The 288,358-nt window shown below is 37.8% G+C and overlaps 11 protein-coding genes, 2 long non-coding RNA genes, 2 other non-coding genes and 4 pseudogenes across 36 annotated transcripts in view; 12 read left to right on the forward strand and 7 right to left on the reverse strand.

The window, feature by feature from the left end:
* Positions 1 to 710: 710 nt before the first annotated feature.
* Positions 711 to 1,190, forward strand: LOC149009516 (uncharacterized). Its single transcript, XM_089162360.1, has one exon. The coding sequence runs from the start codon at positions 711 to 713 to the stop codon at positions 1,188 to 1,190; it is 480 nt and encodes a 159-aa protein (XP_089018486.1).
* Positions 1,191 to 2,609: 1,419 nt separating this feature from the next.
* On the reverse strand, positions 2,610 to 10,290 carry LOC149009517 (homeobox protein knotted-1-like 2). Of its 3 annotated transcripts, none has more exons than XM_089161786.1 (6): positions 9,284 to 10,290; positions 6,431 to 6,551; positions 4,170 to 4,369; positions 3,914 to 4,045; positions 3,688 to 3,824; positions 2,610 to 3,609 (listed from the first exon to the last, which is right to left on the reverse strand). In XM_089161786.1, the coding sequence occupies exons 1-6, from the start codon at positions 10,076 to 10,078 to the stop codon at positions 3,573 to 3,575; spliced, it is 1,422 nt and encodes a 473-aa protein (XP_089017912.1). In that variant the 5' UTR covers positions 10,079 to 10,290; the 3' UTR covers positions 2,610 to 3,572. The 3 variants fall into 3 exon arrangements, with proteins under 3 accessions (XP_089017912.1, XP_089017916.1, XP_089017915.1); XM_089161790.1 differs by having other exon boundaries at positions 2,611 to 3,601; XM_089161789.1 differs by having other exon boundaries at positions 2,611 to 3,613.
* A 6,494-nt stretch (positions 10,291 to 16,784) lies between these two features.
* TRS120 (transport protein TRS120) lies at positions 16,785 to 31,230 on the reverse strand. Its single transcript, XM_089160962.1, has 10 exons — positions 30,577 to 31,230; positions 27,505 to 27,711; positions 27,171 to 27,353; positions 26,559 to 26,668; positions 26,273 to 26,332; positions 23,847 to 24,129; positions 21,697 to 21,989; positions 20,321 to 21,198; positions 18,485 to 19,429; positions 16,785 to 18,052 (listed from the first exon to the last, which is right to left on the reverse strand). Exons 1-10 carry the CDS (start codon positions 30,985 to 30,987, stop codon positions 17,832 to 17,834), a joined length of 3,591 nt encoding a protein of 1,196 aa, XP_089017088.1. The 5' UTR covers positions 30,988 to 31,230; the 3' UTR covers positions 16,785 to 17,831.
* A 1,841-nt stretch (positions 31,231 to 33,071) lies between these two features.
* LOC149009519 (protein DMP9 pseudogene) lies at positions 33,072 to 33,728 on the forward strand (annotated as a pseudogene).
* A 6,122-nt stretch (positions 33,729 to 39,850) lies between these two features.
* LOC149009520 (uncharacterized) lies at positions 39,851 to 45,137 on the reverse strand. The gene is made up of 5 exons (XM_089163642.1): positions 44,648 to 45,137; positions 42,383 to 42,430; positions 42,081 to 42,143; positions 41,927 to 41,995; positions 39,851 to 41,456 (listed from the first exon to the last, which is right to left on the reverse strand). The coding sequence occupies exons 1-5, from the start codon at positions 44,978 to 44,980 to the stop codon at positions 41,157 to 41,159; spliced, it is 813 nt and encodes a 270-aa protein (XP_089019768.1). The 5' UTR covers positions 44,981 to 45,137; the 3' UTR covers positions 39,851 to 41,156.
* Positions 45,138 to 63,748: 18,611 nt separating this feature from the next.
* On the forward strand, positions 63,749 to 66,523 carry LOC149009521 (transmembrane 9 superfamily member 11). Its single transcript, XM_089161139.1, has 2 exons — positions 63,749 to 63,941; positions 64,064 to 66,523. The coding sequence occupies exon 2, from the start codon at positions 64,113 to 64,115 to the stop codon at positions 66,111 to 66,113; it is 2,001 nt and encodes a 666-aa protein (XP_089017265.1). The 5' UTR covers positions 63,749 to 63,941; positions 64,064 to 64,112; the 3' UTR covers positions 66,114 to 66,523.
* A 3,616-nt stretch (positions 66,524 to 70,139) lies between these two features.
* On the forward strand, positions 70,140 to 73,615 carry LOC149009522 (transmembrane 9 superfamily member 11 pseudogene; annotated as a pseudogene). Of its 3 annotated transcripts, none has more exons than XR_016174658.1 (2): positions 70,140 to 70,379; positions 70,548 to 73,615. The product of XR_016174658.1 is annotated as a transmembrane 9 superfamily member 11 pseudogene, transcript variant X2 (transcript). The 3 variants fall into 3 exon arrangements; XR_016174659.1 differs by having other exon boundaries at positions 70,569 to 73,615; XR_016174657.1 differs by having other exon boundaries at positions 70,544 to 73,614.
* A 1,255-nt stretch (positions 73,616 to 74,870) lies between these two features.
* On the forward strand, positions 74,871 to 107,981 carry LOC149009523 (adenylate kinase family protein). 8 transcript variants are annotated; one of them, XR_016174770.1, is made up of 21 exons: positions 74,871 to 75,293; positions 75,361 to 75,462; positions 78,638 to 78,766; positions 78,848 to 78,982; positions 84,239 to 84,385; positions 85,467 to 85,541; positions 85,673 to 85,766; positions 87,201 to 87,253; positions 87,361 to 87,489; positions 89,983 to 90,018; positions 90,098 to 90,178; positions 90,266 to 90,404; positions 100,094 to 100,173; positions 100,301 to 100,366; positions 101,982 to 102,011; positions 102,114 to 102,223; positions 104,776 to 104,913; positions 105,034 to 105,063; positions 105,152 to 105,236; positions 105,336 to 105,387; positions 106,220 to 107,976. XR_016174770.1 is itself a non-coding variant. In XM_089164330.1 (19 exons), exons 1-19 carry the CDS (start codon positions 75,084 to 75,086, stop codon positions 105,174 to 105,176), a joined length of 1,809 nt encoding a protein of 602 aa, XP_089020456.1. In that variant the 5' UTR covers positions 74,871 to 75,083; the 3' UTR covers positions 105,177 to 107,981. The 8 variants fall into 8 exon arrangements, 1 of the variants encoding a protein (XP_089020456.1); XR_016174771.1 differs by having other exon boundaries at positions 105,152 to 106,676; positions 106,748 to 107,981; XR_016174768.1 differs by having other exon boundaries at positions 105,336 to 107,981.
* Positions 107,982 to 111,257: 3,276 nt separating this feature from the next.
* On the forward strand, positions 111,258 to 188,213 carry LOC149009524 (protein ENHANCED DISEASE RESISTANCE 2-like). 3 transcript variants are annotated; one of them, XM_089161635.1, is made up of 22 exons: positions 111,258 to 111,825; positions 115,727 to 115,801; positions 115,943 to 115,996; positions 118,895 to 118,960; positions 119,236 to 119,300; positions 120,256 to 120,332; positions 125,298 to 125,405; positions 129,883 to 129,917; positions 141,964 to 142,067; positions 142,162 to 142,257; positions 145,931 to 145,995; positions 148,485 to 148,556; positions 155,065 to 155,235; positions 161,357 to 161,541; positions 161,814 to 161,868; positions 167,986 to 168,161; positions 173,041 to 173,142; positions 174,637 to 174,684; positions 176,220 to 176,363; positions 176,479 to 176,574; positions 186,953 to 187,054; positions 187,225 to 188,213. In XM_089161635.1, exons 1-22 carry the CDS (start codon positions 111,601 to 111,603, stop codon positions 187,315 to 187,317), a joined length of 2,214 nt encoding a protein of 737 aa, XP_089017761.1. In that variant the 5' UTR covers positions 111,258 to 111,600; the 3' UTR covers positions 187,318 to 188,213. The 3 variants fall into 3 exon arrangements, with proteins under 3 accessions (XP_089017761.1, XP_089017762.1, XP_089017763.1); XM_089161637.1 differs by lacking the exon at positions 111,258 to 111,825 and adding an exon at positions 117,348 to 117,486; XM_089161636.1 differs by lacking the exon at positions 155,065 to 155,235.
* LOC149009525 (uncharacterized) lies at positions 125,413 to 129,381 on the forward strand. The gene is made up of 2 exons (XR_016174460.1): positions 125,413 to 128,054; positions 128,724 to 129,381. It is a non-coding gene; the product is annotated as an uncharacterized LOC149009525 (long non-coding RNA).
* Positions 188,214 to 195,634: 7,421 nt separating the features above from the next.
* LOC149009526 (dicer-like protein 4) lies at positions 195,635 to 252,904 on the forward strand. 4 transcript variants are annotated; one of them, XM_089160593.1, is made up of 27 exons: positions 195,635 to 196,078; positions 196,197 to 196,374; positions 197,921 to 197,965; positions 198,143 to 198,253; positions 199,768 to 199,908; positions 199,983 to 200,052; positions 206,136 to 206,197; positions 211,055 to 211,198; positions 211,286 to 211,423; positions 214,376 to 214,514; positions 214,968 to 215,064; positions 217,944 to 218,136; positions 222,637 to 222,797; positions 222,883 to 223,089; positions 223,201 to 223,463; positions 223,582 to 223,856; positions 223,942 to 224,369; positions 226,586 to 226,686; positions 227,033 to 227,238; positions 227,346 to 227,555; positions 237,589 to 237,672; positions 238,839 to 239,303; positions 239,394 to 239,666; positions 246,216 to 246,542; positions 251,472 to 251,709; positions 251,840 to 251,954; positions 252,294 to 252,904. In XM_089160593.1, the coding sequence occupies exons 1-27, from the start codon at positions 195,912 to 195,914 to the stop codon at positions 252,469 to 252,471; spliced, it is 5,016 nt and encodes a 1,671-aa protein (XP_089016719.1). In that variant the 5' UTR covers positions 195,635 to 195,911; the 3' UTR covers positions 252,472 to 252,904. The 4 variants fall into 4 exon arrangements, with proteins under 4 accessions (XP_089016719.1, XP_089016720.1, XP_089016721.1 ...); XM_089160594.1 differs by lacking the exon at positions 197,921 to 197,965 and having other exon boundaries at positions 195,636 to 196,078; XM_089160595.1 differs by lacking the exon at positions 237,589 to 237,672 and having other exon boundaries at positions 195,636 to 196,078; positions 252,294 to 252,903.
* A 2,530-nt stretch (positions 252,905 to 255,434) lies between these two features.
* On the reverse strand, positions 255,435 to 259,834 carry LOC149009527 (ATPase 9, plasma membrane-type). The gene is made up of 13 exons (XM_089160951.1): positions 259,778 to 259,834; positions 259,259 to 259,378; positions 259,073 to 259,171; positions 258,855 to 258,992; positions 258,001 to 258,762; positions 257,777 to 257,899; positions 257,542 to 257,646; positions 257,108 to 257,417; positions 256,467 to 256,981; positions 256,216 to 256,389; positions 255,946 to 256,128; positions 255,658 to 255,842; positions 255,435 to 255,531 (listed from the first exon to the last, which is right to left on the reverse strand). Exons 1-13 carry the CDS (start codon positions 259,832 to 259,834, stop codon positions 255,435 to 255,437), a joined length of 2,868 nt encoding a protein of 955 aa, XP_089017077.1.
* Positions 259,835 to 262,720: 2,886 nt separating this feature from the next.
* HYD1 (C-8,7 sterol isomerase) lies at positions 262,721 to 268,640 on the forward strand. 2 transcript variants are annotated; one of them, XM_089163817.1, is made up of 5 exons: positions 262,721 to 262,877; positions 262,993 to 263,155; positions 265,845 to 265,988; positions 266,089 to 266,197; positions 268,001 to 268,640. In XM_089163817.1, exons 2-5 carry the CDS (start codon positions 262,999 to 263,001, stop codon positions 268,263 to 268,265), a joined length of 675 nt encoding a protein of 224 aa, XP_089019943.1. In that variant the 5' UTR covers positions 262,721 to 262,877; positions 262,993 to 262,998; the 3' UTR covers positions 268,266 to 268,640. The 2 variants fall into 2 exon arrangements, with proteins under 2 accessions (XP_089019943.1, XP_089019942.1); XM_089163816.1 differs by having other exon boundaries at positions 262,721 to 263,155; positions 268,001 to 268,639.
* A 2,068-nt stretch (positions 268,641 to 270,708) lies between these two features.
* Positions 270,709 to 270,780, forward strand: TRNAD-GUC (transfer RNA aspartic acid (anticodon GUC)). The gene has a single exon. It is a non-coding gene; the product is annotated as a tRNA-Asp (tRNA).
* Positions 270,781 to 271,173: 393 nt separating this feature from the next.
* Positions 271,174 to 271,780, reverse strand: LOC149009530 (protein DMP6 pseudogene; annotated as a pseudogene).
* Positions 271,781 to 273,280: 1,500 nt separating this feature from the next.
* Positions 273,281 to 273,352, forward strand: TRNAD-GUC (transfer RNA aspartic acid (anticodon GUC)). The gene has a single exon. It is a non-coding gene; the product is annotated as a tRNA-Asp (tRNA).
* Positions 273,353 to 273,391: 39 nt separating this feature from the next.
* On the reverse strand, positions 273,392 to 274,481 carry LOC149009532 (protein DMP4 pseudogene; annotated as a pseudogene).
* A 5,095-nt stretch (positions 274,482 to 279,576) lies between these two features.
* Positions 279,577 to 281,201, forward strand: LOC149009533 (ethylene-responsive transcription factor ERF003-like). Its single transcript, XM_089161327.1, has 2 exons — positions 279,577 to 279,952; positions 280,076 to 281,201. The coding sequence occupies exons 1-2, from the start codon at positions 279,870 to 279,872 to the stop codon at positions 280,545 to 280,547; spliced, it is 555 nt and encodes a 184-aa protein (XP_089017453.1). The 5' UTR covers positions 279,577 to 279,869; the 3' UTR covers positions 280,548 to 281,201.
* Positions 281,202 to 284,513: 3,312 nt separating this feature from the next.
* The window catches only part of LOC149009534 (uncharacterized), a 13,150-nt gene continuing 9,305 nt past the window's right edge, over positions 284,514 to 288,358 (reverse strand). For 2 of the 4 annotated variants that reach the window (XR_016174411.1, XR_016174410.1), the window contains exons 2-4: positions 285,590 to 285,695; positions 285,412 to 285,499; positions 284,514 to 284,638 (exon numbers count right to left, since the gene is read on the reverse strand). This is a non-coding gene — a long non-coding RNA (uncharacterized LOC149009534). Of the gene's footprint in view, positions 284,639 to 284,717; positions 284,729 to 285,411; positions 285,500 to 285,589; positions 285,696 to 286,438 lie in introns of those variants that run through there. The other 2 variants (XR_016174412.1, XR_016174413.1) reach the window with 2 other exon arrangements.

Consider the following 288,358-nt stretch of genomic DNA (forward strand, 5'->3'; position numbering starts at 1 on the left):
ATCTGATCTGATACCTTTTGATGATTCATGCCTGTCGGTAGTTGAATTGAATAGATGATGCATCGACCTACCCTACCCATTTTTTCCCCCTTTAATCAGAGAGAGAGAGAGAAATGAGCTTGTTTCATTCATGCACGCACTAACTAAATTAATTACAATCCCAACCTTAATAATTAATATACGATTTTCTATATATATTTCCCATAAATGGAATGCTCAATTCAGCTGTCTTGAAAATTAATCAAAATGGTTCATCCCCATCATAACTAATGGTGGTATTTCATGGTATAGTAACAACAAGTATATCATGGTATTTCTTGCTCGTCGTTTCTGGGCAATTATGCTGCAGGTTTTAAAGAATTAAGAAACTTCCCAGAAATGAATCGTTATTTGTTAATTTATTGATGGAAAATATTGAGTGATAATCCATGACAAAGTAAACACGCGAACGAGGGAGGAAGACAAAGAGAAGAAGTCCAGGTAGGCAATCCAATAATTAAAGCTTGCTTTCTTGGACCTTCTTACATGGAGAAAACGCGTAAGCACCACTAATTAAGCCGGCCGTCATTTTAGATCTTTCCTTCTGTCAAATCCCAACCCGTGTTTCTTTCCTCAATATAAATCGTTTTTCAGAAAATAAATCTAAAAAAAAACTAACGAACAGATATCCGCTAGCTTCCAGTTTTTTCTTGTCACTTGGCGTCTCAGTTATGGGTTCTCTTTATGAAAAATCAAGTTTGGTAGACAACAGTTCAGCAACGATTGAAGAAATGGAAGAAGAAGAAGAAGAAGGAGCAGAAGATGGGGCAGGCTGTGCGTGTTTTAGATGCTTTGGCGTAGGAAGAAGGCGCAGGAACAATGAACGTGTATCTCTGTTGCAGCAGGGGAAAGGATCAGAAAACGGTTTACCCGCTAGCAGGGAGAGTCTGTGGAGGAGAAAACTTAAGGATTTGAAGGAGATATCGGAGTTGCTGTGTGGCCCAAAGTGGAAAAACTTCATTCGCAAGCTCGGCGTCTACTTCAATGGCGACAAGAGAAGGAGGAGCAGGGCGGGTCAGTTTCAATATGATCCTCAAAGCTATGCTCTCAATTTCGATGAAGGGGATGCTGATGATGATGAAGATCTAGACGGTTCACGCCTGGGTTTCAGCTCGCGCTTTGCTCCTCCGCCTAAGATAAGCAGTGGCTGATGACTTGGTCCGAGTCGTGACTCACCTTGTTTTCATTCCTTCAACTCTCTCTCTCTCTCTTTCTCTTTCTCTCTTAATTCCAATTTTTTGAACTCTGTTAATTCTTTCAGTGCTGTACTTTCATGGCAATGAGATGAAGGGTTAAGAGTTCCTTACAATTACATTGTCTGGTGGATTTGTAATTATATGGGTGTAAAGAAGTATATTATTTCTCTGCGAAAGATTAGGGTTAGCCTCCTAAAGATCAACCTTTTTTTTTAATTAAACACTATGGTATATATGAATTCGAAACCTTTTTACTTAGAAAATCTGACCAACTAGACCTTTGATAGTAGCCCCACCTTTCCTTCTTCTATAGGCTTAAGGGATGGGAAAGGGAGGAGGAGCTTTGGAAGGATAACGGTTTGAACTTCAAATTTGCTTCGTCTCAATATCTCTGCAAAGTAACTATCACAACCACGTTGAAATACACCACAAGAAGAATATTATAAAAGGAAAGCACAATTGTACTTTAAGAACAAGGATTGTAACCATATACATCATGTGATTACTACAACGACAACAAAAACAAGTCTTGTCCCAACTAAATAGGTTGGCTACACGGATTCTTGTTTTCTAATCAGTTCTACTTAAGATTATATATATTAGATATAAGGCCTAAACTATGTATATATTTTCTCAGAACATTTCTTAAGGTCATCTTAAATCTGCTCTTAGCTCTTCAAATTTCTTCAATCTGAATTAAATCACTTTTTCGTACAACGATATTTACAAGCCTTTGTTGAACGTAAACATACCCCTGAGACAACTTTCTCAAAATTTATCAATTATTAAAGTTATTTCCAGACCAACTCTAATATGATCATTTATTATCTTATCTTTTATAATTTTATCGCTCATCCATTTTAGTATATTTACTTCTACTATATTTTTACCCCAAAAAAAAAAAAAAAACTTTTGCTATATTGGATTTGTCTATATAATGTTTTTTAACAGTCAACGCTCTATACGACTATACCATACATCAAAGTTAGTCGAGCTCTTGTATAATTGATGTATTTCTTTGAAGCTCATAGAAAAAATCTATGTATTGTGTGGTTGCTATACCTAAATACAAATCAATCCTTGTATGCATAAAAGAAGAGTTCAACTTTTGCTGAAATATATAAAATGACAAACAATAAGATAGCCATTAATGCACTTCCATTGGTTTTTTACAAACCATATCATGTGGTTCCCCCACCTTTCATTGATTTGTTTCAAATTCACGATCTTAGATGATTAAAGTCTGAATAGGAGAGGTCAAACAAAAAGAAATTCCGGCCGATTCCTCTTCTGGTTTCAACCCTTGCGCCTCTCTTTCTAGATTTGCGGAGGTCAAGACAACAGAAACCCCGATTCAAGACAAGAAATTAGGTAAATTTGGTAACAAGAAGAATGTTCTAATAGAAAAAACAGACTTGTACAGGAATTTGGATACTCTGTATTCCAAATTTTATTTATCCCTAATTCAAAAGAGAATTTAAATGTCTAATCCGTCTCAAGTGTAGATCTTCTCTATTTGTCATCCCATCATCCAAGGTATGCACGGCATGATACCTTCCAGAGTTGAACAATTTCCTTGACTAATTTGTGGAAAATATATATTACTTCTAGCTCTGATGGGAGCTCAATTCTACTCTTAGTTATAAGAGTTTCTGAAGTCTATTTATTTGGTTTGTTGTGTTATCCACCATCTCCTTTAGCATCGTTTGTTTGCAAAAATGAGGTGAAAAAATAAAAGGAGTACAAAAAATTTGTTAACTCCCACACTTTTTTACAAAATCCCACCTAATTAGTGAGACTTTGAAAAAAAATTGAGTGAGAAAATAATATGCCACATAAGCCTCAGAAACTTATCTACCCACTTTACCAGCCAGAAGAATGTTACATATACACATAAAACCTGCAAAGTATAATTTATTGACATATGTAGAAGAGAATTTCTCAATTCTGCCATATTTCGGTGAGATGAAAAAAATATGTACTATAGCAACGTTACAACATTAAATATAGTTATGCAATTTCAACCTCGAGATATATAGCATAAATGAATCATAGGTACCGTGCCAACTGCATGCACTTTTTCTCTGCGTTCATACCAACGCAACCTCCCGCAACTAGCGGAGAGCATTGTGCCACATCTACCACATTAGGCTCTTTCTGTACAAGCAAAATAAACATCTCAACATGGTTACCCCTACAGCGTTCTCATGTGACCACTATCCCATTAAGATGTAAATGCTTCTTTGTATGCGCTGATGCTGAAACACCCAACATCTATCAAGAAGCATGGGGATAACATTTGAAGCTTTGCGGTAAAATGCGGCTAGAAATTATCATCTACATGAAGCGTTCACCATTGTTTTCACCTGCATTACTTCCTATTCAAATTTAAGTTGGCAGAAGTCCATGAAATAATCACAATCTTGCTACAGGTAGGGATGCTCTAGAATACCTCTTGCGTTTGCTCTTCAAAACTGTAGAAGATGAAGGGTTACTATGCCAGTTCCTTTTCCTCTGGTTAATGAACCAGTTATTGATTTGCTTCAGTTGTAAGCCTGTTTCCTGCACCAATCTTGCCTTGTCTTCCTCCTGAAATGAGAACCAGAAACTTGGGAATTGAAGTGTAGTTATCACACACACAATTGAATTATTCGCAAGTAGGTTTTAACCAGACTTACTGTTGGGTAGGGCCACTTTGAATGCGACTGCCACCAGGCTTTCAAGAGTGAGGTGGTGTCTCCTGGGAGTTTTCCTGCTCTTCTCTTTCGCAGAATTTCCTCCCTTATGTCCACAAGCTTCTCCTTGTAACCCTGATAGAGCCAGGGAACCAGTTAAAACCTCTCGTTCTTTTTTGGGAGGGGCAAAGGGTAAGAATTTGCTGAGACCTTGAACTCAGGAAAAAAAAAGGGGGGGGGGGGAGTGTTTTATCTTCACCTGTTTGAGCTCATGTTTCAGCTCTAGCCTCACACGTTCCATCAAGGACCTCTCACTTTCAGTAGGGACAAGAGGACCAAATCCCATACTGTCTGACCCATCCAAGCCTCCACCGAACAAGTTGCCATCACTATCTGCCTGGTCATCATCATCATCATCATCTGACATTGTTGCACCAGTACCCTCACCAGGGGAGACACCTGTTAGTGTAGCATGATCAGTCACATATATTACAGTTACACAAGATCATTATCAGAACAATTTGAAGCAAACAAACACTATTGCTTCTCAAAGGGTTGATATAATCTACAAAGAAAAATAAACAATGAGGGCAATACTAAAATAAATTGCATCCATAGAAATCACAGATTTAGTCAATGCATTGGCACATAATGCTGATGTAATGTGGTAATAGAATTTCAGAGGGAACAGTAAAGGCATTCACAAGATAAGATAGATTTTCACACACAATAAATCCAACAAGCATCAAAATGCAGCCTCAATCTGGCGAGTAACAAACTAAAACCAACAACCTATCTGTTAGTACATCAACATGAGGGTAACAACCGCCAGGGGGGGGGAGCGTGGGAGATAAATGTTGTGAATAATGACATTCACTGCCAGTAGATCAAAATGGTATCATAAATGCACCAAGATAAAATAAAGTGCTAACAGAAGACTAGGGAATGGGGACCATTTTTTTTGGGGGTGGGGGGGAGAGGGGTGTTACATTACAAGTTTAAAAGTTAGTACACAATCCAAAAATATCAGCAACAATTTTCAGACTTTAATAAAAGTACAAAATCCAAAAATATCAGCAACACTTTTCAAACCTTAATAAAAGTCCCCAAATCTCCCCAACTTTTAACCCTATAAAAGAATGCACTTATTTGTTGAAAATTTTGAAGTTCTTCTATTTGCTCTGAGCAACAAGTTTACGGAAACAATTCCACATTGACGAACTATGAGAGCTTAATATCTTCCCATACCGGTTGGGCCTTCAAGCTTCCATCATTCATCATCATCTAAAGCCATATTTCCCATTGAACCCTCAATCTTGAGATTCTTCTTCACTACATGTAGGACATCCTTTCTGGCCTCTGACCTTTTAAAGTGCATATAAACTGCATCATTAAACTCCTTTCTGGTGCAGTAATATTGATTTTTTTCCATTGCATAACTAGTTCCTTTTAGTTGAGTTTTTGCCTTATCAGGTTGTCTGTTGGTTTTACAACCAAGATACTCAGGATCACCACTTTTTCTATGCTATACAGCACTACTTTGCACTTTCATTCATGCCTCAGCATTGTGTGCTTCAAAATTCAAGATTCTGCTCCGTTCAGGATATGCTGTCCTAGCAGTACCAGGAATTTCTTGATCACATATAACTCCATACCACGCTAATCAAATTTATCAACCCCTCAATTCTAAGTTTACCATGAGAGGGAAAGGGAGATGTAATCCACATGTATGCGAAGCCATGGTAGAGTATGTAATAGAACATTCTAGGAGTCTTTGCAATTCATTACGAGTATAAAGGACAAATCTTTTGTCCATAGCATGCACTGCCAAAAGCCACACATATCATGCCATTTGTCTCAAACATCTTACTTGCAGAAATAGAAGAATTTAATTAACTTTTCCCAAAATCCCAACTAACTCTGCTCCCACCTAAAAAAGCAAAAAATTTATATGTGTTCACTCAGTTCCAATACAATACAAAACTCTCAGAATTTGATTTCCTCACCTTTTTCTGTTTCATTAAAAAGCTTTAGATATAGTCCATGATAAAATTTTCTTTTGCTAATATATTTTTGAGCCTCCCAATACCATATTCAATGTCTTTTTAATTCTTTATAATTCAGATCACTGTGTTAACGCTCACAAAAACATGCCAAATGTTAATTTCCAGGCCCATATCCATGCATCCATAGCAAGAAATGTGCTATTTGGTAAAATCAGGGTACATCCACAGACAAGATTTTGACCTGCCTAGATAACTGGATTTTTGAGGAGGTAAGTTTTCAGTCAAATCATCCTCTCAACCTGATCTACTGATGATTCCTAATGAATGTAAATCCACATCTTACAGTAGACATTTCATAAGCATAACATTTTGAATGCAACAAAGAACTAAGAGAATTGAAGGAAATTATCAATTTGAGAATGATTATTGCTGGCCATTTATTCATATAGTGCACCTGCCAATAAAACTCATTGTTACGAATGAGGTACCTAGAGAGATCAAAACTGGTACTCACCTGTCAGACTTTGGAGAGATTGTTCCAGCTCCCAGCAAGCCATTACTGCTTCCATTGCATGGACACGAACGTGCTGTTGCAGTTGTTCTTTGAAGGAGCAAAGCAGTAGAACATAATGCGTCTACACAACAGAAAAGAAAAAAACACAATCAGGTGATTTAGAAAAGATAACATCAAAATGATTAAATACAAATACACAGGGCCTTCACAAAGACCAACAAATTTGCAAATTTGTCCGCCCACAAGCCCTGTATATTAATTTGAGTGATAGAAATAAAATGTCATCCTTCATAACCACACTAACTAGTTATGAGAAGCCAGGCATTTTTCTAACTACTTTTCAAAATTACTAATCAACAGTGAAACCACCCTTCAACCAACATTTCATTCAAATTTAATATTAACAAATCTTAAATGAGTAAAAGATTCTTAGATTTAATTTTAATATTGACAAATCTTAAATGCATAAAGGATTCTTAGTAAAATTTCCTTCTTGTAACAGAGTTATCTGAAACATGAAATGATTATAGACAATTCAAAATACGTAAGGAATAGATAAGGAAGTCAATTAAGTACATAATTCTCATATGTTAGGTTATTTAAAGGTTACCTTATATTCCAGCACTGCCCAATCTTGACAATGAGTGAGTTGAAGTAAAGAAATCAGCTAAAGGGAAAGAGTGCACTCATGAATTCACACGATGACAATCATCAAATTAGGAGGGGCCTGTAAATAGGCTAGACTTTTGCAGTCACAAGGAGGGAACCTACTATTTCAAATTATGGGGAGATTGATCTCTCTTACCTATTTTATTGTCGGGGAAACAAGCTTTGGGGGATATTTAACAATATACTTATTTCTTCCAAGCAATATATTTAAAGAAACATCGAATAAATCAAACCTAAACATACTACAGCAGCATAAAAATCAATATAATAATTACATCATAGTGTAAGATACAGCACAAAAATATTTAATTTTTTTCCTTTATTTACATCTAGATTTCCTAGCAAAGTTCTAGTTTGTCTATTAAAAAGATCATAAACGAGTAGCAAACTGTTACAAAATATAATGTTCACTAATGATTAATTCTATTTGTGAGATTTTCTCCACATAATCAATTGTTTATAATTACAAAAACATTTAAAGTCAATAATGAACCACTCCATTACATTGTTTTGAGGATAGTATAGTCACATCAAAGAAAAGATAATTTGAATTTTGCAATTGAAAAAGGAAAGGAAGTTTCCACAAAATCTCACACAAGGTGTGACATACACTTGAATAATCAAAATATTACTCGACTGAAAACCTGTAGCTGCAACAATATCTACCATATTTCAACACCCCAATTCCCCCTTGCTAACATTCACTCAAAACATACTCTGGAATGTTACCTCTGCAAGATTCAAGAATTTCTGACCAAACCTTCCAAATCCTCCTGAAGCAGTGAATGGTTTACTTGCCATATAACAGATACTGTAATTTCAAACTAACTATTTTTAGAAACATCAAATTCATTATCCTCCTCATAACAACCTCTTTTATGTGTAATATTATCCTTTATCAACTTCTTCCAAAAATATCACAAAGGAAAGTAAATTTGGTGCTATCATGACCTCATCCTTGCTTTCCTTCAGCCTGATTAAAGCATCAAAAGATCTGCAGCTTTACACATTCCAACACCTCTAAGATTTATGTCAGCAAATTATTGTCCACATCTATTAGGATGAGCAACCAGATAACAATGGCTAGAAATGAAACCTTTAGCAAAAAAAGGGAAAAGAAAAAGAAAGCTACAAATTAAACAGAATTTTCCTCGAAAATGATTCAAATTAATAGTAGTCATGCAGCGAATTTCAGGTTCTTCATAGTAAGTCTTCACGACAAACCTATTCCAGGAACAGTCATAAGCTAAACATAACAACTATATATTTATTTGTTAGTAGGCTATCAGAGGTTATTACATCTCTATTTTTTGTCACACACTGAGAATACTCCAAATTGGCTGGATTCTTAGTTGGCTTCCTTCTTCCCTTCATTCTGAAGAATCTCGTCCTTTAAGAAAAACTAAAATACTGTAATTGTCAATAAAACCACAGTTTAGTTACATTTTTTTTTGCACACACCCAGTTGTGGTATTCAGAGATGCCACCACCAAGTCAGCGTGCTATTTCTTCTGCCAGACACTTATAGTACTAACCATGTGAACTTCTAAATAATTTTGGGAACCCCCTTCGACTCCCTTTAACCAAGACATAATATCTGAAAGCACCTCATATTATGCTAGTCTTTTTCTTTCTTTACTACGCTAGTTAAGAAAGGATGAGACCTGCAAATAGTTCTCAAAGAGTTATCACTCTAGTTCAAAACCCCCATCGGTCAAAAGCAGGAAACGTCGCCAACCGGGGAAACGCTTGAGAGATAAACGCCAGAAGATCCAAATACTTAACTAGCTTATCTTACTCTATTTGCCACATCCGCCTCATCTTCCATTCAACTATGAAGATTTAATATCGCCCAGAACTGACAAATCAACACTTCCAGTCTCTGCGTTCTTGGAATTAGGATATTTTACAAAAACTGAAAACGTTTTTCTTGTTCATCCAAGCAAAATCGGGTATCAATTTAGGACAAGAAATCATAAGAAAACAGAAGACATAATTAGAAGTCGTTCGAGTGAAAATTTCAAATAAACCTCCAGGTCATTAGCATCAGCAAGCGAGCGACGGTAAACATCGAAATTCAGTTCAACCAAATAAGCAGTGTATGCTACCCTGACCAATACACTATAGAACCAAATGAAAATACGAAGAAGCAAAAAGAAAAACGCGCAGGGGAAGGATACGAACCATAAACTGATCAAGCTCTTTATCCTCAACCCCGAGCTGCTGACTACCATGTCCAAGAACCGAGTACTTGGCGACAACATGCTGCGATTGACCAAGCTGTGCATCAATACGGGGCAACTGATCAACGGGTGTTGCAATTCGCAGGCACGCTACATGCGCTGAGAGAAGCTGCTCGTAAAGCGGATGAGACAAGACGTCAGCTTTACACTTTGCATTCTGCCAAGGAGCAACTCCATCTCCTCCACCACCAGCCTCGTTCTCCGCTGAGTCTCCTCCACCGTTGTCGTCCCCTTGGTTATGATTGTTACCACTGTTTCTGTTATCAACCGTACCGTTCAAATCGGCGGAGCCGCGCGACATCGAAGCTGCCGCAATCATCGAGTCACTAGACACCGGAACGTCGTCACCAGCACCGACATCACTAGTGTTGTTCCGCTGCACAATCGGGCGCGGGAGCCACCGGTTGGAAGCGCCTGAAGTGGCGGACTCCGAATTGGTTTGCAAGTGAAGAAAGCTTCCATCCGCGTACAGATTTTGTTGCTGGAGAATTGCGTTGTTCAGCCACGTCGGTCCCCCACCGAGCTCCGATTGTTGCTGTTGCTGCGATTTCCCAACAGTTTCGATCATCAAGGTCTGTATATCTTTCTGGTCTTTTTCGGCGCCGGCGGTGGTGTTCGACGAAGACTGACCAAGCTGCTCTGGCAATATACTCCGTAAAACTGCCGTGTTCTCCCCTAGCTGGTCTGAGAAATGCTGAAGGGCCATCTCGTGGGACAGATGGTTGTGAAACGCCATTGACGACCTCGATTTCACACCTTCACAGCAATAGCTTCATCTCTTTGACCTTAGTTTCCTCGTAACACCCTCATCTCTCTCTTGGGTCTTCCTCAGAGCTCTTCTCTCTCTCTCTCTCTCTTTCTCTTTCTCTGTACGGGCCTAAGGCTTACGCTAGAGGTAGAACAAGCGCAAAGCGACCGAGCTGGGAGCCTGTGGAGTACAGTGTTCGTTAAAAGAAAGAGACTATTTGTATCCGGACAATATCCTGTGCAATTTTCACCGGAAAATAAAATAAAAATGATGTGACTTCTAAATAAATCTTAATCTTGATTTGATGTTGAGATATATATAAATGATATTTATTTCTGACAAAAAAATTGAATTGGATAAATTTTTTATTTATATCTTAAAAATAATAATAATAAAATAAAAATATTTCATACACGGCAAAGATTTTAAAAAATAATTAAAATAACTAAATAAACCTAGAAAAGCATACCCAAAAACCACCATCATTCGATACTCGACTGAAATATATTGATCGACCACAGTAATGGGTCTTCCTGAAAGAGATTTGTTTTTTTGTTTTTTCAGTCTCTCCCAACTACAAGGTGTTGGATAGGATAAAACTCAGTAAGAATTTGAATTTCCTTGTGCTTTAAGGGCTAAATCCCATTATTGATATACAACTATTCATGTCTCAGTTTCACTTGCAAGCTCATTTACTTGTTGTTTGGTAATCTCTATGTCCCAAGCTTGAATTCCCTCTATTTATCTATTTCTCGCATTAAACAGTTATGTGCTCTTTCACCTAAGCATATGATCACTATTAGGTTTCGTGGACTATACTAGTCCTTTCGATGAGACTATACTGATAGAGTCAGTGTTTACGTTTGTAGTTTATAGGACTGATCCTTGCATAAGTCAAATTCGAAAGTCTAAACATTAGGTAGCAGTGTAGCACAAGGCATAAAATTATCACTATTGCATCTCCTCTCTGTTTACCTAAAATAATAAAAAACTATTTCATAAGGAAGTCGTTGAGTTGCGTGTAAATTGGTACAATCAAACTTCAATTTTTGAAATAAAAAATTAATAATAATAAAATGCTCTTGACTCTTATTTTTGTAAGGGAGAAGGTGAGGAGGATGATAACTTACTAAAACATTTCCACTCTGCGTGCTTAATATGCTATTTCTTTCGAATTAAGAAAAATATTATTGAAAGTAAAAGCAAGAAAATGGTGTTATGAAAAGGTATAAATGTAATTAATCTCAGTGCGAGGGTGTAATTATTTGTAAGACATGTAATTATTTGTTTAATCTCGGTAGCAAGGTTTAAAGTATTAATATCGAGTATCGTATCGGTCCGGTGATTTTAAGAGACGTATCGTCCTGTATCGAGTATTGTATCACTCGGCTAATGTATTTTAGTGTAATTCAATGGAAAGACGTATCGAGATGTATTGTATCAGTTTGGTCAATATGGATACGTATCGACTAGTATCGTATGGTATCGTGGATACTTTAAACCTTGTTCGGTAAGGAAGGTGTTTATCAAAATGTGAAAAGTATAAATTATTTAAATTGCGATGACGATGACAACTAACAAATGCAAATGGAACAATTTATCAAACACAAGTATGAATAGGAATCAACCGAACTCTCCCACAAAAGTCCATGGTTTTCCTTGCACATTTATTAGGTGAGGAAGTGATGATGGGGGCGTTGAGAGAGGGATGGCCAAGATATCAATGAAGCCCTTCACCATCATTTTATGTTTTTCTTTTTTGGAAAAAAAAATTTCAAAAATTAAATAAAAAAGAAAAGGAAAGGTGTTGTAAATTGTTTGGCTGAACTGTTCTAGAAATCCTACCATTAAATCCGGTGGAATTAAATTATTCGTCCATCATAAACAGTTCAAATTTAATTCAATACATTTAATGGTATGGTTTATTTACACAGTCGTCATATTTATGTCAAAGATAATGATTGAAGAAAACACGATAAAAGTTGGGATTTTTATTTGTAGCAGTAGGCAATTGAGATTTGACTACGTCCTTAAGTTTCTATTCAACAGGCCGATTAAAAAGTTTTTTTTTTTTTTTTTTTTTTTTTTTTTCATTTTAAAATTTTATAGTTGTTTTTAAACTGCCCCGTGGTGCGACGCTTCTCGTGTTACCCTCCCGCTCTGCCCCTTTTTCCGGGGCACATTCCCTCCTCGTCCAATCCTGTTATATGTTGCTTCTAAATATCTCATTAGTCCTCAACATAAACCAATTAGAGCCCTCCACCATCATTTTTTTTTTGGGGGGGGGGGGGGGGGGGGGGTTGTGAATTTGTTTAAAATTAAATAAAAACGATAGTGATTGAAGAAAGCGCTATGCAAGTTGCAGCTTACGAGAGAAATGGATTAATGCTGAATTTCATAAAAGAAAGAGAATCAATTCTGATTCTGAATGGCTATTAAAGAGGTTGCTCAGGCGGGTCGGCCTCGGGCATGACCCAGCGGGCCCTTCCAGAAGGTTTTAACGACCGGAGGGGAATCCGTATCCAACTGAGACCTATCCAATCGACACGCGGCGGCGTTCTGTGAAGTGGGACCACAACTGAGAGTGAGGACCACGTCGAACCATGCGCATAGGCGGGGCGAATGGTAATCCTCCACGTGAAGGAAGCATCTAGGGATATTGGTGGACCATCCCAATAGGATTTGACTTTTAAGAGACTTTGCCAGCTGTGCAGAACTGCCGAGATGGATGGTCATCATGATCATGTTCATTACTACGTGGTTGTTGGTTGATGGTACCTACCTGGTGGTCCCCTCTCCAGTCCCCTGGGCCCTACCCGGCTACCCAACCCGCTCCCTTCAATGCAAACTCGGTACCTTCTCCCCTTTCCCTTGGACGGACCCTTTCCATGCTTTCAAAGGATTCCCGACTCGTGGGTTGACCTAGGTGGTCCCCTGCCCCATGAGGCCTCATCCCGTGGATCTCGTGTTTCGATCACTTTTCCGTCACGGAAGGATAATATGCTCCCTTAACGTCGGATCTTGCTTCACTTCAGCGTAATAAATGCATTGAATATGTCCACCAAAATTTGCAACCGTCGAATCAACATCTCGATCCAATGGTTCATGTTCCAAGCTGAATAGTTCGGTGCCCTGAACTGAACCCATAATTTGTCTTCACCATATAGGACTTGCATGAAAATAGATAAAAATTAATAAAAGTGAAAATCTCACTAAATTTTACATGGACTCCATCCCCTATTGTGTGATTCAAATGTATCAACAGAGCACGTATGTTCTCTCTTGGCAGATAACTCCCATATCTTATGTTTAAATCACATTTTCATCGCTCAATTAATACATTTTCATCACACAATAAGAATAAGATCTACATCTAAATATTATTAAAATAATTCAAAAGTGAAACTTTCATTAAGTTTTACATGAACCAACCCTTATTGTATAGTAGAAAAATAGTATCAAGAGAACAATATGGTTCTCCCTCCATGGAGAGATCCAAACTCTTCTCTTTCAGTTTTAGAACTGTATATTAGAGGATGGGTACGTACTATACCACGGGAAGCATCAAACCGACGACATTTTCATTAAAAAGCTTCAATCATTGTGTACAATTCTACCCAAAAAAACACTCATTGCTTAACAAACAATCCTTCATTTTTATTTTTTTTTGAAAACTCAAACCTTGCAATTAGAAAGACTTCTTCTATCGTTCAAAAGAAAGACTTATTCTTTTTGGTCAAAGAATGATTGGGGTACAAACATTAGTTAAGTGCTCTCATACGGTTTTACCACCACAAAATCGGTGGGCCCCACAGCTGAAAAATATTAAAAAAAAAACTTTCATTACCCACCCTTGAGTCCCTGTATTTTGGGGTGAAAAAGCAGTTGCAGGTTCACAGATCCGGACGCCCCCTTTCCCCACAAAAAAAAACCTCTTTCACCTTATGTTTAAACAAATCCCCTAATTTAGTACCAAAAGGGAATAAAAAATCCAATAAGTATTATTATTTTATTAAACCAATCAAAATGAAATACAGGTACCTTTAATCTTTGAGATAAGATCATAAGATACGTGTTTACTAGGTCAAGATTATTTTATTTATATCTTATTTTGCATTAACTAAAATATGATATAAAATTAAAGTAACGTGTGAAGAGTACTATCAATCAAAACCTTTATGTCTAAATCATACAACAAAAAGTCTTATATGAGCTTTTTCATGACTTGTCTGATTGAATTGAAACAATGAGGTCTTATCAAATGTTGATTTTGTAGTTTTAGGGTGTGAATTGTGGAAAGATGGTTCATTTGGTAAATTCTTTAGAATAAAATTAAACCTTTTGAGTTTCCAAGCCTTTTATTGACCGTTTCAATTGTGTACTGAAATTGTTTAATCGTATTAAATCATGCCGTCTAAAACCACATCGTTCAAAATTCAGTTTTGATTCAGTACGGTACATATCAAAACTGAATTTTTTCAATATGGTTCCAGTTTAGGTACTCATACCATTGGAATGTACCAAAACCGTGCCGAACTGGTACGGTATCAAATTATGGGATATAAATATAATTTTACAATTAAAACAACTTACCTTTCCCCTATCCCTAATTCCCTATTTCAGTTTTTCGTCTCATCCTTCATTCATCTTCCTAGATTTACTTGTTTTGTTTCTGTTAAAATTATATTCTATCGATTGTTTGATCGCAATTTCATTAAAATCTTAATGAACTAATAACAAAAATGGCATCGGTTTGTTCATACAAAAATTGTATCGCACTAGATACTGTGTTTAAACCGTTTTTCCTTACCGATTTAATACTAAAACCATACCAAACTATTTTTGCAAATGCCGAAACCGTATCTATCGTGTAAATTCAGTACGGTATGGTTATGATTTTCGATATTCAAAGTTGGTACTATATCGAAACTGTACCGATGATACCCTTACCTCTTATGAGTGTTGTGCATTATTGACTTTGGGTTCCTTATCATTTCCTTTTCTAATTCAATTCAAGCCAACTCTAAATATTCTTCTAACCTTTAAAATTGAAGTCAATATCTCCTTTCGGTAATCAAGTTGTCTACTTGAATTTAGACCAACTTGCCTATAAATTTAAGATTTGAGACACAAAAAGAAACAAACTCACTATAGATTTAGTTACATTTGAAAGGTATCCAAAGAATAGTCTTTTTCTAAGTTTCGAATAGATAAGGGTGATGTCATAAGACTTCAAAAGTTAACAGGAAGAAGAGATGGAAGAAAAGCCAAAACCCATGTAGTGAACAAGTTGATGATGTGAACAGTATAGATAATGACTTAATTTTCAAAGTTAACATTTTAAAATTTGATAACCATAGTATATGCTTCACCTAGTAGAAGGCATCCCATAATTGTAGGAGTTTGTGTGGTTTAGGATGAGTGTCATTAATTTTGTTAAAAGGGACGTGTTCGTCTCCATAGCTTTCTTTTCTTTATTTGTTTAGTCAATTTCATAGCAAGAATCTTGAAATAAAACTCCAGAATCTTCTACTACAGAACAGATTCTTTTTTTCTTCTTTTGTTTAGAAAAAACCTTCCAATTGTCAAGGCTTATAATTCAGGTTCTTTTAGATTGTCATTTAGAAGTTTCATTCATTTCATTAATATAGAACCAGCAAAAACAATCTCCTAGTTTTCTATCAAAATTTACCCATAAAAATGAAAAAAACGAGAGAGTTATCCTTGTTTTGACTGTTTCCTTGCCTTTGAATGAAAACTCGGATTGAAAATAAAAGAATAATTTCAAATGATTTGCTCCAAACATATTCTTATGTCTAACATCAAATCCAGTGATCTCTCAAAATTTAAAATCATAGTTTTCTGTCTTAACAATTTTCATGGTGACTTCATAAGGGAGTTATCATGCCGTATATGATCATTTTGATCAAAATTTTGTTAGATGAAATCTTAAAAAAAGATTTTAGAGGAGATAAAAACATATGAAATTATTTATTAACTTAAAGGAGAAGTTAATTATTCCATTAAAAAAAAACTTCCAATTTTAAAATAACCATGAAAACGGGTACAAGGGCATAACCAGGCATAGGATTTTCTTCTAATTATCTTAATGATGTCAACACGATAAGAGTCAAGCCATTAAATTGATTCTGACACAAGAACAACTAACACCATTTAATAATATATGATTTTAGTTGTGATCAATTATTTTAAACAATTGATTTGATTCATATAAAACTTGTGGTGATTTCAACTTAAACAACTTAATTTAACCAAATTATTTTGACAATTCAAAATAGAGTCCTTCAAACATTTGCATCCCACTTTATCTTTGAAAACAGAGCCCCTCCAAAATTCTATACTATGACAATATTCACTAACTAATTCTAGCTGCAAATCTTAAAATAAACCAAAATAAATTAAAGTAAAAGACAACTACTTTGCGTAACGAAAAGTATCAGTAATTATTATTATTTTTAAATTTTTTTTTTTTGGGAGATAGGATTTTAATAAATAAAATAAAATTAGGTGATGCAAACAGACAAACAGTAGTTAAACTAAAATGATTTTATTGGCAAACGTTTCCTTTTAAATGATTTGTTTGTGGTCACAAGTTTTTTCCAACTACAGGTACAGATCAAAGAAAAGGAAAAAGAAAATGAAAGTCTTCCAAGTTTAGGGGGTTCAAATGATTCAATAGAGGGCAGACCATTGAAACATTATAATTCAGAAACTCAGGTCAGGTGCCTTGGAAATCAGAACTTCGGGGTCTGCAGGTTAATACTGAGTATGGTTTAATGGATGAAACAAAATGAAACAAGGAACACTGCTTAATCACCACTGATTCCTTAGCATTGAGAGCTACCAATCAATGGGCTTCAGTTTTTGACCTTATGATTGATACAACAGAGCAAATTTTTCCTGTTTTCCAGCCTTTAGGTAGGGGTATCGATCGATCATTCTTCTGGTTTTATTGGTTGGAATTAAGATGAGTAACCAAAACATGATCCATTTATTATCGATTACCAGTTTACCACTTGAATATATTAAGAGATATAAAAGAAAAATGTATTTTTATATTAAAGGGGTAGGGTGGGGGGTTCTCATTTAATTCTCAGTCACCATATATTATTTGCATCCATTTAATTCAGTTCAATTTTGATGGTATGGAATACATTTTGACACTCCCCTACTTTTTTATGCTCTTTTAGGTAAGATCCGGTAACAAATGTAATTCACACATTCACTACTTATCAATTTCTTGTACAAGATACCCCTTCTCCTTGACCAAAAATAAAAAAAAATAAAAAAAAAAGAAACAAAAAAGAAAAACCCAACAGAATAAACAGTACACCTGTGACTCATGAACCACTATAACCATCAAATAGCCGAAACTACATAAGTGGAAGAATCCCCCAGAACCACCTATAATATATCTCTTCTATTGAACTCCATGAAGCTAAGAAAATTGTAATCGCTCCACAAGTCTTGTGAACTCAATCCAGTACCTATACCCTTTTTGCCTGATGCCCATACATAACATACATAGGCTTCCTACACCATCAAGCTCCATAATATGTATTAGTAGTAGTAGTAGTAGTAGAAATGCAATCATCGGCAGATGGGAGAATCACCAACCAATCCAGTGTCCTGTACTACTACAAGGTATCACTCGGGCTTTTCCGGCCATCCATTTGTTATCAACGAAAGCTGCAACTCAAAAGTGAGGTGCATAAACAGATCATGTGCTCCCAATGACCCGGACATGGAATGGAGGCCCACGACAGAAGATCGGCTCATCAGATGAATAAGCTTTGGCACGAGCTTTGAGGATGTCATTGGGATCATCAATAACAGCAGCAGCTAGTAGTGTGTACTCACCAGGTACCAGGAAATACAAGGAAAAACAATGCTTAATTTCTTGAAGAGGGGGAACCTCCACACACACCCCGTTCAGAACACCTAAGAACACAATGGTAATGAACAAATGAAAAGATGAAAGTGCTAACAACTGGACAATATTAAAGCAAGCATCAACAGGTTTTTTGGCCGACCAGCATGCGCTTCCAAGCCAAGTTATTTAACCATAGTATCAATAGACAATTTCATTAAGACACAAACCCAAAGTTACAGTGAAAATTGTGGGACAGCACAGCCAGAATTATAGAACAAATTTTTTTTCTTAATATGGCAGGCTACGTTTAGGTTTCATTTTAGGCTGAATATATCAATTATCATAAGAATGTCAAACAATCTTTTTAAAGACACTACTAACATATCGTGTATGTATGAGAGTTAGACAGCCTACATAAATATGGGCAAAGATATATAAGAGAGATCCCAATATTCCCAAGAAGAGCCAAGAAGCAAAAGGATGGCATTATTTATACATACCAGCCCATAAGACAGTAGCTCTGTTTCCTTCGATGCAATTCTCGCCTGCAACATCTCTGCAAGAAATACTTAGTCTCATCTTGATTGGTTCCCTAGTGTTATTACAAACAATAACTTCCATGGGAGTCATGTCATGTGCAAGTATGGAACCTTTAGACCTGGGAGACTTCACTTGAATATTGGATTCTTTTGGTGAGTCGACCAGCATACCATTTTTAGCTAGTCTAAAGCCAAAAGTTAATGGATCTGGAAGCAATACGTCCATGACTGATGTTTGCAAAGCAGCTTGTATGGCATCCTTAATGTTCAATTCCCCAGAGCTGTTTCTTCCAGATTGCCATCTGACCTTTATTCTGGAGATCAAGCTTTTAATAGAGGTATTCAATTCAGCCTTGGTATTCTTTTCTGAAAAGCTAGAACTTCTAATAGTGGTAATATCATCTGCCTGGGAATCCTTTACAAAAAATGATCCATCAAGAATAGGGAGCTTGAAATGCTCCAGGGGTATCAGTACTCTTGCAGAGTAATCCCTATCAATTCTAGTTTTCGGATAACCAAAATCAGCAGCATCATGATCAACAAAAGTATCCTCGTCCTTTGTGCTTTCTAGCTGGACCGAAACACTAATGTCAAAAACAACATCGGTTGGATTAGATAACTCAAGTTCAAGAAGGCGCAGACCCCAACTTCCTCTGTATGGATCAATCTTTACCAAGCTTTCAGTCTTGGTATCAGGAACAGAGGCTTCTTTCATGAAACCATTCTCTAGATAGACCGGCTTAGGCAGGTTTTCACTAACATGTGCTGGAATTTCCATTGAAAGCAAACGAGCCTTCACAAAGGACAACCCCTGCTGAACACAGATGTGCAATGGAACAACCAGACGCCTACCTGGAGGCACAACATTACCATTTATTTTGCCGTCTCCTGGATGTTCAAGTGGCCCTGACAGGAAAATAGGAAGAGGCCAGACATTGAGAACATGAGCGTACATGCATACCTTTTTACAATATGTGAAAGTAGTTGATACAAACAACAAAGTTTCACCAGAAGCAATACAAAGATCTATAATATAGCATAATGACACCGTTAAACAAAATACTCCAGGGAGGCAAATAAAACTTGATGGCTAGCAAAGGAGCAAAATATTGTTAGTGGAGGTCATATTGGCGGATTTATTTGAAACGTATCCATGAAGCAGAAAACACAATGTAATGAACAATCAAACAAACACAACAAAAGGATATATGTGGTTCAACAAGGAGCTTAGTTCCATGGTGAGATGAGAACACAAAGAAGCAATTCCCAAATTAACCCCTACAAAAACCTTCAAAGGGCAGCCCAAGGCCCCTAACCCAAACCACAGAATACAAGACATCAACCCTCAACCTGGATCCCAGTCTACACTGACAGATTATGGGCCAAGGTCTAAAAGGTGGTAGATCATGTAAGTGTCAACACCCCAACTTGTGGGCCTGAAGCACAAAAAAGGTGTTTCATTAGCATTTCTATGTAACCTCCCAGCAGATTTCACTCATACCCTATTGCTAGATTACCTAATAAATAGTGATGCAACAGTTCAACCAAATAGATAGAGTAATGCCATAAAAATTAAAGAACAAGATAATAGACTCCCAGCAGATTCCATAATTTATGTTTCTGCCTCCCTGCCCCCTTTCTTTCTTTCTATTATTTTTTTTTGGCCTGTGTTTTCATTTCAGCGGAAAGAAAATTACCCAACAGTTCAAGAAAATTACATTAAACTGAAGTAGAAACAAAGAAGACAGGAAGATGTTCAAGACAATGTGGACATCATTGATATGAAGGGTCTTTTACCTGCATAATAAACAACCAACATGGGGCTGCTTCCATCTTTTAATATCCTCCCAGTATTTCCTGAAATACTTTTGCCAGTAGCACTATCAGGGTCTCCCAAGCTAAGCTGCCAAGCTTTTATGGTCACTCGTATCAAAACTTCTGCACCTCGTTTTAAAGGAAGAGCAGAGCTTAGGGCTTCATATCCAACTGAAATAACAGAATCTTGATTTTTCCCTGAAAGTGAAATATGAGCTTGTTCAACTGGAACAGACCCTGCATTTGCCAGACTTATCCAGACATCACGAATTTCACCTTCATATAAGATAGCAGCACCATCACCTCCAACCACATGAGAAAGAAGTAGAGGCAGGGAGGGTACCACTGAAATATTTGGCACAGAGAAATTTCTTAACTTGGGGGATCCACAGCAACGGAAAGGGTCAGAAAGTACTAGTCCTTGTGCTGCTCCAAGGAGCAAGTTATCAACATCCCTGAAAAGGTGCTCAGTTATAACACCAAAACAATGAACAGTGCATCCTGGAATTGTTACTGGACCCACAGATGTTGGAATCCCTGATAAACTGATGATTTTGGATGAACTAGGTGGAAGAGACACACTTATGGGAAAGGCATCAAAATTTCCAGAATGGACCGACAGATATATACTCTCAACCATTAAGTCAAAGCCGCATGGATTAGCCAATTCTACCAGGACTTGGACTGGCTCACCAGCGATCCAAATCAACTCCTGTTTACTGCTGTTATCTGGCTCTCCCTTACTGAATGGTGTATAAATAAAAGGCCCTGAAGGAGCTGAGCCTACCCACCAATCTTCCCTCCCTGGATTGCGTTTAACAATATCCATTTCTGATGGATGGTTAGGAAAAGAATGCAACCTGGAACCATAAAGACAAAATTATGTCTATCTAGTCATTACAGAATTTTTATCAAGCAAAAGAGCAATAGGAAGGGAACACAACAATGTATATCAACAAATTTTGTTTCAGAAGTAGCAGGATCTCCCCCCACTGCACCACTTGAAGAACCTTCAAGGAAGGAAAAGATTGGATCCCAAAGATTATAAGGAATAACAAGCCAATTCCAACCTTTTTTTTTTTTATGATCTAGGATATTGACAAATATTCAAGGTCCCACCTAGGTAGCTCCACTTGTAAGCAGAGGCTGCAGCTACCCAAGCCTTGAGATAATCCATCTCATTACTTTCCATCCAACACTAAAAAAAAAAAAAAAAAAAAAGAAGAAAGGAACCAAAAACATCCAGCACAGATTGCACCATGAGAATTAAGATACAGAATGTACGACAACTTATTTTGGCCCTAAGCATGATTCCCATTGCAGTTGTATAAATTTAAAATCACCTGTCAAGAGAATACCTGACAAAAGGTAGGGCAGGATCAGCACAGCGGGTTCCAGAAGGAAGCCTTTCTGCTGAATTTCTAAGAGCACTTGCAAGTCCACTTTGCCCTGCAGGTGTGATGAGAGGGTAATAAGACCTAAGTAGGCGAGCAGCAGCACTCCAGGCAGAAAGGGGATCTCCAGCACGAATAGAAGACATCAGAATTTCTCTCAGCACAACCATCTGCAAGGTGCTCCATTGAGACTCAAACAACGAGACAACCGATTGAGGATGAAATTTCCCAGTCTCAGCATGAGTTGATCCAATTTCCTTCCAAAAAAAAAGAGGGGAAAAAGAAGAAGTTCGAGAGGGTTGAAAGAGATAGGCAAAGCAATTACCAAAAATGGCTAAAAGGCAAGAAATAGAGCAAACTAATGAAAAGAAGACCAAAGCCAAACCCTCAAGAATAGATAGATTACAACAAAGTACAGCCACTGCTTGTACTCAAATATAGCATTTTCTTTTCATAGGACACATCAATAACTAGTCTATAAGTCACCTAACTCATCTAGCACCAGCAAATTACAATCAAAATACCAAAACTTCAAAGCACTAGTTACCTTTGGATGTGAATTACCATAAATTAAAATTAGGAAGTACTTGGATTCAGATCCATCGCCTCCAATTACACTGGTTTTTATAGTTCTTCTATTGGGTGATACACAAATGGACAGTTTTTCTTGCATGCTAACAAAATTAACAGCTCTACACTGAACAACTTGTGAAACTCAGTTTCAAAAAGCTCAACCAAGTGTGAAGGAAGCATCTTGTTCATGCCCAGAAGGGGAGACCAATGGAAACAATTGTCCAGAAAAAGATCTAAGGGTTAAACTGATTCATTAATGATGACCTTATTGATACTCCTTTGAGTGGTGCACTGAGCTTGGTTCATCACTGAGGAGTTATATATGAGAAAATTGGACCACTTAACGCGTCCAACCGGAAACGAATAGATCACTTTAAAATGGCGTTAACCAAAGAGCTTCTCACACAAGGCATGAGATCATAATGCCATCATGCCATCAATGTGTAGTTGGTGAAGAAATCTTCCAGCTTCAAATGTGGAAACTGCTGCTGGATGCTTCAATTCACTGAAATGGTTTACTGATCAGCACCATTTAATGAATGGGGAAAACCAGTCCCCTATTGCAGATGAAGTTGAAAACCCTGAAATGTAAATGAAAAGTAGCATAAACCTGACCAAGAAAGCTTTGAAAGAAGAAAGACCAACTTCTTCAACTAACATCTAATCTAACCATAAAAAGAGAGCAGGGGTGAACTATGGCCAGGGAGGAAAGTGATGGTATGTCAAACATACAATTTCACAACCATTAAAAAACAAAAGCACAGAGAGTATGTGTGTATTGAAGCTGATAGATATCCAAGCTCAATGGTTGGACCAAGGGACAAAAGTAAAAAGATCTACCATAGCACATAAGTGCAAGGATAAGTAACACTTTTTCTAAATTCAGACCTGGGAATGATCTACTGGAGGAGCAGATTAAATTCAAATTTAATCAAATACTCTGAGCGGTAAATTTCAGACTTAGGTAGGATAGATTGAACTTTTACTGTATCTCTAACAAGTATCGAGCTTGATGTGGTGAACTCATAGGTAAGACCAGTCAAGATGCAATTTGCCAGCATAAAATAAATCCCCATCCAGAAAAACAGATGCACCATGTTTGTATCCATGATAAATATCCCCTGGCCACCCCTTCATCTCTTTTCAGCCCTGCAGCAATAACAATTTAAGGAGAAAGAACACCACTGACCATGCACTTAGCGTGATGACCATGCCTGAATACATAACTGCTCCAAGCAGAGTTCTATTCCCAAGATTTATAAGCAACTTTTAAATCAGTAATACAATAGTGAACTTGTCCCAAGTAAACGGCTGACAACCCGATATGATTGCAGATAGCAATTGGAAAAAGGAAGAGGGGTTCCAGAAGGCAAAAATTCTTAAAGAAGAGTGGCGCTGGTGAAATTTCATATAATAATAACATCATGGATGGAAATAGATAAACTAAAATAAATAAAATAAAATAAAAAGAATACTAGAAGCTATACAACAAACATCCAGAACAAAGAAAGATACTCTTTCAGTTTCTATTCAAGACTCACATTGGGAGACTTTAGGCTGATTGCTTTACTTTGAACGCGATAGGCCTTTGTCGTCAGCGCCAACACTTGCATGGCACTAATAGCAGCCAAACTGTTGTCTTGTTGTAAATACAGCTGAGCAACCTGCCTTGAAAAAAATGCAGCTTTACGTTGATAACCAAGAGCACCAAACAACCTAGCTATTTCAACATATAATATCAGCCGGTCACTGGCATCAATCAAAGATTTTGCCCCGTCAGCTGCAGTCATTAACAACTCCACCACCTCCTTAGCTAGTTCTCTTCTGCAAGAACCAATGATAGTTAGCGATGATTAATCCCAGAAGACCAGAAGAAAAGTCCAAAAGTGATAATTTGATATGGGAACCAAAACTTCAGGCTTCTCCACAAACAATTTCAGCTGAAATACTTCATAAACATGCAAAAAGGCAGGGACCAACAATATGAACTGTACCCAAAAAGTAAAAAAATAATAATAATAAAAATAAATAAATAAATTATATATATATATATATATATATATAATTTAAAAAATAAAAATATATAAATAAATAAAAAGAAGAGAGGGAAATGTGACAGCCCTAACACCTAATTCACAAGAGAGGCTGTTTAGAAGTTTAGAAGCCACAACCAACAGGTTCCAACTCCTATATCCTTATCCCTGAAGTTCTTTTCATTTACAAAAACAGTATGTCATTGATATGCAGCAGGATGCCTTCACAACCCTTAAGTAGGTAATCCCAATTCCCAACACAGTAAGAGGCTAATACAGACAGACGCAGAAATAGAGACTACAGAACAGAAATGGTAGAAAACTTATAATTCTGGCCTGAGATTTCAAAACAAGCCAGAACCCTGATTGAATATGTCAGAGCCAGCAGAATAACTATGCAAATTATCACTAAAAACAGCATAGTGGCTTGACCTGCCTGCACAGACCATTCTTGATGGCAATAGGAGAACAGCACTTACGATGACCTGCACACCAGAATTGTGGAGAGAGTGCAACAGAATCTTATGTACAGAATCTGAGATGATAAAGAGATGACTAACCAAAGAGATACATGAAGAACAATGCAATCCAAAATTTCGAAGAGAATAAGAGTGACACAAACTAAACCCAGTAATAGCAAACGAAAAGAAGAATGGAGGAAGAAAAATGGAAAGGAAGCTCAAACCTCTGAACTCTGAAGAAAGATAAACATATTTAGAAGAAGTCAAGAAGACCAGATCTTAAAAACCAATCCGCATGCACAAACTCAATAGCTCGAACATCGAAGATGAAGAACTAAAAATCTATTAAAGTAAATCACGCTAAACTGATGGGTACATTACATATATGAAAAGAATTTTTTGAAAAAAATTCTGAAGTGACTAATAGAAGGACTCGTCCAAGGTTTTAAGTCTTCACACAGCAAAGAAAATACATAGACTCAAAAACACTAAACCCTAAACCCTAAATCCTCAACATTAAAACCCTAAACAAAACCTTCTATCCACCAATGCTATCTATACCATCATATCTTTAAAATACCAATATGATATAATACTGATACTATATCTTAAAATTTGGAAATAGCACATGTAAAAAACCTAGTTGTTACATATAATTAATTGCATGCCCATATCTTGTCATACTTTGGTCTCCTATTTATCCATGGAATATTTTATATACTACTGATTTCCATTGTTTTATGGTTCAAGAATATACTTTGCACGTATCTCAAGCATTCACATAAATATCTAGAGCACCTTGCATCTCTCCGTCCAACATGATACATCTCCTAAATTAACCACTCGGAGATACTCAAAACTAAATACTTCAAAGGCAGCTCTATATTTGCTTCATGTGCACCTAATTAGTTATTGCTGAATTGAACATATCCAATCCTGAATGTATGTTGTTCATTGTCTCTAGACCTATTGCTTTATCATACATGCATGTTATGTATGTAGCTGCCAGTTTCCATATTAGACAACAGCCCTAGGGTTGCTTTTGATCAACCTTAAATTAGCATTATTACTTCATTGGAAAACTTTGTTTCTTTTAGGTTTTACCTTACAACAAAGGCCTCAAGGACTTTTGATGCCCCTCTTTATGTTGGCTGGAAGGACAATTTTATATAATAATAGTTATCACGTTGTTTAGGTCCCACTGCATTGAAGGCGACAGCAGCTCAAGTTAGACACCTAGACAATTATTTATATATGTAAGATACTTAGCATACTCATGCATGTCCATGATTAGACACGCTAAACAGTTAGAACATCATCTTTACCCTCTATAACAGATCCTTTTGAACTACTACAGATTACAAGCAAATATAAATAGTGCAACCCATGCCACTGGAATTGGTTCAAATCTCAACATATAACCATACAAAGGGGAATATGAGATATCCAGACAACTTATTCACAGAAGCTTACCTGCTAAGAAATCTAGCCAATTTCAAAGTCGCTTCAAGTTCAAAGCTTAGAGTTGAAACTCTACAATGAGGGAAGCAAAACAGAAACCATCAGGAATAAAAAATTAATGATAATCAAATTGTATTTTCTTTGTTATTCTTCTTGAAACAAGAAGCAAGGCTAAAGGCAAAAAGAATGTGAAAAATCTAAGACAAGACAAAATCATATCATACACCAATGTCATATTGTTTTAATGGATGCAGCTGCACCAAGAAGATATCCATTAGCAGATGTAAGCCTCAATCACCTTTGAGCATTATCTTGCATGAATGGCTTTCTGTAATGAATGATCACGCTATTGTAACGATACCTCACCTCATCCTCTAAAACTGGGTCCTTTTCACCCATCCGGTCTATCTGATCACAAAACAAATAGAAGTAACACAAGCTTAACACAATTGAAATTCATTCAGCAAAACTAATATAATTAAGCTCACAACTCAAATCTTGTAACAGATCATATGTAGGAACTTTTGATCTTAAATAAGGACGAACCAAAGAAATTCATATGACAGTCACAAGAAGATCATTTGCTAGTAGGGTGTACACAACTACAAAACAGGACACAAACAACAGAACATTGTGAGCAAGGTAAGACCAACCATGGTGTATCTTAGAAATAAAACACGTAGGGGCCAAATTATCTATCTTAATATATTATAGGATCCAACATGTAAGACAGCTAGAAGCCTAGAATGATCCAACCTGAATGAGTAGAGCATATAATATGTGATATCTTGATCAATTTATTAATCGTCAATGCAAGCTTCATTTGTACACAAAGAAAAGTAGCATCATAGTGGATATCTGACAGAATTAAACCGCTTTACAATATTTCTAGCCCAGAAAATTTTCCTACCAGTAAGGCGCATACACTGCCTTCCATCGCCCCAGCATACCAGAAAAAGTCCCCTGTCAACCTGGCAAGTTCTAATGCTGTAGAGTAGTGAGCATTGGCATCAACAGGTGAGCCTGCCAACAGACAATAATCCCCAATAGTCTTCTGTGCTCGTCCAAGCCTACGTTTTTTGGCCTTTATCACCTGCAGTTTAGCCATACCAGAATTCAGGTTCTAATGCTGAACAACTAGTGGTGATGATGTTTTATTCTTTCAAAATAAATGGAACAAATGGCAAAGGACACAAAAAAAGAAAATGCAACTAACAAATCCTTAGGACACCTAAAACATAAACCTCCTCTGAGCTGAGACTGGCTTGAGAATCTAATGGTGTCTTCAGAATAGTTCCAGCAGATTCCGCACGAAGAACCCATTTTTCAAACTCCATCAATAATGAAGCTGCAATATCTTGCATCATTGTTAGCAAGTGAAATTCCTGAGTTTGCTGATCAGCAGGAGGAAACAATATTATATTGTTATCTTTTTTACCACCATCCTCTAGCTGTAACAGAAAACACAGGAACCAATTAACAACAGACATGAGACAGAAGTTAAGAATTCTAAGGATAAAAAGTGACAACTGAAGGGAGGACGTTTAAGAAGGATCTTGTGGCAGCGGATCACAATATGGTTCACAGGTTAACAACATTACTGTTGCTCAACAGCAAAAACTGAACAACTAAAAGATTTGTAAATTAACAGCAGGAATGTGGGCAGTAACACTGCAATTGATCTGTACATTAGGACGAAACCCTTCAACAATGGAGATATGAGAGATTTGCCATGAGAGGTGCATCAGATACACTAAAAACTCAATAAGGAAAACATCTTAGATATTCATCAAATTGTAAGCTTGCATTGTTGATGCAAAGTAAAGTGAAAACCGATGAATATTGAATTATCAAACAAATCCAAATTCCTTCTATGAGGACGGGTGCTAAGATTTATGCGAGCCAACAGCCATCATTTATGGCAACGCCAAATATCCCTGTGCCCAAGTTGGATAATTTTCCAAGAAACCCATAAATACATTAAAAAAAAAAGTTTTGGAACTGGATTTTAATTTACAACTACAATAACAACATGATTCAACAACAATTAAATATTAAGGCGTGTGACAAATGCAAGAAGCCAAGGCCATCTATTGTCAAAGGTGCAAGGTCAGACAGGCACCTTACTGAAGTGGCACACCATTTTGATAAATATAATAATTTTTTAGAACAAGAAGTACACATCCATTCCACAAAGTAAAATGGAAAATAGCTCATTAAAATCAGCGCAGTTTGACAATAACATCGGACTACTGAAGAAAATTAGAACTCAGGAACAACTGTCAACTGTCCACAGCATTAGAAAGGTCATTTTATAATTCTTACAGGGAGAGCTGTCTTAGGGAGTGGAATAAGAAATTGGATACATGTAACCAGGCCCAAAAAGTTAGTAGACCAACCATGGTCATCTTTGTACACCATCTCATGTAATTTTCCACTAAGAAGGTCAGGAATCAGTTAACTGAGTTTTTAGATCCATGACTGCAAATCTCTCCGCATAACCAACTTTGAGTACAAAGAAGACCCTCATCCACCCATTTATGCTTACATATAGTTTGAAATTATTTATGGAAAAGAAGAAAAAAAGTCATGTCTTGGGGACTGGAATAAGAAACTGGACTCAGAAAACCAGTCCTGAAGGTAAGTAGACCAAGCATGACCATTTTTGTCAACCACCTCATGTAATTTTTCACTGATAAGGTAAGGAATCAGTTAATTGAATTTGTAGATCCATGCTTTATACCTCTCCAGGAAACCAACTTTAAGTAAAAAGGTAAATCCCATCCACCCATTTCACATAAATCGTGTGATGTTTATGAAAAAGAGAAAAATCATCCCACCATTTGTCATTGAGAGTTTGTTACCAATAAAGGAGAACTTCAGCCCACAAGGTCATTGTAACTCAGTAGGGGGGCAATAAGTTCTGTAACAATATTAATTTCCAATTGACATTTCGTCTTACATTCCCTAGCTACTGACCTCATCTTTTGGGTTCATAACCAATTTGATGATGGGATTTGATGGTCTGTATTGCCAAACAATTGTTACCTGTGGCTGGTAGGGCTTCTAACGATTGAAAGTTCAAAACACACTCTACTATTCCAATATTATTTGGTAAACACTTGAATGATATATTTTAGGTAGAAACTGCATATTTACAAACTACGATCCTGTAATTGCATGGACCTAAGACACACAGCATGCATGAGAATCATGAAAGAAAAAAAAGTATGCAACTACAATTGCCTAGGAGCTGGCATCTCAGTTTGATGAATGGATTCCTACTGCTCTAAAGTGCAGAAGAGACCTAAGATGCTGGATAGCAGAAATTTGCATATTCATGCCTCTCCATGATTCTTAGCTACAACCCCATTAATTATCCTTTAATTCACTGGTTTTCAATATTACTAGATTCCAGAGAAATGGAAGGGATAACAGTGCAGTTATAAGTATTAGCACGAAGCAAACAACAAAAAACACACATCAGAACATAAATTAAAAAGTATGGGGAATGAAGTTTCCAAGGCCAGATCCTTGTTCACTGATAATCCAAGTAGTATTGCAATCTACCTTAGTTTCTCCATGAAAAACAAGAACAGATGAAAGCAAAAACAGATTACGGCATTGGGAGTAAGAAACCAATCAGAACAGCAGGAAGCCAAGAACATACCATATCAAATGATTTTCTTTGCTTGCTTAAAGTGAAAAATATTGAAGGACTTTGTCCGCTTTCATCTCATTCCCGTTGTCCGGGGAGGCTCTTTTGGCCACACGCTTAAAGGGATAAGAACCAAGAGCCTTAAGGTTCCACACGCCATAAACTGACGGTGGGGACCTAACTCTGGAAGGTTGCTCTGGTTACTTGGAATGTAAGAGCAAAGGGTGGCTAGAAGTGAAGTTGGATAGCAAAGAGAACACTTTTGCACTTTTTACTTAAATTTTAATTGAGTTAAGTCTCTTCAATTGGAGAGTAAAAAACTTCAGAACCCATTTCAATTACTAATAAGTAAACGAACCTGCCTCCTCTTTCTTCGCTGATCTAAACATTCTAATGAAAATCCTGCATCCCTGCTATACATTAAACAATTTCATCTCCTTGGACGCCTACAAAAATTGCAAAATTTCCCATTCACATAGCACAATTACCATTAGAAAGAAAGTACTCCAACAATTTGGTCCAAGTTCAATCGATATTCATAAGCTACCAAACGAACAGGCTTAAATTCTTCCTATTTAAACTTCTTCCCGTTTCCAATCATCATCGTTTAATTCTTAACATAAAGAAGGTCAGTAAAACTAAAAACACGGAAATGCACCTGAGAATCGCCAGGGCAAAATGCAAAGCAGCGCTCGACAAGAGCAGAAGAGTATCTCTTGCATGCCGTTGCAAATTGGTCAGCAACAACATCGAGATCCGGTGAAGAAGGGCAATGGCAGAGCCCAATTACTGCGAGGATCTTACGTTCAGACTGGAAATCCTCCCATGGACTAGGAGGCGAGCCGCCGAGCATGAACTTGAATCTAAGACTCCCAGTCTCCCAAGGCTGGTTAGCGAAGGGGCTTTTCTGGTGCTCCGTGTAGAATGAACTGATGGCGGATAACTCGACTTTGTCGTGACGAACCAACATCGATACATATTCCCTAAGCTGCGCTTGTGGGATCGAGCCGATTGGTAGAACAGCAATTCTGATCACGCAACCGCTCTCGATACTGACGTCAGGTTCCATTGTTGCTGCAAATTGATCTAGAAAGCGTTTTGCGTCTTTGAGAGGTGGGTTTTGACTGAATTTCTCAGAGGCCGTTCATTTGATGACGGATTGCAATTCTGGATGCAGATTCAACAACAACATAAAAAAGAGAAAAGAAAAGGAAACGAAAGCAAACTGTTGATGAAGTTAGTTTTCTATTCCCATTTCGAGGGGAATGCTGAACGGCAACTAGATCCACTGTGGGTCTCTGAACTTTACTCACTGTACCGTAAGTAGGGCCAATATCATTTTACCAAAGTTGCACTGAGAAAAACATCAATCAATTTTTATTTTAGTTTTTTTACCGAAATAAAAATACCGTCAAGGCCAATACCGAGAACCCAATGCTTCAGAAAATTTTAAGCTCTGGGCTAGATGGACTTGTTATTGGCACACGGGCTGGGCTGGGCTGGGGTTGCGATTTCTAATGACAATGTCAACCAGGCTGGGCCGAGCCTGAAAAGAGTCTTTTGCGAAAGCTCGGCCCGCAAATTTTGCTCACCCAAGGAAGGGCCCACAGTTGGGATTCTCAAACGAAAAATTATCAGGTCCATTTCTGACACAGGTTCATTTTCTTGCCAATAGTTCTTTGATGTGACTTAAAATAGATTTCAACTATTTGATGTGTTGTTGGGACACATGTCACACATTTACAAGGAAATATAAGATCCATTTTCTTGTTAGAAATGGACCTAATATGAGTCCATTCCCAAACGCAAGCTCGAATTCAGTGTTGTGAACAGATCTCAATTGTTCGTTGTAGATTCTAGGCATTAATTGCACAATACCCAAGCAATTTCACCAAACACAAATATCACAGGCATGTTCCTATGTGGGCCCTACTGTGTGGTAGAAAACCGTTAGAAAAACACATTGCTCTCCTTTGACAAGACAAGAAGCTGATCCGAACTCTTTGCCTTTGGTTCTTCATACCCCCTCCATCAAATATTAGGAGAGGAGCCCTTGAGGGCTCCAGTGCAGTACTCAGAGGTAGAGTACTCGACCCCATTATACAGTACGGAAGGGTGAGCGGTACTCAACCCCATTACACGGGCCAACATGTCGAACCTTGCTCTTTGGTTCTTCATACCCCCTCCATCAAATACTAGGAGAGGAGCCCTTGAGGGCTCCAGTGCAGTACTCAGAGGTATGGTACTCGACCCCATTATACAGTACGGAAGGGTGAGCGGTCTACCCTTAGATGGGTAGAGGAAATACACTCTAATAAATCTTATACGTTGAACAAGCATCTATCAACTCTAATCCACAACACTGGAATTGATACATGGTTTTTATGAATATGCAAGCAATAGCTTATTCTGAATCGTGAACCGATACAGCGGTTAAAACTGAAATCAATTATGGAAAGGCAGTTAATGACCGTTGAGGCTTCCAGAAGTTCATATTTCAACCAATTGTCAGACAATAGCCAACGAAGAAACTCCTAGTTCCTGTCTCTCTATTTTTTTATTGTAATATGTAAACAGGGCAGTCTGATCATTCTACTTGTATTAGGATAGGCTTATGTCTTATTGTTTTGTTTTAAGAGTATGAGGGTAATTGTGTAATCTCTTTATGTATTTGGGGGTTTAGGAATTTCAGATTCATTCGGTGAAATCACTCTCTCTCCTCTCGATTTTTTCTCTGGCTCTCGTTCTCTGCTTCTTCTTCTGCGAGTGAAAGGTTCGGTTGGCTCTGGTGTGTTCTTGGTGATGGTTCTTGGCTCTCATACTAGACTGAAACAGTACTTGCTGTTGGTGCATGGAAAGGCACTGGTGCTTGGTGTTCTTGGATTGACGCAGCAAGGGAGTTGAAGCTTTGGTTGCATCTTGAATCAAGTGTGGTCAATCCATAGTTTCGGTTTTTTGCTCTCTAGTCTATGTATAGAGTTTATCACTGTTTAGGGCGGTAAACATTCTCTATTATTTGAAGATTGAATGAGCTTGGTGAGAGCCAAGTAAAACCCTGTGTCTAGTCTTTTATTTCTTTCTTCTCACTTGTTCTTGATAATTATCCGCTGCGTAAGAGGTAGATTCCTTAACACTTATCCAGACTGATCACAAATGGAGGAATCTAATGAGGAAATCGGAATTAAAATCTACAATGCTGCACCCAACCATGAGGCGATTTCATATCCAGCGTCGCCAGAGGCAACGGTGCCAGCAGAACAGGGACGTAAACCAAGAGCAGTGGCAAAGGGAGTTCAGAAGACACTCTCAAAGACATCAATGCTTGTGAATTTCCTTCCCACAGGAACGTTACTGACATTTGAGATGCTACTGCCTTCAGTTTCCGGTAATGGACTTCGCTCTCCTGTGAGTACAACCATGATCAATGTCATATGATGGGACTGTGCGCTCTCTCTTGTTTCTTCTTCCATTTCACCGATAGTTTCAGAGGACCTGACGGGAAGGTTTATTACGGATTCGTTACTCCAAAAGGGCTTTCGGTGTTTAAGTCGGATCTTGGGGGTGGAGGTGCCAAAAGACGAGAGATACAAAGTTGGTTTGACGGATTTCGTTCATGCAGTGATGTCTGTAATAGTGTTTGTAGCCATAGCGTTCTCTGATCGTCGGGTGACGAATTGCTTGTTCCCAGGTCACGTGAAGGAGATGAATGAGGTGATGGAGAGTTTTCCATTAATGGTGGGTACCATTTGCAGTGGCCTGTTTCTTGTCTTCCCCAATTCTCGCTATGGCATAGGTTGCGTGGCAGCCTGAGCCTCCCTGAAATTGGATTCATCTTTTGTCTTTTTCTCCTTTTCCAAGGAACTGGTTTCACTTTTTTTTGGGGGTTAGAGAACTGGATTCACTCTTTCAGGTTGGTGTATAAGATATGATATGGCTATAGCCATTTCCTTGCGTTGTTTACAGTCTCAAGTTATTCATTAGATGTTCTTCCATGAGTCTTTGCCTTCAAGGTCTCAAGCGTCTATCCACAGCTTCACAGATCTGACGACTCTAATTAAGTGTCCATTACGAACATGAATGGTGGTGATAGGTAGCTTTGCCAAACTTGTAGCTCTACCCATGCATGAAGAAGATAGGTAGAATTGCCAATGCAAGTTGGTTGTGTGGCAAGACCCGTACCTCTTAGGGTTCAACCCTTGCAGTGTAATATCCTAAATAAAAAAAGAAGAAGGTAGACTTGAGTTCGAATTATGTACCCATTAGGTAGGTTTTCAGCTCATATTTGACCCGTTTGAATGAGAAGTTCTAAAGGTCACAAAAAAAAAAACTATAAAAATAAATAGATAATTTAGATCAACTCTTTGCCCCCAAAAAAAAAATGGAAGCATGTAAGTCACATTATTGATTTTATATTTTTTAAGTAAGCATAAGCATGTCAAGTCTTAGTTTTTTTATAACTAATCAACAATGTGAGCTCTTGAAAACTAATATATATCAAAGTAGAAATGAACACGTTCTTCATGTGAATCTTAATGAAGAGTGTGAGAGAGTGATGCGCTGATTTTAATTAGCCTCACGTTATTTTATGGTAGTTGATATAGTTTAACTAATTTTTGTAAGGTATAAGATCCAATTAATTTACTTAAAGCAAAGAAATATGTGATATATCATGAGACTTCAATTAATGGGAAACAATTAATATACAGTTAAAGAATCTGACACATTAGGGGACACGATTTGCTAACTTAAGAGACTACATTTTTTTAGGTACAGTATCTAACTAATTTACCTAAAAGAAGTATGCGATATATCATGCATGAAACTTCAATTAATAGGAGGCAATTAATATACAGTTAAAGAATCTGAAATATTAAGAGATGTGATTATCTAACTTAAGGCCTCTACCACACAATTTCTATGAGCACTTCACAAACCTAACATATAACAAAGTAAATTGAACTTGTGGTTCTCAAAATTCAAAGAGACATGATATAGATAAACCCTCTTTAAAACCAATTGAGGATAATGGCCTTAATGGCTTTTGCATGTTCTCTCAAATATCATATGGACAAGAAAGAAAGAAAAACATAATATTATTACCTGATAACCAAAAAAAAATTGTCACCCTAATAAATTCTATGAAATGAAAGATCTGTTCTGATATTTTGTTTCTATGCAAGTTATTATTGGTTTCACACTTCTACTGATTTTCTTGTCATATAAATTAATCAGAACCTTGATCTTATGGTTGTGGATTGCTAGGCTGGCTTCCCCCTCAAACCGCATTCCCTTAATTTCTTAGTGGCTATGCTATTATTTCTCAAATAAAAATTTTCATAAATGTTAGTTTATATTAAAAAAATCATACGAAAGTAAAACCATTTAATCACATGATTTCTGGCCAATTTTTTAAGCAATTCTTCAATGAGTTTGTCTGTTCTAGCGTCCATATGTTCTTCTGCCCATTATCGTGCCCTAATTGATGCAGGAAAACCAAAAGTAACTCTTGATTGAATAGTTGTGGGTCTTGATGTATTTGGGGCAATCATGGTGGTGTTTTTATTGATTCATTTAAGTTGTGCTTAGAACTGATATGGAAAGGAAGATTTAAACTTGAACCAGAACCAATTATATTAATTTTTGAGGCATCAATACAGAGAGATGTTTGAATAACATTCAATGGGAAGGGAAGAGATTTTACCTTCTCTTTTTCTTTTTTCTTTTCTTTTTTTTTTACAGTTGAGATTTAAAAACCCTAGAAAAGCTAATCAGACGAGAAATGATGAAATACAAGATGACAGCAAATTATCTTCATCTAATTAATCATCAAACTCGATATTGGATCCAGCTCGGAATAGCGATGCACCATGAGCAGGAGAATGAGAAGGAGAAGAAGCTTTTGACGATGACGATGACGATGACGATGATGAAGATGAGAAGAAAGAGGAGTCACTCCACGAACGTTGAATGGGAAAAGAAACCTTTCCACAGAGAGAACACGCCTTGGTGAAACCGAATCCACCTCTGTCATGCAAAGCACAGCTACAGTTGCGATGATATGGTCTTCTCTCTTTCTGCATGTTCATCGATATGCATCCTTCGAATACAGATTGAAACAATCCTTCCACAGCACCGCATTCCATCTTTTCTCCTTCGTTGCGTTCGCGTTCCAAAGTGGAATGGAATCGCGTTCGCGTTTGCGTTGGCGTCCCCTCCTCTGGCTCTGGCTGGTTTTGATCTGCGACTCTGGCTGCTAAACTGAAGATGGTGAGGAAGAGTGGTTTATATATAGAAAAAAAAAATTGAATATTTGAAGGTGGGCTCCGGAGTATTCGAGGAAGCATACGACGTGTTCCAAAGTCAAGAATGGGGAATTGGCCAATCTTGCGGCCTTGCCACGGAACATGCACTACTGCAACTTCCGCCTTGACTGGGGGGAGGGGCTTTGGACTCTCCCACTTCTGTTGTTCACCACGTGTTTTTCTGTTTTTTTTTTAATTTTTTTTTTTTTAATGGTCAAGTCAATAATGAATCGAAGTGATAAAATTACCTTGGAGGGTAAGTTTGGTCTTAACACTCAAAACTGTTTTAGTCCAAAATTTTAACGTTGAAAGTTTTTTTTCCGGCATGTTTGGTTACTCGTTTGGTTGTGAAAATTGTTGAACTCGTACAATCTAGAGATTCATCTTTTTACACAAATAATGTAAATATGTAAATTTATGAGTATGGGATGAAATATTTGGATATTACCCTAATTATAAAAGAGCTAAACATTTTGACGAAACTCACCAAACTTCGACTTTTGAACGAGAACAAAGAGTTTTTTAGGGTTTTCATTCCACAAATTCAAATTAATCAAACAGTTAATTTTATGAATAATGACTCCATAGATTTAAAATCTATAAGTTTGAAATTTCTAGATGTGGAATCTCTTAAACTCAAATAACCAATAGGACCTACACGCTTTAATAATCACAAGGTGTAGTATGAGCAAAATGACCATATTACTCTCATAAAATCAAATGACATAAATACTTTTTTTAAATCCTTTCATACCCAACCTTTTAAGTAGGTGACAGGAGATCTTCTACCTATACCTCATCAAAAACCACCACCCCTGCTCAAAAATCTCACCGAAAATTATACATCTCTATCTCTATCTCTGTGTTGCAAAAGATATATTCTGCAGGAAAGGTGATTGGGTATTATTACTCACCAATCCAGTCCATTATTTCAACTTCACCTTTTCTCACCTTCTTGTTCCCTGGTTAGTTCCTAAGTTTGAAACCTCAAATAGATTGAGATTTGAAATTAGTTTTAGCAGAAGCTATGCAGCTGAAACGTATGGTCCAACCCACGTTTTAGTTGTTTTTACTTTACTTTACTCTGAAGCGTACGAGGTAACCATCCATCTCTCTCGCTCTCGCTTTGTGTTTATGTGGGTAGTGAACTCCTTAAAACTTGAAAACCAAAATCTTGAGAGAAGTTAAAGAAACCCATGAATCAATTTGAACTCGAAGCTCAACGAACGGTACAAAGAGATCAAAGGAAAAGAAATAAAACTAAGGTACTAAGTTTCAGTTCACTAGCAGTTTTTTTTGTTTGTTAAAGAGGTTCTTAGGAGTTAAAACTTAAAAGCATACAAAAACAACCATAATTATTTCAAACCTACTCTGTTATTTAGGAGTGTAATTTGAAAGTTTGCTATTGGTGGTCTTACTCTACCCAAAATTTTGACTCCAAAAAAACATATCAAAACTACATAACTATAACATTCTTTACATGTGAGTAGAGAATAAGATATACAATTAGGCTCCCTCCATACCTTGTTGAAATTAGTATAAAAAATATATAATATTTACATATGAACACAGCTCAATGAACAATAGGGGGTAATTTCAAGAAATTAATTCAACCGACAAAAGATCAATGTTTTAGTCAAAAGTTTGAATATTCATAAAAACACAAGCGAAACTTTATCATATATTTAAATTACATGTAAAACTACCTTGAAAAGATAATCGAGATTCTCATAACACAATTCATAAAAGAGTTTCAACAAAAGATTTTATGATAATTTAGCCAATTCCACTTGTTATATCGAATATTGAATCATTGTGCATTGGAATGCTAATTGCTACCACAAATCATCAAATGTTGGATTTAAATGTTGTGAAAATTTTTTCTAGCCGTAAATCTGGTTCTATATCTTAGGTAAATGTTAGGATTGATGAATTCGTGGAGTGGATTTTTTTCACCCGCTCAAGCATTTTTTTTATTTATTTTTTTTATCATCTATGGGCAAATAATGATGAATCTAATACTATATCTACTAAGAATGTTACTTCATGCTTGTGTAATATTTGTTTGCAACTAAAAATGTGTCTTTTATGCTATATCATTGGTATCGATATGACATACATATGTTTTTTGATACATGTACATTAATGCATACAAAATGATACACAAATTTATACCAATGATGCTAAATTGAATACATAAACTGTTTTACACCAAACAAATTTGGCATAACTGCATAAAATAACTATACCATTTGATTTTTGACCCGACAACAAAATATATATATATATATATATATGATGCAATGATTCGCTATTGTAACACTAACATGCTGGATTGACACCCTTAAGTTTATCTATAATGGAGAATCTTTTGTCCACCATTGATGAACTAATACTTCATGATGGCAGAATAACAATAAGGACTTTTCGAGTTTGAAAACTAATTACAAACTATAATAAATAATGTGAGTAGAGAACTTTTGGGGGATTCAATTTTGTTTACATGCATACTTGACTCACATGTGTGTCTAATATCATACCAAATTGCGAAGAACAAAAATCTCATACCATAATTCGAGCAAAATAAATTGACATTCCAAATCCAACAGTAGGCCATCGGTACTACTTTTTCTTCCATGGATGATAACATATTAAAGATGCTTAGTTTCGAATATTTACCAAGCAAATGTTCTTTTATCTTTAAATAAGAAGTTCCATTTTATTGAATTTTTTTGGCAATTTTTATTAAATCGAATGAGATAAAATATTTAAAAAAAAAATAAGGAAAAATATCATAGAAGGAATTGGATCTTTGGCAAATGATTTTCGGCAATGCCTATTGAATATAGGAAGCCAACCTCATCCGAAGGAGGAAAAAAAAAAGTGGCCAACTATAGGTGCATCTCTTAAACCCCAAACCCCCCTCCCCCCAACCGGAAGGAAAAAAAAACGCCTAGACAGTGTAAGAGTTTCAATTCGATATGGTTCAAACCCTCATACTAAAACCGTATTGTATGGAGTTTATACAGTTCGATACAATTTTGATATAAAATTGGTACAAGAAAAATTGTACGTTTCGCTATATGGTACGGTATAATTTCTGTATTAAAAAAAAAATCTCATTATTCTAATCTTCTTCACTTACAGCCTAAGAGTGTTTATGGTATTTTAGTTAATGTTTTAACTATTCAGATTTATAATATATGAAAAAGAAGAATAACATGCTTATATTCTTCATATAGTATACTTTCAATCAAAGTTTTCTTAATGTAAAGTAAGTTTTTTTTTTTCCCCTTAACAATTAGGTCTAATCTAGGAGTAATGTCAAGATGGCCTGAGCCTTAAATTGGTGCCGTCTGCAGGTGGCAGTGGTGGTAGAACGATGAGGATGTGGAACGCACAAAGGGTTTGGGAATTAGGTCGGTTTCAAGATTGATTTTGTAAATTTCAAACATTTTAAACTTTTAGATAAACAATAATTTATTATATTTACATATATACCCTTCATTTCTCTTTTATAACTGTTGGATATAATCTTGATTATGTGGCTCAATCTGAGCCGTTGGCAGCAGTTGCTGCCGCAAATAAAAATCCCCCTTAAAGTAGATCCACATGCACGGAACATTTCTTCTTATGGATATCAGGGGTAAATTTGTCTGTTGAACATGGTGCGGCATTTTGTCGGTAAGCATTTTGAAACGTACGCGCCACCAAATCCTCTTCTTACGGTCTTATGGGCTTTTTCTTTTGTTCAACCCTCCTTCCTTGCTTCTTCTCTTCGTTTATAGACTCAAAAGTCAAACAAGTTGCAACAAAGCCCTGGAAAAGTACAACAGCAAAACAGCTTCTTCCCAGAAAAAGAATCTATCTTCCATGATTCCATCAAACAAACCTATCTTTTCATTTTTATTTATTTTTTATTATAAAAAAAAAACCATTTACCTCTCTCTCTGCTCTCTGCTCTCTCTGGGCCCTGTTCCGTAACTTGAGTTGTCAAATCCAATGAGGCTGCTCCTACATGCGGTTCAATTAATTAAACTAGCACCAACTCACTCGTAAGTCGTAACTCGTAAGTAAATGACCCTAATCATTATAATAATAACTCGCGAGATGTTTCACTTTCACCTCCAGAATCTTATTAAACTACAAAACTTCCAACTGTCAGGCTCTGTGTGACAGTTGGGTTCTTACACGTCGATCTAATGGTTGATGTTACATCGATCCAATGGCTAGAATTATTGAATCTCCGTAGGCCCCTATGGACGTCGGTGGCCTACTAGGCTACCACTGGACTCACCAGAAGTGAGAGCCAGGTCTCAACTCTCAAGGCCTGTTCTGAAGCATATGATCTGCGTGGTTAGTTATTTTTCACCAACCACCAAAGCTCCTGCTTACGTCGCAACCATCGCGCGTCCAGTGTCCTTGAAGCTTCCTGGAATCCTGATTCTCGATGATTGACACAATCGAGGGACAACAACAACCAGCGTCAGCCAAGAAAAAATTCCATGTCAGACATGTGTGACGAACAAAATTGCCAAATCGTATTCCCAGTGTAACCATAAACTAACAAGTATCTAGATCTGGTCCTCCAGGATTAACTACACCTTTCTCTGCAAAATATTCCCTGAAAGAAGACATCAATAAAGGGATGCAACGAGGGTTGGCCCCAAAGAATTGTGGACGAATGTAGAAGAAACCTGAAAGTATAAATGAATTTTCTACCTCTAAACTAATGGTTAGGCTCTCTACACTACCCTCAGTACCTTCTCCATGACGACTCTTTATATGTACAGTTATGCTCGCTCAGTATGATTTACAACATAATCAGTATAACCCAATTTCGTCTTCTTTAACTGAGCGAAGTAGCAATTACTGATATTGAGTCGCCCCACCAAATGCGCCAGCTTCTACTCCAAAGCAGAGCTGTAGAAGATCCTCAGCTTAATCCAGAAGATAACTCAGTGTTTGAGCCATCTTCCAAAGGCAAGTTAAGATCAGGTAACACAAAGAAATTCTTGGCCACAGGGGTGGCATCCTTCTCTTCTATCATGCGAGAACCAGAATCAGGAGTTGGGCTTGCTACGGTATCGCCTTCATCGCATTCTTCATGTTTCAGAAATATCGACTGTGAGTGATCCACCGAATTAGGCCGAATTTGGTTTGGTACTTCACAATCCACGCTCTTCAACTCAACAGATGTGGCTTCATCTTTTGCTGATTGGAACTCGATATCAAACTGCAAAAGATAGATAAACAAACAACCCTCATTAGCAGCGCATTCCAACCTGTCTTATCAGATTTGGATATGTTGTAATTAAGAGTATATAATTCTTTGATGGACATACGAGAACTGGAAAAGGATTCCTCAAGTAATAAGTTAGCTAAGGAAGAACTAGCACAGTAGACAATTGAAATCTTAAGCTAAACCAATTTACTCTTGTATACACATCAACTGGTGTTTGGGGATAAGCTGAAAATAAATTCATGGCTAAATAAGAATGGTGTCTCACGTGTATGCTCTCAAGAACCAGGTGAAAAGTTTGGATAGATTTATTTTCCATATTCTCCAACTTAAAATGGAAGGTGATATCAGATATTCGCAAACACTAAAGTAATAAAGCGTTTAAGAGAGGATTAGATGCATTTACACATCCAAAAGACAAGTGAAAAAAAACAATAATGAAGTAAAAGGTAGTAGACATTAACCTTCATTCTCTTAAAGGTCTCATTTTTGGTCCTCTGTTCCTCAAAGTTGGCCCTAAGTGTTCTTAGCTCCTGTCCAACAAATGCAGGTGTCAATCGGTGAAGTTTCAAGAGCAGAAAACAATGCAACTGAATCACATGCACTGTAGAAACGAACCTTCTTCAAATTTCTACTTTCCTTCAGCAATAAACTCTCTTCCTCCTTAAGTTCCGCAAATGTCTGTTACCAGTCAATTCATTTCCTTTAGTACAGTAAAATCTATATGAAAAAAATGGAACACTAGGCAAGAAGAACCTCATGAGTCATGAGATCTTCAATGCCAGAATGTAACCTGATAACCACCCAAATGACACAATGTATCATCTCATTTGTGGTTTCCAGAAAAATTAACATTCTGGCATGACGAGCTTTCGTTGCTTCACAACTTGACCCTTGGAAGTCGTTAAAAAATGATGTACCTTCTTTTTTCTGGACCTTCTGCCGGCAGTCACACTCGTAGAGATAACCTGAAAAAAGTCAAATTTGTTTAAATTAATAAATTGAATGAGTCCAATATGTAACCAAAGCAAACTTCTTTTACCCAAAAGAACACAAATCACCGGAAAGAGGAAGAATTCCTGTGAATGGAATCAATACCAGAAAAGAAAAAAATAAATAAATAAAAAAGGCAAGCCGATCTATGAAAAGGAATCACAATTATAGCTGATTGGCTGGAAAATAACTGAGTCCTTAAGGCTTAAGCAAAAACAACACCTCCGACGACGACGGCCCATTAATGAGCACATACCTCCAAAGTACTAGTTAACTATTCCAATCCGACGATCAATGGATATCCTGAGATCACCTACGTCATCCATTTATCCTCAATTACTAGATCAGATATCTTCGTCCTCCACACCAGTCCCCACCAACTTGAACAACACAAATAAATACAACCCCTCAACCAACAATAAACCCCAAGCCACAGCTGTGGAACCACACGAATCTATTACTGTGCAAAGGGTCATGTAGGACCCCTTCACATACTCCACGATAAAAAAACAAAAATAAAAAACCTGGCTAAAAAGAATAGATTTAAATGGGATAGAAAAATCCGAAGGATTGAACCGGAGCTAACCATCTCGTTGAAGAATCAAATTACCACTTCTTCTTCGTCAGATCCCATATTAATCCCGTCGATCTGTTCCTCCTCGAGATGCTCGCCTGGTAATACTCAAGCCGGTTCTTCTCCCATGTCTCATCCCCAATTCCACAGAAGAAAAGAGAAAACTGGTTCTTTTTTTAATTTTTCAGATAACAAAAGCTGGGCAAACTGACAAGCAAGGGACATTAACAGGATAGGAATAGGGAAATGACCAAGACGCGTATGAACAGAAAATCAAACACATCTGCACAAAAACAAAGTTCACACAAACAAAGTTTTCTTACATCTCATTACAAACATCAATTAATGGAGACTGGAGAGCACCTTTCCACTAACAACAATACACCCAACCAAACGCGGACCTAACACCCAACACTCTCACCCTTTCGCCTTCCACCCTTTTCTCTTTACCCTTTTCCGTCAACACCCCTCCCCCATGGTGGGGACCACCTAAGCCAAACACTCAATCCCACACAATTCACAAGCACACACGACATCGCGCCACTGAGAATATAGATTTATCTCAAACAATCAACAACCCCACCTTCTTTTGTGACCAAATGGCCCTCCCCAATGACCATCTTTTACACGGATTTGGATTTTGACTCCGGAGTAGGCAGTTTTGTCATTTTACAAAACTGGATTTCAAAACCCTAGACCGTGAACGACTTTCGATCCAATATGTGCCCTTAAATTAATTATTACTCATAGAAAAGTCATGGGCACTTATTCGGAGACTCCAGAGAAAGCCAAATACGTTCCCCAACACCAACCGCTCGCCACTGTGTTATGACCAAATTCGACAGAATTCCATCTTTACACCCTACTACAGTAGCGGGCAATTCGACTGTCCGGAAAGGGGTATATCAGTAATTGAAACACCTTCTCGAAGACCAGAAAAGGAGAGTATAAACTAGGGGTGACAGGTGACCAAAACTAGCGACGAAAAGCGTGATGATACATTTCTGAAACCTCTTGCGTTTTTTCTGACCCCGAGAATTCAAGGTCGTACATCCATCCATTGGTTCATGGAGGATTAGTATACAGGAGGAGAAAACTTTAAGACTAAGCGCCAACAAGGAGGAGAAGAAAGGAAGCCAAGGCCGATCTGTTCAACAACTCCACGGAAGTTTTTCTACTTCCACAGAAACGGGGAATGAACCTCGTTGAAAGAGTAAAGGAAATAAAAGTTAACGAAACACAACTTAGTACCGCAACGTCTGATAATAAAAAAAAACAGGTTCTTCTAGCTTCACCAAGAATTCTGATTTAACACTACAATTCGAGGGGCTTTGTCGTTGAGAAACGGGGATAAGAACTAAAAATCCCAAAATTAAAAGAAGGGAAGAAAAAACAGAGAGGAACAAACGAAGAACAAGACTCCAGTCGGTGGACAACAAAACTAACAACTAGAACTAACCATCACTCGTCTTTCCACACGGACCACACACAAAAAAGAAGAAATGAAACTCGGACTCTTAGAGATCCGACTACACAGAGAGAGAGAGAGAGAGAGAGAGAGAGAGAGAGAGAGAGAGAGAGGAGAAGAAGGAAACAGAGAAAGAAGATAGCAGTTAACCTTAGATCTAACGCCGCCTGAGCGCTTGACAGGATGACTTGATTCCTCGTAACCATCGAAAGCGCCGCTACCGCTAAATGAGGTGGCTCCGCTCCACGAGAGAGGCGTCGTCGGGCTGGCCCTTCTTGAGTCCCCATCTTTCTTCGCCTGAACGTTACTGCATCGCAGAATCTGCCTCGATCGTGGTTGTTTCAACCCCCAATCAGGCAACACAGCCACCAGTCCCTTCGTCGGCAGCGACGCCTCTTCTTCAGGCTGGCGGAGCCGCAACAACACTTCCACCACCAGCCAATCGTCCGTCATAGCTTCTGTAATCCACTCGTTTCCTCCCATCTTCCACAGCAACACGGACAGATAGGTAGGATAGAAAAGATATAGATAGACACGGAGAAGGAGGAAAAAAGAACGAAGAGGAAAAGCAAAGTGAGAACTCAGAAGTCTAAGCGAGAAAATATGGTGGCGAAGAGAACCTGTTAGTTCTATTTAATATTTTTAGGTACAGCCGGTTCTCCGGTGCGTGTATTGTGTTTGTGTATTTGTGTGGCGTAGGTAGGACTGTAGGGACTAGGGAGTGACTTCGAGTAGATGCCTCATCTCTGGGTCCCACATTCTGAACGTGGCACTGGCCGCCTCGCCTCTTTTGCTGCCTTAGAAGTTAGGGCTGAGAGCGAAAATATGTCGTGCTTCCGCTTTTGATATGAGCGATGTTTTGAATGCTCCGATTGAAATCTTTATAACACTTAAGTGTATCATGTAGATTAATATATTCGAATCCAACGAACAAAAGAAACAAATGTCATCTTCAACGCTCTGTTGATTCTGAGCTGGTAAAACCGGAAATTTGTGGTTTACCTAAAAAAGAGAAAAAACCGTAAAATTGTGCGACAGAAGTCACGTAAAAATAAAATAGTGTGTCTATTCCATTCCGCTTTTTGAAAGTGAAAAGTAAGAGGTAAGTGTGTGGATCTCTATGTGACTGCTAGTGCTACCCTTCGCGCGAGACCAGTAGAGATGATAGTTCACTCACACGCGCGAGATTGGATCCACGCGGCATGATTGAGAGCTGGCGTGCGTGTTAAGATATCCTTTCGGTGCTGTTATTGTACGGCGATATCTTGTGCTAAGTTCACACACAACACATCCTGTCCATAGAAAGAGCACATTTGGCCACGTGTCGTATTTACTTAATACAGGACCCACAGTAATGGTGGATGTACATGTAAAGTATAAACCATGTAGATGTCCAGTACCAATACAAATTTGGACAATTGACCATTTAATGGATTTCGACTGGTATCACCTATGGTTGGAAGTTGGAACGACTATTGGAGTCCCACATTTTTCCGTCTTGGAATTTCTAAGTTTGAGAGGAAGTAAATTTCCACCATGTCGAAATAACACTTCCCACGAATGGAACACCTTCTTATGTTTGACCAAAAAAAAAAAAAGCACATTCTTTACTTGCTATTCCATATATAGAGGAGCTAAAACGAATGGAGCCCGTTTTTTGCAATGAGTCCTCTTAAATCGTTGAGTCCGGATGGATTTTCTATATTTTGTTTAGCATTACTAAGAACTTATAGGGGTGGATCTCCATCGGGTTGTGGTTGAGTTCTTCTCTTCAGTTCTTGCAACTTTAAATGAGACCCTTGAGCATTATGCAATGTTTTCTATAAGGTCCTAACTAAAATTCTTGCAACCCGATTGAGGGGGTATTTTGGAGGAGATAATTACTCCATTTCAATTAGCATTTACTCAGGGTCGGTCAATATCGCATAATGTGTTTATTGTCGGTGTTGGGTGGGTGGAGCATATGATGATTCGGCCTCAAATTCAAACTCGTTAACCAACAAACGATGACGGGGAGTAAGGGGATGCGTGAGACAGAAGATTCTATATCTGCCGATGTGTTACTTCCTTGGTGTCGATACCTTACATCGGTGTGTTGCTCGGAACGGCCACTTCTCGGTTAAATCATGTTATCATATGTTGTGTAACTTGCAATCATCAAGCCTGTAATCGTACTTCTACATCTCATTTTCCTTGCTGCCATTGATTCATCTAGATGTATGGCATAATTTGTGAACTTGCCAATCATCATGTGGTTTAGGGTTTGCTTTCCAATCATCTGGCTAGCGATGTGCTTCATGGGTTTAGGTGTCTTCCCATTGGATGTTAAAGGGATTTTGGATGATGTTAAACTCCTAATGGGGATTTTTTGTGCTTGAAATTTCATTTATGTTTCCTGGGCATCAAAAGTTTGGCTCGCTCCCTTAATTAGAGCCTATTCCAAACTGGATGTGTAATTCAGTTGGTTTCATTAATACATACATTCTTTCCTACCAAACAAAATAATGATAAAATACACGAAATATCTCCCCAACCAAACCCTCCCCAACAAAAAAAAAAAAAAAAAAAAAAGCGCTCGAAGTAAAGGCACTTAGAATGATGTTAACAATATTTATTTAGATAAATTAAAAGCACCTAAATTATAAGTAGATCATCTTTCTAAGTGGCTTTAAAATCACAAATTATGTAGGACCCACAAATAAAAAATAAAAAAATATATAAAAAAAATCACCTTAATCATATGGGATCCCATATAATTTGTGGTCAATAGCAGTCAAGGAGTTGATCTGGACTCGTTACTGAAGACATTAAGCCATCAACTTATTGCTATCCCCACAACTCCCCCACCAAGAAAAAAAAACACAAAAAAAATAACGAAAAAGAAGAAACCATGGGTTTCTCCTACCAAAAAAATAAAGGTGTGGGTTTCTATATAAAACAGAAAACTAATAAATTCCCCTTGCATTGATAAATTCATTCTCAAATTATGATGAAGTACCGAGATAACTCTACATAATTTGTGAACTATTATATTTTATCTAATGTCTACCATTATTTCAAGTAGGATAATTGATGCTTTCTTGTATTCTAGTTTAATACTAATTGAACATGTTTCTCATGAAATTACTATCCCCACCCCATATATATCTAACAGCTTTTAGAAATGGTTAAGATTAGATATTTAATATCTATTTTGTTTTTTGTCAGCATCGAAAAGACAAAAGATTATATTATATTCATTTAGAAAAAAATCATATAAAATACAAATTTTATCTTTATATTATTATCATTTTGGATTTTAAATATGTAGATCTTCCTGAGATGAATAAGTAACAGCAAACTTCATAATTTTTTGAAAATTTGTAAAAAACACAAAAATGCCACAACATTACTTAATTTACAAAGCTTGACAATAATGGGGTGTAATACGTAAATTTAAACAAAGTGTAAGGTTTGATTGATAATTTTAAAAATACAAGTCGTGGTGCTATGCTTTTTATCTTTGAGTTGTGCTTAGCTAGTTTGCCTCCTTTGACCATGTTGAACTTTTCTTTAGTTTTTCTTATGAAAGTTTCGTAAGGACATTTTCAATGAAGTTCTCTCTCCAATTTGATAAAAAAGAAAAACACAACAAACAAAACAAAAAAGCGTCGGCTATGTATTACCTAGTTTTCATATTAACGTTTGTATTGTGATTTTCTAGACTTTTAAGATTATATTGTTCACTTTTGAGTTATGAATTTTCAAAAACATAACAACCGGTTTTCTAATTTTAAATTAAATTTATTTCATCGTCAAATTTGGGATAATTAACAACAATGATAATAGGGATAATTAGAATAATAATATACTTTAGTTTTATTACTTGTCAAACCTCATTCTTTATAAACGGCAGGGAATTAACCCTGCAAGCCAAAAAAAAAATTCATCGGCTATGTACCACAAGGTTATTACTATTGTCAAAGGGCAAAAGCCAAATGTGTTAGCCTGTGAATATTATTGTCCCCTCGTCTTTAATGGTGTTAAGTGGCTATTAACATTGAATATGTAATGTCTGTTTTGCCCTTCATTAAAAGTAAGAAGTAAAAAAAATATGACATTACCCCAATTTATGTAAACTATATGAATGCCAATTATATTTTTAAAATCTTATATTTTTAAATTAATTTTAGATTTTAAAAAGTATCTAGTCATCTCCATTTAAAATTTGATGAAGTCTCATATTAAGGGTCTGTTTGGTTACTTGAGTCTAAAGATTTAAAAAATCTAGAGATTTCAAATCTATGGAGTCATAGTTCATAATTAACTGTTTGGTTAGCCTAAATCTTTGAAATGAAATCTATAGATCATTCCAAAAAACATTTATGGAGTCATGGTTTAAATGTTTAACACTTTTATAGTAAAGATGGAATGTCTGAATTTCAACTTATCCCCATAAATCTATAGATTCACGTTTTTAGTTTAAAAAGGTGAATCTCTAGATTTCATTAATATAGAGATTCACACAACCAAACTGGTATAGATTTCCCATTTGTGAATCCATAGATTTCAAATATCTAGATTCATGTAACCAAAGTTTGTGAATGAATTACCTCTTGAGATATTGTTTATTTGTCTCTAATTCCATCAAAATGTATATCGTGGGTTGAACGGTTTCACTATATAAATTGAAGTTCAAACAATAGGAGCTTTGATTTGGAAAAATGAAATGAATATGTGTGTGTTGTAATTCAAGGTTCGAAACGAACCAAGGAGCAGACAAGGTACTGCAATAGACAAGGTCTAAGGGTTGGGTCAAGCTCAAAATGGTTTTATTATTGCAATAAAATATAATCACATAGATTTTCAAGTAAAGTTCATCTTCAATGTAAACGTTGTCTTAAAATTATTTTTCTCTTTATTTTATTATGAGAAATTAATTTGGAGATTGGTGGGACCATAAGCTTATGGTTGTTGAAACTCTCAAACATGACTTAAATTTTCCACAATTATAATGATGGAAGTTTTACTCACAAATTAGCCTATAAGATGTTAATTGATATAAATTTTGGTAACATGCACAATGGAATTAAATTTGATATTTTATTATATTTAGTTTTTATGTTGCGTTTTATTCAATCACATGTTTTATTTATTCGGTGGTTTATTTTTAGAGAATAAATTGGATTGAAGCTTAATTTTTTCCCATAGTTGATTGAGAACAGTATTATTAATACATAAATGCCACATTATCAATAAACTAATGAAAATTAAGGGGCTTTAGTAATTGTGGACAAAGTCAAATGTTTGATTAGTAAATTAAAAAAGTATAGAAGATAAAATAGTAATAAAATCAAAGTATAAAGGGACAACAATAAATATCCTTATATGATTTGATATTGTTACGCAAACTCTACAAAGAAGAGTTAGTATGTAGACTTGCAAGAAAATACTTTTTTGTAAGAAGCCGTGATGCAATCATATATATATATATATATATAAACTCTTCTCAACTAATGTTCAGGGAAAGAACTTTCATAAAGTGTTGTTATATTTACACACTCAAACTGTGAATGAAAAAAAAAAAAAACCAGAAAACTTAAATATATATTATGGTTTTTGGAAGTAAGTATGGCAGCTTCATATATTTTATATGAAGTACTTCACATTGAAATATCATCAGCTCACATTATTATTTACTTCAGTCATTGTAATATACACCATACCATATATAAAAGATAATCAATGAAGCCGAAACATTTATTTTTTAGTCTAGCACATTTTGGTGGTGGACCGGTGGTATTGTGATGGGAAAGAAAAATGTTGCTTAATTGGTAATGACCAACTCTTAATTAAGAGGTTATAAGTTTGACGGTCGTGTTTAATCCACTCTATATATACCAAGTTTCCTTTAATTAAATCGAAAAAAAAATAAAAATTCCTTTACCCGCATTTTATATGAAATTGCTAATTTCAAAAGGGAAAGAATTTTTTTTGGAGCCCAACATATCATCGAATCGCCTTCAGAGTTCAGACTAGTTCAGAGCATATGGCGGGAAGGCAAGAGAGGATCTCTTGTCCATCCAGACCATCATTCTCCCAAAGGGAGCATTGAAAGAAAGTCTCTCTTTGAGAAATAATCCGCAAAAACCTGGCTAAGTGTCTTCTCAGATCGTCTGCTAATCCACCCAACGAGATGCTTTTCTCCTCTTTCCTCCCAAGTTTTCTCATCACAGGAACCCTGCGCGAAAAATGTGTTTGCAAAAGTCAAAACGAGAGGGATGAAGCAAGATTGAGAGCCCTCTTTCGATGCTATCTCTAAACTTGCAGCCGCGGAGCTTCCTTCCACTTCGTCTTTGGTTGTTGGAGGATCGGAGCGCTCTGGACATCTATTTTTGGTAAGGAATGGATATGAAAGGAGGCAGAACGTCCGTCTCTCAAGAAAGAGTTCGTGAAAATGTATCGTGCCAGTGCTAGGGCAGAAGCTTCGGTTCGGTCTACTGACATCAAAGGCTTAGAATATCGTTGTTTACTGGGGGAGTTAAATGGGAGACTGATGAAGCTCAGAGAGATTGAAGATAAAAGAGAGAATTAAGAAAACGGGGAGTTTCGTTCAAGGACAGGCGAGAAAGCTTTTTCAGGTTCCTGTCGGATGAGGACAAGACGAAGAGATCGCCAAGTAAGTTAATTTGCGATTAATTGTGTACTGTTTTAGCTCATGAAATTTCGTCATCCTTCACAATTTATTTACATGTTGATGCACATTTACGTCTGGATGCTAATCCAAGTAAACTTTTTGCTGTCTATTGAATTATGTTTATGGGTCTCTCGTGTAGCTAGTCTGATCATCGATCTATTTGGTTTGATTTTATCGTTGATTCCGCCAAGCATCCAAAGAATAATGGATTAATTTCTAGGGTTAGACTATTTGTAGCAACATCATTAACAGAGTATAGTTTGAACGACGAATATCTGTTGCACGATCCCCAAATGGCGTTTCAGGTGGAAGTCCATTGATGCTCATCGTTGAAGCAGCCTAATAGGCTGACCATACACTTGAACCTTGTTTTTTATTTCTACATGGCTCAATTGATTTGACTAGGCATTTGGCGCATATTTTTATCCTTCAACTCTATGACAACATGAAAAGACCATTGCTCAACCATTCAGACAACAAAAAATGGGTGAATCTGGTGCCCAAGGCTTCCGCAAGCAGAGTCCAGGAGAGCAATTTTCCTATGCGGCCTTTCCCTTGCAAGTTTTGCTGAGAGGCTGTGTTGGCGCATTGACCTAAGGCTACTAGTATTGTCACCAACTATTGCGTTCAAGCAACATAACATAAAAGAACAAAAACTGTTTGTCCCTCTTTGTATCCGAGTGTTAAAAGGAAGAAAATTAGGTGCTCCATCCTATCAGGAACTGGACCATTGCAATCATTAGCCAATATACTATTTTTTCATGCCTTAATTTGTTGTTGGTTTGATTTTTTGGTGTTATAGGCATAAACAAACCATGCCAATCCATTGTGTTCTTGGTTGTTAAACTCTATTGTGCTTATAATATTGTTTTGGGTAGTGACTAGTGAGGTGTCGTGGAAAAATAGCTAGAAGCTAGGACGGTAAAAAGCCTTATACCTTTGGTTCTTATTTCTTATTACATGGTCGGTATGAACTAAAAGTGACAAATGAGAATTTTGCCTTAATTGAGCATTTAATTCAATTTCAGCAGGAACTTTGGTGATGTTCAGTTGACATTGCCATTAATGTAAGAAGAATTTCTAAGACACAAAAATTTAATGACTTTGTGGGTCTGTGAACTTCATCAATTTATCAACTTTACTATTTTTCAAATTGAATAATATAAATGATTTTAATTTGGGTAGAACTGAGGGAGGAGAGATTGATCTACTATAACGCAGCCTTTGGAGTTGGTAATAACCTGGGAGAATCTGCCATCATTAATTAATTACTTTGAGAACTAAACTTCACAGAATAATTTGTGAAGATAGGGTTCCTAGTAATTTTAAATGCCCTGAATCTGATTTCTCTAAATTAGAATTGACTATCAAATTTAAAACCAGGCCTTTACTAGCTCAGTCCACATTCCAATGGAGACATGGATATTTTATCATTTCAAATGGTCAAACACACTCCAAGGGTTAAAAATTCCAAATGATAGGGGCCCAGTTGGTTAGAAACTCAGTAGAATTCAATAATCAAGGTGAAGGATTGACTAGATTCAAGACAACCCTGTTGCATAGCAATCAACCATTCAGATTGAGATGGATTATGGTTAAGGGTCTTGACTTATGGTTAAACAAGTGTTGTTTCAAGCAGCTTACGATCCTAGAACTCCAGCAGCTCACTAGTACTGGACAGATGCAAGTCAAGTTTTGGTCGATTGCAACGCATGGAACTGTGAATGGCTTGTTAAACTATGAACCACATCTGATGGCCTGATCTATGTCAGCAGCTACTTATGTCATGATGATCAGAAAATCACTCAAAAACAGAAAACTGGAGGTCCTAGCATTGCAGGGAAAGCTGATATAAATAAACCTGATTAACCTTTGTTGTTCCATTGGCCTAAAATGAAGGTGTTGTCATTGTTGGCAACTTAAGTGGGTTTTGATATGGTACAGCAACACACAAAAAGGTTCCAAGAGAGAATCATTCATACGAACTCAGATCCCGTTTTTGAGGGTCTCTGTCCAGTTTTGATCAACCTCTTCTCGGTGGTTCCGTGTCCGTTGGCCGATTTTGGGGAGGCTTCCGACTTCTTGATCTTCAATCCACGGTGGGTTTTTCTTGGAGTCTCTGTTGTCCGATTGGTCGTCCCTCCTTGTTTGTCGATGCTCGGTTTGACTCCTCGAGTTATTTCTTGGAGAGCAGGGAGGCGTTTTTGGGGCTTGGGAATGCGTGGAGGTCGAACCTAGACGTTGGTTGGCTATGGAGATCCGAAGCTTGGGAATAAGAAGTCTTTTGTTTTCTTGAACAAGAAAGAAAGTGAAAGAGAAGAAAAGAAGGGAACATGGTTGTATGACTTTTTAAAGAGAGAAAATTGAAAAAGATTGAGCTGATTTTTGGAGGAGAGCTTCACGACTTCTTGATCTTCAAATCCAACGGTGGGATTGTTCATTGGAGATCTCGGGTTAGTCCAATTTGTACGTTAAAACACTCATTGTTTAAGTCGATAGGAACTCGAGTTTGATTCAAACTCGAGTTAAATTAATCTATAAAAGGAGAGCAAAAGAGGAGGCGTGTTTCGAGGAGCTTGGGAAAAGCGTGGAGGTCAACCGCGTTGGTTGGCTATGGAGATCGAGCTTGGGAATAAGAAGTCTCTTGTTTTGCTTGAACAAGAAAGAAAGTGAAAGAGAAGAAAGAAGAAGCAGGAGAAAGAAGGGAACATGGTTGTATGGCTTTTTAAAGAGAGAAAACTGAAAAGATTGAAAAGAGAAAAAAAAAAAGGTTGGAGAAAAGAGAAACAAGTATTGTTACCATGCATCTTACACGTTGGGTAACCCGTATTCACAAGTGATTGTCTATTATTTTCTAGGTTATGATTAATGATGAAGAACCTAGATCATTGTAATTTGGGGAACTTGAATTATTGGTTTACATTGTGACCTGCAGTTGGAGCTTGTCTAGGGGTTGGGGTTGGTGACCTTGTCCGAATTGCATTTTAGACTATAGCGGGATTGGTGTTCCTGGCTGTTGTAGCAGTCAAATAATGTGACCTAGCAGTTGGAGCTTGTCAGGGGTTGGGGTTGGTGCCCTTGTCGAATTGCATTTAGACTATAACAGGGATTGGTGTTCCTGGCCTGTTGTAGCAGTCAAAATATCTAAGAGTGTATTGAGTAATATACGAAACCCTAGGTTGGGTATTATTCCGTGGATGTAGGCAATTTGGCTGAACCACGTAAACTCTGGTGCATTGCGTTTTTGTTTATTTTTCTTTGTTGCACATATTGGAGTGCCTTGATTGCGGTGGTGGTACAGCGTCGGTAGACCCAGCCACATTGTGGTGAATTTTTGAAGACACTGATTCACCCCCCCTCGCAGTGTCAATCTGGGACTAACAACCTTAGTTCAAACATGATATGCTGTCGGTGGACCTAGTGGAACGCTGGTTCAATAACAGTCATAAACTGAGAATAATCTGAGAAAAACTTACCAGAATCGCAGAAACTGGTAGGAAGTAAGGTCTGATATGATTGCAGAACTTTAATAGCCAAGAAGGTTATTCGAAAAAGAGGATATGACCTACCTCTCACCTGGCCCTCTTGGAATCTGATAAACTCCCAAACTAACACAGCAGTTTTATCAATAATAAAGCAAGAAAAAAAAAAAATTTAAAACAGCAGAGATGAAACCTGGTTACCTAGAGACTAGTGCTTCCAGCAGAGTCCTGCTACCAACGCCACTACCCAAACCTTCCTTATCCCTTCAACTCTCTCCCGGACCATAATCAACCATAAATGAACCCCTTGATTGCCAAATTTGTGCCCTCCTTGTGTCCTCCTTATTCCCTTTATTTACATTTGCATAACAGCTTACTTTCTTTTTTCTTTATGTATTTGTAAATGCTGGCCCAACTACCCTGCAGCGTGCCTAGTTCGACAAAAGTGTATACTCGCGAGCCTATCAGAATCCCACAAGCTGAATTGAAACCTTGCCAGTAGTGCAGTTGAATCACTTAGACCATGAACAGAAAAAGGCTATCTCTTTTGTTAAAACAAACTGTTGGGATTTCAATGGCTCATCCACACTATATATAGATTTAAGTATTTCATGCCCTATGTACATGCATAGTGTCTAAGTAGAAGACCCAAAGAAAGAAAGGAAGAAGAAAAAACTCTTTAATCAGTGAGGATGGAATTGGAGTGTTTTAGCTATCTAATTATCTATACAGTTTGGAGGAAAGAAGATAAAACATTACCATTACCCGAATAACTCAATAGCAAATATAATGAAGAAACTATTCAAATCTCAGCTACAGCACTGAGTCAAGTTAGTCACAGTGCTAAATTAGACCCCTTTCTAGTATTAATCTGATTGATAAGTTCCTTATCATCTGTACACAGGCTTGATGCATTGGATCAGCTGGTGGGACTCGAAATATTAATGTTGTCATTTCCAAAGGAGTGCATCTAGTTGAAAAAGTAAGTAAACTTCTTGAAATTGCTTTCTTGTATTTGTACCTCTTTTCTTCTTGTTTAAAGAGTCTTGTTCTCTTTACATATGGTTTAAAAAGTGGAGCATCTTGGAATTGTAATTTTAAGTTTGCTTTTATCCAAAATTCCAAATTTAAATAGTTCAGTAGCCTTCCTTGCAGTGTGGTAAGAATAATATGTTCAATAGGAATTCATCCAAGAAAATCTGTTCTATGGGAAAACCTTCTGAAAACTTGCCCTTGAGGTCTTTGTTTTTACTAGGGCAGAAGAAATCAAGTCAAATAATTAGACTCTATATACCGTCAGCATTTAATTTTGTAAAAAGTTGCAAAAAATTAGGATTTGCTATCAGGTTGGCCAATTTGTCTCGTAGATTGGGTCCAATAAGGTACAAGTCTGCAAAAAATTTCAAATTTTTGTTTGGAACATGGTTAAATCTGTTCTGGATTGGTACAGACTATTAAAACCCTGTCTAGAACAGGGATAGCTTGATTTCATTTATACAGTGGCAACTGCTGAATTCAAAATTAGAAGTAAAATTGAAAGGATGGATGGTGTCCTTGCCATCCTGACAGAAAGTGTGTTACAAGAAAAGAGTGGAGTTAGTGTGAGACAGTGGATGACCTCCATTTACTTTGTGCCATATACCCTCAACTGCTTATTCTGTGACTTTTACTTCTTATATTTCATTCCTTTCTTCCCCAGTAGGTAGTCTAGAGCTGGAAGAAGGGTAAGTGGAGCCATGTCCTTTTTCTTAATGAGGTTGTCTCCATTCTTTCCAAATTTGGTATTTATATGGTAACCAGGTAGCTCATACTGAACTCATAATGATTTCATTATTGGCTTGAATGAAAATAACATCATGGTTAATAATACATGTTCTATCTATTGCTTAGTTCTCATGTCTCTTTTATTCTCTATTTGTGTTTCTTGCTTTTTGTTCTGTCTTTATCTCTCTCTTGTGGTAATGCATATGAGCTATCAAGGATCTTTTATTGTAATTACCCTGCCTTTTTTTTCTTCACTCATCCTGGTTGAGTTGGTTCCTTGTGCTTGCTCTGATCATTCTATTCTTCTTTTGTATCATCTTCATACAGTTATTTGGTGTAACCTAATAATATTTAAATATGTGGAGCTCTGAAACCTTGTAAGGTACTGAATGCTTGTCTTAGTTGGATAATGTTTGGTTAAGCTAGTTCGATTTCACAATCATCTATCTTTATGGTACAATCAATTTCGATACATTTTACTGCAACTAAGTGACCTGGCTCAACTCTGATCCTGAGATACTTTAATTTTGTTCATTGGTAAACATTCCATCTCATAAGTAGGCTCAAATGAAGGACTGATTATTGGTTATTATTTAACCCCTTCAAAAAACTCAGGTGAAAAAGAGTATTAATGTTGGCTCTGCAATTTAAGAGCCTAAATGGAAAGAGTATTATATCAAATCATTATACTGACCCGTTTGAACTAGGATTAATTTTATTTTTTACAACTCATTTTTTTTTTTGGATGAACAATTTTTACAATTTAATATATCATGAAGTTTGCCATCTTCAATCCCTTTTCTATATCCATTGCTTCAATTACGAATGCTTCACATTATGATTAGACGCTACATTCTATTTTATCTGATAGCAGTTTTCAAGGATCTTATGGATTTTCTCACAGAATGAAGGAAATTAGAGACCTGGGCAGTTAAATGCTTTGAGTCATATGTAAGAGAACAGTCCTTTGTTGATTCGATGGGTTTGTATGTAAAAAGGCCTAATATCTATGTATTCTGATAGATTGCTCTAATACCCATTTTCATGAGGAGACAGCAAGTTTAGGAGAAAGTAAAACTGAATCTACCAAAAGACATGATAGTTCAAGGGCAATTCTAAGGAGACATACAGATGGAGAGATGTCACACCAAGGAATTTCTTCCTCTTGTAGCAGCTTTAGCAAGTGGAGGAGAGGGGGAATGTTTGGGAGATATTAGCTATTATATCCATTGGTTGGGACTAGTCCATAAGCATAGGATTAGATTGGCATCTTGGAACATAGGATCTCTAACTGGTAAGAGCTTAGAATTGATAGATGTTATGAGGAGAAGAAGGATTAATGTAGCTTGCATTCAAGAGACTAGATGGAGGGGTAAAAAAGCCAAAGAGTTGGATGACTTTAAACTTTGGTATACTGGGGATAAAACAAATAAAATGGAGTGGGTATAATAGTGGATAAAGATTTAAAAATGATGTGGTGGATGTTAAAAGAGTGGGTGATAGGATTATTGCTATCAAGCTTGTATGGAGAAGAGTTCGGATATAATTTGTGCATATGACCTCAGTGGACTAGATGAAAGTCTAAAGCTAGAATTTTGGGAAAATATGGGTGGATTACTGCAAGAAATTCGCAGGAGAAAGATTATCATAGGAGGTGATTTAAATGGACATATTGGAAAAGATCAAAGAGGATATGAGAGTGTTCATGGAGGTTATGGTTTTGGAGAAAGGAATGACGAGGGATTTCAATTTTGGATTTTGCTACGCTTTTGATCTATCTATTATAAATACTTACTTCAAAAGAGAGATGAGCATTTAATTACTTTCAAAAGTGGACAGCATAGAAGCCAAATAGATTTCTTCCTAACTAGAAGGACTGATAGATTGTTGTGCAAGGATTGCAGGTGATACCGGGGAAAGCTTAACGCACAACATGACTTGTGGTCTTGGATATGTGCTTAGTCCCAAGAACACATAAAAGGTCTAAGGTAAACTATCCCGATAAGATGGTGGAATTTGAAAGGAGAGTACTCTAAATCCTTCGTTAATGAAGTAGTCAAACAAGGAAAATGGGATTTTAAGGGGATACCAATGCAATGTGGAATGAGATGGCTATGTGTATTAAGAGGTGGCTAAGGATGTTCTAGGTGAATCAAAGGAAAGATCCATTCTTATAGAGAGCGTGGTGGTGGGATAGTGAGGTTCAAGCTGCCATTAGGAATAAAAGGCTAGTTTTAAGACATGGCAAAGAACTAAGGATGTTGAGGATCTTCAAAGGTATAGGTTAGATAGAAATGGCTAAGAAATTGCGGGAAAAGCAAGGGAGAAGTATGAAGAGTTATACAATAAGTTGGGCACAAAGGAGGGGAAAATCTATTTATAAGATAGCTAAGATGAGGGATAGGAAGAGTAGAGATCTTGACCATGTTAGATGTATTAAAAATGGAGATGGTAAAGTATTAGTTTGTGAGGAGGATATTAAGAAAAGATGGGAAACCTATTTCTCTAGTTTACTAAATGAGCATTCTTCAGCACTTATGTTTGGACGATTACACTTTTCACCAAGGCACTGGTGTCCGAACTTATATCGTAGAATTTCGATGTCCGAGGTAAAGAAGCTTTAAGGAGGATGAAACTCGGCAAGACACAAGGTCCCGATGAAATCCCAATTGAAGTATGGAAGAGCTTAGGAACCCATGGACTAGTTTGGTTGACTAAGTTGTTTAATAAGATTATGAGCACGGGAAATGCCGATGATTGGAGGAGAAGTGTTGTGGTTCCAATTTACAAAAATAAAGGAGATATTCAAAGTTGTAATAACTATAGAGGCATTAAATTGATGAGCCATACGATGAAATTATGGGAGAGAATAATTGAAACCCGGTTGAGACACTTAACTACAGCTACGGAGAACCAATTTGGGTTTATGCCGGAAGATCTACAACGGAGGCTATTTACTTAATTAGGAGACTTATGGAAAGGTATAGAAAATGTAGGAAAGACCTTCATATGGTATTTATTGACCTAGAAAAGCTTATGATAGAGTCCCTGGAGCGTTAATTTGGCAAGTACTAGAGAAAAGAAGTGTTGCAAGTAAATATGTAGATATAGTTAAGGATATGTATGATGGTTCGTGCTAGTGACTAGTGTTAGAACAGTGGGGGGACAAAGTAAGGAATTCCCGATACAGTTGGGCTACATCAAGGGTCAACTTTAAGCCCATATCTATTTGCACTGGGTAATGGATGAATTAACCAAAGACATTCAAGATGAGGTCCCCGGTGTATGCTTTGCGGATGATATTGTGTTGATTGATGAGACCCAAGTGGGGATTAATACCAAATTAGAATCATGGAGAGTAGCTTTGGAATCAAAAGGCTTTAAACTTAGTAGATTGAAGACAGAATATCTAGTTTGTAACTTTAGTCATGATCGGGCAGATGATGAAGTGGTGATACTTGACGATAAAGAGATTCCTCAGAGTGATTGTTTTAGGTACCTAGGTTCAATCATAAGTAAAAGAGGTGATTTAGAAGATGAGGTTTCCCAAAGAATTAAAATAGGGTGGATGAAGTGGAGAGGTGCATCCGGGGTCTTATGTGATCGGCGTATTCCATTAAAGCTTAAAGGAAAATTTTATAGGACCGTTGTCCGACCAGCTATGATGTACGGTGCGAGTGTTGGGCTGTTAAAAGAATCATATAGATAAACTCGGTGTAGCGAAATGAGAATGCTAAGATGGATGAGTGGCAAAACTAGGATGGATAAGATAAGAAACGATCATATTAGAGTTGGTCTGGGAGTTGCTCCCATAAGTGATAAGCTTAGAGAAAGTCGTTTGAGGTGGCACGGCCACGTTCAACGGAGACCTATAAATGCTCCTGTTCGGAGAAGTGATATAATCCATATTGAAGGAACTAGAAGAGCTAGGGGTAGACCTAAGATAACCTTAGGAGAAGTGGTGAGAAAGGATATGTATAGCTTAGGCCTTGTATCTAGCATGGCCTTGAACAGAACTGATTGGAGGGCAAGAATCCATGTAGCCGACCCCATTTAGTTGGGAAAAGGCTTATTGTTGTTGTTGTTGTTGTTGTATCCATTGGTTGGGACTAGAAGTCATGTTTGAGATGTCCGCTGCTTTAAATGCATATTTCATATAAAAGAGACGAACTTTATTGAGGAAAGATAGGAGAGAACTTGCAATTAGTTGATAAGAGACCTAAACCCTGCGGATCTTCCCCAGCCTTGGTTTCCCTTGCAACTTAGTTCTCGAATTACTCAGCAATATGAACTCTGATCAAACAAAGATTATGAGGGCTGATTCAGGCCCCCAGGAGGTCCAATGGATCCCTGATTTGAAGCCTAGGTTCTCATTGGTTTGTAACTTCTCAGTAAGACTTCTATTTTGAGACTCACCTTCGTAAACAAGTCATTTGCCATCAGATTTGGATAAGATTTGGCCTACAAGACCTACTCAGTCCTTGCTTCATTCAATCCTAGTTTGACTCCATACTGTTGGGCTGGATTACCTTGTGGTTTTGACCCTATGTTTGGTGTTTATGTTATAATTCTGATTTGCTTCTATATAGATGACCTGCTGCAACTACTAACTATTCTGCTGCTTCTATATAGATGACATGCTGCAACTACTAACTATTATGCTGCTTCCATATAGCTGACATGCTGCAACTACTAACTATTGCTATAGTAGAATGGTTCTTAGCTGAAACTCTTTAAATTAAAGAAGACAAATTTTTTTTGGCCATTGATGAACTTCGCTGGAGTAGGAACCAGCTCCCTGGATTCTGCCAAGTTGGTTTGAGACCATGCATTAGTCATTATACACACAATCCAACATATTCTTGTGACCTCGTGGAGGTCAAGTGGACTATTCCTTAAGTTTTCAGACCTTTGATTGTGTGGAAAGTGGAAACACTTGTAATGGATCATGTACTGTTAGATGATATTTAACTTCAACTTGTTTTTCCAAAATTGCCCATGGAAATACTTTAGTTGTTTTCTGGATGGCAAGCTTGTAAATGATGTTACTGTTATTGGCTTGTGATCCGCATATTTTTATTGTTTTCATCCCACAAAATAAGTGAATACATCCTTTATGTTTTCATTGTTTTCCCCCTCTTAAGTTTCTGTAATGAAATGAGAACATGAAAACCGTGGAACCGGTGAACCATGTTTGTCTAGAATTTGCGTTCTATCCACTACATTAATGTAAGGTATTTGGTAGTTGATGATAAGTTATCAATAGTGAGTGAGTTTTTTACAATGTTCTCCACAGTTCTTTCGCAGAAAGTTGATATTGTAACTTCAACTTTTCTTTCCAAAACTGTTTGTATGCAAATTCTTTTTTTTTAGATGGCAAGCTTATATTGCATTTTCCCCGGATGAATTGCATGTGCATGTTCTTTAGGGACCTAAGAAGCCTGAATTGAACTGAACTAGAAAAAAAGAAAAAGGAGGCACTCTTTTTTTTTTCGGTAGGAGAAAAGGAGGCACTCTCATGCAAAACATATTTATTTTAAAGTTGGGCTGATTCTTGTGCATATTTTTCTCATGCACAATATTTTTATTCTTCTGCATGATGCAATAATGTAAACAACGGGATCTACTGTGGTGCTCTGCATTTCTTCATATAGAATTGTGTCAGTCAACTATAGACAGCTGCTGCAGAATTGGGAAATGCTTTTGTCTACCCAAAGCTTGCCATTAGAGAAGACCTGAGATGCATATTACATTTTACTGCGTATCATTTGGACAAAAGAGGAGGGGCATCTATACTCAAATTTAAGGAAACAACACTCTAGCACAGGTTGCCTGATGAAACTTGAAGGCAGTTTAAAAGGCACCAAAGTCATGATGAGCTATGACAAATTTTCTGGAAATGTCGATAAATACCTAACTCTATTCAATTTTAACCAATTTCAACCAAATCTTAGGTTCAATGGTTTGGACTAGCCTATCACATGTCGAATTCTACTTCAAAGTTGTCTAGTTTCGATGTATTTAGAACAAATTTCAGTTTCTAGTTGGTCCAAGTTTTTTCATTGCTTGAAATCAACTCACTTATGATGGAAAGTTGACACCTGACAGGACTAGAATTAGGTATTATTCAAGCTGTGTAATGGTATAAAAGCCGGGTCGTGCTTCAGTGCTGCGCATTTAATGCGCAGCACGGTCGAGATCGAAATCTCGACTGAAATTTCGATCTCGACCGTCCGTCTCGGTGTCAAGACAGACGGTCGAGATCGAAATCACGGTTGAGATTTCGATCTCGACCGTGCGCTGCACATGCTGCACATTTAATGCGTCATGCAGTCACACTAATAAAAGCCAATATCGCAGTGTGCCAGGGCAGATATGCTTAGACTTACACCACTGCCATCAGTGCCATGGTATGCTGTGAGATTCACACCATTTCTTTCTTTTTTTATTTTTGGAGTTGTTGTTTGGGCGGGGGTGTTAATGCACCATTTCTTCTATGTATAACAAGGTAAACTATTCATCCACGAAGAAATTACTATTCATCCAAGAAGAAATTTTATTCATCCGAGAAGTAGCCTATGGCAAACCCTATACAACTTCTATTTTTTTCACCAGATGGATAATGCATGTCTCTTTTTCTTTTTTAGTTAAAAGAGTAATGTCACACCAAAAAAAAAAGTTAAAAGAGTAATGTCATAAGACTTGCAAGTTGCAACTACTGAAGCTAAAAATGATTAATAAATCGAAAATTTTGGTTTTTCATTATAAAAAAAAAAGAAAAAAGAAGTAATTATTTGTCAGAATTAGAGGGCAATGCCCCATCAGATTGGTACCGACAGTGAAGTAAAAGGACAACCAGAAATCTTACACAAAATGGAACTTGATATTGTGACAATGGAGCTGATGGGACTGTGGAGCCATACTCTTTCTTTCTTTTTTGATAAACAACCATGATCCAATTGTACTTCCCAACCCACAGATCATAATGCAAGACACATTGCCCTCGTGTCAAGTATCTCTATGATAGCTGGAGCCAATCGTTGCTTTATGTAGGGCCCAAGGAGATTGTCCCTGTATCGTGGCTCATCTTAGCTCATCATAATGGTCCAAACAGTCGGACCGGCCGGGCCAGCCTTAAGTAACATAACAGCCTCAGATCAACGAGTGGACAGAGTGGTTGTAGGCTTGTAGCTCTGTCCAACCCACCCGGTCCAATGGGTTAAAAGAGAAAACGGGGTTAATTTCGTCATAAATTTAGTGGGTCGGACTCGCCGACTCGGAAATATGTGCGGTTATGGTGATTTCTCATGTTAATATTATCTTTTTTGGGGGTGAAGTTCATATTAATACTTCAGAGAGCAGCTTACTTGCAAATTGCGAGGCGAACGGAGTTCTTAAATACGTTGTTTGCCTCTTCTTCCTTCGATCCAGGTCTGGGGGGCTTCGCCTTAATTTCTGCATTCCTGCTGAGATCTCTAAATCGGAGAAACTTTTTTCTCTGTTTCTGCCCATCTTTTGAAAGGTCAGGTGCTTACTTGTTTCTTTGTTGAATCAAATCTTATTCTTGTCGTCATTGTTCTGCTATATTTTGGTCCCATTGAGAAAAATTAAGAGTTCTCATTTCTAGATCTGAATTGGTTTCAGGATTCCGGGTCGTGTAACAGTTTCTCGATCTGGGTTCCCTCCAGATCTGATGAAAACCATTCAAAGATCGGCGATGATGAGCTGTTTGCGTCAATTTTGGATCTGGATCTTGTTTTCCTGCCTGATTCTTCAACACGGAGATGGGTTTTACCTTCCTGGTAGTTATCCTCACAAATATGGTGTGGGCGACCAGTTATCAGTGAAAGTAAATTCTCTTACTTCGATCGACACTGAAATGCCCTTCAGCTATTACAGTCTCCCATTCTGTAAACCTGTTGATGGCGTGAAGGACAGTGCAGAAAACCTTGGTGAGCTTCTCATGGGGGATAGAATAGAGAATTCGCCTTACAGGTTTCGGATGTACACCAATGAGACCGAGTTCTTTCTTTGCAAAACCGATCCCTTATCTGCTGATACCTACAAACTTTTGACAGAGAGGATCGATGAGATGTATCAGGTAAATCTGATCCTTGACAACCTTCCTGCTATTCGTTACACGAAGAAAGAAGGTTACTTTCTCCGATGGACTGGTTATCCCGTTGGAGTCAAGGTTCAAGACGTGTACTATGTGTTCAACCATTTGAAGTTCACAGTTTTGGTTCACAAGTACGAGGAGCCCAATGTCGCTCGCGTTATGGGGACGGGCGATGCTGCTGAGGTTATCCCTACAATTGAGAAGCCTGGGTCAGATAAGCCTGGTTACATGGTTGTTGGGTTCGAGGTAGTTCCCTGTAGTTTCCAGCACAATGTGGACTCGGCGAAGAATCTGAAGATGTACGAGAAGTATCCCTCACCTATTCGCTGTGATCCGTCCAGTGTTGCAATGGTCGTCAAGCAAGGCCAGCCCTTGGTCTTCACCTACGAAGTCTCGTACGTAGAAAGCGACATCAAGTGGCCTTCGAGATGGGATGCATATCTGAAAATGGAGGGATCCAAGGTCCACTGGTTCTCTATTCTCAATTCTTTAATGGTGATCACTTTCCTCGCTGGTATTGTGCTTGTGATCTTCTTGAGGACTGTTCGGAGAGACCTTACTCGCTACGATGACCTGGACAAGGAAGCTCAGGCCCAGATGAACGAGGAGTTGTCTGGATGGAAACTTGTTGTGGGAGATGTCTTTAGAGCCCCAAGCCATTCGGCACTTCTCTGTATAATGGTTGGCGACGGAATTCAGATTCTTGGAATGGCTGTTGTGACAATCTTGTTTGCTGCTCTGGGGTTCATGTCTCCCGCATCTCGGGGCACTCTAGTTACTGGTATGCTTTTCTTCTACTTGATCCTTGGAATTGCAGCTGGTTATGTTGCTGTGCGTCTTTGGAGGACAATTGGATGTGGTGATTATACTGGATGGGTTTCAGTCTCTTGGAAGGCTGCCTGCTTCTTCCCTGGTATTGCCTTTCTAATACTGTCCACTTTGAATTTCCTTTTGTGGGGTAGCCATAGCACTGGAGCCATTCCTTTTTCATTGTTTGTTATTCTAATTTTGCTCTGGTTCTGCATCTCTGTGCCCCTTACTCTTGTGGGTGGGTACCTTGGAGCTAAGGCACCTCACATTGAGTACCCAGTTAGGACCAATCAGATCCCTCGTGAAATTCCGGCCCAAAAATACCCATCTTGGTTGTTGGTCCTTGGAGCAGGAACTCTTCCTTTTGGTACTCTCTTTATTGAGCTTTTCTTCATAATGTCTAGCATTTGGATGGGTCGCGTTTACTATGTTTTCGGGTTCTTATTCGTTGTTCTAATGCTCCTTGTGGTTGTCTGTGCTGAAGTTTCACTTGTCCTCACTTATATGCACCTTTGTGTTGAGGACTGGAGGTGGTGGTGGAAGTCTTTCTTTGCTTCCGGTTCAGTTGCCATCTACATTTTCTTGTACTCTATTAACTATCTTGTATTCGATCTCAAAAGTTTAAGCGGCCCTGTATCAGCCACCCTTTACATTGGTTACTCCCTCTTCATCGTCCTAGCAGTTATGTTTGCTACAGGCACAATTGGGTTCCTCTCTTCCTTCTGGTTTGTGCATTACCTGTTCTCTTCTGTGAAGCTAGATTGAGCTTCCTCTCCTCATGAAATGCAAAACATTCATGGAAGATGCAACGACTAATTGAAGGCCACAACTCACATATATTGAAGTTGTCATCTACCTGTCCTACTCATGTTGTTTCTTAACTTGTTAAGGGCAATAATAACGTCATCTAGTTTTGATTAATTCTTTAGCAGGCAATTGCTCATTTGCATGGTATTGTTCATTTCCTGCATCTTCGGAGATAGGTAGTAGCTGTAGCTGGTAGTTGTGGGTATCAAAGTTTTTTCTCTGTAATTGGTTTATTGAGGAGAAGGCTTCATGTATGAGTTATAATGCAGAGATTAATAGTTTTTATGTTTGTTGTTCCGAATTGTTTAAATATTTTACTCGAGAATGTTCTTTGCAGCAGTATATTCTACATGGAACAGATTATTGAATCTCTTGTTTTAAGACCGAAGTTGTTTTTTTTTCAACATCTTATGTTTTACGAAGAGCACCTTTGCATGTAAGGTTTCACCTACTAGAGGTGCACATATTATTTTCCAAATTAGACCCTTCTGCTAGTACTTCGGCCGGTAAGATTGATAACTCTGCATATAATAATACCTTTCCCAATGAACCAGTGCAGAATGAGTTATCTTTCGCCATAACTTCTCTAAATTTGGTTCACTAAATGATTCACTTAACTCTTACCACACACAAAAAAATGATTCACTTTGATCTGAGGACTAAAATTTAGTTCATACTCAAATGATTCACTGTTGAACCTAGGATATTGTAAATCCTTGTGCCTTGTCACTTGCGTAGGTGGCTGGTAGCCTTAATTAGATGCCAACCTTAGATTTATTTATTTACAATTTTCATCATACGTTATAGGTTGAAGAGGGTACCAGGTGAGTTAGCTGGTAAAATCTCTGGAATGTTGTACCTAATGCCTGATTCTTCTTTTCACCTTGCTGTAATTTGAATATTATAACTTCAAGACGTTGGCTCAAGTGGGAAAGATTATTGCCTCACAATATGAGGTCAAGAGTTCTACTTTCATGCCAAAAGTAGTGCCAGATTTTGAAATTCTATATAAAGTCACCCTCCAAACTGAAAATTTGTAATATTCTTGCGAGATATGTACTCTACATTTGCCCTTTTTTTTTTGGTAAACTATATTTGCCCTCTTGTAGCCTAGTTGCATCAATGCACCTGTTTTTTGGGGTTTGAGGGGTTGGTTTATGGAGTTGTATTATTGCTCTTGTAATGAATCATGAATCAAATCTATTCAAAGAATCAAATTTGTTCTATCAGGAATAAAAATAAAAATGTTCCCAAACCACTCGACTACTTTCCCCCACTTTCACAGTTTCACCTTTATATTCTTGAATTTGGATTAGGGTAGTGTATTGCATTTTTTATCATGTATTTAGGAGGGGTTCTATCTCGAACAGAGTTTACCAGTGTGACTTGATGCAGTCATGTGATGCACCTTGTTTTCAACCACGTCTAAATACCAATTCACGAGATGGCCAGATATACGTGGTGGGACATCTAACGAGACTTTCATATTATATCTAATATAATCGAACGTCTAAAGTTCAATTGATGTTGATTATATGGATGCTTTTCAGATTCAATCTGTGAGTTCCCCCAATTCCACCACAGAGATTCAAGCGGCGTTGTTACAAACGTCTAACCTTGATTACAAACTAGACAAGGCAATGCATGGTGGCTTGTTTTGATTGGAGTTATTGCATGGGCTCTGGAACTGTCGTTGCTGGACGTTTTTAAAGACAGTAAGATTTGTCTTTCAAGTCTTCATCAGGGCTCGTGAACATTTTATGTTCTTCAATGGAGCTTTAAAGAAACACAAATAGTAGTGCAGTTTCTTCTTGTCTTCTCTCCTCTTCTTTTTTAGAGATCTTCTTCCTTCTGTTGTTGAAGATATATATGAAAAGATCCACAAAATCCTTCAAGAAACATCAAAAAAAGCCCCAGTTCAACCATTCTGTTCAGAATCTTGCTACCTCATCCACCTCTTCACAACGCAGGGATCGTGATGTAGTTAAGAGCTTCTTCCTGATATCCAACATTTACAAGCTGCATATTCCTAGAGAGTTGGAGGCACTCTACACTTACAACGGATCTTCAGTACCCGATTCTATCAATCCATCTGCAGCTTCTCCAGGGATAGCAATCCGTGCTGTACAGCCGATTAGCCCGCCTTCTTCTCCCAGTGTCAATCGAATTGATGATCCTAAACAAGAAGCTGAATGGCTATCCATCCAACAACTCCTTTCATCTAAGAGAAAACTCACTGAAACAGAATTTGCTGATAGGGATTTGAGCTGTACAGAGTGTGCAGATGACTATGCGGGGAAGAGAATTAAAATTTATCAATACGATCCAACTTATCTGGGGCTGTGATGGCTTGCCAGATAAAGCCATCCACTCCATTATGATGTAGCTGTGTCTTAATTGTCGAGGACTTGGCCTCCCCTCGACACGGAAGGAGCTCCAAATGACATTCCTCCTCGAATGCAGGCCTTTTTTTTTTTTTCATTTTTGTGTGAGGTGGGGTCTTCTAAGGTTTAGCCCCAGTTGCTATGTAAAAAATAGGGTTTTTCCGGTGTTGTTTTCTCCCCTCTTTCAGGTTAGTCGGAAGGTCTTTCTTTTTTTTTTTTTTTTTTTTTTTCCCATTCATGTACAATTTTTTTCATAGCCTTTTTGGCATCGCTTTTCATTCAAGTTGGGCAAAAACTCCTTTCTTTTCTAAAATTTGAATTCTTTTGTCCCTTTCTTCCCCTTCCCGATAGAGTTTTATGCAACACCTTTCTTATTGACTATTCTTCCTTATATAATAAATTAGCAGTATTTTTCTTATCCATGACCAGATAAGTACGTGGGGGGGGGGGGGGGAGGGGGGGGGGGGGGGGGGGGGGCCCCCCCCCCCCCCCCGGGGTTACTTTTTTTTTTTAAAAAAAGGGAAGATACGTGCAATATATGAGATCTTCGGAAATGGCTTTTAGTCATTTCCACAAGGAAAAGTAGGTCACATCTGAGAGTGACACTTGGCACAACCCCTACTACCCTCGTGAACAATGCCATCAAGTGTGAAGCTTCTTGAGGAAGATTGCGAAATGAGAGAAGTGGATTTAGATCTTCTACATCCAACTTCCTATATGTAACAGTAAAGGGAGAACGAAGGGCATTCATTAACTTCGACACCTAACATCTTGGTATCATTTCAAGTTCATTTACTCTCCCCTTGCTTGTAAGGGTTTATGTCGTCTGGAATCTGAATTACTTTTTGAATGTGACTTCCTGTCCTCAGAGGCAACCCACTATCATCTGTTTGCTTGTCTATAGGCAATTGGTCCAACAACTAAGGTGGTTGAACCGAAAAGTGGAGATTCTGCAACAACAGGAAGGAACCAAATTTGATTATAGGAAAAACTCACTTGTACAAGCTTGAATCAAATGCTCAATAATCCAATGCCACTCCTTTTGGGATCTAATGAGTCTAGCCAATAAAGTGATTAACTCTATAATTAAAATTTGAAAACTCAGATTTATGTAGAAACTATCGCTCATATGACTTACTTTTTTGAAAATTTGTTGCTAGCCACGATCTACGTTACTGCATCGTATTTTAATAATATCAAATAGTTGCATAGTCTAGGGTTTTCAATTTCATTTTATAAGCCTACTTTTGAAGAGAGATTTTTCTGGCCTTGAATGGTGGCGAGCATTTTCTAGCAGGAGACCAAGATTTAGATAGAACACCCACTTAAGGGTGAGTGAGGGGCATTATTAGTGTTTACAGTGCTAAGGGTAAGATGTTATTTTGGTTTATTGACATTCAAAACTTAAAAAACTTAACAATCCAAGGTCAAAATCTAACCGTGGCTAAATTGTAATTCTTCAAAATGACTAGTGTGGACAACATGCAATTTTTTTTTTGCCATTTAAGTAGATTGGCAATTTTTGTTTTTTTTTTTTTAATTTTTAAATATATTAGATATATTTGGGGGAATATCATTTACGTACGCCTTTTATAAAATAGACACCGAATATTTCGCATTTCACAAAGTAAAGGTGTCGGTGCTTAGGAATTAGGGCTTCTCAGGTCTCCCTCTTCCGAATCGAAACCGATTCAGACTGTTCTCTGGTTCGCGTGGTGCAGAAATCTCTCTGACGGAAGGTTTTTTCTGGTTTTCCGATTCGTCAACATCAGAGTTCTCTTGTCTGCGCGTGCTGAAATCTCATAAGTAACCGGCTTCTCCGTTTCTCGTCTCCGTAAAGGTTAGTCGTTTCTTCCCTTCCTGCAGAAACGTTCTCCAGAATCCGTTCTTACTGTTATCAACACCTAGCCTTCGATTTTTGCATTCCGGGGGAAAATAATTTAAACATTTGTAGCTTCCATCTCTATAGCTACATTGATCCGACGATTTTTGCCTTCTGTATAGATAGTTTGATCCCTGTCTCATCCAGATCTGAAGGAAATCGAGCGTGAACTGGAAACGATGGACTGTTTCCATCAATTCTGGATCGCGGTATTGCTTTACTGCTTGATCATTCCAACCGGAGATGGTTTCTATCTCCCGGGTAGTTATCCTCACACATACAAAGTTGGCGACGAGTTATCAGTGAAAGTTAATTCTCTTACTTCCATCGATTCTGAGGTGCCCTTCAGTTATTACAGTCTACCCTTTTGTAAACCTCTCGAGGGCGTGAAGGATAGTCGAGAGAACCTTGGTGAACTTCTAATGGGGGATAGGATCGAGAATTCGCCTCTCAAATTTAAGATGCACACCAATGAGACGGAGATATTCCTCTGCCAAACTGATCCCTTATCAGCCGATGACTTCAGTGTTCTGACGCAGAGAATCGAGGATATGTATCAGGTGAATCTGATCCTCGACAACCTCCCTGCGATTCGTTATACGAAGAGAGATGGTTACCTCATCCGATGGACTGGTTACCCCGTCGGTATCAAAGTCAAGGACGTGTATTACGTTTTCAACCATTTGAAGTTCACGGTTCAGGTTCATAAGTATGATGACAGCAATATGGTCCGAGCGATGAGCACTGATGGCGGTGAGGTGATCCCTACAGCGGGTGAGTCAGGATCAAAGGTTCCTGGGTACAGGGTTGTGGGATTCGAGGTGGTTCCTTGCAGTTTCCAGCACGACGCGGAAGTGGTAAAGAAACTGAAGATTTATGGAAAATACCCATCTCCTATTGGCTGCGATCCCTCTACTGTGGCAATGGCCGTCAAGCAAGGGCAGTCAATGGCCTTCACCTATGAAGTTAACTTTGTGGAGAGTGATATCAGGTGGCCATCAAGATGGGATGCATATTTGAAGATGGAAGGAGCTAAGGTCCACTGGTTCTCGATTCTCAACTCTCTAATGGTGATCACTTTCCTTGCTGGTATTGTGCTTGTAATTTTCTTGAGGACTGTTCGGCGAGACCTTACTCGCTATGAGCAACTCGATAAAGAAGCACAGGCACAGATGAACGAGGAGCTGTCTGGGTGGAAGCTAGTTGTGGCAGATGTCTTCAGGACTCCAAACAATCCAGCACTACTTTGTGTAATGGCTGGTGATGGTGTTCAAATTCTGGGAATGGGAATGGTTACCATCTTGTTTGCTGCCTTTGGCTTCATGTCCCCAGCTTCTCGTGGAGGCCTCCTCACTGGTATGCTGTTCTTTTACATGTTCCTTGGAACTGCAGCAGGTTATGTGGCCGTGCGGCTTTGGAGGACAATCAATTGTAATGACAGCATGGGATGGATTTCAATCTCATGGAAGGCTGCCTGTTTCTTCCCTGGTATCGCCTTCCTGATTCTAACCACACTGAATTTCCTTTTGTGGGGTAGCCATAGTACTGGGGCAATTCCATTTTCCATCTTTGTTGTTCTGATTTTGCTCTGGTTCTGCATCTCTGTGCCTCTTACGCTTGTGGGAGGGTACCTCGGGGCTAAGGCTCCTCACATTGAGTACCCTGTTCGGACAAATCAGATCCCTCGTGAAGTCCCAGCTCAAAAATACCCTTCTTGGTTGTTGGTGCTTGGAGCAGGGACTCTTCCTTTTGGGACCCTCTTCATTGAGTTCTTCTTCATACTGTCTAGCATTTGGATGGGTCGTGTCTATTATGTTTTTGGTTTCTTGTTCATTGTGCTAATCCTTCTTGTGGTAGTATGCGCTGAAGTTTCCCTTGTCCTTACTTACATGCACCTGTGTGTGGAGGACTGGAGGTGGTGGTGGAAATCCTTCTTTGCATCTGGTTCAGTGGCCTTGTACGTTTTCTTGTACTCCATAAACTACCTCATATTTGATCTCAAGAATCTCAGTGGACCCATTTCGGCTACTCTTTACTTGGGTTACTCACTCTTCATAGGTATAGCAATCATGCTTGCCACAGGCACAGTTGGGTTTCTTTCTTCTTTCTGGTTTGTGCATTACCTATTTTCTTCAGTAAAAGTGGATTGAACTTCCCCACTATTACCATTCCAAAATGTTCATTTAGATACACTGGAAAATGAACCAGTACAGCTCATGTACTCCTTGAACTTATCATCAATCGCTGCTGAATTTACTCTGTTCTTAAACTTGGTGAAGGTTGTTACAGCAGTATCCAGTTTTGATCAATACCCTGGTAGTCTTGTTGTTATGTGCTGGTGTTCTCTTAATCCAATTTGGGGGATAGGTAGTTGCAGGTACCCGCTTTAATACTGTATTTCCCTATTTGGTTAGAGTGAGCAGAAGGATCTGTATATGAATTATTATGCAGTGATCCATGATCTCATCGTTTTGGTTTTAGAATTGTTTAAATGTTAGTTCAGCAAATCTCTTTTGTTCATCTATTGTATGGAAATCATCATTAGATGTGTTGGGTATTTCTGTTCAAGTCATTTACTTCAAAACACAATTCTATTTTTCTATTTTCTTTTGTATTTGAGGAAAAATCATTTTATTGTGTCTGTGAAAGGTCAATGGTGAATTGGTGATGATGAGATAATGTAACAACTTTGAGAATGGTAAATTTTGGCAGGCCATTGTGGTCTCCTCAACTAATCTGCTTTCTCTTAACCCTTTTTGTGCCCCAAGCTCAGATTCTTGTTCATCTTTACAGCTGGTATGGGCCAGTTCATGCTTATCTCGGAAAACATCGTTTGGTATGTTCTGTATGGTCTGTTCAGTATTTAGTTCCTTCAGCAATTTTTTTTCCTGGTTAATGATCCTTCAGCAATGAAGATGGGAAATGATTACTTAAACAAACTTATGTGTCATATAAGAAACTTTGGCTTACCCTGCTTTAAACCAGATTGATTACTGAAAAGATACATACTGCTAGAGTAATTTGAAACAGCCTCAGTTTAATATGTAGCTGAGTAATGACACCAGGATAGTAGGATACTTTCCTTGTGGCCCCGTGGACTATAATTTCTACCCAGAAAAAAGAAAAAGAATGAAAAGAGGAGGTTACCATCAAAGGTTGGCTGAGTTGGTAATGATCAACACCTTTTATGAAGATGTGTTCAACAAGAGCTCTTGTACAGCTTGACTTCTGGTTTTCCTCCGAAATCTGGTGTCAAGTGTCAAGTGTTAACTAAGACATTTGATTCTTCCCTTAAGACTAAGATTTAATTAATACATGGGAAAATATCACTTACCTCCCCTCTTAACTGGACAAATAGCACTTACACCCCCTCTTAGCTGGATAATATCACTTATCTCCCCTCTTACTTAGCAAATATATCAAACACCTCCCCTCTGCTAACTTTTTCGGTTAAATTTAACTTTTAGCGCTAAATATTTTTCTAAAACCCCAAAATACCCTTGGATTAAAAATATTTTTTTATTTTAAACCCTAAATTACCTAATCACTCTAGCAATTAAATATTAAATTACCCTCAATTAAAACAATGTTAAAAATCAAAATACCATAGTTAAAACCTAAATTATCTTTAATTATTAAAAGCCCAATATATGAAAAATTTATCAAACAATTAAAAATAATCCAAAATAGTAGTAATTGTTTTTAATTTTACTTGATAGTAGTACGTGTTTTTTAAATTGTTTGATAATTAAAAAAAAAAAAAAGGATATGTTGGGCTTTTAATAATTTAAGTTTTAACTATGATATTTTGGTTTTTAATAATTATTTTAATTGAGGAAAATTTAGTAGTTTAATTGTTAGCGTAATTAAGGTAATTTAGGGTTTAAAATAAAATACTAAAAAATTTAGCCAATGGTAGTTTAGGATTTTAGAAAAATATTTAACGGTAAAAGTTAAATTTAACCGAGAAAGTTAACAGAGGGGAGGTGTTTGATATATTTGCTAGGTAAGAGGGGAGGTACGTGATATTATCCAGCTAAGAGGGGTGTAAGTGCTATTTGTCCAGCTAAGAGGGAAGGTAATTGATATTTACCCTTAATACATTTATTTTACAGAAAAAACATTTAATACATTTATTTATTAGAGAAATTAAAAATTATATGGAAAAGTAAAATTAGATTTTACCGGGAAAGAAATAATTTATAAAAGAAGCGATGTGCGGTTCAACTTAAATGCGCAACACTTAGCTGCCTATGGCCACGATTAAATTGAGTGGTCAAAGGTGAAAATGTTGACTATTCATTTTACATATTCTTTTATTACCGATAGGAATAGTTGAAAAAGTTTATAAAAAAAGAAAATAAAAGAAAATGAGTGGTCGAGATTTTAACTTCGACCACTCGTTCCATCCTCACCGTACGCAAAAAAGCTCTATCCACTCCACATAGCTCTCCCAGAAGTCGGAGTCCGATCCTCTCACTGTATCCTTTCAGCGTGGCAGTGCATTTTAGTAGAATCCATGGTAACCGTTTATCAGTTATCGTTTTCCAACTTCCCGCGCCACTTTCGTGGCATGGGATATTAGACCTCGTGTTTTCTTTAATTTTAGTATAGTTCTACAACTTATACAGAATTTCCTGCTCCTCTGGTAGCTCAGCAGCAATGGCTCTGTATTCAGTGACTCTAATTAGCGACACCACCACCACTCCTATTCCATCTTTTGGAACCCTATCGACGCCCCGTACTCATTCCTTCTCGTCCTCTTCGTTTCTTCCGCTCTCTCTTAAGCCCCTTCCAGTTCCTCTTTCACTTCGTCTCCCATTCCCAGGATTCTCTTCGACAACTCACCCGAGGAGAAGTCACACACTCCAGGTTCTGAAATTTTCTCTCCGTGGTGGTTCTTTAAAACTTTAAAGGCTTATTGCTGGTTTTCTCTCAGGATTTGAGGGCAAAATGCTCGGCTCGCGAACCGTTCAAGGTGATGATATCGGGGGCACCAGCCTCGGGGAAAGGAAGTCAGTGCGAGCTGATTGTTCAGAAGGTCTCTTCCTGCACTTCACTCTATTAAACTGTCCTTAAAATTTGTGTCTACATACCTTTTCTCTAAATGATATATACTATTCTAAGTCGGTGATCAAGAATGATGCTATTCTGAATCGGTTGGTCTTCATCACGTGATAAAAAAAGTATCTGGATGCTAAAGCATTCTGTCACTTTGTATGCTTTTGTCTATTTGTATCGTTTTATTTATTCCGAGTCACTTAGGACCATCAAAGTATAGGTTATGAAAAAGGAAATGAGGAAAGGAAACAAAGCGTTATGAAAAACGAAAAGAGGAAAGGAAATTGGAAAACTGATATATTATAATTTATCATCACGAAAATACCTTAAGCAAAGCAAAGAGGCTGAAGTAAACCCAAACCAATATTGAAAATACATGGGAAAAAATTGGAAATCAAAGGAGGTCTAAATTAGAGAATAAGATTAGTCTCCTGTTGGGTCAGCATTATATTGATGGAAACCACCAATTCTTTAAAGGAATTTCAGTGGTACTAGGCAGGAGATAGCTGATGGACCTGAATCAATTCCATTAAAGCTAAACCTAGAACCTGGGATGGATTTCAAAACAGTTAATGTTGGATTTTTGTTTTTAAAATGAATATGTAAAATAATAAAATAAAATAATATGTTATTTATATAAGTTTCAAAACATTAAAACTGTATCTCCCTAGTTTTGTTTTAGGACTATTGTTTAATTCTTACTCTATAGGACTCTTCTGGATGTATAGATTCCAATCAAAGCATTTTGGCAATTTGGCATATATATATATATATATATATATATAAGGTAATTTAATTTACCATATGTGTTTAGTCCCATATCGGATGGAGCTAATGATTATATTGTTTATATATACAGTTATAGCTCTTAAGTGGGATGTTTGCCGGTAGAGAGTTAAGTGTGGATCACGCGCATGCACTGGGCTGGACCGAGTCGGGCATGGTTGTGGTTGTGGTCCGGATTTGGGGACGTGGGTCTTGGATAACGATCTAGAAAACCCGATTTTGGGTCTGTAGGGAGGTGACTGATCATACAGCCATAACTCTTCCTTGCAGATGTGACCTTACGTACAGATGTAACTCTCTGAAGGTGTCCATGCGAGCTTATAAATAGAGAAGTTCTGAACAAGAGTTTAACTCTGATTTTGGTGGAAAATCAAAAATTCATATTCTAAAGTTAGAAAAATTCCGTTTTTGTTTTCTTCATTTATGTGCTGTATACTACCTTCTTATCTCCTTAGCAAGTAGTATCTGTTGGAGTGCTAGCCTTCAGAGCTAAGGAGTTGTTGTATCTTGGAGGTGAGAATGTCAAGGTCAAACCCAATATGCACTAAAGGGGGAGTTCAAATACCTTAAGGAAAAGTACTGTGCGTACACCTCAACTCACCCTGTTCGAGTTCGTACTGGTTTTGTTTAGTTTCTTCTACTACATTCGGGTAAGTGGTTCTGACATAAGGTATACTTTATATTTTGAATCTCTTTGTTTGATATTGGTATGTCTATATGGTGCCTCTAGTCTTTTGGTTCTAACAGTTAATATTATCCATTGTGTCAAGCATTCACTGATTTAAACTCAGGTTAGATAAGGTGAAAACGAGAACAAGATGAACTGGAGAGGATGAGAGGGTTACCTGATGGATTTGAGAACCTTTGGTAGACTGAACTAAGTCTTGGCAAGGGACTGGCAGGTAGAAAGAAGTTTTTCCTTGAGGAAATACTTGATAGAGATGAGAATTGAGACGATGGTGGTTTTGGACAATGAAGGGTTGGAAACGATGGAAGGGAAGGAAGAAGAGTTGTGATTGACACATTTTTTTCTTCTGTTTGGAATTTGGATTCATGTTATTTGTATTGTTTTCTTTTCTGTACAACCTTCATTGTTTTAACAACAATAAATTTGTAGAAGATAGGGAAGAGGTTACCATTGTTGAATTTTTTTTTCTTCAATTGAACTACTTGCACAAGTGCTGGTGTGGGAAGAAGATGCTGATTTGTTCTTTTAATTTGCATGGATATGGTAGATACTTCATGTTATGCTGAATGGTCCTTGGAACTCCTGGACCCATATGAACTGGGTCTGATCAGGCCGTCTTTAATCGTCCAAGTCCTTAATTCGGAGACTTGTTGGGCATTGCCAGACTATGGCACTTCTCGGAATGTTGATTGTCAGCTAACCACTTGTCGGCAGACACTTGCCAGAACGACCATATAAAGTACTTCTTGACCATTAGTTGTCAGCAGGGGCTATAATAAGATACGAGGCATTCTTTATATAGTTGTAAGCGTGCCAAGGCATTAAATTCAGCATTTAATGCACTGTACCTATGCATTAAATGAGCTGCGCTTATCAGGAGATACACCAACATCCTGAAATCCTTCTAGGTATTGCTTCCCTCGGGCTAGTCGAAGAAGTCTGTACAAGTCATGTCACTTTCAGTGTCAGCTTTGGCAGAGATCTGTATGGACTTTGTTGAACATGCCCTAGGGAAACACCCATCTGGCTCTCTCACAGAGTTTCTTTGGGAATTGGATTCAGCCATCCTACGCCAGCAGCAGTCGCCTTAATCTTCCCTAACCATAAAAACGGTCACTTGCACTCTCGTTTGGTAAGACTGAATTAACTCCGGGGCACCTACCCAAGAGCTTCATCTCTTCGGGCATTTACGCTTCTCTAAGAGGAACTGTGTTTACCTAAATATGATTTTATCATCGGAGGTGGCTTCCCATCCTTATTTGTTTGCAGATCTCTGGTCTGATACATTTCTTGTCTGAACCGGAACTGTTAGATTTTGGAGCAACACTTCACATCATTAGAGGGTCACTTTTGTCTTTAGAAAATCTAGCATTCAGGTTCACTAGTTAACAGCTATTCACTAATGGTGAGGGTTGTGTGTGTAATTATTTAACTGAATAAGGGAGATCTGTGGACAGTCATAGTTACTGGGATGGCATTAAAATTGGGGTCAACCTTAGGGGCTGGCACTTATAATTTCCCAGTTTATTTAATACATTACTAGAGCCATCAGTGTCCCCCTTATTCAATCAAGATCTTTTGTAAATGGTCACCTTATGATCATTCTCCTTGGTTGTTCTGTATATGTTGGTGCACATTGTACATCACCAAAGCTATCATTTCTTATTTGATCAATGTGCAGTATGGATTGGTGCACATTTCAACTGGAGATCTTCTTCGAGCTCAAGTATCGTCTGGCACAGAGATTGGAAACAAAGCAAAAGAATATATGGAGAGTGGACGTCTGGTTCCTGATGAAATTGTCACAGCTGTATTACATACTTTCGATATCTTGAAATTAAAATTGTTTTTCTTTTCTGGGAAATCACTTCAATGTCTCTCTGTTTCGTAGATGGTGAGATCTCGATTATCACAAGCAGATGCACAAGAAAAAGGGTGGCTTCTTGATGGGTACCCTAGAAGTTTCACCCAGGCTCAAAGTCTGGAACAGATGAAGATCAGACCAGACATATACGTTGTTTTAGAGGTATGTAATTGCACTTATACTTTTTCTTTGGCTGTTAATCTTGCATAATTGATCAAAGTAATACCAAATATATTGCTTAGTGAATATCAAATCTGTGTAAATGTTATCAGTTTCTCTATGAGGTGGTGTTTTGTCGGGATTTCAAGTTACAGCCTATAATGTAATGATCTGGGTTACTCGATCCATTTGAAATTGAAACTGAATATCAGGTTTCATCATCTCACTAAAAGGAGTACATATTTAGAATTTCTCTAATTAGTCTATCCAATATGTATCATGTCTGTATGTTTTTTAATGAAAATTCAACTGCTCTTTCTTTTTCTTTATTCCATCACCTTTACTGCAGGCAGCTGAACCTATGTATCTTAGGCAACTTCTTTTCTAGCTGAATATTATGACATATTTCTTTTCTCTGCGGATATCATTGTGATTTACATTTTCACATGGTAATGTTGAGAAACAGAAAGAAAATTGTGATAAGGAAATGGGGATTTTGGACCTTAACGTGACACAGATTGGAAAAACTATAAGTGATTGGTTTATAATGAAAACCCCTTTATACAATGATACACAAGTTTACTAGTTACTGTTACAACTTACAAGTAAATAATCCTTCAAAGTCAAGAAATAATACCTGAAAAGATACTTGAAGTTGAAGTCAATTATTATAGCTGCAACACCCCAAACCCGGATTATGGTATGTCGCCGGTTCTCATGGAACTCCATTAAGTAACGGTTGGGATTGTTGTCTACTATGTGCCGATCTATTCAACTGTATCAGGGATATCAACTATTGCATAGAGAAAATTATAATCATCTGTGTCAAAAATTTACCATGTACACCTACATAGTATCAACTACTTAGTTAGATCAATGTAAAACATTTATACATGACATAAAAGCTATTTACCAACATTACATCCTATACTGTGAATTGTCAGAATATTATAAGCTGTGTATTTGTATCCACCTTTTCCTTTTCTATCGTTGCCACTGTCTTTGATGCTCGACTTAGAAAGGACTATACCTTTTCCCTTTCTTATCCTCACATAGTTTGCGGATTGGCACTTTTCTTGTGAATGCTTTGTAAAAATAATCATAATCTACATGGAGAGCTCAAAAGGCACCATAAGAAAGACTACATCATGTCATACTAATGGACGTAAACAATTCATCTTGTGCAAATCATTGTTTGAGATGCTATTGCGATAGCCCTTTTTTTGGATGAATGCTACTATGATAGCTATGTATCTGGAATACTATGTCTTAGTTTACTGCCGCCTTGATCTGTGTCTATGTCAAATGAAAACTTTGTCGCTGCAATGGTCTATTCTCTACTTGTTATTCCCTATCTTTACTTTGAATTGTTTGTCATTGTCTTTGACTTTTTTTGGGTCAATGGTTCACTTTATCTGTGCTACTGGTTGTTTGTCAATTAGCTTGTATGGAAGAGGTTACACAAAATTCTACTCTGGGGATGTGGGAAACCCTGCTGTCGGGATCAAAGAGGATCAGAACTTTGTGTATGTAATAGTTGGCACCACTACTGAACTCTAGACATACATGTAGAAGGATCACTAAATATTCAGCTGTCTGCTTTAGTAATGAATGGAGATTCTATTGTGGGAATCAGCTAAGATTTGGCTGAATCAATGAATCTGAACCAATACCCAGACCTTTTGGTGAAAGGGTAGACAGTCATAAGCACAGCTGCCATCGTGCCTTCGTGAGCAAGGTGTGAGAGAGAAGGGGCGGGGGGACAAGGTGAAACCAACCAAGCGGACAAGGTTACCCTTGGATGCCTCAGCACCACTTAGGCGATGCCTTGACAGTCATGGTCATAAGTTCTTTGCTTTCCTATGTTGAGCCTTCAGTGCTCCTTTGCCTTATCTTTGCAAATCACTACATGCAATCCTCAGTCCTCACTATCTGCCTCAACTTCAGAATGAATAGGAAAATGATGAAATCCTAGTAATTCTTTCACTCCTCTTGCTGAACCACACACTGAATAAACCTTCAGCTTCAACTTTGTCTTCTCTTCTATTGGCCTTTGCTGTACAATATTGTGCTTTACTGTATTGCATTGGTCTTTATTGTGCTATCTATTCTTTACCTTGCTATGCTATTCTCAATTGTACTTTAATTAGTACTTACCCTACATGAGAGTAAAGAATCATAAACTAACTTCTATTTACTGTTTCTGAAACATACAAATCATGGAGACAATGATACTATTTGCCATAATGGAAAAACATGCAAGGTAATTCCACACTCTAAAGTCGTGTTCATCATCTTCTGAGAGTACCAAGTAAACTCTTCTAACACTAGAGTATCTCTAGTAAGAATATCTAAAAAGAAACATTCCCTCAGGGATAAGCTTTTTAACAAAAGCTTAATGAGGGGAGTGCAAGTCCAACAATTTCTAGAACTCCTCTAAAATATAAAAATGAATAATAATAGTAAAAGAAAGACATGTGATCGAGTAATTAAACAAAAGCACATAGTCTTTGCAATGTATGGCTTTCCACTTACTAAAAAAATAATACCTAGGCAACCATATCTAAGTCTAACTAGTTAAGTAATATTTGCTGCAAAATAGGATAAACTTAGTACGATTCCCACAACAGATACCAGCAGGTAAAACCCTAGCCACCATGGAATCAATCTAACTCCCAGACCCAATAATCAGTTTATAACCCTATTGTATTGCTCTTCATCTGGGATGCGTTGAAGAGCAGGCTTCGCTCGTTTTTGGTAGAACACGAGATTATACTTGGGAATAGGTAGTTTGGACAATGATCTCATTGAACTGATCCTGTAAAAATTATCCAATACCTAAGCCCCTGTTCACAAGGTCGTAGCATTGGGTTCCTTTACTCAACCACGCACATGCATGCTTACAATGTTGTCATGGCATATTTCATCCATGCAATATGTCTCACATGTCATATCACATGCACTTATGCAACAAGTGAAGCTGGGTCTCATATATCAGATATAACCCACCCAGGACCTGTCTCATAATCTTTCGCAAATATTTAAATCACCTTCATCACTATCCTCATCTAACATATTCAATAACAACCCCAACCCAGTGCAACGTGATCAAATAAAGCACAATGATGATGCATTTTGTGCATAACACAATAAAATCTCCACAAAAGCCAAAAAATATAAAATCTACCGATCAGGATGATCCATGTCTAATATAATCCATTACAATCCCAACATGACAGAATAAGATGAATAAAGGCATAATGATGATGCATAATGTGCAAAACACAATATAATCTCTGCCAACCAAAATGATCCTTTTTTTTTTTTTTGTTACGAGCCAACCAAAATGATCCCACTCACCTTTAAGTCTGCAATAGTGATCAAAATGAATAATCGAAGGCATACGCTGTGTCCTCAAGAACATATTAGCCCATGTAGACATCAATCATTGAACTAAAAGCCCACAGAACATCTTAAGGGCTCCAATCAAGTTAAAACTTCGTTTGGAGTCAAAACCGCCACAAACTGGACTACGAAAAATTGTTGTATTTTAATTTGGAATGTTAAAATATCAAGATAATGAATAAATTTCTAAAAGGGAAACTAACTACCAGTGGGAAGAAAATAGGGACCATCCCATTACAACCCTAGGGTTTGGCTTATGGCCTCCTTTAAGTTCAAATTTAATTAGAAATGATCACAAGGTTAGACTCCCATTCCATGGCTTCAAATTGTGGCCTCTTTTAGGTAAATATTTAAATCTAACAAATGTCTGTTTAAACCATCCCATGGGGTGCTTATTGTCTCTTTATGATTTGGGGTAACCCTAGGGTCAACCTATTCATCCCATGCTCTCTCTAGATTACCCCCATCAATGCCATGGGCTGAAAAGCAATGGACACCATGGTTAAGATGAATTAAAAGTTTAATCATGATAGAGCCAACCCTTTTTTGCATCATAGAATATATGAGACCAGAATTGGAATAGCTGAATTTATTATGGTTTCATTCTCATAAAAAAGATCTCAGTTAATAAATAAAAAGAAGGAAGATTGATACCACCATTTGGTCCCCTTCGCCTTCCAAATCTTTTACCACTTTCTCCGCATGGAACCTCCTCCGCTCCCCTCACACCTCAGTCCCTTGGTCCCATTTGGTCCAGTTCAAAGGTCACATCCCCTGTCATTCCCTTACCCTTTGGAGAGATCTTAACGTTGCTCTCCCTACCCAATCTTTCCTCATCAGCCGCCATATCCCCGCCAACCCTAGCTGCTCCCTTTGCTGGAATGGCTCAAAGGACATTGACCACCTTTTTTTCTCTTGCCCCTTTTCCCGTCCCATTTGGGATAGAGCCCTTGCTTCCATTTGGCCCCGCTCAAGATGCTCACAAGGGTTTGTTCGTGATTGGTCTTGGATCTCGAGGATCTTCTTTGGATGCTCCATTTGTGATCGCTTTGGCAAACTAGTCTTTAGTGCTGTCATCCATCACATTTGGTGGGAGCGCAATCTTAGAAGATGGACCACCAAATCTCGATCCTTTGACTTGATTTGGAAAGCCATCTTCTTTGATGTTTCTTCTAGATTACTCTCCCTCCCCCATCCCCTTGTTGCCGACAACCCCAGAAATAGGTTAATTGTTAGTTTCTGGGGTCTTAGCTGCTCTCTCATCTCCTCCCCCCCCCCCTTGAGAGCTTCTTGCTCCCCCCCCCTCTCCTTTTGGCTCCTTTGTATTCTTGTTTGGTTGTGTTGCTTGTTGTTTTTTAATATATTATTTATTCATCCAAAAAAAAAAAGAAGGAAGATTATAAATTTATAATCTTACCAGATCAAGAGTCATATAGACCCTTCTCTTCTTTATCTCTCTCTCTTTCTTTCTCTCTCTGTGTGTCTCATCTTATATAAAAGCCTTTATTTTTCTTCTTTTTCCCTAGTCACTAACCTTCTCAGTTTATGTGGTTCATATTTTATTCTCTTTCTCCCTCTCTTTTTCCTTTTTCGTCTTTAACTTCTGTCTCTTTGATGAGTTGATCTTTTGTTTTGTTTTGCAACCTATTGGTTACTGGTTTAACACATGGAGCAGCCTCTCCAGTGGAGCAGGGGGTAAGGCTGCATATATTTGCCCTCCCAGACTCTGCAGTAGTGGGAGGCTCATGCATTGGGTTGCAGATTTTAAAATTTTCTATCTATGAAATTCTTGTTTGCTGGTTTTAGTCTTATTGTTATTGGCCTTGCACAGAGGTCTTATCTGTTGAAATTTAGGTTCCTGATGAAGTTCTAATCGATCGATGTGTCGGGAGGAGGCTTGATCCACTTACTGGGCGGATTTACCATCTGAAGAATTTCCCTCCAGAGTCAGATGAAATAAGAGCAAGACTTATAACACGACCTGATGACACTGTTGAAAAAGTAAGTTTACACTGTAATATAATAACTTTAATCCTATTTTCTGTAATCCTCATTTTTTGTAACGTCCTGGACAGCAGCCAAAAGGATTCTAATATAATGTGAACTGGGAAGATTTTGGTGTCTATTTCTATTATATTATGAGCTAATTGTTTCTTCAAACATTGTGATAGCTTTGAAGAAAAATCATGCTTAGGCCAAGTTACTGTGGATTTTCTCTCCATCCAGACGAGCTGTTGGATATGGAATTATGGATGTTGTTTATGGTGGATCATGCCAATTTCTCTGAAATTTGTTCCTTATTGTATGAATATTACAGTTTTTAATTGTTGGATCAGTGCAGCAAACTCTTGTGATTTAGCTGCATTCTCCGATTGATAGATAGTCAAGTCTCATGCTTATTTCTTGGCTTGCTATTTTGTAATTTTCTCTCTTTGTTGCCCATACTGGGAAATTGTATACTGTTCTCTAAGGATCTAATAATTGTCCAACAAATATTCTACTAAAATTAGAACAAAGTAGCTTGTGGAATCACTTATTATTTTTTGTGAAAATTTCAGAGGCACCCCAAGATAAATGGCAAAAAGTATGTCTAATTGGTATAGACACCCCATAGTGTTGCTTAAAATTGCACAATAGTCCAATCTATTAGCATTTTCCGTTAATGTGTTGGGGTTAGTTTGTGTTGGGAAAATATCCCCCCGACTGCTTGTGCAGAAGCCTTCAGCACCGGTTTTGCCCTCATTATGTGAGAGCTTACTTTATTATTCAGAAAAGAAGGTAGTCAATCTAAGCTTAGACACGAGAATGAATTCATTGTTCTAGCTTATTCTTTATATGAAGTAAAAAAAGTCAAATACCTGTTCTCTTCAAAGTAGTCCCTGAAATAAAATACTGCAAGAGTGAGAGACACTTCCAGATTCAGGCATTAGCCATGAGTTATTGTTCTAGATCCATGCACATTATTTGATGCTTCTGTACTTGTATCCATCTTCTGGTTGGTATTTCTGACTTCAGGCCTTCTAACCTGTTTTACTAAGTGCAATCTTCATGGTCATCTGACTATTTGCCCCTAACTTGCCAGGTGAAATCACGGCTAGAAACTTACAAAAAAAATGCTGATGCTATCTCTTCAACATATGTCGACATATTGTCCAAGGTTCGCATGCTTTTACTTCTATAAAGGAGGACTTTCTTCCACCCGTTTAACATAAGTTGCTGTCTTGGCCCCCAAAAAACACATAAGTTGCTGTAAAATGACTATCATCCTTTCTATACCTTGGAAAGCAGATTGATGGAAACCGACCAAAAGTAGAAGTTTTTGAGGAGATAGACACTCTACTATTGCAAGCTCAGAAGGGTAAAGTAAAGGTGACAAATTTAGGTGAGTGATTCAAGAATTGGAAGCACATGCCATCCCTGTTGTCAAGGCATTGCTTGGGTCACGCCAAGGCACTCTGGCTCTTTTTTTGGCTCAAGGCGACTTGGTGTTGTCTTGTTATCATTCCCTTTAAAAGCCTTACATTGTATTGACCCTTTATTTGGAGCCATATTCACCCAGCTAAGAGTTCAAAACATCCTAAGGTGTGTGGTGTTCCTTTCTTGATTACAGTTGCTGAGTGGACCCACATGAGGCGCAAACCTTAGGTGATGCATGAGCCAATTGGCTGTAGAATACTTTATTTTGGCCTCGGGTGGGTTCTATAAACGTTAGGCTTTGTTCTTTTCTTTTATGAGTCAAATTAGGAATCTTAAAGATTCTATATATATTATGTAATGCCCCATTAATTAGAGATGATTTTGATAATTAATGTAACTTTTTTTTTTTTTTTTAAGTTCTGGTGCCGTTGATCAATGCGGCATTGCTATCCTAGTTCTGATTTCTTCTCCTCTTCTTCTCTTTTCTTTGCCAAGAGCTTCTGTCGTTAAAACTGGTGTTCAACAACTGCGATAACAGTAAGTTGAATCATCCCCAATCCCCAATTCTTCTTATAATCTTAAACCCTAATTTCTAATTTGAACTGTCCCCAGTCTGACCATCAGAATCTTCTCAAATTCAAACCATTTACACCTTATACTTAGCTCCTTACTTGATACAAGTTACAATCTGCACCCAACCACTAAACTGAGTTCTTGTGTATCCCAGTCAACTACCCCAAAATCCTGAAACCCTAAAAATATGCCCTCTTTGAAGTTGAGATCTTGGAAGACTGGCCCCTAGTTGATGACTTTCGATCTAGGCCTCATGATTATGGTTTCTTAAAACCATTCAGAATTTTCTCAATTTTCTTCAAGTGATATTTGGCAAGCAACTAGGCTTTGGCATTTGACCAACCAAGCGTCCAATTAGAATCTGGTATTGCTTTCTTGCTTCCTACATTTGGTTAACATTTCCTAACTTATTAGGATTTCTTATATCTCGGAATCCCTTAGATGAGAGCATTCATTTACTTGAGCTATTTCGGTGTTATGCTTTATGGCATTTTCAGATCTATATGTGTAACTCCATGTGAGTAACCTCCCATAAAATAATATGTAATGAGTATGCACTTATTCTTCTGTAATTTGTTTTTATTTGTATTAACTTATTAATGGAGTTTGTTTGTGTTAATTTCAACTGGCATTTTTCTTGCAATTTTTTCTGCATAAGACAAATTTAAGTACAATCTAAAAGGCATTTTAGTACCGCTTACTGTTCGAATAGATTTAATTCCTATCATTTGACAAAGTTTGATTATATAGATTTTTTTTTTTCTTTTTGGTTTGTTTTTATTATTCTTGATATTATTATGATTTTTACTTTTTATGGGGCTATTAGAGATAGCAATCGGTGAAAACACTAGAAGCTCAAATTTGGAGTCTTCTAGCAAGGTATTCAATTTGAAGGATCACACTCTCTAATCTTTTCTTTTATGCAGGACTATTTAGAAAAGGAATCTATAATTTGACTTAATTTGCAAGGTTTCTGCCAATGCCAGGACAAATGGAAAGGAATCCCTACCAAGTTAAACAACATTCCTCATTCTAGAGAAATAAGGGAATATTTCTATGATGATGTGCTAGCAGCTACTCAAAGGGCTATAAATGATGGAAGAGTCAGATTAAAGGTCAGACATTTTCCATACTTCTTTTATTTGGAAAGATCTTGCTAACAATAACTTAATAATTTATAGGTAGCTTTGTATTTGTTAGGATGCAATAGTTACTGGTTGTAAGATACTCAAATTTAATAATAAATTGGCTAAAGTGAAGGGACCAAAACTCGACTGGGTATGTCAGTCTGAAATCTCAGAATTTTGAAATATTTGGTTGAAATTTCAGAACTTAAGTGTGATTCCTAGTCAGAGTGATGTACTGAATCAATTTTTGGTGATGACATCTTCTCTTATGCAACTCACCAGCTGTACATACTACCAATGGCTTCATATGAATTTGTCACAATGGATCAGGGGGTTTCTTCACAATTTAGTGATCTATACCCTACTATAGGTTCTCAAAGAAGAATACACGTTAGTCCCATCAAACTTTCACAAAGTACTAAACAAATATTTTTAGACTTTAGGAGAGTATGAGGTGGTATGGTCCTTGAAAATTATGTACTTTATTATTATGAATCTTGGACAATATGTGTTCATGATTCACTGCATACTTGTTAAACTTTAAATTGCTTATTATTTTATGCTCATGAGTCTGTGTGCGCATTATATATGGGGATTCAGCAATATACTGCCAATTCAGGTAGCGAATACAACACACCAATTCAGGTAACTGCTTTTGCAATATGATCATTTAAATGTTTAGATGGTGCAAATACTTTCAATGCAAACAAGCAAGCAACAGTACGAATCCAGAAGACCACTGTGGATTATTTTTTGAACCAAACTAACCATAGTACTTGTGTGTTTATGGGCCTTAAAATAGGCTGACCAAGGAAAATCAAACCCAATAATAATATTTGATGGAATGACTTAGTCATAATGAAAGAGTCATAATGGGTTGATGTGCAGGTTAAGACTTGAAACAAGAAAAGGCTTATTGGAGAATTCTTAAGATGGGGAGATATGGGTGAATTCCTTGAGATGAGACACTGGGCTTTTTGGATGCAAGAATCAGATGAAATTTGGACTGAATCAGGGTTTATGGGGGTAGAAGATGTTCTTCAAATATGTCAGGTTTTGGTGGTTAGGCTAGAAGATATTAGGTATTTAGGTTTCTCGGTTTTAGGGCTTGAAAATCTTGAAATTCATGAAGTTGATGGTTTCTAGGGTTAGGAGGGTCAGAATGGAGTGAGGTTTAGACCGAAGGCAAGGGTATGATGTAGAGACTATCTATGAAATTAGGTAAAATTTGTATGATGGATTTAGGGCTTTAACTTCAATTAAAAGACTTTGAGTTAAAATAAAGTACTTTGGACTAGACTGCCCCTGCCCAACTAAAAAGTATGTATGCTGGAAAAAAATTGGGTATGGAACAATGGTTGAAATATCTGGGAATTAGGCCTTTGTTTAATACGTTTGTGTAGTAGGACTGTGGATGTGGACTTGATGAGAAGTGAAGGCTGAATTGAAAACCACAGTTGGATCTTGGATTTGAATCACCAAGAACCTAGAAAAACAACGAAGGCTGAATTGAAGACCACAGTTGGATATTGGATTTGAATCACCAAGAGCCTAGAAAAAAACACTGTTGTATTGCTACCCAAGGATCCCAAGCTTCTCAGATACTAGAGACCTGGGTGCTCATCTAATCTTAGACTCAGATCAGACAAATTTCATAGTGGAGAAGCAAAGCTGATAAGCATTTAACAAATTTAATGTATCTTCATTCCATCAGTGGGGGAGGGTGTCTGGATGGTTAAACAACATTACAGTGGGATTCCTCCTTATAATAGGAATTGAAAGCCTGGTGGACCTAGCTTTTCGTTATTGACATAGGACTTGGACGCTAGAAATATCATGTAGGTGCACTAAATCTGCCTGATAGGGCCCTGGGATCATGGTATTATGATACACTGAGGGGGGAAGAGAGAGAGAAAGAGAGAGAGAGAGAGAGAGAGAGAGAGAGAGAGAGAGGATTAGGGTTGATTAGGGGTTATATATAGGGGTAAGATCTGAGTAGTAGTTATGGATTACTTCATGTGAGTGTTTGAGCAGCCGTAGGCTGAAGGACAGCAGTGTGCTGTGGGGGTGACTGGCACCATTGTAATCAATTTATTATTGTTCTTCATTATTCTATCAATTAAATAATATTAGTTTTGCATTCGATTCTGGGGGTCCTAACACTGCCCTTGCAAGCGAATTAACTGATGAAACATAAAGAAAAAGACTATTCTGCCCATGATTTAAGCTGGTAAGATTCATAATGATAGTTCTCATTAACTGAAAATTGAAGGTGCTTAAAATAACTAAATATGAAATGGCTTCTACTGCTATGAATGCTGCTGGGCTTTGTTGTGCTTCCTTTTGGAGATGTAGGTCTTCAGGCCTGCATCACCTACAGTCAATATTCTCATGTCATGGGGACTTAATGGTTGTCTATATAGTAAATTCCCACCAAATTCTTGGTGTCTTGCATTTTGATTTCACAATTGGCTTTGACAGGTTGAAATCAGTATTCCAGAGCTTAACCCAGAAATGGTAGGATACTGTTTCTATTTCTATTTTCAGGATTTGGAAAACACAATTATTGGAAACAACTGTACATTGTGATGCACAGGATGTCTACCGAATTGGTACTTTAATGGAACTTGTTCGTGTTCTTGCCCTTTCATTTGCTGATGATGGAAAACGTGTCAAGGTATACTTGTGTTGATTTCTTCAGTTATTATAGAACACTGAATCTTCATTTCATGTGCAAATGGAATTAAGATTTATCCTTTTCCAGGTTTGTGTTCAAGGATCTATGGGAGAGGGTGCACTTGCTGGGATGCCATTGCAGCTTGCTGGAACCCGAAAGATTTTGGAGTTCATGGACTGGGGGCATTATGATACTATGGGAACCTTTATCAACATTGGTTCAATAGGTTTGAGACTGCTTATATAAACCATTTCTACCCAGCAAAGAAAATCTAGTCTATTTAAGGGTCCTCTCCCCCCTCCAGTTATGTATTACTGTTACTTTTTAATTGTGATACCACAACCATGCACGTCTTTCCTCCCCACTCCTCCCAAGGTCATTTTGGTCTTCCCTGGCTATTTTAGTCCCTTCTATCTGAATCAAGTCACTCCTTTGCACTGAGCCCCCAAAGGCCTATGAACATGGCAATGCCACCTTAAACAACTTCTCTTAGCTAATCACCTTCTTTGTTAATGATAAGTCATGCAAAAATGAATATGTAACTACTTTAGGCATTATCTAGGAGAAAGTTCACATGACAGTGTTACTTGCACTTTCCATTGGATGATTGCGCAGAACAATGTGAATATGGTTTTTAGGTGTAACGGAAATGTTTGGTACTTAATTGGTCTTAAGAAATGTTAGTGTCAGAAAAGGTGTTTTTGTGATGATATTGTTGGGAAACTTTGCCCTCCACTAACTTTGGTGATGTCAATTGAATAGCAAGAATTAGAGACAGAGAAGGGAACAAAGGAGGAGGAGAAGAAGAGAAGAAGCAGCCACAGGAGAGGTCAAATTGAATTGCTTTGAGGAGGATACAAGACAGCGCTATACAAGGGTAAATTACCAAAAATAAAAGAAACTAGAGAGGAACCAATGAGATCCCTTGGGAACTCCCCAGACACAAACAAAAGAAAGAAGAAGAGGGCCATGCTGATGATCCTATTTCATTTTCTCCCTACCCCAATGATGCCCTTCTAGCTCGCAAAGCTACATACCAGAAAAAGAAGGAATGACTATCTATTACTTTGAGAAGAGAATCGTTATCTCGAGGATCTCAAGCTGGCGCTAGCTAGTGCCAGAACAATTCCAAGATCCCTAGTGATCTTAGGAATATTCTTCTAACACTCCCCCTCAAGCTGGATCATATATTTCGAGCATGCTCAGCTTATTACAAATATACTCAATTCTCCTAATCCCTGGAGACTTGGTGAAAATATCAGTTTACTATTCACCACATGGCTAAGAGCTATCAATCTGCCTCATATCTTTTCTCTGATAAAGTGATAGTTCACTTCAGTAATGCTTTGTCCTCTCATTAAACATAGGATTAGAAACAACATGAATTGTAGCTTGATTATCACACCGTAGTTGCATATGTGTTGGAGCCTTGAGGCCCAATTCAAGATGAAGTTGTACCCACATCACCTCATAGATCAAGAGTGCCATAGCCCCTGTACTCTGATTTAGCATTGGAGCAAGCAACAACAATCTGCTTTTTGCTTTTCCAAGAGACTTGATTGCTTGCTACAAAAGTACAATATTCAGTGGTTGAGCTTATGTCCACTGGAGACCCAGTCAGCATTAGAGAAACCTTTCTCCCTGCTATGCCCATGGTTTTGATAAAGAATTCATTACCCCAGTGCTTTCCTTGAGATGTCTGAGAATCTCCATAACTGCCTCCGAGGTCCGAAATTTCGGTTTCAAGCAGCCTGGTAACCGAGCTGAGGTTGAAATCTCAACCAACTCAGTGAAATCTTAGGAATTTTTCAAGGACATCTAAGTGGGTGGTATTGTTTTGATGGGTTTTTTTAACTTGGGTTTTTGCGTACACCCTATTTGAAGCATAAAAAACCAACAAAAAGTACCCATTCATATCCTACTAGTTGAGAGATGTATGTCCGTTTCAACCCCAGCGAGAGATCAGATTCACCGAGGACAAGGTGAACTGTTGGGGGATGATAGGCCAGTAAACAAGTCTACACTCGGGGAGTAAACCCATTCTTGGAGGCGTTGGTGGGGTCCTATTGTCGTTCTTTGGTGTGAGGCCCGGTCCAACAAATATACAAAGAGTTGTAAATTATAACAAAAGTACTTTAAATTAAAAACATAAACATCATCATCATACGCAGCACCAATAAATACATACATATTTGTATTAATATTCTACTATTTTTAAGTATAAAACAGAAAATACTTGATACTTTTTTATCAATTTTAAATAATTATAGCAAATATTAGTAATTTTCATATAATTTAAATAAGTAATGAATTAAATGAGACACCATCAAAACGTAGATGGAGTGATGATGTCTCACATATATTGGATTCAATGTCATCTATCATGTATAAATACTATTCCTTTTTTTTTTCTTTCCCAAAACACATTGTATGGGGATTAATTTTTGAAACCTTAAAAAAAATGCTAGTACTCCACACAAACACACACCAAAAAAAAAAAAAAAAAAAGGTTTAACAACATAAATTCATAAGATTATGCTCCTAAACTAAACATATATTGATTTGAAAAGAAGCAAACATTTTTGGATGCGTCAGCTATCAAAAAATAAAAATTTTGGGATATATACACATACCTAACTCCAAAGTGTGTTTAATCCCCTACAATCCAACAAAGTGGATGTTTTGTGGCAAAGGACTTAAGGAGTGTAGAGATTTAAGGTAGAAGTACGGGGTTTTTTGGGATGAATAAGTAAATATCATAAAAACCCCCAATAAGGGGGAAAAGAAAAGGGTGGGGTGGGGGGCAACAACCAACCTTTAAGAGACAGGCTGGATGGAAGAGCCTTAGTCCTAGGTAACAACAATTAGCATGTTCCTTGGGGTATCTGAAACAAGGGGGTGGGGAGCAAGTTGAAGTCTAGTGGAGATGTCAAAACATATGGCTTTCCAAATCATGTCTAGGGACCTAGATTTGGAAGTCCATCTCCTAAGGTTACATTCTCACCACAAGTGGTGGATGGTAGCACCGAAGACCAACTTGCACACAATCACAAATAGTGGAGCTTGGAAATGCTATTAGGATCCAAGGCAACTCTCAAGCAAAACCATAACTGCGTCTAGAGATGGGCCAAATGGAAGGGAGGGCTTTCCCCCAAAGGGAACGAGAAAAAGGGCAAGAGAGGAAATAAAATAAAAAAAGGTGATCAAGGTTCTCTGAACCATTCTAGCAAAGGATGTAGTTGGGGCTAGCAGGGATGTGACGGCTAATAAGAAAGACTATGAGGGGAGTCTTAAGTTAAAAGTTCCCTAAAGGGTGAGGGAGTGAGGTAGCAATATGGATTTGTAGCCAAAAAGTTGGATCGAGGTCAAAATTTGCGAAACTAGAAGGGTGGTACCAAGATGGGATGTGTGAAATATGCAAATCTCGTCAAGACAAGGTAATTTAAAGAAAGAAAATGGATAAAAATGGTCTGAAATGGTCGAAATAGTTAAGACAATCGAGATTTGGTGGACAGATTTTTCGTAAATCAAGATGAAATGTGGGAGGCGAATATTCTCCTCAAGTTTTGACCGAATTTTGGACTGTGACTACCTCTTAGAGGATGTCCTGAGAGAAGAAAGGAACTGGCTCACCACACTAGCCAGAAAAGCAATTTCTAGTTGAGTCATTGTTAGGTAATTTAGTTTACCCACTAATCTTTTATACCTTTGATCCAAGCATCTCTGTCTCATCTGTCTCATTGAGCAAATCTAGATAATACTTCTGCTAAGAAAGAAATATTCCCTTTGTAGACCATGCAACTTACACCCTTAAGAAGGAAAAAAAATTAAACTTCCCTAAATCCTTACTCTAAAACTTTGGTGGAGATGTTCTGCAAGTGCATCCATCCCAACTGAATCATCACATGCGATAATGATGTCATCAACACACACTATCAAGAAAACCTTCCCTTCATGCAAGTGATAAAAGAACACCAAGTAATCACTGTTGCATTGAGATAACCCAAAGCTAAGTACTACCTTAGTGGACCTGCTAGACCATGCCTGTGGAGACTACCTAATGCCACATAGTTTTTTCTTCAATTTGCATACCAGTCTACCTAAGCAACAAGTCATAGAGATTACTCTATATTCACCTCCTCCTGAAGGGTGCCGTGCAAGAAAACATTTTTAACATCCATTTTCCACAAGGTCCACCGATAAGTAGTAGCGAGAGAAGCCTAGTCCGGCCATCCCCTCACTTGGCATAATTGTTGCTCTGGTTTGGCCAGAATTGCCTCTAAGCTGGATCGCTTCCTAGTTAACCCTTCTTGGCTATCCTCCTTCCCTTTTTCCCATGCCTCCTTCTCTAACTCCAATCTATCAGATCACTCTCCTTGCTTGGTCCAGCTCTCGCCCCCCACCTCCTTTGGTCCAAAGCCATTCAAATTCTTTGACATGTGGATTACGGACCCATCTTTCTTTACCACTGTTAGAGAAGCCTAGTCCAAGCGAGTCCACTGTCACTCTCTTCCTCTTATTACCTTTGCCTGTAAGCTTCGCAACTCCAAGGAAGCCCTTCGTTCTTGGAATTCCACCTTCTTTGGCAATATCACTTCTAGGGTCACCTCCTGTAGATCTAATCTTCAACTCACTCAATCCCTTCTTCAAAATGACCCTGCAAACCCCACCCTTGCTGAGAATGAGAAATCCCTTTCCTTTGAGCTTTCTTGCCTTCTCTCCTCTGAAGAAAGTTTTCTCTGTCAGAAAGCCAGAATCAAATGGCTTGACCTCGGAGACTCCAATTCAGCCTATTTCCACCGCCCTCTTAAGGCCCGTAATAATTTCAATTCCATCCCCGCTCTCATCACTAGTAATGGTTCTTGCATTCCAATCCCACCAGCATCAAGGCCGAGATCGTCTCTTTCTTCTCTAACCTCCTCTCTTCTCCCTCTCTTCCCCCTATAACCCCCTTCCTCCCTACCTGATTAACAAAGTCATTGATCCTTCTATTGTCTCCTCTCTCAGCACGATCCCTTCCTCGAAAGAAATCCTTCTTGCCATTGGGTCCCACAAGCCCAATAAGGCCCCGGGGCCTGATGGTTTTAGTATGGGTTTCTTCCTTGCCTCTTAGGATTTCATTGAGAATGATCTTGTCCATGCCATCCGTAGCTTCTTCTTTAACCCTCTCAGCTTTCCTCAATCAATCAAATTTTCCTTTGTCTCATCCCCAAGATGCAAGGAGCCTCTTCCCTCTTTGAGCTCTTCCCATCTCCCTCTGTAACCTCATCTACAAGTTCATCTCTAAAATCCTTGCAAATAGGCTCAAATCGACTCTCCCTTCCCTTGTGAGTCCAAATCAATCGGCCTTCATCTCGGGCTGTAGCATTGCAGATAACATCCTCCTTCGTGGGGAGATTGTCCGTGGGTTTGATAAATCCTCCCATTCCCCGGCTATGCTCCTTAAGGTGAATCTTCACAAAGCCTTTGACTCCATTCGCTGGAATTTCATTAGCGATGTCCTTTTTTCCATGGGTTCCCCTTCCCCTTTCATCCACTGGATTGAAACCTGTATCTCCACTCCCTGATTCTCTGTTATTGCCAATGGATCCCTGGCAAAATTCTTCCCTTCCAGTGTTGGCATCTACCAAGGTGTTGTCCCCTATCTCCTTACCTTTTCTCTCTAGCCTTGGAGGTCCTCTCCCGTATCCTCCAATCCAAAATCGATCAGCTCTCATCTCCCCCATTCCCAAGTGCAAAACCCTAAACCTTACCCATCTTGCTTTTGTTGACAATCTCATGATCTTCTCTAAAGCGGACCATCTCTCCATCTCCTCCATCCTCTCGGTGCTCTCGCAATTTGAATCCCTCTCCGGCCTTCGGGTCAATCTCGACAAATCCACTCTCTTCCTCTCTGGTATCCCTGATTAGCTTCGATCCTCTCTCCTCTAGCTTTTGGGCTTCTTGCCAGGAGCGTTCCACATGGTTTATCTTGGTCTTCTGTTCATTCCCGGTAGGCTTACTCGCCACCACTGCCTCCCAATGCTTGACAATATTCGTTAGAAATTGTAGCTTTGGAAGGGCAAGCTTCTATCCTTTTCCGGTCGAGTGGTCGTCATCCATTCTATTCTCCAGTTCACGTATCTCTATTGGTGCGAAATCTTCTCCATCCCCAAGTCTGCCATCCACGCGATGGAATCATTATTCTGTGAATTTCTTTGGAAAGGGCAGGAAGCCTTGCGCTTCATCCACCCAGTCAGTTGGTTTTCCATCTGTCGCCCTACCTCCAAAGGTGGCCTGGGAATCTGCCAGATCTCCGATGTAAACCTAGTGCCATCTCAAACTTATTTGGAAAGTTGCCTCAAAGCATGACTCTATCTAGGTTAGGTGGGTCTAGTGGTATACTCTTCTCTCCTCCGGTCGGATTCCTTTTGGATCGTTCCTTTGCCTTCCAATCCTTTTTGAGTTTGGAGGAGAATTCTTTTGCTCCACCCCCGTGCGATCTCAACTATTTCCATCTCCATCTCTACTGGCTTGACCCGTGGCATCCGATGGACATTCTCTTTAACCACTTTGGTCCCCGCACTGTCTATGACACCCGTATCCCTGAATTCACCCCCTTGTCCGCCTTCATCTCGAATGGATCCTAGATGCCTTCCCCCTTACCCATTCTCACACAGGTTTGAGAATTACTCCCTCCTCTCCGTAACTCCCTTTACGACCTCACCATTTGGCTCCCTTCCCCCACCAAAACCTTCTCCACCTCTTCGGCCTGGAACCTCCTCAGACCCCACAACCCTAAGCCCCCGTGGCCCCCATTGGTTTGGTTCAAAGGCTACATTCCCCGTCATTCCCTTACCCTTTGGAGAGCCCTCAACTATGCCCTCCCCACCCAAACATTCCTTTTTAACTGCCTCATCTTGTTAACCAAAACTGCATCCTTTGTTGGTCTGGTTTGGAAAACCTTGAGCACCTTTTCTTTTCTTGTCCTTTTTCCAGATCTATATGGGGAAAAGCCCTTTCCTCCATATGATCCCGTTCGAGGCGTTCCTTTGGGTTTGGTCGAGATTGGTCTTGGATTTTGAGAAACTTTTCAGGTTCTTCCATCTACGATTGGATTGGTAAGCTAGTTTTCTGTGCCTTAATCCATCACCTTTGGTGGGAGCGCAATCTTCGGAGATGGACCTCCAAATCTCGCTCTATTGCCAAGATTTGGAATGCCATCTATTTTTATGTTTCTTCTAGATTGGTAGCTATTCCCCACCCCCTGTTGATGATACCCCAAGGAACGGCTCATTGTTGTCTCCTGGGGTCTTAGTTTCTCTTTCCGGTCTTCTGCTTAAAGACCTTGTTCTTTTGTTCCCTTTCTTTTAATATATTTATTTATTCATCCAAAAAAAAAAGTAGCAGCGAGAGAAATTAAGAGTTGAACAGAAGTAAGCTCCGCCAAAGAGAAAATGTGTCCTGATAGTCCACTTCATGAATTTGGGCATAACTCTTACAATCAATCTTGCTTTTTGGCTAGCAAGGGAAGCATCAGGATTAACTTTGACAATAAATACCCAGCAACAGCAAATTGCAGACATCCCTGGGGGTTATGTAACAAGATCCCAGGTTTCATTCTACCTTGAAATAGGCAGCTCTTCTAAAGCCGTCTGCCATCCAGAATTAGATAGTGACTCTGCCAAAGGCTTAGGTAGGTGATGAGCATCAGCAGTAGATAAAAAAGATCTATAGTTAGGGGAAACTGAAGAAGAAAAAAATATGGTTGGCAATGGGATGCTGAGTACAACTACAGGTACCTTTTTTGAGCTATAGGTGATGTAGCCCTGTAATATAGGGCCAATAGTAGGATATTTTCTAAGAACCAGCAGGCAGTCTAGATGTTTAACAGAGGCCTTGAGGTGTCTCTAATAGGAGAAGTGCTTTAATTTAGACTGAAGGAACAAAAAGAACAAGGGGCAAACCTAGACTGGCCTCTCTTACCTCAACCCTCCCCCCCCCCCCCCAACCCAACCCCCCCAAAAAAAAATCACACTAGAATGACTATGAGAAGTGTTGAGAAAAGACATGTATAGCTTATGAACTCAAGTAGAATTGATTGGAGGGCCAGGGTCCATGTAGTGACCCCATTTAGTTTCTGATAAGACTGATATGTTATTGTTGTATAATGCACCCCCATCAATCATGTATGAATTGAGTAAAGAATATCATTTTTGGGGTGTGTTTTGGTGTTGTTGAACATTACATATGGGCTTGGTAATCCAAACTTGATTTCTTTTCTTGTCTTCTTCCTCCTCAGCAGAGTGATCTCATCTCTTTTCTCTTCCCCTCCATTGGGCTGATTTGTTCCTTTTACAGTGCAGTTGCTTCCTTTATCTTCAATCTACTCACAAATTTGATCATTGTGCTTGCTTGCATCTGAGATTCATAACATGGCTTTCCTGGTTGCTTTAGATAACCTTGAATGCCACTTTTGAGGGAAAGCTTTCTTACATCGAGCATAATATCTACTTATTTATACTTTTGACTCATATTTTCAATAACACCCATTTACTGATTTATTGTTTCCCTTTATGAGGGAATTGCTTATCCACGTAGTTTGGAACTACAGAGAAAATGTGTTGCCCCCCTTATGAGGGACTTGCTTATCCATGTAGTTAGGAACTACAGAGCCTTGCCTCCCTCCTATTTGAGGCCAGGTGGCCTTGCCCCACAAGCTCCCAACCTTCCTTTTTCCCTTCATTCAGTTTGGCTTCACTAACGTGCCACTTAGGAGCCCTACTCATATGATGGAACAGGAATTGAAGTGTTATTCTTCTGTATATTATTCAGAACTTTACAATCAATATATACACAGCTGCTATCTATGAAATAGGAAAGAAGCTATACAGCTGCCATTTACAGAATAGGAAGATATCCTATACAGCTACTATCTACAGAATAGGAAGATATCCTACCTAGAAGATTAGAATAAATGAGAAATCTACCTAGAATAGAAGATTACAATAAATGAGAAATCTACCTTGAATAGAAGATTGCAATAAATGAGTAATCTAACTAGAATAGAAAAATACCTATAATAGAATATTACAATATGATTTACTTAGATTAAAGATACTAATAAAATATTATGATATGATTCTGAGATTTTCCACACTCCCCCTCAAGCTAGTGAATAGGCATTCTCCATTCCCAGCTTGGATATGCAATTCTGAAATGCTGAGCTGCTCAATCCTTTAGTAAGTACATCAGCAAGTTGACTATGTGTAGGCACATACGGCGTACAAATCAGTCCGCTATCCAGCTTCTCTTTGATGAAGTGTTTGTCAATCTCAATTCAAAAGGCGCTACTTCAATTCAAGCACAAGCCCCCCACTTTGACTGTTAGCAAAATACCAAAAGGTTGCGGGAATGGAACAAGATGCTTTGGTTACTGGTGAACGCTTCCAAAGGCAACTCTCTTGAGTTTGCGGCTCATTTTGTCATTGAAGTAGCTTTTTGTCACCCTAACACCCCCCCCCCATAATGAAGTCACTATCAGCCCAACTGAAGTACCAAGGTGTGCTTCGCCCAGTGACTAAGAAATTGGTTTGCAACTGAAGGAAGGAGGGCGGTGGCATTCGTCCCTCAAAAGGCGACCAGCTTGCTATTCTAGTTATTATGTCACGCTGCCATTTTTCCAATCTAATTGAATATTATGGTGCTTATTAATTATGAGTAGGCCCACGGAGCAGTAACTCAAGTGGGAGGCTACATATATATATATATATACACACACACACGCTCCAAATGTAGTATGTGGCCTTCTTCTGCTTCAACTTCATCAAATGTGAATGCTTAATGTTTGCAGTCCCACAATGATATGAAGTTAACAATACATTATGGTTTGGGTTTTTTTAAAGTATTTATGATATTTTTTTCTCTTGATTTTAGGTGCCAAAGAGGTTGATGAACAGGATGACATGTTTATTCTAGTTGCTCCTCAAAATGCTGTTGGAAATTGTATTATTGAAGTAACTTCTCTTACATCTTTTTAATTTGTTATGGATTATCCTTTTTGTAAAAAGATATGTTATATTTTCACCTACTTTTAGAACAAATATTTTCTATTTACTGTCCCAAAATTTGTTAATTATTCAGGATCTGAAGGCTATGACTGATTCTGCTGGTAACCGCCCTGTCATTCTTATCAACCCTCGGCTAAAGGTTCTAATTCTTAAACAACTCTAAGCCCTTGTGATATATATCTCATGCATGTTGTTTCTTTCTTTCCCCATTGTATATTTTTCTGCCAATGTAAAATGGCTGATATAAATTTAGCACCAGATGAGAATTGAATCCCTAGAACTGGCAAACGCCATTCTTTTCGGTATATACCAGAATTTCGATATGCAATTTCAAGCCAGGCTGAACTCGCTTTTAAGACCAGGTTACGCATTTTCATATTTCTTGAAACTGTGGGTATGAATGGGGTTTGATTTTGTTTATTTATTGGGGTTTGATTTTGTTTATTTATCTCATGACATGATAATTTTCATTCCCTAGTAAAAGTAAACCCTCCAAGCTGCAACGTCATAAAATGCTTTGGCCAAGTCCATGAGGCTAGCTGCAATTCTTGTTGAGACTTATTATGGCATTTAGGGGCGGAACTAGGATTCGACATTGGGGAGGGCCGAAGAATGAATGTCAAGATAACCTTTCCGTTGGGGAAGCACTAATGCTTTCTAGCCACACTTATTGTGTGGGCCCTTATAAGACCCATTGGGGTCCCAACTTTGAATTATTTTATTATATTAAAGAATAGGCCCACATATATTTTGTGGGGCCCACACATATTTGAGAAAAAATAGGTAATTTAGTGATAATGATATTTTTTTTGGACAAAATATAGATAAGTTAAAGCAACAATACAAAAAAATATATACATGACTTCAACCCTAAAACGTTAGATGCAAACCAAAATTTTCTTTGGTAGGAGATGCAAATTAATTTTTCCTACATTTTTAGGAAGGAGATGCAAACCAATGGTAGTTATTTACCTTATTAACTATATACATTTTATTCACAATATAAAATCAAATAACAAAAATTGCAAAAGAAATAAAGAAACAGATAATATAAAATAAAAATAAAAAAGGATAAATAAATTGGGAAAGATAAAGAGTACCTAATTGTGGAGAAGAATTTTTTCCAAATTTTCCTTAACCCACGCTTATAGAAAGGGAAGAGAATAAATGGGAAGAAAAGAGGAGAGAATAAATAGGGATTGAGGAGTTAGTTTCTAATTAGGAATGACATTTTGAATACCTAATAAGATTTTCAAAATTTCCTCTAACCCACATTTATAGAAAGAGAAGTGAATAAATAGGAAGAAAAGATGAAAGAGAAGAGTGGGGAGAATAAATAGGGATTGAGGAGTTAGTTTTTAATTTGGAATGACATTTATACCCATTATTTTACCCTTAAAAGTTGTTCTCAGTATTGAGGGGGGCCAAATAGTGATATTTCACATGTGGAAAGAGAAAAAACTGAAAAAATTAGCGAAATTAATATAAAAACTTAAAAAATTAAGGAATTTAAAATGGTGCCCCCCCCCCCCCCACAACGCCCCAATGTGGTTCCGCCCCTGATGGCATTTTTCTCTTTCTTAGCTCATATCAGAGCAACTTGTTCTTACATAGTTATGTCAGCATGCTAGTAACACTAGCTGTTAACTTGCTATCACATCTTATTAGTTTGAAAGATATGAAATAACTAATAAGTTCATTACCTTGAGGTTTATATGAGCACTCATTCTGTTTTGGGCCTTTCTGAAACTCAGGATCTGCCTGGCTCTAGTGGCATTATGCAAGTACGTGACTCCTATTAGTTTAATTTAATTGTCTACTTGCGAGTTGTGACTAAGAGATATATAACAGTATCTTATTTGTCATTTGCTTCCACTTTTTTGAAGACAATGGGAAGGGACAAGAGGTTGGAGTATGCAGCATCATTCCAGAGCTGCTATTCCTTCAGGCTTCTTTATTATGCAGGCACACAATATCCAATCATGGGTGCTCTCAGGTGTGATATTTATAAGTTCACTATTGTTTCTTTAATCTTCTGCTTGCATTTGGTCCATTGTAACATTATTTATTCCATATCCATCCTATATACTCAAACACCGAAGTGCTTCAATTGTTTTTTTGATGCAATAATGCTTGTGTGGTAGGATTGAACCCATGTTAGAGTCCGAAAGAGATGAATTAGGTCCATTTTGGGGCTTTTTGGGGTTTAGGAGGACACTTGGATTTATTTTATTTTGGGATAATTATTTATGTTTTTATTTTTATTTTTGGTAGATTAAGTAGGAGATAACTTTGGAGGATTCAACCTCTCAATGTTTTCTGTTCCAGACTAGAATAGGTTTCTATTTTGGTTGAGGTTTCTTCTTCATTTATATAAGATACATAGAGATTTTAGAATTGAATAATGAAATAGAAAGATGAGTTTTGTGAGTTTCCTCGATGGTATAGTAAAGTTAAATGCTTTTTACTTTTACTTTTGACCTTTTTACCGGGTCAGTCAAGGAGTTGCAGTTTAGACTTGGTTAAGAGTCTTGTTTTGATTTTAGGAAAGATATACGTGGGACACAGTTGAGTTTATTTGTTTCTAGATTACTAGGGAAGGGATCTAGATTGACTGTAACCTGTTCAGCAAAACTCTTCCTAAACTTGGGGAAGCTTATCTATTCTATGTGTGAGGGGGAGAGCTGGGAGTTTTGCAGCTCCTCTTCTCCTCACTTCTTCCCATTTTTCCTTTCACCATACATTCTCTGGTTTCAGTTTTTAGGTTGCTGTGTAACACCTTCCTTTTCTCTGCCCTTTACTGTCTTGTTCAAGTAAGCTCTTATCTTTCTTTCTTTCCTTGTCTTTTTCTGGATTTCCTCTTATGCTTCCCTATTCTGTTCTAGACAGTGGTAACATTTCCTTCTTGGCTTTGATCTCTCTTTTCTCCTTTGTACTTTAGGATTAAGATGTCCACATCAGGACAAGCCAAATCCTAGGTCTGGTCTCTGAAACCCTTCCCAGGAGTGAGAATTGTAGTTTGCCACTAGGCTGCTTTAAGCCTTCTGCCACCAGGTTCCAAAATCATTGAATCAGATCCTGATTTTGGCATTCTAAATCAGAATATATAGGCAAGATTCTCTGATTTTTTTCTGTGTCAGGCTGATTCTGGGATTATTCTGAAGAGTCAAATTCCATCGCCATTTCTCTGAATGAGTTAGTTGATAGCAAACCCTTCTTCATAAGATTCTGGTTTTTCACCTCCCTGTTTCAGATCAAGGCAGGAGAGGTACCACCCCTCCTATTCCTTTGATTTCTTAATTTCTCTATGCATGCTACAGAAATTGCCTCTCCCTTTAGCTTTAATCTACTAATGTCCTGTAATTCACTTTGGTTACAAGTTTGTATCTATTGAGTGAATGCTATTTCCCTTTATGTCCTTGGCCTTCTATTTACCAACCAACCATGGTAAGTTTTGGTTAGTTACCAGATTGCCACTCCCATTACATATTTTCCCTATTTGGGAATTTGGTTGGGTCCATGATGATCCCAGTGAAGGTTTTTAATCCAGGATTGCAGTATTTTGCACCTGGTTCCCCCATCATGTGTACAATATTTTAGAAATGTCGTGATATTTTCCTTTGATTCCTATATTGACGAAGTAATGTTTGTCTTAGCAAGCGTCATCACAGGATCTAAAATTTTCAGGTCATAGTCAAGCCTTTTCTAACAGATATTTGAAACAATGAAGATGGACCACTACCCAAAAAATATAATTTTTTTCTTGTTTAAAGAGCTGTTAAACAATGAGTGGTATGTCATCCCATATTCTTTAAGCTAAAATGATTTTTCTATAGGACCATCATACAACCAGCTACGAAGTACGTTGCAGAATGTTAATGAATGTTAAAAAGTGTGATATAGATCAACTAAGTATAGTAGATGAGGCCGTTGAGTTGGATGTGTGGCAAAAGTGGATTGGATAATGAATAACCATACTTAAGCTGGTTCTGAAATAGCTCCAATTTTATTTTATTATTATTATTTATTTATTATTATTTTTTTTTTTTGGGGGGGGGGCAAAACGAAGAAGCTCCAATTCACAATAAGCTTCCAAAGAGTTGTTTGCAATGTTATTGCCATGTTCAACAGAGGCCTTGTAATGCCTCAGTATGGAGGAATGATTGATTAAAATTTAGGGAACTTAAAGAGCCAGGGGCAGGTCTAGAATAATAACAGGAGATTTGGTAAGGAAAGAATTAGTTATCTCAGGCATTGTATTTTGTGTGACTTTGATTATAACTGATTTGAGAACAAGGATCCTTGTGTCCAACCCCATTTAGCTGGGAAGAAGCTATGTTGTGGAGTCACCAATCGGTGAACTATTAGATTTAACATAATACATATATGAGTAAGAAAAAAAGAAGAAAAAAAGTGTTGATTGACATTGTGTGTGTTAATTGAGTTTTGGTTAGCTACCACTTTTTTTTTAAAACTTTATTTGAGAAGTTTCTCCAACTGAAACATTCTAGAAGATAATGGTGATGTTTACATGTGCCTTAATTTCAGGATGTCTTACCCATACCCATATGAAGTTTACAAGCGGGTTGATGAATCTCCTAGGAAAGAGAAATATATTATCCTAGACACATTTCCTGACAAACCTAATGTTGATGAAATTAATGATGCATTCCAAGGAAAGCCAAGGTAATTCATTTAAAAAATGTCAATGATTGGATGAGAAAATCACAGAGAGCTCTTTTTCAGCTCTCCAACTTTCACTTGTGGTTCTGATCAGCTCTTTTAATTTTGGTCTTCTGCTTACAGAAATCAAGAAAAGAAAGCCTCTGGAATCTGGTAAAACAATTTCTTGTGCTTAATGGAAGCTGTAAGCCTATAACTCATATTTTAAGGGTTGTTGTTGACCATTTTGTTTCTGTTTTAGGGGCTTCTTAAGCGGAATCCTCTGAAATATGGAAGCTATCACATATTTGTCTTAGAAGTTTCATGTGCAGGCCTCTGTCAAAAAGGTATGTTTCAGGGAAATATGATGGTTTTGATGTGGATAGCTTCTGACTTTTCTTTATATGTAATACATGAATATCTAATCTTAAAGGAATTCTTGGCAGCACACTGAAATTACTCAGGGAATATATCTGATGTAATATGTTTCACCATGAGGTATACATATAGAAAATTTCCGCTTGTAATTTTTGCAATGTACTAATATTAATTTATGAACTAGTTATTAGTTCCAGTACGCAGAAGTTACCAACAAATTGTTAATAACATAGACAGCTTTCAGTATCTGAACTGAATCTACCTTTTGTGACATCCCTAGCAAGCAAAACAAGGGTTTAAACAGTAACAAACTGTTCATGATAAATTGTAGTCATCTGTTACTACCATTGTCATCTTATAGTCTTTATATCTAATTGCTTTGTAAGGCAATCAGAAAGAGTAACTAGACAAATAACTTGGTAACTGTGTTTTGTCTTGAGTTGCAATATATTTATGTAGAAAGCTGAGAGAATATTGCACTCCAAAGATGATTTTATTCATTCACCCTAATAGGATATTTATAGATTTACAATTCATAGTTTAGGACTTGGAGAGGGAATAGGAGTACAAATCAGACTAGGAAATAAACAAAAACATGAAAGGACCTAAAAGGATAAGGAGAGGGGAGTCCTATGTCAATTAGGACTCTCCCCAATTACTTACACTAGCGTTGGTTTGGGTTTCTCACAACAATTTATTATTTCTTAGTTTGCGAACTGGCAACTTTAATTTGAATAAATAAATAAGAAGGAAAAAAGGTTCTAGTGATAAGTGCTAAAACTGAGGTTCTAAAATAGACGGAAAACTGCTAAAAACTATTACTTGTGTTCCATTCAGAAAGGCACAAACACAGCATTTTTTTGCCATGTTCATTTAAGATAGAACGTTAAGTATATGTATGTGCTTTGGCTTGACACTGCTCTTTCTTTCTGCTATTGCAAAAATATTTCAGGGTAGGTTTCCAGCTTGGCTTGTAATATTTCGTCAGGTCTTGCACATTCTCATGGAGCTTAGATATCCAGTACACAACATGTAAACAGTTTCCCCTGTAAATTGTGCACCATCTGTTATCCTTCAGTGCTATATTAGTTTACCAAATGCACTGCAATCATAATTTTATTCCTTTCTAGGACTTCACATAACCTGGTCGCATGAATTTTCTGTATCAATTGGTGTGACATAAACAAACTAGAAATAGTGTTAGGCACTAGTCAATGAAGAGTTGAATTGGCTTAGAAGGTTCTGTCATAACCCACTTGCGTGGGCTAGTTGAAGTTATGCACCAGGTTTCTCTCTCAGAGGTGTACACCTGGACCAAAACAAGATCCTAAACCACATTCCATGATTGAAGGATGGCTGTCCAAGGTCAGCTACCACCAATGTTCTGAGGGCCCTTTTCAGCTGACAGGGTAGGATCCAAGTTGCTGGCATCTCTTGTGCAAGGTCAGGCATTGCCATTAATTCTGTTGGTTTTTTGCAGATGAGAGGATAGGTTCAGAAGAGAGAACATCTAAAGCTTGGAGACATCATACATCGAGATCTGCTTGTTCTATAGAGTAGAACAAAATGGGGTTTGGATAATATTTTCTAGTTTTGAATTAGTTTGTACTGTAAGCTAGGTTTCCAGTACTGACATCAGGTTGAGTCGATAAGAGATTTGTCAAGATGGACCCATCTTATGTTTTTTTACTAGGTGATGGTATTAGCTAAAATTTGTGTAGGATCGTGCCAGATCGGGATTAGTGCCGGATGATCCAATCTCTGACAGTGAATTTAAATCATTGGCTGAACTATTCTTCATTTTTGGGATTTATATGACTGTTCTTTGACCCTTCTTAAGTTATTCTAATCATTTTGCTTTTCATTAATTGGCTATGAGATCTTCCTCGTTTTTCTATGCAATAGAAGGGAGCGAAAATCAACAGAGCATGTTCACTAGACTTGGTCTCCTGGTATGTATTTTTCAGCTTTTGGATTGTATAATCTGCTCTACAAGAATATTACAACTGTAAACATTTCATGGATGATATCCACCGGGTGACCCCAACACCGATGAAGTAAATGATCTCGCATCGCTGCTTACACCAGGCGGCGTTCAAATTCTAACTTTTTCTTGCATTCTGGTGTGTTCTTGTGGATAAAATCCAGCATAACCGATTTTACCAGCCATTGCTATCTGCTGTCTGCCAGTCCATCACCTGCGCACATACAGACAAATCGTGAGAGAAACTATACGAGTGCACTGGCCTAAATGTGAGGTTCCCTGCCCTGGTTCTTCAATAGTTCAAATCAAAGCTTCTGACTCTTGAGACCCTTGAAGGGTTAGTTTAGAGTTTAGTCTGTACTATCCATGCTGTGTCATACATTCTTTCGTGACCATGACAATATAGCAGGGCCTCTAATATGAAAACAACTGGGAGAGCAAAGCAGGAGGTCGTAACTTGTAACGTAAATTTATGGATTCGTGTCTCTCCACACATATGTATGGTTTTGGCTTTTCCGCCTCCTCATGGACGCCTTTCCTCAGGGATCTTTCCTCAGTGGTAGGGTTACTTCAGATAGTACCATCGACGTGTATCAGTGTATGCATTTGTTTTTTATGCAAAAAAAAAAGTATATTATATATCAGTGAAATACATACAAAACCCATATACGTAAGAATTGAAAAGCGTGTCGGTGATGCAAATCGTATATAAGGTTTATTTAATATATTTCCGTCCCAATAGGCAATACCATCGACGTGTAGCAACGCAATGAATCGTTGAGGGAGTGTTTTGAAGAAAGATTGAAATTCTTCCGTGAATAATACTAGAGTGATGTAAGCACGTATATTTTCTCTCTCTTCCAATGAGAAAGAGACGAGCCACGTAAAGAAGATGTGACTAGAACGCAGACGCTATGGGATGCATGGCTTCTCAGCTTTTGTAATCCTCAAGTGTTTATTTTGGGTAACTACAGAGGTAGCTAAGCGTAAAAAATTAATGAAAGCCTAATAAGACAAGTACGTTGCTTCCATCCAAGGTAAGGGCATTATAAATGTACAAGTGTAATAAGACTCGTTCATGTTTCAATTTGAACTTTTGACCACAAGTGGAATTTGACTGAAGGGACAGGTGGATTGAGTTGATAAATTCAAGTGAAATGCTGAAGTTTTCCCATGAAAATTTTTTGTGATGCAAAGCGTGGACGCCCTAGTACCGTTCTATATATAGTCTTTAGCTTCTCTTCTTAGGCATTTACAGACATGGATATTAAAGAGGACGAGATCCTTCGGATGCACATGGCGGTGCACTATTTTTTTTGTTGTTGTTTTGATTCTCAAGTCATCGTGAATAAAACATTTCAAGAACATTCATAGTGCCACGCTGCGTGCATCTGAAGGCCCTCACCTTTGTATTATCATACTTTCAGAGGAGTTGTCATTCTATTGTATGGAAGGTATAGATCATCCTAACCTCATACTAAATCCTCCACCTGACCACAACTCTTCTTTGTAGTTTGATTTTCATGTATTATTTCCCAGGTCTAAAATTATATCAACCAAAGTTTTAGTTCCCCCCCCTTTTCCTCTGAACTTAAGAACTTTACAACGTCGTACATTTTGTATATCCTCTGAGAAAGAATGACCATGGGTGTATAATTGGTTGGCATTCGATTCCTCATTTCACAAAAACCATATGAATTACTAATCAACTCATGTTTTTCTTTCTTGTTGATTCTAATTTCTCTATACTGATTTACGTGTATCTTTTTTGAAGGATCTTTCCACATTGAGCCTTTTTTTTCTTTAGAAAAACACTAAATTCATTTCAGTTGCTACATATTCTAGAGAAAATTATGGATTGCACGTGGAGCTTAAAAACTCTAGGTTTTTTTTTTCTTTTCCAATTGCATTAAGGAATTTTATCCCGCCATTAAGGAAGCTTGGACAACGTGCCGAAGCCCTGTTCTTGAACCAGGTAAAGAGTTAAAAGTTTTAGGGTGGATATGCCCTAGAAGAGTATGGTTTATGTGTAATACGGATACAACTGTGAATGTGAAGGAGTGTTACGCTTAATTGGCTAGGGTGATTCGAGATCAAGTAGGCCTGCTTGCATGTTCAGAGGATGATTTGCTATCAATATACCTTTATGCCATGTAGTAGAGACGGAAATGCGCAAATCAAAGAAGGGGTGAAGGTAGCGTTGGATATGGGAGTTAACGAGCAAGGATCGATGGGAAGATTAATCGTTGAAATTCGTAGCCTATATGCTTCTTGAGGTCATGTTAGATTTGGTCATGTAAGGTGTCGAAATAACATGGCTGCTAATTGGTTGTCTAAGAATGGGTTAAATGAAAGAGGGTCTGGTATTTTTCAATGATTCCCTCAGAAATGACGAACAACCTTAGAGGATCTTCTAAAGAGTGGTGCTTTAGTTTGATTTTGGTTTTGGGGTACTTTGATCCCGTTTTATACAAAACAAAACAAAAGAAAAAAAAAATTAAAACAAAAAAAGAAAGAAAGAAAGAAGAGAGAAGCATGTTTTAATTACATATTGCACACTCTAAAAATTACGAGTTGCATACTCCTAACACGTTATCTAATATTACATTAAATCTATGTGAAATGTTCATAGTACATTCAATAAAGTCAAATGACATAAATTTCCTTTTTAAATCCTCTCATATCCAACCCTTTAGGTGAGTGACCCATGTTCTACCTACATCTTATTGAAAACTAGCTATCTTCACCTAAAACCACCACCTATGCGAAAATCTCTCTGCCCATTGAGTCATCAACGGTTTCGAGTCATCAACAGTTTCTCCCTATTTGCCGGCTCCATTGTGAGAGCAAAATAGACTTCAGAATTTTAAATTCTCATTACTATGAATTTGCTGCTGCCTTCTTGTCCGATTGTGTGAACGAGACACATCTAATAATCCTCAGTTCCCGCATCTCTCATCTCTCTGTCTCCGGTCTTTTTTTTTTCAGTATGTGGAAGATTATATTTATTTTGCAAGTTCAAAACTCTTCATTAATTTTGCCCTATTATGCATAAAACTACACGGAATACTTTAATTAATCACATACATCGGTAAAGCCTTAATCACATCCGTCTTTTATTTCTTGTTCAATCTCTTTCTATTTATGGTGGTTATTCATCTTCATCTTCCATGGCGTTGATCGGAATGCAAGGATTCGTTTAATCCACAGGCAAAAATTGTTTATGTTTTGGTCCTTCACTAACATACGACGACACATTGTGTTTTCGTTTTGCCAAAGATGGAGGTCGTAACGAGTTGTGAAATCATGATGGATAAGCTAGGCTTCGGGGATTAAGGGCTTAGATCAGTTTAAGAAATTACTTTTCTTAACATAAAAAAATAATTAAGTAATTCTTTTTTTTAATTTAAAATAATAAAATATAACTCTAAAATTGGAACTTGATATTATTGTTTTCTAAATGAAGATAGTATTATTTTTACTTTTAATTTTAAAATAATAAAATAAACATTAAATATTCAACCGTAATAGTATTTTAACATGGCTAGAATTGAAGAACACAATAATAATTTCATAAAAATATAATTATTTTAGTAATTAAATTATGACACATGGACAAGTAATAATTATCCCAAAAAGAAATTTCGGAACGAAACCATTTCGAATACACGCAAAACTGGTTGGTTCCGCGGCTTCTGCCCATAGGCCGCGGAATCAGATTCAATTGGAGCGGTGGTTAGGGTAAATGGGTACTCGGTACTTACCACGTGAGGCCACACCTTCTCGCCAAGTGCTCGATAACGTTGATCCGATAGCAGAATCGGTTGAACCGTTGGGTTATGTTAGACCGAACCGTCAGCACCAAAACCCATGCTTTAAGGAATTATTTCATTATTTTAATCCAGGGATAAAGCACACCGTCCGATTAGATCGGACGGTGCGCTTAACCGTCAAGCGCATTTATTACGCTTGACTATAGCAAAGCCCGGACGGTAAATCCATGGTGTATTCAAATAGACGTCACAGCTACTCTCATTTGACGCGTCTCCCGATTTTCCCGCCGAGTGTTCTATGCGTCGTCGAAGTGTTGTTCGTTAATCGTAATCCCAACCTATCCGAGAAAAGCGTCATGTCTTTTCCTCCTCTTTTTTCTCATCTGTTTTTCATTTCTTCTTCTGTAAACGAAGAACCTGCACAGCTGTATGGTGTCTCTCTCCATCATTCCCTGATCAATCCGAGAGAGAGAGAGAGAGAGCACATAGGTTCAATGTGTGTATTATGTGAAAGCGGAGATAATTTACTGAAAGCATAGAGGGTATAGGGGTTAGTGAAGAGGTGCTATAAGGATAATGTCGTCGTCGCCGTCGCCTTCCAAAATGAATGCCGGTGAAGGCTCTGATAAAGAAGGATCGGCTCCCGGTTCGGAAGAAAAAGGGATGGTCGAGTACTTTGGCTGGGTATATCATCTCGGAATCAATTCCATCAACCATGAGTATTGCCATCACCGCTTCTTGTTTTTGAGGGGTCAATACGTCGAGATGTACAAGAGAGATCCTCACGAGAATCCTGGCATTGTAAGATTTTCATCTTTTTTCTTGTTTGCTTATTTTTCTATGGATGTACTTCTTTGTTTTGGGTTACTTATTATTTTGATGTAAGAAATTCCTATGAGAATTCGGCACTGTTCCATTGATCTTCCCATCCCCTTCTCCCCCCTTTCTCTTGATTTGACGATGGGAACTTAACGTAGTCCTGCAATTGGTTTCTTGCCTTCAACAATGAACACATTGTAATCGCTCCACTTATCGTTGGCTTTCTCACTTGGAGATCCAGAATTTCCTTGAGTAATCGTTACTGAAAGTTACGGAATATTATGGAATTTTGTGCCTCACCTTTAGATTTGATTGGTGAAAGAACCCATACATCACTGTGCACGAATCATAAACGTCCTTGTGTGCGTGTGTTTTGCAGTTCCAAAGCTAGCCTTGCATTATTTCCCAAAAATACAATATTCGGAGAAAGTCCAGTTTGCAATTTCCACACTCTTCAACAGCTTCCTTTTACGAACCATCATATGAAACTGAACGCAGCCAAAGGCTTAGGAAAAATTTCCCCCCTTTCCTGGATATGAGTTGGAGGAAATCGTCTGACAATAATAACTGATTCTAATCTTCACCATTTCAATAAATTAAGGGGATGTACACCCCATGGGGTTGAGATGGTGTAAATATCATAATAGTAGGTTGAGTAACTGGCAATCCTAACTCATAAAACAACAAATTTAACCACATCAACTAAGCAGTGGTATGGGCCATAACTCAATATCAACGTCATTACTATTCTAGCCAAAATAATCTATTTCTTGTTTCTCCAGGTGACTAATTTACCACCCATAAAAGTACAATAATCAGTTGTAGACCATTGATCACCATCAACACCATCCCAATCTGGATTGGATAACCCTAGCTGATCAACATTTTGATGGGGACGGTAGCCCCTTTTAGATATTGTAGTATTGGCAGGTTACTTCCCTTTGGATCTTCTCTGGTGATTGTATGAACCGACTAATAAATGCAATGGCAACTGATTTATCTGGTCGACTAACAGCTAGTTGACAAGTTTTGTAACCAATCTTCTACACTGGTGTATGTCTTCAGAAACTTCACTGTCTCCAAAACCAAGTGTTTGATGAGGATCTAATGCAGTCTGAATAGGGTTTCCAAGCTGGACAGCAATATACCAGGATCCTCTATACGGAACCATATCTGAGAAATTTCAAACAAGGCTGTTTCAGAAGTTTTAGTATGATGTAGGGGTTGTAGCTTTTGGTTTAGGCTTGACAAAGCAAGGGAATGAACAGACAAAAGTTTGGGGATATTTGGAAACTCCGAAAAATTAGGGATCTCTGGACAGTGGTCTTATAGGGTTCAGATTAAGCTGGATTTCTTAACAAAGGAAAGGAAGGCTATGGGGCTGTGGTATATTAAAAGAGAAGGGATTCTGGTGAAGCAACAGGGAGTTATTAGGGTTTTAATTTTTGGGGAAAAAGGGTCTGTTGAACCAGGTCTGTTACAGGCTGTTAAAAGCTGAAAATAAAAACAAAAGAAGTGGTCTGAGATCTGAGGATGTTGCCTGCCTGCAGACTCCCCTTTGGAGCTTGATAACTGCCCAGCAGCTTCGAAGGTACCTGACCTGAAGTAACAGAGTCCAACTCCAAGGGTGCAATCTCTTAGGAGATTTCCCAAAATTCAAGCTTCAAACAGTCAATATGTTCTTAGAATCAAATCTAAATCTATTTTATTCTTCCATTTTTTTTAAGAGGGGGGGGGGGGGGGTTAAATAGCTGTACAATGGGGAGTCCTTTTTGGAATAAAATAGATTAGGGAATCCTGATACAAACTACCAGCCCGCCTTTTATGAATCCTAAATTAAGTATAACTCTTATTTATTCCATGTGGAACTCCTATTCTAATTACATTAAATTAGATGGAAAAGACCTTAATACTCTAACTTAAATTGGATCCATAAATAAAAACATAAAAACAAATTGAACCTACAAACTGGTCACAACCAAATTAAATCAGGAGACTTAAATCAGACCTAAAATAATTAAGTATGGGAAACTTTCGTTCTCCACCTATGTATTCATGTTTTAGGTCCACAAAATCGGCCAATTACAGGTTAAACCCAGCCAATTAAGGCCCAATCCATACACCTATCAAATCTAGGTTGATTTCTAAGAAAAACAGCTTTCTTTGGTGCCAAATCTGCATCAGGATCCTTGGGAGCGTTAGTTAGTCTAGATGCAAGCATTCCAGCCTCAGATGGAGGGTCTAGTGCAGATTTTCTTTGTGAAGTGTGATAGTCTAATTATTTTCTTACTCTGCAAAGCTTTCAATATCTAGAAAGTAGTTGAGACTGGAGAGAACATAAGTCTTGCATTTGAGAATGTTGATGAAGATGGGATTTTATTGGGGCAATAATTGGTGCATCATTTCCAGCGATAGCAATATCAGGAAGAGGAATTTGAAGAGTTGGACTAGAGGCAACATTTGTAGGAGGTAGAGAAGAAAATAGTTGAGTAGATAAATTGTTTGTTTGAAATTGAACCTAAGCACTGGTACTCTTTAGTATCAATATCCTAGAGAATCCAAGAAAAATAAACTTAACAAAGTAGGGAGATAATTTATCTATGTTCATGTGCAAGATATGAACAAAACAAACACAATTGAAGTTCCATGGTGGCAAACTAAACAAAGAGACATCGAGATATAAAATAGAAAAACGAATTCCATTATTTAGAACAGTTGGGCATATGGTTAATAAGAATATAGGCCGTAAGAGCAGCATAGGGCCCAAAAAGTTTGGCATATGCAAATGAAAAGAAAAAGGGCATACATGGTGAACAAGAGGCTCACACCACTGCTGGGTCTGGGGAGGGTGGTAACTCTAAATCACAATGTCTGTAGACTTACCTTTGCTCCTCAGGGAGGCTGGCGAATATACATGCTCCCACTGTTGTAGGGGCTGGGGATGTGGATATGAATCATAATAAATCCAACTTACTAAAACCTAACCGACATATGGATTACGTAGCCAGGAGTACATGCATAACCTGGGACCACAGCTGTCCCTTATAAACTGGAATAGCTAGATGGCTAATAATGGTATCACTAAATTAACAATCCGAGCTACTATGAGCTGGATTCCACTGGTGCCACTGGCACTAGGTGGACTCAATTATGCCTCTTGTTCCTCCTCATTTCTTGAGGGTATACTTGATACTTACTATCCTATACACATCATTCTCTGATACCTCCAGTGCAGATTCAATATCCATCAAATATGGTAGGGCATCATGCTGTAAGCTGGTAAATTTAAATGGATGGTTACATCTTTCTCCTTCATCACTCACTTTTTCTAGTTTTTAAGATTTCCAGAACAAAGTCTCACCCAAACCTTGGTGTATCGAAAGATCCATAATACTTTGCCAGTAGAGTGCAAAGTGCGTCTTCCCCATAAACCTCTCAATATGTACTGAATGCTTGAATCCTTTCCTGCCATCATGTCAGCAAGCACCAGGAGGAGAACAATTGGTTAGCTCTGATACACAGCAATAGGAACATAAAACCTAATTATGAAACAAGAAGGAAAGAGAATAGAATATAAACAATCACATAGACACAACACAAAGATCTACATGGTTTGGCAAAGTTGGCTACATCAGTGGTGGGATGAGAACTGCTTAACTAATAAAGGAGAATAGGGTTGCAGCCACTTGTCTTCTCATGCATCCTTGTATTCAGAGACTTCACTTGCTACAAATTATAATGATACATGTATAGCTATATAAGTACAGTTTGCATGAGTACCCATTAACCCTAAAACTATGTGATTGAATGCAATACATCTTATCCCCAACTTCTTATTGCATATCCATTCACTGAGTTAATACTTTCCCCCCTCTTGTTGCAGAAACCAATCAGAAAGGGTGTTATTGGGCACACTCTCATGGTGGAGGAGCTAGGATGTAGAAGGGTCAGCCAGGGGGTAAGGCTTGGTTGATAATCTACATTTTCTCAGTGACAGAATTTAAAAAGTTCATTTTGTTTATTAGTTCAATCTCTTTCAAGTCTTGAGCACACCTAGTTTGTTTTAAGGTGTCAATGACGGATTGCCTCTTCTGTATAGGATGTTTATGTTCTAAGATTTTACAACCGTCTGGATGAGACAAAAAAAGGAGAAGTAAGTGATCGCATAGATATACTAGTTTCTCATAATTATTTCTATGATACTTTGCAATTAATGCTGGTAAATGAAAAGGTTCATGTGTGTGGGTAATACGTTTAGAATGTGTGAAAATTAGTTTGAGAAGTTTCTGGTGAGTTTGCTTCATATGCTGAATTATTGTGCATTTAATTTTACAATTTATAATTTGTTGCTGTATTTATGATTTTTGTGTTGATCAAGAACGGGGGCATAAAGTCCTTTATGTATGAGTCAGCATGTCTACTTCAGTTGCACGCAGTTACATATTAAGGGAACTATCTGAATCCACTAGTGCACTTTTTGATTGGTTATTTAAAATGGGAAATTTGAAAATGCATTGTTAATCTTCTCCTTAATGAAGTAAAATCTTGAAAGAATTTTTGCTGTGGCAGGTAAATTGCTTGAAAGTTGACTTTGTGGGGCTTGAGAAAGTTTCCACATATGACACACTGTACCTGGCATCCAATGAAGTTCTAATAATTGGAATCTTATCCATTGGAGAACCTGTGCCTTAATGAATAGCTTCTGATGACATGGGTGCATCTCAGCCCTTAGACTTTAGTCATATAAATGACTTCTGTGGTACACAAAACCTACCAGATTGCCTGAAAAGGTTCTATTGGGCTTAACTTACTCATTCCTTAACATTTTTGAGTGTAGTGTGTGGCTATTTTTCTCTGATGATGAGCACTATGAATCTGAAATTGCCAAGTCAGCAAATGCCTTTATCTCAGGGAACCCATAAACTATTCCAATTGGCTAAAATGCCCTTCATTTTAAGGTTGCCAATTGTGTGGTTCCAGTTGCATTATGGAGAAGACTCCATGAACTCCAACTCTCATGCAGATTTCTCTGCCCAATTCTGCCTTTAGACCCTTCAAAAATGCCAGTTTTACTAGTTGCCAATGTGTGGTCTTATGAAGTTGCTACTTTAATAACGTTGGCTTCACCCAAGGCTGAAAATGGCTGCTAAACACTAAAAAATCAAGGTGAAAAATCCCATGCTGCCACATATGCTTGGATGCTTCGTCTTCGTTGTCAACATTGTTAAATCACTTTCAGATTACCACTATACCCTTTTTGGTTGGGTCAACATTCCACAGTCCTTTGTGTCGACATACTGACCCAGTATGACACAAAATAGATGTCACTGGCATTGTGAATACTTTAAAAACCACTTGGATGCTGGGAACGCTATCTAGTCACTGTTTACACTACCAGAACTTTATCAATTCATCGAGAATTCTGTCTGTGCTGTCATGATTACGTAAACTGCCCTGAAATGCCAGTATGCTTGCTCATAGCCATCTATGCTACTCCTCTGCAGTCTGTACTCCAAGGTACTGTGTGTTGACAACAATGACAACCAACACAGAGTCTCTGACTCACTGCCATCTGCATTGTGTGTTCAACAAGGGAGAATAGAAAGGAGAATAACCAGGTCAATGGGAATTCTATGCCAGCAGGTCATTCTTCTTATTGTTTATAATATTGAAACTTTGATAATTACAAGTGTCTTCCTTTGACTACAGAAACTGCAGGAAGACCCTTGATGACAGTATGTAACAGGAATAAATTGGGGAATATCAATTTTCTTATATGAGTTTTCCTTCTTTTTTTTGCCGGGGGGATGGGAGAGGAATAATTTGCCCACCTTTTTTTTTTTTCAAAATCCAAGATGTTTGGAAGAGAAGCATATAATTTAATAAGTTCACTTGGAAATATTTAATTTTATTTTATGTTAAGTAGGGCTGTGTAATGCTATATGCGTTGTGATGGTTGATGGGATAATTTGCTTGTGAGTATGACAGCAGCCTCTCTTTTTCATAGTGAAATAGCCCTAAGATGAGTACAAGAATGGAACTTGGCATATGGACAATGCTTGTACCCCATATTATAACAAGATGAATGCTGAATTTCTTTCAATGTTTGATACTTTTGCATGGAAATCCTGACATACAATTCAATTCTTATCACAGTTTGAGACCATGGTAGAAGATCTTGCTCTCGAGCGAGATCTCGCCACCTTGAAAAACTGAGATCTCAACCGAGATGGCGAGATCTCGGTCGAGATATGCCATTTTTTTTGCGTCAACTTGGTGGCCCATCTCGGTGGGTTTTAGGGTTTCGTTGGGTTGAAACTTGGTATTTAGCCTATTAAAGGCCTTTTGAACACACTGGTGGCCTTTGATTTGTGTGAAAACAATCTTAAGTATGATTTCTAAGTCTATCCATAGTGTGAAACCGAAATATTGTAGGATTAGGGAATGTAAGGTTATACAACATGTAATATAGAATCTTTAAGGCATATAAATGAAAAGCAAGTGTATCAAATACATCAAATAAATTAAATCTCATCAAAATTCCATCCATATGACTATCACAATACTCGACTTTCGAGAATAGAATGATAGAATTATACAACCATTAGAAGTTCCATATAAGTCATTGACACATAAGTTCATAAGACAATAGAGAATGATTGATCTTCCTTTGATGTTGTAGATGTGCTAAGAGTAGTTGTAAGTGAAAATCCAGCTGAAATCCTCAAAAAATCTGGCGAAAATTGAGAGTTCCAGGGAGATATGGCGAGATTTGGGGCAAGATCTGGTGAGATATAGTGAGATATGGTGAGATCTTGAGCGAGATATCCCATTTTGCAGAACTTGATCTTTGTCTCGTCTTGGTTTATGAAAAAACCAAGATATCTTGCGAGATCTCCCACCATGTTTAAGAAAATTTCCGTTTAGAATGCTTACTATTTAGGGATTTGCATCCGTATGACCACATTATTTAGTTGGATATCAATTTTCTTTCGGGATCCCTGTTTATCTACTTCAATTTCTGTTTATTATTATTTTTTTTTTTTGCAAGATTGCTTGTGCGACAGCTGAAGAAGCTCAGAAATGGATGGAGGCATTTGATCAGGCAAAACAACAAGTAAAAGAATTGAGCTTGAACTGTGTAGTTAACCTAAGAGGTTTTTTATGCTTTTCTTAACTTGATTCTCAAAAGACTAGGATTTCAAATTTTGTCGTTCTTTAAACTATAACAAACATTAAGTTCTGTTTCTAGTTGCATTGCATGTATATAATTGTGATTATTATGTGAAAACTGAATGTTCCATAAAAATCAATGCTATTGAATGTATCACCTTTTTTCCTCCTTGATTTCTTTCTCTCTGTGAGCTTACTGTCATTTTATTGTATCAACAGGCTACATACAAGCTTTCAAGAGGAAATAGCAGAAGTCGGAAACTAAGCATGGACATGGAAAATGAGTATGTGTAGTATGTTTGTCAAATGCCTGGCACCAGGGGAATGCCTGGACAACACCTATGCAGGCCTTGATGTCCAGGACCAGTTGGCTTATATGTCATGGCACTACTATAATCCAGTCCTAGGCCCTTCACATGTTATTTTATTTCTCATTTCTAACCCTATCAATTTTTTACAGTATCGCTTTTATCCCCACATGTTTTATATTTGACCTTTATAACCCAAAGTTTATAAAGTTTAGGGGTATAAAATATATGGTTTTGCAAAGGTAACCTAGGTGCCAATGGCTTCTATCAATTGCTTTGGCCTGGAACCATGAACACAATGAAAATCATGTGAGTTGTTCTCCGGAATTGTCTTATGACATACTGTCATATATGATGCCATCAGGGAGTGTTTTGGACCTTACCACTTTGGCAGTGAAGTACTAGCACTAAGTTCCGTGGTCAGCCAATATGGAGAATGATGAATAATCCAGGATAAATTGTGTGTTGAGGATTGTGAGAAGTCATTTGATAGTTTTGATCAAGCAACCTTTGATTGAAGAAATTGTTCCAGATTGGCTCAATGAATGTTTATTTCTGTCTCACTTGTTGTGTTTTACATGTTTACCATATATTGTAATTGGGTTTTATTCCTGTCCAGCAAACTGGTTAGGAAGGATTGCCTTCCTTGATTGGAATACCAACCTAACTCTTCTCTCCCCACCCCCCCCTCCCCAAAAAAAGAATAAATAAATAAGATAAAATTAAATTTGGGGGGGTTCAAGGAGATTGACTTATCCTGTACATTTGTTTTCTCTAATTCAAAAAGTTTACCCACCTGGCTTTCAATATAGATAGACGTCTTGATAAAATCTACTAAATGGAAAATCGACTCTTGCACCATTCCATACAAAATTTGGCATTTGATGGTTGTTGATTGCTCAAACTTCTTTTGTGTTGTTCATGTGTGAAGGCTTAATCTTGAAGGACATCGGCCACGGGTAAGGCGGTATGCACATGGTTTGAGAAAGCTTATAAGAATCGGAAAAGGTGAATGGTACAAATTTTCCATCAGTTCCTTTATGTTATTGATGCCAGTATCATCGTTGGAGTTTTTTTAAACTTATTAACCTTGTCCATGTTACACTCTTGATGTGGAGTATCATATACAATATCCTTAAGCACATTTACTGCTCTAAGCTTTCTTTATATGTCCAGTGATCATACCAATGTCCGGCATCTATTTGGAAATTCCCCTTAAATGTCACAATTTTCTCTTATTCATGTAATAATATATGTTGTACTGAATGATGGTTGATGTAGCATCAAGGCATCAAGCCATGGCTGGCATTCTAGGGGTGGTGCCTTCACCACCAAGATCCTTTCCTCTCCATCTTCTCTACCTCTGTGCCCACTCCTACTGCCTGTCCCCTTGTTTGCCTGGTCTGGAGTTTCCCAATTCAGCCAAGCATCTGTGCACTCCCAGGACAGTCTCCCTGTACATCGTTACCATTGTCATCTTGCTACAATTGGAAGCTCCAAGGCAGCTTCCTGCTGATGAGGTCTTTGGAAGCTAAGGTCTTTCTCTAGCTCAACTCCCTGGTTGGTCACTTTGTTGAAAGTCATCCACCTTTCATATTGTTATGCTCGCTCTCACTAAAAAATGGAGATACATGGAGATTTAGTGATTTACCTGATTGAAAACTGATTGTTTCATCTTCAAGTTCTCTCTTGAGCAAGATAAGCTACGAGATATGGAAGGACTGCTATATTTTTCTTTGGCAAATGGAACCATTAAGTCTAGTTGCATCGGGTTGGTTTAAAAACAATTCTTCTGTGGGTATCACTTCTTTGTCTTCCCATCCACTTTTTGTGCATGGTAAGCGTTAATGTAGTTGATTTTGGCATTGAGACCCCTCTTTACTTGATACTAGAACTAAGAGGGAAGATTGCCTTGCTTTTGCTTTGAGATTCTGCAAATGAACCACTACTTTTTTCCATTTCGGTTCATAATGCAAGTCACTACTCCTTTGAATGAGTAGTATTTAAATGGTTCAATTCCCCACTGCTTGGTCTGTAAATTCTTTAGCCACAATCCAAATTTGTGCTTTACCAATCAAACTGCCCTAAACCTTACGGTTAGGGTTTCTTGGATGAATTCCATAAGATTAATGTCTGCCCAGGATAATCTTCTTTTGAAGTGGCAAATAATACTATAATGGAAAAAGGGAGGGTTCTTGAGAATGATTAAGGATAAATGTTACTGTAATCTAAGGCTCCAATGTGTGTAATTGAGATACCCAAAAATCTGAAGGTAAATTTATGGGATAATTACTGTTGCCCCCCTGTATTATAGCTTTATTACTAAAAGAACCCTACTCCTTATGAAATTACTGTTGCCCCCCTCAATTTTAACAGTGTTAAGCGACCGTTAAGGTTGAATGTTTAATGTCTATTTTGCCCTTTTACAAAAAGAATGCCAAATAAAATATTATCCTCATTTAGAAACAAAAAAGCATATGAAATAATTTTACATGTGTATTTTTATCATCTTGAATTAAAAAGAAAAGGGCACCATTTTGGCAGTAGGACTTCTTAAAATAGCTAACGTCAAATTAGATAAATAAATAATAATCTATTGGAAGTAGAAACTTCTTAAACTGATAACATTAAACTAGAAAGTAAATAACAAAATTAAAAATAACACAAAAAATTAGGAATTACTATTTTTTTTATTACCAAATTGAAAAGTACATATCGAAATTTGAAAATGTGTATCCCTTGATTTTCTCTCTTTCTTTAGACTAGGAAAGAAGATTGTTTAAATAGGTTTAAGTTTTCCCTAATTACTCAGGATAGTAATGTAATTTAATATAAAGTGTAAATAAATAATATAAGACTATAGGGTTAATTTGGGATTTTTAAATAAATAAAATATGCCATATCATCATTTAACTAACGGAGTTTAATAGTAGGGGGACAATAGTAATTACAAGCAAAGTTGAAGGTTGAATTAGTAATTTCAAAAAGTGCAGGGGATATATTAGTAATTAAGCTATAGTACAGGGGGACAATAGTAATTATCCCTAAATTTATTTGATTATTAGGAAGCTGAAATTTGGGCCCAGAATTTCCTGGATGACTAAGGAAAGGACTGAGATATTTGTGGATCTCTAAATATGGGAGGGTCCTGGGAATGGGTATTTGGGAAGGGGTGGGGACCATGGGGTGATCAGTCTTTTACCTAAATTAACTGGAAAGGGAAGGGTAGTCTATGGTTGGGTAAGGAAGGGTTTGGGATAAATGTGAAACAAATGATAAAGGGAATTTTAGGGTTTTGGGAATGGGTCTTGATGAAAATCTTGGGCAATCTTTCAAGTCTTTCTTCTCTTCTTGTCTGTTTTTCTGATATGCCACAAGACAGAAAGAGGGAGAGAGAGAGCTGAGAGGGAAAAAGGAAAGGGAGGTGGTGCCTCAAAGTAGGAGGGAGATGGGGGAGGGGTTTAGGTGTATCACAGGGGTTAGGGAGGGGTCCTAGGGTGCTGGCAGAGGTGAGGGAGAGGAGATTAGGGGCTGCGATGGAAAGGGGGGGAGGTTTCCTAGTTGCGCAAGAGAGAGGGGGGTGGGGAGGGACTGCGATGGGGGCTGGAGGTGGGGGAAGTGGCTTGCTGGTTTGCTGAAGAATAGTTGCTGCAAATTGAATCAAGACTCTTAAAATTTGCCTTGGCCTTCCCAGGATAACCATGACCTATTTCCCACAAGTTTTCTTCGATCTTTATTCAATGCGGACTGATTTTACAATGACAAGAATGGCTTATTTATAGCCTTACATCTAGAAAGAAAGAAATCTAACTCTAATTGGGAAACCAACTTAGACTCAACTAGGACTTAGAGACCAACTCAACTAGGGTTCCTTCATGAATTAGGATACCCTTTCCAATTAAGTAACAACCACATAAAATAGAAACTGACCTGAAATAAAAGACTTACTTATCCATAAAGAGTTCTACTTAAAAGAGAGACTCCCTATGACACTAGAACTCAACTACTAACTCAAACTAAGATTTCAAGACATGATTGGACTCTGAAAAGTAAAACTAAAATTCTGAAATCAAAATCAGCAGTTACTTAGGGCTAGAAAATGACCAAATTGCCCCTTTAGAGGGTTTGGCCAGCCCTAGGTGTGCCCCCGGGTGGGGCCTTGGGGCCCACCCTAGGGTTTTGGCTAGCGGGTCGGCCCTTGTTCACATCAGTCCTAGTGTCTTAACTTTTCCACAATCCTTGAGACCATCATCTATTTTCCTCCTCAGCCTCTCCTAAGACTATTCTCACCTCCTATCTTGTCCCCTTCCAGCAACACCTCCCCTCTTTTAGGTCTTGAAGTGGCTAGTCTTGTCTCCATGGTTGGAGTTGGAGAAGGCAATCAATTCAAGGAAAACCAGCTTTTGGCTCCCCTTTAGCACACTCTATGAAATTCTAGTCCCTTTTGCAGGTTAATAACCTCAAAGATACCATTGCGATCAATTATCTCTCTTCTCTACATCTTGCTGTCACATTAGTGCTTTATGACTTGTTGCTGTGACTTTGCCCTTTTGTTCCTTGACCCATCACCTTCTTTAGGGTATTAGTGAGAGCTCTTCTTTGAGAGCCCCTCCCCCATGCTTATCAGTGTCATCCCCAAGGCAAACTGCATCCTTTCCCCTTTTGGTCACTTTCGGTTGATTGTGCTCTTGACATTTTTCTCTCACCTTCCTTACCACTTTCAATCTATTCTTTGGGGAATTCCCAATCTAGTTCTCTGTCATGCCTCTTTCCATTTTCATCTCGCGAGTGGTCCCCTCCACTCTCTTCTTTCCTACCTTCCTTTTTTTTATTCCACATTTCCACCGCTAAACTATTTATGCCATAATTGTCTAACTCCTATGTTAGAAGGAAAAGATTTTCGGAACGTAGGTTTTTACGACTCAATAAAGAATCATTTAAATGTTCCCCTTATCCTATATTTACTCAAAAAAGGTGCTCCATCTACAGGAACTGTTCATGATATTTCAAAGAATGCAGAAATTTTTAACGAACTTAGCATTAATCAAATGAAATTTTATTAACGAGGGGTTTGGATCCCCCTGTTTCTGTTTTCTTTTATGACTTGAGATTTTTCTTTTGAATCGAAAGAAAAATCTCAAGTTCTTTTTATTATAATTTAATGTGCTTATGGTTAAGGCTATAAATGTAAATCTGTCGAACAGATAAAATCATAAGAAAATTACTAAATCAAGCGAGGGAACCTAGAAATCCCCTTTTTTCTTTTGTTCCTTGGTCTACGATTATGTCTTGGATCATTAGATAGGAATCCGGAGATGACAAGCGAAACAAAAATATCACTACTGTGTATGAAGAGTTTGAGAGTAAGCATTACGATCTCCAAGATCTTTTTTGGGGGAAAGCATGACTTAGGAAGTCTAGGGTAAAGGTTAAATGGTTGACAAAATTTTTATTTATATTTGAGAAATATCAATGCAATGAATTGCAATCTTTTAATTGCTTTTCTTGAATTGTCTCCTGTCTGAATGAGATTCATCTGATTGATATATGTACTGTACTGTACTAATACAAAATAAATTAAGGCGGAACTTTCATTTTGAGTTAAATTCCTTTGGCTAAGTATAATAAGCTTCTAGAATTTTTGAAGACTAAACAATTTAAGATAATGCCTAAATTGACCCTATTATCATGATATCATCCATTACAGCCACATCTTACAATTTAACAGGGTGGACATTGCTAGAGAGTCGCAGACTCAAAATAAAATCAACTATATCAATATTAATGCAATTATTTACAATAGTGCCATGCTAAATTCATGACAGAGACTTGTAAGACTATTGTGATCCAAAGTAGAAGATGCTGTGCCATCGTAAAGACCTTCAGCATTATTATGACATGTTTGTATTAATGTTCATTGTTTGAACATAGATTGATTTGCAACCTTTGTCTTTTATCTTTTTGAAAATATAGGTCCAGATACACTCCTCGATGGAGATTTGAGTGCAGAGAAATATTTTGAATGTGATGCTGGGGATGCAATTGAAGTACATGAATGGAAATGTGTCCATACAGTCAATGGTATCTATTAATCTTTGGTGTTTTCCCGCTTCTGTGGTTTTTCAGCCCTGCCTTTGTAGAAAAGATTCTTGATTGGAGATAATTATTTTCTTATGTTGCACAAAAGGTGTTTGTTTTTCAGCTCTGTCATTGCAAGTATCATTTTTACCTGAAGGTGCAAGAGGAAAGGGGCTTGGATGGAAACCATCCTTGCAGGCTCTTGTGCTTTTCATAGGATTCTGTTTTTACAATTGTGGGCAGTTATCGGAGAAAGGTCCCTGATTTTCATCAACAATTAAAATAAGAAAATAGCTACATGGTTTGTTATATCTAGAAACTGCCTTTAGTCGCCCACTCTTAGGGGTTGGCAAAGAGAGGAGGACTGGAGGAGCATGAAATGCTTATACTGGATCCACCACACTGGAATAAATAATAAACAAGATATTTCTAGTCCCAGCACATAAACTTGGACTTAATTTGTTTATGTTTGAATATTCTAGCATCTCTTTCTCCCACCCCCCCGGGTGGGGCCGACAAACACCAGTAAGAAAATGGGATAATCATCCACTAATAGCAGCTCCCTACTAGGGAACCACAAACTTCTTCACAACTGATAGTAGTGATGCCAAAAAGACTGAGCAACTGCTATTGTTGATAAGAATTCTCTCACAGGATAGGCTCTTAGTAACAATGCATCAAAAGATATTTCATGTCTCCCTCTACCTGACTACAAAGACCACACAAATTCCTTTTACTTGCATCTTCTAATGCAGATCCATCTCCTAATTAGGCCCATGGATTTGCTGCCTTGCCGCTCTTAGGCTTGCTGACAAGCGGCACTTTAAATCATTATAGCTTTTCTATATCTAGTTTTTTATCTGAGTGGTATTTTTGTAAATATCTTAACTAGTTTTTAAGTCATTAGAAGGCCCATGATTTAGGGTCCGAGTCCATGTGAAGTTCTGAATATAAAACTTATTTAGGTTAGTATTTCTATTTCCTAATTGTGATTAGTTTCTAATTTGAGATAGAGGTCCGTTAGGAGTTCTTTCAAATCATATTAGAACTTCAGTTCATTTTTGTTTAAATAAGCCTCCACTTGATAGGGAGATGCCAATTTGGATTATCAATAAAATGTCATCTTTTCGAGGCCCCCTTTGTGAGTGTTGCTGTTGTAACCATGGTTCAAGGTCTCGGAGATCTCGGCTGACATCTTGGTTTTATGAGACCTCAAGACAAGACTTGAAGTGAAATGTAGAAACTTGTATGTGATCTCGGCCTAGATCTACAAGTCTTGACCGAGATTTCAGCCCAACTAGGTTGTTTAAATACAAGATTTCATCGAGTCAAAACAAGATATCTTGACTTGTCTGTCTTGCCATCTCTCAACTCAACCTCTTCCCACCTTGCTGTTTTTCATCTTTTGGCTGGATTTTTGCTGGAAAAGTGCTTGTATCTTCCCCGTAGGCTGCATCAACACTCCATTTAGCTCATCCATAACAACTAATCAACAAGGTTCTAGTAATTTGAAGCCATTCTTCAAGCAAGGTGAGTGTTGTTCTCAAATTTCACTTTTTTTTTCTTTCAAAAATTATGTTCTGCATTAGGTGTTTGGATGTGGATTAAATGTATGTTGAACATCTTTGTTTCAAAAAACTATGTTCCACATTAGGTGTTCTTCCCAAATTTCATTTTTTCTAAATAAAAAAATGTATTGTAGGAAATTTAAATTAAAACACGAAAAATATTTATGTTTGGAAAATGTTTGTAATATTTGTTAGACTTCATCGGAAGCTCTACAACCTCATGGAGTCAATATTTCTTTTCATTCCTTTACCATATCAATTTCAAAGTTTGGGTTGAGTTGGCACTCATTTATATAGTTGCTTTCTCACAATTCTAGGGCCACCAATATGTTTACAAGGCCTAAAATAGGCTAAATACCTGATTCTAGCCCAAACTGAGCCCTGAAACCCACCGAGACAAGGCCTTGAGAGCAAGGAATAAAATACCTATCTTGGTTTTTGGCTGGCTGAGATCAGGGTCGAGACTGAGATCTCAAGCCATGGTTATTACAATGTTCTGTTCATTTTGGTAGGTCCAAGATTGAAGAAACACTAAGGTTCTAGGTTAAGTCCAACCAGATATTTGTTTTGGCTGAATAGACAGCCTTCAAGAAACCATTCCTTTCAAACCAAAGCTCTTCAAGGCTTCCCATCCAGGTTTTGGCAGCCTATCCATCCCCTTCTCCTACCAACTCTTTTCTCAAATTTTCTTGAATTTTTGTACTTCCCAAGGCACCCATAATCAGTGTTAGATCTACAACAATCTAACCATCAAATCTGTCCCACACTTTAGGCACCTCATTCCCCCATCCCCAGTGACCTTAGGTCCTTGTTTAACCCCCATTCTAACAGGCCAATTTCAAGATTTTAATATTTTCTTGAATTTCTGTACTCTCTAACACCCCCAAAACAAGAACACCCATATCTTCTAATTTAGTTATCCAAACCCAAACAAATTTCGGGATCATATTTGTATATTGTTATCTACATTCCATCTAAATTTCAGCCCATTCCGACAGCTGTAGACCCTGATTCCTCATCTCTAAAATATTCACCCCATCTGTCTAAGATTCACTCATGGCTAAGTATATCTTTCATACCCTAGGCATCATTTATATATATATTTTTTTGGATGAATAAATAATGATATTAAACAAACAACGAACTACAAAGACTAATCCAAGCGAGGACGGGGAGAAGGGGTGATGGGAGGAGGCCCCGGAGCAACAATAAGCCTCCTGGGGTTCCCCGGGGATGGGGAGCTGGTCTGCCGATCTCTAAATGGCTCCAATCGGTCGGGCGGGTTTGGTCGCCTGATTCGCTCCCCCTGGTGATGGTCCGCCCCGCTCCTCCGTCCAGGGAGCTTGGTTACTCATCCAAACCGGCGGCGGGAGCGGGGCCAAATGGCGGGCTTTTCTCCGGGGAACTGAGAGGGCAGAGATATGCTCTGTCCTCGGTTCCGGCCCGCAGTCTTTTGGGTTCGGGGTGCGGGGTAGGAGGCCGGTGGGGGGGGGGCAGGTTTGGGCTCTCCAGGGTAAGGGCGTGCGGGAATATGACCGGGAACCGGCGGGAGGCCGGGGGGGGGGGGGGCCGAACTAGGTTCCGCGGGGCCGAGGTAAGGTTTAGAGGTTGAGGGGCCAAACTAAGTGTCTGAGCGGAGGGGATAATGGGCGGAGGGAATTCCGGCTTGTGTGAGGCTGGGTGGGGGATGGGGTCCGACCATCGGGATGGTCCGATAAGGGAAGACTTGGGGATGCGGGATTCATGGACGGAGGCATCGTTTATATTACTTTAAGCCATAGGGATCTAACCTAATCCTTTTCCACTAAAACCAAACTGATCCACCCTTAATGATTTGGTTCTTTTTAAGATCTTGGAAGTGCTGGCCCTCATTCAATGAAAGCTACAGAAACTCTGTGAGGAGTTATATGTAATCCCTTATATCATGTTAGTGATTAATGGCCACTTCACCATTTTGTCTTCTCTAGTTCTCCTTTTCGGTCTTTTGTTTAAAGACCTTGTTCTCCTATCTCCTTTTCGTTTAATATTATTATTTATTCATATAAAAAAAAACTTAAAAGAAGTAAACATGTTAATAAATCTCATGTAATTTTAATTGTTAGAATTTGGTAAAGTTGTGTTCTTGCTGATTCCTAAAGAAACAAATCTTGAATGATGCAAAGATATGTTGGGAATTGATCCTCCTCAACTATGGGACCTTGGATGGCATTTTCATTGCGATGAATAAATAAGTTTCTTAACCAAATGAGACAATGGGAAGTTAGGGTGGACATAGAATAGGGAACAATTGTAAGATTCAGCCGAGAAGGCTACAGCCTGCAAAAAAGGAACCCCAATCAAAGACAAACCACAGAGAGGGGAAAGACCTTGGTAAGCACCTGGCAACCAAACTCAAAACTGATTAAAACAAATTGCTATCACAAAGGGTGAGGATTTGAGCCACAAAAAAGGGCAGTCTCTGTGATTTTCCTCACTTAGGGGAAAAACTTCTCATTGGTAGACACAGAATAGGCTAAATAGGAGCCCATCTTAGGAACGAACTGGGGGGGGGGGGTGCTCAAATCATTTCTATGGTGGAAGCGAGGAGAGATGGATTGAGGGATTGGGGCACTCAATTCGGGCATGGATGGGCTAAGAAAGGTAGGAGAGGGAGTTGATGGGGGCAGGAAATACAAGCCCACTAGGACCAACAAAACCTTAATTTTTAGGTTGGATGCTTCTATAGAATATGCATGAGTTCTTCAACAGTAAATGGGATTATTTCTCTTGTCAAGTTTGTACTAATTGATGCTTATATACATGATGATGTGATACATAAAATTGCTAAGACGAGTGGATGATACTTTGGTTTTTTTTTCTTTCAAGATTCTTGTTTGTTACCTTCTAAGATAATTTATTTATTTTCTCTTTAGGAATTAGGATATTTGAAGATGTGATTGACTCCAAGGTATTTCTTATCTCTATAAGGTTCATGCCCTTTAGCAACATTGTGTAACTTTATGTTTTACAATACTATTAAAACTATAGAATTCATTCTCCATATGAATATCACATTGTTTATAGCGCATCAGATTCCCTTTTTTGTGAGCCTATAGTTGTTGTATACTAGTATGTTAATATATATTGTTGTGGTCCTTATTCGATGGCTCCGACTTTTGACCTTTCGTGGCTGTGGTAACATGGTATCAATGTATTGGCCTCACATTTTCATTTCAATATTCTTTAGTGATGATTTAGAATATTTGCTAATATTTCCAAGTGTTAAGACTTTATTTTATCATATTTTTAATGATAAATGTAACATCTAAATTGTTTTATTTATAGTTTGTTGTGAGTGATAACATAGAGGGATGAATACAGCTGAAGGATTTTGCACAGGTTGAGTCTGGAGGGCAACTTTTCTATGCAGCCTTAACCCCAGCCTTTTTTTGTTGAGAGTCTGTTTTGATGTAGTGACCTTAGGCTACAACTGTGGTCCACCAAACTGGCTTCTTGGCTTCTCAATGGTTGAGGACCTGAGGTACCATGCATCTAAATTGAGAACCAAGGTTCAAGGGTGGTGAAGAGAAAGAAAATCAGAACTGTGGTCCACCAACCTTTGCACCAAGGCGAGCCCCTATAAAGGTAAGCCTAGAATTTCTTTTGGGTGAGTAAATAATTTAACTAAAGAAGAAAGCTCCAAAAGGAGCAATAAAACAAGGATCTTACATCAGCGAGGGGAAGGGTTGGGGATACCCCAAGAGTCTAAAATGTGCCTATTTCTGGAGAAATCATTACATGAAATAGAAATGGACGAACATCTTGCTTTTACATCAAAGAAATCCCAAATTTGACAAAAGGGTCTTGAGTTGGAGTTCCATTTCTTGAGGCTTCACTCCATCCAAATGTGATTTATTGTGGCAGAGAAAGCTAGTTTTCTAATGAGATTGCACATGGAGGAGTCTTGGAAAGTCATATCCACCCAAATTCATTCTCTTTCGAAGGGGAGGTTATGTTACCCATGTTAAGAATTGCGTGGAGAGTACTAGGCTGCTGCCTTGGCAGCAGCAAGGCAGCCTTCCTTCTCTCCACTTTTTATGTTGGTGCTTGTTTCTATTTTGGTGATAGTGTCTATTTTTTGAACTTTCTATTTTGGACAGATTTTAGGAGTTAAGAAAATTAGTAAGTCTCTATTTTGTTTATTTCTTTTTCTGGAGGACAGTTACTTGTCTCTCAAGTTGTATTAGACTTTGTTGGAAATCTAAATAAAGCTTACTGCGATTCTAGACTCTCTTGCTAGAATCGCAGGCTTGTTTTTCCTCTCAATTTCTCCTCTTCTCTTCTTGGTGGTTCTTCTTGTTGCTGCACTGTTTTGGCTCATTAAGGTTTATTTTTTTAACATGGCATCAGAGCTTTATTGATTCAAAACTGTGTAGTACCACTCCCTCTTCTGAAGTTCACATATGTATTCAGTTTTTCTTGGTGCGCAGCCACCTAATGCTGTACCTAATGTATCATTAGATCAGATAATTATATGAACTGATTTATTCTACCTATTATCCTATTTTTAAGGTCCCAGACCATAGATCATTATTCTGCATTTTGTAGAATTTTTTTTTGTTATTTGTCTCCATTCGGTTTTGCAGAACTTTTCTCTCCATTCGGCTACTGTTTGCAGATTTTTTTTTGGCTGTGTTTTCCTCTTCTAGTTCTGGGAAATTGGTTCGAACCTCTATTCTACTAATTGTGATATTTACTACTGGTTATAATGTCTTCAGTTATTGGTGATTCAACAACAAGTACTGCTGAATCCAAAGGATCACAAGTTGATCTAGTGATTGTTCAAATTACCTCCATCAAACTCAAAGGTCGTTTTAATTATTTGGTTTGGTCACAAGCCGTTCATGTTTACATACTTACAAAAGGTAAAGTTAAATTTATTGAGTTTGAACCTCTGGTTGAGACTGACAAATCCTACTCTAGTTGGACTCAAGATGATGCAATCATCAAAATTTAGACGTGGAATAGCATGGAGCCTGATATTGCGGCCAATGTTATATTTCACAAGACTACCAAGGGAATATGGGATGATTTGCAAGAAACCTATTTCCAGGCGAAAAATATGACTTAGATTTATAGTATCTATGAAAAATTATTTCCATTTCAGCAATCTGACAAGTCTTCGCAGGATTATTACAACAATTTTAAAGGCATGATTTAGGAATTGAATGTTTTTCAACATTTCACTACAGACATAGAAAAACTTAAGGCACAATGAAATGAATTTTTGTATCTAAGTTTCTTGCAAGATTGAACCCTGAACTGAAATCTGTGAAGGACATCTTTTTGCTGGAGAACATGTCCCCAATCTTAGTGAAGCCTATGCAAGACTTCAATGAATTGCCTTGCATGAAGGTGGTTCTTCTGGAAGTAGCTCTAAAGGAGAGAGTACTACCTTTATTACATCTCGTGGAAGAGGACGTGGTCGTTGTTCAAGGGGACTTAATTGAACCCTTGGAAACCATGGTGTTTAGCAATCTGATAAAGCATCTAGACTTTTTACTCACTGTGGTAAAACTGGGCATGCGGTAGAACTTGTTGGGGTTGGGCCAAACATGGAAAACTAGAGTGGGCCAAACAACTTGCCAATCATGCCGTATCTGATGGTGGTATTGATACAAGAGCAAACAATGATGGTGGTTCTGGAGCTTCTTCTGAGGACTTGTCCAAGACTCTTCGAGATGATATAAGCCAAAATCTTCGCCGTCTACAGAATATTGAGACAGTCGCTTCTACATCCACTGGTACTTCTGCTGCCACTCTCTCTCATGCAAGTAACACAACCCTTCTCACCTCTACCTTGGATCATTGATTTAGGGGCTTCTTCCCACATGATTGGTAAGTCATCACTTTTTAGTTCTTTTTTAAAATTTATTACTAATAATTCTTTTGTTATAGCTAATGGTACTTCCACACCTATTCTAGGCTTTGGTAAAGTTTTCCCTACACCTTCCCTTACTTTGTCTTCCATACTTCATATTGCTAATTTTTCCTTTCAATTTGTTATCTGTTGGCCAATTAACTAAAACTTTGAATTGCTTCGTAACTTTTACTCCTAATTCTTATGTTTTCTAGGACATTCACAAGAGTAAGACGATTGGTGGAGGGTGTAAAAGGAACGGTCATTACTATCTAGAGTTCTAGACTATATTGTCCCTACTACGGCTCTTTCTGATGATGGCGTAGATGCCATCTAGTGGCACTGCCATTTAGGACATTTTTCCTTAGCTAGATTAAAAATTTTGTTTCCTTCTTTGCAATCTATGTCTAGGTTAAATTGTGAAGCATGCGAGTTAGGGAAGCATCGCCATGCCACCTATCCTCCACTTTCTGTCCTTGGTAGTAAATCTTTGTTTTCTTTAGTCCATTCAAATATTTGGGGTCCTTTTAGAGTTAGAAATAGGCATGGGTTTCCGGTATTTTGTTACTTTTGTGGATAATTTTTCACATCTTATATGGTTGTACCTTTTAAAGGATTGGACTGACTTCTTGCCTATATTTAAAAATTTTATTCATGAAATAAAGACTCAATTTTCAAGTTTTTTGATTCGATAATGCCTTAAAATATGTACAAAATGAGATCTCCAATTTTTGTGCCTCTCTTGGATTGACTCATCAAACTAGTTGTTTATTTGCTCCCCAACAGAATGGAGTGGTTGAATGCAAGAACCACCACCTCTTGGAGGTTGTACATGCTCTATTAATTCAGCTGAATGTACCTAAGAGTTAGAGGTGTGATGCTATTTTAAGTGCTTGACATTTAATTAATCGAACACCTATAACTTTACTCAATGACAAATCTCCGTTTTCTATTGTTTTTTCAAATAGACCACCCAAAATTTTTGGTTTTGTTTGTTTTGTTCACATAGCACATACTATGGATAAACTTTCTCCTAAAGCTGTTAAATTTATTTTCCTTGGGTACTCTCGTACTCAGAAAGGTTTTCGGTGTTACGACCCTATTCATTGGAATCACTTTGTAAGTGCTAATATGACCTTTTTCAAGGACACCCCATATTACACTAGTTCATCTCTACCTAATGAAAACCCTATTTTGGATGATGCTCCTCCCATTCCCTTTATTGTTCCTTCGACCAGGAGTGGCAGTGCGCCTCTCCAGGTTTATTTCCGGCAATGTAAGTTAGTAGAGCGTATTGTGGATAGTACAGTTTCCCTGTTGATGTTGGCAACTCTCCCTTAGTCGATTTTGATACTGGTTCTACAAAAGTACCCTCTTTACCCTCTCCACGAGCGAATTCTTCCAGTGGAGATCCAATTCTTGCATCAGATGACTTACCAATTGCTTTGAGAAAAGGTACCTATACTTGCACTTTATGATCTAACATTGTTTATCCTGTTTTCTTATGTTTATGTTTCACATTTACGTCCCAAATTTCGTTGTCTTGCCCTTTCTTTATCTGCTATTCGGATTCCAACCATCATAATGAGGCCCTTCAAGACCATGGTTAGAAAGCTGCCATGGATGTGGAAATGTACGCTTTACAATCTTGTCTTATATGGTCTTTGGTAGACTTGCCTCTTGAAAAAGATGTGGTCTGTTGTCGATGGGTGTTTACTATTAAATATCATTATGATGGTACGGTTGAATGGCTCAAGGCTCACTTCGTAGCTAAGGGTTATACACAAACATAACTGTTAATTATGATTGGCCTTTGTGTCAACTTGACATAAAGAATGCTTTTTTGTATGGTGACCTCAATGAAGAGGTTTATATGGAGCAACCTCCAAGATATGTTGCTCAAGGGGAGGACAATACTCGTGTTTGTAGGCTTCATAAAGCTATTTATGGGCTCAAACAATCTCCACGAGCTTGGTTTGAGAAGTTTAGCAAGACTGTGGAGTCTTTTGGTTTTGTTCAGTGTTCTTCTGATCACTATGTATTTGTTAGATGACAGGGTGGTGGTGTTGTCATTATGACAGTTTATGTAGATGATATTGTTCTTTTAGATAGTGATGTTGGGGCTATCAATATGGTCAAAACATACTTACAAAAGTTTTACGGACCAAAGACTTAGGTGATTTACAGTATTTCTTGGGATTTGAGGTAGTTCGTAGTAAACAAGGAGTTAGTTTGTCAAAAAGAAAGTATGTATTAGATCTTTTGATAGATACTTGTATGCTTGCATCTAAACCTACTGATATTCCCATGGATCCTCAATTGAAATTAGGAGTGGACGATGGAAACTTGCTAGAGGATGTCCATTGTTAAAGGAGCCTTATTGGAAAGCTTTTTTATCTCATCGTTACTCGTTATAATATTTCCTATTCCTGTTGGTGTGTTAAGCCAGTTCATGCAGTCTCCTAGAAAGGCCCGTTGGGATGCTGTGATGAGAGTACTTCAGTATCTCAAGAGTGCGCTTGGGAAGGGACTGATTTATCTGTCATATCGGAATATGGATTTGGACGCTTTTTCTGATGCTGATTGGGCAGGGTCTGCAGCTGATCGTTGGTCTACCAAGGGTTATTGCACTTTTCCTGGTGGAAATCTTGTAACTTAGAGGGGGTAAGAAGCAATCTACTGTTGCCCGATCTAGTGTTGAAGTAGAGTATAGAGCCATAGCTCACACGGTTGCCGAGTTGATGTGGCTTCATTCCTTGTTGGAAGATATGAGATTCCCAATTACTGCACCTATGAAAATGTTTTGTGATAATCAGGCTGCTACCTATATTCCCAGTAATCCAGTGTTCCATGAAAAGAAGACAGCATATAGAGTTTGACTGTCACTTTGTTCATGATGTAGTCAAGAAGAAAATTATTGAGACTCCTTTTGTGAGTTCAACTGACCACTTAGCGGATTTGTTTACTAAAGCACTGTTCAAACCAGGTTTTCACGCTATTTGTTGCAAGCTGGGCATGGGAGACTTGTATGCTGTAGTTTGAGGGGGAGTGTTGAGAATTGTGTGGAGAGTCCTAGACTGTTGCCTTTGTGCGCAAGCCTTGGCAGCAGCAAGGCAGGCTTCCTTCACTCCACTTTCTATTTTGGTGGTTGTTTCTATTTTAGGTTTCTATTTTCAGAACTTTCTATTTTGGACAGATTTTAGGAGCTAGAAAATTAGTAAGTTTCTTTTTTGTTTATTTCTTTTTCTGGAGGACAGTTACTTGTCTCTCAAATTGTATTATACTTTGTTGGAAATCTATAAATAAAGCTTCCTGCGATTCTAAACTCTCTTGCTAGAATCGCAGGCTTGTGGTTCCTCTCAATTTCTCTTCTCTCTTCTTCTCTTCTCTTCTTGGCAGCTCTTCTTGTTGCTGCACTGTTTTGGATCATCAAGGTTTAACAACCCCGGAGCACTGGGTCACTCTTCAGGATCTTAGATTAGGTTTCAGCAGCAATTTAGGACTGTTAGGATTCTGCACTTAGGGTTTTGGTTGAAATTCTAACAAGGCAGCAGTTGTTTTAGGGTTTGAGGGGTTTGTGGCAAAGGAGAATGGCTCCTAGACCTGGCAGTTGGGTAATCTAGGTTCAGGGGGAATGATTTAGGGTTGTGGTAGGATTCTAATAGGTTCTGCCAATGTTCAATTTGAAGTATTTTCAATGCTGCTTTTTCTGTTTTTTAATGGCAGTCTGAATTCTAGGGTTTAGGGTTTAGGGTTTGTAATAGTAGGTGAAGGTTAAACTAAGGTTATGTCTTTAGGGTTAGGGCTCTTCTAAAGGTTTAAGGCTAGGGGGAAGGGTGCAATGGTGCTCCTAGGAGGGAATGAGGTTTGTGTGAGGAAGCATAAAGTTATTGATTTTCCATGGTTTGAGGAATTTTCTAGGTGCCGCCGGCTTTTGGGAAAGAAAAGGAGAGGTAGAATAGGGGAAATAGAGGTGGGAAGGGGTTAGGAACTTAGGACTGAGCTTACTTGATGAAGTACTGCTGCAGATTGAAGCTTGAAGAAGAAAATCACCCAGAACTCTCTTCTCAATATTTTTGTTAATTAATGGACTGAATTAAGTTACAAGCCTAGATCTATATTGATAATCCACTACAAGTGATTTCTACTTGGACTCAGAGTCCCAAGCTAACAACTAATAAGACTTCTAATTAGAGTAGACAAACTTAAGATCACCCCAGCTAATTAATTAAGGGATCCTTCTTGGACTGAAACTCTTCAATAACTTGACTAGTAGTACTCCAAATAACAAAACAAAAACAAGCAATGACTCTCCACAATAATCTAGATTCTAGACTAAGCAAAAACTAATAGGGACTTGAACTAGAGGTGGATAATGACCAAAATACCCGTGGTATAGTTCGCTCGCTGGACAGTGCCGCAAGCTGACTGCTGACTTGGGCTCTTTTTCAAGCCTCTTTGTAATGCCGCTGGCATGTTCAGGAGGAATCTTCTCGGTCTTGGCCAGCATTTGCCAAGGATACCCTTCTACAGAAACCTAACAAAGGTAAAAGGAAAGAAGAGATGCTCCAAGTCTTCAGTGGCATTCCAGCATGGAGATCAGTTGTGTGGGTTTCGTATGTTAGAATGCCGAAGGAAAGCTTGTAGAAAGGCAGTTTGTGAATAATCTCAGAAGAGTGATGCTACGTTTAGGGATGTGGTTCTTGAACCAAATCAGATTCTTCCGATTTATGTTTAAACTTCTAGGTCTAATGAGGTGGCAGGCATAGCTGGAGAACCAGACTGAGGGGCTAGGTTGCCAGGTGAATTTCTGTGGATGGTAGGGAGCAAGTACAAAAGATCATTAACAACAGGATGCCTAGATTGGAGAGGCTTCCATTCTCCTAAGGCATCAAGAATGTCTTCAGCCTTGGTCAATCTGTGAAGACCTCTACAGTGGAAGGCATTGAGGCTGAGAAAGTGGATGATGACACCTCAAGGATGCCAGTGATCAAGCCATAATGCAGTGCCTTTTCCATCCCGAATCCTAGAGAATAGAGATCATGCCTTGTAAATCAATAGGTTTGAGAGAGGATTTTCTTCCAAACCCAGGAGCATCTGAGGGTGAGGGGGTTATCAAAATGGAGTCCTCTTTTAGATGGCCGGTTTAAAGCCACTTGACCAAGATTCTGTCGGATGCCCCACTGAGGACCAAAAAATGTTTGGCTGGACTGCCATTGACTAGGACTGAGAAGTTGGAAGTGAAGATGCAGGCATGGACCTAATGCTCAAAATTTTTTGGTGACCCCATCTTCAGAAGGATGCAACCAATGGATTCCCATCTCAAAGTCAAAAGCCTAGGAGCTCAATTTTTAGAAGAGCAGAGAATGGATGGGACTTTCTTTTGAAGCTCCTAACAAGCTTATGGAAAAGGAGAATATTGTCATTCATGTTTCTGCCTGGGATTAGAGCTGACTGATTTAGATTGACTAGAACAGGGACCATCGCCTTGAGTCTTCTAGCTAGAATTTTGCTATGAACTTGTGCACAGTTGCAGAGAGCAATTTGTCTGAAGTCAGACATGGAATCAGCTCCTTGTATGAGGCAGAGAAATGTGTGATTTACTCCCTAGACCTGAGGGTTGAAGAAGAACTCTTTATTGCCAGAATCAGATCATTTTTGACAATGTCCCAGGCTCCCAGCAAGATGGAAGAAGCAAAGGCTGAATCCCTCTGGACCTGAAGCACCCAAGAGCTCTAGAGAGTGGATGGCTGAGATAATCTCCTCTCCATTAGGGATAGACTGGAGGATTGGAATGAGATTCACAGGGATGGACCTCTCTATCAAGTGATTAAGCAGTAGCCCTTGATTGGTAGAGCCTCAGTTGAAGAGATATTGGAAAAATTCAGCTGCCAAGTCTTTTATATCTTGAGCTCTTGAACAGGATTTGATCAGGCTTGCAAAGAAGAATGATAGAATTGTAGTTTTGCCTGGTTTTGAGGGATCTATGGAAATGAGCTGAGTTTGAATCCCCTAAATCTGAACAATTAATTTTGATTCATGCTTTAGGAAGCTTTCAGAAGCAAGTGCATCCAAGAGCTCCTTGGAGGCATCTTCTCTTCTTCAGCTAGGAAACTATTTTAAGGATCTATTTGTAAATAAAGCTAGATAGTTGCCGCTAAGGATCCTTTAAGAGATGTTTCCAGAGGAGGTGGTGTTCCATTCGTTAAGAGAAATTTTGACATTTCTCAATTTCTTGGCAAGAGCAATGAGTGGGGTGGAGTGATCTTGCACAGGCTTGTCCCAGGTTTCTGTCACTGTTTGCTTGAAAGTGAAGTGCATGGACCACATATGAAAATATCTGTTAAGGATTTGGGCTGAAGGAGATATATGGCTGCACAAGTAGGGAGATGGGAGAGTGATCTGGAATCCCTGCTTCCTCGAAGTTTGCATGAGCGAAGGGGAATGAGGAGAGCCAGCTCTTGTTGCCCAAAACCCTATCAAGCTTGCTTTGATTTCATGCCAGCCCAGCTCTCTTATTATTCCAGGTGAAATTGAGACCTGACCATCTGATATCAGAAAGTTGCACATCTTCTAAGCAAGAGTTAAATTGCATCCAACTGATACCTAGGAATCTTCTCATAGCCAAACAGAATCACATTGAAGTCTCCTAGTCCCCAAGGTTTGTTGGCCGCCCCATTGCTTATATGCCATATAGCTTCCAAAAGAGGTTGGCGGACTGGCGGGGAAAGTTGAGCTTCCTGATATGTCTGCCATAAACAGATGCATGTATTGAGCTAGAGAGGAAAGGACTCATATCTTGATTTTTGAGGGATTCCAAAGTACCCATATTCGGCCGTTGAGCTGATGAGCATATTTTGCCTGGAGAGACCAGCTTGGTGCAATGTTTTTGCAATTATGTTTGCATCGTCTTCCTCAATGTAGGCTTCTAGGAGACAGCAAAAACTGGGATGTTTATCCTTATAGGGGAGTTCATTGCAGCATGCTTAGTAGGGGAATTTATACCCTGGTATTCCCTAAAAACCTTTAATCATGGCAAATTAATTCTATTATTCTTGGTGAATCAAGTGAAACTAGGATTCAAAAGACCGACCTTGTGGAGAAGGTGCAACTCTATTTCCTTACAGCCCAGTTAGTGTGCTCCACATTTTGAGTCAAGCTAACTTGGGCCCAGATTGTTCCAGCACCCCCCCCCCCCCCCAAAAAAAAGCTAATTCGCTGCTAGGAGGAGCCGAACTAGGGAACACCTGCTCTGATATCATGTTGGCAGATCAAGTGTGACCAGTCATCCAAAAGGCCAACCTTATGGAGAAGGTGCAATTCTATTTCCCCAGTCGGTGTGGTCCAAGCTATAGTCGAGTTGATTCAGGTCCTGATTATTCCAACAATCATCATCTACTTTATAAATTGTGATATCCTTTTTTATTGTACTTCTTTGATTTATAGATTTGTTTTAGTTTATAATAATTCATAAATAGCATAGGAGGTTGCATGTTTGTAAGTAATTAAAGTTATTAAATTTAAGTATCATTAGTTAGATCTAGTTGAATAATCTGCGTGCCAGCCTGCATCATATTGGACTTCCAGGTCATGTCGTGAGGCTGCCACTGTACACAAGTTGAGGAGGTGGCATGGAATGGCCAGCCTCCTAGTTCATGCAAGCATGACTTGGGTTTTAATGCAGTCATGTGGTTTTTTAAAACTTGGATTAATAATATGATAGTGAATAGTGCAAGCAAGAGGTGGCATGCTTATACTATATTATTGATTAGATAATGATTAATATGATCAATTAAGCTAATTGTGTTGAGTATGGGGGATTAATGAGGGACTAGAAGTGGCTTAGGATGATTGGATTGTGTTTCCTACTTAATGACTACCACATGGTGCACAGAGAGTGTGAGATAGTGGCATGGTTAGTAGCCACATCCACATCATGGCATAAAGGTGAGGCATGATCAATGGTAAGGTGTCAGCCACTTTGTTTGACCATGTCTAAAAAACCATCATTTGCATGACCAACGGGATGGTGGCAATAGGAACCCAGTCACACGGTAAGGCAGGAGGTGGCATCTTAAGATTCCATGAGGTGTCAAGGCTAGCTAAGCTTGGTTTGGCCATGTTAATGATGGTTTATAGTTTAATTAGTTAGAACCAAGGATTAGCAATTATGTTTTATCCCTGTTGAGCTAAGGTAGTATGGCAATTTCTTTTACTGTTCTGTTGGGTTTCTAATTTAGAGAAAAGAAGAAGAGAGGTGCAGGATCAGTCTTGCTTAAATCATATACAGATTAATTTGATTCTTGTTATTGGAAGGGTTGTTGTTGAGCTCAGAATTGGAAACAGATTGAGCATAGTCTGACGAAAGTATTGAATGAACATATATAGGGTGAGCTACTAGAAATAAGGGTGGAATTTGAAATATTGATCTGATTCCTTCAAGTTCTAATACTCTATTATTTGTGAATTGGCTCTTGATTTTTTGGATTAGGTATTAAGAAGGATTAGATTTGAATGGAATTTGGTTGCTGGAACTACAGAAATTGAAAGAAAAGTTACAGTGATATTGCCAATATTCTAATTTGAAAGAAGAAATTTTTAGAGTTGAATCTTTGAGAAGAACTTTCATTTTTGTGCTGTTGAACACGGATGAATACTTCATTGAGAAAGGTGAGGGATCATATAATAATATTGCTACAAAATATGAACATGATATCGATTATTGACTTGATTACAAGTCCAAGAATTCCCCCCCCCCCCCCCCAAAAAAAAAATGCATTGCTAGTTATGTTTCTTTTTTCTTTTTTGATAAGTAGATTTTTGGTTATAACTTATAACTGAAAAAAAAAATACAAAAAGCAGCTTCTAAGAACCCCCATGATGGAGTGAAGAAACTCCTATCAACAGGGCAAAACTGTCTTAATTATTATCCCAGAAAAAATCCAGCCCTCTCTTACACTCTATAATAGATACGGAATTCAGCATCTTTCTTTATGAGATCGAGCAGCTCACTGCTAGTTAGTCACTTAGTTGTTTACTCAAATTTAGAATCTAATAAATACTTTCTTCCCAAAATGATTCCTGTTCTACATAGAGTAGCAGTAAAAGTGTTCTCTTGAAGGCTGTTGGTGTTGTTGATGCTAGTGCTGATACGGTGTTTGAAGTATTCCTAAGTTTTGACCGAAATCAGAGAAACGAGTAAGTTGATAGACTCTTTACTACACTCCCCTGGAAATATGGTTTACAATTCAACTTCTTTTTATTTATTTATTAAAATTTATGGTTTATGCAGGTGGGATGCACTGACTAGTGACTTGGAACAAGTAGATTCCGTAAATGGGCACTATGATGTTGCTTATGGTACATATGACCCTAACCGCCTGACACGGTAAGTTGTTTCTCATGATGCTGCCTATTGGGGAAATCTCCACCTAACTGTATTCTACATAGGAATATACATCTTAACATTTCAGTTCGTTCGTTGCCAAAGCAGTTGACGATTTTACTGTAAAAGCATTGCATTATCAATCCTCCTCCCCCCCCCCCCCCCCCCGGAAAAAAAAAAAGAGAAAAAAAAGAAAGAAGAAAAAGAAGGAAGAAGGTTAACTGACTACCTTTTACGTGGTGAAATTCATATTATAAACATCTAACAAAAAGTCAATGGCTCCTAATGGCTACCTCCTTACTTTGCTATGTGAACAGTACATAGTATCAAATCTTCTTTCGTCTCGGTATCTCGGTGGTCATGACTCCATTGAGATATTGAGATTTTATGCGGAATCTCACTGAAACCTGGTACAAATTCTGTTGAGTTCTGGTTGGCTTTATGCATTTCATGGTTTGGTTCTTCTTAAGGAGCCTATTTTAAGGCCTATATCCTGGTACAAATCCCCTGCATGCTTAATGTGACAGTCCTTAAGTTGGACTATTGTCCAATCATGCTATGCCACCTATAATCATACATTTACCCTCTAACGGGATTTAATTAGGTAATCATACTAATCGATTTTCAGTGACTAGGATTAATACAAGGCTGCCGCTTCATGCTTGCAGTATTGAGTATTCATCTTAAAGAAATGTAACTATATAAATATAACTACATACACATATAAAAGACACCTCACACTAAACAACAATATAACTGTTAAACAATTCTGAAGGCATTAAATTAAAAACAAATAACTTAAATGAATAACAAAGTTCAAACAATAGGGTATTACAGGTCGGTCATTTTTTAATAGCTTTACATGCATGGATTAGGTTTCAAATTTTGATTTTAACTAAGGATATCCCTTAGTGAACATGTATATAGTTGTGTCTGGGGTTTACATTCATTTTGCAGCCCTCCTCTTCTTCCTAAGATCGGGTTTTGTTTAGTTTGCATTGTTATTTTGTATTGTTTTTCCATCTTCCCTGCTGATGGGTGCCCTGTTCTTCTTCCCTCTTGGAAATGAAATTTTTATTCATTGGAAGGAGGAGGATATACATTTAGATTAATATGTTTGCATTACCTACGTAATACCTATGTATGTATTTTTTGGATCTCTTTTGGGTGAATAAATATTCTTTATCATAAGAGGGATGGCAAGGAAAGCCTCTCTAAGGGGCAAAAATAAAAAACAACAAAACAATACAAGGGAGGTAAAGAAGGGAAGGAAGGAGACCTAAGAGACAACAATATGCCTGTTTTATGAATAGAACATACAACTCGAAGGGGAATTTTTAAATTTTGTTCAAATGTTAAAGGGAGATGGAATTCCAAACTTGACCCAAGGATCTTGACTATGAGGTCCATTTCCCAAGGTTGCACTTCATCCAAGTATGGAACTAAGAATAGAGACCCCTACTTCTCCATTCCCAAAGCTAGCATCCATGATATGGAGTCCTTGTTCTGTGCCTTTCTCTGGAAGGGCCAAGAGACCCCCCTGCTTCCTCCATCCCGTTAGTTGGTCGGCTATCTGTTAGCCCAAATCCAAGGGGGATTTGGGGATCTGATCAATCCAAGATGTCAATTTGGCATGCCTTCTTAAGCTCATCTGGAAGATTGCTACCAAGCACGACTCCAAATGGTTTTATTAGGTGTACTCCTATCTCCTCAAATCTAACTCGATTTGGACTGTTCCTTTTCCTCTGAATCCCTTGTGGTCTAGAGAAAGCTTCTTCTCTTAAGATCGCTTGCCCTTTCGGCCATCTCCACCCAGATCTCCATTAGTTCTTCTATTTCCTTCTAGCTTGACCCATGGCATCCAATGGGTATCCTCTACACCCTCTTGGGCCCCCGCCTAGCTTATGAGTCCTATATCCCTAAATCCGCCGCCCCCTCCATGTTCATCACAGATGGTACTGAGGTCCCCTCTCCTCCACGCTTGCCTCACACAAGTTTGGCCTACCCTCCCGCCTGGATATCCCCCATGACCTCATCATTTGGTCCCCTTCCTCCTCTAAAACCTCTTTAGTTTCTTCAGCCTGGAACCTACTCAAACCCCCTTCTCCTTGTCCCTTGGGCCCCCTTGGTTTTGTTGAAAGGTCACATCCCTCGCCACTCCCTTACCATTTGGAGAGCCCTCAACCTTTGTCTCTCGACCCAGTCATTCCTCATTCGCCGCCACATCTCGGCCAACTCAAGCTGCAACCTTTGTTGGAATGGTTCAAAGGACCTAGATCGCCTCCTCTTCACCTGCACCTTTTCCCACCTAATATGGGAAAAATCCCTTGCTTCTAGTTGGCCCTGTTCGATATGCTCCTTTGGATTTGCTCGAGATTGGCCTTTGATTTTGTGGATTTTTTCAGGTTTTATTGTTTGCAACAGGGTCATTAAGGTGGTCTTTAGTGCCACTATCTACCACTTGTGGTGGAAGCACAACCTTAGGATATGGACCTCCAAATTTCATTGCCTTGACATGATTTGGAATCTCTTCTGCTTCAATGTCTCTTCCAAGCTTCAATCTTATCCCCACTCCCTAGTAGTTGACACCCCAAGGAACAGGCTCATTGTCTCCTAGGGTCTTAGCTCCACTCTCTGGTCTCCCTCTTGAAGGCAAGTCCCACCCCTTTGCTCCCCCCTTTATACATTCCTTTTGTAGTTTAATTCAGTTATTTATTCATCCAGAAAATAAAAATAAAAAGCACCCAAAGCATATCCACAAATTCTTCTCAGATCTCTGATTGATCAAAGTTTAGCCTGAAAATTGTGCTTTGAACCACCAAAATTGTTCATTTGCTGGGGAAGAAGCATAGGTACTTCAATCTGAAAAAAAAAAAGGGACGAACTCGGTGCCAAAGGCTTCCACACAAGCAGAGTCAGGGGGAAGATGCATAGGTACTTCAATCTATTTGGTTTTATTTTAGGTTTTTGCATCACTGAAGTTTGTTGGTTGACTCAGATTTTGATTGAGCATTAGTCTTGTAAGAGCTTGAAGAAAGGGGCCAGCCCTACCATGATAACGTTTGGAAAGAAAACTTTATCCTTGTAAGTTGTAAGGGCCCAAATACCAATGGACTAAACTAGTAGGAATAGGCTTCGCTTCACCTTTTGTAAAATAGATTCTTTTTTTTGAGGACATTAGTTGGCCCCCCTAATGAATCAGTCTCTTGCATCAAGTAAGGATCTTGGTCGACTGTTATTGGTAACTTTGCTTAGATTGCTTTCTCAAATTCCTCTCCTCCCTTTCTCCATCTCCCAGAAACCCCAGAAATGGTATCTTTGGTTTCTTTTTGTTTGAGAAATTCATTGTTGGCTTGAATTAACTTTGACTATCGAACAAGGCTATTATAGGTCAAAAGGTTTTTTTTATTTCTTGAACTTTACCACATCAGTATGTATGCATCAAATCAACTTGGACAATCTGCTTTTCCATAAACTTGAATTCCAACTCATTTGATATATTTCATTTGAAAAATGAGACTGCTATAATGTTTAATTAATGGAACTTGAGTTGATGAGTTTTCATCTACTTGCTATAAGTAGGGAGCATACATTGTTTTGCTTTTCTTTCTTTTTCCTTCTAAAGTTACTGGCCATTACTTCTATTTGTAATCCATAGATGCTGTTGTTTGGCTAGGTGGCAGTCCAAGAGGGATTTTGTCTTCTCTAGGCAGTGGTTGCATGGACAAGATGGAGCATACAGTAAGTCTCATTGAAAACTTAAAATTTGTTCAGTGATACATCATACATTGGTGATGACTACAGCATTTCGCTTTTAACTCCACAGTATTTTTTCCCCCTGCTAAAAAGTCTTTTATATTAAAGCGAAATATGTACACAATAATTATTCCATGTTACACAAGGAACCAAACACTCTTAGCAAAAAAGTTTTAATATTCGCATTGGAATCATATTGAACTCATTGTTTTGATAGTATATCCAATGATACATTCAGGCTAAAAAATAATTTAGTTATTTAACTTGCAGACTTGTATCATGTTATTTACAAGGGAAAGTATATCTAGGCTGCCAGATTTGATGAGTGGATTGGTTGGCCAGTAAATGTACTGGTTACATTTTGGATGGGATTCAAGGGACTTCTGCAAGTGCAAAAATGAAGCCTTGTAATCTAGGACTACGAGGGAGGTGCATAATAATGGTCAAAGTACCACAAGTCTGTGTGGAAATGCATGGGATGGATGTCAACAAATAGATTTATTGAATTAAGTTTGCAATTTTGTTAATGGCCGAAGATAGATATTGATATCGGGTATCCTATCAGAAGAATGGCTTTCAGAGACACACAACAGCAAGGTATGTTAAAAATGGTTTAGAAACAAATGGAAATCGAAAGGATACATGCGAAAGACAGTTTTAAAGCATAAAAGGTTATAAATAGTTAATATCTAAAATATTTCATGCATAAAAAGAATAACGAAGTACGATAGAAAATCGCAATCGATCAATAATGCTTGAAGGATGAAGAATCTTACACTAGATGATAATCTAATGCCACAGAGTGTTGTGACCACTAAAGGTAACAACCAAGGTTCAAAGTTTCAGTTCATCTAGCCGTCTCGCCCTTCAGTGAGATGACTGAAATACTGAAATTTTGCCAAGATCTCAGTGAAATTTCATATTTTTATTTATTTTTACTCAATATTTCGGCAGGTTTTTGGTGTTTTTTTTGGTATGGTTTTTTGTGTCCAGCCTAATTTGAAGCCAATGAACACAATGGAAATGTTATTTTTCCTAAAACCTAAACCAAAGTGGTGTTCTTAATCTGCACATGCGTGGTTGTATGCGGGTGAAATTCGAAGTCTGGAATATGCATTTTCGAAAATGTAAATATGGATATTATGCAAGATAACACTAATATTTTCATTGAAAGGCAACAACAAATACAACAAGTAGAATTCTATATACAAGTATGTGTCGGGCTGGATCCATCCCCTGGGTCATGGAGGAATAGTCTAAATACTGGACATGAGCAAGCAATAATGTGGTACGGATGAAGATATCCATTTAGTTCGTCACTGGCCTTCTAGAGGTAGGATCATCAACATTAAGTAGATATCCTACCCTAGGAAATGTGTTGTACAATCATGGATTGTAGCCCGGTTGCAGAACTGGCATAATTGGCTGTGCTAGTCCTGATGGATATCCAAAGATGGAGTCCACAAATGATGTACTTGATTCATTTCCATACCCATATGCAAACTTGTTACTGGAATTAGCAAATCAACCATTATATGCTCCAACATATCCATAACCATAAACCCTGTACAGTACAACCCCTTAGAATTTTCAAAATTTTGGTGAAAATTTTCAAGATTTAGCCAAAATCTCTAGAATTACTGAAATTTTGACGAAATCTTTGAAAATTTAGGAGACTATGCATAGGGAGACTGTTGGATACCGTGCAGTGCCTTTTTAGGAGACTATGTTTTCCTTTAAGCTGATGGAAAGTAAAAACAGAGTGAAGTTTGCAGTATAATTCCTCTTTTAAGTCACCATGGAGGAAAGCATTCTTCACACTCAATATTTTGTTTTCTACCGTAGCGGTATTTTTCTGAAGCTTTTAAGGTAAGAGTGTAAGACCAATGCTGTATGAGTATGATACATTCTTTTTTGGCTAGTTCCCACAACATGACAACAACAAGAAGCCTTACCTCAAACAGCTACTTTAAATTATCCATATGATACAATGTAATAATACAGCTTATACCTTCAATTATTTAGAACCCTGCAAGTGGCCTATCCGACTTTCCACAATGTATCCAACCATTGTACTTGCCAAATCATTCAGCCATCTCGCAAACTAATGTGGACCAATGTTTTGCTTCTTCTTCAGAGAAAGATGATCAAACAATTCCCAATCATGGTCCTTGCAAAGCAGATGTCCGTTCAGGATAGATACAAAAGAAAACTCCAGATATTGGATATCCCTTTTTTCTTAATGTGATGTCAATTCACGGAAGCTTATCTTAGCAGAGCAGTAAAATTTCATTCTTCTTGATCTATAGATTACTTAGTACAATTCTGTTCACCCAACCTTAAGTGACATGTTCCAGGTTGAGTATTCTTATGGTGATTTAAAAATTTATATTGTATTATCTGCATATAGATGACAAAAGCATGGTGCATTTTTGTTTATTTTACTGATGATCCTGATACATTTATTGCTACAGCCATTTTGCTACTTCCAGCTGTCCACAAGAAGCGGCCCCCTAGATCTGGTTATCGACGTTCAAAAATTAATCGTAAGAATTGCTCTCCCCTTGGAAGACAACTGATATTTATGCACCAAAAGAATTTGTTATTTATTAGTTTTCAATTTGGTATTTAATAGTTTTACTATAATCCTATGTATGCTTTATTTTCTCTCCACCTTGTTCATGCTTTCTTCAGATTCCCGTTTCCCTTGGATGCTCTTCTTTTTCCCCTGCTAGTCTTACTTTGCCTTTTCTTTCCCCTAGTCTTTTTGGTACCAAGTTTGATATATTACAGGCCTGAAAATGATCGTGGCATACACTCCATGTACAGTGTAATAGAATATTGGTTGATGGTTATGGTTTAAGAATTATATTTTGGCTGGTTTTATCTCCCATGATATGTTTCTCCAGGTTTTGAACTATTTAAATTTCTCCTCTTCCCCTCCCTGTTTCATTGGTAACTGCCAATTGAAGTAGGTACTGTAGGTCAGCCCATGGATTTTCTTGGGAGTTAACAGAGCTTATTCAGAAGGATGCAGAAGCTCATATATATTTCAAAATTGTAATTGCATTTGGGTTTTTTTTTGGCTTGTTTTAGGACACTGGTTAAAAGGTTATGCCCTTTTCTTGATGGGATTTTCTTCTCCAATTTGGGTTCTCGGAGATTGCTTATCCTATTTCTTCACTGTTTCTAATACAAAAATCATTTATCAGAAAGAGTTTTTTTGCTTGTTTTAGGACACTGGTTAAAAGGTTATGCCCTTTTCTTGATGGGATTTCCTTCCCCAATTTGGGTTCTCGGAGATTGCTTATCCTGTTTCTTCGCTGTTTATAATACAAATATCATTTATCAGAAAGAGAGAGAGACGACAAAAGAAAAAGATTAGTGCAATCTTGGATGAAAGTCTAAGGTTACAAATTTGGGAACAAATAGATGGATTAGTGCAAGGAAAGACTATCACATGGGGTGATTGAAATGTTACATATTGGGAAAAATCAAAGTGGCTATGAAAGTGTTGCATGGAGGATACGGTTTTAGACAGATGGTGAGGAAGGGAACTCAGTTTTGATTTTGTTGTTGCTTTTGATTTATCTATCATAAATACTTACTTCAAAAAGAGAGAGGAGCATTTAATTACCTTTAAAAGTGGTCATTATAGAAGCCAAATAGATTTCTTCCTATCTAGAAGGTCGGATAGATTATTATGTAAGGATTGCAAGGTGATGCCAAGTGAAAGCTTAATCATACAACATAGACTAGTGCTCTTAGATGTGTATCTCACTCCACAAAGTCACAAACTCATAAGAGATGTGAGGTTAACTATCCTAGGAGACACGGAAGATGATCAAGAGTTTCACTCTGGCGCCTTTCATGCTGCCCCTGCTCTTGTATCCTTGGCTCCATTCTCGCCCCTTCTCCGTTTGTGGCCATCGCCCTCCTTCTCTCGGCGCTTGTTCCCGTCATCCTGCCATTTCAGCCCTATTGGTCGTTCTCTTTTTCCGCTTCCTCATCTCGGCTCTCTCCCTGCTCCATGCTTGGAATACTCCGCCCCTTTCTCGACCTTGTTCTCCGGCTGCAACTGGTCCTCTCCTTTCAAGAGGCTGCTTTACCTCTTTCCCCTCTCGGCTCCTCCGCTTTGCTTTCCCTCTTCCGTGAAATCTCCGGAGGTGTTTCGTTGTGACAAATCCTTGCACAGCTCCCTCTTGAGGATCTCTCCACTTTCCTCCTCTCAAACCTTCCTGAATGGTCCTCCCTTTCAAGAGGCGTAGCCGACTGCTTCCCCTTCCGGAAACCCGGTGCAGCCTCTTTCCTCCTCTCAAACCTTCCTCGGAACCAACTCCGCTTCTAAACCATCTCTCTCACTTTCCCACGATAAATATCCTTTACCCATTGGCCATTATACCCCCACCTATGCGATCCATTTTGGGCCCTATGGCCCATGGGCCTTGCTCCTCTCCTCATCCCTCCCCCTCCCTTGTTAGGGATCTCCTGGCCCATTCCTCAAATCTCCTCCTCTCTCCCTTCCTCCTCCAACCCCTCTTTCCTGTCTTCAACCATTGCTCACGCTACCAAAACTTTGGCTTGTGACTTAATCCCTTCAGAGTTTGCTATTATTGTTGCCCTTAAATAGTTGCTTGGCTCGTTGTCGCTTAGTTTATTTCTTAGATTGGCTTTGGGACACTTATGCTTGTGTAACTAGTTTGCTTTAATTGTTGCTTTTAGGTAATTGCTAGGCTCATTGCCTCTTAGGTTGCTTGTTAGTTGAGGCCTCTTTCTCTCTTTGTCTGGGCTCTGTCCCTTATGCTCTTGTATCTTCTTTTATTCTCTTTGGTAATGAATTATTTAATCATCCAAAAAAAAAACTATCCTAGGATAAGGTCTTGGAGCTTGAAAGGAGATTGCTTAAAATCTTTCTCTAACGAAATAATCAAACAAGGAAATAGGAATTTGAAGGGAACACCAATTCGATGTAAATTGAGATGTCTACGTGTATTAAGAAGGTGTATGTAAAATAAGATGGCTACGTGTATTAAGAAGGTGTCTAAAGATGTCACTGGTGAATAGAAAGGAAAACACCATTCCTATAGAGAGACTTGGTAGTGGTATGGTGAGGTTCAAGCAGCCATTTAAGAATAAGAAACCTAGCTTTAAGACATGGCCAAGGATTAACGATGTAGAAAATCTATAATGGTATAAGTTTGGTAGAAACGAAGCTAAGAAAATATTAGGAAAAGCAAAGGAGAAGAAGTATGAAAATCTATGTAATAAGCTAGTCACAAAAGAAGTGGAAAAGGCTCTTTATAACTTATAAGATAGTTAAAACAAGGGACAAGAAGACTAGAATCTCGGCCATGTTAAATGTATCAAAAGTGAAGATGATGACGTATTAGTACATGATGAGGGCATTAAGAAGAGATGGAAATTTCGTTTTTCTAGCCTATCAAACAAGCATACTTTAGGTATTTGTGACTTGGAAGATTACAACATTTGCTATGGCACCAATTTTCTATTCATATGGAGAATTAAGATGTTCTAAGTAAGAGAAGCTCTAAGGAGGACGAAAGTAGGCAAGGCACAAGGTTATAATGAAATCCCAATAGAAGTATAGAAGAGCTTACAAACCTTAGAGGCTAACTAGACTAACCAAGTTATTTAATAAGATTATGAACATAAGGAAAATTCCAGATGAATGAAAGAGAAGCATCGTGGCCCCAATTTACAAGAAATAAATGAGATATTCAGAGCTGTAATAACTATAGAGGCATAAAATTGATGAGTCATGCTATGCAATTATGGAGAAAATAATTGAAACCTGTTTGAGACAAGAAACCACTATTATGGGGAACTAATTTGGTTTAATGGTGGGAAGACACACAATGGAAGTTATTTACCTTGTTAAGAGACTTATTGATGAGAACACCAGTTGATAGTTTCGAGTCTCCCAGCAACGCCGGCATAGAGATCATCACACGATAGCATCTATGTGGATGGACAATGAGTTCAGAGGCTATTGAATTACTAGAGTCCTATTGTTCGACCAGGAGCATTGCCCATGGGCAGTTTGTTATTTTCTTTTCTTGAGTCCTAGCAGGTTGGGTATGGTTTGCTATTAATTATTGTTTAATTTGATATGTTTTGAGTCCTTATGGGTTGGGCATGGATTATTGTTGGTCCAATTTTGGGTTATGGTTGATCCATGGGTATATCCAGCCCATGGGTTAATTTATTTTAATTACATTTTGGGGTTTCCAACTTTGCCCCTAAATATTAGATTTGGTTAGAGAATTATTTAGTGATTTTTCTTGGACATTCAATTGTAGGGTTGGAATGGATTAAATTTCTCTATTGAAAGCCTTGTATTGAGAATCAATGGATGAATCAGATGAATGAATTATTGAATGGAAAAGCTTCCCACGTTTTTCACTCTCCTGTCATCGTTTGCTCTTCGTTTCTTCTCACGGTAAGTCTCTTTTCCCCTTCTTCTCTCTTCCTTGCATGAAACAAGTCCCCTACCCGTTTATGTTTCTGTCCGGCAGCCTTCTTGTTGCCCTTCTCTCCTTTTTCTGTCACTTCTCTCAAAAAAGGAAAAGCTTCTTCTTCCGTTGGGCATCCTTACTGCCTTCTTTCATCTTTCTCTCTATCTTCTTTTGGTTCTTTATTCATTCTCTTTCTTTTCTATTCTGTTCGGCAGACCTTACTGCTGCATTCTTTCTTTTGTCTTTTTTTCTAACCATTGTTTGCAGCCCCATCAGAGCCAGCGGCTAACTTATTCCCTATCCAATATTCTTTTCTTCTTCTTCCTCTTCTTCTTCTTCTTCTTTTTTTTTTTTTTTTTCTCTATAGGTTCATGAAGATAAATGTATAGCGTTTCTTTGCATTGTTCTTTGCTGACTTTCTTGTTAGAATTCTGATCTTGACTATGACAGAAAATATTCTATTAGGAATCTTGATAATCTTGCATTCAAATTTAGGGTTACAATACCCGATCCCTATCCCCTTATTACCCTATTTTATTCTTGTTTCGTTATGTTCATTAGTTAGGACTGATTGTTGGTCCTCTGCTTTAATTGTCTTTATCTGCATGCTTAATCAGATTAAAACTACTGCAAGTTCTTTTTCTTTTTAACTACCTACCAAGAATCTGTGTATACCCTAAAAGTCTAGTAACCAACCTTGTAGGTCCCCTAGTTTCTAGGGCTCCCCCTGCATCACTTATGAAAATGTATAGAGTGTATAAGAAAGATCTTCATGTGGCCTTTATTAGCCTAGAAAAGTTTATGATAAAGTTCCTAAAGAGTTAATTTGGCGAATACCAGAGAAGAAAAATGTTGCAGGTCACCCGTTGTCTTTGAACAGAATCTAGGGCTTTACTTCTTATTTAGAGAGGGAACAGCAGCTTCTTAAACGCCTTATCCAATATAGGGGGGAGGGGGCTAGCAGATACGTAATTGAACCAAATCGTGACTCATCTCTAACCAGATCATGACCCTCTGGAATGGGAGACCGGGGGGGGGGAAGGATTTGATTGCAATTGAACCGGTAAAGAGAGTGACAGATCCGACGATTTATGACAAGGAACTATCGAAATATGTGGACATAGTTAAAGTTACGTTTGATGGTTCAGTGACATGTATAAGAATAGTGGGGGTGAGACAAGGCGGTGAATTCCTGATACAATTGGGCCACATCAAGGAACAACTTTAAGCCCATATTTATTTGCACTTATAATGGATAATTAACTAAAGACATTCAAGATGAGGTTCCTTGGTCTATGTTTTTTGCTGATGAAATTACACAAATACCAAGTTAGAATCATGGAGAGTAACTTTGGAATCAAAAGGCTTTAAACCAAGTAGAACAAAGATTGGATTAGCTTCCTTAGGGACATGTGAGAACCTCCACTAAATGTAAATTTTTCTTCATCCTATTCTCTTGCCAAGGCAAGTTTTACATTCTTATATAGTGAAACAAGTTGCTTGCTCAAGAAGCTAGAGGTAGCTTACTAAAGAAGTGAATAACCATCCCATGACCCCATACACTATTATAATGATGAAAGGTATTTGTTGGATTCCACATTCAACAACCCCACCTGCAAAAATACTTTTTAATTTGTAGATAATGGTCTTGGTGGCAAAAAACAGTAATTATCTGAGATTTTCTATGTTTGAGAAAAACATGAAAATGGTTAAACCGGGAATGAGTATCTGAGTTTGGAATGGATGCAAGAACAAAGAACTGAAGAAGAAAATACTAACTTAACTCGTATGACTAGTTGAGCCGATGATATATAATTCAAACTTGTTGATGTTTTTCTCTCAAAATATGGCATTGAATCTATTTGATATTTCATGTTCGAAAAAAAAAAGAAGAATAGTTAGATCAGGGAGGAACATCAAAATTTTAATGAACACATTAACTAAGAATTGAAAAAGAAAATTACTGGCTTGTCATGTATGCCTAGTTGAGTCCATGATAAACAACTCAAGCATGCTGATTTTTTTTCTCAACATATTGCATTGGATCCCTTTTAAATCCGAGGGTCATAGAGGGAATTTTCTAACAAATTAAATAGTTTATTATGCTCACAAATTTCTAACCAAATTTAGAAAGCAATGGAGAGGGTGAAACGGAATTTTCTCTCTTTGGCTTGAATAAATCCATCTCAGTTATCTTCGGCTTACCCCAAACATATCCCGCTAAACTGCTCATAATCATAGTTATCTTTCTTGTATCATCTTAATTCCATTAGTGATTCATGTTAAAATGTGAAATATAGCATATTGCTTTGGTTTTATTGACATGAATTTTGCATTTTTTACATGAAATCTGCATTTATGAGTTTTATCGAATTCTACTCTGGTTCCCTGGAAAATCCACATGCACATTTAATTCGTTGATTTATGTAGAAACATATATTGATTTCTGTATGACGACTGTGGGGAACAGGTGAAAAAGCTGTTGATACTGTTTATTGTGGTTCCTGTTTGTCCACCAAATATCAGATTCCCATTTGCTGACCTTCAATGTGGCCTTTCTGTTAACGGTTGTGTGTAGCTTCCACTTGGGAGATCAGAGATCTGAATCTATCCTCAGCTTCAAATGCTGCAAGATGCCTCGTGACACAAATCTTGGAGGTACCCTCTAGTGGCTGGTGTATACGAAAAAAGAATCACTGGTCAGAATTTGAAAAGACAGTCCCCTATGCTTTGCTGTGCCAAGTTGCAGGTTGGCTAACCTATCTTATGTCATCTGTTCAAACTTGACATCTGAAAATTCATTATCATGGTGAGGGCTAGGTCTGTCAACAGTACCCATTTACCTTCCTTACTATATATCCTCATTTGGAGATCAGGGTGATTTTCATATATCTTAAACTGTTAAACAAGAAGATCTGAATATCTGATTAATGATTTATTGGCATTTTATTAACTGGGTAGGAGAAGAGAATTAACCTTACTGTTTACCTGATTCCATGCAGATTGACGTATTTCAATACTTCTTTGATATATGTTAGTTCAAAGTCTGGCCCATACACCCATAACTGCTCTCTCTAATCCGGGCAGATTTCTGAAATCTGAAGAGTCTTTTGAAATTGCCAAGCAAAACTGGAAAAAAATATTGTTGAAATTTTACCTGGAGTCTTTTGAAATTGCCAAGCAAAACATGAAAAAATTATTGTTGAAATTTTACCTGGAGTCTTTTGAAATTGCCAAGCAAAACTTGAAAAAATTATTGTTGAAATTTTACCTCCCCTGCTGGGTATTGCACAGGTTGTGGAGTGTGGACCATGGGAAGTGGTAAATCCTTAGACAAACACAACCCTTTTAAGGATCAAGTTAAAGAACTACCCAAGGATGACGCCACCCTACCCAGCTACGAGTTGACTACCCTAGGAAAGGCAACTATCATCCTAGTGGTTGGGATTTGCCAATGTGATGCCCTGCATTTCAAGTATGATACTTTTGATCAATGAATAGTTCAAGCACGAGGTGGCATGCTTATATTAAATTATTGATAAAATGTTGAATAGTATTTGATTATTGCAAGATTAATGGAGTTAATCCTATTTAATGAGGAAATACAGTTGGCAAGCATGACTGAACTATAACTAAAGGGATGCCACCTCATGCATGGAGAGGATTAGGTGGTGGCATGATTAGTGGGCACACAACAGAAGGGTGAGGTGTCAGCCACATTGTTGACTAAGCCTAAACAACCCCATTTGCATGGGAGAGGCGGTGGTGGTAAAGCTTTGCGAGCCACCATGGCTTAGAGCATGGCACCATGTTCATGGCCAAGTAATGGTGGCAGTGGAAACCAAGTAAAGGAGGAGGTGGTTGTGAGTCCTTGACATGGTCATATGGTATTACTGATTTATAAGCTGAATTTGATCATTTCATGTAATTTGAAATTTCATAATTAGAATTAAGGGTATAATGGACATACACACATTAATATCATAATACTGTTAGGCATGAGGAAGGTTAGAGTAGTCTTAGAAAGTGTAGGTTTTGATCAGTAATTCACTATTATACAAGGAGGCAATAATAACTTCCCAAAAAAATATGAACATTCAAAGTAACACAGTGAGAGACTATAAGAGATAACAGTGGCACTATAACTTTTTCAAACCATGCCCTGGTGGATTCTTTGGGGCCATAAACAGCCTTTTATAACCTGGAACATGACAACTGCTCTTCCCCCAACAAACGTTCAGTCGTTCACTGAAGGTTGCTCCATATATGCCTCCTCTTGCAAATCACAGTAGAGAAAAGCATTCTTAATATCTAGCTGAAATAGTGGCCAGTCAAAATTGATAGCAAAACAAATAAGCAAGTGAATCAAATTTAATCAGACAGCAAGAAAGGTGACTCAAGTTAATTAATTCCATATCCCTATGGCCCTAAGTATTAATTATTCTGTAACCCTAAGTATGTCTTTTGACAACCAAATGTGGTTTGGACATATCTCAATAGTATCATCACCATCAAGGGGTTACCTGACTGCATAAACCAAGCAACAGACCAAGTCCCTACCAAGAGGTAAATCTATCAAATTCCAAGTGTATGGGGTCAAAAGGACATCCATTTTGACATCCATAGTAGCTTTCCAATCAGGGAGTTGGAGAGCATCATGTTGATGTATAGGATACACAGCTATTAACGTTTGAGTAGAGGAACATCATGTCATCAAATAAAGTGGAACTTAGAGCTCCATTGGAGGAAGAAGATGATATAAGAAGCATGTTTCGAATCTCCCTGAAATGTCAGCAAAATTCCAGTATCCTATAAAACCGAGACAAAATTCAACAGTAGAAGGGAAAAAAGAGAGGACTAAATCTCTGTCCATCTCGGTCAAATTTCGACTAATATGGACCGTATCGATCATTTTGGTCCATCTTTAGTCATTTTTATACTCTGTTTCAACGAGATCTGCTTTGTGAAGCTCATCTCGGTACTGCCTAGTAGATTTTGACCAGATTTTCCAATTTATGGCTTCAAACCTTTATTTCTTCCTCAAATCCGTTCACTCCTTTGTTAACAAACATCTTCTTTGGTGGATTATTAGGGATAAACACACCTTGAAGTTAGGCATGTGTATTCATCCCCTTTTTTTATTCTTGATAATTGATGCATCAAAACATGTTTGTTTCTTTTCAAATCAAGATATGTTTAGTTTAGGAGCATAATCCATAATTATATGTTAAATTTTTTAAAGGAATGCTAGTATTTTATTAATGTTTTGGTTTGAAAAAATTAATTTTCATATAATGTATTTTGAAAAAATATACATGATAGTTGACGCTGAATTAAGATATCTGAGACACCATAACATGAGATGGGTATGTCCACTATTTAGAGGGAGGCTAAGACAAATTCAGTGGTATGCAGCTCGTGGGGTGGATCTATCAAGGAACTCATCTTGGATTTAAGGGTAGATCTCGGATTCTTGGCACAAGTTTTTTTTTTGCTTATTTAGTTTGTGGTTATTGAAGGTGTAAAATGGTGCGGTATCGGTAATTTGGCATGGTATAGAAAATCGCTACATAAAGCCGAAACCACACTGTGTTGTTTCCGTATCCACATTTGCATACTGATACCATGCTGGGTATGGTTATTAGGGGTGCAAGTTTGGCCCGGCCCCCCGCCTAGCCCGCCCCGAGCCCGGGGCTGCGAGCCCGCGGTCAAATTCGCCCGGGGGTCGCGGCGGTTACCTTGGCCCCCCCCCATCCCGCCCGCCCCGTTTTGGCCCCGCGCGCCCCGTTTGGCCCCGCGCGCCCCCCGCCCCGTTTTGCCCGTCTCCCGTCCTCCCCGTTTGCCCCGTCTGGCCCCGTTCGCCCTCTTGGCCCCCGGCCTGCTCCCGTTTCCCCGCCGGTTGTCGCTCGCCCTCCCCCCTGGGTTTTGTTCTTGGTGGTCTGCCGTGTCCTTTTCTGTCTGTTTTGTGTTTTTTTCCTCTTCCTGTTGCTCTTTTGTTTGGCCCTTCCGCTCTTTTTGGCTCTTCTTTTTTTTGCTGTCTGTCTCTCTGTTTACCTGTCTTCTCTCTTGTTGTCTTGTTTGCTTTGTCCTTTGATCATATTGCTATTTCACTTTTATATTTTTTAATGGTATTATTATTATCTATTACATGTTAATATCTAACAATCTATCCCCCTTTTCATCTGAATATCTAACAATCTCGTGATATTTCAATTTATTAAACTGTGGTTGTCTAACATCATTTTCTTTACTATGTACTTTTATTTTGTTGAATACTATTACGTCTTTACTTGTTAACAGTTTTGATATGTCTTGTTGTATTGATGATATCTTTTTGCGTTGTGAATGACTCCTACCTCGGCTTGTTCTTGACTTTGGTTTTTCATTTATTGTTTCTTTTGTTCATCTCGTGTTTCTATTTTACGGTTTGTGTAACATTCTTTATTTGATTTGCTTTCAAATGCCTTTTTTACAATTCTTCTCTCACTTATTCTATTTCTGTATTTTACTCTTTCTCTGGGCCGGCAGGAAAGAGGAGAGAGAGGAGGGGGGGTTGGTTTGGTGGTTTTACCTTGTCTTGGTTAGTTTTGGTGAGATCTTTTCTTTTTCCCTTCGAGCTTACATATAATAACCATAATTTTCATCGATAGCAATTAAAACCCTGTTTGGTTTCTCTATTTCTCTAATTTATGGGTATATGTTAAATACATATTGAATATGTTTTGGATTATTTGTTGACATCTTTACTATTTTATTTTCCGGCCGGTTTGGATTTAAGTTTAATTACTTTTAATATGTTTTTAATTCTACCGTCTTACATTTGATATTTCGACCAAAGATATGGCCAATTGCTGGGACAAGGCCAATTATGCCTGGGCCTCGGGGCCGGCGGCCTCGGTGTCGGGCCTCGGGGTTGAGCCATCGGGGCCGGGGCGGGCCTCGGGCCCCCTTCGGCCGGCCCTTAGGGCCTTAGGGCGGGTGGGCTTGGCTTGGCCGTGGGGCTTGGGCGGGCTTCTTGGCCCCGCTGGCCGGGCGGGTGGGCTCTTTCCTTGGGCTGGGCTTGGGTTGCGCCGGCCCGCCCGGCCGTGGCCCTTGGTTATGGTATGGGAAATGGTATTAAACGGTACGGTGTGATTTTGGTATTTAACCAGTATATGAAAACATTACAGAAATGGCATGAAAACATTACAGAAATGGCATGAACACAGTACAGAAATGGTATGGTACGTTTCGGTATGTAAACGGTACATAATGTACTGTTTCAGTACGAAACGGTAATATTCGGCATGGTTTGATGCATATCATCTATATGATACCTAAAACCTATACCCTACTAAACCGATACCGTTTTTCAAAACCGTACCATAATGTTTTTTTTATACTGTTCAGTACAATACTGTTTTATACAGTCAGTTTTGGTTTTGGTATGCTGGTTCTGTATCAAATGGAGACCCTTAGTGGTTATCATGTTGTTTAAATTAAAGTACTTTTGTTACAATTTACAACTCTTTGTATTTGCCAAATGGACATACATCTCTCAATTAGTAGGATGTGAATGAGTACTTTTCATTGATTCTTCATGCAGAATACGTGTTCCATTGTGCTAATCATGCTTTAAATAGGGTGTATGGAAAACCCAGGTTAAAAAAACCCATCAAAATAGGGCCAAAACGGGGCACCAAAACTTCCCGGCAGAAGTACCAGGCTTCAGCCGAATGGCCAAAATTTCTGCCATATCTCAGTTTTGAGGCTGGCTGAAACCGGACTCAAAACCGAGATTTCGAACCTTGGTAGGTAGTAAAGCAGCTGAAGCATTAGACCCCTCTCCGACTGGCACCAATCTAGTCTGTTGCTAATGTAATGTACCTACAAAGGTGTCGTGAATGGAATTGTAGGAGGAGATTCAGGAGTGGAAGAGGCGTCCAGGAAGTTGTTAGTGGCAAGGAAAAAGATCCCAGTGCCAACCATGGTTTCAACCCACTGAGGAACCACTATATGCTTGAGTTGGGTCGAAAATGGTATTTTTCCCCCAACCAACTCTCAACCTGTTGTTTTCACTAGTTGATGGTTTTTGAGGTGATTCTGTGCAGACTGCCTCTTTTTCACATTCACATGCAATGTACGAGTTATTATTATATAAAAAAAAGGATAAAAAAAACAATGGCTGGAAACCATGACAGATACTTATGTATGCCTAATACCGTTTAAGCAAATGCTTTTCATAAATAAGCAAACACCCTATTGAAGAACACAAACTGGACTTGAAGTCTAATTATTTCATAAATCTTTGTATGGTAAAACATTACTAAATTGAGAAGTGCAGGAATAAAATATTCATTTACTTTTATGTCTAAAAAATACATTTACATTCTGTTCATGCACACAAAAATAGTTTGACTAGGCATAATTCCTTTAATATATGTCAGATTTAGGCAATCTTGGGTTTGTTGGAAAGCTTGTTTGGAGAGAATGAATTCATCAAGCACTTAAAGAACACAATGTCTGAAAACATGTCAATGAAACATTTTCTGACAATGTCATTTTGAATGAGCTGAAATAACACAGTTATGGCTTGTATTCTTGGGAGCAAATTCTAACACAATGCGCTACCTTATGATATATCTATATTTGATGTAAATTTTATTTACTTTGTCCATTTTATAGATTTTGTCTTAAGGAATAATCTAGAACAAATCTTGGACTCACATTTGACTTTTTAAATTCCAAAAAGTATTCATAATGTTCTAAAATTTCGATTTTATATGATGGTACCTCATCTTTTGGAGCATCTTATGTTTTGTAAAATAAATATTCCAGAATGTTAAAGAGGTGATTTTCTGGATATTTGTTTTTCCCATTTGATTTTGCAGGCCTCAAGGAATACTTTGGGGCAAATCCTGCACTCAGAGTTGATTCTTCAACTGCTGTTTTCCATTCAAAAGTCTCCAGCTCTTCTGGGCCAAGTGGTGAATTTGGTCACGAAGAAGTTCGTGATGAATTTTATGATGCAATTGCTGGTGATTCATCATCTGATGAAGAGGACAAACATGATGATGTAAGATTGCCTATGACAGTCTACTTGTACTTCCATTAATGTTGTTTTATAGGTAATAGATGGAAAGACTCTTGAGAATTTTTTATCTATTCCTTCCTTGAGTTTACATGCACAGATAATGGTTCACATGTTCCCTTGACTTTATGTTGACGATACATCATGCGCGTGGATTGTGTGCTATGACATCCAAATGTGCACACACTTTCTCACCCATGTGATCATGCCAACACATGGAAGCATTCATACTTTTGAGTTGCTTGACTATCTTACAGGTTGGAGAAACAAAGCTTGAGAATGCTGCCTCATGGGCCATAAAACAAAGTTCAGGTAATTTTGCCTCATCCAAAGCATAGTATCAGTATTCCATTCTTCCGTAAGGAAATGTTGATGTCTGTGGCTACATTTTTTTTGCAAATAGTCAAAGCCCTTAGGAAAGTTGAACTCGTTACCTCTTACTGTGTTGATAACCCTTAACAGTTCAAGCTTTTAGAATAAGCAATCATGACATGTATCAGATCCAAGAGGTCTGGTATTTGTCTTAGAGTTTATTTAATAAGGGTTTTTTCGGCATTACCTTAGTATCTTGTTTGTCATAAGTTATAATTTTGATTTGTTAGCTTTTTAACTGTCTAGAGAGGCATCCGTAATTCTCCAATTATGTTAGTAAATCAAATGGAGGAGAAGAATCCACTCCCTCCAATATTCGGTTGCAAATCTTCATCTCTTCTCACCTTCAACCTTCTCCTCTACTCTCTTGAATTAATAATCCTTACACCATTACCCTCTTGGTATTATGGCATCACCCTGAAATCTGGTTTGGGATTCTTGCTACAAGCTCTTTGCCTTTCAAGAAAAGTGCTTCAATGTGAAAACAATGATGTGATCAGTTTGTGGAAGCACAATGATGGTGTAGAGTTTGTGTGGTACGGGTGCTTTAGTAGTTAATTCCCTTTTTTTTCTTTCACCTTTTATCTCCTGGGGGCATGTGTAACTTTTTTTTAATATTATTGAAGTAATATTGGTGGTTGGGGATGACTGGAGCAGAACCTTTTTCTTGAATTGACAACATTGCATCATCTTCTTGTCTTCTCCTCTCCTTCTTTGACCTTATACTTTCACCTTTTCTCTTGCGCTTCTTAACTTCCAACTAGGTATCAGAGCATCCTTTGTTGGTTTGAGAGTTAAGTTACATTCTTGCTCCTTTCTTTTTTGGGTTCCATCTATCTTTGGAACCATTAGTTGTAAAGGGCTCCCAGGAAAGGAACCATTGTGTAAATGTTCGAAGAAAGCTTGCAAGGAGCATGAATGAAGACTATGGAGACATCAAAGTAGGATTTTCGTTAAGAAATTGGCAGTTGGAGCTGGAGCTCAAGTCAATTTCAAATAAGCACCAAGTTTTCTTTTTCATTTTATTTCTTTGGATAGGTAAGGGCGGGGAAGGTACCAACGAGGAGGCTCAGCCTCTAGATCTCCTGGTGAGCATAGGCTTCAGGAGCACCACAGCTGAGCAACAAGTTACCACCAGTTCTGGAATCATATTATCTTTTCTCCTTTATATGAGGTCTATTTGGATTGAGACCACGTTTCTTAGAGTTGCCTTAACAAGTTACCAGCTGGTGAAAGTTATCCATCATAGCTCAGCTGGTGAAAGCTATCCATCTCACCTTTAACTCAAACTAAACTGTAGAAAATGGGAAGCAGAACAGCTTACCACCGGCAGTGCATTTCCTGTCCTCTTATTTGGGATCCAGTGGAAGTGCCATAGTGGTTATTCTTCTACTGAGTCGTACTAGGTCCTCTAAAAGTCTGTCCTCTGCAAACCAACTTCTCAAACCAAAACCGTGGATGCACCCAAGAGGGGGTGTATTTGCAAAAATTCTGGAGAGGAAGGGGGGGGGGGAGGGAGAGAGAGCAATAGTAGGAGTGGGTCTGCTCTATGTGTCCATTGCTTCCTTCTCCTGGTTCTTGTATATAGGCAACCCAGAGGAGAAGTTAGAGTGTGATTTGGTGTTCGATTTAGAAGTCCTAGTTTAACTCAAATAATAGAGAAGTAGAATCCAAAAGGGAATTGATAATTTATTTAATGAATTAAATGCATTAATTAATTAATTAATTATCTACATACATATTCCATAAAAACCCTTGTTTAATTATGTATTTGCACATACCCCCACAAATTATATAATTACAAACAAAACTGTCCAAAGTGGTGCCAATTTTACAATTTGATTATGCATTTCGACTCCATCTCAAATATCTCTCATACCGGTAGTGGATACTACATTGGGTGGCACTTCCTCTCGCAGTCCCATATTCTTATTTCCATAACACTGGCTCTTGCACTTCAACTTTGGACATTGATAATCCGATTAATAAGTGTATGTATCACAGTGACAAGCATCCCCTCAAGTATAAGGTCAAGGTGATGCATATCTGTTCCTTTGTCAATTGTCACAACCAGAAGAACTACGTGTAGGAGTTGAAAAAAAGAAGGTAAAATTCTTCACCAAATGCACACAAGTATGCCTATCACCATTTTTAAGATGTCTCCACTATGACTAGGCATACCAAATGTGATGACCATATGATAACCGCCGCCCATCCAAAACCCTAGTCATGACTTCCAATTCAGTCTAACACAATGGATACACTTAGCTAACAACAATGTCATAACAAATATGAATGAATTAAATCAAGAACACAAATGTGTGATTGCAAAATGAACCAGGCCCAAACATGCCCTAGTGGATTAGGTGGACTCATACATCCAAAAATCCTTACCAACTTGAGGTGAGCTAGCAGATTGATTGCCTCTGCAATGGCTGGTGGAACCGTACCTCAATCTGATAGAGGGCCTACACGAAGCATAAAAGCACTCTTCCAATTCACTTCATTAGTGGGAATCATTCCCATGAGTCTGTTCACATGATCTGAAACTGACTCCAAAGTACTATGATCAAAATCATTGCAACATTATATTCTCATGATCTCCCATTTGAAATCACTTGTTTCAATCATCAAGCCCCTCCAATTTATTTTAAATTAATGATTGATACCTGAAGATACAAAGTACTCATGGAAGACCAACTTGATTTCGTCCTTTGCTTGAGAATAATGTCGAACACTTTTCTTGATTATCACATACTTGGCCATTTTCTGGATTTCCGTCCCATCACGGTGCTGGTATCCCCCCAAAAAATGCCTTAATGACTTGGGGCTATAGCTGTCGCAATAGTTCAAAAACTTGAGAATCTCAACCATCCTAAGATGAGATGACATATGAGATAGAAAGAGAAAAAAACAAGTTCTAATGATCCGACTGAAATCTCAATGATTTCGAGAACCTTAACAAAATCTTGTTTTAATAGCTAGACTGAAATCCCTGATTTTGAGAAACCTTAGCAAAATCTTGGTGAAGCCTCAAATATTTAGAGAATCTCAACCTCCTTATTATGCAATTGCAACTCATAGCATAGTATTGTTGTACTAGGGTGTTTAGACGTGGAAGACTAGGTAAGTAAGGCATCTGACTTGTCCACTATTCGTTATATTTAGGTTGGGTATCTATGTAATATGCATCGTTAACAGTTCACTGTATCATGTGGCTTGCAGTAAAAACTTCAGGTGTGTGACTATTTCTTTTTAATTTTGTATCATTAAACATATATTGTATATCATGTCTCATAGCACTTGAACGAGGTGTAGAATAGGCAATTTTACCAGCTAAGGATGCAAAACCAAAAAAAAAAATCCCAAAAAATGATGAGGGTTTTGTTATCTTTTCCTCTTCTTTTTTTTTCTTTTCTTCCTAAGCCTCATACAAGCTTCCTTAACGTTTTGGAGCCAACTATGGCCATTTTCCCACCAAAACATTATTTCAAAGTAAAAACATAGATGCACAAAGTTGCTGAGATTTTTGAAAGCTCAACCTAGTCGCAACGGCTATATGCATGACCAGCCATGATGTATGATGCGGAGTGTTGGGCTGTTAATAAGCATCATATAGGTAAACTCATTGTAGCATAAATGAGGATGTTAAGATGGATAAGTGGCGAAACTAGGAAAGATAGGGTAAGGAATGATCATTTTAGAGCTGGTTTTAGTGTAGCTTCAATAAGTGATAAGCTACGAGAAAGTTGTTTAAGGTGGCATGACCATGTACAATGGAGGCCTGTAAATGCCCCCTGTATGAAGAAGTGATTTAATCCAGATTGAAGGAATTAGAAGAACTAGGGGCAAACCTAAGATAACCTTAAGAGAAGTGGTGAGAAAGGATACATATAGCTTAGGACTTGTATCTAGTATAGCCTCAATTAGAGTAGTTTGGAAGGTAAGAATTTATGTAGCCGACCCCATTTAGTTGGGGAAGGCTTGTTCTTGTTGATGTTGTTGTAATAAAATAATATTAAAAAAACCCAAGAAGGGAAGGCTATGTGAAATGAGTTTTTAAACCATGGCTCTCACAAACAAAAGCCTTTACAAGCATCCTGTTGCTTGGGGCTAGGCCAAGCTGCTTGCTCTGCTTGTGGCTAGCTTCCATCTTGCAGCCGGAGCTGTGTAGGCTTCATGGCCCTATGTTGTGTGGCTGCATTGACATGGGCAGCTGTGCCATGTGTTCCATGGTGTCCACTTTGGGGCCACCATTGAATCCATTAATGCTACATCATGTGACTCATCGACAACAACATAAATCATGCCATGAACTCCTCATACATCCGTGCTACGAACCAACATGCATGCACAAGGTTGTCAAAGCGACCAAAGCGATGGAGGGCTTCCCAAGTACTAAAGCGACAAAGTACCAATAAAGCGATGACTAAGCGGTCAAAGCATTCTAGTGTTAAATGCTAGGAATTTAATGTAACTTTTGATATTTAGATCAAATATAAAAAAATTAAATATGAAAAACTTTGCAAACTTAATGAAAAGTTCATTCATATAATCACTAATCAGTATATAAGATTGGAAAATATAACATAGTCATTAACTTCAAATATAACAAAATCAAAGTCACAAGTCAAACTTCGAAGTTTAACAACCAAATTATCAAAAACACTAAACAACCCTACTCGTAGACAAAAAGCAACTCAGACACCTGCTGAATAACTTAGGCATTATGCATTCACTTCCAGTTGATAACCAAGAAAATAAACATAAAAATAAATAAATATAACCAAATCAGAATCTTAGAGAAGAAACGCTATTTCAGAATCAATAAGATGTGATAGTGGGTTTATTGTTGGTAACTAAAGATGCGATATACTGATATTGGTTTTACCATAGAAGTATTATTTCAGAATCTCAATGAAGAAAACAGAATTTTTATAAAAAGGATTTTTTTTTTTAAAATATAAAAAAAAAAGCACCAAAAGCGGTGGCTGGGCGTCCAAAGCGCCCACTCGGATGCTTAAACAACACTTTAAGCAACAAAGCAACAAAGCAACCGCTTTATTGACTTCAAAAAAAAACGATGGTCACTTTGACTGGGCAGGGACCACCCGGACGCTTAAGCGACACCTTGACAACTATGTGCATGCATGACCCCCCCCCCCTAACATGTATCATATGCATAACATGCATGATGTCTTGTATCATGTATCACATTGTGGCACATCATACCGTGTGGCTGGTATGCATTAGCATTACCATGGCATATGTCATATTATGACGTCATGCCATTATGTATTCTTATATGCATGCTATATGTATCATAAGCACTATGCACACATTGCATCATGCAATATATATTGATCGCATGCTGCTGAACAAATCATCATATGCCACTGGCACTAGAATGCCTCCAAATGTGTGTGACACCTCTTTGGGAAATTTTAACAAAGGCTTGTGTTGATCATATGAAAATTGGTAATATCCCTTATTTGAAATCAGGTCAACATAACTGTAGTTGTGTTGGAAATTAGAGTCAACGCTCTCTTCTTCCCGGTTCAAAATTCCTGCTAATTCTTCCATTTGGACTGCCCAAATTTGCCCTGAAGCTGACACTCATCTGCCCTGACACTGCTAAGTAACCGTAATGCTCAGCCAAGTCACTCTGTGAACACTGTCAGCCTATCATATCACTGTACTGCCATTGCCACAAGTCTGCCTCTGCACTGATGCACCTGTACACACTTGCACTGCCATTGCACTCTGCACTGTGCCATCTCAGACATCATACCATCAGTGAAACTGAGAGAATAGATGCCTAGTGTGTTGACACCAACTTCCATATCCCCAACATATCTTGTCAATGGATGTTAGTGATAGATCTGCTTCCTTTGGGGGGGGGGGTTTAATTAATGCATCAATAGAGAATTCGTCAACTGATTTCTTCTGCATTCAACAGCTGATGATTTTTATTTCATATTCCAAATCCTCTACTGGAGAATACATCTGTTACTTTTGCATTCCCTTGATTATTATTGAGTGTTTTTTCTGGTGCAGTTGCAGTCCCCAATAAGGAATTAGACTACTGCGTTCCTCCTATCAGTATCAATGCAAGTCAATATCATGGTTCCATGTCCCAACAGAAAGATGTTACTGACACTAACTGTTGGTCTAGTATGGGAGGCCAAGGATTTAAGATAAGAGGAAAGACATATTTGAAGGATAATTCTAAGGTAGTTCACTCTTTCCTTCCTGTTATTTTCATTATATCAGTGAGAGAAAATTACGAACTATTGTAGCTTATTATAAAATGGAATCTCTCAGATTTCTTTTTCTTTGTCATTTTGTTTCATGACCAGTAAATGAATATATATATATATTTGTGTTTTTGGTGATTAAAAAAAAGTCATAAGCAGAGAAGGAGATGACAGCGGAAAAAGAACAAACAGAAAAAATAAAATACAAAAGATAACCAATGCCAGGGGGGAACTGCAGGAGGCAATGATAAGACTGTTTCTGTTCTGCTATAATGCCCCAGTATTCGAAAACCGGAAAGTGTATATATATTATTTCCTAGTGGTATATTTGTAAATTGAAATTTTACACTTCAGGGGCACTTCCAGAAATTTTCAATTATTCTTTCTTCAGTATCATTATGTGAAACATTTGGTCCTGGTTATAAACTCGCAACACAGTATTGAATGGTATTATGGTAAGCAACATAGCAATCAAAGAGTGGTTTAGTTTATCTTAATTTGATATATGAATTGGCAGACAATTAAAATGTTTGCTTGGTCATTGTGACTCTAGTTTATAAGAGTTAGATGCAGCATCATTTGCTATGGAGCTCCGTTGTAATGCTGGGTATAAATGTAGGATTGTCTCTAGGATATTGTCTTGTAATACCCCCCCCCCCCCCAATCAGTAGATTCTACTTTTTTTGTACTCATCTACTAATATAAAGAAAGTGTGATTGTGTCTCTCTGACACAATCCAGGATTCTCAGAATATTGGTCATAGTATCAAAGCCAATAGTTTAAGGTGTTGGTTGAGTTCTACTAGGAGTTCAACTCTATTAGAGTTTGTGTTCATGTAAATTTCTATTTCTTGTTACCTAAGTAAGGATATTTATGTAATAGTGTTCTTTTCACTTTATTATAAATAAAGGGCTTGAGATCACACTGATCACAGTAAGCCATTCTATCAACGTTGTGTTTCTCAACATGGCATCAAAGCCTAAGTTCGATTAGGAAGAAAAAAAAAAAGAAGCAAAAATCTCTCTCGCTGACGAAGACCTACCTCCTCCTTCTGATCTTTCAGAAAAACCATCGCAATTCTCTAATTTTTTCAAACCCATTGCAATTCTTCAGTTGAGCCTCGAGCCGAATCGGGAAGAACAAGAACAGAAAAACAGGGAAAAAGAGAAGAAGCTGCTCCTGCTGGCAGTTTTTCAGTTCTTCCTCGAGCCGATTCGGGAAGAACAATAACAGAAAATAAAAGAGGAAAGCAGAAGAGAAGAAGCTGCTCCTGCCTTGCAGCACTACCGCTGCTCCTGCCTTGCTGCACTACTGCTGCTCCTGCAATACAGTGAGTTATTTCCTCTGCCTTCCTCTACTTTTTTCCCGCTGCACTACCGCTGCTCCTGTGTTGCTGCACTACTGCTGCTTCTGCCTTTAATCGAACCAAAATCTGGTTTTTTCCTCCTCCCTGCAATTGCCCACAGAACAAACACAAATATGATGTTTGAGGGGTTTAGTTTGTAAATTTACATTCTTTCAGGGGTATGTTGGTAAATTTACATTTTAGGTACCTATTTACAAATTTTCAAGGACTTGTGTGTAAATTTGTATAGTTTCAAGGAGCTAATTGCAATTTTACAAAATTTCAGGGACCTGTTGCAAATTTACACAGTCTCAAGGACTTGTGTGTAAATTTGCATAGCCAGGGACTTAATCATAAATTCAAATTTGTCAGGGGCTTACTTGTAATTTAAAAGAAGAAGAAGAAGAAGAAGAAAACAAACAAACAAACAAGATTTTTCTTATATGCACATTTTGAATCGTGGTTTGGCTATTACATTTTGCGACGTTTCAGTTATTGTTGAAGGGTGACGATTGAAGAACTACAACCAATTTTTTCAACATGGCAACTACCGATGGTACTACTGCTCCCATTGGCTTGATCAAAGAAGGGTATATTCCTATCCCAAAGCAAGTATGTCATAGATTTATTATTAGAAGTGGGAATGTTGAGGTGTAAAGCAGTTGATACCCCTATTGAAGCTGGAGCTAAACTTAAAGAAAAATAGGGAGAACCAATGGACAAAGGAAGATACCAAAGGCTGGTAGGGAAGCTTATTTACTTGTCCCACACTAGACCAAACATCGCTTATGCCATGGGGATAGTGAGCCAATTTATGCATGATCCATATTTAGCTCATTTGAAGGGAACTCTTGAAAAAGGAATACTTTTGTCACCCACTGATAATCTAAGAGTAGAAGCATACACTGATGCAGACTGGGCTGGATCTCCAGACAGGAAGTCTATTTCAGGTTATTGTACCTTTGTTGGAGATAATCTAGTTACTTGGAGAAGTAGGAAACAGAATATGGTAGCTTTATCCAATGTCGAAGCTGAATATAGAGCTATGGTTCGTGGAGTTTGTGAGCTATGATGGTTGAAAAGCTTGCTACAAGATATTGGATTCCAAGTTCCAAACCCTATGATGCTATATTGTGACAACAAGGTTGCTATTAGTATTGCTAATAGTCCGGTGCAACATGATCGAACTAAGCACATTGAAAATGACAGGTTTTTTGTCAAAGGAAAGCTAGAACAAGTGCTTATCTGCATGCCTTTTGTGAGGTCTGGAGACCAAGTGGCAGATGTTTTCACTAAAGGTTTGAAAGAAGGAGATTTCCTTCCTATTGTAGGCAAGTTGGGCATGACTAATATCTATGCCTCAAGGGGGAGTGTTGGTTGAGTTCTACTAGGAGTTCAACTCTATTAGAGTTTGTGTTCATGTAAATTTCTATTTCTTGTTACCCAAGTAAAGCTATTTATGTGATAGTGTTCTTTTCACTCTATCATAAATAAAGGGCTAGAGATCACACTGATCACATTAAGCCATTCTACCAACGTTGTGTTTCTCAACATAAGTGTTTGATACCATAGATGTTTGAGAAAAATACCTGCCCTAAACCTACTTTCATTCCTCGTCTCTTCTTTCAGTAGCACCACAGCCACCTCCCTCTATGCTCACCACCACCTCTTCCCTCTTACGGCTCAACACCGCCACCCTACAGTGAGGCCTCCTAGGGCTCCGCCTCCCTCACATATTGCCTTTTCTCTTCCGCCTATTCTCTGATCGCCCTTTTAGGTTGTTGTCTGCCTTTTTTTGGCTTATTTTCCTTGGTGGTGTGCACTTTTTCTCGCACCAAGTGTCCTTTTTACCCATCTATGGTGCAAATCCTTCCATAACTCAGAATTTTGTTTCCCATATTTTTTCGATTCAGAAAACATGTCTACAAGATCTACCGGGTGTCTAGATGATAGAATGTCTACTTTAGGTTATTGTACCATTATAGGTGGAAAGTTGGTTACTTAGAGAAGTAAAAGGCAAACTATTGTAGCCAAATCTAGTGCTGAAGGTGAATTTAGAATATTGGCTGGTCGTGGTATATATGCATTACTTTGGTTAAAGTGGTTGCTTCACGATCAATGTGTAGATGCAAACGTTCCCATGCAGCTATATTCAGATAGTAAGTCAGCAATTAGCATTTCTCACAGCCTTGTTCATCATGACAGAACTAAGCATGCGAAGATTGACCAACATTTCATCAAAGAAGACTGAGTCTGGTCTTATTAGCATTTCTTTTGTTTCTTCAGGGAGTCATCTGGCTAATATATTTACTACAAGTCATAGTACCAAAGTTTTTTGTCCTACTGTTGGCAAGTTGAGCATGATTGGTATCTCTGCACCTACATGAGGGGGGTGTTGTATTCTGTGTAAAAGAGTAGAGTTGTCCCAAGGTATTATTTTAGAAAATCCCACATTAGGTATTTCTATTTTTCTTGTACTCATCTATTAATACAAATAAAGAATGGCTTTGTCTCTCTGACATAAGTCAAGCTCTCAGGATATTCATCATACAGTTATGGTGCTATTGTCGATAGCAGGCATATTTGACATTCATTCACCAACTTGAGGGGGGGGGTGTTGTAATATAGATTCAGCAGTATTTTTTTGTGGGGGTATTATTGTCCTTGTATGTATTGTAGAATGTTCTCTAGAGTATTATAATTAAAGATGGGCTGCACTTTTAAACTCACAAGCCATTATTCCTATTCTCAACAGAATTAATGGATTTCTAGTTATTGAAAATATATTTCACTCAGAATAAAAGAAAAGTTACTGAACTCCACTTCCATTTTCAAAGTGTCAACTCTACAAAAAAATGGGCTAGTAAGTAAATCTATCATGACTCATGAGGGATACATTGTTGACAACCTCTTGTTTGCAATTTTTGGTAGAGTTTTTTCATTAATTATTTTGTACATCTACGGTAATATATGCTATGCAAACTTTGTCCTAGCCTTCTTGGTTCATTTTCATGCAACAACTATGAAAGATGACACTGTGATGCTTCATTCTTAGATCTAGGGGTGGCAGTGCCAGACACAACTCTCACAACCTTCCAGCCAAACCCGACATCTGTTCTCAGTGGGTTAATTTTCCATTACCAGGTTTATATGGTTGCTTTTTATTGTGTCAGGTTATAGATTATTGATCTTTTTAATTGGAGTGCCGTGCTTGAATTGAATCATGTTGTTTATACTTGTGTCTTCTGATATCTTTTATCTATTGAATTATGGTGTTCTTCTTTCTCCTTTTTTCTTTCGGTAGGCCGTTGTTTTATGAAGTCCTATTATTTGTTTTATTTTATTTTTTTGGGAGGATATAAAATTAAAATCGATATTAAAATTTCTCATGTCTATGACAACACTCAAACATATTTTCTTTGGCTCATTTAGAAAATTTTCAGATTGGATTTTTTTTTTTTTTTTTTTTGGCTGTCAGCTGAGTAAATCTACCACTTTGTTTACCTTTAGGTAACAGGAGGAGATCCTCTATTAAAGCTCTTAGCAGTTGACTGGTTCAAGTCTGAAACCTGCATTGACAGGGTTGCACTGCATCCCAAATGCATTGTTCAGGTAAAGTGCATGTTACTCTGAATTCTCCATATATTTGCCCCATTTCAATTGCAAATCAGTCTTATGTCTGTGAGGACCAGCAAAATTGAAATTCTACGGAAAGGACCAAATGCTTAAGTTGGTTTCCTTTTCTTTTTTTCTGGGATAAGTGAAATAATCATTAACCAAGCACCCCAAAGGGGAAAGAGAATGTGCAAGAGGGAGAAACTAGAAAGGGGAAGAGAGAAGGAGGGGGGGCAATTATAGAGGAAGGTGGAAGTTAAACTCAGAAAACAACAATAGTTTTGTTCCTTGGGACAACTGGGGAAATAGACTGGAGTCTGAAAGAAAAATCAAAGCAGATGGCAGCCAAATAACATCTAAAGATTTAGATTTGGAGGTCCATCTTCTCAAATTACACTCCCACCACAGGTGAGAGATCAACACATTGAGCACCAACTTACCTACCATGTCACATAAGGAGGAACCTGCAAAGTGTCTCAAGAACCATTCCCAATCCCGAGAGAAACCCAAGGAGCATCTGTCCAAATGGAGGCAATGGCAGTTGCCCACAAGAAGCGAGAAAAGGTGGCCCACATCTTCGGGGTTGTTCCGACAGAGGATACAGTTGGGGCTAACATTGAGGTGCCGGTTGAGAAGGAAAGACTGGGTGGGGAGGCACTGGGTGAGAGCTCTTCAGGTGGTGTAAGAGTGCCGGGGATGCGGCCTCTAAACTAAACCAAGTTGGTTTCCTTTAGGGTTGAGTGATGGTAGCTTATATTGTGGTTGTCTATGTGACATGAATTAAGACATGTTCTGGGTCTCCAATAGAGATTTCTTGTTCTTATCTGTTTTTATTCATTCACCTTCCTCATTTATTTGGAAATATTGTTTTTCATCAGTACTATGGGATTGAACCTCCGGCAATACACAACCTCCGTCTCAGTGCGACAACCTGCAGTATGATTCAAGGGAATTTGATACTCCTGTAATGCATATATAAACTAGATAGCAAGGAAACGTAACTGCAGTGGTGTAGAGGCTCCTCTTATTGTCCTTATTAAACCTAGGTGAAGGCTACTCTTCACATGGCAATGCTGATTGCTCAATAGACCACTTCCATTTTTCAGGAAATTCAAGTTTTTATGATTTAATAGATGAACTGCAGAAAGCAGAAGGCATGACTGAGCATCTCTTACTTAAAGTAGATCACATTAATCTATTACCCTTGGTTGATTGTCACTTCAAGTAGATCATTGTTAATCTCCCTGGAGCTGTCTGCGACTTAGCTGGTACCTTTTCCTAGAGAGAGATGCACATAAGTGTGGAGTTGATGATGTAAAAATGTATTGGCTTTGCCTTGTACAAGTGAGTTTTGAGGGACATGTTGGTTGAATGATATTTAAATTTGATTTGAACGTTATGATATTCTTTTCAGAATGATGAGCTTCTTTCTTCATTAAATATTATTCCGAAGATTAAAATCCATGACTGAAATTCTCTTCTCATTTTCAGTCAGAAGCTGGGAAAGAACTGCCATTCATATTGGTCATTAATTTAGAGGTATCTGTCTTTTGGTCTTCTCTTCTGCTTTTTGTCATTACAAATGAGGCTGGTAAATTCTAGGTATATGTGCCAATCACCAATACTATAAACCAGCAAAGGAAGATTGTTATTATCCTCTAAAATTCCACGTTTTTACTTTATGTCTTGTTCTTATATCATTCCTCTGTCTAGTAGTTCCTTCATGAAATTAATATTAAAGTTTACAAGTGTCACACAACTAATGCATTTGAAGGATTCTGATCGATAATTCATTGGAATTATCTTATACTATACTTTATGGTTCTGAAGCAAAAGAAACCCATTTTTAAATGGAAGTCTAGATGAAAGTTTACTGATCCATTTAGTACCCATAGAAGCCCTGATGCTGACTATCCCTTGTAATTCCAAGCATATAGCCATGTATGTTAATTAAATGAAATAATTCTTGCAATGAACAATCTTTTAGAGCATAATTAAGTGTTATCATGGAAGATGCTTCTGCACCTAGGATTGAATTCTGCCTTTCCCACCATACCTAGTGTTGAAAGTATCAAGCATGACCTAGAACTATTTGTAATAATGCATGATACGCTATGTGCTTGGTAAAGTGTAAGCCACTTCATACCACAGACTTCCTTCTTCTTCTTTTTTTCTTTTTTTTCTTTTTTTAAATAGAAAATACCAGACAACTTGAAAACTTATCTTTAACTAATAATAATTAACCATGGACAAACTTGCCAAGCCTAGAGGAGAAGAACAGAAGGAATTGGAAGGAGTAAACATTAATTGCTTGTCATTCTCTCTGCCCTTGAATCACCTATGGATTTCAAAGTGGTGCTCTAGGTTGTGTGCAGTATTACTTTTCGACAGTTTCAGTGGTCACAGCTAGACAAAGGTCAGATGGAGTAGTTATATCACCTATCTGAGTTGGGTTATTTTAACTATGCACTTCAACTTAGCTAGCATAAATAAATAGATAGCAAGAGTTACATCATCACACATAAGTTTATGATGCATGAAGTACTCCCTGACAGCTTCATCCAATGCTTTCCTTCCTTCCACTATCTTTCTCATGCTCTTCACAGTAGTGTTTGGGTTCCATCAAAGGTAGAGAGCATGTAGAGATTGTTTAGTGTGGAATGACCTACTCCTTTCTTCCTAAGCTTTTAGTAAGAATCAAAACCATAGATTATTTTTAAAAATTCAGTGAGGGATATCAAGGTGAATCACAATTTAGAGGAGTTCTTATTTTAATTTTCTTATGTTTTTCCATCCCCAATTTATTTTGCTTGCTTGAATACCCTATGCTGCCTTGTCAGTCCTTTCGACCCCATTCTTACTTTCTAAGACTGCCTTCATGTTATGATCTACAAGTCCCAGTGTAGCTATTTAGATAGAAACTATTCGTTGGTTGTTTTATGCATGGATATCTACAATGGTGCTAACAGCCACATGGCTGTCCTGTTGTCTATCTTAAGGCAGGCTGTTTTAGTAATATTAATGTGAGCTTAGCTGTTCACACAGGAAATTATATTTTGATTGTATTGTTTTAGGTTCCAGCGAAACCAAACTACAGTTTAGTTCTCTACTATGGTGCTGACCGGCCCATAAGGAAAGAATCTTTATTAGGTAGATTTGTTGATGGGACTGACACATTCCGGAATGCAAGATTTAAACTTATTCCAAGTATTGTACAGGTATGTTGTATTTTAAATTATTTATACAAAAGAAGAAAATGTAATACTTAACTATCGTATGGATCAAAAGCTGGGGAGATTGACTTTCTTATGTTTTATTTCCAATATCATGCAGGGATATTGGATGGTCAAGCGCGCTGTTGGGACAAAAGCTTGCCTGTTGGGGAAAGCAGTGGCATGCAAGTACCTCAGAGAAGATAATTATTTGGAGGTAACTCTCACCTCCATTTACATCCAGCATCTAGTTCAGTACCTGCTGACTCGGTGTTAGTGATTATGCATGTTTTATGTTTTGTTTATATGATAGTGCTGCTTGTTCTCGTGGTGCTCAAATTGTTCAATTTTTAATATTTGAGTCATTGTCTAGTGGTCTGAATATTAATGATGGTTTAGTAATTGGAAAAAATTTCTTAAGTATCTATCTGGTCGAAGCCCTGATTACGACAATGTTGTTGCACCCAACTTGAATGACTAGGTTCAAGGCATTGACTAGTATGCTAAACCGTCAGACCACACAATCCAAGATCGCATTGCTTTGGGCCAATTCATGTCTGCGCCATAGATTTCAATATCAATGACATAAAGAGAATCCATAAATTATTGGCAACAGAAAGAAATTAAATTACATGAAGAAATGATTAAGGTTCTCACAACTTATATCAGAGTATTGCCTACGTTCTTATTACATTCAAAGTGCTGTTACATGGAGTCACAACTAAATAAGTCAGTAACATCCATGATTAAATATAGATAACTAAGTCTTTAGTGCCTGAAAACAACAATCATCACACACCCAACAAGAGTCATCTGCTTCTGCCTCTTATGCTAACCAAGCATACTCCTCTAGAGTTGGGAGTATTACGTGCGACAATATTTAAAACAAATATTCCTCAAGCAATAAGCTCACCAACATAAGCTTAGTGAGCGTAAAAGCAAAATCTGTAACACTTCACATCTCTACATGTGTCGATAAAACCATCAGAGCAAATAAACATGCAAGTGAACGGCAAAACAAAAGTACACAGTCTATGAAAAGCATGATTGAGTTATTAGAAAATAAAACAACACAACCTAGCAGTTTATCACTAAGTCAATGCTAATTTGGTACTACTATGAGTCTACAACAGATTAGGTAGGATCAAACCTGTCCTCTCCCTGTGCAATGAGGTGCAGCGGATCATAAACCCTGGTTGCCCTGGAAGCCATTTGGATCAACACCTGACAACCCTTTAGATTATCCTGTGTTATTGCCCACACGTGGGGCACACTCACAACAAGCCCACGTGTTTTTGGAAAGGTTAATCAACATCGTAAGTACCCCGGACAATGATCTCACCAATAGTACTTGCATTTTAAGGATTAGCCAACGCCCCAGCTGCTGTTGGTAAGGGTAGTAGTACCGGATATGTTTACTTAACTAAATATGCATGACTCACATGATATTATGACCTATTACAATTATACATGCAGCCCACACCACATGCACTGTTGTAATAAGTGAAGCATAGAATCAATATTAGATCCACTGATGTGAACCAAAATTCTACCCCTGGCTGAAACCTTGGAGTGGACCCCAAGGCCACTCCAAAGTGGTGCGCCTTGGGCTGGCCAAACCCTCTTGGAGGAGTATTTTGGTCCATCAAGCCCTAATTAGTTGATGGTTTTATTTTTCTGTCTTTTTTTTATATATTTTTTTTGGGGATAATTATTGTTGCCTCCTTGCTATAGCTTAATTACTAAAAGGAACCTGCTCTTTATGAAATTATTGTTGCCCCCTCAATTCTAACATTGTTAAGAGACTGTTATAGTTGAATGTTTAATGTCTATTTCGTCCTTCTAAAATTAAGAAGTCAAAACACAATACTATCCTCATTTAGAAAACAACCAATTTTAGAGTTGTTTTCTTATTATTTTGAATTCCAAAAATAGACTATCTAAATTATTATTTTTTGCGCTAAGAAAAAGAACTTCTTGAAATTGATGGCGCCAAATTAGATGGCAAATAAATGAAAACATAATGGAAGTAAGAATTTCTTAAAATTGATAACATCAAATTGGAAAGTAAATAACAAAAACTAAAAAATAACACCAATTGAAAAGTAAATACAAAAAGACTAAAAAAATAAGGAGCTACCAAATTAGGGTTAATTTTTCCTAATTATTAACGTAATAATATAATTTAATATAAAGTGTAAATAATTAGAATAAAACCTTAGGGTTATTTTGGAATTTTTAAATAAATAAAAATTGCCACATTATCACTTAACTAACGGAGTTTAAAGGTAGGGGGCAAATGTAATTTATAGGTAAAGTCTAAGGTTGGATTAGTAATTTCACAAAGCATAGGGAATAAAGTAGTAATTAAGCTATAATACAGGGGGACAACAGTAATTATCCTTTTTTATTTTTATTTTTCATAAGAGTCTTAGTTAGAAGTCCAATTTAAGTCAAAGATGTGTTCTTGAGTCTTTGGGATTCTTCTTTAAAGATAGACTTTTATTACTCTTTATTTACAAAAAGAGTTCCTTTAGTATTTAAGTCTAAGGGGGAATCTATTTTCTAGAAGATTCCATTATATCTTTTATTATTTATTTGGACAGTTGAGATTAATTGTGATGGGATCCTAATCTACAAGCGAATCTTACTTAAGTTTAGAGTCTTTTAGTAGGCTATAAACAGCCTATTCTTTCTTTCTAATTGTTAAGTCTGATTATTTGAAAGATTAATTGAGTTGAGAATCGTGGTTCCTGTCAAGGGGGCCACAATTAAGTAAAAATTTGAGATTTTTCTTCAAAGATCAGCACCTACTTTCTGTCTAGCACCCTTCTTCCAGTCTACCATCATCTTCAAGAAACCACAGCAGCCTAAGTACAGCAGGCCCCCATCCCATCCCCTTCCCTCACCTCCTGTACCCGTTGCACCCCTTCCCCACCCCCTCCCCTGCCTGCTTAAGACCTTAAACCCCTACCCCTTGTTGTTGCATCCCTGGCAGCAGCTTCCCAACCCCTGACAGCACCAGCCCCCTGCGATCCTTCCTGCTCACTCCCCCATCCCTCCCCTACCCTGCTGCCCTCTCTTTCCCCTCTCTTTCTTCATCGCACCCTCCCCTCCCCTCTTCTCTATCTTGCGGCATATCTAAAAACAGAAAAGAAAAAAGAAAGAAAGAAAAAGGAGAAGAAGAAGAATGAAAAGAAAAGAAAAGAAAGAAGAACGCAAAAGATCCAAGGAAGATTGCCCGAGATCCATCCCATAAAGAATTTGTTAAGCCTCAAACTTAATCCCCTTCCATCCCATCTAGTTTTGTTAAACCCATACCTTTCCCATAACCTCTGCATTTAGATCCCCATCTTTACTTAACAATGTTATCCATCTCATATTATTTTGTTTCATCCCATATCAATTTGGGTATCTCAAACTATCCCTTGGGAGCTTGGCAACAACACATATCAATCCTAACTTGTCTCTAGGGCATTCCCATAAATTCTTTAGAGATCCACAAACATCCCATAATATTTTAGATTTATTTGCTTGAAGATTATACGCAAACCCTTAATTTTAGGGAATCAATTCAAGAAACCCTAACCCTAAAATCGAGTTTTCATTATTTGGTATCAGAGCTGCAGTTTCCAAGAATTCCTAGTACCCCTATATTGGACCAATAGGTTTAGAGTTATAGATGAAGAAGTAGTAGCCAAAGCATGAAGAACCAACTACGGACTACTTCTAGTCTCACCATAGTATGCACAGAGGGATAAGGCAACCACACAGACCTCCAAAGATGTACAAGTTGGGAACATATGGCATCAATGACCTGTAGGTATTCTATAAGTGGCTCTATGATCTTGATCGTTATTTGGATTGACATTATTATTTAAAGAATGGCAAGATGGGGTTTGCTTATAATCAGCTGGTTGGATATGCCCAAGAACCGTGGAACCACAAAAGGACGAATGAGGTACAAAGGTAATGAGCCTAACATTGGGGAAGAGATGTCAAAAGCTTTGAATAACCTATTGTTCCCACTAGAGCACCAAACCAAGCAACACCAACAATTGAGAATTCCCATCATCACTCTCCGTCCACTTTGGTAGAGCTCATTAGTTCTTAATGCATTTGTGATTATCATTAAGAGCTACACACCCATCAGAGTACTGTCCATAGGAGGGATCCACCACCCACCAATCCTCCCTCAAATTTTTCACAACCTCCTGGGACAAACTACAAGAGGACATGACCTTGCCAGAGGCTGCCCTCAAAGAAGAGGAGACTGAGTCTCCCAAATCCACCTACTAATTCCTCCAGAAGAAGTACAATGTCCACCTCAAGAAGCAGCCCCAGAAAAACTCTTTGATGAAGGAGGACACTTAGATAGCCACTAGGATCCTCATGAGATGGCCCTCTAGAGTAATGACAAAGGAGCTCCAAAGAGACCACAAGGTCAAAATCGTGGAAAATCAAGAGGAGACCTTAGCACTTGAAGACAAGGACATAACAGATGCAGAGAATGCCTCTAGAAAGTACAGGGACATGGTCAAAGCAACAGCACCAGCTGAGGACATGCTTAAGAAATTAAGTTCTCTACTTGAAGATCACCATGCCCTTGATATTGAAATTAAAAAGTTGCTGCCCACAAATTTCAGACTAGCACCAGCCTCCATTCCACGCTATACTAGCCCCACTATTGGACTCGAAGGGCACCTTGGAGGAACCATATTAGTAGTACACAGCGGAAGCGTGGTGGACCAAAAGGACTATAGGGGCATCATTGATGACTTTAGCCTTGGACCTTAAATCTTCAGCATACCCCCTTAGTTCTTTGAGAAGAAGGCTCCTAGAGTAGAAGACTACATCTCCTTGTCCTATCACTTTTCTAGAGTTTTGTCTTGGAGCTGTACTGGCAGCATCACACTTACTACTCCCCCCCCCCCCCCCAACTTCAAGATGCAAGGACAAGTTCATACCTAACATCTTCAAATAATCAAACCAAGAGCATTTGTTCAGCACGTTCATCAAAAGATGAATGCTTTCAAGAAGGGGAGAACTAATGTGAACCAAAATTCTACTGCTGGCTGAAACCCTAGAGTGGGCCGCAAGGGCACTCCAAAGTGGCGCACCTAGGGCTGGCTGAACCCTTTTAGAGGGGCATTTTGGTCTTTTACCCTAATTAGTTGTTGATTTTATTTTTTAGAATTTTCTTTTTATTTTCCACCAGAGTCTTAGTCAATTAGGAGTCCAATTTAAGTCTAAGATGTGTTCTAGAGTCTTTGGGATTCTTCTCTAAAGATAAACGTTATTAGTCTTTATTTACAAGAAGAGTTCCTTTAGTTTTTAGGGTCAAATTGTCTTGTTAGGGTATTGCGTTAGGATATTTTCATTATAACAACCAAATCAGGGATTGTCTATTTCTTCCTTTAAAAGTTACTATTATAAATAAAACCTGTTATGTCACTCAAACATAAGTCAGCATTTCTCAAATCATTCAACATTGATCCTCATGTCTAAGAAACCCTAAACCTCCATCGCAGGGCATCTTCCTCCTTTAGTCCGTCCGCCGCCTTCTACCCAACGATAGCCACCACCACCATCATAGGTCATCGCCACACCCTCTCTCATCTAGCGATAACCCCTAGAGGTATCACAACCCTTCTGCAATCCCTATAGGGCTATCGCCTCCTACTGCCAGCACCCTAATACACAGTTGTAGCCTTTAAGGCCATTGTTGATCCTTGCGAAGGCCCCTAGAGGTGTCGCTTTCCTGTTTTAACCCCTCTAACACCATTGCCCCTCCTTTTTGCCCCTTTTCCATCTTTTGAAACCTTTTTTCTACCTCTATGGCTCTTCTCCCTTGGTGGTGACCATGTTTCTCCTGCCAAGGGATCCTTGTTCCTATTGACGTTGTGATCTAATTTTAGGAATCAATTTTTTTCTTTGGTTCCGTGTGATGGATGATTCAATTACTAGGAGACTCCCATTTCTTCTATTCCCCAAGATTGTGATTTCTCCCAATTTCAGATGACCACTGTTATACTTATTAGGACCAATTATCTTCGCTGGTCTCGATCTGTTTCTCTTACTGTTGGTGCTCATGGTCTTACTAGCCATCCTCATGGGACTTCTATTAAGCCATCTTCTCCTGGTATGCGCAAGACAAGCGGAAGACTGATGAGTGCTTAGTTATGGGATATTGAACCCAAGCATTGCAAAAAGCTATCTTCTTCTTACTAATGCTGCCACAATCTGAAAAGTTGCTGAGGAGACTTATTCAAAGGTGGGAACGATGCATAGTGGTTTGAGATTTGGCAAAGTAAAGGTAGTATAGGTTAGTAAGGACTAAGTAGGTAGATAGAGGTAACCAAGTAAATAGGTATTAGTGTAGACTGTAGAATACCATCTTAGGATAAACATCTCCTCAAATAATACTCTTCAAAAGACTTGAGTGATATAGATTAGGGCTCCAATCTCCCCCTCGTGTGTTGCATTACATGTGGATAAATAATGATGACAAATTACTAATATCTCAAAGTCTGTGTTGAGGAACTACATACTTGAAAGAACTATGTTACATAATGGACATAGGTGCAAGAACTTCCAGCCATTATAGTTGAAAAGTTCTGAACCACCAGCATTAACTCAAACAAGACAGTTGCAAAAATAGTACTCATAAGTCATAACATGACAACTTTGTAGTAAGGGAAGCACCAACCAATATTAGAGGAAGAGTCGTAGTATGTTCCAGATATCCAAAAGTACCAAACTAACTCGGAGAAAATTATTGCAGAACTAATGATCATTAATATAATATTCCATCTACCAGATGAATAACACCATTGAAGTCGATTCTGGTAGATAGAGGAGCAGGGAAATAGGAGGCTGCAGTCGATTCAGGTAAGTAGGACAAAAAAAATTCCAAAGTGTTAGTTCACCCAAAACAATTAATGGCAGCAAGCAAAGTTATTAAAGCGGCAAAGCAACCAAAGCGATTAGGGCTCCATCTTGGCAATTAGGCGACTAAGCGGCGATTAGGCGACTAAGCGGCGCTTAGGCGGCAATAAAGCGACCAAAGTGGTTTAGTCAATATTTTTAATATAACTACTTTTTAATACAAATACTTTTTATAATAAACTAAAGTACTAAACAAACATTCAACAATCACATTCATAAAAATAAAAAAATAAAAAAATTCAAGAATCACAATTATGAAAAATTATCCAAAAAAATATTAAAAACATAACTTCATCTCATCAAGCATCATAAGATTCATAACAATAATTATGTAGTATGTACTATATCAATAATCAATGTGAAAAATGAAAATGAAAGTAGTAATTTACATTCTTACTTACCTCTATGATAGTGTGACGATAAATAAGTGTCTTGTACTCTTGTGCATAGATCAATAATCATAATTAATGTATCCATTTTTCCCTCTTTTTAACCAAATAGTGCCGACATGATAAATTAATAGATCTCATTATTCCGATTTCCAAGTCATTGTTTGTTTAATGATTCATTGATTATCAATGTTGAATATGGCTCATGCTTCACATTCTGTTGCCGACAAACACTTTGGGCCTTGAAGTTTATTTGCAAATTGGGCCTCGATTCCGAAATGGCTCACATATTTAAATTTATATACGGCACTGTAGAATAAATTATAATTTAAAAAAAAATTTTAAAAAAAAGGAAAAATAATATACACAAATCACAAAATGTAAAAAAAAAAGGGTTACTTTAGCATCTAGGCGGCAATATGGCACAAAAGGAGGCAAAGCGGTAGTGCCTAAGCAAATAAGCGGCAAGAAATCAGCACATTAGTTAAGCGGTCAGCGGTAACAATTTAAGCAGTTCAAAAATCGCTTTGCTGCCTAGGCGGACGCTTTGATAACCATGGCAGCAAGAGGGACACAATACAGAACCAGCAGAAAATTTTAATAAAACTGGGGCAGCAGTTTTATATCTTGCAGCAGAATCCAGTACAATATCAGCAGTATTTTTCAGAACACAAAACCTTAATGACCAAGGGACAGCAGCCGATGCAGTAGCTGGTATAGTATTTTTCAGAACCCAAAGAAAAAATGGCACATCATTAAGGGAAGCAGCAGCAGGAAAATAGTTCAATCAACGGATTTTTATTTATCAAACGATAGGGAACTGCAGTTGATTCTGATAAATAGAAAACGACATGATAAACCCAATGGTAGCACACACAAATATATGCAGAAAATTGTAGCAATGATAGGAGCAGCAGTAGATATATCAATACCTTAGCAGTGGTTGGCAGTAGTTGCAGAAAAAAAGGGAAAGGTCTTCACCAATATAAGGACAGCAGGCTGTCTAGTTTATAGACTAAACTAACTTATACGCCAAAACAAACATCCCAAAGGATCACGATGGGACTGACAGATCTCATGAAATAAGAGTTGAAACAGTGATAGGTGGCTGCAAACCAAGTAAAAAAACAGAAGAAAAATTGAGCATTCAAGAGAGAAGAAGGCAGTCCCTAGGCTGATTAAACTTGCTCTGATACCATGTTAAAACTTTAGCATTTGTAATCAGCCTAGGGACTGAAAAGAAATTCAAAAAGAAAAAGAATAGAAGAAGGGAGAGAGCTTGAATGTGTATTTTGGCTCTCCCCTGATACTTTATTTATAATGTAAAATCAAGTCTTAGTTTAGGAAAGCTTCCTAAACTAAGTTACAGCAAAAGGGAAAATTGCATATTACATAGAATCCCAAATCTACTAAAAAGGAAACTATCCTAGGGAGATTACTTGTCAACCAAGCAACAAGAAAATTAGAAAGTAACTAAAATAGAAACCTAAGCTAAAATAGAAACTCTTACTATCCAAAACTTGTGCAGCTAAGACTGCTTCTCCAAATAGAAACTTGTGCACCAAGGCTGTTGGAAATTCCCAACAACAATCACATAACATGCAATACAATCAAATATGAGTAATAGACTCGATCTGAATGTATTTTCGTAAAATTACACATTCTCGAAGTATAAAGTCACATTCACATTGAGCAATTTCAATTGATAATGAAGTAAAACTCTAAAACTAGGTTAAAATATGCATAATACAACTAAAACATGAGCACATACGTCAACATATATTAATTTGAAAAACCGTTGAACAAGTTTTGGTCATACATTTTCAAGAAGTAGTTTAGAAAGAAAAAAAGGGGTCATCTCTAACTGAAGAGAAATCTTGAATCTTGGTATTGGGAGCTTCAGTTCACTGTTTCCATGTGTTTGCTGACATTATTGTCAGAGGAATCCGTAAAATGGCATCTAGACTCTGGGAAATCCCCTCCAAGAGAGGTTTCTAGTCAAAATAAAAGAAGAATTTTGACTAGTCCTATCAAGACTTCGCTTTTTATGCATATTCTTTTCCCTACATGCATGCCCTTTTAAATGCTGAGATTTCAACATAAGGTTAGAATTTCGAAAAAACCTGGTCAAGTTTTGATTCTATCATGGGTTTTGTTTTGGTTCACTTGAAGTTCTTGAAATCCTCGAAATCTCACCAAGATTTCAGCAAGGTTTCATATCATGGGTTCATCACTAAGCATCTAATAACTACAGACTGATCTGTTCTCACCTTTATGAATCAATATAATCCTCTGTTCAAATCCCATTGAATTCCTTGCTGAGCCCATTGTGTAGCTTCCCTAAACAGAAGTTTCTGGATCATCTTAAGACTCAGAAACTCCAGATTGTGATTTCCTTCAAATAACAGTGGTGCTGAATCTTGCTTCTAATTACAGATTCCATTCAATTTTCTCGTGATTTAGGAACCCAACTGCAACAATTTCCATTTGATTTCATTCATCAGAAGCAATTTCCCATCTCTTTTTTCTTTTTCTTCTTTCTGCTTCTCTTCCTCAGGTTCCAGAATTTCAGTATATGATTTCATCTCAATCCATGGGTTGAATTGTTAATTTCACAGAAACAGAGCACCAGCTCTTCCTTTCTTTCTTTTTGCTCTTCTCCTCCTCCTTTTCTTTTCTTCCTCTTCATAAGATTTGATCATTCGTGCATGAGTGCAGGTATAATGAGGTTCTCAACATGCATACAGGATATGAAAGAAACTGGAAATTACTCTTGAGGCAAGCAAAAATGGCTATAGGAGTTATTTAGAACCTTCTAGTCAAGTGGTTGATTTGCTTTTGGGTTGGGACTTTGATTTGCTTTTGGATTGGGACTAAGGGGTTCATAGTCTTGGTATATGTGGTGAATGTTGGTCTTCCGTCAGACATTCTTTTTTCTTGTTTACTTTGGGGATTCCTTCTACTTTCATGTCTCACTTTGAGCATGTATGTGTCAGTTTGTTTATTCAATGAATTATCTGTTGCAAGTTCAATAAACGCAGCACACATACAGAGACTTGATGCATTGCTGCTCATTATCTGGTGCAGTTGTAAATCTTGAGACTTACTACTTTCTACTAGGCTTGTGCTTTTGAGATAAAATTTTATTTGCCACCATGATTTTGCTACAAAATTGAGAAACGTAGCATTCTTACTAATTGCTTGAGACCAGGATACGCTCCGTAATTGTATATTAGTAAAGAAAATCCATCCATGCAGATCGATGTGGACATTGGCTCATCGTCTGTTGCAAGGAGTGTCATTGGGTTGGTCCTTGGATACGTCACAAGCTTAGTAGTGGATCTTGCAATTTTGATCGAGGTTTGGTTCCTTCTAATTTCTGTATTTGGCAAAAGTTCTCTCATTCGTTTGTCAGTAATGTTGCTTGTGGTGCAGCATGCAAACCTAGTTGTCAATTTTTTTGTTGCTACACATGTTTGTAACCTGCATTGCTCTGTGAAGTCAACAATTAAAACCACCTGGTTTTGCAGGCTAAGGAAGAAGATGAGCTGCCTGAGTACATTCTTGGTACTATTCAGTTAAACCGTGTGAGGCTTGATTCTGCTATACCTTTTGAGGTTTGAGGTTCTCACATGACCATTGTCATTGTTCTTCTTTTCCATTCTTTGGGATTTATTTCAATGGGGGTTCTATTATGAAGCCTGTGATGAATCTCCCATGGTTTATTAGTTGGCCCAACCATGAATATTCACAACTATTTGAAAAGAAACTGCATCAAAAACATTTCTTGCACTATCATAGCATGGAAAAGATAAAACGTGATCTAGTTTGTAATCTCATTGCCTTTCATAAGAATGAGTTTCTGTTGTTCCTGGGTTGACATTGAGAGTGGGGTGAATCAGTCACAAGTTTCTCCCAAATTTTGCCCTTGCCACTGTTCTCTATTCCCCATTGAGGATTCCCAATATGATGGTACTCAATAAGCACACTGCTGCCTAGTGTTATCTCATACACAACCACTGTACCGTGGACAAACACTCACAACTGCATGCTGGTCCTCCACTAATCTCACATACAATTGTATCACATCTGCACTACAGCCACCTAGTGGCCAGGCCTATCAGACTGTAAATACGACATGGCACTTGACTTAAGAGTACACAGGACTTATTTGCTTTGGCAAGTTGCCCACACGCAAGTGAGTAATGGTCATATTGACTCATCACTAGTTTCACCCTTGATATACAAAGACAGTATCTTCACCCTTTTACCTTCAATATATCTAGGAGACTACACCACAGAAGAGCGATTTAGCGGTCCTGCACCCACCGGACAGAAAATGCATGTAAGATTGGGCTTAGAGATGATCCCTACAACAAAACCCCTTCTAGCCTAGGTACTTATTACTAGGGCTTGCATATGTATCTGGATACAAGGAAACGTAACTGAAACAAGCAACTTAAACACTCACAACACCTGCTTGAATCAACTCCTAGAACCCAGAAAGCTTAATGGCTAAGGAATCTAGGAGAAGGTTCCCTGGGAGTCAAACCTTTCTCCTCCTTCCCTCTCTTATTTTCTTCTTCTTCCTTGTTTATTTCTGTCTTCATTTTCTTGCTTGGCGTTTTCGCAAAAGCCTTGAATGCCATAACACTTTATTATCTTTTCCTTTTCCTTATCTTCTATTCTTCCTCACTTGCAAAAGCAAACAGTCTTCAATAGTAGCATGCACGCAGCCACCTTCTCTTTTCTTCTTTTCTTCCAGGGTCCCCCCCCCCTTTTTTGGTATACGCCTCTTCTATATCAACATGAATTTATAGCCAGCGTTCTCTAAAATTGCTGGGTAAGGTTGCATGGCAAAATTGCCTCGTAATTCTGCTTGTGCAGAAGCCTTCAGCACCTGGTCTCCCCCCCCCTTTTTCTTTGGCATGCCTCTCTCTCTCTCTCTCGATGGGAAGGTGGATGAGGTTGTATGTTTGAATCTTCTGTATTAGTACTAATAGCCTCCTTTTTTTTTTCTTGTATTCATGCTCAAAATTTGATCCCATGTAGATAATCTACAAAATCTTTCTAGTCTGATACTTGGTTAGGTTGGACAAGATCTTCAGCAGGTCAGCCATCCTTGTGCTTTGTCATTTTATGCTCAGCCTCTTTGAGGTCGGCCATTCTGTGCTTGGCCATCTTTGAAGTCAGCCATTTTGTGCTCAATTATTTAATCTCTGTTTCACATAAATGATCGTATCTTTCTTGTCTGGTCTCTGTTTGACCCCAACCGGTGGCATTGGTAAGAAGACTGAAGAATTATATTTCATGAGGACAGCTTCAACCTGATGAAGTGCATATCGCCCAGAAAGTGAATTTAAACCTAGACTGGTGTGCAACTACTGTTGTCTTCAACTAGTCCAGCATGCCTGAAGATTATGCCATAACTGCCCATTCTGACATCAGTTTGACCTTGTTCTAATTTTCTCATTGACTGTCCTAAAAATCTCACTCATGTTTGGAGCTTCTCCATATTCTGACTGGAAGGTATCCCAAAAACTCCACAAATCGGTTGCACCTTCACGAAATGACCTAGCTGTCATGGTTATGTAGCTTCTGATGTCTTGCTGTTGTCTGTCGGACTTGTCTCTACTTGAAATTGCTTGGGTGATGTGCATTAAATGTGCAGTACCGTGCTGCATACAATCGAGATTGAAATTAGGATTGAGATTTCGACCTCAACAGTTCGTTTCACAAAAGTTGCTCTGAACACTTGTGCAAAACGAGAGATCAAAATCTCGACACTAGTTTCGATCTCGACCGTACACAGCACGGTGCTACACCTGCATTCCTCCATTTTGCTTCTTTTATGGGCAATTATATGGAACCTCTATAACTTCTTTATTCTGACCTCAAATTGGATGATTCCAAATGCACTGGAAGGAATAAAGAAGCACTATAGCTCTCCAGTATTGTTTCCTTTTCAAATGTAGATACTTGGGGTGTCCAAGTTGGCTCAAGGTTGATTCCTTCATGCGTTCCCTACTCCAACTGCTGGCATATGTAGCCAAATACAAAATAACATTATAAACAACTGTCCCACCCGAGTTTGAACCCTCAAATCCACTGCCATGCTTCCATGTGTTTGGACTCACAGCGAGTTAATCCTCTGTTGAGCGTACTACGCCAGGATGCACTTTGTTATTTGGTTCAGGTTACGTTGACAAGATGTGACAACAAAGCAATCTACCTAGACCCAACCAAATTAGAATCAGCTAAGAGAACAAAATGTAACAATTCTCTTGGTTTCAGAGACTCAACTTGGCTAATTTGGAGACTTTTAACTAAACTCCTCCAGCTGTATTAACTATTAAGTTCATTTTATCACCAGATTGGCTCCGTGTCCAGGTCAGAAGGAAAAAGAATAAGTGACGCTTAGAAAGGTTAAATTGTTGTATCAAACCGTAGTTTGTAAGGCAAAGGCTGGCTTTATTGAGATTAAAACTAAACACGTGGCAAATCTGGGTCATTTCCTAGCTATTCAATGGCTAAAATAACCACATCATCCTTCCGCGTGGCATAATTAATTGAGTAGCGCAGCAAGGCAGGTCAGCCAGCCAACCAAGTGCGGCAAAATACAACTGATGAAATATGTGTGGCCGCTATCCATGTAATTCTTCAGCATTACAGAATTTACCGTTTAGTTTCAACATCTAGTATTGATTTTGCAGGAGTTTGGATAAAATTTCTGATCATTGGGTTTTTCTTCACCCATGGAGAAGCCACGATGTGATCTTTTGAGTAGATTTCGTGTGCCATTTTTTTTACCCGGTAGAAGATTCATGTGCCATTGACTCCAGCCTTTGTCGTGTAGATGCCTTTCCCTTAATATGAGCATTAATTAGCAAGAAGTAAACAGACTAGATTTGTCGTGTAGATGCCTTTCCCACAATATCCATGTTATCAGCATTTACGAGTGACACTTAAAAGTCATTAACCCAGCTCAAAACATTTTGGTCCTGGAGTCAATTGGGATTATTTTTTCAGAACCCGTGCACCATCTGCTGCTTGGTTTTGCCACTATCCCATATTCCCTCCCATTGCAATTCCTGGGCTTTCTCCTCGTCATGTCACTCCCAAATCTTGCAAAAAAATTAGATTTCATATCATACTATTATACTGTCATATCATACTATTAAGTACAAACGAAATAGTTATGGTTATTTACATTTTATAAGTATGAATTGAATTAATATTAACATCCCTTCCACCATCAAAAAATATTAATTACATCCCTTTTATTTAAGATCACAGTTAATTTTATTTTTTTTTGAAAGATCTCAGTCATCCGGTTGGCAACTTGATGCACCAATAAGTATATACAATATCCTCAGAGGAGCTTTTCAAATGGTATGCCAATTTCCATAACGTGTTTGCAGTTCCTCTTGAACACCAACGACTTCAGGGAGTTGGCTGTCTTTAACCTAGGTTTATACATTTTACCCACACTTTCAGGCATAGACTCCAGGCGATTGTTTAGATTTTATCCTTACTAAATCGTACATATCCATGGAAACAAGGTTTAAGACTAATAAAGTAATATAACAAATGGTATGAACAATTTTTCCATAACATGTTATGCAAGTTTCTCTTTTGATACACCAACGATAATTGATAGAGTTGAGACTGCGGTAATGATACTTTCTTTAAGATATTAATCTAGCTTTATACATTTTTACCTCGAAGATTGGAAAACCTTTTCATGACATATGGTGCACTCCATGTGCGATTGTTTAGGGATTTAAAATGTATCTTTACTAATTCGTTTACAATAATGTAGACCTAAGGAGACTCAAAGTTTACCCTAGAGGAAAAAGACTAAAGAGACACTAAGGTTGAGCTAGACTTTAAATTAGGGTGGTCCAACCATCTTGCATCCAGATTTGGTCGGTGGGCTGGTAGAGAATATTATAGTTTTATTCAACCACTATGATTTTTCTCTTTTATTATTATATATGTTGTTTTTTCTTGAAAATCAACCACCACATGGCCACACTTAAACACTAACGGCGGTATCCTTATTCTATTTGCACGTGAGATTATTCTTTGCTTTAATTAACGGCGGTATCCTTATTCTATTTGCACGTGAGATTATTCTTTGCTTTGTTTGTTAAATTTAAAGTTGTGTATGGAAAATATACATTTTCTCATGAGATTCTAAAGCATCACTTGGTTGGTTCAATGGAGGTGGGAAAATGGATAGACAACCTCATTATGTTAAAAAACTTGTTTGCCAATGTGGCATATTAATTTTCTATTTCACTTGTTTTGAAAAGTTTTACCGGGTTTTTTCATGCTATCCACTTAAGTTGAGTCCAAAATCTAGGTTGCCCTTTTATGTAGCCAATATTATATGTTGTTTGCACTAGTGAACAAATATTACAAAAACCCCCCAATGTTATTTTTTGACTGATTTTCTTAAGTTTTTAAATTTTAAAATGTGTTAAGACATAAGTACCCTTACCCATATAAATGATTAAAATATTATTCTCACTCACTAGGTCGACCATCTTCTTTCTACACTTCTCCGAAAATCTCACCACCACTTCTTCCCTAAACCGGCAACCACCCCCCACCTCCCCCTCACCATTGCTCCACTCATCTTCTACTAGTTCCAACGACTTCTTTGCGTTATCTAAACCCGAAACTTAAAACATGAAACACTAAAAGCAGCAAGAGAGATAGAAAAAGTAGCAGGACATTAGGGCAGGTCTATCTTCTGGTCACAAGAGCTGCAAAGAGCAGCCTTGTCGGCTATTAGGAGAGAATGGTTGTTGCACCTAACAAATGTAGCAAACTGTTCGCATAATTTTGTTCCATATCTCATTCCTTCCCTCTTCGCTTCAACATCATCATTAGAATCAGCGACTAAGAGACACAAAGGACTATCACTGATAAGTATAAAATAATACCCAATTGGGTCGAGTCATGGTCAAGACCTGGTTTGAGAATTAAACCCAAAGGTATCGTAAGCATGAAGAAACCCAACAGTTACAAAAAGTGTCTTGATCTAGTTAAACTTGGGATAAATGATTGTGTTCTATATGAAAACTATAACTAACTCATACTGAGAGAGAGAAATCCTATGATTGGATGTCTATGAAAGAGGATTGCGAATTGATCAAATATTCAAGAATGGGAGGTTAAACCCCATATAAACTAAAGTATCTCACAAGACAAGGGGTATTTGAGTCATTTTCCTCCATTGTCGTCTTTTAATTAGGCTTTGTAACTTACCAAAGTTCTATGGCAATTCATTGATTGACTTAATCTTTGGATGTGACTTCCCCACCGCTGAGTAGGCCCACTTCTAATGATAATTTTACAGAAACTTGAGAATGGAACAATTTTTTAACGCATTAATCTCCAAGACAACAATGAAGATTTTTTTTAAATTTTTTTGGGTAATCAGACAACAATGAAGATTGAGTAAACCGAAAGGAAGATTATATTGTTGTTGTTGTTGGTTGGTGATTTATTAGTAAGGTTGGTTACTGGTATTTTTGGATTAAAATGAGTATTCATTCTCTGGTGTTCATCGAAAAGAATGATAAAAAAAAGATGGATTAATGGATAATGAAGAGAGACCAAACTCCAAAGGAAGAGGCGATTCGAGAAGCGGTGGTTAACTGCTTACCGTGACCACAAAAAAAATTAGACGGAAATGAAGGTGGTTTTCCATTGTGACACTGCTTTATGTTTTTCCTGATTTTGGTTAAAGATTGCCAGCGACAGCTGAAAGAGAACAACGGAACTTGTGGTACTATGTACTCATCAGGGACTAAACCAACATGAAGCTTTGTCACTGCTCTCTCCTTCGCCACGAGTTCCCAATGTGGGGTCCACAGTCCACAATCCACAATCATTTGCATTTATCAACTTACTTCTCAGACAAGGCATTGAAAAGAAACCGTTGTACTCCCTCAGCAGGAAGAGCAGCAGCAGGTGAGGGTTTAAATCTTTTGTGATATTTCAAGCTGTACATAATATTGATCAATGTGAGCAATTTTGAGTTTGGGTCCAACTTAAATGTACAATATAAAAAAAAACTTGAATTTTGCATGTTTAATGGAATTTTGTTAAAAAGTGTGGGATAAAATAAATAGAGTAAATTTCACTAACACCTTCAAACGGAGGCCTTAAAGCACTAGTACCCACTTTATGTTTAAAAAATATTGAGACCTCAAAATTTGATTTTTATTAGATATATTTATTAAATTTGTCACTGAAAGCAATTAAATCACTGTTTATTTAAAAAAAATATTCCCTATAATAATCAGTGTTTGAAATGTTTTAAGTGACAAATTTGACAAATATATCCAATGAAAATCAAATTTTGGGGTCTCTATGTTTTTTAAACATAAAGTGGGGATGTCAATGCTTTAGGCCTTCATTTTGGGTGTTAGTGCAATTTGTTCAAATAAATATAAAATTCACATTTCTAATATTTCTATGTTCAAAATTCTTTCTTTCATTTTTATATTTCTTCACCCCCATTACATGTAGTCATAGGTCTATATATTTATCTTTTTACCCCTTTTCAATATAATAAACAAAGGGTATTTTTTATCCGAACCCCATGAGGTTTGGTCTATGTTATTTTTAATCCAAAAAAACTGAGACTTTGCATTTGTCTCCTTGTGCTATAGAAAGAAATAAATTTAAGGACAAATTTCGTTGATATGACCAATTTGCCTTTATTCTCTCTTTTTTTATTTATAATAATTTTCATCTGAACCCCCTAAAGTTTGGTTTATGTCATTTTTATTCTAAAAAATTTGAGATTTTGCATTTGTCTCTCTTGTGTTATAGAAAAAGTAAATTTAATGATAAATTATCACTTTTATAACCAATTTGCCCCTTTTTTTAATTAAAATTTTGTACATACACACCCCCACCTGCCATGAATCGTGACTCCCCTATTAGTGAAAAATTATAAAAAAATCATAAAATTCAAATAAATTTTAAAATTGACCAAAATACCCTTATATGTTAAAATGACTCAAGTACCCTTAACTTAAACCCTATTTGCAAAGTAAAATTTTAGTCAAAATGGATGAAGAGATTTCCCCTTCACCCATCTTCTTCATTTTCCATTTGTTCAACTCAATGAAGGAGCAAACACCCATCTCTCCATTTAAGATTAATATTTGCAAATAGGGTTTAAGCTAATGGGCAATTGAGTCATTCTAACATATAAAGGAATTTTGGTCATATTTTAAAATTTGTTTGAATTATATTTTCTATAATTTATGGATTAAAATGGAAGTCGCGATTTTCATGGTAGGTGGGGGTGTGTATGTAACAAATTTAAATTAAAAAAAAAAATAGGGGTAAATTGGTCATAAAAGTGATAATTTGTCATTAAATTAACTTTTTTTTGTATGAAAATTAATTTTTTTTCTATAATACAGAAGGAAACATGCAAAGTTTCAATTTTTTAAGATTAAAAAAAGACATAAACCAAATCTTAGGAATCTAGATGAAGAAAAGAAAGAAAGGAAGAAAGGCAAATTGGTCATAGAAACGATGATTTGTCCTTAAATTAATTTTTTATATACTACAAGTGAGACCGATGCAAGTCTCAATTTTTCTCAACAAAAAATGACATTGACCAATCCTAAGATTTGGATAAAAATGACCTAAAAACAAATATGAATTTCGTTCTCTACTTATACCTTATACCCAAATAAAAAAAGAAAAAAAAAAAAAAAAAAATCCGTGCCTTTACCCAAACGGCAAAAGAGAATAAGAATTTCCGTCCGTGGGCCCCACCGACTCATCGTAGCCCGTGGCCATCCAAGTAAGTGTCGTCACGTATTCCAATTTCCAACCATTTGATATCTTAAAATACGAATCTCGTTCTTGCGTAAGTCCTAGATTCTTTTCGCCAGTAAGATGTCACAGCAAATATTTTTTCCTTTTCTCAAAACGTAAAGTATTAATGTAGTTTGAAATACAATTACGCGGCTTGAGTCGCTTGACCTTCAGGGCCACTTGCAAAGCGCACTTTCCACCCGCCGCACCTTTTGTCAGTACCGGCAGAGCGAGCGATGTAGTAGTATTGTACTGCGTTCTTGATGAACAAGAAAAAAAAGAGATTCTGGAAAATTTCCACTTTACTCCATCACTAAACTTTCAGCAAGGAAGGTTCTGAGCGCTGAGCACTAAATGCATGGCTGAGGATCATTGCAGAGAGGAAGAAGCTAGCAGCACGGAGTGTACTCAACCAAACGAGTATTGTGTGCCGAACGGTGAAATTCCTCCCTCCATGACTGATGAAGCCCTAACAAGTTCGAATGTCAATAACACAACGAAAGACCCAAGGATTATCGCCAGAAAGTGAGTTTCCTAACTAACTCATGCTTATTCTTTCTGTATGGTTAAATGTTCTTGTCACATTTCTCCGGATTATGTGCTTATTTATTACTGAGTTCTGCTACGGTATATGTATAACCAGATATCAGTTGGAACTTTGTAAGAAAGCTGTAGAGGAGAATGTGATTGTCTACTTGGGGACTGGTGCCGGGAAAACTCACATCGCCGTCCTACTTATTTACGAGTTGCGTCACCTGATCAAGAAACCTCAGAAGAATATATGTGTTTTTCTTGCACCAACGGTACCACTGGTTCGACAGGTGATGTGAATTTCATACATGATTTTGGTTTCCTCTGTTTCATCTTTGGACCTGTTTAAAACGAAGATCCAGAAAACTTAAATATGAACGTATTACTGTCTCGTCTATCAGTGAACTCTTTGGTGCTTTTTCTTTTCAAATCAACGACTTTACCTTTGTAGAAAGACAATGTACATAAGCCTATTTCTGTCTCTAAATATGGTTGAAGGGCTATTGCGCAAAATGGAAGACCCTAATTCTTTAATCGTATCTACTTCAGATTATTTATTTGAAATATAATGTGGTGCATGGACCTGTTGCATTAAATATGTGAGTTGTTGGCAAAGGATGATAGTAATGATGGATGGTAGAAACCTTGAGTTTTGGGATTTTCATGTATAATTTTATCTCAAGTGATTCTACAGCATTGTCACCCTTTGGTATGTGGTAGTCAACTTGTGTTGGAATGTTAAATTGATTTGAATTGATTTGTATATGTGAGATTCAAAATGTTTTGTGTTACACAAAGAAGGGTTAGAGGTGATGTTATTCCATATTGGATACCTAAATAGATAATGGGTGGTCTATGGAAAAACTTGTTTGAATGGCTAACAAACAAGCCTTAAGGGAATAGACATGGTTTCGTATGACTCAATTCATGTATGGGATTATATTGGAAGATGCACAATGGTGTTATCTATCTCTTCTTCAACTTCTACAAGGATATTATATACTGCCCCAATCAGATAAGTTTTATTTTGATTGATTTATAGTCTTATACTTACTGCCCATATGTTAATTCCAACAACTCGTCACCACCAAAAGTGTATTCTTCCAACTCTTTCTCTTATACCCTTCTCTGTGACTGCTTATGGATGTTTGCCATAATTGGCACCTATTAATATCCTTCATGGAACTTCTGGGTACCCACTCTTTTCTCTGGATTCAGGATGAAGAATGAAATTGTATCCAAGTGCCTCTTTTTATTATTCCTGTGTGGCTGTAATATAATGCAAATGCTTCTTGAAATTGGGTTGTGGAGCTTCCTCAGGTACAGCATTCTCTCTCTCTCTCTCTCTCTCCATCTAGACGAACAATGGCATTGATTATGAGTACCTACTTCTATTATACCCATGGGGCTGTAAAGAACTGCAGATTCTTTTCGAAGTTGGCTGTAAAAAATGACTCTATCTCTCTGACAAAAGTCAGGTTCTCAGAATATTTGTCAGTTATTGTAAAAACTTAAGATGAGATACTGTTCATAGGAATGTAGTTATTGCATTGCATCCTATGATACAAGAACCGTCGTTGGATCTTATTATGAGAATTTGTTTTCTGTTTGCCCTGTTCTATGCTTGCATGTGCGTTTTTGTCCTTCAATTTGTGGTACTGTATTTTATTTTCAGGTTTTTTTTTTAATGAAGCAAGTGAATCTGCTTCTTCAATAACCTGTCACAACAATTTCCCTTATACTAATTATATGTTATTTTCCCCGTAACCTATATAAATAGTTTCTCTTGCGCTTTTTTCTTTCTTTTTCCAGTAAGTACTGGCTTATTTTTTGCAGTTTTATACATACTGCACATTTTTCTTGTCCATTTATGCTTCATTGGTGAGTTTCTGCACAAATACTTTGGGTCCTCCCCCCCCCCCTTCCCTTTTCATGCTAGGCTAATTTATTAATTAGTAATTTCAAGTTGTGTGTGGCTAGATAGTGATCCTTCCCTTTATTTACTTATAGCTATTTAGGTTTAATAGTTGCAACTTTTATCTTTGGTTTCTCTTTCAGCAAGCCAGTGTCATACAGGGGTCCATTGATTTTAAGGTTGGGAGTTATTATGGAAGTTCTAAGCAGTTGAGAAAACATGCTGAATGGGACAAAGAGATCGAAGACTATGAGGTTGGCATGATTCTTAAATAACATTTCCTTTGTCCTGTATTCTGCATTATTTGTGAAGATTGAAATTTAGCTGCATTTGTCAACTTCTTTGAAACTGATACTCTTCTCTGGGGATTAGTTAAAGAGGTTGATGCACGTCTCAGACACTTGGAAGGCACTGACAATAGGTTAGTGGTGCTAGGGTGATGGACCAAAACTGAGAGACTAGAATATAAGTGCAAAAAACTGTGCAGTGGACTTCAAATTCCCTATTAAAAGTTTGTTTTTGATGACAATTATGCAAATAGTGCTCTGACATAATCTGTCAGTGCTGCAATATTTGCTCCAATTCCATCCTTCTTGTGATACTCTATTTCAAACAAAACAAAGCGCAAATCTTAAGAAATTTCGATTCTATTTTGTCCCATGATGATAATAGCAACATTACGCCCTGAAAACACTACTATAATGATTAAAGGAGAAGGGAGAAGTTTGAATAAGTGAGTCATTGTATGGTAGGAGAAGATTTAAGGATTGAAACCGTGAAGTAAAAAGTTTGAGGCACACAAAATGTGACATAAAATCTGGATCAGTTTCTGACTGTAGTAGTTGTACACTTGTACCTTGGAAAGTACTACTGTTGCCACTTATATGGAGCATCAGTGCTGCTGTTCTACGTATGGCTGAATTGTTTCTCAGTCCCAAAAACATCCTTTCTTGTCATGCACAACATAAACAAAAGATGTATGACAAAGAAATATGAAATAAGTTATATATTTAAGTTGATTTCTTTTGGGAATGATTTCCCTTTCAAACAAATGTCATAATTTATGTATTTTCACGATTTTACATAAAACAAAATGGTGGGGGTTCTGTTGACACCCTGTGTATACTGTATAGTCTTTTATAGTTTTATGCTGTTGTCCTTGTTAGCTTCTGAATTTCATCTTCACATGATGTCTTTAATTTCGTGAAAATTTGTGTCTTTTATCCTGTATCTTACATTTTGAAACTTTGATCACTACTATAAAGTTAAATGGTTGAGGGATGGCTGCAATTTGTATAATTGTATCATGCGTATTCTGGAATATGGCCTCCTTGTGAAGTAGGGGTAAGCCCACAAGTCTTCGTACATTTGCCCCTCCCAGATCCTTCTCATGCACCAGGATGCTTTTTGTGTTCTGGTAAGACAATTTAATTACAGTACAAAACAGAAGAGGAATAACTAAATATCTTAGTTATTTGCTGAAAGAAACTGCTGTATAATCCTGCCGATGTTCAACCTTGAAGGAGACAAGGAGAGAAGCTGAAATTGTTTACTTGCCTCCATTTCACTTGATCTAACCCTTTAGAAGAGAGTTGCTAGTTCCTGAAGCTTGCTGAAGAAGTAAGATGTAGCTACTCATGACACTTGGTTGATTTCTAAGACTTGCGTGACCTTTTAGTAGGATAAATGGATTGAAAAACCATTAGTTTGAATTTTTTACCTAGTTGCCTTTGGTTTTCTTCTACTTACTGTGACAAAAGCTGTATAGGTACTTGTTATGACCCCTCAAATACTAGTGCACAATTTGCACCATTGCTTCATCAGAATGGAACAAATTGCTCTTTTGATATTTGACGAGTGTCATCATGCACAAGCACAAAGCAGTCATCCTTATGCACAAATCATGAAGGTACGCCGACTTCCCAACCTATTTACTTTCTTTCTTGACTCCTTGTAACAAAAGACCTGTTAACGATCTTGTAGTTCTATGAACCTCATGCATTGAAGCGTCCTCGTATATTTGGCATGACTGCGTCTCCGGTTGTGGGAAAAGGTAATACAACAATCTCTTATCTGTTATATATCAGAGTAGCTTTTTTTCTAGGGGTGGGGTTACAAATAGCCTAAAATTCCTTGAGAAAAGATGTTGGGATATTGCTGCTAAACTAACACATCACAACATTGGCTACAACAAGCAGTATGGCCAAAGTGGACCAAAGCCCAAAGAAAGACTAGACTGCAAGGTATGCCTCCCCAAACAACTTCAGTATGCAAGTACCCCCTGGCCAACTTATGCGCTGAGAGATTGCAAACAAATTCAGGTAAAGCTAAGATCTAGAGTCACTTAGCCCTAGTAAACCTACATGTCAGAAAAATCAAAACTAAGCCAGAACTTAGAAATATAAGCTGTATGGCCAAATCAGATTGGTTGGAGTTCGATCAAGCACCTTATGTGATGCAGATCCAGCCACAAATTAGGTTCTTTTTCAGTTAAACATATCAGATTTTGAATGAATTAAAAAACAGCATTGACGGAAAACTTGAGTCATGGGAAAAGCCCCATGGCCTGGATTTTGTGAGTTTCTTAGAGGTTGTATGGAAAACATTTTGTGCCCAGATTGGTAAATGGGCGAGAATCACTTTTTCTTGTGACTGTGCCCATTTCTCATTTCTGGCTGTTGAAATCTTGTATGGTTGTAACAGAATGGGCACAAAATCTTGTATGGTATACATGAAATGGGCACTTTTTATTTTTTAATTTTTAAATAAACCCAACTAAAAAAAGTTGAACGCATCTATTTAAACTTAAACAAACTGCATACAATGTGGTTAAACCCTGTTTATAAATTTAAACAAATTCATCTAATGAACATGCCGCTAGCTGTGTTGAACTGTGCCTTGTTCGTAAAGGCTGCATATCTGTGGAAAATATTCATCATCTTGGCAAATTTGACTTCTCATTCCTTCTATTTTCCTTGCAACCAAAACATAGCACTGGGTTTGAAAAGGCAAAATCCAGATAAGAAGAAGAATCTTGATGGGATCGAACCACCAAGATTCTTGCTGCTTCATCCTATCTTCTGCAGCTCATATGTGTGGTGAAATAGGTCTTCTCTATTAATCTACCATCCTCAAGACATACACCACAGGCTCAGGCATCTTCACAACTATCTTCACATTATTCTAGAAGGTGTCATTGAGTATGGTCAATTGTGCTCTCTTACCTTCTATGGTTGAAGAATCTTCCCAGTTAAATCACTGCTCTGATGCAAATATGCTCCTAAGGCCAATCTTCTTACTGTCAAAGCTTTGTAGTGCAATCCAATTGGTAGCAAATCTGGTTATGCCTGACCTCATTAGGTCACCCTGACTCCTGTCTCTCATCATCTTTAGTGTGTAGGTGTGGTTATAGATGAAGGTGCTAACTTTTCGGGCTTGCTCCACGGTCTTCTTCACAATCCTGGCATGACCCATGTCCTTTAGCATTAGGTCACTGTAATGAGTAGCACATGGAGTCCAAAAGAGCTTATATCTGTCTAAATAAAAATGTCTAAATTAGTAATGATTTATTGAACCATCAAGTCATCAACATAAAGTCATAAGCGTATATGTAATGTGTATTTAAAAATTAAATTAGTGCTAGAAGTATAAGTATGTTTTGATACCTGGGGTTCTCCATCGTCTTCAACCTAGCTTTCTTGTAGTTGGAGCCATTATCAGTCACAATTTGGATCACATTCTCCACTCCAACCTTCTTCACCACTTGCTTAAAAAAATTTGTAGATGTATTTTACATCCTTCTTCTCATTGGATGCATTTATTGACTTGAGGAACACTGTCCTCCCATCATAGTTCAACATGAAATTGATGATGGGCTGTCTAGCGGGACTAGTCCAACTATTAGCCATCATAGTCACTCCATAATGAGCCCACATTGGTTTCAATCCATAAATGTACTCATTCAAGTCCTGTTTATGCCTAGATGGATACACATTATATATCTCATTGGGGTAAGCCCTTGTACACCACTCCCAACCTGGTCTATCTCCTTAATCATATGCCTGTAGTAGGGCCTTTGGGTTGTATGTGCTGGAATACTATGGTACATAGCCCATTTAGAGAAATCCATACCCACTTTCTCATTCACACTCTCTCACAAATGCTTCAACTTCCTTTGCTTTTGCTCTGACCTCCTAAATAGGGCCGGATCATTACAAAGAATCTCAAGATCCGGATTTGTAGCATCTGCTGATGAAGCTCAGCTTCGTGTTGGTAAGAATCTCCTCCCTCACACTCTGGCTTCTCCTCATAATGACTTGGGAGCTATCTGTGCCTCCTATACCTACGGCCAAGGTTTAAAGTATCCCACGATACCATACGATACTAGCCGATACGTATCCATATTTGACCCAACCGATACGATACATCTCGATACGTCTCTCCATTGAATTACACTAGAATACATTAGCCAGAGCGATACAATACTCGATACAGGACGATACGTCTCTTAAAATCACTTGACCGATACGATACTCGATACCGATACTTTAAACCTTGCCTACGGCTCTTTAGAGGACCCACAAACTATAGCTCTTTGCTGCCTCCTCATCTTATCAATCCTCATCTGCTCCCTACTCATCATCATCACCCTCCTAATTTGTGCAGGCTCTAAGTCAAGCTCACATTCATACTTTCCTGGCTCCTCTCGATCAAAGTCCTACTCTCCTAGATTTAGGAGCTTATCTAGACAAGCATCCTCGAACTCTTCTCTCTGTGTTCTCCTCTTGTTGCTCTGTTGGTTTCTAGTAGCCAAGTATTGTGCCATTGCCTTCCTCACCATTGAGGGCACCTTGGTGCATTTTGTGACATTTTAGTCCCCTCCAGCTATATGAACCTTCAGTCTAGTGGCCCCACCTCTTCCTATTTGTTTTTTGCAGTAATTACTCTCACTCTTCTTCCTATCAATTGTCAGTGGCCTCTCGTGTTGCCAAGCTATGTCTGACATATTTGAAGAGAGTGCTTGATACAGGAAATACACAGTAAGTATCTTAAAAAGCTCCACAATATGCTCAAAAATTACATACATGCTTTTAATAATAATCTCTTATTTTTAAATATAAAACAAAAATTAATTAGTATTTAAATAATTTAAAAAACAGGTAAAATACACACTAAGTATCTTAGAAAGCTCCACAACATGCTCCAAAAATTACATACGTGCTTCCACTAATACTCTCCTATTTTTAAATATAAAACAAAAATTAATTAGTATTTTTTTAATATTTAATTAAAAAAATTATTTTAATATCTTTGAAATAATAAAAATAGATAATGAACAACAAAAAAATTGATTCAACTCCATCATAGCAATATGATGTCTCACATACATTAATTTGAAGCTCATACATCTACTATACATATACATTTTTAGCAATATACATGATTTATAAAATAAGTTTTAATAACAGAAAAAAATACTTGGAAGAATAAAAAATTAATTTTGACACCACAAATCATAGATCAACACTCCAGTAAACATACGTAAATTTGGAAGCAATCCAAGTAGATTTAAGGTATAAACAAAACAAAAATAAAAAAATGGAAAAGTTGGTTACTTACCTTGCAAGATTTGAGAAAACCCGCCAATGGAGGGACCAAATCTAGTGTTTGAATGAAATGGAGTTCTATAAGTTAGGTGAAATGAGGGATGAAAGCAAGAAAAACCAAATTTTTTTTCTTCGAAACTAGGCAAAATCTAGGGGGGGCGAAACTGGAAAGATTCAAAATTCTGGGTTTTTCGCTTGAAACAGGTGACTTTGTTAGTCAGGCAAGTAATGTTTTGGCCGATACCTATTGATATCGAAATTTCGGTACATTTCGGCCAAAACATTGGACTTTAGGGAAATATTTGTAATTTTGTTTCTTTTTCAAATTTTCCCAAATTTTATACCATGATGTCTTCATAGTTTCATATTAATCAAGTTATTTTCCATAATATGACAACAATTATTAGGTTTTTAGGAGGAACTGAGAAGAATTTGATGGATGAGTTACAGAGGATAAAAATTCATTAAACTACACGTCTAATTTTATGTAAGAAACAGAGGTGGGATGACATACAAGAAGAGTGGAAACTTGATTGATTCGAGTAGATCTTGAAAACATGGGAAAGAATCATATTCAGATAAAAATGTAAATGGGAATGAAGGTTACCTTTTCTCTTGTTCAATCCAAATTGAGGCACTGTAGAGCTGGAAGCAGAATGTAGAAATTGAAGGGAGAGATTGCAAAGACAGTGAGAGAGATCTTGTTCTTGTTCTTCTAATTCTTTGTTCTTGCAAGAGAGAGAGAGAGACTGCGTGAGGGTTTCACAGTCTGCCTTCTTTTGTTTCTCTTCGTTTCTTCTTTGAATGCATTGCGGGTTTCACAGTCACAGCCAACGTTTTTAGGGATTTCTATTTTTGAGTCAAATGACCTGATTGCCCCCCATTTGCGCTTTGGCCATGTTGAACCCAGTTTGTGTCCCGCATTTTTCACAAGATTCTGCCTGTGCCCAAGAAACTTCAATTTGGAACTTCTTGGGCATGTGTGCCAAAACATCCTGTCTATACCATTTTCTTGAACCAGCACACTTTCTTTTTTACCTGGATTATGATACAAGATTTTACCCATTTCTGTGGCCAAAACGGAAATGAGCACAGAATCACCCCTTCGGGATGGTTTCCAAACATCCACTTATTTTCTGCAATTGTTTCTTCTTCCCTAAGCTTGCGGCAGCGCTAGAGATAGTCAAGTTCAGCAACCTTTGAGTTATCTTCCATCCCCATCTAGTAAGTGAAACCCCAGCATGTTTCCTTACCCTCTTAACCTCCCTAACCCTTGTGCAAAACACCCCCACCCCTCCTTCATCCTTGTGGCACAGCAGCGGTGTCTTCTCATCAGCAAAAGTGCTACATCCCCTACCCCATTTAACCCTGTCCTTCCTCCATTAGGATTGCACCTTCCTTTCCCCTCCAATCATCTATTAAATTACATCACAGCCCCATTCTTCGTGAGTTTTGAAGTTTTCTACAATTCATCTTCAACCTCTAGAACTAGAAACCCCAGTTTTACTAAATCTCTAGTACTCCCAGTCCCCTCAACCAAACTGTAAACCCTTTTAGGACTACCTTCTCTACCCCCCCCCCCCTGGAAGGCCTAAACCTAACCATAGTGCTATACACATCTGGAAGCCTAAATCTACAAAACCTAACTTGGGAATTCTCTGAAATTACAGTTTGTGTAACAGTTTTTTTTTTTTATAATAAATTTCAGACCTGATTCTAAGTTCTAACCTAGCTGAACCTAAATCCCTATCCAAATCAAATGTATGCCTACCTATATTGGGAACCTAAACAAACCTAGCTGCAGAGTGTTTAAATATAATCCAGCTGCTGTCCTTGAAATCCATATCTGAAGTGCAGACTTAAGGTCTACAACAACAGACTTAAACCTAAATTACGGCTGGTTAATTAGAAGAGAGTCGTCCTGAAGACTGGCCCAGACCCTGGGTTATGTCACTAGGATTTTCCATGGTGCTCTTAGCCACATTGAGTTGAACTACATTTGGGGTAGAAATTCTGATGTGCTGAAAGTGATCTTCTGCTCGTGAGTTCAAGTCTGTTTAAATATGGAGTCTTTGTCCATTCAAAATTTATCTCAAAAAAAAAAAAAAAAAAAAAAAAAAAAAAAAACACAAAACACTGTGCTTGATGAAAATTACCACAAAAATCTTTTGGAGTCAAAGTCATGCACCGTGCTTCACCTTATTTCTTATAAACATTATATGCTCTCACATTTATATAGCTGAATAACCAAGTAAAAGTCACATCTCAATGATTTTCCTTTTACTTGACTAATATAGGAATTGCTTCTGATGCAGTAGTCAAGTTAAAATGAATCTAAAAAAATATATACAATCGGTTAAGTAACATTAGAATACATTAACATTGAAGCATCAGGTGGAACCATGAAACCAAGAAAGTTGTTTTCTATGTACCTGTTTGACTGTATTTGGTTCAATTGAGAAGAACTACCAAGAAAGCTATTTCTTATGTTCCTGTTTGACTGTATTTGGTTGAATTGCTACTCTTTCAGGTGCATCAAAAGAAGGACTACCAATATGTATCAACAGCCTTGAGAAATTACTTGATGCAAAGGTGTGGTCTGCAGACTATTAATTGAGAAAAGCTTTTGATTTATTGCCTGTTAGTCTGCTTCGTATTCTTGCAGATTACTGAGGAACTGGAGGAGTAATTTCTGTTAGTTTACCCCAATATGGATGTTTAAATTCTTTATACACTGCATAACATGGCTTGACTTACTAGGTTTCATTGATTTTTTCCCCCCAGGTGCTGCATGGTCCTTACCTTCTGTTTTACATATTCTTTAGTTAAATGGTAACATTGGGAATATGTAGCTATAATGATTAATGAGTGATGAGCTTTATAAGTGCAATATCTGCTCCCAGTTGATTATTCACTTTGTGAAAATTAGTATATAGATAAAGGAGCCCTAGTTTATCAATATATGACCATTGACTAAGCCCTTATGGATATTATACAGTGTAGGTGTTGCAACCCTCTCGACAGTGAACCAGTGATTCCTTAAGAAAACCAGGATCTAGTTGGACTTGATTAATAGTGAAGCTCGAATACCAATAGAAGCAAAATCGAAGTGGCAAAGAGACTTAATGTGGTTCACAAACTAACGCAATGTGTTATGTTGACGGGCAAAGAAGATCTTTCATGATATAGGAAGAAAATTACAATGGAGATCTCTCAACCAATCGTAAAAACAGTGTTGCATAACTCTCATTGAAAATCCTATGGTGAAAATCCCTGAATCTCATGACGATACCATAAAAAAAAAAACCTAAGTTACATATTTATAGAGTTTTAATTAGGTAAATGAGTTGACTTGTCCTGCTTCCATCATAGATTTAAAAAAAATGTGTCATTCAGGTCAGTCAGCTACCAAAATAAGTCGGTGTGGGTCAATGTTTAGAGTTTGGTATAAGAATTCGGGTCACACATAACAAATCTCCACCTTGACTTGAACTTTCCAACTAACAAAAACACAGCTGGAGAATTTTGGGCTCCTCTACATAGATCATGGTCACAAGAGAAAAATTGAAGGATTCCTGAATCCTGATGCTAATCGGGCTGGTTCTTGGTTAATAGATGATCTATCACAGATTATTATATTTTGGTTGAAGGAAATCTTGTATCCTGGAAGAGTAAGAAGCAGATGCTGGTTGCTCAATCCACAGTAGAATCAAAGTATTGAGCTGTAGTACTTGTCACTTGTAAGCTGATGTGGATTGGGCAGTTTGTGGGGGAGCTTGGCTTTTTTCACGAGTGTTGTATGTCTCTCTGGTGTGATAATTAGGCTGCTATTTATGAAGCTTCAAATCCTATCTTTCACGAGTGTACGAAGCATATTAAAGTATGGTTCCACTTCTTCTATGAGAAGCTGACAAGGACTGATCTTCACTTATCATGTTTGAACATGAGATCAGCTGGCTGATCTGTGTCCAAAACCTTGGTGGTTGAATTAGTGAACGGTATTTGTAACAAGTTGGGGATGTTTGAAGTCTATTCTCCAGCTTGTGGGGGAGTGTTAAGGGCAATTCTGGAAGAGAGCTAGGGCCCAATATTTAGTGTGTGGCACTAAATCTCGAGTTGCCTTTGTGCAGTTGTTGAGTCGTTGTAGGACTCCCTTTTGAGTAGTTCATTTAATCTGTGACTATTATTTTTCTAATAAATAAAGCATTAGTTTACTGTAGTTCCTCACAACGTGGGTGAGGTCTCCGACATCTCTCTTTCAATTTCTCCTGCTCTTCTTCCTTTGGCTCACCTTTAATATCTATTCTTCTAATAATAGACACCAAGTAAAAGGGAGTTCTTGCAAGTGTGACGGGAACAAAATAAACCTGCTGATTATGTGGCAGCAGTCAAAGTGGATAACAGGCCAGCTGGTTTGATGCCTGGAGGAGTTACCTGATGAGCTTTTGAGAGTTGATTTGGAAGAATGCAGAAGTCATGTGTTTTGCAAGATGCAATTGGGTAGTCTTACTCATTTAGGACAATGGTTAGGAGGGAATGCCTTCCTTAATTGGAGTCTCCTCCCCTTTTGCTTCGGGGGTCTTAGAGGCTGCCTATTATATATTCTTTCTCTCTCTGATACAAAACAAATTTATCAAAAAAATAAAAAGTCTAGGTGTTAAGGCTAAAAGGTAGGAGTCCTAGGAGTAGTTCCCACTCTAATACCATGAAGATCGTGAAAGAATGAGAAAGAGTTGGGGAAAATAATGGCTTGTTACTCTAGAAAGCATAACCACTTTTTATTTATGATAAGCATGGTTTGAGGTCTTGCGAGATCTAGGCCGAGATCTTGTTTTTCTGAGACCGAGACAAGATCTCATGCTAATCGTGACGATCCCAGGAAAAAAACAAGATCTTGGTTGGTCAACTCGCGATCTGGGTTTGAGATCTTGTATGTCGCATGGTCTCAATTCAACCTGATTTCTAAAAATACTACATCTTAGTTGAGATCTTGACTCATCTCAACCCATCTTGACACTCCTACCTTCACTGGTTTTGGTGTTTTGGCTGGAGTTTTTGCCAGAAAATTGGTCAAATCACTACTTGGGTTGCATCAACAATTTATCCAGCTGACCTACAACAAAGATTTTACTGATTTTGAAGCCAATCTTGAAGCAGGGTGAGTGTTCTTCTTAAAGTTCATTTTTTTCTTCTCGAAACTATGTTCTACACTAGTGGAGGTGGTACCCGTGCTGGTGGAGCTAAAGTTGGAGGAGTTGCTTAGTGAATGATTTTCTCTTGTACTCTTGTGGTGTAACTTTAAGTACACCAATGTTGTAATGTGAAATTGTGAACAACTAAACATGTTTAATATATTGTTTGACTTTAATCCTTTATGTTTTCATTTATATATCAAGTAATGGTTGTGTATTTCATGTTTTTAAGTCTGCATGATCACTTCTTTTAGCGTATTGGTTTCAAAGTTAGGGTTGAGTTGGAACTCATACATACACTTGTTTTCTCACAAATCTTAGACCACTATTGTGTTTAGAAGGGCTAAAATAGGCTAGATAAATACCAAATTTTAGCCCAAACTGAGCCCTAATACCCACAGAGATGGGCCCTCAATTTGGGTCAAGTTGACTGGGGATTTTAACTAGATCTCGGCAAGATCTTGTGAGATCTTGGTTCTTTGAGGGACCAAGATCCCTGTCAAGATAGGGATCTCAAAGATTCAAACCGTGATGATAAGAGAAGGTAATTATGAGTAGAGCCTTAACCTATGCTTAATTACATGTATACTCAAAGACATCAAATGCTGACATGGGAACATGTTTGAACCCTTTAGGATTCCTTCCAATAAACTCTGTTAAATCTGACTTTCCTAAGTATAGCTGGATTCTTTCATCACTTTGAGATCTTTTATTTTCTGTTTGTCAAAGTCAAATCTTCTTTTTCAGCCCTGTTCTATTAGTTACTGTTGGATCAAAAATTTCTGCATGTTTGCTTGTTTTTATTTGGACGTCAGTTTTCCTCAGTTTTGGTTTTATTCCTTAAATGCAATCCTGATGCAAATTGATGTTCCCTTGACCTCATTGATTCAGGGTTCATAGTGCATTACATGTTAACCTAGAAACTTTTCTATGTGCTCCCTTTATGTTGTGCATGTCATTGGAGGATGTTGAGCATTTGGATGTCTAATGTGGATATAGATCATTTAGTCATTCTCTAATTCCTATAGTTCAAAATTTTGTTGGTATCAGTCATCAGTGAGATGACCGAAATTTTGCCGAAATCTTGGAACTTGCACTGAGATGACAGAAATTTTGCTGGAATCATGGAACTTTTTTTTTTAACATTATTGTTATTGTCGTTATTATTATTTTAATTTCGACCTCAAGTTTTGGTGGGTATTAGGTGTCCTTCTGCCTTGGTTTTCGGTACAGCCTAGTTTGCAGCCAATAAACACCCTGGGAATGCTATTTTTACCAAATACCTAACCCAATGTGGTGTTCTTGATAGGCACATGCCTGGCTGTATAAGGGCAAAATTGGAAGTCTGAAACATGGATTGTAATGAATGTAAATATTCATATAATGTAAGAGACCACTAAGATCTTCGTGAAAATGAAAAGAAAAGAATAGAATAAAAAAAAAAACAACTAAAATTCAATATACAAGTAGTCAAGTACAAGTGTAGAAGTAAGTAGTAAGTACTCAGTAGTGCATGGTTAAAAGAATACAAATGTATAACATTACAGTATATAAATTACAAATTACAGGTATAACATTACAAATGTATAAGTATAACATCACAATCTATGAATTACAAATTACACGTACACATCAGACCTACTCTAACGTAGTAATAGCTATTGTGGTGTGCTGGCTCCATCCCCTGACCCAGGTAGCTTTGTGAATACTTGACAAATTCAGCCTATGGAGTTTAACATATATTTATCCCATCACCATGCAAGGCATATATCATTTATATCTTTTACATTTTTTGTGTAGGAAAATAGATTTTTTGGCACCCGAAATAAATAAATAATCCTATCCGACAACATTCTATCATGCATTTTGTGTAAGTCTTGTTTGGAGATGAATGGTTACCTCTGAGATGAAAAATTCATAAGATCGCTAGATCCACACAATGCATGCATTTGCCAGCTAAAAACACACATGAACAAGTGGTATATGTCGAAGATCAACTCAAACAGTGCAAGAATCACTCAAGAACAGGAGAGAGAAGATCTAAGAAGCAAGCTTGAAATTTAGCCCAAATGAGTGAAATTTCTAACTGAGACTGCCTTTTTTGCATGAGATTGCAGGCGAAATCTCACAAGAAATGGAATCAAACTTTTTGATTTTGCCGAAATCTCATACTTATGATTTCTCCTCGTGATTCGTTTTGCCCAATATTGAGATAGCAAACTTTAGAACCTTGCTAACGCCTCCACAACTTTCACAGGTTTATTCTGTTAGTGACAAACAAGAATTGAATAATCTTGTTGCCTCTCCAAAGGTAAAAGTTTATTACTATGGCCCTGTTGAGAATGCTTCGTTGAGCTATGATACATCCGGTGTTCGAAGACTTGAGGAGATAAAAGGCCAGGTACTTTATTATGTAACATTTCTATTACCTTAGATTTTGTTTGTCATCCATTGCATTTACATGTTATTTCTATTGCATTAAAACCAGTGTATGTCAAGGCTGAGCATGAAGGCTGATGATCGTACCCGCCTCCCTTGCCTCCAAAGCAGTAAGAGGTCACTAGGGAAGATACATGATAGTCTGATTGTCTGCTTGGAAAATCTTGGTCTTTGGGGAACAAAGCAAGTGAGTTGGTTGTTCTGCTGAATGATGCTTATGTCATTACATATTCATTTTTGCCATTTATTTCTTTTGGATAGAAAGGTCTTCTTCTTCTTCTTCTCTATCCACCTCCCCTGCCGCCCTTCTTTTGGAATGTATTTGCTTCTTTTTTATTATGCTGTTGGAAGAATTCTTATTTTACTCCTACAGTTCAGAAACCTTGACTGTTTTGCATAAAACATCTATTGGTTATGTAAATGGGGGACCTAGTTTCAACTTTTGAGCCATGCCACCATACTCATAATAATGCTTGACAGATGGTATATTCATGGTTACACATTCTGAAATGTGAGTTTTTGCTGTTACACCCTTTATTACTTGAAATAGCATAAATGAGACGAAATTTTGGTGGGAGATTGGTGCCCACAAGCTAGAGAATAAGGTGCTTATTACCCTATGTTCTGTTATGGTGGAAGTTTACACTCCTTTTTTGGGGATGAATGAAATATCCATTAACACCCCTCCCCCCCCAAAAAAAAAAAAAAAAAAAATTGGCCAAAACTAAGAAACGAAAATAAGGAACTAGGCATTGAAGGCCTACGACAAAGCGGCTAGATAAGCCAAAGGGTTAGACTATTTTCTTGTTCTTGGAAGACTGGATGTCAACAATGCAGTCTTCAATGAGGTGGTGATGGTGCCCTTTGGTAGAACGGATACTTCTCATATAATTTTAGATTGATCCTTTCCCTTCCATATCAATTATAATTCTTACCCTACCATAATGATCCAGAGTCTCCCCATGGGACTTTAGTGAAACTCCTAAACTTTCCTTAACAACCCACAGAATTTTCAAACTAGTTGCTGGAAGATTCTGGCAAACACTAAATTTTAGGGAATTCATCCGAGAAACCCTAACTCTAAAATTGGGCTTACATCACTATGCCCTCCTTGGCTCTAAGTCTGTTCTGTGAATTCATTTATGTGGGTTAAAAACCTTTATTTCTTGAAGTATCTATGGTAGTTCCATGAACAGCACTTTGTTGGATTGGATTAGTTTGTGATATTACCTTGTAGATCCTGAGATGGGGGTTGAATCGAGGTCACAAATTTTTTCCAGAATTATCCCAACATACCTATAGAACTCCCATGGTATTCCCAAGTCCCAACATCTATAACACATTCACCCAAAATAAAAAAAATCAGTAGCACTATATCTAGTAACTCTCAGGGCATGCAATCTCAATGAATCGTTTTCTTTTCACCAGCTACCCTTCCACAGTCCTTCCCTCAACATCATCAATCCTAGTGCATACCAACTGCACCTTTTGTTGGAGTGCCGTTGAAGACTCAAACCATCTCTTCTTTGCCTGCTTGCTTCCTCCATCTGTAAAGGAGATTTTGGAAACAAAAGGCAATCTTCTTCGGCTGCTCTCATGCCTCCTCCATCATGACCTGGCGATCTCAAACACAATTCTTTTTTGATATGGGTGAATGAATAAATAAATTAAGCGAAGAAAGAAAAATGACAGTCTCACTGTGTTTGGCCATTGTCCTGAATTGTGTTTTCTGTATGGTAACCGTGTCTGTCTAACACTGATCTGGTTGACAACTGCGAGAACACCTATTGCCAGTTGCCCAACTGTTTGATGGTGGGAATTTTATAAAGCACAAACCAACATCTCTGGTACAAAAGCCAAAATCAGAATGAGGTAGAAAAATAATCTCGGAAGTGTTATTTTTAGAGAATCAGGAAAAAAAGAGAGCTCGAGAAGAAGAATAGAGCAAGAGAAACAGGGAGAGGAAGAGAAACCGAGAGAGTATTGGGAGACCTCACTCACGTAGTGAGGCACTCCAGAAATATGTATTTTGTTTTATTAATTGAAAAATAGAAAGAACAAATCTAACTCAAACCGAATCCAATAAGAATTCATAAACTAACTTTCCAAGTTCTTGGGATTTAGCACCTGGCCGCTAATCCAGAGAGCACTAATTGTTTCCTAATGTGCCTGTAGCCTCTCTTCTAACAGGATTTGACTTGTGTGGTGAAGATTGATACAATTGCTTCAAATAGGATACAACTTTTCCTTGCCTCTGGGTGGGGTTTGGATCTTGGTATCACTCAAGTACTAGTTATATTGCCTTTGGGGACCTGGTAGCCCATAAACTTGAGCCACTGTTATGGGGGAACAAACTAATTAGAGTATATCTGATGTTATATTGGAGATGGAACAAAGATTAGGTGTCTCTTAAGTCATGGCCATCTTTTGCACATTTTTGATCCTGAGGTTTAAGTGTACAGTGTCCTTTGGCCTTACAAGCATCATTGATATCATCAACAAGTGAGTGAGGGTGATGCTTATGGTAAGTTCAATGGCTCTTATGTTAATTTTCCAATATAATTTTGTTGTGAGCTTGATGTTTGTTTTCTGCTGATTTGTTCTGTTTCCATTTATTACTATAGCTGTCAAAGTTCTGTTGATTTCTTCTATTCTCTAGTTATCCCTTTTTGATAAGCACTAGAGGGTGGGCCCTTGGCACAACTGTATTAGATTGCTTCTTTGTGGCCAAATGGTCACGGGTTCAAGGGTGGAAACAGCCTTTTTGTGTGAGTTGGGGTAAGGCTGTATACATTGTGACCCTCCTCAGACCCTGCAGTGGTGGGAGCCTGGTTCAATGCACTGATACACCCTTTCTATCATTTGTAAGAACTAGCATGTCATGGTAACTATGAAGAAACAACATACTTTTTAAGAGCACTAACCAGAATCTACTTCTTTCCTGGCTTCCCCTATCCTGCCCATAAGGAACCATGACCTGATTGTTTTGCTTCAGTAACCAATCTGATCATATCATATGTTAGATGATTGTGGATAATGTCACCAAATGATGGGCACCATACACATATTCTTTGCTTTCATTTCTTTGTAACCTCTCTGTCCTATTTTGATGTTTATTTCCCTCTATATTTGTTGGAAGGCTATCCGGATATTATTGGATGGTAATAATTCTGAGAGAAATGAATTGATGGGAACAGAAGATGGTTCTGGTGACAACTCCTTAGCAGATCAATATTTAGCTAAGGCTGCCTCAGTCCTAGACTCTGATTTAATAAAGGGTATGATTTTGTTTTTATAAGTTTCTAGTTGGAAATCAATCATCCCTCCCCCTGAAATTTAATTTTGGGTCATTAAGTTGCTAAAGGCAGCTCTACACTGAATGTCGGTGTTACTTTTAATTTCAAACCTGGGCTGATACATCAGAGCAAATGTTGGTATTTCCATTTTTTTATAAGATGGATTTAACTGTTTGTGAGTTGTGACCATGGTATTTAAGAGCTCAGCTGATCAGCTAGTCAGATGTGGTTGAACCATTGAACTGCGACTGCACTGTTCTGGTTTCTGGTCTGATTCCCCCTCTTGTAAAAGCTGGCCAGTTGAGCTTAGACAGGAAATAAACTCTTTTCTGCTGCATTTTCTTCTTCTTTTAAGGTCTAGACACTACATATATGTAGGTTACTTATTTGCATCTTTCTACTAATACTTTCACATTGATTTGGTTGATTTTCTAGGTGGCACTGGAAATGATTTATCTGCTCCTGAAGCTTTAAAGGAACCGTTTTTCTCAAAGAAACTGTTGACTCTTGTTGAGATTTTGTCCAATTTTAGGTTGGTTTGATATTTCACCACGAGATTACATGCTGCAAAACAGTATTTAGTTAAATTATGCATTCGATGACCCTGATATTTTTTATTTAAACGTGATGATTCTGATAATTTTTTCTTTTAAATAAAATATGGGTTTAGTGTGCTATTTCGCCAATATTTCATGGAATGAAGTCTCAGTTGCAACTGAAGATTTTTTTCCCTTTTTTTTTTTCTTTTTCTTTTTGTGGTTTTGGGCTTGATTGATACAGCTGTTGAAACTGATATCTATAACCTTTGGAACATTTATGTATATGTTTTCTAATTGAGGACTGCATCTGATGACAAATTAAAGCATCCATATCCACGTCTGTGGCTGACTTTCGTAGGATGATATAAAGCCTCATGTTAACTTTTAGGCACAATATGAGATGACAAGAACTAGGTAAAGCTATGCAATTAAAATGGAAAATAAGAAAGGACAAATACATGCAATCATAGATCTTGACCACACAAACAGGTACTTTTCTGGGGAGCAACAGGTAAGCGTGTAGGAGAGGATGAGGGACCATGAGCATCAGCCACAGAATTCGACTGCATTGATGGAAGAGATGGTCTGGCAGCTGGCAGTGGTAAGTTTTGTTGGTGGTGTACTGGTGTTACATTTGTAATGGTACTTGCTAAGCTGAAGACAAGGCATTAATAATATAAATTGATAGGAGAGGATTGAAAATTTCTAAATGCGATATTACGACCATAGTAGAACGATATGGTGCACTTTCAAGGACCGTAACATCAATATTCAAAGCTCCCTTGTTCGATTCTCTACCTGCGCCTACTTTGAGAGCCCCAACCTTTTGCAGCTGACATGTCACTATCATCTGGGTCTTGCGTTGATTGCCGCTTATTTCCTTATTAGCCCTCTTCCGTTCCTTCCATTTACTTCTTGTGGATGTTTTCAGTCCCTAAGCCCAGTCCTTGCCTCTCTTGCTAACCAGCTCCCTAGGTGGGGTACTCTTTTGTACTCCACCACCTTGTCTTTGATTTCTTCTAACCTTGGGAGCTGGCCCGTTGAATCCCTCCTCTAACATTCCTGCCCATTGTGTTCTTCCCTTAACCCTTCTGACTTAGCTTACCTTACTATGGCTTAGCCACTCATGCAAGGTTGACTCATACGGTGCCCCTGCACCTGCACCCACAATGTTTCCCTTCATCCATGGTTAAGAAACTCGACTAGAGGGTTTTGATGTGTCAGAAAAGTAATGCTACTTTGAAATGGAAAAAAAAAATTTCAATAGAGATTTGCGGTGGAAATTTTGGAAGTTTGGTAAATGGGTACAACTCGTACCCAGTGGGATGTATTAGTTTGTCTTTTATGGAGGATGTCTTCTCTTGCCCTACCCACCAGCTGTATATGGTATCAGTGGCATCGTATGACTCATATCACAGTGGATCAATGGATATCTTCACAGTTTGGTGATGCCTCAGTTGTGGAGGACTGTAGTTGTTTATTCTCGCAGAGCATGATGTAATGTTCATATGTCCTACATTCAAGAAACAATATGCATTGCTCCATCGGAGTTGTAGTGGGATTTATCTAGCATGACATGATGGTTAAGGTTGATGTTTTACTAATTACCTGACCATTGATTAAGTAGGGCTGCAGCAGGGTCAGATTGGGGCAGGCATTTTAAAACTCTAAACCTGAACCTAAATTCTCTAGCTAGACCCTGAACCTGATGGGCAAGGCCAGGTTGGGCCAACACTTACCCTGATTCTAACCATAACACAATAAAACAATACATAATTCTATATTATTGGACAACTTTTACCAAAAAGGGTGGTATTGCCTGGCCCTAGTCAAACATTTCTCCTTGACCCTTCGCTGGCCCTAACCAGGGCTCATCCTGGGTGGCCGTGAGCCTGTGACCTTCCCTCATGACTAGGTTTTTGGGCGCAACCCTGTTCAGGCTCTAGGCAGGCCAAGGCTGGTTCTGGTCTATTATTTAGACTTTAGGAGGGTGCTGATGTGATGTCCTTGAAAATTATATACTTTACTATTATTAATCATTGGAAATATGCTTCATTGATTTTACTTCATTAAAATTTTTAGTTGTTTATTGTTTATGCTTTATGATAATTAAGCTATGTTTAAAGATGTATTCATACATCAGTATTCGTTCATATATTTTCAATGAAGTGTGTGAATCCAAAACCTCAGTTTGGGTAACTATTTATGGTTATAGCCTAAGATAGGGATTGCATGTAGTTTTAGCCTTAATTTAGCATGAAATCCCACTGATATTTGGGAGAAAATACTCCACATTTTGGTGGAATCTCATTCTGACCGAAAGCACCAAAAGGAAGTGAAATCTTAAACCTTGCCTTCAATGTGGTTCCAGATCCCCTCTTTATCACTAGAAGTGTCACACCCCACCCAAAATGGGCTGGATTAATGACGCCTGACCCGATGCTGAGAGACAAATGACCCTCCCTTGGACCATGGATGTAGTACCATAACTGTACAATATGTTTATAATGCAAATCACAGGCAAGATAATTGAGGAATAGAATATCTGAATAATAATAATAATAATGGGGAATCTAATGGTATCACATTACCAAATCCAAGTGAGTTATAGACTTAAATACCGCTGATGCCTTTGTTTACTTAACTTGTCTTTCCATTTAGAAAATGCACCCCCAAATACTTTGGATGTCAGCTTTTGAACGATTTTGCTTCTCTAGTTCTCGTGGCATCAAATGTTGTGTTGTTCATAAATGGTTCATTTTATTTTGTCTGTTTGTTTTGTTAATATTCTCTTGTTTATTCTCATGTGCTATACATTTGTAAACTTTTATTTTCTATGTATGTAATAAATTTGTTTTTAATTAATTTGCAGGTTACAGCCAAACATGAAATGCATAGTTTTTGTGAATAGGATCATTATTGCCAGGTCCTTGTCCTGCATACTGCAGAAGTTGAAGTGTTTAGCAAGCTGGAAGTGTGATTTCTTGGTAGGGTTCCACTCTGGACTGAAAAGTATGTCACGGAAAATCATGGAGTCCATTGTCGAGAAGTTCCGCTTGGGAGAGGTAGGTTGCCACTGGCCCACTGTTTCATTCCCCCCAAATGCCGTACATTACTCTATGTACTAGGACATTGATAGGTGTGGTGTTGCAAAGCATGACATCAAGCTCTCCACTGAAAATATAGCCAATTGTTTTTCAAATAATGGAAACATAGCAGCTTTGATGGCAATATCTCAAAACTGTGAAATGTTATTGGCAGGTAGGACCATGCTCATATATCGTGAAAATATTCTTACCTTTCCCTCCAAACCAGATGGATACTACTTTTCTTTCCTTTTTTTTTTTTTGGTTGGGGTTGATTGGGTAATGGGTTTGCAGGGTGCTTTAAGAACAGTAAACAACAACTCAGCTATATCTCCACAAAATGGAATTGGTTACATGGATCCTTACCCTCTAATCAGCTTGATTTGTGTTCGAGGTCGTACTTGATACAAGGTCTAAGCTATCCATGTCTTTCATCACCTCCTACCCTAAGGTCATTTTTGGTCTGGCCCTGTCTCTTTCTGCATTCACAATATTCTTGAAAGCAATGAGAAGAGAAATGAGGAGGGTTCCCATGGGGGGGAGGGGTAAGGTGGGAGTGGAGACTAGTGGGAAGAGTAGAGTGAATTTTTGATGTTGCCTTAGCCAACACATCCAAAAATTAGACTATCTATTAACTTAATTTTCTGATAAGATGAGACATTGTAAAATTTGGATGTGGGGGCAGCACCTCGGGAGCTTGTAGAGGTCTTATGTCACTTTGGGCCTCAGAGTTCTTTTGCAATTTCGGACTCAATTCCGAAATGACTAAGCTATTAAATTTATTTATGGTTTTGTAGAATAAATTAAAAAAAAAAAGGGATGAAAAAAATATTTTGTACAAAATGTCAAAAAGCGGCTGCTTTAGCGCACCATCTGCAACCTTTTGCCTAACTTGCAATCCTATCGCCTAACCTCCATCACCATCGCTTGATTCTGCCACTTTTTTTCAACCATCGCACTTGACACCTATCACCATTCTTCCTTCTTTAGCCATCCTTCAACCATTCTAGTAGCCATCGAACCATTCTAGTAGCCATCGAACCATTCCAGTAGCCATCGCACCATTCCAGCAGCATCGGCCAGACCTGCAACTCATCCTTCCACCTCTTTTCTGGTTATTTTTTCTAAAACGCTGCAATCTCTCATCCAATGAACCCATAGACCCAACCCATATGGCTTATGTTAATTTATGCCTTTTTTGCCTTATAAGGCCTTCTTCTAACTTGCAATAACACATTAGCCAATTAAAATCTGTTTTTTGCCTTCTAAGGAGTCAATTTGTAATTATGAATATCTCTAGGGGGCTTTATTAAGAATTGAAAGATTTATAGGGAGTTCTCTTTTGTGAATTCTCATATTTCCATGGGTTTAGTTGTGAATTCCCGTATTTTTAGGGGGCTAATTGTGACTTTCCATATTTCTAGGGTCCTTTTGTAAATTTCCATATTTCCGGGGGCTAATTCTGATTTCCTATATTTCTGGGGGTCCTTTTGTGAATTTCTATATATTTAGGGGTCTGTTTGTGTTTCTCATATATCTAGGGGTCTCGTTCATAAATTAAAAAATTGAGTTAAAAAAGAAGAAGATGAGAGAGTGTTAGTTGGATCTTTCAGATTTTGTCCTTTATCATTGTTTTACCCACGTGTAAAGCTATACTCGAGGGGGAGATTGAATATGTCTTCAATTCATGTTTACTTCTAGTGTATTGTCTACATTTTTCAGGTCATCGTTTGAATGCCTTTCTTTCAGACTTCCTTGTGTTGAATTTGATCTTTGTCAGTTTCAAACTTCTTGGTGCATAATTTGATCTCTGTTACGTTTGAAAATTTCTCTCTTACCTTGGCAATCTTCTGCTTTGGAGATCTAACATTACTATAGATCCTAAGTTTTTTGACCTGTGTAGAACTTGATCTCTGTTACCCTTGGAGATTTGCCTCTTACCTTGACATCTTCCCTTTAGAGATCTAACCTTGTAGAAGATTTGGCGTTTGACTTTTGTAGAACTTGATCTCTATTACCTTTGAAGATTGTCACTTATCTTGACAATTTTCCCTTATCTTTGGAGATTGTCACTTATCTTGACAATTTTTCCCCTTCGGGGGATTGTCCCTTTAATTGGCAAATTTTCCCTTTAGAGATCTAATCACTTTTTCTGCTGTACCTTAGTAGTTGTTACCCCAAAAATATATATTTTCCTTAGTTTGCACATAAATTTGGTCTTCTCAACATTTGAAGATTTTACCTATTTCTTGGGTGTTCTTCCTTTGAGACCTAGAGTTGCGGCATAGATGAGTACAAAGAAAGTGGAAGTCTATAAGGCAGATGTAATCTATAAGCTATTAATGAAGTTTGAATATCAAGTTGCAGATGTTTACGTGGACAGATGTTTTATACTATTTTAGCCAAGTTGGGCATGTGTGATATCCGTGCCTTAACTTGAGGGGGATTGTTGGAAGTATGATTGATGTTTCCTAATTGGAGTAGACTCCTCTTTTAGTTAGATATTTTGTTTTCTTATATTCTTTATATTAGTTTCATATTTTGTGTTAGACTAGGTTTCCTAATATCTAGGATTGGTTTTTCTGTTCTATTTGCTTTGTATTTCCTTATCCTACTTAGAGTTTATATTTTGGATAAGGATAATGTTTGGTTCTATAACCTTTTGACTAAGTTTAAGTTCTAATATATTGTTTGATCACAATTCAATTGCTTGATCAAACTATTAAGTGGAAATGCCCAGTTGGCATATGAAAACTCTTAAAGTCTACATAGGATTGTTCTTAAATCTCCTCTATTATTTAGGCAATAATTGTATTGGTGAAAAAACAAAGCGAGTTAGAGTTATTCAACGCTTGCCTCCCTTACAAATGTATATAGAAGACTAAGGAATAGACTTAAGACACTAAAGGAAAGGCCTAACCTAATCCTTAACTAAAAACTAAAAAGGTAGCCTAAATTCACTAGGAAAGTGAAACAATGAAGAAAACATACTCAAAGTAGGACTCTTTAACTAATGAAGTAAATTCTGTTTTCCTTCTTTCTCCATATGTTAGGCTTATTAAATTGGGAAATTACAAGATAAACATGTGAAATCAAAGGTCCAGTACCAGTGGCAGAGCCACATGTGAAATACCACTATTTGTCCCCCCCCCCCCCCAAAAAAGAAAGAAAAAGAAAAAAAAGTTTAAGATAAAGATGATAAGTATAGATGTCATTCTTAATCATTATCTAATGGTTACCATTAAACCCCTAGTTTTAAGGAATAAAAAGTTAAATCCTAATTAAAAACTAATTCATGATCCATGAATTTCTCCCTATTTACTCTCATATTTTCATTCCTATTTATTCTCTCTTGAATCTCCTCTTTTATTCCCTATTTTTTCTCTCTTTTTTTCTCATATGTCTCACAAAATATTGGAGTAGTTAGCAAACATTGGAGTTTTCCTAAATTTTCTCCACATTATCAGGTATTCACTCTCTTTCTCAAATTATTCCTCTCTCTTTCTCACTCACGATTTTGCTAGTATTCTTTTCAGAAAGCATAATCGAATTTTTTTATTTTTTATTTAGTTGTTCTTTCTTTCTCCTAAAATTTTGATTCTACAAATAGCGATTTAAATCTCGTTAGGGTTCATCCATTGATTTTATCAGATCATAATCATTGATTTTTTTTAATCCCTAAACTTTCTCCTAAAATTTCAATTCCTATTCATAGAAATTTAAATCTCGTTTAGAATTTCAGCCATCAATTTTATCAGTTCTAATCATAATCATTTAATTTTATTTTTGAATCCCTAAACTTTCTCCTAAAGTTTCGATTTGTACTAATAGCAATTTAAATTTTAAGTTTTATTAGTTGGATGTTTAGAATTTCAGCCATTAATATTATTAGATCTAATTATATAATCAGTGTTTTTTTTCCACTTAATTTATGGAAATTGACTGTTTTCCCCATATTTAGTTAATAGACTTCTAATCTATCTTTTTTCCTACAATTTCTCCCAATTTCTTTCCCACCTTTTTCTTTCATGATTTTTTAAAGTTTTTCTCCCACAATTTTTGCCCCTATGCTTTATTTCAATATATTTTTTTTATAATTTACTTATTGTATTATCTATATTTTAGTCCTCCTATTAATTTACCTACTTTTTTATGTGGACCCCACGTCGGATGTAATAAAATAATTCAGAGGTGGGACCCACAGTGGGTCCCGCATTGGTGCACATAATATGTATGGTGAAAAGCCATTAGTGCTCGTCCGATGGAGAGGTGATTCAGACTCATTATTCGCCCCCCCCTTTCCCCAAATGTTCAATCCTAGCTCCGCCCTTGTCCAGTACATACATAATCCATCCCAAAGCTTATTTTTGAAATTTGCCCTCTGAGTGACTTATGTGCATCATAGTGACAATGTGGACATGGATTATGTTCTGTTTCTCTGTCAAAATTGAGCCGGTTGCTTGATGTTCAACTGTACAGCTTAACCTGCTGGTTGCAACTCAAGTGGGTGAAGAAGGACTTGACATTCAAACATGCTGCCTTGTAATAAGGTTTGACTTACCTGAAACTCTTGCGAGTTTCATACAGTCTCGAGGCCGTGCACGGATGCAACAATCTGAATATGCATTTTTGGTAAACAGGTGCTTTTCTTATGCATTTACTCTTTTTCACTTGAATTTTATTTTTTTAGATCCAGTTCCTTTTTTAACTTTCTGGAGCTTTCAGAGGGAACCCAAAGGAGTTGAACCTGATTGATGGTTTTCTATATGATGAGAATCGTATGAATGATGAAGTTTCATCTCGAACATCAGGAGAGACATTTGAAGAATATGATGATGCAATCTACAAAGTTGGTTCTACTGGTGCTTCAACTAGTGCTACCCACAGTGTTTCATTACTCCATTACTATTGCTCCCGACTCCCTCATGATGAGTATGCATCTGTTCTGTTGTTACTTTCAATTTGTGCTTCTCAGATTGTTTTATTTATACGTTGGAGCTATGCTACAATTTATCCATTACAATGGTATTTCTGGCTCTGCAGATATTTCAAACCAATGCCATCATTCTTTTTCTTTGATGATATAGAAGGTATACTCTGCCAAATAATCCTTCCATCTAATTCCCCCATTCATGAAGTTGTCAGTGCACCCCAGCCTTCAAAAGATTTAGCAAAGAGAAATGCTTGTCTAAATGCATGCCAAGAATTGCATAAACTGGGTGCCCTCACAGACTACCTTCTACCTGGTCAAGTTGATGAAGTGGAAGGACCAGGGTCACCATCATCCAACTCTAAGAGTAGTGGAGGTCTTATTTTGCACTCTGTTTTGTATCTTCATTGCTTCATGTCACTTTTCTTTTCTTTCCTTTTTTTTTTTTCGGTGATAAATTTATAGGTTACGATCATTCTACTTTGAATTGGCAGATGAGTCTTCACGAGGAGAACTTCATGAGATGTTGATTCCTGCTGCCCTCAAAGTACCATGGAATAACACAGAAAAAGTTACCGTTCTTAATTTTTATTTTTTGAGTTTTGCCCCTATTCCAAAAGACAGGCTTTACAAAGAATTTGGTCTTTTTGTCAAAGAACCTCTTCCAAGGGAAGCTGAGAGAATGGACCTTGATCTTCATCTGGATCGTGGTAGAATGGTCAGGACAAGGCTTATTCCTTTAGGGAGGGTTCATTTTGATAAGGATGAGGTAAGGAAATTGCTATATACAGATACTTGAGTAAGCTACTTGCATTATTCCCCATCACTGATTTATGATGAGCATTTCTGTACAGATTTTGTTGGCTGAGAATTTTCAAGAAATGTTTCTGAAGATCATACTTGATCGCACTGACTTCTTGTCTGACTTTGTACCCTTGGGGAAGCCTGAGAAATCTCAATTGAGGTCATCAACCTTTTACCTATTACTTCCTGTCAGCAAGCATGATTGTGAAGATAAATTGAGTGTTGACTGGAAGATTGTAAGGAGGTGTTTATCTTCACCAGTGTTCAAACATCCCATTTCTGTTGAAAATGGTGTTCCTTCTGTCAAGCAGACCTTGAGACTTGCTAGTGGTCCTGCAGATATAACTGATATTTTGAACAGTCTAGTGTTAATCCCGCACAAAAAAGCATTTTTCTTCATTGATGGCATTCTCCCTGACACAAATGGATACAGCCCATTTCAGGGCTACTCAAGCTATGAAGAGTACTACATGGAGCAGTAAGTAATGGCTCAATTATTCACAATTTTATGAATGTTTTAGATCCACTATGCTATTTGTCATTCTTGAATTGCATTTCCCGGTGAAAGCAGTTGGTTTACTTAAAAGATCAAACTTAAAAGATCAAACTCTTCATAGACGCCAATTGAGTATTTAAGGAATCGATCCTACTAGAGTATGCTTTCAGGTCCCAACCAATGCTATTTGGTTTGAATTGAAAACTGAGATTACATATTTACATGCAGATTTTGTTTTGCACATCTATGTTGGTCAGGGGTGCTGACAAGTTCTAGTATGATCTTAGTTTTTCAAGTACATACTTGATACTTAAGTCTATGAAGTAATAATTATCTCTTGGTCTATATGTTAGCAGTTAGCACTCCAATTGGAACATTTATCTTGCATTTAATAATTGATTCCAGTTTTCTTATCAAATGTATACCTGTGTGGCTGTGTGTATGTATATTGTACTTTTTGAAGAATCATATACATATTTTGTTGTGAAAACTTATCGTTTGGCCATGTCTACCGAATTTCATGGTGCATCTCAAATTGTGGCCAGCATGTAATATATTTTATGTTAGGTTGAGTCTCTCTGACTCCCATAGGCTAAACTGAAAATTTTTTGTTGTTCCCCATGGGATTGGTTGATCCCATTAAAGAAATATCCTATGGTGGCTAATATTTGATGGGACATTTGAAATATCCTATGGTGGCTAATATTTGATAAACCTTAACCACATATCTAAAACCGAAATTGCAACTGGAAAATAGATCAATTTGGATCCCTTTCCACTAATGATCAGAATAGGAAATGCACATACATTGTAACGTCAAAAGAATGCATACCTGAAGAGCCTCAAGTGTTGCTCCTCCCCAATATAATGGTTCTTCCTCTACTGAGTTACACTTAATCCTCTTGAAGTCGCACTCTTTGCAGATCTTATTTCTCGAACCAAAGCTTGGTTTCACCCTTGGGAAGGGGGGGGGTGTATCCTTGAAAATAACAAAAGAGAGGGGTGAGGCAAAATCGCAGAAAGGGGGCTGGCCTTGTATGTTCTTTGCCTCCCCCACTTGGTGTATTTATATAGGCAACACCTAGGGCTATTGAAGTTTGAACATGAGCCTTGATTTGGTTCAACTTAGTAACCTTAGTTTGAATCAAATAGTGATTTACCCAAAAAAACAATAGAATAATGACGAAGCAAAATCTAAATGGAAATTAATAATTAATATAATTAGGGCCCCTAAAAGTTTACCTAATTATATTCATTAACCCTCAACTAATCTTAGTATTTACAAAATTGACCTTAGGGCACATAGTTGATTATTACGAACCCCCTGGTATTATTTTAGGCCCAATTAGGAAGCTCAAGTGCACAAATCAAATACAGAAATATGCATTTAATAATAAGATAATTTTAATGTACTCTATTTTTCAAAAACATTGGTGACGGTTTGACAATTCAGTTATGCACTTGGACTCCATTGCAAGTATTTTCCATACCAAGTAGTGAATACTATTTAACTGTCATAGTATATTTTTATTTCTAGAATATCCGTGTAGGTTCATTTGGATAATGATCATTGATAATTCAGAGAGTGTCTGTAAGACAGTGACAAGTGTCCCCTCAGTATAAGGCCAAGGTGACACATGTATATTCCTCTATCACAGTCAGCAGTACTATGTGTAGGGACCAGCAAAGTTAGGTTCTTCGCCGATGCAAACGAGTGTGTACTCACTTTTATACCTTGTTCTTATTTTGATTACGTGTACCAATTGCAATGGTCATATGATAAGGTTGTCCAACCTCGACCCCAGGCATTACTGCCAGTTTAGTATAACCACATGGACATAGTTTGCTCACATGAATATGAATGTATTAAACCAATGAACATAAACATTTAATCACATAAAGAACTGCACCAAAACATGCCCTTGTGGATAAAATGGACACCTACATCCATACACATCTCTCTTGTACTTTCGGCCATCCACCTATTTTCAAGGCCAGTAAGTCGATGAACTCTCTGCCATTTTCAAAGATTTAATTCTGTGGCATGAGAAACTCCTTTCTTCACTTCATCTGTTTGTTGCCTCCAGAAGAAAAAGTAGTAGTTACCCGTAACTTGTGGAATGATCTTGTTTGCATCCATCCATTCTTTTTACCATTTTGTTATTAACAATCTTATTTCTGTTTTTTGATTGAGCCAGGATTGGGGTTCGTCTCTTATACCCTAAACAACCTTTTCTGAAGGCCAAGCAACTTTTCGTTTTACACAATTTGCTTCATAACCGGAAACGGGATAATACAGGTGCTTTGTTTTATTTATTAATGTCTTCTTGAAATGTTGATGCAGAAACTGATTTTTTTTTTCCGGACTAATATACTTGGGTTTCTTTCCCCCACTAATCAAGTGTCCTTCTTCCTGTCTTTTTTCTGCTTGTATTGTCAACTAGTTGTCTTGGTTGATAAGACTTAATGGCATTCTTCAATATTAGATTTTACCTATTCTAAGTTTCTAATTTATTTTTAAGTAGTCAACTAGACTTTCATTAGTAATTGCTAGACATGATTGCATTTGTAGATTTTTTTTTTTTTTTGAAAGTGCATTTCATTATTCTAATAATTGTCATTTTGAACTTGAAATTCAATAACAGTGGTCCATGATAAAAAGGAGCACTTTGTTGAGTTACCTCCAGAGATTTGTCAGATGAAGATAATAGGGTTTTCGAAAGACATAGGAAGTTCAGTGTCCCTATTACCATCAATAATGCATCGTCTGGAAAACCTACTTGTGGCTATCGAGCTTAAGGATATGTTGTCAGAATCATTCCCAGAGGGGTCTGAAGTTACTGCTTCTTGTGTAAGGCCTTCTCATATAATATATAAATCTACTTTGACAGCTCATTTTATGAAGTTATTCAGGATGACAATGTTTAATTCCATATCTGTGGTCTGAATTTATTGTAGGTCTTGGAAGCTCTCACCACAGAGAAGTGTTCAGAGCGCTTTTCACTTGAAAGACTTGAAGTACTTGGTGATGCTTTCCTCAAGTATGCAGTTGGGAGGCACCTTTTTCTTTTGTATGAAGCTCTTGATGAGGGAGAATTGACCAGGAGACGTTCTAATATTGTCAGTAACTCGAATCTATACAAACTAGCGACTAGGAGCAATTTGCAGGTAATTTAATTTGTTATAGTTATTGGTCATGAGGTAACATAGGTATTTGTAAGGCTTTATGTATTACCCGTGACCTTTTTGTGAAAGAACTTCCATGCGATGTCATATAGGAAGCCACAACAAAAGCAGAAGATGATCTTTGCTGAACTTTCAAATTCCAACCTGACCTGTCCCTAAGCTGACATTGTCTAAAAGCTTTTATACCACCAACTCAAGCTAAGCCTAGACTCAGTTCAGCTTGACCTATACCCTTCCTCTTGTGATAGATAGGTTGGCCCTTCTATGAATTTAAAAAATGTGGCGTTTTAGATTGTTGGTCTGGCTGGTCGGACCGTATGGCTACTTGCCAGACCTGAAGGAGGACCATATCCTCATACAGAGTGCAGGTCATGAAAACCATTCACAGTTAAAAGGACATCAACTCAATAATCTGAATGTTCACGTGCTTTGAGTCAGACAGTTGGACCCATTTGGCCATGGAAGGTTAATCGTGTTTGCTACTTCAAAACCCTAGGGTGCTAGCGTCTAGCAAAGGACAATGGCAGAACAAACTTTTCATCTGTCATGACTTGACAGCCTTCCTGTGGCATTTATATTTAATTAGTTATGTAAAGTCTCAGAAAGGTAATATCATCATACTGTTTGGACCATTGTGCTGGGGTTGGACTTTTAGAGCACCAGGCCAGAACAATCTGTTGTGCGGTCTGTATTTAGTAATATCAGGACTAATGATTTTCTTCTCCTTTATGGATTTGGTGTCCCATGCCCCTCCAAAATTACTGCATTATGCATAAGAGTAGTGCAAGTGGTAGGAGCATATTTGTCACTCTATTCGTAGTTAGGTTTTAAAATAAATAAATAAATAGATTTTCTTCATAGAAATTGGACATTTTATAGTCATCTTGAAATTTGTCGTTTTCGTTGACTAAATTCTTATTTTATTTTGTGGGTGATATAGTGTTGGAGTTTGCTTATCCTGTCATGTCATGAGATTTATTTACTCAATCATGTGAGATCAGCAGGTGCTTTTGATACATGGTTGTTGAGGAAGCATCATATAGGAAGACCAAATCGATGTTCATAGATATTATCGGTTAGGTTTTGGATGCTTGATGATCACAAAAGCTCTACAACACATTCTCCTGCTCACACTTAGGTAGTATCTTTAAACTACTAAGCAAAAGACATCACACATCACATCAGCAATAATCTAAGAGCTTGTAGTGGATCTCAGCTTGAGACTAGAGCTAATGAGAAATGTTAAGGTATATGTTGTGGGACGGGTTCAATTGGTTTCCCATGAATAATGCTTTTGTTGTCCAGCTAGTTGCCCTGTCATGTCTCTTCAGTTATTTCCTATTGTAAATTTTCCTCTATTTTTGGATGGTTAAAAATATATTACAAAGAAGTAAAGAGGGAATAAGTAGTTACCCATATGCAAATTTGAATTCCTCTATATATGGCCTGCAATTCCATTGCCAAGACCATTAACTCTTCCCCTCCACCTGCATATGCAGCATTGTCCTTAGCAGCCAACTGTGTGTAGCTGTTGAGTTTGATAATGCTCCATCACAGTGCAAAGAGATCAAATTTGACAAAGTCCTAATTCGGAGTCCTAGTCTTCGAAACAACATCAATGCTCTGTTTCTCAGTTATATAAGCAGCTTGGGCAGTCAGATCATTAGCAAAAACACAGAGTAGGACATTTGACGTTCACATCATCCACAGTGGCTGCAATCAACTTTGCTGCTGTCCTATTTTTATCCCTGTAAACCCGAAAGTTTCTCTCAGTCCATAGGTGCTGAATAGTTGCACATGGTTCCAACTTCAAAGCTACTCCAATGCTCTCTGTCATCTCCACTTGCTTCCTCACCCAAACAGCAGCCTCATTAATACTTGTCAATTGTCGCCCTCCTATCATTTGTTGAACACTTTAAATATGGGTTGATGGGGGAAAAACTAAGGGTGTTAGTAAATTCCAATGGGATGATTTGGCGGTAAGGCAAATTGGGGAACTGGAAGCAAAGTAGAGTATAAAATTCCCCCTTTCAAAACAGAAGATGGCATACGATTAATGAGAAAACGGGCAGTCAATACTGGATCAGCCTAGAAAGGTTTAGGCGCTTACATCTCAAACAACAAAGAACGTGTGACTTCCGTAAGATGACGATTCTTCCTCTCTGCAACACCATTTTGTTGTGAGGTGTAGGCGGCAGAGGACTGATGAAGGATTCCGTTAGAATTCATAAAGGAATTGAAAGGATTCAAAAAATACACCTTTGCATTATCGCTACGAAGAATTTTAACCATGATACTTAAGTGAGTGAGAATTCTGCTATAAAACTACACAATATATCGAATGATTTAGGATGGTTTTTCATTAAATAAATCTATGTAACTTGACGAAATAGGAATTGAAATGTTTGATTCTTCAGTATCTTATTCAGAACTTTACAATCAATATATACACAACTGCTATCTATGAAATAGGAAAGAATATCCTACCTAGAAGATTACAATAAATGAGAAATCTACCTAGAATAGAAGATTACAATTAATGAGAAATCTACCTAGAATAGAAGATTACAATCAATGAGTAATCTACCTAGAATAGAAGATTGCAATAATAAGAAAAATACCTGTAATAGAATATTACAATCTGATCTACTTAGATTAAAGATACTAATAAAATATTATGATATGATTCTAAGATTTTCCACACTCCCCCTCAAGCTGGTGAATAGGCATTCTCCATTCCCAACTTGGATATGCATTTTTGAAAGGCTGAGCTGCTCAATCCTTTAGTAAGTACATCAGCAAGTTGACTATGTGTAGACACATACGGCGTACAAATCAGTCCGCTATCCAGCTTCTCTTTGATGAAGTGTCTGTCAATCTCAATGTGCTTGGTTCGGTCATGTTGAACAAGGTTATGTGCTATAATGATTGCTGATTTGTTGTCACAGTAGAGTCTCATTGGTCCACCCCATTCAACCCTTTAGGTCTTCTAAGATAATCTTCAACCAAAGTAATTCACATATTCCTTGAGCCATTGCACAAAATTCGGCTTTTGCACTTGACCGAGCCACAACATTCTGCTTCTTGCTCCTCCATGTCACAAGATTGCCACCAAGAAATGTGCAATATCTTGTGGTCGACCTTCTATCTACTGCTGACCCTGCATAATCAGCATCAGTGTATGCTTCTAGTATCATTCCTTTATTCCTTCTAAATAAAAGGCCTCTCCCTGGCGTCCCTTTTAAATATTGTAGCACACGGTGAGCTACATGCAAGTGAATTTCCTTTGGGCTGTGCATAAATTGGCTGATTACACTAACTGCATATGCTATGTCTGGCCTTGTGTGAGACAAGTAGATTAGTCTTCCTACTAGTCTTTGATACATCTCTCGGTCCACAACAACATCTTCTTCGCATTCCCAAGTTTATCGTTGGGATCTATTGGAGTGCTTGCTTGGTTTACACGTGGCCATTCCCTGTTTCTTTAAGGAGATCAGTGATATACTTTTGTTGAGAGATGAAAATGCCTTGTTGAGAGTGAGCAACTTCAATGCCAAGGAAGTATTTTAATCTTCCTAAAGCCTTGATCTCAAATTCCTTAGCCAAGCATTGAGTCAAATTTTGTTTCTCTTTTTCTTCATTTCCTGTCACTATTATGTCATCAACATACACAAGTAGTGCTGTGACTCCCCTAGATGATGGGTGCTTGATGAACAATGTATGGTCTCCTTGACTTTGCTTGTAACCCATACTAATCATGACTTTAGTAAATCTGCCAAACCATGCCCGCGGTGATTGTTTGAGTCCATATAAGGCCTTTTTTAACTTGCATACAATATTAGTAGCTAAATCCTTCTCATAACCCGGTGGAACCTCCATGTAAATTTCTTCCTTTAGTTCGCCATGCAAGAATGCATTTTTAACATCAAACTGTTGCAAGTCCCAACCATAATTTGCCGCCAAGGATAGTAAGATTCTGACAGTATTCATTTTTGCAACTAGAGCAAATGTTTCAAGGTAGTCAATCCCGTAAGTCTGGGTGTAGCCCTTGGCTACCAACCTTGCTTTGTACCTTTCTAAAGATCCATCTGCTCGATACTTCAATGTATATACCCATTTGCACCCCACAGGTTTCTTCCCTTCTGGTAATCTTACAAGTTCCCATGTTCCATTGCTTTCTAATGCTTCCATCTCCACATTCATAGCTTGCTTCCACTCCTTATTGGATAAAGCCTCAGATAAGGTGTTAGGAATGGCAATGGTGTTTAAACTTACCAGAAAGGCTCTATGAGATGGGGAAAAATGTTTAAAGGACAAGAATTGGGCAAGAGGGTACATGGGTTTCGTTGTGCATTCTCTAGTGCCTTTCCTAATGGCAATAGGAAGGTCTAGTTCATTACTATTTGTGGGCACATCAAATTCGGTTTGTAGTGAAGGATTAGTCATTTGTACCTCATTTCCAGAATTTGGATTGGAGTCTTGAACTTGCACTGATTCTGGAACAAGATTCTTCTTCCTTGAGAACACTTTTCCTTTGCCAAATCTCACATGCTCAATATCAGAAATAGGCTCATTCATTTCAAAGTTTGACATATGTTCATGTTGTTCACAATTTGACACAGGTGAGTCTGACACAAGTTTAGGTTGTTCACAGTTTGACTCAGGTGACATAGTGAAGTATTTGGGAGTGAACTCTAAGTCAAGTAAGGAATTCCCATTCTTATCTTCCATTATTGAATGCTCCCCCTGAAGATGAGGTGTGGAAAAATAAGACTTATGTTCATGAAAAGTGACATCAATGGAAACATAGAACCTTTTTGAAGGAGGGTGATAGCACTTATAGCCCTTTTGAGTGGAGGAATATCCTATAAATAAACATTTGAGTGCTCTAAGATCTAATTTACCCCGATGTGGTCCATGAATATGAACAAATGAGACACACCCAAAAATTCGAGGAACAAGGTTATTTGTCGTTTTTAGGTTTGGGTAGAACTGGGAAAGGACATCCATTGGACTCTTGAATCCTAAGACTCTCGAAGGCAGCCGATTTATGAGATGAGTTGCTGTGAGGACTGCTTCCCCCCAAAATGACTTAGGTACATTGTATTGGAATAGGGAGGCTCTAGTTACATCAAGAAGGTGGCCATTTTTCCGTTCAGCTACTCCGTTTTGTTGTGGGGTATCAACGCACGATGACTCATGTATAATTCCCTCCCTTTGAAGGAATGGAGTTAGAATTTGATTGAAATAGTCTCTGGCATTATCATATCTAAATCTTTTTATACTAACTCCAAATTGGTTTTTAACCATGGAATGGAAGTTTTGAAGAACACAACTAACATCGGATTTGTTTTTGAGTAGAAAAATCCATGAGACACGAGTGCAATCATTAATGAATGACACGAACCACCTAGCCCCAGACACATTAGGAATTCTAGGACCCCAAATATCACTATGAATGAGATAAAAGGGGATGGAACTTCTTTTCTTGCTTAAAGGAAGTGGTACACGCTTGTGTTTAGCAAGCTCACACACATCACAATGAAACTCATCGACATGTATGCCTTGAAACAAAGAAGGAAACAAAAGACTGATTACCCTAAAGGAAGGATGTCCAAGTCTGTGATGGTAAAGCCAGATTTTTTTCTTTATTGGTTTGAGAAGGATTACCATTAGTAGCATGTGATTGGCTTGGTGCCTTAAGGTAGTAGAGTCCATTCCTTTCTCTAGCATGTCCAATCGTCCTCCTCGAATCCTTGTCCTGAAATATACAATGACTATGGTGAAAGACTACATTACAATGTAAATCTTGCGTGAGTTTTTTCACAGAAACGAGATTTATAGATAGTCTAGGAACATGTAGGACATTTTTCAAGGTGAGGGATGAGTTGAGCTCAATGTTTCCAGTTCCAGCCACAGTAGTTAACGAGCCATCAGCAGTAGCTATCTTCCTACTACTTGGACAGGGAGAATATGTGGTGAAAAGATTTGGTGAGTGTGTTATGTGGTCAGTGGCACTTGAATCTATGATCCAGGGGCTTGGAAGAGAATTACTAGAGACATTTAATCCAATAGAAAGTGGAAACTCACCTGAATATGCCAAAGAACATGTACCTGGTTTTTTGTTAAGGTTGTTCAAAAGAGTTTTTACACGTTCTATGTCCTCCTAATTAAGGCTAGCAACCTCTTTATTAGTGACTTCAGGTTGCTGTGCAGATGTAACATGCGCTTGACCATTATTTCCAGATTGCTCTCCTTTGTGCCGCCACTCTCGGCTAGGAGGTTTACCATGAAGTTTCCAGCATCTTTCCCGTGTGTGACAAGCTTTCTTGCAGTAGGTACACCATAGATTGTCTCTGTTTTGCAATTCTCCGTTCTGCAGATTTTTTATTTTCTGATCAAATGCAGTCCCGAAAGTAACCTCTCTTGATTCTGACATACTCTTTGTAGGTGCTTAAAAATAGTATGTGAAACAGTAACCAAATATGCAATAGAATGACAGATAAGGTGGAGAAATAAAAAATCTGTTTTTCAGGTAAGGAAAAATAAACAGAACAATGATGAATAAAGAATGGCGATAAAGGCCAAAGGAAGAATAATCTCTGTGTGGCGGAAACACCAGAGATTAAAGGCCATGAAGGCCTGAAAGCTGGACAGCAATCCCAAGATTGGTTGGCTCTGATGCCATGACGAAATAGGAATTGAAATGTTTGATTCTTCAGTATCTTATTCAGAACTTTACAATCAATATATACACAACTACTATCTATGAAATAGGAAAGAATATCCTACCTAGAAGATTACAATAAATGAGAAATCTACCTATAATAGAAGATTACAATCAATGAGAAATCTACCTAGAATAGAAGATTACAATCAATGAGAAATCTACCTAGAATAGAAGATTACAATCAATGAGTAATCTACCTAGAATAGAAGATTGCAATAATAAGAAAAATACCTGTAATAGAATATTACAATCTGATCTACTTAGATTAAAGATACTAATAAAATATTATGATATGATTCTAAAATTTTCCACATTACTCTTGAAAAATCATCCACAAAAGTAACAAAATATCTAAACCCCAAACTAGAAACTGTAGGACACATACCTAGACATCAAATGAACTAAAACAAAAGGGTGAGAACACCGTTAAAAACCCAAGGTGGGTAGCTCACATGATGTGAGACCCAAGTTTAGGGTTAGGTTTTGTTGTGGATTTCCCTAAAATTAAGGGCTCCTCAGAATCTTCCAGCAAATAAATTTAATAGTAATAGGGTGTTTGGGATGGTTTTTTGGTCACAAGGGTTTGGCAGAGGCCTATGAGGATTCGTCCAGGCTTAAGGTTAAGGGGGCTGAAGGTCTTAAACTTGAGACCTTGCTGCAATAGTAACTTCAGATCTGGACTTAACAGTGAGGGATTAGAAACTAGGGTCTTAGGGGTTGTATGGCAATGATAGCCTTTGCAAAGGACTTGGTAGCCTCCTTTTTATCTCTTAGGGATCCTCTAAAGTAACTCCTTGCTGATTTTTCATTTCCAGAATGTGGTCCTGTTCTGTGTACTATTCACTGAGTTATAAAAGAGAGCATTATTTTCATCTCCACGTTACCACCATTGTACTCTGAAATTCAACCACCTCATGATATCCAGCCTTGGCAATCCAGGCTTAGAAGAATTTAAAAGGTTTAGGGCTTGAATTGTATTCCTCCAATATCTTCAACACATCCGGACTATTATGAGATAACCCAGGTTCTAGAAACTAGGCTTTGACACGCTAAGCTTATCCAACCATTCATTATCCACGAGGAAGGTATCCAGCTTAGATCATTTCCCCCCCACCTCTTCTCTGATTATTAGGCCAGGTGAAAAGTTGTCGTTTCCATTTCAAGTCCAAAAATCCAACATTGATGCAATTGTTGAACTCTTATATTGCAGCTGGCCTCCCAAAATCATTAAAATCCCCTATTACAACCCAAGGTTCATTAATAGACCTTGCCAATTCTTGCACCTCCCTCCATGGAATTTATTGCATAAACAATTGAGCAAGCAAATGCAACTGAAGTCCCTACCACTCTTACCCGTATATGGATAACATGTGCACTCTTCGGTGTTTCCTCCATAGTCAAGTAAGCAGGGTCCTGTCCTATACATATTTGAATTGGCACTTCCATGGTCCCATTATGAACAAATTTCCAACCTGGCTTTACTGTCTGAAAAGCTTTCAATGCATTGTCAATTTTTAACTTCGTTTCTGTAGGTCCTGCAAGCTTAAGTTTCCTCTCAATCAACATCTTGATGTAGTTTTGTTTCTCAGGGGCATTTAAACCCTTTACACTCCAGCAAAGAATAACTTTATTTCTACATTTAAACATGCTTAACTGATGAGGCCATAAGGGTTTCATTGCATACATCAGACCTTCAAAATTGTTAAGTTAGCTCATGGAAGGACTCTTAGTCAATGATTCACATTAATTGAAGTAATTAGGTGCAAATAGAACTCCTAAAAGCTATCGAGTATCCTAATCAAATTCAAATCAGTGTACATAAGACCTTCAAAATTCCCCTTTGCTAACTTTATCACCAATTTATTATTTACAAATTAAGTCCATTTCAGTGAAACCTAAGAAGAAGAAGAAAAAAGCCTCAACCTACATTATGTACCCATGTTTTCCATTGAACTACAAGTATATTACATGCCTCCTGAACTTTCGTCTTGGCTTCTTATGGGCAAGATTCAAGATTTTGTTTCATCTTGAGGTTTCAGCCACCTTGAGACAACAGAGATCTTGAGATTTTGGCAAAATCTTGCCGAAACCTGGTACAGATTCTTCCAGGTTTTGCTGGTATGTTTCCCTGAATTTTATGCATTTTATGGGTTTGAATCTTTTCAAACAACCTATTTTAGGGCCTATAAGCACATATCCATGATCTTACCAACCCCCCCCCCCCCCCCCCCAAAAAAAAAAAAAAAAAAAAACTCATTGAAAAAAAAAAAAGAAAGAAAGAAAAAACCCACATATCCAAGGAACACTCATTGTTGTCCCTGGGGTCTCAACTCCCAATTCATCCCTTCTCCCTGATCCTTCCCAGTTTGGATCCTTCTTGTAGTTCGGTGTTTGTTTATATTATTATTTATTCATCCAAAAAAAAAAAATTTGGATAGGAAAACAACCCACAACAGTCTTTTGGATTTGTACTCTTGTTTGTGCCTATGCGGTCAAATCTGAATGTACAAAAAAAAATTTGGATAGGAAAACAACCCACAACAGTCTTTTGGATTTGTACTCTTGTTTGTGCCTATGCGGTCAAATCTGAATGTATTTTCACACATCTAAACATTCTTAAGATATAAATTCACATTCATGGAAATCCTATTTTAGGCTAAATTAACACATTTAAATGATCGTGTTGCAAAAATAGTTACCTAAATAGGTGTTCTGTATTCACCCTTGATTGGTAGTGTTCTGTTGAATCCTTACATATAATTCTCGAGATTGCAAGTGAAATTCTGAAGATTTCAGAACTTGATGATATTTTGTCAAAATTTCAGTCAACCAATCACTTTTATTTCATATGTATGTTTTGTTTTAGTGACTACAAAACATCCAAAATCTCACAAAATTTCGATAGATTTCAAACTATGCTTATGGGATGATCCAGCCAGTTCGATGCAACTACATCAATTCCCTTAGTTGGGAAAGAAGTCTTCATAAGATATATAGCCTTATGGTGAGAATAGTCTTCACTGCATGATCAAAAGCAGTAACAAACTAACCTCGCCCTCCTTATATTCAGTATTTGTGGACACTGAAGTTTAACTTTTTTATCTCCTCACGAATAATGCTAGTTAGTATTTATTCAATTGGATTCTGTTTACAGGGCTTGCCATCTTAAGTTGGACCATTAATCTCGTGGTCTCTTTCTAGAATATCATCAAATTCTTCTGCTACACTTTTTTTATTAGATTTCTGAAGTTTCTATCATGCTCCCGATAGTTTTTTCCTGTACAGGCAGTTAGTATTATCAGCAAGCTCTCGAAGAACTGTTCAAAGATAAAGAAATCAATCCTCAAATTTCTCTGTGCTTCTTTACATGTAAGTGTGAAGCACAAAACTAGAGATTCAAGAAAATGAAAATCAATTGGCAAAATACATAAAGGATTCTGGCTATCCGGTAATATAGTGACAAAACCCCAAACTGGTGAGATTCGTTGGTGCTTGGCTTGCAATAAGAAGCTAATAAGAAGAACACCGTAGGTACAGGAAATATCACGAGAAGAAAGATGAACATAACTGGTAGGGGACCAGTTCAAGAGCACCAACTCATTCGCTCAAATTTCTATGCTCAAAGCATACATAATTTAGGGAGGTGATGTGTGTCACATGCACTTTAAAATTCCTAAGTTGACTCAGAAAAAGAATGCTAATCACTCTCAGTTGCTTGGATTAAGTATATAAACTCAAGGCCAAACTCCTGAAAGCTGTCAAGTATCCCTGTCTAACTCAAACACTTGAGTGACCTACTGATCCTGTAGGCTACCTTTTTCTTTATTTTTTGCACTCTGTATATAATAGCCCATGAGGTTCTAATGGGGACAGAATTGAAAAGAAAGAAGGATAAAGAAGTTAGGGGGGAAAAAGGGGAAATTTTAGAAGAATAAGTCTTGAAGAAGGGGAAGAGGGAGAAGAAAACTCATAAGAAGAAGAGAAGAGGGGGGGGGGGGGGCTGCAAACGCACAAAGCTAAAGCTTGAATTCATATGTTTCCATTCCATTCTCAATAAGCTGATTACAAGTGCTGAAATAGTAAAAGAGACATTCTTCAATATGAAAACAACTATAATAGGATTCTTGGTAATTTAAAACTAGCAAAAACGCTGATCGTACTAGGACTCTTTGTAATTTAAAACTAACTAAAAAACCTGATCCTAGATATTTTACCTGAATTAAGAATCCAATTACATAATTATCCCAATAAATAAATAAATCCTAAGCTATCTCTAAAACTCCCACGAAAACGGTTCCTACTTTATCTCCTTGCAAGCTGGACTTGGGGCCCACCAAATACGAAGAATTATCTCATAGGTTACTGTTCACGTTACTGTAGCATGAACAGTGGAAAACTCTCAATTCACATATTACTTGAAGTCTGATATTGGGGTTTTGTTATTATCATATGCGGTTTTTCTCATGAATTTGAATTTGGGGTGATTGTTTTTGTTCATGGCTTCCTATTAATGAAGTCTTAGTTCACATTTTCAGGTTTACATACGCGATCAACCATTTGAATCCTGCAAGTTCTTCACGTTTGGCCGTCCTTGTCCGGTAATCTGTGATAAAGACACAGAAACAAAAATTCATTGTCCCAAAAAAAATGGAAGTGGGGCAGCAGATGGAGCTGATATTAGTGATGTGAAGTGCAACAGATGCCATCATTGGTTATACAAGAAAACTATTGCAGATGTGGTGGAAGCCCTGATTGGAGCATTCCTAGTTGACAGTGGCTTCAAAGCTGCGATTGCATTTCTTGGATGGATCGGTATAGAAGTGGACTTTGCAGATTCACAAGTTTCTAAAATTTGCATTGCAAGCCACCGTTACCTTCCTGGTTCTGTGGATATTGCTGCCCTGGAAAATTTGTTGGGGTACCAGTTTCTCCATAAAGGTCTTCTGTTACAAGCATTTATGCACCCTTCTCACAACCATCCATTAGGAGGATGCTATCAGGTAGACACTGGATCTTCATTGAATTATTTGAACCATTCTCCAAAGCATTTTATGTTTACTTACTCAGTAACCCTCCTGGTTCCTTTCCAGCGACTTGAGTTTCTTGGAGATGCTGTCTTGGATTACTTGATAACATCATATCTTTATTCAGTTTATCCAAAGTTAAAGCCAGGTGATCTGACTGATTTGAGGTCAGTGTCTGTCAATAATTATTCCTTTGCCCACATTGCAGTTAGCCGATCCTTCCACACGTATCTCATCTCGGATTCGGATATCCTCTCTGAGGCAATCACAAAATTTGTGGGTTTTATACAGAGACCTGCTTCAGAAAAATGCCTAAATGAGGGGCCTAAATGTCCAAAGGTATTCTCTTTATGTCTAGACTCTGCATATATTGTGTCATTTAGCTTAATACGACGCAATTAGAACCTTCTTATTTTAGTCACCAAATTTATTTGTAATATAAACCTATGTGATTCCTTTAACTGTTTGTATGCTCTAATCAATAAAAAGGGTGTGTTTTTGTTAGCATTTAGAAGAAAAAAGACACTGGGAGTCCTCACTCAAGTTATGTCTTCAATATCTGCTGTTTTATTTATAGAAATAAAAGAGGATTTACAATCGAGTTAAAAAACAGAGAGAAGTGTCCTCTATAGGTTCCAATACCTACCCAAATCCAAGGAGCGGAATATCGGCAAAATTTGCCGTTTCACCCTTTGGAGAAACCATCGAAACGGCAAATTTTGCCGATATTTCGGATGAGATTCGAGCTAAATAGCGAAATTCAAAGGAATAACAATGGTAAACCTTTTGAGTGTAGGAGTACCCAACAAGCATGCACTTAAGATATTTTGTAGCAAGCTTAGACAACCCAGCGTCCCGATCATAACATAGATTCCTAAATATATGAAGAGGCAACTCATATAAAGAACTAAAGGAAATAATAGGGAATATGGGATACCCCCTTTTAGAACAGACGAGGGCATTCAGTTAATAAGATTACATGCAATTAACATAATATCAAACCAAAAGGAGTTAACATAATTATTCTTATTTGGTGGTCCCTAAGTCTAGCTTTCAAGGAGATAAAATATTCATATTTGGTGTGCCCCAAGTCTGGCTTGCAAGGAGATAAAATAGGAAATGCCATTTTGCTTGGGAGTTTTAGAGATAATGTAGGATTTTATTATTCATTTATTGGGATAGTTGTGCAAGTAGAATTTTAGTTTGGACAGGCTATGTGGGAACAATTTTAGCTGATTTAAATTGTCCTTAGTTTTATTGAAATCTGTTTCTTATTATTTAAATCCTTGTATTTAGCTTGCAAAAGAAAATAGAGTGAAGAGATGAATTATTAAGTGTTGGTTGTACGTTTGGGTGGTCTGGAGGGGACCATCGTGGCTTCTTTCTTCTGAAGAATCCATTCATCCCATATCACGTATGGACAGCTATCTCTCGAGCACAGGTTTAGGATCTGCCAGCCTCCCCTTCTTCATCTTGTGAGTGTTCCCCCTGATTCTTCTCAAGCTTCCCCTTCTTTCCCTTTCTTTTTTATCCTTATTTACTCATCCTTTGGAAAAAAACTGCTACAGTTGACATCTAACAATTCTTTCTTCTTCTTCTTCTCCTTATTTATTTATTTATTATTATTATTATTTTTTTAATAAATAGTAAGTATGAATACTCACAAGGATTTTGTTAGGCACTTTTCATGCCACTTGGAATTGTCAGAACAGCTGCCTTAACCATATGGCTAGGTGGCAAATCCTTGTCAAGGTTGACCTTATGAGATTTCAACTTCTTTTCATGAGCTCAAGAAAGACTGTTATAAACATATCCACATTAGGCATTGAAGATGGTATGTGTATAGCTTGATTGAACGAGAGGTCAACCATTAAGAATCCTATCACCAATTCACCACACCCATCCTACCTAAGAATGAATCATTGCCCAAATATCATTTGAATTGATGAGAGATTCACAGCTATTACTTGTCTTTTGCATTTTTGAATGCGTGTATGTGTTCGTTTTTTCTTAATTTCTATTTAATTTCTTGGTCTTCCAAGGCATCAGTGAAGGTACATGGGTGAACACATGAAAATCTTTAGATAGTAATGAAATCACTGAGGCAACAATATTTTGAAAAACAAGTGACAAAGTGTTGAAATACAATGTTTGACAAAATGGCTTATTCGATCAATGATCTCAAACCCTCTATTTATAAATAAGTGGAAAGTAGAATATTACAAGGAATAGAAGTTTACATAAATGCAAACTCTAATTTAACTCCTATACAAACTCTTATTAGACTCTTAATAGAATCCAACACTCCCCCTCAAGTTGAGGCATAGATATTAGTCATGCCCAACTTGCCTACAATAGGAAGGAAATCTCTTTCTTTCAAACCCTTAGTGAAAACATCTGCTACTTGGTCTCCAGATCTTACAAAAGGCATGCAGATAAGCCATTGTTCCAACTTTCCTTTGACAAAAAACCAGTCAATTTCAATGTGCTTAGTTCGATCATGTTGCACTGGATTATCAACAATACTAATAGCAGACTTGTTGTCACAATATAACATCATAGGGTTTGGAACTTGAACTTCAATATCTTGCAGCAAGCCTTTCAACCATAGTAGCTCACAAACTCCACGAACCATAGCTCCATATTCAGCTTCGGTACTAGATAAAGCTACCACATTCAGTTTCTTACTTATCCAAATAACTAGATTACCTCCAACAAAGGTACAGTAACCTGAAATTGACTTCCTGTCTGGAGATCCAGCCCAGTCTGCATCAGTGTATGCTTCTACTTTTAGATTATCGATGGGTGATAGAAGTACTCCTTTTCCAGGAGTTCCTTTCAAATACTGTAGTATTCTGGTAACAACCTTCATATGAGCTAAATATGGATCATGCATGAATTGGCTCACTATCCCTACAGCATAAGCGATGTCTGGCCTGGTGTGGGACAAGTAAATAAGCTTCCCTACCAGCCTTTGGTATCTTCCTTTGTCCACTGGTTCTCCCTCTTTTTCTTTAAGTTTAGCTCCAGCTTCAATAGGGGTATCAACTGCTTTGCACCCCAACATTCCCACTTCTAATAATAGATCTAGGACATACTTTCTTTGGGATAGGAATATACCTTTATTTGATCGAGCCACTTCAATCCCTAAGAAATACTGTAACTTCCCTAGATCTTTAATTTCAAATTCTCTGCCAAGAAAGTCTTTCAGCTTTTGAATTTCTTCACCATCATTCCCTGTGATGACAATATCGTCTATATAAACAATGAGAAGTGTGATGTTAGTACTTGACTTCTTGACAAATAGTGTATGATCAGCATTGCTTTGCTTGTACCCAATAGAAGTCATTGCCTTCAGAAGGCGTCCAAACCAGCATCTAGGAGACTGTTTTAACCCATATATTGACCTCTTCAACCGACAGACTTTCCTTGCAGTATTGTCATCGGAAAAACTATGTGGGATTTCCATATAGACCTCTTCCGCTAACTCCCCATGTAAGAAGGCATTCTTTACGTCTAGTTGGTGCAAGTTCCAGTGTTTGTTCACAGCTACAGACAACGTAACTCGACACGTATTTAGTTTCTCAACAAGGGCAAAGGTCTCCTGATAATCAATCCCATAGGTCTGGGTAAACCCCTTTGCAACTAGTCTAGCTTTCAACTTGTTAACTGATCCATCCATATTTTGTTTAACCACAAATACCCATTTGCAGCCCACTGGTTTTTTTCCTGGAGGAAGTGTAATCAGCTCCCAAGTGTCATTTTTCTTCATTGCCTGCATTTCCTCTACCATAGCTTCCTTCCATCTCTTATCAGCATAGGCTTCCTGCCAACTTTTAGGAACAGATACAGATGGCAGAGAGGATATAAAAGCACGGTAGGAGTCAGACAAAGAGTTATAAGAAACATATTTAGCTATGGGATGTTGAGTACAAGATCTGACCCCTTTTCTAACAGCAATAGGAAGATTGGAAGAAGATACCTCAGTAGAAACTGATTCTGGAGCAGGAGACTGAAGTGGTAACGTATCACCTTTCTCCACCTGCTTTAGCCGGTTGTATTTCTTCCTCTGATAAGTCTTCACCTCCTTATTCTAGTCAATCTGGTTTTGAAAGACCCCAACAGTGTGTCTCACAAGAGTGGTCTCCCCCTGGCTAGGTTCTTCACATGGTTCAGAAATCGAAGGGGGAGATTAGAGTCCTCAGGTATACTGGCCGAAGTCTCCCCTTGGGCAGGAAACTCTTCTGGGACTCTTAAGTTGTGTTGGTGTGTGATAGGAAGATTTAGAGTCAGAAAGAACACCTCTCCTCTAGGACTCTCCCCCTGGAGAGGTGTATAGTAATGGGAAGACTCATTAAAAAAACATCCATGGATACAATGCTTTTCCTGGAAGGAGGATGATAACATTTGTACCCTTTCTGAGTAGCAGAATACCCCAAAAATATGCAGCGTAGGCCGCGGGTAGCTAGCTTACTCTGGTGGGCTGTGATTCTGGCATAACACACACATCCAAAAATCTTTGGGGGAATAACAAAAGAAGAGGCTCCCTGAAGAATCTCATTAGGACATTTAAAACCAAGTATCCTACTGGGCATCCTATTCATAAGGTAAGTAGCAGTGAGAATAGCGTCACTCCAGTATTGGTCAGGGACATTCATAAAAATCATAATGGAACGGGCTATCTCTAAGAGATGCCGATTCTTCCTTTCGGCAACCCCATTTTGGGCAGCCGTATCAACGCAACTGAGTTTTAATCATATTATGAAAGTCACGAAAACATCGGAAAACCTCATTTTTTTGTTTTAAAAGATAAATGCATGTAGAACGAGAGTGACAATCAATAAAAGTAACAAAGTACCTATGGCCAGTAATAGACACACGTCGGCAGGGACCCCACACATCAGTATGAATTAGCATAAAAGGAATAGGTTTTCTATTATGAAGAGAAGGTAAATAAGTAGAACGAGTCTGTTTTGCAAAAATGCAAGCTTCACAAAAAAAATTATTTTCATTATAAGAAACCAAATCAGGAAATATTTTCTTAAGAGTTCTTAGAGGGGGGTGACGTAGCCTACAGTGCCACTGATGAAGGGCTGATATTACCGAATGGACCGGATTAGAAGATGTAGTCAAAGCAGACGTAGATTCTCCAATCGGCTCAAGCAAATAAAGTCCATTGTCTAGTTTACCACGTCCAATCTCCTTCCCCGTGACCAGATCCTGGAAGACACAGTAAGATGGGAAAAAAAGTTACTTTACAATTCAAGTCATGTGTAAGACTACTGATAGAGAGCAAGTTAGTAGAGAAAGAGGGAACATGTAAAACTTTAGACTAAGAAAGTGATGGAGAATGCTGAATGGTCCCTTTTCCAGCAATGGAAGAATAGGATCCATCAACAATTTGAACTTTATCCTTTCCAGAAGTTGGAGAATATTGTGAGAAAGAGGAGGATAAACCTGTCATATGATCTGTAGCTCCCGTATCAATGATCCAAGGAGTAGAAACTGAAGAAGCTTGAAAGCTTGTAAAGGTTTTACCTGAAGTAGCAAGGTAGGTGTTGGTATGGGTAGTAGAGGAAGCAGTGGTCAAGGCTGTACCATCAATAGTTGTCATGTTGACAAAATTATCTGCAATTCTTCAGTCTTCACCCTTTCGAAGTAATAGAAATGTCGCATAATGCAATAGCCAAACAACCCAAATAGATCTACCTCTTTTTTTTTCTTTTTTTTCTTTTCTCAGTAATGGCAAATATGTCCTTGAAAAAAACGGAATTTGCAAATAAATCTCAGAACTTATACAAATTTACATATAAGTCCCTGTAAAGCAAATTTACCAAAATAACCCTCAAATATGTATTTTATTTGGGCTAATCGAATTACCTCAGATGAAGAGTTGATTTCTCAATCGCAGGCTTAAGGAGAACAGCCCCAGTCGAAGAACCTTAATAGCAGAACCCCAATCGAAGGTTTCAGATGACTAACCAAGCTTCAGAATCGCAGGCTTCAGATGAAGAATCAAACAGAAAAAATTGTAGGAGCTGAAGCTGAAGCTGTTGCAGAAGCAGCGGAAGTTGCTGATTTCTTCTTCTCTTCTTCTTTCCTCTGTTTTCTGTTCTTATTCATTGAATCGAGATGGAACAGAATCATCGTCTTCTTCTTTCTTTTTTTCTGTTTCAGTTACAGAACTGAATCGTCGTCTTCTTCTTTCTTTTTTTTTTTTTTTTCTGTTTCAGTTGGCGACCAAGATGGTACTGAAAAACTGCCTAGAACTGAAGATTGGCGATGGGTTTGAAAAAAAATCAGAAGAAGAAGAAGGTAGGTCGCTTCCCAAATCGAATTTAGGCTCTGATGCCATGTTGAAATACAATGTTTGACAAAATGGCTTATTCGATCAATGATCTCAAGCCCTCTATTTATAAATAAATGGAAAGTAGAATATTACAAGGAATAGAAGTTTACATGAATGCAAACTCTAATTTAACTCCTATACAAACTCTTATTAGATTCCTAATAGAATCCAACACAAAGGTATTCTAAAAGTCTAGAGATGGATTAGCTTTTAAAGCATTGGCATGTCAGAGAACGACCGAATATATATTTCTTCCATAAAAATGAGCTTTTGCCATTGTCCTACCTGATTGAACTGGAGAGTTGAGAGATTTCTTTTTGTTTTGTGTTTGTTGAATATAATAAAAAAATAGAGTGCTGCTCCATTCTTAATATACTATATTTTGTTTTCTATTATGAATGTTGTGCTTTTGCCTCTGAATGTGATAATCTCTTCAGTAGAACCAAATTCTGAATACACAATGCATTGTTTCCATTTATATCATAATTAGTTTGCAAGCTTTCAATTAATGTGAATCACATGAGATTGCTTTGGTTCAGGTTCTTGGCGATTTGGTTGAATCTTGTGTTGGTGCTGTTCTTCTAGACACTGGTTTTGACTTAAATCGCGTCTGGAGACTAGTGCTCTCTTTTGTGGACCCAATAATGAGCTTTTCAAGCCTGAACTTTAATCCTATTAGGGAGATCCAGGAACTTTGCCAGTACCATAACTGGGATTTGCAGTTTTCTTCATCAAAGAGGGAGGAAGCTTTCATAGTTGAGGCATGTGTCAGTCAAAAAGATATTGCTTCAAGTGCTAGTGCGAGAAATATCAACAGGAAAACTGCAAAGAGAATGGCTGCACAGCAACTTCTGTTGAAATTCACGGTAAAACTTTTACTCTACTATATGTTCCAATGTTTCCCATGGTTGATATTCATATTTTCAAGGGAACATTTTCTATGTCTAGATGAACACATGTGGTACGCTTTAAGGAATACCCACAGATTTAACTATAATATCATCAAACAAGAAACTACAACCCAAAAATAAGGGAGGGGGAGGCAGGTCAAGATTTTTTTTTTGGTTTGGGAGGTGAGGGTTGAGAAGCGGAGAGAGAGATTGCAATAAAACAAACAGGAACTTTTTTGTTTTTTGTTTTTGTGTGTGTGTGTGTGTGATAAAATATTATGAAGTTGAAGTTAGATATATGAATGTATAACCACATATATGATATACTAAAGTAGTGTGTGTGTGGTGTATATATATATATTATATATAGAAATCAGGAAACTCATTGAGATATTATGTTTCAATGTCGCCAACAAGATACATGAATTAGTTCTTAAAAAAAGGTGGTCTGGCCATTGATGCATTGGACATAAAGTGGAAGAGGGTTTAAAGATGATGGTTTTGTATTAAACCAAACACCAAGAAATCACAAACAAAAATGGCAACAAATCAAAGGAATACAGAGATTTCACATGGTTCAGACACCAAGATGGTGTGCTACATCCACGGGCGAAGTCTCTTGACCAATTGCCAAAATGGTGTTACAAAACTCTCACCCATAACCCCAATGTGAAAATCTGAAATCTCACAATGACTTCATAAGAGAACATAGGATACATATTTATAGAATTTAATCGTGTAAACAAATTGACCCATTGGATTGGTTTGTGCTCTACCGCCCATCAGTAATTTGGGTCACCCTCCATAATATGTCGGTGCGGGTCAATCTTCAATATTGGGTATAAGAATTCAGATCACACATAATTGAACGTAGCCTAGGAGAATATAGGTATGGATCTTGAGGAACATAGTTAGATACAGAATTTGTGAGTACTGTTTCTTATGCCTTGTAATTTTTAGTTTATAACAAGGAAATCTCTATGCATTGTCACATTGAGAAAATTCATTGGCGTATATAAAACCTTTACATCCAATCATCTGTAAGAATTATTTGCATGCCTATATCCACTCAGCTCCATAAATCATAATTATCCTGTGAGTATGTAGTGCTCTTGCTGTAGCATGTCAGAACAGGAAAAATGTTCTTATATTTAAGCATCACAGCATGTCATGGCCATTCTTTTATCATGTGTGTTTCATGTACCTGTTTGACAAACATATGTGCACCCAGATCCAGCTTGCTGGGCAAATACCTGTCGTAGCAATCATTGTGCCAAGTCAATCTGGATTTAATGAGTTGGAAAATATTGTACCATACACTTCTAGAAATATGCACATTCACCTTCCAAAGAGGGAAGACAATGTAGCTCAGGCCAAATAAATTATAATATTGATGAATTTATCCCAAGGGCCTTCACAGAAGGAATTCCAATGGAAACTTGAGGTTAATACTTAATAGAAATGTAGAATTGATGTACACCCATTGTTATTATATAAATAATTGGGTAAGGAAATTAATAGTGAGTTAGCATTGAAGTTTACCCTTGTCCTTTTTGTGGATTGGCTTCGTGTGCAGCACCCAGTCTGCCACTTGGAAGGATGTGGTAATTACGGCATTCAAATATATAGTGCAATGTCTGAATGATGGTTTGAAATCGTGAAATTTCCAAGATTTTGGATGTTTCGAGGTCATCAAAATGAAACATACCTGTGACATGAAATTTACTGGTTGATTGGAAATTCGATGAAATCTCGGTATTTCGGCAAAATCTCGAAATATCAGCCTAAATCTTGGGAATTATACATAAGGATTCAACAGTACATTGCCAGTCAAGGACAAATACAAAACACCTATTTAGGTAACTACTTTTGCAATATGATCATTTTAATGTGTTAATATAGCCTAAAATAGGGGGTTCCATGAATGTAAATCTATATTCCAAGAATGTTTAGATGTGTGAGAATATATTCAGATTTGACCATGGTTATGTTTTTATAGGTCCTAAAATAGGTTGCCCAAGACCTATAAAATGCATAAAACCCACCGAAACCTGACAGAATTTGTATCAAGTTTCAGCAAGATCTCGTCAAAATCTCGTGAATTGCAATCATCTCAAGGTGGCCAAAACCTCGAAAAAATGAAATATTGAACCTGGATCAGCATAAGCCATTTTAAATTTCAGAGTGAAATTTAGTGAAATTTAGCCACATACCATGACCTGTTCCTTAGTATGTCCATGACAGGGTGGTGGGGGATAAATTGAAGTCTAGCAAAAAGATCAAAGTAGATGGCATTTTAAATCAACTCCAAGGATCTAGATTTGGAAGTCCATCTCCTAAGGTTATGCACTCACCAGAAGTGGAGGGTGGCACCAAAGACCATCTTATCGATTCCGTTACAAATAGAATTATCGGGGAAGGATCTAAATATTCAAGACCAATCATGAGCGAAGAGGAGAGGGCTTTTCACCATAGGGAGCGAGCAAAGGGGCAGGTGAAGAAGTAATTGGCAGGTGAAGAAGTAATTGAGGTATTCTGAATCATTCTAGCAAAGAATGCAGCTAGGGCTATAACTGGGATATGGCGGCTAATGAGGAAGGCCTAGGTGGGGAGGCCAAGGTTAAGGGCTCTCCAGTGGGTAAGGGAGTGGTGGCATTCACTTTGGTTTCTCTTGAAGGGTCCTATTAATCAAGTATGACCTTGGGATGTGCGTTTGCTAAACATCTCTAGGCACAATGTAGGATTGTTATCAGGGGAATCATCCGATCTAGGCAGCCAGAATTCAGATATGATTTTTAAATCACATAAATGTTTACATGAATAAACTTTGCTATGCGGGGTAGACCATTAAAACCCAGCCAGGTGAAAAGATTGCTTCCTACGAGAGACAGAAATTTTACCCCTTGATGCACTTAATTGCCGACCCCCTCCTCAAAAGAGGTCATACTCCCCCTCCCACTAGAGAACGATGGACCATGTTTAAGTGATTAGGTGGTTGCTCTCTACGGATCTATGTTTGTGTTATCATTATAATAGTTAATTAGACAAAGATTAAGCCAGGAAATCCTGAATATTACAATTCCATGGCACTCACATAGATTTGTGAATGATTTGGTGGGGTTTAATTAGGCCTTAAGCTTATTCATCTTGAGAGGAAGGTTTGGTCATTCAACAATGCCATCCATGACATGGATCGTAGCACCGAGTGTTCCTACCCTGTGAAGCATGGTGGTTTGTCATAATATGAGATGAACCTGTATACAGTAGGGTTGATATGACATTGAGTTATTAACCTCGTTTATATTCAGGAGGGATTTGATGGGGGTTGATATGGCTTGGATTTTTCTCACTTTATGAGTTGGTTTTAGGGGTTAGTTCTTCTCAGTGTACATTGTTACATTCATTCTTGTTTCTTTTCAATTTTGTTCTCCAAATTTTCCCCTAGATCTCACACTATCTCCAGAGTTTCTTTTACCCCCTCCCTCTACATTCTTCTTTCTCTCGTTGGGTTCTGTAATATTAGTTTATAGACCCCAAAAGAAAAACTGGGAACAGGGCTTCTTTGAAGTTCCCATCTACTTGATTTTTGTTAAATTAGAGGGCAAAGCTGTTTGATGGAGTGTGAGAAACATTATTTTGTGGTCGTAAGCGGAAACATTATTTTGTGGTTTACAGTCTGAGGTGGTGTCTCAGTTTTTTATCTTTTGCAAAAAATGTATCTGTAATAGTACGCCATCCTTAATACAGAGCTACCGGTTTAAAAAAAATCAATTGTGGAGATCTGGTGGGATGGACTTGCCCAGATTTCCTTAATACGCAGCATTCATGTTCATTTCTCAATCTAGATCAATATTGGACTAATATCCAACAGCCACCCAGACCCAAACCTGTGTCTACCACCTTTCTGGTCCTTCTTGTCTTTTACTTTGTAGCAACGTTGCGAATAATCTGTAAATTGGTTCAGGTTTTGGTTTGGTTGAAGATGCTAATAGTGTTCATTATCATTCAAAAAACTGGTTCGGTTTATTTAGCACTTCCAGATCTCCCATCCAAAACCAATTATAATCGGGTAGCCTTAATTGACACTGAAGTTGTCGAACGGATTGATTTTCTTTTCCCGTTAGAAACAGAACTGCTTGATGGCATTTCCCTACGTGGAGAAACGGCACTGAAAAATCTGCGAACGGGAAATGGAAACGAAACGAGAACACAGACGGAGAAAACAAAAGATACGATGCCAGGGTCAAACTTTATTTAAAGATAAGGAATACTATAATATTTAATTATTTTTACTGGTTTAACAGTTTAATCTGTTTGGTTTCGTAAGTGCAACGTGGCTTTCCATCAGTCAATATGCTTATTGGGTTAGTAGAATACAAGGTCCTAGAAGAATTGCGCATTAGTAGATTTTTTTTCCTTGGGAAGGATGATTATCTTCTTCTGAGAGACTGGAAGTTCCTATGGAGCCACGGATTTCATTGCCTAAACAAGCAAAAGGGTAACCCAGAGACATTTTCCCTGTTGATTCATCTACAGCCGCTCCTCAGGTAAGGCGTGTACGTTCTTGGAAGAAGGCTAGCCATATGCACATACCCTTGGATTGCCTCCTTTTGGACCTGTTAATCGTTCTGATGGGGTTCTTCCGTTTCATCTGAAAGTCTAAATATTTATTTTATTGTGGTTAGTGTTCTTGAGATTTCCATGCATCTCGATTGCCTCATCTCTTTGTCCAAATCTGTTTTATTGTTTCCTGTCGTTTGGTATTAGTTAGGAATTGAATCGTATTGAGCACATCTTATAGTGTGAAGCTTTTGGGTTTTCTATATTGACGACCTTGAATGAATTCTACATTTTTGCTTTTCTTGTTGTATTAGTTATCGAGAACCAGTTATGTTTTCTTTACAGGCACTAGGGTATCGGCGAAAAAACAGAACAGAGAAATTTTTGGAGACCAACAGCAAACAGGAAGCCAAACTTATTGGTTATGATGAATCTCCTGTTCATGTGGTTCTTCTTGATTGCATTGATCTCGAGGCCTTAAAGATACAAGATGCTTCACCTGCTAGAAAGCATCTCAGCAAAATGTTGGAAAATGGCAAAACACGAGAAAATAGCGGTTCAAAGAAAAGTTCTCAATCTACAGGTACCATGTACATGTAGTACTTTTTCTGATTTCTAAAGATCAGATTGCGAGTCAAAATGCACTTAAACAGAGAGAAGAATCTTTTATATAAAATTAGTTCCAACCAAGTTGTTGATATCCATTCATGCAGGCGTTCCATGCACTGGGTCGGCGAAGTCTCGTTTGTATGAGATATGTGCCATTAATTATTGGAAACCCCCCGACTTCGAATGCTGCAAAGAGGAAGGACCATGCCACCTGAGAGTGTAAGTACGGCTTCCCATACTTTGTGAATCTGTTCAAGGTCTTATAAATGTTTATCCACAAACCAATTTTTTTCATATACATCATTAGTTAGGATAGTTTTGATATTCCCACTGGGTCCTGCCCTCTTCTTGTCGCGCTTCAGAACTCCGGTGAGGTCCCATAACCCATGATCAAGTGAGGTGGTTCATACACAATATTTTATTCTTCAGCCTATGAAATACCTGGAATTTTTTTTGCCCAAAACGTACAAATATGGGAAGAAAGATCTTAAGTTTACACATCTACACAGAAAGTCACTACTTTGACAATTCAAAGTTTTCAATCTAAATTTTTTTCAGGTTCACCTTCAAGGTAACTATTGAAATAGAAGAGGCTACAAAAACTATTGTTGAGTGTTTTGGTGCACCGCAGCCAACAAAGAAAGCTTCAACAGAGAATGCTGCAGAAGGAGCTATTTGGTACTTGAGGCACCAAGGTTACTTACCCAAGGACGACACAGGAACTTCATCTAGTTAGGGTTGGAGGTGGGGGAAAGAACGAAAGGATTATACATGAGGTGAACGTTCTCTCCAAGGGGAATCACCTTAATAAAAGCAATTAAATATTTAGTGTTGTATGGTAGCTGATTATTGTTAGTAAACATAACAGAATATACAATCTATTTAATATTGAATTCTAGAATTAAGGTAATCATGTTGAAGACAAAATAAGATACTTACCCCTTAACAATAGAGACTTGTTTTTGAAGTCTTTGCAAGCTCTTCTCCAAGAAGATCGACAGGGATTTATACAAAACTGTCGTAATGTATGTTTTTCTTCTTAGAATACAGGTTTAGACGAGCCTTGTAGAAACAATGTTCCTATCAGTAGCAGCCAAACAGGCAATTATTTTAAATTAAGTTGTAATTACCAATAATGTTTAGGTCATATCATAATTATGAGAAATTAAAATCTTAATTATATTTATTTAAATAAAAACAATTTAACAATTATGACATGGGAAAGAGACAAAAGGATATTTTTACATGGTACCTTGCCTAATAACTATTGTCGAAATGGGTTGAAGGTTCTCTGCAAGATGATTAACCTAGATTTTTAATTTCTTTTGTAATTCTGATCTGTATATAGTACTGAAAATACTGTTATCATGTTGGGAATTCATAAAATGGTATATTAACTTTATGAAAATTAAAAATGGTACATTCAAATATCTTTCCAGAAAATTTTGGTATGGAGATTTAGATTTGATAGTTCATCTGCAAAGATTTTGCTCAAGTCAAATCTAAGAGATGCAGACACTATAATCTATAGACCGATTTTCCACCTCTGTCTACAATGGTCGCCCTGATAAGTGTTTGTCAACCCTATTTTTTTCCTGTTATTACCCCTTTTCAATGCTGACCTGGCAATTCAATCTGTGGTCAATGAGACGTCGATGACCAAATCAATTTCTATAAAAGCAGGTTATAAGGTTGATTACCTATTTTCTTGATTCGGTAATAGGTCAGGTCAACCAGCAGAAAAAAACTGGGTATTCCCTGTGTAACAGAGATGTTCCTACCACAAATTTCGTCCATACTTGTGTAACAATCCCATTACCATTCACAAGAACCACATACCATTCAAAGGCCTTTGAATGGTATACCTCCCATAAATTTCTCTATTCCGTCATGCTCAGGATTTTGCTGCCCAAGTGTTATGCCAACCAGTCACAAGAACCACAAAGGCCTTTTAGCATCAGTCTGAAAGTCCCACCATACTCAAAATCCCATCAACCCTTCCAAAGCAGGAACAAGAAATCCTGAGTGGAGAGTAGCTTTTGAGTTTGCAAAATTTACAATACTCTTTGGGAGTGGCGTACCAAAAGAACGTACGTCAATATATTGTTTTCAGAGTTAAGAAATCCCCTCTTCCTTGCTCCCTTATATCAACGTCCCAAAGCCCAATAATCCCAGAATCGTCCCCGGCAACAAGCAATTACTCGGTCTATAGAAGGAAAGAACCTCGTGTTCACTATCCTGTTTGGCACAACTTGTAATCTATGTTCTCTGATTTCAAAGTCAGGGATCCCAAATCCAATCTACTCCCAACCCCATTCTCCTCTCTTGAACTCCTGCAAATTAATGAAGCCTTCCGACTATATCTGGGTTTTCTTCCCAACGCTCATGATTGTATCCATGAGGTCTCTGTTGTAGACATTACCCATAAATACATTGACCAGTCGAGTGGGTTTTGGAGGCTTGACGAGGTCGTCCGTGAGGCCCCTTGACGAGGCGCTTCTTTCCTTGGGTAAGCAGAGACCGCCGTATTTCCATTGGAGCCTGAGCTTTTGGTTGCTTATCGGTTATGGGTTTTTGACCTTGTGGTCCGATTCTGCCAAGAGAGGAAGAAGAAGACCCCAAAAAACAGAAATGGACCAGTAAGTGGTAAGAGAAATGCAGAAATTGCAAGTGGAAAGGTTAATATATGGAATGCCTGTGATTGACACGGAAGGGAAGGCAAGGGAGAGCACTCCGCTTACGCTTAGTCGCAGAGGAGAGTTCTTGAGCTCTGGAATGGAAATTCATGGAATCTATCATCTCCTTGTTACGCTTTATGCTTTCAAGTCTCTGGCGCTCGTCATCGGTTGGTCTTTTAGGACCCATTGGAGAAGCTAACGACTAGAGATAAGAGTGAGACTTTGGTAATTTAACTCCGATTCACCCTTTTATTTCATGAACAATGGAACTAATGTAAGCTCTGCTGCGCAAGGGCTTTCAAGTAGGTTGGTTTTTTTTGTTTTTTGGGGTCAATTCAAGTTGGTTTCAAGAAGGAAGAAAATGTGCAAAGCGTAGAGAAAATCTCCTCGCTGAAGGATGAAAATTTCGTCCTCTCCATCTCTCTACGAAGTTACCTCATTACCTGTTCACCAAAGGACATACACAGCAGCTCTCACCTGAAACTTGAAACTCAACTGCTTTCTGTTTATGAGCTAATTTGAATCTATAATGAAGTTCTTGGTCCTGCATTTTAGTTTAGCACAACACTGCAAACTAACTTCTCTGCAATTTTTATTTTGTACTTTTTTAAAATACATTATTTCATGACAAATAGGAGTGGAAGGGTGCCAGAGACGTTAGGTAGTGTACTCTCTGTCTCAGCCCCTTTATTTGTTGATTAGAAAGTTGAAAGCATATCTTTCTATGGAGAGCAGTGACTTTTTAAGTAAATCAACATCAAACTGAAGACCAACAAAGCTTTATTCACAAGGCCTCGTATATTTTGACCCGCACCATCTCAAATTGTCCACCTATGAAGCTGGCCTCCTTTTGAAGATTTAATCAAACAATTGCGTGCTCCTCCTAGCAGGCTTTCACAAAATGAGAAGAAACAAGTAGAGGAGAGAAGAATGAGAATGGAAAAGGGAAGTGAAGCAGAGATTTAAAAAAAAAAAAAAAAAAGAAGAAGAAGCAGGGGTGCCTCTACCAATCTCCTGTGAATTAAACTGTATAGTGCTGCTGTATTGTCTCAATATCCAAACCCTTGAGCTTCACTACAGACTCAACATGTCCCTTAAGAGTATGTAGTTCCCGAAGCCTGCAAAGCAATACTGCAAAGATTTTAAAAATTATATAAGATAATTGTTAAAATTGGTGCAAGTAGATGTTTAATGGACAATCAGACTTGACCATGATACAGGGAACACATTGCCATGGTTGTTACCTTGCAACCTCTGCACGCTTCTTGGCTTGCTCTGCTATCTCAGTTAGCTCTCTGTAGTTGGTTTTGTCATTGAATAGCCCTGCTGAATCAGCAGCTGGTTGAAGTCCATGAAGGGTACGTTGAGCCGTTGCCCATTGTGCTTCCCTTTCTTCCCTTCCATAATCCTTCTTCGATGTGAAAGCAGTCTGTGTAACAAAACATTAAGCGGATACAAAATGACAGTCTATCTCTACACAAACAGATTCTAGAGAATGTCGGTTAGGATGGTTAAGGCAACGATAGCAAGACCTTGTTCTGGAGAAGATTATCCCAAGCCCTTCCACTCAATGCATAGCGGGTGATGAACTTTAGGATATCAAGGGGGAAGTAAAATATAATACTGTAGATCCAGATGACTCCTGCCCATCCCCAGCCAATGCCTTGTACCCTTGCAAAGTCCCAGTGTGCATACACAGCAATCAATGTAGCCACCTAATTCAATCAACCAATGTCCATTGTTAATTAGACCCATCAATTCTACCTAGTCATAATCTCACAAAATGAAAATCACACACTCACCAGCTGGGCAGCAAGAAATGCTGTGATGAGCAAAAGACCAGGGCGCTCAACGAAAGACCAGCTCCTGGAACGGGTGACAAAAATGAGAGCCTGGCTCACAATACTCACTTGGAGATAGAGTGCCGATGTGAGCTCTTCTACGTTGTTACTGATGGGTCGGACACCAAATTTGGCCTGCGAAAATTGATAGTTGAGATTGATCCCAAAAAATTAGTAATTGGCTTTCGCCAGCTTGTGATAAGGCCACTTACAGAGAAGAAGGTAGTCTTGTAGGCAAGCCAGAAAAAGACTACACTCATAACTGCAAGGTAGGTGCCAAGGACAAGACCAGTGGCAAATATCTCTTTGAGCTTCCATGAGTCTGGCAGTGGGGATGGCTTCACCCTGTCCTTGGAGATGGTCATGATGGTCCCATCATTGAGGATGGCAATGATCAAAACCATGAAGGGTGAGAAATCAAACTCCCATATGAGGGCAATGAGCATGAATCCTAGCACAATACGGATTGTGATTGAGACTGCATAAATTGTGTAGTTCTTCATTCTCTGGAAGATGGCTCTGCTTGTCAACACGGCACTCACAATCACACTCAACCCAGGCTCTGTTAATACTATGTCTGATGCACTCCTAGCTGCATCAGTTGCGTCGGCCACTGCAATTCCTATGTCTGCCTTCTTCAACGCCGGAGCATCATTGACACCATCTCCAGTCATACCACAGATGTGCTTTCGCTCTTGCAATTTTTTCACTATCTCATATTTATGCTCTGAATAAATCAACCATTCATGGTCCAATATTAGCGAACAAAGAAGCAAAAAAGTAGAGAAGATCATGAATTGAGATCGAAGAAACTAGTGAGTAGTGATAATGATGGTGGTGTATGTTTATTTACCAGGGAAGACGCCAGCAAAGCCATCGGCTTTTTCAATGAGTTCATCAACAGGGATAGAAGCTATGGATTCATCCTTGCACTGGCCAAGCAGGGAAGAAGAAGGATACATATTGGTGCCCATGCCAAGCCTACGACCAGTTTCCTTGCCAATGGCGAGCTGATCACCAGTGATCATCTTAACATTGACTCCAAGGTTGAGCGCTCGCCTGATTGTCTCTGCACTATCATGCCTTGGAGGATCAAAGAGAGGCAAAAGACCCAAAAACTCCCAGGGCCCACCAGTGCTCTCCTTCGTCTTCTCTGGAATTGTCTGTGAAACTCCACAAAATACTAATTCAGCCTCGAATGGAGTTGTCACCAAGCTGACATTGAATAGATCAACAACATGAAACAGCATGAATGAACTAATCAATACGCTGGTACATATACATTACCTGTCGAGCAACCCCCAAAGAACGAAGACCACGTTCAGCGAACTTGTCAATAATTGCATGAACTTTGTTTTTTGTGTCTTCCTTGAGATTGCAAAGATCAATAATCTGTAACAAATGCAAATAGGATTGTCAGAGCGACTAAAATTATGATTCAAACTAATTAGAAACCTGAATTGGTATAGGAAGTACAATTGATGTACTAGCTAGATACTAACTAAAGAGCTTTCCAAATTACCTGCTCAGGTGCACCTTTACTGTCACGGTGCCATGAACCGTCGGAGTCAATGTAGGTGATTGCAGTACGCTTGTCAACAGGGTTGAAGGGCAAGAAATGCACTTCTTGGATACCTTCTCTTGCCTGAGGAGAAGAAAAAAAGGGAAGGATCAGGAAGCATGCACACAGACCATGCCATTAAAATGAAGATGTAGTCCTTGTTTATTCTATCTAATAGTACCTACCTCCTTTGGGTCAGCCAGCATTCCAACAATAGAAGCATCAATGGCGTCTTGATTCTCAACTCTGGAAGCCCTGGCAGCTGCCAAGACCACAGCGTCTTTGTCCATATCATTGACAAACACCTCAATCATGGTTCTGTCTACAGTGAGCTTATTAAGGGTAAGGGTTCCAGTCTTGTCACTGCAAAGCACGTCCATACCAGCCATCTCTTCAATCGCAGTCATCCTCTTTGTAATGGCACCTTGCTGAGACAAACGGTGAGACCCAATAGCCATTGTCACTGACAACACTGTGGGCATGGCAATGGGAATTCCTCCAATGAGTAACACCAACAGATTATCGATTCCACTCCTATAAGGCCGGTGCTGAATCGGGTACATCACGACGATTTCAATCACCATTCCAACAGCAATTGAGCAAATACAGAAGTTCCCAATGGCTGTTAGCACCTTCTGGAAGTGACCCACATTGTTGGTGCTGTCCACAAGATGCGCGGCCTTGCCAAAGAAGGTGTGGACACCAGTGGCAATAACTACGGCCTCAATCTCCCCTTGCTTACAGGTGGATCCAGAGAAGACTTCCTCACCAGGATGCCTGGTTACAGGGAGGGACTCACCTGTGAGAGCTGACTGATCGATCTTGAGAGGATCACCTTCCAAGAGACGAGCATCAGCTGGGATAATGTCACCAAGCTTGATGCTGACCACATCTCCAGGAACCAATATGGCGGCTTCTTGTTCACTCCATTTCCCATCCCTCAAGACCTACAAATACAGCCATAAAAAAACTTACATTTTAGGAATTGATTTACTAATGAAGTTTAAATGTCAAAGGAGAACGTACGAGAGAAACCCACCTTGGTCTTAGGGGCAAGACCTGCCATTAGAGCAGCAGCTGCATTTCCAGCATTGTTTTCTTCAATGAAACTGATGGTGGAGTTGATGAGCAACAACACTGTGATACCAACGAAATCTTGCCAATCTGGAGGTTTGCCCTGCAATTAATTAATATGTTTCTTAGTTTTTATTTATAACCTGGGTGATTTTCATTTAAAGATGATGGTTATAGTTATACCCCTCCGTTAGCCAAAGCTATGGCCATGATAGCAGCAGCCTCCATGACCCATGAAAGAGGATTCCACATAAAACCCAAGAATTTGAGGAATTTGCTTTCCTGCAGTGAAGTATGTTTCAAGGTTAAGATGACAAGCCAGGAAAGAGAAAGGGAAGAAAAATCAAAGAAAACCAAGTTGAGAATTGCCTTTTTCTCTTCAAGCTTGTTTGGTCCAAAGATTTGGAGCCTCTGCTCCCCCTCCTCTGTCGTCAAACCTTCTCTTGTACATTTCAGTTTCTCAAAAACTTCTTCAATAGGGATTCGCTCCTATGATAAACAACGTATAGAAAACAAAAATGGGTCAAATCCAATACATAATAAAAAACAGATGATAAGAAAAGGACTAAACCAGGATTGAATTACTTTATCTAGAACAAGGATCCTCAACAATCTTTAATGCACTTGTCGTGTTGAATTGGTTATTAAGTATTAACTAAACAAATAATACTAACAGATCGACCATGAGGATGAGTAATCAAAATGAATCAAAATTTCAAATATCAGTTGAGATTAAACATAAATCAAGGCAGAACAGATGTAGCTTTCCTTGATGTACAAAACCCATGCACTGGACCAACCAAAACTTCATAATCCCGAATCAACATTCACAGGAAACACACCTCACAATTCAGATGAGAAGATAGAAGGAGATAAAGAAATACTTACGAGGTCAACATTTTCGTTTTTTATTTCTTCCAAGGATATCGCTTTGCTGGTCGCCATTTTCTTTAGAGAAGAAATGGAGGAGGAAAATGGTGAAGAAGAGAGAGCTTATTTTGTCTCTCCTAACATAGAAGAGTTTTCGACAACAAGCTTCTATGAGCTTATCGTCGACATGATTATTCTGAAGCTCCTCTATCTTCCTTCTGCATGCTCCTTGGCCTCCTCCAGGTGCAACTTTAATTGGGTTCCTTTTCTTAACGCTCGTCCTGAAGGGTTGTTTGTAACTGTATGGTCTTCAATTGGATTGCAGAAGACAAAAATAGTAATTTGCTATTTCTCTCTTACCTTACAACTGAATCTCTCCCACTTTTAACGATTTTGCTTCAGTGAATCTCTCCCAAGTTTAAGCGATTAATATCTACCATCGATGTCTGTTGTCAAACTTGCAGTTATATCAAACCAGTGCTCGGCTGTACAATTAATGCGTAGCACTGTGCTGCTAACTAACGGTGGAGATCAAAATTTTGATTCAGATCAAAATCTCAATCGTTTGCTACAAATATTGTGCATTAATTACTCAGCATCCCAGCAAAATTCATCAAACCAGGCCTCTACTTTAGACTAGGTGAAGAGGTTTTTCTATTTTTGGCAAAAAAAATGGTGGTTTTCTACCATTAGCATGGCGCGTTGAACAAACTTTTTTTTGGTAAAGCAGGAAAACAAACAAATTCTCAAATAAGGCCATGTTGGGATTAATATGAGCCAACCGATGACATGAGAAGTGGGGAATTTGTATAAAAGAAAACCTGCATGTTTACATTTCATTACTTGTAATTGTTCAAAGCATATTTGGATCTTCTCTTTATATTCTTATCTCAACAAGGATTTAATCACGTAGGGACCGGAGGGGCATGGCCCTAGATTTTTTAAAATTTAAAAATGCCTACATATTTTTTTAATTTTTCTCACTTTAGGTGTGAAATACCACTATTTGGCCTCCCTCCAAAAATTAAAAAAAAAAATTTAAGATATAGATGATGGGTACAAATGTCATTCTTAATCATAATCGAATTGTTATCATTAAACCCCTAGTTTTAAGGAATAAAAATTAAATTCAAATTAAAAACTAATTCACTATCCATGAATTTCTCCCTATATTCTCTCTCATATTTTCATTCTTATTTATTCTTTCATGAATCTCCTCTTTTATTCTTATCTTTTCTCTTTTTTTTTTTTTTTCTCACATGTCTGACAAATATTGGAGTAGTTAACAGACATTAAAATTTTCCTAAATCTTCTCCACAATTATCAGTATTCACTCTCTCTTTTTCAAACTATTCATTTATATCTCGCACTCACGATTTTTCTAGTATTCATTTCATAAAGTATAATTTTATTTTTTTATTTATTTGTTCTTTCTTTCTCTTAAAATTTGATTCTACTAATAGCAATTTGAATCTTGTTAGAATTCAGCCATTGATTTTATCGGATCTAATCATAATCATTGATTTTTTTTTTTAATCCTTAAATTTTTTCCTAAAATTTCATTCCTATAAATGGATATTCAAATCTCGCTTAGAATTTCAGTTTAATTTACCTAAATTTCTAATGTAGGCCCCACACGTCAAAATATAAGAAAATTTTATAAGATGGGACCACAGTTGAGTCCGCGTTGGCCCAGGTATATTCGCCCCCCCCCCAATGTTCAATCCTGGCTCCGCCTCTGGATTTAATGTCAAAATTTTCTAATCATGCAAGCCATTTAAAGAAAATACAGCAGAGATGACCATTCACGCATTTGATCTTTAAAGAAGATGTATCATTTTGAAGACACGAAAAGCCCATAATATTTTTGACAACACGAACTTGACCCATACTACCTCCAACACTTCGATTGAACAAGTTTGAATCTATAGATATCCTTGAATGAAGAAGCAAGTCATACAATTCCTTGAAAATGATAGTTAAATTAGCAAACCTATATATGTCAACAACCAACAAATTGCACTAAAACTTGATTCCTTTTTGTCCTTGATCCAATTTTATGCTCCATAGTATACAAAAATTATCCAATAAAAGGTCTTACAATAGAATTTCAACTACGAACTCATGATTTCTGTTGAGATTGAGTGTCTTGTATTCTTTAGGTTCATATAATTAGAATTTTAGTTGTATTTATAATTGAAACAGGATTTGGATCAATTACTTATATAAAAATAAAATTGTAATCATAAGAAAATTCGGGTTTTAGGTTCCCCTATGAATAGTCTCTGTATGATAATTTAGATGAATTAATCAATGTATGGGATTGGGGATTTCATCTCAAGGTGGAACTCCTTGTCTCTCTGTAGTGAACCACGTTAAATTTCTTTGTATATTTTTCCTTATAAATTCATTTGTGTGTTTTTGCTTGTGTTTCTTCTTCGTTAGTGATTATACATCCGTATCCCCAACAAGTGGTATCAAAGTAATATTCAGTGGATCATCACTACCAAGAGATCACAAAGTTTTAATTTCTTCATCTTCCAATCTTCTAATTGAGCTAGTTGTTTAGGCTGATCGATGAGCTAAGTAATGAAACCAAGACTTGCCTTTGATTAATCGATCCAATCTCTAGACTGACTCATGTATTAGACGGTCCAGTGTAGATTGATTCAGTTATGTCGGGCCGGGCTCGGAATTGACAGCCCTAGATATGAATTTTATTTTATTTTATTATTTTCTTTTTGGGTAGATCCTAAATATGAAAATTCTACGTTAAAGGCCCAACCTCCCACGGAATTGGGTTCACACCTATTCGGGCAACATTAATATTCTCATTCTCATCCCGGGATATAAAAAACTGATAATCCAAATAATAATAATAATAATAAATAAATAAATAAATAAATAAATAAAAGAAAAATAAAGAAAGTTATGAAACTTTAAAATCGGGTAATAGAACGCTTTCCATCTATCCTGAAAAAACGAAAGCTAAGACGCTTTTGGATCTTCGTGTAGCCTCTGCATAAAAATGGCATTTTGGTGATCGACGCTTCAACCAGCTGAAAGTGGTTTCGACGTTTCGCCTTATCACCGAAAATAATAATAATTTAAAAGAAAGGTGGTCTCGGCGTTGTTAGATCTAACATTCTATTGTAGAAGGCAGAGTGCAACACTTCTCTTCTGCAACCCTAATATTAATAGTTCTTCTCATTGAGATCCCAATTTATTCGCAGACTGAAATGGCTGGAGCTGAGACATCCTTCCACAGTCACCCATACTTCCCTAGAGACCTGAACCTCCCTGCTTTCGTGCCTGGCTCGCTCTCTCAATGCACGATTCTCAGCGTTTACGGCGTTTGTTCTGTACTCGTCGTCTCTATCATGTGGCTCATTTCAGGTAATAATATTCTTACAGTATGACCTGCTTGAAGTGGATGATGCAATGTGGTAATCGTTTTTCAGTAAATTCTTTGGATTTTCAATTCCTAATTAAATTGATTTTTTTTTCTTCCTTTCGTTATATTGCTATTCAGTTCCATAGTTCGCAGTTGATTATGTTCTCAATAAACGATTGGCTTATGCATGATCTAAGAATGTCGTTCAATTTTCAGAGTATTGAAGTTCATCTTTAGTCTAATCGACGGAAAAGCTCCTGAGGAAATTCTGTGGTCAACAATTCTCCAACATGTAACGAAGTCATATGTTGGTAGTCTGAAGTCTGATCCTTTTAGTTTACACGTTAAGCTATATTGGTTACTCCTAGACAGTGTCTCCCCTCGCTTTAAACAGCTTTGAAAGCTAAATAAATTGAATAAAAATATCTTAGCCTCTCGTATCGGTTATGTTCGAACTTTGGATGGTTCACTTGGCCTGTTATGCCTGTTTGGATGTCCTGATTGACCTTGGTGAATCCCTTCCCAGAAAATTTCACTATGTCAGTTGTATTGCCTTATGGCTCGGAAATATGCAGAAGGATACCAGAATGCCAGATTTAAGGCAATGCAGAACAGTGATGTAAAAGAGTTGTATTAGACTCTCCTATTGGATTGGACTTGTGGTGTTTCTCTGTCATGGGGTTCTATTGCTATTTTAAATCCTGGACATCTGTCACAAATGACTTGTTTACACTTTACAGAAAGAATTTTGTTTTTACATGCTGGTGCTCTGCAAACTTTGGTATAGACCATTTACTAGTCGCTGAGGTGCTTAAGCATTAGATTTTCTGGTTTGTGAGAAAAAATAAGAGGCTGACGAGAGATACCGCTTGGTGGGGGGAGGGGGGGGAGAGGGGGAGGAATCTCTGAACTACTTGTCCAAAATAATTGATTTGCTTGCAATCTGTTATTCACCACCTGTTACAATAATATCACATTATCATCAAAACCAAAGACTATCTTCTTGATTTATGCATCAGCTCTTAATATCGACACTTGCTTTCTTTCTCTCTCATGGGGAAGATAGGAGGAATAGGCAACCAAACTTTATTCAGCAATAGGAGGAAGACAGGACCGAAACTATTGAGAATGGAAAAAGTGGCCACAAAAAAAAAAAACTTACACTCTCATGACATCTTGGCATAGGAAGATTCTAACATACATAGATCTCTATGAATTCCTCTTGGGTACCTAATTTGTCGTAGCTCTTTGTTTCATCTATATTCAACCACTGAAGTCATTTTTCATAGACTACCTCTATGTCAATTTTGCGCATGGTTACAGTAAGCTCTTCAGTAATTACTAATTAGTATACATATCTATGTACTTATATAGGAGATGTAATTTTTACCACAGATAGATATAGGCTTATTTTGCACACTGCCTCAAAAGTTTATTTTTCAGTAATTATCACATGGTCTTTCCAGAAACAACCTTTAAGCCATCTGTTGATGCTCCCACTAACTGCCATAAAAAAGATAAAAGTTTGATATAGAAATCAACTAACATTGGAAGTTTGTTCCATGTACAAATAATCGTCATTTCTCCCCTCTAACAGATAACTTATCTGCACAGTTATGATGGAATCCATTACAGTACTGCTGCTATGGTTGCATCCAAATATTTTAAGTTCTATGAAGGTAGACATTTAATTCCCTTAAGTAATGGTAGTAGCCTGTAGTTTAAAGAACCTAGTACGACAGAGGAAGCCAGCTTGGGGAATTGCATTTAGTAGTAGACCTCTGAAAAGTACTTGCTAACATGTAACACCTATGTCTTCAATTGCATTTTATGTCCTTGGATCCAACCAGAAAAGGGAACACTTACAAATCTTCCACAGTCTCGTCTTCTTCTCTAGCATTCCATCTTTCTCTTGTTCCATATACTGAGATGCTTTAAAACTTTTATTGGTGCTTGCTGGACAGATTTCTATTTATCAATTGCATGGTGGAACAGGAATTTTACCATGACCCTTTGTAGTTGGAATATGGTTAATAACTTTTAAACCAAGGAAATAAATTAGAAGAAGTATCCCTGATGGTTAGCTATTTTGGTGGTTGGTTCAGCTGTAAATTATACCATTTAGTGTCATCTCACATTCATCAACTACACAATCATCTATTGCAGTAACTATATAATTAAAGATATGTTCTAATTTGGACATTCTATACAGAATAACTATTTTCTATTTTTTTACAGATCCAGATTGGACAATTTAAATTCTAAATCATGCTTGTGCTGATCATATATCAGGGTACCCATTATTACTAGTCCTTGAATAACATTTGGTTCTTGTGATTGCCGATAGTACCTATCATTACAAGTTCTGTGACTTGAAATATTCCTTGTCTTTGTTAATTTGAAGTGTGGAATCTATATGGTTTATATTTTAGTTTCACCTGCAAATGTCAAGGCATTTCTTGCTTGATAGAAAACATTAGGGGCTCATCATGACAGCACAAGTGTGTTATGTGACAGCTACATGATTGGGACCTCTGATTGGTGCACCAGCATACTCATGTCTATTTGTTTTTATCTGAAGCTGGAGTTCAGTACTAACTGTTTTCGGTATCGAAAATTTTGATGAGCTGAAAATTAATTCAGTACCTTATCTGGGAGATTCTCTTTTTTTTTTTTTTTTGGGTGAACTAGGGCGATCCAAAGTATCTAAGACTGATAGACTGCTCATGTGCTGGTGGGCATTTACCGGGCTGACACACATCGTCCTTGAGGGTTACTTTGTTTTCTCTCCAGAGTTCTACAAGGAGAAGACTCCCTATTATCTGGCAGAAGTTTGTGAGTCCTTCCTATACTTTTTAACTCTCATCTCTGACGATGAAAATGTGGCTGCATTAGGGTGACCTTGTGAATAATACTTGCTAAAAACACTTGTCAGGGAAGGAGTACAGTAAAGGTGACTCAAGATATGCATCAAGGAATTCTGCAGTTGTTGCTGTTGAAGGTCTTACTGCAGTTCTGGAAGGGCCAGCTTCCCTTTTAGCTGTGTAAGGAATCAATTGTTTAGGGTATCATTAATCACTGACTGTGTCTTGATTGCTGATTTTTTTGTGGTTGCTGAAACAAATGAATGACTGTTACATCGTCAATTGGTTCCTTAAATATAGTGTTTGGCTAGTTTCCTGAATTTATCTTAGGCTGTATACTAAAAAATATGATGTCCCAGTGTCCCATTGTGAGTAGTCTGAATTTCATTGCCCTCCTGAGTGTAAACTTCTCCTGGAGAAGTTATTGATAAGTTGTTAGAGAGTGGAACTTAAATAATTCATTATCTTGTGGAAAAGGGTAGAAAATTGGATATAAGATTTTGGTCATCCTGATCATCCAATTCAAAATATCTAAATTGATTACAAAACATTCAAAATATCCAGTTGTTTCTGGAGACTGGAGAACAAACAACTAAAACTTGATTAGCTTATGTTAAATAATGATATATGTTACGTGGGAGGGGGTGACTATCCTTTTTCTTTCAGATCATCAAGGGGGCACTAAGATCACAGTTACTCTCTGAAAAACCAACTCAGTAGAAAGATGACCAGATCAGAGCCATAGTTTTGACTATTTTGGGGCGGTTTTACCTGTTTTGCCATCCAGGTTCCTGCATTATGTCAAGAACCAGGACGTGGGGCTTGCTTAGAATCTTTATTCTATTTCTTATTTGTTTCCTTTTTAAAGGCTGAAATGTCCCTTATTAGTTCCGGTCCTGTTGGTTTTCTATTTTCTCTCAGTTCAATTGATTCATGGTCTGTTTGGAAATTCTTTTGTCCACCTGGTGCACAGAAGAATTCCTATTTCTGTTTTAGCTTTTATTTTGATGCTTTGTTATGGCTGGTTCCTATTGGCTTAAAGTCTTACCTTACACCAATGTGACTCTGTCTACTTGGAGTCTTATTTATTTTAAGGCATGGCAGCCCCCTCAAAATTTTTTGTTTAATGAAGTGTGGTTTTGCCTATAGACCTGCAGTGTGTTACAATAGCTGCCAGGATTGAGTTATAGAGTTATTGTTGATTCTTGAACACATATCCTTCTTTTTATGTTGTTCATCTTTGATGTTCAGGTCAGTTTATTCTTGTTAATTATAGAGATTTTTTTACCCCCTCCCCATTGTTTCTGTTCATCTCCATTATTTCGTCCAATTTTGGGGATCTTGTTTGCTGTAGGCTTTCTAAAACTTCAAGATCTGGTTTCTATTTTCAAGATCCAGTTTCAAGAGTGTGTTCGATTGCTTCTCCTGAGTCTTAGGTTTGGGCTGTTACCTAAGGTTCACAATGTTGTACATCACCACATTGCAGAAGATTCCCCTCTCCTTCGCTCTCTACCCCTCAGGACCATGCATGGCTCTGCTTATGACCCAGTCACTTCCACTAAGGTGGCATAGTAACATATAGGTGCACAACAGACATATAACACAAAGCTCTCACCATTCATCCTTATTAGGGATCAGAACCTCAACCTTTTGGCTCTCATGCCATGTTACAACTGCTTGATCCAAAAGCTGTAGCTGCTATATAAGGGTAACAACCACGTACATCATATTAAAATACTGACTTTGGAATTCTGGAAGTTTTCCTTTATCTGCAATTCTGATCTATCGGTTCTGAAGACCAACAGAACCACATTAGTTGGTTTGCCATATCTCTGATAGGCCACTTCTTTTTTCTAATTATTTGTTATTAATTTCCTTTGGGGTACATGTTTGGCCATATTTTTAGGAAGAAATCTGAGTATGGCCCAATTCTTGCTCCTCCTTCCTTGTGGCTTCTGATTACTGTTTCTATTAACTTGGCAGGTATGCTATAGCCAAGAAAAGTCCACACAGCTATATTCTTCAGTTTGCTATCTCTCTGGGACAATTGTATGGAACTATGGCATACTACATTACTTCTTACTTGGACGGGGACGACTTTGCTGCAAGCCCATATTATTACTATGCATACTATGTGTTTGCAAATTTCTGGTGGGTGCTTATACCTTCAATAATTGCCATTAGGTGTTGGAGAAAAATAAGTGCAGCGTGTCAAGTCCAAGTCCAGAAAAAGAGCAAAACACATTGAAACAGAATGAAGGGAAAAAGACTCTTTGAGCCTAAGGAGTACACTGTGCCAACTTACATCCTATTTTCTATTGTTTCTCCTCTCAGCAATAGGTAGATGTTTATGTGTGAGAATAGAGTATCCTTGTTGCCCAGAGAAAACTCTGTAGAATTTATTTCTGCATCATTTGACATTTTTTCAATTCCTAAAACTAAATTATAATGAATTTCTATTGAGTGGTTTACTTGGAATATTGCCTGATTCTATTCCATGATATTTGGTATATCGGACACAATCCATATGACATATATAATGCATGTCCTCCTATCTGAATGAATTTTTCGGATTCTGTTACTCTGAAACTTCGATCTGAACTTCCCAGCCTTTTTAAGTATCCCAACTTTAATTGGGGGCTGATACATCAACTGTAATGGTTTCAGTTCGGGTCACTCTTTCATCCCTTGATTTGGTTAGACCTGAAACCAAATAAAGACCAGCCGAACCAGGTCAAAACCACCTGTTGTCACTCATTCACGGGTTTTTTTTTTATTGGGGTTCAAATTCGGTACTGCACATTAAACAAATGTGCAGTGCTGAGCTGCATATGGCCACAATTGAATGAATGGTCAAGGTAAAAATCTAGATCTGTCATTTTGCATTTTTTTTTTTAGGTAGGTATGGTTGAAAAGGTTATATAAAAAAATACAAAATGAAACAAGTGGTTGAGATTTTGACATGGACCGCTCATTTGATCGTGGCCATACGCTGATACGCAGCCCAGTGTTAGCGCATTAAACTGAAGCTCACGGTGGCCAAGCACAGTGTATGTGACTGAATCCTCTTTGCATAACAAAAACATTTCTTCAAGCGGTTGTAAATGCTTGAAATATATCATGTTTTCTCTCTAAACAAATCATACAAGTCTTTGAAGGATTGAAATTTTCGATTATCTATTAATGTGTTTTTTTCTTCTAATAGTCTAATTAATAGCTATGGATTAGATCACGTTAATAGAGGGAAAAATTCAAAGCCTTAGATTGGAATTGGAAAGCCTAGGCTTGAATGCTCTGAATGTTTCGAAGTTGCATTATGTCGTTTTTCGTTACAGGAAAGAAGGTACCAATAGCTGATCCATAATTATTCATTAATTGTAACTCATTACATTAAAATATGTTCTAATGCAAACTTAATGTTATACAGAGATGTGTCATTTGTGTGCAAGACCTTTCATGATGAATAACTCTATGGAAGTTCTGAAATGGGAAGAAGTGAAAAAACATTATCTGGAGGAACATTATGACTATATTGATGAACAAGCTCTGGCTGAAGATGTATGTAATTATTTTTAATATTAATCAATGATAATCTGTATCATTATTAGTAATAATTCTCTTAAAAAATCATCAGTATATAGGTTATTCAAAGGCGATTGGAAACTTAATTCAGCTTGATAGGGTGGCTGTTCATTTGATGAAGATCGCCCATGAAGCCATGCAGAAAAGAGAAGTGATACAAAATGCTTCAATAATTCAAAATGACGAAAAGAGGAAAGCTTTTATGGAGATGGAAAAAATAAAAGAAGCAGTGACAATGCTAGAGGTTGCTATGGGTGCAATGCATCAAGTGTGTAGAAGGGCGCTCTCAAGGGGAGATTTTGATTCTTATGAAACTAATCGGATCTATGAAATTTCATTTATGCCTTATCAAACTGCAGTTACGGATGCTTATAACGAAATTACAACTATCCATATCTTCCATGTAAGTGCACGTTTGTTAACATTAGGAAACCAAATTTCCTCTCCATAAAAAAAAATTAGAAAGTCGATTATACTCATTTCATTCACACGTTGTTTCTTTAATTTGTTTGTTTAGTTCGGTCCAGATCAGTGAGGATCGAGAAGCTACAATCAATAGGTTTAACTTCTTGAGAGAGTTGTTGCAGAAAGGAGATCAGAGCATGCATGGTGGGCTTCACATAATTACTTGCATTTGATAAATAATTTTCTTCAGTTATGGTGTTTTATTCTAGCTCTTACGGGGTAACCCATTTAACAATGGTAGTTAATGTTTCTGAAAATTTAAAAGATTGAATGATTTTTAGATCTAAATATCATATTCATACTTGGAGTTAAGTGATTTCTTTGCACTTCTGCCACATAGCAATATAGGAATTCTGAGTGGTAATTCAATCCGCTTGACAACGTTTGCAGGGTATTTCAATCCTTGGTCATCGGTTTTTAATTCCTTAGAAGCAAAATTTTGTGCTTCTTTACTGGCAAGGTGCATGATTCTTAGATGGCCTTGGATGATATTGCGTCTTGAATTCTTTTTCTGTTTTTATACATTCTATTTGATTGTGCTTCTCTAAATTTGATTTATTTATCGAGTTGATTTTCTGATTGAAAAATGAATGAAAGACATAAACAGCTTTATTATACTAAATAGCTGAGATTAACATCAGCAAGTCGTTGTAGTATAGTGGTAAATATTCCCGCCTGTCACGCGGGTGACCCGGGTTCGATCCCCGGCAACGGCGATTAAGTTTTTGTCACCTAAATTGTCTATTCTTAATGAAAGCATTAAAACATCAGTGGATGTTATTCGTGGGGATTCTAAGAAGAAAGTTACTTAACACACCTGTGAGAGCTTCTTGGACCTAATCTATACATTTGAGATTCTTGGAATCCATTACAAAGATGATACAAGAGAATCCATTTTTTGCATAGATAATAGAATTAAAGAGAAAAGGGATGGCATTGGAAGGTCGTAAGTGCCCAACTCCTAGCAACAACTGTGGATGCCAATCTATTCACTGCAAATATTTAGAATTGAAGATGGATATGAATGAGAGGTGAACACGGGAAGTGGAGAAAAAGGGTTTAGAAAATCAAATGAAAATATTGGAAAGCTGAGAGGCTAGCCGCTAGCCTCAGAGAGGGTAACCAATTCCATGACGAGTGCTAGGAAATATTATGAAAAGAATTACAATGAGTTGGATTTCTTGATGGAATGTTGCTGTGTCTTCAGATGGTTTTGGGTCGAAGCAATTCGCCACATTCTGATCGTACAGCGCAATAACAGCAAAAACCACGGTTGACATGAGAGCATAAGAGAAATCAATAACCTTAAGCTGGTATTCTTGAGCTTGCTCAGGAGGAATTGTACAAGGCCCGTCAATGACCCACAAACCATTGCGAGTTGCTATTCCGTAATGAACTTCTCCTTTGTCATCCCTGAAGCTATCAGTGAAGCATGATAGAAAGCATGAAAGGCCACAAATGATAACAAGGCCTGCTGTCATGTACCGATTGGCATCATCACACTTACCATTGTGAATGAAAATGGGAGATAGAAGATAAAAAACTAACAATGTTCCTGTGGGCAGGAGATTGGCTAAACTAGCCATGCTTTTAAGTGTCGATCTAATGGACTTCTGTACAAGGGTAGGGCGATCTGGGTTGGGTGCTGATGAATGTCGCCGGAGGCGGGGACGATGTTGTTGATCATGATCATTCTGTGATTCTTCATCCACCATCTTCTTCTTTGATCCTTCAACCAGGCTTCTCTGATCACTGTAAAGCCTGGTTTTCACAACTCTTTATGGGTGAAGGAAGGTTGACACCTAATGGGGCAGTAGTCTTGGTCAATAGAAATGTTAGACCATACTAATAAAAAAAAATACCCAAAAATAAGTAACGTTCACTCCCCATGGTAAAATATTATTTTAGAATGATTCAAGAAGATTTGAAATCTTAGCCTCTTATTTATGAGTTTTAGCTTAGCGATCTCTTGAAAAACCAAATATATAATAGCATTATAATCAGGACTAACTGATATTAAGTTGCTTACAAATGTAAAATATATAGTCTGGATTCAATCTGGCAGAAATCATGAAGTGGCTTCTATATGTTATCCAGAAGCAACAATTTCTTACGATTAGCCCCAAAAATAAAATAAAAGAATAAAAGGGGCGCAACATCTGGCCTTATCAGTTGCTTTCTATTTTGTTTAATAAACTATGATTCTAAACACAACATCTATATTAAATCTAATCAAATTAACATGAAAATGACTAAACCCTTGCCTTATTTGATAAGAATTATGACGTGTCTTCCTTGTATATCTTACCTTTTATTTCTTTCTGATAAGAATTTTTTTTTATTCATTAATAGTTAGAAAATGATTATTAGACTTTATATGAAGACCTAAACCTAGGCATGGCTCTTGTCCTATTCTTTGTCTATTAATTATGAACATATATATACTTAAAAGATAATTAATTTATTTAAAATCAAATTAAATATCAATAGTGTATTCTTGCACAAAATCATATGTCATTTGATATGCTTTGCAAATTTAATTGTTTCAAGATAAGTCCACTTGTAAGCACCTATACCCTATTTCTATGTGAACAATGAGCGAGCTAAAAAAAATTTTATTTTTATTTGTAAGTAAAGATACATATTCATGCTTAATCTACTTGACAAGGATACAATATTACATTAAGTGGGTACGTAAAAGGGTGCTCTCAATGCAAAGCTTTTAGCACTTATGAAGCCTTGCACTATCAACTATGAGGAAATTTCGATCCTTGGTTGTCGATTCTAATTCCTTAGAGGCAATATTTTGCCTCGTTATTGGCAAGGTGATTCTTAGATGGCCTCCTTAATTAGTGGATGCATGATATTAAAATCATTTTGAATTCTTTTTATAGGTTCCAATATCTCATATCTTTAGAGATGCCAATATTGCAATTGACAGGATGTTGAGGATACCCTTAGTGTTGAATGAGTCTTTGGTGTTCTTCCCCCAATCTACCACGGGCTAGGTCTAGAGGTGATCTTGTAGGTGGAGATTTGGAGTTACCTTGTATTTCTGCTTTGTTGCTCCTTTTCATGTCTGCTTTCTGATCTCTCGATTATGTACCAAGAAAAGAAAATTAAATTTATTTATTAATCGAGTCGATTTTTCACTTGCAGGATGAAAATGTAGTTTATAAGAAATTAATTATTTTAGTAGGAAACACGAACACACAAGTCGTTGTAGTATAGTGGTAAGTATTCCCGCCTGTCACGCGGGTGACCCGGGTTCGATCCCCGGCAACGGCGATTAATTTTTTCTGTCACCTGAATCGTCTTTTTTCCCGTTACTTTTTCTTTTATTTTGTTTGGGGTAAACCACCTGAACCGTCTTGAAAGCATTAAAACAACAGCGTAGAGCATGTGAAACCAAATATATCTGAGATTCTTGGAATCCATTACAAGGATGATACAAGAGAATCCATTTTTCATACATAATTGCAGTAAAAGAGATAAAGGCATGATGGCATACAAAGGTAGCAAGTCCCCAACTCCTACGGACAGTGAATTTATCCAACTGTGGATGCTAATCTTAGCTGCAAATATTTAGAATATGGAGATGGATATGAATGAGGTTAACACGGAAAGCTAGAGAAGAAACAAGGGTTCAAAAAAATCAAATAAAAATGGAAAGCTGAGAGAGAGACTAGCCCTAAGAGACAGGGTAACCAATTCCATGACGAGTGGTTGGGAATGTAACGAAAAATGCACTTGCAAACACACCGAGCCCAACAGGGATTGCTGTGAGGACTTCAGAAGTCTCTTCAGATGGTTTTGGGTAGAAGCAGCTCACCACATTCTGATCAGACAGTGCGATGGTAGCAAAAACCAGTGTTGACATGAAAGCATGCAAGAAATCAATAACCTTAAGCCGATATTCTGGAGCTTGCTCAGGAGGAAGTGTTGCAGACCCATCGATGACCCACAAACCATTGCAGGTTGCTATTCCATAATGAAGTTCCCCGTTCTCATCCTTGAAGCTATCTGTAAAGCAAGATAGAAAGCATGAAAGCCCACAAATGATCACAAGGCCTGCTGTTAGGTACTCACTCGCTTCATCACATTTTCCTTGGTTACTGAAGATGGGAGATAGAAGACGAAACGCGAAAACTGTCCCTGTGGGAAGGAGATTGGCTAAGCTGGCTGTGCTTTTAAATGCCAATCTAATGGCCCTCTGTATATGGTTGGGCCGCTCTCTGTCGGTTCTTGATGAATGTCGCCGGAGGAGAGGTTGATGTTGTTGATCATGATCATTCCCTGATTCTTCAGCCATGATTTTCTTCTTTGATCCTTCAACCAGGCTTATCTGGTCACTATATATAGAGTCTGGTTTCAAAATTCTCTACTGGGAGAAGGAAGGTATATATGGGGTGTTGATACATATAAGTAACGGGGAGGAAGAGTTCTATATACACCGAAATGTTTCACTACCCACGGCATATATATTATTTTAAAATCACACAAATTAATGTGATTTTAAAAAAATTAAAACAAAATAAATGAGGGAATTGCAAGTTGCAATATGTATTTATTGAACAGTTGACTTGATTATTAATCTTTATTCTGGTGACCTGAAAATTCCATATTTTTCTATTTCTTGATTATTTAATGAAATTTCTTCACCCATCACCCACGAGGCTACTTGCATATCGAGCATCAATTGTCTGTTTTCTAATTTTATAAAATATATATATTTTATTATTTTTTTGGTATATATATATTTTATTAATTGGAAGCATAATTAAGAAAGGGCATCTAACACAAAGGTTCTATGGTTTATATTATTGTACATTACATCACATTGTTTAATCTAATACAAGATTGGAAGCATAGTTAGGGGTGTTTTTGATTATGATATTATTAGTTAAAGCTCTTTGTTATTAAATGTGGTTTGACTATAATGCGTGAACTCAGCCTCTTGCCTATTGAGATTAGAGCCGGTTCGAAGGTGGCAACCGAGTCTATCCTTATTCAAGTGCCGTAGAGAACGCTTCAGTTCATTGTAGACATAACGGAGTTGAAGAATTTATTGCGTGTGTTTTTTGTTTAAAGAAACTAACACCTATGTACTTCTTTATTACCGTAGGAATTTCATTTTGTTGTTAATGGTTGTACATGCGTGTTTTCTAAACTCATTAGAGATGACGCTCGTTGGAAGGAAATGTAATAAAATATAAGAGGAGCTAAGGAAGGAAACTAAGAACAAAGGATTTTCAATTTCTTCTTCTTATTGCTTCCTATTATTCTCTTGGGGCTTTTGGGCCAATGACTTTTCTACTGTCCTGTTTGGGCTTTTGGGCCAATGAACGAAATGGGCTAAGGAGATTCTTCCTCAGGCCCATTTCCAACTTTCTCACCTTAAACGGACTTGCAGTTATATTCCACGAAATCCCCGTAAAGAGCGGTGGAAGCGGTATGACTCAGCCCGATTCAGCAGGGAATATTGCCGAAACGGCGGCGAAGAGTGGGGCACAGCGATCATCAAGCTGGAGACCCATGTGCGTTGGTATATATATCAACGGACAAGAATGAAAGCGTAGGTGGTGGGTCCCTTCTCGAAGGCAGCTTTGATTACGTGAGCCCATAGGCCATATCTACATCTGTAACATCGCTATCCCTTTTTTGACAAAATTTCTGTGTTTGTTCCTCTTTTTCTTAAGCTGTTAGCTGTAATCCACACTTAAAATTGAATTGTTAAATGTTTTCTCCCAAAGAAGATCAGAAAGACCCCCCAATCAGATTTTCGTTAATGATTCATCATCACACTCACACGCCAGACATATCCAAAAAAGACTGACTTGAAATGTCTCATTAATTCTGGTTCCTAATCACTGCTTATAATTTCATTAGTAAAAAGCCACTCATGTTATAACTTATAAAAGTGAATTTTTTTTTAGTAATCAAAAGTGATTTCTTCTATTTTTTTTTTTTCTTCTTATTTTCATTGAAAATTAAAAAGTCATTTCTGTGTGATGCAGATTCAAGTCCCTTTGTTTATATTATACATGAATTTGTCTAATTTAATTATTTTAGAATAATTTATCTAGTTTGTAAAACCCACATTCTAATTTTTAGAACTTATCTATTGCTTACGCTTCCTAATAACTTATCTAATTTGTAAAATCCACGTTCTATGATAGCTCACACTCCTTTTTTTTAATAAGTTACTATAAAATGTAATATTTTTTTTTTAATATAAACATTTTTTATTTTTTATTGATTTCTATTTTGCTTTTATCGCATAAACTTTGAGTTGATAACCCCGAAAATTATTTCTACTTAAAAAAACACCCTAAATAGTTTTGATTGTTTTTTTAAGCAGAAACACTTTATTAGGCATTTGATAAAACTTGTTTTTAGAAACAAAAATATTAATATGAGAGTTTTAAGAGAGTTTTTATGTTTAGAATCAAATTTCATAAGTATTCATTTATAGATACTTGCCGTTAAACCTAACCCGCCCGTACCCAACTTTTGCTTCAAGAGATAAACGCAACAACGAGTGGCTGTTAACTTGTTATGTCATAATTTAATTTTTAAAGTAAAGATGTTCATAAATTTCAATTTATGTTTCACAAATCACCTAAAACAGAACAGTTATATGAAATGATTTTGTTCGACTTTTTGTTTCTCAAAGCAAGAAACACCATAAACTATTTTTTGGTGAGTTATTACAAAGATTCTCAATTTATATATAGAAACAATATATGTTATTTACCTTTTGATGTAAAGGACCACATTCATGCAATATGATACGAAGTGAGTTAGAACCCTAATCTAACCTAGTCACGAGATATATAACCTAGAAGGGTATCAACCCATGGGGAGGTGACACAAAGAAATACTCTCACAAAAGCAAGTGATTTAATATATATACCTAGAAACAAGCCTAAAGTCACATGAAAAAAACCATTTTGGGTGCAACTTTAATGGATGGGACTAACTAAATCTTGGAGGTAAAAATACATTATTAATTCATATCCCACAATTTGGGCATCTAAATACATTGAAAAAAGTGTCAGCAGTATGTTTCAGTTCATTCCAATACATTCGTGATTGCATCAGTCTTGCAAGTGCTTGTAAAAAGTCCTCAACGGCAATTGGTGACCCTTTTCGTTTTGATCATTAGGTTTCACCAAAAAAAAGCATGATACAAAGTATATGATCGCAACTCATTAGTGCACACGTGGCATAAAATAATTTGAATCATGGTTCTTAACTTCCTATAGACGGGTTCCATCCGTAGCCCACCATAGTAAAGATATACCATAATATCTACCACCTAGAAGGCAATCCATTTGCTAGACATGGCTAGGCAAGTTGGCCAGGCGGGGGATTTGATCTTCTAGTGCTTTCTATGATGTTGCAATGAACACAACGCTGCGCTGAACACGGACATTTATATCTGAACGCAACTGGGTAGATCAGCTCTCCATGATACAGGGGGTCTATGCATGTGGATGAACAGTAAATAGGGGCTTAGAAACATGGCTTTGCTTCCAAAACACTATATACTATTTCTGTCTTAGCCTCACGGTGCAGGCGTTTGAATAGGTCTCCATGTCTCTTTTTTTTTTTTTTTTTTTTTTTTTTTTTTTAAACAAACCACACCGCCCCCAATATTTTATTTTTTTTTTTTTTTTTTAAAAATTAAAATTTTTTTTTTTTTTTTTTTTTTTTTTTTTTTTTTTTTTTTTTTTTTTTTTTTTTTTTTTTTTGTTTTTTTTTTTTTATTTTGGGGGGGGGCCCGCTTTTTTTTTTTTTTTTTTTTGTGGGGGTGTTTTTTTTTTTTTTTTTTTTTTTTTTTTTTTTTTTTTTTTTTTGGTTTTTTTTTTTTTTTTTTTTTTTTTTTGGTAAACCAACATTCATTTCAAAGAACAGGGAAATGACAAGGTGTCAGAATTACAAAGATCCAACAACCAAGTAGTGGAATTTGGCCAGTTAGTCCTCCCTGTTAAGGTAACTGCCTTCCCAGCTAGAGAATGAGCAACAGTGTTGCATCCCCTAGGAACAAAGTGAAAACTACAATCCATAAAATAAGAAGAAAGGTGGATGATATCCTCTACAATATTCAAAATATCAACAGAAGTAGGGACTTTAGAATTAAGAGCATTGATCAACTGTTGACAATCACTTTCCACCATTATATGATCAAACCCCTTCGCAGCTGCATCTAGAAGAGCCTCACGAATTCCTAAAGCTTCTCCCTCAAGAGGTGTAGAAAAGGAGTAAGGGACAGAGACCGCACATGAAGAAACTCCCTTGTGATCTCTCAAAATATAACCCAAACCTCCTCTGTTGTCTTTGAGGGCAGCATCTGAATTTAGCTTCATAACTCCTTTAGGGGGAGGCTTCCAAGATAGGTTTGAGTTACTCACAGCAGCAGCAAGGTTAGCCTTCACCTCAACCACTCGAATAGCCTCTATATGAGCCTTGACTTCTTTTAAAGCTTGCTGAACTATACGGCCAGGAAATGATTTGTCTCCTTCAAAAATTAGCCTATTTCGGGCTTGCCATAACTCCCAACAAATGAAGGTTGCAATACAAGAGATTCTGTGAACTTCTTGTTTATCCTTCCCAACTTTACTCCAATCTTGAATAAAACCTGAGAGAGAGACATTAGAGTGAGGAACTTTATACCCAAGAGGGGAGGAGTGCCAAACAGCTTTAGCTATGGAACAATGAAAGAGAATATGTTCAACAGTTTCCTCAGCCACACCACATCTAGGACAGCTAGCATCATTCAGCAATTGCCTGTTTCTTAAAGCTACAGCAGTAGCTAAACCACCTGAGAGAGCCCTCCAAATGAAAGTTTGGAGTTTGGGAGGAACTTTACATTGCCAAACTGACTTCCATACTTCCTTAGGAACTTGCATCTGTTGAAGCTCAGCAACACTAAAGTGTGAAATTTCCTTATCTCTCAAATCACATAACATATGATATGCTGATTTTATTGAGAAAGCACCATTATTGGTATATCCCCAAATCATCTTGTCTTCCCCAGGAAACAAAGCAAGCTTTATGTGGAGTATAGCTACAACATCATCAGGATGAAAATAACTCCTGATCAAATCCTCTCTCCAAACTCGGTTATTTTGATCAATCAAATCAGCCACCCATATAAGTTGATTAGATCTAACTGCAGGATGAAGAAGCTTGAAACCTGGATTTTTTGGTAACCACTTATCCTCCCAAATATTTACTTTGTTCCCTACTCCAATCCTCCACAAGATGCCATCATTTAGGACTTTCCTTCCTTCAATGATCCCCCTCCAAGCCCAAGAGGGATTAGAGGTCAATTTAGCTTCAAAGAAACTACAGTGAGGATAATAGATTTGTTTAAGCGTACTCACAAGTTGAAGGCCTTCTTTTATGGGTTTGTGTTTTCTAAAAGAAATATTTCCACTTTCATAACAAAGCTTCTTCACAAATTTTAAAATATTTTTCAGATAGATCTTCTCTGAAAATGAGCTTGAATTGCTTAATTAGGGCCAGTTAACCCACCTACTCAGTGAAAAGGAAAAGAAGGAAGAGGAAATACCCCTCTCAAGTCTTCTTCCAAGTGGCCCCATTTGGCTCAGTTGTTTCCAGTAGGCTAAAGACGAACTCTACAGTCATCCCAAGTGTTTCGACAAGCCCAACTACAAAAACCCATCAACCCTGTCAGTCCAAAACAACACCCCCCCAAGCAATCTTCCCCAAGTCTTCCGTTTCTCTCACGCATTTTCACAAACACTTTTGCAATTTGAAACCTTTCTCAGAATACATGGCCAGACCGCAGCAGCGATATCGAGGCGTCCGTCAGAGGCATTGGGGATCCTGGGTCTCTGAGATTCGCCACCCATTATTGTTAGTTAAAAGAAATTTTGTTTATTCGAATTCTCAGAACAAATGTTCCTTACTTTCAGTGTTTTTTCTTCTGGAAAAAGAGAATATACATTTCTGATCAGTAAGGTCTCCTTGTGAATACAGGAAGACCAGAATTTGGCTCGGCACATTCGAGACGGCTGAAGACGCTGCCCGTGCATACGACGAAGCTGCAAGGCTTATGTGCGGGCCAAGGGCGAGAACCAATTTCCCTTACAAACCCAATGCGCCTCAAACTTCTTCCTCAAAGCTTCTCTCTGCAACTTTGACAGCAAAACTACATCGTTGCCATTTGGCATCTCTCCAAATCACCAATCCTGTCATGAAGGAGCCTCCAAGAGCTCACTCGTCCGCGGTTATGCAGAGTCATGCCATTGCCCAGGACTCCAAGGAAATGGGAGTTGTTTGGGCACCAGAGAAGAAACATACCGTGCATCAGTCTCAGACCAACTGGGTTGTCAAGAAAACCCAGATGGAGAATGCTTCGCACTTCAAACCACTCGAAGATGATCATATAGAGCAGATGATTGAGGAGCTTCTCCATTATGGGTCTGTCGAACTCAGCTCTGTAATGTAGCCTCCTCTGTAATGGGGCCGATCTCTCCGATCTTCTCTGCATGCTAATGTGACACATTTTTCTCTTTTAACAGAACAAGTAGTCTATCTAGGTAGTGTGTCGTCTAGATTTCAGCCTTAGGTTCTTGGTCCAAGTCAGTCATGCTTATCTGATCTTATTATTGTTAGAATGTATAGTAGGAAAATGTATTGAAATGGAAAGTTTTAGATATTCTAATTCTAAACTTTATCTGTTCATGGGCTCTCAGTTAACTGAAAAAGAACAAGACTGAATCTTACAAAGGTGAGGAATTAGAAGTTTCAATTCTTGTTCGCCTTTAAAACTGAATTTTTCTGATGTACCCTGAGGAAGAAAAGAGGGAAAACAGAAAAGTTGAAAACTCTTTTGGATTGTTGGGGGCCTGCAATGAATTTTGGCTTCATCTGTGGAATCGATTGACACTGTGCTTAATGACTCTTGATTATCATGATAATGGTGGGTTCCCCTTTCCCACTTTCTTTGTTTCTTTCTGAAATTTGGTGGGCATGTGAACTCACATGCCCATCAATATAAGCTCTATTTGACCAATTCTGGAGTTGATGATGATGATCATGAACCTGGGCAACTACATCGACATCATAGCTCATTTTTCTCATCCTCTGTGCGTGTGTACTGTGCCTGCTTTTAACCAAAATGTCCTTGTAGCTCTTCCTGTATAGAGCCTTTCATTGATTTCTCTCCCTCGCTTACTTACTGACACCTGGATTGATAAGTCATGAAGGGGTCTCACAGTTTCCAACAAGATCAACCCACAAGAAGCCGTGTTGAGCTGTCATGCTGTGACCAATTGTTAAAATGTTCAATGCTCGCATCAACACGGCTTACAAGCCCTGATTGCGGCATCCATGGCGTTGGAAACTGGGAATTTGCTAGACCAGTTCAGCGTTCCTGTTGATGTTTGGACTTTGAAAGGGATAGTCAATGACCTTTAATTTAGTTGGTATCAATTGTTACATGTAGTAAATATTCAGTTTAATGCCATTCCCTCATCAATTTTTGTCAATTTCCCTCTGATATTGAGATGCAAAATTTCTTCTCTTTTAAATTAGTTTCTCTACACTTCCACTCACTTATGGACCCAACTTCTAAATCTATTTAATGAGTACTCACTGTTTGGATATCGATTTTTGTCCCCCACAACCATCAATATTAAAGTTGATACCCATTATTTACTCCTACTTTTCTTTTCTTTTTTGTACGAATTTGCTCATACTTTTAATTCAGGAAAGTTGGTTTAAGGATCAGATGCTATTGAGTTTATAGATGTCTAGCTTGAATTACTTAACTAGCAAAACAATTTTTTACTTGGCTATGTTATTTTTGAAAGTTCATCTCCTATAGAGGCTGCCGCCCCTATCGCCCTTTACATTCACACAGGATCAAGCCTACATACATAACACAAAAAATGTAATGATTGATCGATTTATGCAAGATCCAAAAGCACTTTTCTCAGATTATTCTCTTGCTCCATCTCCCTAGCTCTCTTGATATGGATTTTATGCATACATTAAAAGTCTAATCGTCCTTTCCCATCCCTTCACATGGGCTTTGAGGCTTGCACATCAGAAAATGCCATTGTTGTCCATGTGAAACCTATCAGAATTTCAAAATTATATGTGGGACCTCCTCATATTGGAAGCTATATGCTTAGTCTGTGACAGAAATTCAGTAATCTTTCAAGTAATCTCTCACACACATAAACACAAACAGTTTATCTCTTATGTCAGAACCCTGTGATGATAGGGGACAATTTTCTTGAATATTGTAATTATCAAACCTTTATCTCGTATGAAGAAAAGAAAGGAGAGTTCTGCCACTTATAATGAATGAATGAATGAATGATTGAATCAGTATCCAAGGAAAATCAAGATCAGTAGGTGGTAATTGTTGCTACAACATGTAGATCCATCTGCATAATGGATACAAGAGGAGAGTGAAAAATGAAACCCACCATTATTATGGTGTATCTGAATAAATCAGTGAGTGCTTTGGTTGGATTTTCCTGTCTTCTCTCAGGGAGGCAAGTCCAGAGAGATAACGAGGAAGTTCTTACAAGAGGATATTCATATATATCATGGCAACTGATCATGCTTTGTCTAGTCAGGTCCATGGTCTTTGTAAGGGCGCTGCTGATAATGGTGGTTGATCCGACATTCCTTGTTCACTGACCTGGGTTTGTCCAGCCTCTACCCATCAGCGATGATCAAGGTGCGTGGTTCAGAACTCTACAGTTCTGGAGAACTTCTACTTTAATCGACATTTTGATGCGTCTGTCAAGGTACCCTGAGAAAGCTAACAGTAACTAAGTTCCGTTACCCAAGTCCGCACCTGATTATGGGCCAAATCAATTGTTAGCCCATCAAAATTTGGGCTTAAAGTTTAAGTGCTTGTTAAGCCCATTAATTTGTGTCATTGGGTCAGTAGCACGGGCTTAAACCGAACCTGAAGTTTAAACCAGCCCGGCCATTTCTAGTAAAGAGTCCTCAAGACCAATTGCTGTTCCCTAAATATTGTTTGCAAACTCAGATCTCATTAAAATTTTTTATTATTGAATAAATTACAAAAAAGTAAATAAGGGGTAGGATTCTATATTATGAGCTACTAGATTTTTCCTTGTTTGGTAAAGGGCTGTTAGAATTTGAAATGCGATGAACTCTGAGAATCCTTATCTATTTTAGTCCACAGACCTGCCAGAGCCCATCGAACAAAGGCCTGGCCCATATGACTTGGGGGTGGGTCGAAGAAAATGAGGTAATACTAAGTTCCAGGGTGTGTTTGATTCTGCAATTCTTTAGAGTCTACATCTGAATCATGCTTCTAAGGAATCATGATTTCAATGGAATTACGTAATTTAGAATCTTATTCATAATACAAAACTGTTTGATTCTTCTAATTCTAATAAGTAAATTTGTTTGAAGAACTGTTTAGTTACCCTAATTCTGATACGATTGGATTCAACCTGTATTACTTTAAAAACCATTTGATTACTATGATTCTATTAACTGCACTTCTAAATAACCCTAGTTTTTTTTTTTTTTTTTTTTAATAATAACTAAACACAATTCACTGGCTTACTGCATTATATTATTTCAATCTTACAAACAAACAACAATTTTTTTTTCTAGGAAAAACAAGAGATTTTTTTGTTATATATTATAGATAGATGGGGGTTATTGCATAATATATCAGCAAAATCGAGCCCACAACCTCTTCACTAAGACTGTTGGTATTACCAACCAATCAACCTTACCATGATAACAAACAACAATTTAACCCAAGTACTTCTTGAAAACAATGACAATTTAATATCTTAGTTTCATGCTCTTGATTACGATTGAATTCTACCAATTGAATGTTTTAATTAGAATAAAGTCACTGTCATGTGGGAATTATTGTGAAATTTTTGTCTAATATATTGAATGAATCCATATGAAACTTTCTCATCGAATTTCAAGTGTCACTGCTTGGGCTTAATCCTATACATATCTAAGTGTTGATATACATGCCACCAACTGATGAAAAAAAGAACACCACCAATCCAAGTTGCTGATAAATTCATACCCAGTGTACATGAAATTACTTGCGCAGCACCTGCAGCGAATGGTTAAAATCGAGATCTCAACCGAGGTTTCGATCTCGACTGTCTATTTTCCAAAAGTGTGTTTTCACACTTTTGAAAAACAGCGGCCAAGATTAAAATCTCTGTTGAAATCTCGATCCAGATCTTGATCTCGACCGTTCGCTGCACAGTGTTGCGCAAGCACTGAAGTCAAGCTCCAATGTACAAGGCTAAACCATTCATTATATATCATGTCTGCTTTCTCCCACTGATCAAACAGCCAAACAGTTTAAATGCATATTGAATGCATCTCTTACAAGTTACAACATCCAAAGCAAATTAAACTTCACCCAGACACCAGTGTAACAGTTACAAAAATTATACTGAGTGCTACAAGTGGCAGCCTCATGTGTTGGATTGCGTATATTAGCCCTATAATCTCCCTCTCGAGTGACTTTGCCGTGGTGCAGTGAATTTTGACAAGCTCCACCCTCTAGAAGCAAAGAAAGCAGTCCTCATCAAGTACAGAAAATGCATTTGCAAGGAGTAGCAGTCTTTCCAGAAATGTCCACAAACCCATGTCCTGCTTGATCAAGGATTAACTTCTTTTATAAGGCAATTATCTAGCTATAAAGAACATTGTCATTCAGATACAGCAATACGAATCAAAATAAGTATAGTTATTTAATGAACAGATGGATTGAACAAACATCCCAAATTGATAGGAACCATCCCAAATTCATGATGCACACAAGAATGGAAACATAACGAAATGTGGTAAGTAACACGAGCAACTGATTGACCGAATGAGAACAGGTAATAAGGCAAATCAACAAACACAATAGAAGCAAGACTAGGAACCAGATTTACATGGATAAATGCAGGTCATCTGCAGTTAAGTTCTTTATCGGCAGTGAGAACACGCAGGTAGAAGCTAAATCTGTTGCAAACAAGAAAGGAGAAAGTCCAGATGGCATTGCAAGGGGAGTCCTTTCCTATCTTGTTTGATCATTGACCATAGACTGTGTCTTGGGTTCTGTGACATATCTGCTTCCATTGATTAAAATCAACTTGTTATCTCTTTTAACACAAACAGAGCTTCCATCCACATGCTACTTTCCATTTTCTTTTTTCTCTTGGGGCAATTGCAGATATAAACCCATGTATCTTGATATACCATAAATTTATGAACAAAATGTTGTAATTGCAACTTCCAAAAACAAAAAATTAAGAGCTATTCACCCAGATGCCAAACACCTAGAGTACCTTGTACAAGAAAGAGTCCCCCTGAGTCCTGTTGGTGAACTTTGCTTCTGTTTCTGTATTCTGTAGTGGTTTGCTGTTGTTCTCTTTTCTTTGATAAATCAAGAAAAAAAAATTAAGAGCTATTCTGTTAGACCATAAAGAATGAGTGCTACAAGCTGCAGATCAAAAAGAGCCATACCAAAGATGTGGCAGATGGCTGTTAGTTTCCCTGCATCTTTCAAATCAAAACTCAAAATTGCAGGGGGCTCTCAGGCTAGTCTCCAGCCGATTTGAAAGCATGGGATCTGTAAAAGAAAGAACCTCAATAAATAGCTTGTTGAAGAGAGTCATAGCACCAAACAGAGACAGAGGTTTACCATTCAAGAGAAAATCATTACTAGCAAGTCAAATTACCCAACACAACACATTCCACATGCTATGGACTTTTTCTGGTTGAACCAAAGTACCAAATCTTAGTTCAATGAAGTTCATCCAATCAAAAATGGATGTACCTATGAAGTGAGAGGTAACCAATCGCAACATAGAGGCTTTCCAATTGGATGAGTGATTTGATTCATGCTGAAACAGCTAGAGAAAATCCTGAGACAGATCCGATAAAAGGCCCTATAGATAGGCATAGCTTAGGGCCGGTATGGTTTTATATAAAGCTGATTGGAAGGAAAAGATCTTTGCAGCTCATTCCATTGGGTTGGGCAAAAGTTGAGTTGAGTTGAGTTTTGCAAGGTTGGAGTCAGGAGAAGATTCGCTCAATGAACAGGTGGTGAGTGAGAAAGATATAGATGAAGCTTAGAGTTTGATTCCACAACAAATAGGGCGAAGAAGTTCACATGAATCACTTGACACACCCATGAACCTCAGGAATTGTGAGAATTACAGCTTAATTCACTATTCAAAACACAGAAGTCTAGGACATTCAATTTGGATGAAGAGAATTAAGTACATGTTATTTGAGCTTGAATTACATTAGAGGACAACATCATAACATGTAATCAAAGAATTGCATGATCTGCAAGATCATCAGAATTACCAGTTCTAGATGTTTGGTATACGCTCAACTCTCCAGCAGTCTTCTCCTTGAAGCCTTAAGTCGAATTCTGCGGAAGATCCAAGAATATCAAGTCTTCTGAGCCTCTTGAGGTTTTCTATGCCCAAAGGAATCTCCTCCAATTGCCAACAACACAAAATTTATGAGCGTTTCTAGGCTAGATGCTGCATTGTCTCTGACATCACATGTTTCAGTCCACATAAGTGATTTAGGTGAGTATTTTGAGTTTCTTCAACTGACATGCCTTAAGATGCAACTGTTCTCCATCATATGCTCTGTCAAGGACAAGATTCACCAAACTAGGCAGGGTCTGGAGGACCTGCAGTGGGTTATCCCTTAATCTTGACCCTTTAAGACCTATTCTTACCAGATTTTGATGGGATGTCATCCCAATCAAGCAAACCCTTCAATGGTCCATCCAAATACAAACGTCGAAGAAGGCATGGTGGCAACTACACTAGTTGCAAATCTATGAACTATTTATCGTTCATTGCCTTTAAGCCCAAGGATTAGAGGTATTCCATCTCTCCAATTGAGATACAGAGACCCCCACTATCTTCACTTCTTAAGTTTGTAATGCCCAGCCTCCTCAAGCTTCTCAACCCTCTAATCATTCTAGTTTTATGGTCTGCCTCTATAAACGCCAATTTCCACAGGTTCTCCAAAGATCTGATTCCTTGATCTAGAACCTTCAATCCTTGTAAATGACTCAAACTGCAGGTGCCATGGAATCTCTCCAAAGTGTATCCTAGCAAATGTTGTAGCCTCCAGAGTTTGAGGATGCCAATAGGCAATTCATGTACATAAGTATTTTTGACATTCAAGATTCTAGGTTTTGTAGCTTCCCAATGGATTTGGAAGTTACTTGATATTTGTACCTCACATTTGAGAGGTTCCCTAATTCAGTAGGCAACTTGTCAAGGTAGGAATCTTCTAAATCTAACACCTTCAAGAGCTTCAAATTCCAAAGGATGCCTTTATAAATGAGTACAGCATATTGTTATGTACTTCCCCGAATATGAGAAAGGAGCAAAGATGGGAGAAATTCATACACCTTGATTCCTTACTTTGTCGTCGTGCAATGATAGCCGTTAAGCACTTATACTTGGATTTGAATTTTAGTGTGCAGTAACTTCACTGAAATTCCACTCTCTTGCTTCTGAAAGGCTAACATTATGGACGAGGTCATGGACTCGACAACTTCTCACTCGTCCATCTGGATACATTGACGACACTTAAATCATGCTTCTGTGAAAAAGCTCATTGAGGTAGTCTTCTGCAAACTCTTCTGGTGTTCTGCCATTTTCCCCACTCACAAACCCTGCAACCCAAAGTTGAATCAATCTTCTACAGGAAATGCAATAATCCTCCGGGAAAAGGGTAAAGCACAAGAAACGAGATTTAAGGTAGTATCGCAAATCCTGGAAAGTCAATAAAAGAACCTTGGGTATGCCTGTAAAGAGTGGGTTACTTTCTAACTCATAACCAAGGCTATCATTCAATTTTCTCCATTCTGCTACGGTCTTATCTTTTGTGGACAGGAGACCAACACCCATGGCAACAATAGCAAATGGTAATCCTCCACATTTGTTCAAAATTTTCTGACATACTTCCTCTAGTTCTGAAGGACAAAATTGGATAGGGTCACGTCAGATTGTTTTTCTACAGAAGAGTTCCCCAAGCCTCCTCATCAGCTAACGGTTTAAGAGTATAGACATGATTACAAGTATCCAACCAAGAAAAAAGCAATTGTATTGTTCTGAGTTGTGATTATTAACCTACTACCTTTCTTGTCATCAGGTAGAGCATTTCTCATGCAGGCCCAAAAATCAGTGCTCCAAACATCATCAAAAACTACGACATACCTCTTTACCTCCAAGGATTGCCTCAGAAGATCAATCA

The sequence above is a fragment of the Hakea prostrata genome, chromosome 7 (genome assembly GCF_041222555.1).
Source record: "Hakea prostrata isolate BN-2017 chromosome 7, UWA_Hpros_2, whole genome shotgun sequence".
NCBI lineage: Eukaryota > Viridiplantae > Streptophyta > Magnoliopsida > Proteales > Proteaceae > Hakea > Hakea prostrata.

What these genes read in the sequence shown, in the direction of transcription:
- LOC149009523 (XM_089164330.1), top strand. Translation starts at nt 75,084, where the DNA reads ATGGCTCTGTATTCAGTGACTCTAATTAGCGACACCACCACCACTCCT. An exon ending in AGTAAAGGTGACAAATTTAG is followed by an intron (nt 85,767 to 87,200) that starts GTGAGTGATTCA and finishes TGGGGCTATTAG; the next exon opens with AGATAGCAATCGGTGAAAAC. An exon ending in TTGGAAATTGTATTATTGAA is followed by an intron (nt 100,174 to 100,300) that starts GTAACTTCTCTT and finishes TTAATTATTCAG; the next exon opens with GATCTGAAGGCTATGACTGA.
- LOC149009526 (XM_089160593.1), top strand. Translation starts at nt 195,912, where the DNA reads ATGGCTGAGGATCATTGCAGAGAGGAAGAAGCTAGCAGCACGGAGTGT. An exon ending in CTTATGCACAAATCATGAAG is followed by an intron (nt 199,909 to 199,982) that starts GTACGCCGACTT and finishes ACGATCTTGTAG; the next exon opens with TTCTATGAACCTCATGCATT. An exon ending in CGACTAGGAGCAATTTGCAG is followed by an intron (nt 227,556 to 237,588) that starts GTAATTTAATTT and finishes TTTCCTGTACAG; the next exon opens with GCAGTTAGTATTATCAGCAA.
- LOC149009527 (XM_089160951.1), bottom strand. Translation starts at nt 259,834, where the DNA reads ATGGCGACCAGCAAAGCGATATCCTTGGAAGAAATAAAAAACGAAAAT. An exon ending in AAAACGAAAATGTTGACCTC is followed by an intron (nt 259,379 to 259,777) that starts GTAAGTATTTCT and finishes TGTTTATCATAG; the next exon opens with GAGCGAATCCCTATTGAAGA. An exon ending in ACAAGCTTGAAGAGAAAAAG is followed by an intron (nt 259,172 to 259,258) that starts GCAATTCTCAAC and finishes ACTTCACTGCAG; the next exon opens with GAAAGCAAATTCCTCAAATT.
- LOC149009524 (XM_089161635.1), top strand. Translation starts at nt 111,601, where the DNA reads ATGTCGTCGTCGCCGTCGCCTTCCAAAATGAATGCCGGTGAAGGCTCT. An exon ending in GTAGAAGGGTCAGCCAGGGG is followed by an intron (nt 115,802 to 115,942) that starts GTAAGGCTTGGT and finishes TCTTCTGTATAG; the next exon opens with GATGTTTATGTTCTAAGATT. An exon ending in ATCTTGCAATTTTGATCGAG is followed by an intron (nt 187,055 to 187,224) that starts GTTTGGTTCCTT and finishes CTGGTTTTGCAG; the next exon opens with GCTAAGGAAGAAGATGAGCT.
- LOC149009516 (XM_089162360.1), top strand. Translation starts at nt 711, where the DNA reads ATGGGTTCTCTTTATGAAAAATCAAGTTTGGTAGACAACAGTTCAGCA.
- LOC149009521 (XM_089161139.1), top strand. Translation starts at nt 64,113, where the DNA reads ATGAAAACCATTCAAAGATCGGCGATGATGAGCTGTTTGCGTCAATTT.
- LOC149009520 (XM_089163642.1), bottom strand. Translation starts at nt 44,980, where the DNA reads ATGGGAGGAAACGAGTGGATTACAGAAGCTATGACGGACGATTGGCTG. An exon ending in CAGGCGGCGTTAGATCTAAG is followed by an intron (nt 42,431 to 44,647) that starts GTTAACTGCTAT and finishes GACTTTTTTCAG; the next exon opens with GTTATCTCTACGAGTGTGAC. An exon ending in GAAGGTCCAGAAAAAAGAAG is followed by an intron (nt 42,144 to 42,382) that starts GTACATCATTTT and finishes GACTGGTAACAG; the next exon opens with ACATTTGCGGAACTTAAGGA.
- HYD1 (XM_089163817.1), top strand. Translation starts at nt 262,999, where the DNA reads ATGGCTGGAGCTGAGACATCCTTCCACAGTCACCCATACTTCCCTAGA. An exon ending in CTATTATCTGGCAGAAGTTT is followed by an intron (nt 265,989 to 266,088) that starts GTGAGTCCTTCC and finishes AACACTTGTCAG; the next exon opens with GGAAGGAGTACAGTAAAGGT. An exon ending in CCAGCTTCCCTTTTAGCTGT is followed by an intron (nt 266,198 to 268,000) that starts GTAAGGAATCAA and finishes TTAACTTGGCAG; the next exon opens with GTATGCTATAGCCAAGAAAA.
- TRS120 (XM_089160962.1), bottom strand. Translation starts at nt 30,987, where the DNA reads ATGGAACCTGACGTCAGTATCGAGAGCGGTTGCGTGATCAGAATTGCT. An exon ending in CCAGTCTCAGCTCAGAGGAG is followed by an intron (nt 27,354 to 27,504) that starts GTTTATGTTTTA and finishes GCTAAACTGCAG; the next exon opens with GTGATAAAGGCCAAAAAACG. An exon ending in GTTGGTTGTTTATTATGCAG is followed by an intron (nt 19,430 to 20,320) that starts GTAAAAGACCCT and finishes TTTTCCTGTCAG; the next exon opens with GGCCACTTGAACATCCAGGA.
- LOC149009517 (XM_089161786.1), bottom strand. Translation starts at nt 10,078, where the DNA reads ATGGCGTTTCACAACCATCTGTCCCACGAGATGGCCCTTCAGCATTTC. An exon ending in AAGAGCTTGATCAGTTTATG is followed by an intron (nt 6,552 to 9,283) that starts GTTCGTATCCTT and finishes TCTGTTGTGTAG; the next exon opens with ACGCATTATGTTCTACTGCT. An exon ending in ATCTCTCCAAAGTCTGACAG is followed by an intron (nt 4,370 to 6,430) that starts GTGAGTACCAGT and finishes CTACACTAACAG; the next exon opens with GTGTCTCCCCTGGTGAGGGT.
- LOC149009533 (XM_089161327.1), top strand. Translation starts at nt 279,870, where the DNA reads ATGGCCAGACCGCAGCAGCGATATCGAGGCGTCCGTCAGAGGCATTGG. An exon ending in GAGATTCGCCACCCATTATT is followed by an intron (nt 279,953 to 280,075) that starts GTTAGTTAAAAG and finishes TTGTGAATACAG; the next exon opens with GAAGACCAGAATTTGGCTCG.